General features: G+C 42.4%; 12 protein-coding genes across 25 annotated transcripts; 4 read left to right on the plus strand and 8 right to left on the minus strand.

The window, feature by feature from the left end:
• Positions 1-468: 468 nt before the first annotated feature.
• Positions 469-30650, plus strand: LOC132075490 (TGF-beta receptor type-2-like). The gene is made up of 7 exons (XM_059475957.1): positions 469-610; positions 18969-19119; positions 20853-21055; positions 24036-24835; positions 24948-25089; positions 26269-26396; positions 30147-30650. The coding sequence occupies exons 1-7, from the start codon at positions 559-561 to the stop codon at positions 30357-30359; spliced, it is 1689 nt and encodes a 562-aa protein (XP_059331940.1). The 5' UTR covers positions 469-558; the 3' UTR covers positions 30360-30650.
• Positions 30651-33924: 3274 nt separating this feature from the next.
• Positions 33925-73637, minus strand: OSBPL11 (oxysterol binding protein like 11). 2 transcript variants are annotated; one of them, XM_059476045.1, is made up of 13 exons: positions 73489-73637; positions 57652-57720; positions 56418-56593; positions 55541-55620; positions 54585-54767; positions 50647-50848; positions 46726-46871; positions 44596-44736; positions 42092-42590; positions 40448-40634; positions 37672-37854; positions 36922-37075; positions 33925-35594 (listed from the first exon to the last, which is right to left on the minus strand). In XM_059476045.1, exons 1-13 carry the CDS (start codon positions 73506-73508, stop codon positions 35517-35519), a joined length of 2118 nt encoding a protein of 705 aa, XP_059332028.1. In that variant the 5' UTR covers positions 73509-73637; the 3' UTR covers positions 33925-35516. The 2 variants fall into 2 exon arrangements, with proteins under 2 accessions (XP_059332028.1, XP_059332027.1); XM_059476044.1 differs by lacking the exon at positions 73489-73637 and adding an exon at positions 72264-72467.
• Positions 73638-84113: 10476 nt separating this feature from the next.
• LOC132075773 (glycerol-3-phosphate dehydrogenase [NAD(+)], cytoplasmic-like) lies at positions 84114-99161 on the plus strand. Its single transcript, XM_059476462.1, is given in 10 exon segments — positions 84114-84171; positions 84174-84255; positions 84257-84577; positions 88273-88450; positions 90295-90435; positions 91643-91781; positions 93435-93547; positions 95105-95338; positions 95473-95579; positions 97009-99161. Coding segments are annotated over 10 exon segments (1470 nt in total). The 3' UTR covers positions 97106-99161.
• A 68-nt stretch (positions 99162-99229) lies between these two features.
• Positions 99230-114784, minus strand: LMLN (leishmanolysin like peptidase). Its single transcript, XM_059476461.1, has 17 exons — positions 114629-114784; positions 114233-114330; positions 114108-114138; positions 113549-113631; positions 112970-113087; positions 111941-112119; positions 111237-111342; positions 110895-110989; positions 110047-110164; positions 109180-109287; positions 108379-108455; positions 107682-107792; positions 106829-106961; positions 106075-106234; positions 105171-105301; positions 104003-104213; positions 99230-103427 (listed from the first exon to the last, which is right to left on the minus strand). Exons 1-17 carry the CDS (start codon positions 114782-114784, stop codon positions 103333-103335), a joined length of 2010 nt encoding a protein of 669 aa, XP_059332444.1. The 3' UTR covers positions 99230-103332.
• Positions 114785-116209: 1425 nt separating this feature from the next.
• Positions 116210-135049, minus strand: PARP14 (poly(ADP-ribose) polymerase family member 14). Of its 5 annotated transcripts, XM_059475533.1 has the most exons (17): positions 134819-135049; positions 133276-133415; positions 133159-133192; positions 131885-132121; positions 131098-131334; positions 127752-129994; positions 127025-127255; positions 126572-126793; positions 126063-126126; positions 124959-125108; positions 124199-124261; positions 122394-122561; positions 122057-122269; positions 121367-121975; positions 120693-120838; positions 119189-119363; positions 116210-117581 (listed from the first exon to the last, which is right to left on the minus strand). In XM_059475533.1, exons 1-17 carry the CDS (start codon positions 135009-135011, stop codon positions 117295-117297), a joined length of 5412 nt encoding a protein of 1803 aa, XP_059331516.1. In that variant the 5' UTR covers positions 135012-135049; the 3' UTR covers positions 116210-117294. The 5 variants fall into 5 exon arrangements, with proteins under 5 accessions (XP_059331516.1, XP_059331517.1, XP_059331518.1 ...); XM_059475534.1 differs by lacking the exon at positions 124199-124261 and having other exon boundaries at positions 134819-135015; XM_059475535.1 differs by lacking the exon at positions 122394-122561 and having other exon boundaries at positions 134819-135015.
• Positions 135050-137230: 2181 nt separating this feature from the next.
• LOC132075267 (protein mono-ADP-ribosyltransferase PARP14-like) lies at positions 137231-153778 on the minus strand. Its single transcript, XM_059475504.1, has 19 exons — positions 153548-153778; positions 153348-153454; positions 153235-153268; positions 152187-152261; positions 151287-151484; positions 150846-151130; positions 149703-149939; positions 146579-148821; positions 145439-145672; positions 144933-145154; positions 143882-143963; positions 142813-142962; positions 142247-142309; positions 141217-141384; positions 140182-140400; positions 139495-140082; positions 138887-139032; positions 138161-138335; positions 137231-137938 (listed from the first exon to the last, which is right to left on the minus strand). The coding sequence occupies exons 1-19, from the start codon at positions 153744-153746 to the stop codon at positions 137649-137651; spliced, it is 5715 nt and encodes a 1904-aa protein (XP_059331487.1). The 5' UTR covers positions 153747-153778; the 3' UTR covers positions 137231-137648.
• Positions 153779-154873: 1095 nt separating this feature from the next.
• On the minus strand, positions 154874-161678 carry DTX3L (deltex E3 ubiquitin ligase 3L). The gene is made up of 5 exons (XM_059475670.1): positions 161448-161678; positions 160763-160986; positions 158060-159553; positions 157166-157383; positions 154874-155884 (listed from the first exon to the last, which is right to left on the minus strand). Exons 1-5 carry the CDS (start codon positions 161623-161625, stop codon positions 155815-155817), a joined length of 2184 nt encoding a protein of 727 aa, XP_059331653.1. The 5' UTR covers positions 161626-161678; the 3' UTR covers positions 154874-155814.
• Position 161679: 1 nt separating this feature from the next.
• On the plus strand, positions 161680-171143 carry PARP9 (poly(ADP-ribose) polymerase family member 9). Its single transcript, XM_059475669.1, has 10 exons — positions 161680-161754; positions 162127-162166; positions 162893-163722; positions 165058-165279; positions 165360-165572; positions 166331-166391; positions 166835-167209; positions 168024-168169; positions 168879-169044; positions 170235-171143. Exons 1-10 carry the CDS (start codon positions 161740-161742, stop codon positions 170519-170521), a joined length of 2355 nt encoding a protein of 784 aa, XP_059331652.1. The 5' UTR covers positions 161680-161739; the 3' UTR covers positions 170522-171143.
• A 479-nt stretch (positions 171144-171622) lies between these two features.
• On the minus strand, positions 171623-178681 carry FAIM (Fas apoptotic inhibitory molecule). Of its 4 annotated transcripts, XM_059475679.1 has the most exons (7): positions 178657-178681; positions 177153-177210; positions 176373-176508; positions 175785-176013; positions 174317-174366; positions 172730-172899; positions 171623-172186 (listed from the first exon to the last, which is right to left on the minus strand). In XM_059475679.1, the coding sequence occupies exons 2-6, from the start codon at positions 177194-177196 to the stop codon at positions 172750-172752; spliced, it is 609 nt and encodes a 202-aa protein (XP_059331662.1). In that variant the 5' UTR covers positions 177197-177210; positions 178657-178681; the 3' UTR covers positions 171623-172186; positions 172730-172749. The 4 variants fall into 4 exon arrangements, with proteins under 4 accessions (XP_059331662.1, XP_059331661.1, XP_059331663.1 ...); XM_059475678.1 differs by having other exon boundaries at positions 171623-172899; XM_059475680.1 differs by lacking the exon at positions 177153-177210 and having other exon boundaries at positions 171623-172899; positions 178657-178672.
• Positions 178640-189713, plus strand: CEP70 (centrosomal protein 70). Of its 6 annotated transcripts, none has more exons than XM_059475672.1 (16): positions 178640-178826; positions 179262-179361; positions 179523-179646; positions 179965-180145; positions 180468-180637; positions 181690-181749; positions 182435-182534; positions 182926-183014; positions 183342-183419; positions 184435-184537; positions 185157-185327; positions 185922-186068; positions 186579-186747; positions 187995-188109; positions 189068-189147; positions 189517-189713. In XM_059475672.1, the coding sequence occupies exons 1-16, from the start codon at positions 178818-178820 to the stop codon at positions 189582-189584; spliced, it is 1764 nt and encodes a 587-aa protein (XP_059331655.1). In that variant the 5' UTR covers positions 178640-178817; the 3' UTR covers positions 189585-189713. The 6 variants fall into 6 exon arrangements, with proteins under 6 accessions (XP_059331655.1, XP_059331656.1, XP_059331658.1 ...); XM_059475673.1 differs by having other exon boundaries at positions 183345-183419; XM_059475671.1 differs by lacking the exon at positions 178640-178826 and adding an exon at positions 178882-178959.
• A 521-nt stretch (positions 189714-190234) lies between these two features.
• On the minus strand, positions 190235-220489 carry ESYT3 (extended synaptotagmin 3). The gene is made up of 23 exons (XM_059475974.1): positions 220232-220489; positions 214458-214499; positions 213470-213604; positions 212901-212977; positions 208502-208568; positions 207831-207920; positions 206815-206870; positions 204233-204353; positions 203142-203315; positions 202527-202609; positions 202080-202128; positions 201357-201446; positions 200432-200494; positions 200269-200337; positions 199102-199167; positions 197671-197757; positions 196714-196863; positions 195762-196204; positions 194677-194766; positions 194020-194151; positions 192489-192594; positions 191868-191917; positions 190235-190980 (listed from the first exon to the last, which is right to left on the minus strand). The coding sequence occupies exons 1-23, from the start codon at positions 220487-220489 to the stop codon at positions 190944-190946; spliced, it is 2535 nt and encodes an 844-aa protein (XP_059331957.1). The 3' UTR covers positions 190235-190943.
• Positions 220490-239553: 19064 nt separating this feature from the next.
• CFAP221 (cilia and flagella associated protein 221) lies at positions 239554-258883 on the minus strand. Its single transcript, XM_059476162.1, has 25 exons — positions 258774-258883; positions 257091-257272; positions 256574-256674; positions 255507-255593; positions 255306-255401; positions 254321-254421; positions 253281-253384; positions 252223-252382; positions 251640-251760; positions 251442-251553; positions 251114-251222; positions 250295-250382; positions 249706-249795; positions 248750-248845; positions 247444-247534; positions 245743-245870; positions 245208-245288; positions 244695-244802; positions 244423-244581; positions 242804-242962; positions 242324-242418; positions 241683-241772; positions 241361-241480; positions 240551-240580; positions 239554-239966 (listed from the first exon to the last, which is right to left on the minus strand). The coding sequence occupies exons 2-25, from the start codon at positions 257224-257226 to the stop codon at positions 239843-239845; spliced, it is 2586 nt and encodes an 861-aa protein (XP_059332145.1). The 5' UTR covers positions 257227-257272; positions 258774-258883; the 3' UTR covers positions 239554-239842.
• Between the last annotated feature and the right edge of the window lie 3252 nt (positions 258884-262135).

Here is a 262135-nt window from a genome sequence, read left to right on the forward strand (position 1 = left end):
GCTGCCCTAAAACTTTTAATTATCCCTATTATAAATATAGCCCGTTGAAGCTTATTTAAAAGATAATTTCTAAAATACAGGAGGAAAGTAGTGAATTGATGGCAGCTCAGCATATTGAGGCATTACCTTTCGTGCTTTGCTCGGATGAAAGACTCGTGCAGGAGTACCCATGCCTTTCTGATTAGATACATGCAGCAGGCTTTAGGAACCCTTCAAAGATCCTTGGTACGGAGCCAGGAGCAGCTCTGCATTGACATCGGGGGAGCAAAAAAAAAAAATCAAACTCCTTTTCTCAGAGCCCGGCTCCTTCCCCCAGCCCCCCCGCTCATATTTGTATATATTCCGAGAGGAGAGCCGGGCTCAGCTTGTTCATAAACTGCAGTTCCTGGGCGGACCCCACGCACAGCTGGGCTCAGCGCTGGATCCGCCTTCCCGAGCCGCAGCCTCGCAGAGAGGGGCTGGGGCTGGCAGCCGGAGCCTCGCACGGACCGCTGCCCCGAGGAGGATGAGCCGGTCACCGCCGTGAGCCTGGCTGCTGCTGGCCAGGGCTGTCCAGAAATGGGGCACTGGAGGAGACCCGGTCTGCTTCCCCTGCTGCTGCTCTCCTTGTGTGAGTAGAAAAGTCTTTCTGGTCAGGCAATGTTTTAAGCAACGTACTCAGAGAGGTCATTTATTTTTCCTTCCTCCAGCAAAACAGCTAATCTTTGATTTCTCCCCTGACAGCAATTAGCCAGAGGATTGGAAATAGCAGAGAGTTTAGCTGAATACTCTGCTAAAACTGTGTATTTCTCCTATGGCGAGGGGCGAGCGGTTGCCTGGTGGAAAGTGCTGTGTGCTGGCTTGGAGCAGCTCGCAGATGTCAGTGTTTACAGTGCAAAAATATATATAGGTCAGCATTACTTGTTGGAAGTTTTTATTTTATTGAGGGAGATGAAAAGCAACTGAAGTGCACGATCGCTGAACGATCTGGCTCCGACAGCGTCCAGATGTGGTGAAGTTTGCAGCTTAGAACTTTTATCAGCCCTGGTTTATGTGCAGAATTAATCGAACTATTAAAGGAGGAAAGAAGTGGGAGAGGGGGAGGAGAAGTGTCTTTGCAACAACATCTGGTTATTCGGCAAACCTTTCCAGCACTTACGTAAAGATCTCTTTGTAACAAGTGCCCTGTTTCAGTTTTGATAGCACTTCTTCAGTACTGTAGATAAAATTCTCCAGCAGCACTTGAAAATGTGCCCATCCGAGGTTTAACTTTTTCTTGTTTATATCTTGATGATTGTTTCATAACAGGGAATGGATTTGTATATAAGTGAGTGTTACATACACATCTCCTAAGTATGTGTGTGCGTGTCTTTCTGTATATACAGAGTCTGTGTATGTGTACACAGGCATATATCCCTACAAAGCTTATATTTATATATTTGCATGGACACTACTTTAAAAAGTGAACTCTTACAAACACAGACCTGTTGCCCTTGATGTAGAAATTCCAATGCAACCAAAATCACTTTTTGGTCAAAGTGATGAAGGAGGAGGATTATAATTCCAGTATTTTTGCATCCAAATGAAATCACTGGGGGCAGGGATCTGTATCTGTGTTCACTTTACATGCATCCCCCTATCTACAAGACCAGGGAATAAAAGAATTATTGGTCAGTAATTTGTGTATAGGCAAACAAAACCATGGGTGCAACTGTTGAAGCGGAGAGAACCAGATGGGGACATTTAGGACATAGTATCTGATTGATTTTTCAAAGTTATGGAGATCTATAGTATTAATTTTTGTAGATAATACCCCAAAGTGTGGTTTGAAATGTAGGATGCTATACTGATAACATCCTGCTAACTTAATCACATTTGGAGCAGGAGTTACTACAAGTTATTATTTAAAGCACAGTCTTAGGTTGTTTTTGGTAAGAAAGAAGACCACTAACTATACTTCAGAAGTACCTAATTTTGGAGTCATTTAACTTATGGTTTCCTTTTTCTAAAAGGCAAGGTTTTAATCTGAAAGAAGCCAAACCAAAACATATCACCATTACTAAGTTCATCAGAAAGGTTATATGAGTGATATGATGACAAAATTTGCGTCTGCACAGGGTAAAAAAAATAAGCCAAGGCTTGTTATCTGTGATTCAGCTCACCAGTGATAGATGTTTTCTGGGACTACATCCACTTCCTCTGCATTTAGTGTTAGATTGACCCTACAGTCATTCTGAGAGAGTAAAAGTACCCAAGGAGGCCACTTCACATTGACATTAAAAGAGAAGGGAAGAGCTAGGTCCTCAAATTCCCCAGATTGACAGAACATGCACAATCAGCTGTTCTTCAAGCAATAAATCATACCACTCATCAAGCCTCTCTTTGAAGAGTGACAGCTCTGGCTTGGTGGCAGCAGCAAAGTTGATCCTCTTAGCACAGAGATTTAAGACTTGCCATAGAGAACATGGCCCAGAACACTGAAATTCAGCTACTGGATTTCCTTAATTCTCCATGGCCAGCCCTACCAAGGCTTCAAAATATCCACCCTTAATGGATATCTCTGGATATTCACCCTGGATATCCACCCTTAAACTTCTCCTCAATGGCAGTGCCTGCTGGAGGGCAGCAATTTTACATGGCTTTCTCAGCAGGAGATGAAGACGGGAGCTGTAGTTTTACCACTGCAAACACAAACCCTCACAGAGGTGGGCAGAAAATCCTTCCAGAACAGAGAGCTGGACTTAACTGCACAAAAAAAATATGAGGATCATTGAGAATGGAAAACTGTCATAGAGGGGGTGGAGCTGGAGGCTTTCAGTGTCTTTAGGTTGGCCAGGAGAGAGCTGGGAGGTGAGCTGGTCATCTACAGCCAGGTCCTGGGAAAACCTTTTCTGACAGAGGGCTTCCTCTTCTGTGGAACAGAGATAAAACAAGATGTGCACACTGGAAGATAAAATGGGGCACAACACAGCAAAGTTGTTCCAGCAGATAGTTATAGTGGTGGATATTTGTTGCTCAAAGCCTTCAAGACTGCAAGACTACCACCTTGGAAGTCCATAAGCTATACAGAAACTACAGGTTTGATATCAGGATTACTGTATTTTGCACATGGAAACACTCTGCCCTCAGAAGTAGGAACTGGGAGTTTTCCTGCCCTGTTTTCTATGAATATTGGGAAATTATCCCCTGTGCTCCATCTGTCAGGAACAGGGCTCACATCCAAACAGGCAAGGGGCTGAGCTCAGTCTCATCTCACAGAGGGGACAGCAGAGCATCACAACCTCTAACCCGTGGAGACTGCCTCAAGAACATGGGCTAAGTGTCACTGGTGTGACAGCAGCTCTCAGGGCTGTAAGAGCCCCAGGAGCCTGGCAGAGCCTTTGTGCATCCAGCCTCCAGAAGAGGATGTGAAACTCCAAATCTGCCAAGGCACATAGCACTTACCAAGGGAGAGCAAACTGTACTCCTTGGGCTGTGATGAGGTTCCAAAGAAAGAGAAAGAAGATTTTTGAAATGAGGTGAGGTTGCAGGTCTGCCACCCCAAGTCCAGAGCTCCCAGTTCCTGGGGTTTGAGTGTGCTTCCCCATAACTAGGTCTCCTGTTAAAAATGTTGGTCCACTGAAATACCCTTTTTTTTTGCCAAGTCTCCTGGGCTTCTTTTGCCATGGTTGATGGCTCTACAGAGAGTGCATTTGAGGGTAATCTCCTGATAGATGGTGGCTTTCTGAAGCCGCATTCTCTTTCCTGCTTGCAAAAACTGTTCCCCCAGTGAGCCTCTTCAGCTAAATATATAGAGCATATAGAATTCATAAATCAGGACAGGGAGCTCCAGGGCTGTCAGAAAAGCATCTCTGGCTTTTGATCTGCCCAAGAAATCTCTGACCTATCCCAGGCTCCTCAGGCAGCTTGTTCAAGAAGTTGGCCTCTTATTTCTGAGGTCACCAGAGCTAAAGCCAGAGGTTGTAGTGCCACCAAAATGCCAGCCCGCTCCTCAGGCAGGAGCTCTGTTGGGATTGCAGCCCAACACCAATGCATGCAAAATTTAGCAACACTGGGTCAAACAGTGAGAGGATGAGGGAAGGAAAAAGACAAATGAAGAGTCACCCTCCATTTCACAGGCATTTACAGAAAGGAGCTGTGCAGGTCCAAGGGCAAGCCAGAGCAGCAGAGCAAACCTCTCCTCCCAGGCTAAGCAGCACTGCCCACCCCAGGACACAGGGCTGCAGGGCTGGTTGTGACAATCCATGTCATATTGATTTAATACAGCCAAAATAAAGGAAGAAATTACCACCCTCAGAAAGCTCTGAGGGCTACCAGAGCCCCACATTGGCTCGGTGTAGGGAGCTGGATTGGGAGCAGGCACAGGATCCCACTGCCTGAAGGAGAAACTTGTGCATCCTACCATGAGGCTAAATAAAAACAAAGCTGCAGCAAATTCTCCAGTTAGGAAATAAAAATGGAAGACACAAGAAAAACCCTGACAATGCAGAACTGGAGTGCACTGCAATGTTGCAAGTGCTATGAGACTCAGCAAGGAAAGTGATGGCTTATTTTCAATTCACCTTTACACACCTCCAAATCTGATGCTACGGTTTCAGTCCTTGGTGTGAATTAGATTAACTGAAGGTCAAGAAGAGTGGCAGTGTACAGCTATGTGAGATGAATGAAAACTGGTATTTCCTCTCCCCTTGCACCTCCAGCTTTGCTCAGACTTGAGACAGGCTGGTCATTGGTATAGTTGACCATCACTAAAGCTTCACTTTGCATTTTGATAGGGGCCTTTGAGGAAAGAAATACTTTCTGAAACATTCAGTACAACTTGAAATTAAAACACACAATTTTCTAACCAAAAGATCCCAACAACCAACGCAAAACGGATGTTTCCTGGTATTTTACTGGTGTTATCACTGTTTAATGATGGCCCCAAAGACATTTTTGTGTACTAGCAGTAAATAAGTTCAGCCAGCTGCAATCATGATACTTGTTACTCCCATTAGAGGCAGAGTTCTGCACAGATGTATCCCACGTATTCACTGAATATTCAGAAAGTAAACACTGGCATTAAAAACAGGTGACTGGGGCCTTTTATTCTGAGAAAGAATTCCACTCTACTGCCTGTATGCACAGCTTTATATTGCTCTGTGATTTGCTCTGTCGAGTTTATTTCCTCAGGACATTGTTTTCCTCTCCCCTTAGTGATAACTCTTTGCAATAACATTTGCTTTCAGCCAGGCTCCACAGTGCTGCAACTTGCCATAAACTAATGAACTCTCCCATAGGCTGTCATGTTTTCAAGGAAGCGCAACATCTGATACTTTTATTAAAAAAAAACAGTCCCACCAAGGAGACAAAATCAGCAGCTCCCACACACTCTGCTCCTTTCACATCCCGAGTTCAGCGCCGTGTGCCAAGTGAAAGCCTTGCTCTGGAAGGGGCCTCCATGCAGAAGGGAGATAACACCACTGATGGCTGCCTGCCCTATCAAACCTACACTATGTCCGTGCTGGACCCCAACTGTGGGATAACATTTCCTTAGGGATCTTCAGTGGGAAGTGAAGGAGTGGCTGAAAGCTGTCTTGGCCCTGCTTGCATGCACATCCCTGAATTCAGAGCCAACTCGTGTGATTCTGCCTCTGGAAATTATGTGTAGCATCCATCAGAGTCGTATTTCTTCTTCTTCTGTTGGTTCATCTTTTTGTTACATCCCATGTAGGGTTGAAACTCTGCTGCCAGCTTCTGGTAACTGTCAAAATTTTAGGAGAAGTGGGAGAGCCTTCTTATCGTGCTATCCCCTCTGCAGCCCATGTTCCTACTAATTATAAGGCTCCAAGACTTAAACTTTCATGGAGCTGTTGCACTGCAGTGTTTTCCTTCCCATTGATAAGCCAGGAACAAACGACAGCTGATTTATAGTACAGCAAATTCATTGTGGCATGTGGGTCATTAATGTGACCACAGCCTGCCAGGCTGTGCTGGACACAGGGCTGTGGCCCATGTGGACTCCAGCAGCCCAAGAACATGCCTAAACCCAAGAGCTACCCTAGACCCTGCACATGGCTATCTGGATTCAAGATTTTTTGTTTTTTAAGGACGTTATCACCATTTGAGCTGAGTGATTTGAAGCACTCAGCCTGGGCATGGTGTATGTGGGGGGCTGGTGGGCAGTTCCAGCTGTAGTGGAGGGCTGAGGGATGTCCCAGCAGTGGCAGCTGCAGAGGGTCACTTTGCAGGTCCTGTGCTCCAGTTACACCTGTGCCTCTCTCGAAGTGGCCACAACTCTCAAAGTAGCTGAAGCAGCATCATATTGGATGCGTTTTGGTGGCAGGAAGACCTCTCACCTTCCCACACTGTGGATGGAGATGCCCCCTTTATCTCCATGTCAGTTACTCTCCAATGAACCCAAAACTCCAGTCTTTCTGGATAAGTAGGTGTCCAAAGAAAGCTTCCCCAGCAGCTTCCTCCTTGGCTGCAGACAGTGCTGGTGAGCTGTGAAGTTTCTGGAGGAAATTCCAGACTGCCTTCACTCAGCCTCCAAAGAGCTGCTGTCCTGCCCATGCAGCACTCAATGGCAAGTCCTCTAGCCATGCTTTGGAGCTGGAGAGTCCAGACCTCCAGGACCATCACACACCCCCGAATGCACACCCTGCACACCAAGCAGCACAGATGTGCCTGTGCCAGCCAAGGGAACCAGCACAGCCACGGCTGCCAGCAAACAGGGCTGGGTTATTGCCCTGCCTTGGGATCCAGGCAGACCAGAGCCCTAAAGCAATCACCTGAGCTGACACCCACTGATGTCTGATATTGCCCCACTATCCAAATAAATCTCTCCTAATCTCTTCAGTTCCTGCAACATCCTTAGGAAGATGTTCCCTCTGGGAACAACACACATCCTTGCATCTGGAAGGTTCAGAAATATCTGCAGGAGTTCCTGGCCACTAAGAGGGGCCTTTTCTTTAGATCAGTAATGGGATTTTGATACTGATCCATTCTCCCTTCAGCCATCCCAAACCAGAATGCTTAGCTGTATCCTGCATTGCCATAGTTCATTGTGCACCCCATCAAAAGATGATGTTGCCAATGTGGATCCAAACCGTGACCAGCAGGTGTGAAAATCCCGAGAAAAATTCCTTCACTTTTCCTGCAAAATCAGGAGGATAACTCAGGCCCCTTCCTGGAAATGTTTCTTGTGACTGCTGTGACTACTAGAGCTTCTGGTGCATTTACAATGAACACTGGTACAGACATTTCCTTTAAAAGATCCTTTGCTGCTTCCAGGTGGGTTGTTAAATAAACTGCTGTCCATGCAGAATGAATGCCTGTGTCCCCTTCGAGTGTTTGACTGAGCAGGTTGCCAGTCAATGCAGCTGGAACATGATGAGGAACATCTGTTTGATGTTGCTTGATAAAACTTCCTGCCTTGGAGACTCTAAACCCCAGCATCCAGCATGGAAGAAACTGAATCAGCTGCTGTCTTGCTGCGTAAAGCATTTTTTCCATGCTAGATCTATCCCAAAATTAGCCCCAACCAGTCTATGATAGCAAAGAGACCCTTCTTCTTGCAGTGGGAAGTGACACACAGACCCGTAAGCTCAAGCAGTTGAATGAATCATCCTTCTTCCAATAGACCCCGGGTACAAGCATCCACAGAAATAAGACCAATGGATCCCCTGGGATCTCAGTTCCTGCCATGTCTTTAATATGCCAAAAGGCACTCAGTGGGAGAAAATGCAGACATTCCCACCAAAGGCAGAAGATATTAGCTTGCGGGTGAGGTCTCAGCAAATATTTATTGTGGTTTTGTATATGTGCCCTGTGCTCACCTGTTTGTAGAACATCACCATCACATCTGTGCCTTCCTTTCACCCTTGCCAGGGCTATCAGCTCTGTAACAGGCTGTGGCTTGGGAGGCAGCTCTTGGGCAGAAGCACTGTTCAGCATATTGAGATTGTGGCATGTCTAAGGAGGTACCCAGAGGCAGGCTATTGAGTTGAAAAGACAAGGCACTCCTGCAAAGTGATGAGATTGTGGAGCAGGAGATGGGGAACAGAGAACATTCCCTGCTTTGTCATTTCTTCCATGCTGGAAGAGCGGCTCTGCCTCCTGAACCTCATCTCCCTGGAGCTGTGCTGCAGCTCTGCCCAGGGGCTGGGATTGTGGGAACCTTCTCCTTCCCCTGCAAGGGGAATCTCTTGAGAGGCATTGCACAGATACACAAGCTCCTGTTACTTCTATGTGCAAAGAAAAAGCACTTCAGGTTCTGTCAACAGGACTCTCAGTTCCATTCCTGCAAAAAATTCCTTTCCAGCCCTGGTCCCCCTGCCCTCATGCCATAGCTCTCTTCTGCTTTAAAAAATGGAAAATACTCAATTTCAATTCAACCCTACTGGGCAGTTTTGGTAAGTTAGAACACAAGCTCCTTAAAAGATATTTTTCACAGGTGAAGAAGGGCATGAAAGAGAAGAACACACCATCTATTTATGTGCTAAACATGGGACACTTCAGGAGAAGGCAGAAGGTTTTTAGCATCTGTAACCCAAGCTAGCCTCAAGTTCCCTCTGCCAGAACAAATTAGCTAATTACTGTTAGAGCTGGCCTAAACGAGGGCAAAATTCTACTCTATGTAATGATTTCAGCAGACATAAAGAGCTGGCAGTGTTGGAACAAGCTGATGACAGCACATGGATGGAGAGTTCACAGAACACCTCTGCCCCAGCAGCTTGTGACACAGTCCCTTGCAAGCCCTTTTTCTCCTTGGGAATCAAAGTCATACAAATGCAAAAAATGCAAACTGGTCAATCATAAAAGTCCAACCAGAGATGAAGAGCAGCAGCTCCAGTCCAATGTCTCTTTGTGGGCTCATCAAAGACCTTCCAGCAGATGGGATGCCAAATGTGTGCCAGGAATTTCAAACACTCCTCAGGAAGTTCATCTGAATCACCAGCAACCCATTTGCACTTAAAACAGAGCAAACCCTGGTGCCCAAATGTGACCCAGATAAAGTTTCTGACGTGTTTACCTATTTGCATGGTATCCTTCCATTTCAATTCCATCTATTCACAGAAATCCAGGATTCGTGCAGAGCCTGAAAAACACACAGAAAATTGAATTCCAGAGCATAATATGATGATAATTATAAAAAAACACTGACTGCTGCACAGAAGTTTTACTTGAATGGCATTAGTTTAGGCAGAGCAATGTCTGCTACCGACTGGCAGCTCACATGTTTTTGCTTCTTGGTTGATTGCTGCTGCTTGTTCTGTGTAAAAGGGGGAACTCATGACTGCTGCATCTGAGAATGAGCTGCAGAAGCTGCACTTGATTGGGATATAGGATAGACTGTTGGTGCCTCTGCAGAAACAGGAGCAATAAAAATGGTGGCAACAGCAGAGTGGGTTTGGTTGACTGTTGCATTCTGCCAGGCAGCTCTTGGTCCTAAAAGTGCTCTAAAACCCTCAGCAGTTTCTGCAGCAACTTGCAAGGATGAGCTCAAACCACCCGAGCGTGGCCAGGCAGTGACTCCTGCTCCCCAGCAGTGTGGGAGGTGGCAGAATGGACTTATTTTCAAGGCAAGAATTTAGTCAGGACAGAATCACTGCAAAGGGCTCTTCAAAGGGCTGAAATCTTGGAAAGGCTCTGAAAATATGGCAGGCAAATCCCCAATCATTAGAAGGCAACTTCCACTGGGGATGTGCCAGCTCAGCCCCCTGCAAACCCCACTGGCAGCCCACATGCCCCAGGCTGTGATGTGCTGATAATGCATTGCCTCACCCTGCAGGACCCAGATAAGCAGAGGTGCTGGCAGAGCTGCTAAAATTACTTATGAGCTGCTGAAACTCAGCATCTCCCCACCTCCTCAGATCCTGAATATGTTGCTTTGCTTTCCATCTGTCAAGGAGGGGTGGCACGGTCCCCTCGTGTGCTGTCAGGGCTGGTGGGAGTTGCCGTGGCACTGGGGCTGTGCTGTGATGCTGGTGAAGGTCCCACATGTATCCATGGTGTGGATATCCATGGTAGTTTTCTCTTGGGCTGACCCCTGGCTGTGGGGTTTTTTCCCTCCTAGGCACTTCAGGCTGTGCTGCTGGCTTGGCTTGCTCTCTCTAGGGTTTTCCAATACAACAGGGTGGAAAGGACAGCAGAATATAGGAACAAGAAAGAAATGGGGACAGAGGTGCAATGAAAGGGAATTGCTGTCAAACAAGGTTGCACCTTCAGACAAGGATGGCTGCAAAACTTGGTCTGTGTTATAGCTCCCCTCATGTGACAGTCATAGCCCAGTGGCTGACAAATGCCTAAATGGGTGAGTACAGGTATTACCAGGCAAATTCATACCTGCTTTTGTCTGCCAGGGAAGCTTTGGCCTGGCCTGGTCATGGCTCTGGAGGTACTGACCATAATTACACAATGTCCCACAATACCCAGCAGGTAGGGAGTAAAAAATCCCTACTCTTAAGCTGCTTTCTGGGCAATGTGAGGGATTCCTGTGAGGATTAGAACCTTCTGTTCTAATCCTCAACCCTCCTTTGAGGTCTCTTTTCAAAGAAGGATGCAGAGCATCACTGCTCATCTCACAAAGGAATAAACTAGCCTCCAGCACAGGGGACAACCCCTAAGTTTTGAGTTTTCTCCTTGTTTCAGGACAGCTTTCCTCGTCCAGCAAGTCAGCACAAGGGTAGGTGCAGTGGTACCCATATGGATACCCATATGGAGCTGTGAGCTTGCCCACCAGCATTGCCTTCAGGGCTGTCCCTTCCTGCCCCTTCACCCCCCTCATCTGTCCCTGGATCACAGCTGAGTCACCTTTGTGTTCAAATTCCAGCCCAGAAACTGGCAAATGATGTCACATGGTCCAAGAGCCCAGCCAGGTCTAATACAGCATTTCAGCCTAATTGGACTGAGCTTCTTGCCCAGGTGAAGCAGTGCTTGGCTGCCTCAGGGACTGACTGAAAAGTAATGCAAATAACATGCAACCAGGTAAGCCCAACCACCAGCTTTACTGATATTTCAGTGAAGTGGATCCAGAAACACACACATCATTTTCAGACATTGCTGAAGGTTTCAAAGACACTGAGAAAAACAAATGAAATAGTGCAAAGCCACTATTGTTTTATCCACTCCACGTTCCCTCATCCTCAGCTCAATGTCTCTGGATGTAAACTGGTGTTAATGGGAAAGACGTTGTCCATGACACCAGAAAGCAGGTTCTCCTGAAAGAGCTTGAGTCCAGAGTCTAATGGGGGTATAGTTTTTGCCTCACCTGATATTTACAGTGCTTCCAAAGCTCAGCAAGGGCAGAACATTCTCCTTGTCATGTTGGGCTGGGTCCTGCTGGGCTTCAGGACCTCAGGGCTGCAGGGTTGGCTTGCCTGGTTTTTCAAACTTTAATCCCAAACTTTCTTTGGGAGTAACTTTCACATTTTGAGTTCCTCAGCTGAAAGACAAAAAAAAATAGGCAAGTGTCACACATTTCAAGGCACAGGAGAAATCAAAAAACTTACTTAAAAATATTTAAGTAAAATAAACTTCATCTTAATACTTTTTCCTCGTAACACACTGTCATGATCTATGTGCAATTTTTCCATAACTCTTTTCTAATGGATTGCATGAGAGCCTGTATGCAAATTAACCACGAGGAGATGGGAAAGATCCTCCAGGAATTGCTCTGCATGTGGAAATGAATTTCAGTTTAGCCACTTCAGAGCAATTTTTTTGTTTACTTTCCACTGACATGAAATCAGCCACGATTGCATCGCATGCGGGATTGATTAGCCAGTTACATAATGCTTAATAAATCCAAGAGAAATAATATAAAACACATCACCCAGTCTGGGAAGAGGAGCAGTAAGTCAGTGTCACCAACACACCCAGGCCAGGCAGCAGGGAAGCATCTGAACCAATGCTGGGGGGATGCAGGGTTGTGCTGCTGCAGGATAAATGTGATCAGGAAAAATGCTTGTGGCACATGTGGAGGCCTTGAGGACAGACAGATTGTGTGTGATGGTGAGGGTCCACCAGGAGAGGTCACAGCCTTGTGGGGAGGGCAGCTCAGCCCGTCCTGGGGTGCTGGCACACCCAGCTCCAGCTGGCTCTGCTGCTGTGTAAGGTGTTACCTCACCCCAGGAACGCTCCCCCGAGGGCTTCCTAAAATCACAACGGCCCTGCAAACAAAAAGAGCAAGATTAGGTGATTAATTATTTACCACAGATTATCCTGCAGTGTGTGGGGAGGAGAGAGAGCGTTTCGCTGGTGGTCCCTGGGGAGTGGGGAGGAAGGGAGGTGACCCAGGACGGGGCTGCCAGGCTGGACACAAAACAGTAGTGCTGATTTAAACCCAAAAGAAGTGGGGGGTGTACGAAGACTGGAGGTGCCTCTGGCCCTGCAGTGCCAGCACTCTGGCTCTCCCAGGAAAGCTGCCCAGCCCACGGGTGTATTGCTCCAGGCACTCCCCACTGCTCTGCCTGGAGCAGCCCTTGGCCTCCTTTCCCACATTTTCCTGCCTGCTCTGCTCCCCCGCTTTGCTCCTGGTCCCAGAGGAGCCCTGCCGATGCCTTCACCCACGCCGTGGCTGACTTCCAACAGAGGAAAAGCCGGGCATGAAGGGGTTAATTACTACAGGCACAGCACAAGCCAAGTCTGTAAGTGACTCCCTATTGCTATTTCGAAAAGAGGCTGCCTGGAAAGGGAAAGGAAAAAAAAAAGAGAGAGAGAGAGAGGTTTACTTTACAACCATCATTATTTCATCTGCAGAGTTTATACAATGGAAAATAAAAGCCAGAGTACGCGAAGTCAAATCATTTCTGTTTCATTAATGGTATGGAAATCGTTTTGTTTTTATAGGGGAAAAACAAATGTGAACTTGATGTGTGTGTGTGTATGTGTGTATGTGTGAGCATGCAACTCCCTTCATTGCAAAGGGCAGAGCAGTGAAATCCAGAAATAAAAAATGACTCAGAGGCCGTAGGACCTATGAGTCAGTTGAGCTGTTGTTGTTTTTAAACACAAGCGAGAGCACAATATGGCAAATAATTGCCCCTGCAGCCCCCCCGCCACCGGCATCCCTGCTGGCACAGCCATCCCAGGCTGTGGCACAGGCTGCCCTGCCAGCCCCAGGCTGGACACCGACCCAGGGACACAGGGCTGGAGCAGGGCTGTCCCAGCAGGAGCAGCTTTGGGGGACAGAGTGAAATCTGCGAAAGAAACTCGAGACCCGGTCAGAGTGGGTGGAGGAGACAAGTGGCTGCGGGGGCAGGTGGGGAGTGCAGGGCCAGGTGCACTCCCCTGTCCGCACCCAGACATCAACCCACCACAATCAAAGAGAAACTGCTCTGGCCAAATTCTCTCTGCTGGCATCTCCTCGCTGGCCCCTGGCACTGCAGCCTGCCTGGATGCTGCTGGATGCTGGGGTACCTGAGCACAAACATCCTCACACCCCAAAGGCAGAGTCATTGTGCTGATACACAGAAAACTTGTGAAAGGCACCCGAGAAACACCGGAGATTACCAAAGCAGAAGGACAGACAGCAATCTGCAGAGCTCATCCCTCCCCTGGGTGAAGTTAGATCATGATGTAATTTAAGCATCTGAAAGAGACTGGAGGAGCCTGCTGTTATGATCCATACCCAATTTACTTTGTGATGGGACTAAGCAGTATTTGCTAAACACTGAATTTAAAGGGATATTTTCACAAAAGAAAAATAAGTGGTAGAGTAAGTCAGTTACCAGCCCCTTTGAAGAAGGTCCAAGTGAACCAGAAATGCATACTGCATGTCCTCCTGGCACCGGAAGAACTGGTGTCTAACACAATCAAAATCAGTCCTTTTTTATGCACCAGGAAACATTTCTGCCTCATTCCTTGCTCCACACTGTACTCTGCCAAATGCAGTATTTATTATGCAGGACCATGTGCAATCACATACCTGAGGGTGGAGCCCTGATCCGAATGCAGCACTGATGGATTTCCTGGGAGATCCAGTGGCTTGTGCCTTGCAGAGGCAAAAACTGTGATATTAAGATTTTCCAGCTCCATTTGGCCTGTTCTACCTCTCCTACAAAGATAAAGATGCAGTGTAAAACACATGGATGGAGAAGAGCAGCCTGACACTCAAAACCTCTTTGGCTCAGCATCTGAAAGCAGCACCAGACCCCACCATGGAGAACGGGAGGAAACTGAGCTGCATCCAAAATAGAAGTACAACACTTTGAGGTCTGGTTCTGGGGAGTTTCTGCAGCACAGCAGGATGCTGCAACAAGATCAGGCAAGACTGCAAGAAATCTGGGATCACTGTTACACAGATCATGCTGAACAACTTCCATGGGAACTCCTTACCCTGCACAGAATCTCCTGGAAATCAGGGCACAGGAATTGCCCTGGTGCCCATCTGTGGCACTGGCTGCTGCATCATGGAGGAGGCAGCTCAGGAGTAATCTGGTGATGGGGAACACCTGGTGCTCTCACATGGGTCAGCAAGAGAGCAGAGCCCATCAGCTCTGCTGCTGGATTAATCTTAAAAACAAAGTGCTGCATATAAAAGGGAAGGAATTTGTTTGTTCTCATAATAATTTTATGAGGCTCTGTTATTGCATACTTGTGTCATTAACCATGGATAAAAGCCCAAAGCAAAACCTAATCCTGAGCTTGGCAGAGACGCAGGACTCACCGCAGAGCCCAGGCTCACCCAGGTGGGGAAGCAGGTCCCAGTGCAGGTGGTATTTCCACCAGGGCACCTCTCTGGGGGCTTCCAGGGAGAACAGGGTTGGGTTAGAGCTGCTCCCCAGTCCTGTGCTTGAGTGCTCATTAGAGAAAGCAAAGAGCATCTCAGCTAATCTCCCCAGCCTTGGTCTCTCCCAGGGCAAAGCCTGGGGATTACAGGTTGACTGGTTTGCATGGAAAAGATGATGCAGGGGCCTCCAGAGCCCCTATAGCAGCAGCAAGCTGGGCAGCCCTCTGTGACTGCTGAAACAGTGTCAGCCCCTCCTGGGGTGCTTGGAGATATGCAGAAAAGGGGGGATAGACCTCACTGTACAACATTTACAACCTAAGAATTAACAAATTTTCTTTGTCCTTGAGAAATACAATCAATCTAAGGATAGTTGTCACTGCAAGACAGAGCATGATCTGAAGGTCCCATAGGGGAGGCCCTGTGTAACAAAAGCCTTGGTCTCCTTCCACCTTGGGAAGGGAAGAGCTGGGAACAGGGGTAAGTGCCCTAGCACCTCACTCCAAACACATTCCCTTAACCCCATCTTGGTGTTCAGCAGTCCCAAAGCACCATGTCAGGGAGAAGACTTGAGAACTGAAAGCGTTCATTCTGCCCCTCAGTGAAAATGCATTTCCTGCCCTTGCTGGGCTGTGAGGAGCTTTCTCCTTGCCTGTAACTAAAGTGCTGTGCCTGCACCCCCAGGCACCCCCAGCTTGCTCCTTAGGGGTTCCTCCTCCTTGGGGAGCACAGTGTGGGGAAACCTGGAGCCAGAGTGAGCTTCTGGGTGACCCACCTGCTCTCTGGGGCTGCAGTGGTAGAGAGGGGCTCACAAAATCCCCTCCATGTTCTCACAGGTGCAGGTCCTGCTGGCAGAAATCTCAGCTGCTGTGGGTGGCTGCTTCTGTGACAGCAGCAGTGGGACTGGGGTGGAATTCTCTCAGGGAGCTGTTTTCGATGGCTCCTCTACGGGGATATGGGGAAGAGGGTGGGTTATTGACTACAGCAGTGGCGTTTGCATGGGCTTTGCAGGTGGCCAAGCAGAGTCTGTGGATGCCCTGTGGGCAATGAGAGCCTGGAAGGCTGCCCCAACACGCAGGAAAAATATCCCGGTGTCCTTGGGTGTTGGTGTCACCCCTGCTGCTCTTGCAGGAGAGACACAGGCACTCTGGCATTGTTTTTCCATTATTCCCTGACTAGAAAATCATCTCATATTCTCTCAGTAACCTCTCTGGGGTCCCAGTTACAGATACCAGCAGATTTGATCCTGCTCTCGTGCACAGGAGAACAAGGCTCCCTATTGATGGGAAGCCAAGCTTGCTGTGAGCCCACCTATCAGTGACTCCAAACCATCCCTCCAACTGTCCTTCTACAATAACTTTGACTAACTGTACTATTTATTGGCTCACATCACATCCTTATGGCTTCAATTTATTTTTGGAAAACTCAACCCACATTTAATTAGTTTATAGTTTGTTCCAAGTTTTGCTTATCCAGCTTTCTTTTTTCCCCCCAACTTTTTTTTTTTTTTTTTGAAGTTTGTATTTTGATGTTTAGCATTTGCCTTGGCAACATCTGGAACCCGTTTATGGAAGTGTATTGTTACTTTTACTGCTTGTGCAGCTTTATTAAATCATCTGACTATTAATATTGAAAGTGTTCATCTGGGTCTAATCAGGGCCAAGATGAGTGATGTGGCAGTTAAATTGTACCTACCAGCTAATGGTGGAAGGACACACAGTCCTGAAGAGCTTTGCAGTGGGCTTTGGGCTCTTTTGAGCTTCCTAGGACAAGAGGGAGGGGGGGAGAAAAAAGAGATATCCCTGCTCTTTCTTGCAGAGCAGATAACAGAATCACAGCCTGAGTTAGTTTAGAACAATTTGTCTCCAAAGGGTTTTGTCCAGTTACTGCTGTATTTCTGGCTCTTGTTTCCATATTTAACTCCTTCATCTGCCCTGGCTTCCCCTCTGCACGGCACAGCCAAGCCAAGATCCCCAGCACACACACCAGTGCACTGTTCTGCCCTGAGATCCCAAGCAAACCCTCGATATAAATAAGTAAATAACATACCTGGTGGGCATAAATACATAAATAACCAACCTCATCCTGCACCAGCAGCATCCACGACCTGGATTTGTGATGTTGTTACTCTCTGCAGAGGCTGCAGGCGTCCCTGGGTGCTGGTGCTGAGCCAGTCCCATAGCAGATGCTGAGAGCACAGCATGAGCCATGGGTGGGCTGAGCTGAAGGGTGGCACAGGAGCTGAGGCAGTGACACCACCAGAGCTCAGGCCTGGGCCTGGCAGGGCTGGGGTTTGGGGTGAGAAACCAGCTTGCCTTCAATTCTCTGTTCCCATAAAATTACCCAAAGGGAGTCTGGAGGGTGCAGTGGCTGTTGCTGTAAGTTGAAGGCTGCACACAAATGCTGGGCTTGATTTCTGTTCCTCATCCAAAATTCTCATCTCCAGTGGAGTTTTGGCTCAGATTCTACAAGCCCTGCTCTGGCAGAGCAAGGCAGGGAGGTGAGGGTCGCTCATGCTGGCTGCAGGTGCTCCAAATCCCAGCTGAAGCTGAGTTTTGGTAGCTCACCCTCAAACGGATGTGGGTAACTGGATCTCTTGAGGTCTTCCACAAAATCCCATGGTGCCCCAGCAGGGCCAGAGCAGCGTCATGGATGGGGGAATGCTGAGCAAGAGCCTGTGGGCAGCATCTTCACCTACCCTGCTCCCTGCTCCCCCAAAACCTGGCACAACACAATCCCTGCTGAGCTGCATTTTAAGCCTGGCATGGGCCATTAAAGCCAAAATTTCCTCCTTCCACCCTTCAGATCCAACAGTGTTTTCCTCTGCTCCCAGATTTTCCCCTCACCATTAACCTTGGCCCTAAATACAAGGCCATGGGAGCTTGTAAATGGTTTATTTCTGTGTGGGAGCCTTCCAGCAGTTCTTTATGACTGCTGCAGGGAGGGGGTCTGGCCTGGTGAGGGAAGCAGAGCAGGCACGTGGGATGCTGTCAGAGCAGGCTGCATGCCCTGGATTTGGGGAGCAGGGAGGTTGAAAACCCCTTTTTGCTGCTGGGACAGTATATGCTTAAAAAGGGTCCATGGGCTCAGCTGTGCACACAGACAGGTCTCAGAGGTGTCCACAAAGAATGCAGGAGTTCCTGCATGTCACTGCCAGACCTGGGGGTGCCCATGGCTGTGCTGGCAGGGGCTGAGGCTCCCTGAGCCATAGTCAGGAATTTTGCAAATTTTTTTTCTTCAGACTTACAGCTGGTGATGAAAATCCCTGTGAGGGCTGTGGCAGCACAGTGAGCTATGACTGCCTTTTCCATAGGGGCTGGGAGCACCCAACACTGCTGGGTGGGTCAGGGACATGGCAGCCAGAGAATCATGGATGGCCCACAGCTCCAAAAAATTAGCTGCTGTAGTTCAGGTTCATACCTGAACACTTTGGAGTGCATTTATTTAAGTTTTAAAAAAATGCATAAATAAATATTTCTACATAAGCCACTCAGTGGCATTTTTAAAAAGACATTTAGCAGCCTTAAGACAGGAAGTTTAAATTTAGCTGGGACTTATCCCTTAACCAAGCATAGTTCATGCACCCTTTCTATAAAAATAGAGATAATGTTATGCCTGTGAGATAGAGGCAGAGCAGCTCCCCACAGGCAGCAGTCATTCCTGCTGCTGGGGCAGATCTGAGGCTCAGGGGATGGGAGAACATCTCCTGCTGGGATGGGCACAGTGGGCACGGAGCCCTGGAGAGAGCAGCCCCTGCTGCCCCAGAGCTCGGGAATTCTCAGCAGACACTTGGGCAGGGGGTAGCAAACACATTTCCCAGCTTGGCCTCAGTGAATAGGAAGGGGGAGGATGAGGAGGCAGCAGCAGAGGCAGGAGCTGTCCCAGCCTGGCCGTACATCCCTCCCCTGCCCCTCTCTCCTGCTGAGAGGGAATAAATGAAGCCTTGGGGCACACAGCGACCCGAGATGTCCCTTTTGGCATGTAGCCGGGATGAGGGGAAGTGCCCCTTGGTGATGAATGGTACGGGGAAAGCAGAGGCAAACGTGATTCCCTGAGGTTTTCCAGGCTTCTGGGAAAGCATTCTCCCACCTGCTCGAGGCTTTGGGATAACACAGAGCACAACTGACCGGGCAATGGAGAGCCTGACAAAGGCTTTTAAAAAATGCACGGAGAAAGGGGGTCAGCGGGGGCTCCTTGTCCCTGTCCGTGTGCCTGCCCGGGCACGGTGTCTGTCTGTCTGTCCGTCCCGCTCACCGCAGCCCCTCTGTGCCCGCAGCCCTCGGGGCCGGCGCCCGCCGCAGCCTCAAGACCAACCTGTGCAAGTGGTGCGAGTCCACGGCCCCGGCGTGCCAGGACAAGGTGTGCTACAGCAACTGCAACCTCAACTCCTACTGCGAGCACCCCCACGAGATCTGCGTGGCCATATGGTAAGGGAGACAGGGCAAGGAAGGGTGTGTGCGCCCCTGTGCTTGTGTTAGTGCCTGTTGCAGTAACTCAGGGCTTCCTTTCTCCTTGACTCCATTAGAATTGAAATTACAATGCACAGTAAAAAAAAATTCATTTGGTCTGCCCTGCAATTAGTACCAGTTTATTTTCTAAATAAATTCAGCTTTTGAGTGCCTGACACAAAGCATGGCAAGCTTGCTGCAGGACCTATAAACTCCCATAAACCTCTGAATTTAGCTTTACAAGCTGAACTCAAGGGCAAACCAGCAACCCTGACCTCCAAACCTATGATGTCCTCTTGCATCAGGGTGAAACCTCAGTTCACATGCTGGGGTGCAGCCAAGGTCAGTCCCCATCCAGCACATGGACAACTGAGCAGGCACAACACTGGGGTTAACCCACTGGGTTTAACCCGCCTCCTTCCCATCCTCTGGAAAAAGCTCTTTTCTGCTCCTGAGAGAGGTGTTTGGACAGGAAATACAATCTTGCATTTCAGGCCAAGCACATATTGCATGGTTTGGCCTGGAAGATGCCTCCCCCAGCTTTCTGGTCCCCATGAGCAAAACTAAAAAAGGATCCATTTTGGGTCTGCCCAGAGTGATTTTCCTCCACTTTCCCTTTTAATTTGGCTGCCAAAGTGAAAGCCAGCCAAGCACTTATCGCTAGGCTTTATCTCAACCTGCTAATTAGAGTGAATGCTGCATGCCAGCTTTCAGTGGGAGTTTGCCTCAACCTAATTGTTGCATTATGGACTTTTAAAAAGCAAAACACAACAAGAAACCCAAACAAACAAATAACAAAATCCACCCCCTGCCCCAAATTCCCCTACGCACTCGTGGAGAAGCCACCTTAAATCCTGCCTAGGCAATCCAGTGTGTGGCTGGGTTTTTCCCATTTACAGCTTACACGTACAGGAAAAAGCCAGGGCCCTGCAGCAGGAATCCCCAAGGCAGGGAAGAAATCCCACTGCACAGGATGGAGCTGCATCCTGCAATGTGTATTGGATGGGATGAGGCAGCTACACAGCCACAAATACCCTGCCAAGCCCTCCCAGCACCTCCCATCCCACTCTAGGATTCAGCCAGGGAATAACGTCCTGCAGGCAGGGCTCACCTCCAGGCCAGCCTTGCTGCTCATTGCAGAGGCATATGTGGATCATCCAGACTTGTCCTGAGTGGGTATCTCAGTCACAGCAGCAGCTTTGGCCTCATGCTCACCTCCTGCAGCCTTAGCAGAAGGGATCTCACCCTCCTAGGACTCTTCATCTGGTAGCTCCTCTGTCTGGTAACCACAAAAAAATGTGGGGAGTGCTGAAACTGGGGGACTTCACCAGGGAGAGGGTGATGAATTTAGGTTCTTTCCTTGGTTATTATGTCTGATTTACCAGTTGACCTCAAAGACACTGTGAAATCTCCCCATACCTTCATCCCCCCACTTTGCACCACCAGGTCAGGAGGCAGAGGCTGCCCCTGGAAAAGTAATGAATGGTTGTCATTTCTTTGGATGCACCCAGGAGTTGCTGCAATGCTGTGCAGGGCCAGTCATGCCCATCACTGGTCCTATAAGTACATGGAAGTAGAATTATACCACAGCCACTGCAAGGAGTCATTCCCTACACAGCTTGAAAGAAATGATCTTAGGACCGGGTTTAAGGTGACACACAGGTGGCACAAGGGCCAGGCTGATGCTGTGTTGGTTCATTTGTCACACGCAGGAGACAGGACAACGAGAGCATCAGGATCAGCACGCTGTGCCACAACCCCCAGCGCCCCATCGAGAACCTCATGGTGCCCAACTACAACACCTCGCGCTGCATCATGAGCCTCCAGCCCAGCGAGGACAGCGTCATCTACATCTGTGGCTGCGTGGATGAGCAGGAGTGCAACGACAAACTCATCTTTGAAAACCACACCAATGGTGAGGGCTTTTGTAATGTTGTTTATGGGGCAGCAGCACCCAGCATCAATGATAAATCCCTTGCATTTCCTTCAGAGTAGGAGGTGCAATGGCAGAAGAGGCTCTTTTGCCATCTTCTTTGACCTCCCTGTGTAAAAGCCAGTTAAAAGCTCTACCCTGTTACTGAGCCCAGCATTTTGTGTGTGACCAAAGCATTCCTCACAGCAATGCCTCCAGCCTTGGTCTGGAAACATCCAGGATGGAAAATCCACCATATCTCTCAATGCTGTGCCTTCAGCACAGGTTGAATCAACTGGGGAACCCAGGAGCTGGGGTAACATAATGTGAGTCAAAAGCCCTGAAAGCCTTAAATAAATCATGTTGGAGCAAATCCTACCCCAGAACACACCCAGAGGAGCTGCTGCCATCCCTCACAGCTGTAACCCAGAGAGGTGGATGCAGATGCAGGGGTGCAGGGCTGGGCACACAGGAATGCCTCCCCTGCTGCTCTCCTGGGAATTCCTGCAGCAGTGTTGTCCCGGGAAGGGACAGCTGGAGCCAGCCAGGTGCTGAGCACACATGTGAGCGTGGCCTGGCACGCTGCTGCACATGGCTGGAGATCCAACGGGAGCTGTAAATCCACAGGAGGGAAAACTAGGAGGCAGCTTATTTCTGTACCTCAGGAGGGTTGTATACTTTGGAAATGTTTCCAACCAGAGCCTTTGGGGGCTTGTCTAAACCTCCCCAACTCCAACTGGACCAGGTTTATCCAAGAGTCCATCAAGAATCTAACCTGTAACAAAAGCAAAGTGAAATGCCTCCAATTTTCCATAATCACAGAACAAGGAGATGCTGAAAATAAGCCTAAGCAGAACTTGCAAGCCAGTGGCATAGCTTCCCCTGCAACATAAGGAAAAAAGAAAAACATCACATGAAATGCAAATTCTCTGAACAAACAGGCCACTTTAATGGAGGCAACTGATGCTAAATTTGGCGGCTCTTTGCTGCTTCCCCAGCCAAACATAACAGGTACACACACTTCCAGGGAGAGATAGTCAAATCCCAAAGCTGATGCTGGGATATGCAATTTCACACAAAAATGACAACTGGCTCATTGGAAATGCCGCCCCCAGCAAAGGCTCCATAACCAGCTCCTCCTGGCAGCCAGCACGGAAAGCACTGGAAGCCGGAGCAAGACCAGTGCAGCTCTTCAACAACTCCCTCCTCAAACCCCAGGCTTGCAGACCCCCTTCTTTACGTCCTTTCCTTCTGCTTTAAGGGATGATTTGCATTCTAAATATTAAATTATTGTCACATTCAATGGTCTAGACAACTCCTGAGCAGAGACAGGAGCGCTTCTCCAGCAGCTGAAGCAGGCAGATATTTTTCCTGGTTCTCGATTCCTTAAGCTTTGCTTTCAGGTCTGGGCTGCTGGGTGGCATTGCCCTTGCACTAGGGGTGCAGGGGTGTCCATCAGAGCTCAGACAACACGCTAATGAGCACACAGAGCCATCATTTCCTAAAGCTGTGCATGCAGAAGCCCAGGTGAGACCTCAGGAAGATGCTGGCTAGGGTAGAACATGACAAGTCCTTTCCACCTGTGCTCCAGCTGAGCCCATCCCTGGAGGTCCATATCCCCTCAGCAGGGATGGACAGACCCACACAGCAATGCTTGACAAGGTGTGGGTTTACAGACCTGTGGTTACTGCCAGATCAACAACATTTGTTCCCCACAGAAGGGGTCTAAGCCCTGCTGCAGCCCCTGTGTATCCAAAGACTTCCATCAGGAAGGGGCATCCTCACGTAGGAATTTCCTGAAGTTGTGTTAACTTCCCCTTTTCGGGACTTGGGCATGCAACTCCCTTAAAAATATCTTCTCTTTCTTCAGAGTTTCAAAGATGGGATCCAAAGCATCGGGTAAATCCATTAAAGCAGTAGGTGATATCCAAGCCCAATACTTTCCAAAATAAACATATTCCTGAGTTAGTTATTGATTTATATCAGTTTGGGTTGATCTTGTGGTTTAAACCTGATGCCTATTTTAGAAACGCTTTCACAGCCTTGCAGAAATTAGCTGCAGCACATTTTTTTGAAATTTGCCAAGGAAAATAGCTAAATGCTCTGTTTTTCCAGAACCTGAATTATGATCTGCACACACTGAGGTCAAGCAGCAAGAGTTTTGCTTATGGAATGATTCTTATCCCTTTTCCCCTGGGTTATTATACTTGGCATAAAAACCTCTGAGTAAGATTTTACTTGAATATCTCTACTGAAGTCAGCATGTTTATTCCAGGAATCACGAACATCAAAGGATCAGACAATTATATGTTGTGCGAGGGTTATGGCTTTGTGTGCGTGTCCTCCCCCTCTCAATCTGAAGGCCAACAGAGGGTTTAAAAGAAATAAAACAAATGCAGCCATGCCCTGGCAATTGTTGGGGTTGCTGCTGTAATGGGCTGAGGAAGGAGATGCCAGCACTGGCAGACAAAAGTGCTGAAATGATGCTCCCGTGTGCTAATTATCCTGCACTCCCCTGCGCTGGGTGGTCCTGCACACTGCCCACCCCCAGCATCACTCCTGACTCCCTGTGTTCCACAGGGGCCCAGCAAAGCTCCAGCTCCAAGCCCCCTCAGAGATTTGCTGTGTTTGAGCCTTGCCTCGGATTTATCATTGCTATTTCCAGCCAAGCTCCCCTTGCCATGAGCACAAACAGAGCTTAGGACTCCCAAAATGCCCTTTGCAGTCTCTTGTGCCACACTGTCCCATCCAAGTGATGCTGGTCCGTGTATTCGGTTGATAAATGGAGCTAAATTTGAGACCACAGCCGATCATCCCCCTTGCTAAGTGCCTCCATCTGGGTTCTGTGTCGGGATGAGCCCTTGCGCGGCCCCGTAAGGGCTGCGCTCCATTAACAGCTTTGCATATTTCCCTCCTCCGCGCGATGAAAACGAGCTGTGGCAGACCCGCAGCAGCAACCTCGCCTTCGCTTTCCTCCCCTCAGGCTACTCCATGCTGCAGAGCAAAGAGGTGATCCCAGTGGCTGCCATCAGCCTCCTGCCCCCGCTGCTGGTGGCGGTGATGATCACGGTGATATTTTACCTCTGCCGCACGCAGAAGCGCCGCAAGAGAGCCAAGGCGTGGGGCGGGAAGCAGGGCCAGCCGCCGGTGCTGCCGGAGCAGGGGAAGGCGAGCGAGCGGGAGGAGAAGCTGTCGGTGCTGATGGACGAGAGCCCGGCCAGCACCAGCCCCGGCAGCCGCCCCGCGGAGCTGCTCCCCATCGAGCTGGATGAGATGGTGGGCAAGGGGCAGTTCGCCGAGGTGTGGAGGGCCAAGCTGAGCCACAGCCGCTCGGGGCAGTACGAGACTGTGGCCGTGAAGATCTTCCCCTGCGAGGAATATTCCTCCTGGAAGAATGAAAGCCAGATCTTCACCGACACCAGCCTCAGGCACGACAGCGTCCTGCAGTTCCTCACGGCCGAGGACCGGGGCACGGGGCCCCGCCGCGAGTACTGGCTCATCACCGCCTACCACAGCCGCGGCAACCTCAAGGACTACCTGTCCCACCACGTGCTGAGCTGGATGGAGCTGCAGAAGATGGCCGGGTCCCTGGTGAGCGGGGTGGCCCACCTGCACAGCGACTACACCGCCTGCGGGCGCCCCAAAATCCCCATCGCGCACCGCGACATCAAGAGCACCAACGTGCTGGTGAAGAGCGAGCAGGAGTGCGTGCTCTGCGACTTCGGCATCGCCATCCGCCTCGACCCCTCCCTCACCGTGGATGACTTTGCCAACAGCGGGCAGGCGAGTATGACCCACCAGCCCTCTCTGGAGGAGCCTTTGCCAGCCACCCCCATGTCCCGTGGCCATAATCCTTGCCCACCCCTGCTAATGCCTCTCTCCTCTCTGTGGCCAGGTGGGCACCGCCAGGTACATGGCCCCGGAGGTCCTGGAGTCCAGAGTGAACCTGGAAGACCTGGAGTCTTTCAAGCAGATGGATGTCTACTCCATGGCCCTTGTTTTGTGGGAAATGGCCTCCAGATGTGAAGTGGTAGGAGGTAGGAGCATCACACCCAGGTTGCTATGTGCCTTTTTGCTCCCTTACTCCACATCCCAACTGATGGCTCAAGACGTGACTTGGGGTGGTCCAGGTCTCTGCAGGGCTGCCAAGAGTTAGTGACAAATTCCCCTGCTCTGTGTGCCATGGCTTAAGGGAGGTAGCTCAGTGGTCAAGGAGCAGGCCAGGAACCCATGGGGACATCTGGTCCAGCCCCTGCTCAAAGCTGATGAGCTCCCAAGTCCCATGGAGCCTGTGCTGGTGATGCAAAGCAAACCAAGCAGGAAGAGCCAAAGGTGCCTTCCCCTACTCAACAATTTTTTCCTTCAGACAACACCAGAGCTTCTGTTGCAATGGGGACTCACAAACCCCAGCCTCTGACAGTATGACAGATCCTGTCACTTCCCAGAGTCACGTCCTGGCATCTACAATTGTGTGTAGCAAAACATTAACTGCACTGGAGTTAGCCCTGCATACCTTCTGCCTGCTCCCGTCTACCTTCCTTCCCTATCCCACCTACTCACAATACAAGCCCATAGAACTGCAGGAACCCTCAGCCCTTGGCCACGAAGCTGCTCTGACTGCCCTGCAAGTCCCATGGCCGGCAGTGGGAGGCCCTTGCCTGGTTTGGATGCCCCATGCATCCTTTGTTCCCAGGCCAGCATTCCCAAAGCCATCTTTCCCCAATCATATCTCACCTGCCTTCACATCCAAGTGAGAGTGGGCAGAAACCAGGGTGGCCTCTCACAGCCAGTTTCTCCTTGGTCTTCCATGACATGGGGTTGCTCTTCTGGAAGGGCCATTTCTTCTCCAACCCATTCCCTGCCTATAGAAGAAATCTGGAAATTCTCACTTCATAGTCACCTCTCCCATCCCGCACCAGCACAGTACTTTCTGCCTGCTCAAATTGTCTCATCCAAAGACAAACCAGGTCCTTTATACTGCATCTTTTGGGTTCAGGGAGGAGGTCAGATGGTTCCTCTGTGCTGTCTCTGTAAAGAACCTCTATGTGAAAACCCAGCACTACATTTCTGTGTTCAAATTCTCAATTGTTTCCAGATCTGCTTATTTTTTTTGCAGACTGTTAAAAACAAATCCATTCTCATCCAGTGGGCCATACCAAAACAAAGCAGGGAATGCATTAGAAACATCCTGTAACGCTGCTGTTGCTTCCTTGCAGAGGTGAAGAATTATGAGCTGCCCTTTGGGTCGAAAGTCCAGGAGCAGCCTTGTGTGGACACCATGAGGGACATCGTGCTGCATGGCAGAGGCCGGCCCGAGATCCCAAACAGCTGGCTGGTGCACCAGGTAAGCTGGGAGCAACTCAGAAAACAGCAATACACATTAAACCTCATTAAACCAGCCAGAAAAATTAAATTTATAGTCAAAGGAAAAGTGGGCAGAACTCCTGGGGTTTACTTTCAGCTCCACTGTGGATGGCTGGGCCCACACAATCCCACTGGACTCATTTCCTTGCTGCACAAAAGCCACCAGCCACAGACACAGCAGAATGTGTTGATCAATAGCCATGATCAGGAAGTTGTGCATGGCAGGTGATGGCTTCAGTTACCCTGAGAATAACAGCAAAATACAGCTCTTCCCATGAAACAGTAAATAATTGGATTTTGCCCCCTTTCTCCCCTTAGCACCTTGTCTGGAAGGCTCAGGAAACACACAGTCCCTCACACACAGCCATTCACAGCAGGGACAGAGGGGAAGGGAGGCACATCCAGCCTTCTGCCTGGGTTTTTCAAGCTCAAAATTCCCTTCAACATGAGAGAAATTTCCATTACTACATGGAAGAACAAACCAGGAAGCATCTCCTTCATGTGAAACACTCAGGAAAAGTGAGTGAAGCTGAGAGCAGGGGCTCCACAAGGCTCAGGGCTTGTCGAGGGGAGTCTTTCACCAGCCTTCTGAAAACAAATGTATCAGCACAGAGGGCACAACCCAGTGTTCTAGAACAGGAACATGTCAGTGACAAAATGTGCTCTGTTAACACCACCCACAAGCACACCCAGATCAGGCAGCTACAGAAGCAGAGCTCCCTCCTGGCCCTGACAGGGTCCTCTGCCCCAGGCCAGTGCTTTCTGCCACACACAAAGGACACAAGGGGTAACAGGCATGCTGATTGTGACTTCCACACCTTGCCTGACTTTGGTACTTCTTGAATTTCACATGTCTTGTGGAAAAACACCATCTGCTGATCAACACTCCCATTCACCTGCAAATCAAGCTGGAACATTGAGCCTGCTGGCTTTCAGAGCCTTGCAGTGCTCAGTGCATCATTTTGCAATATCCACCCATAAAACACACTGCCTCTGCTCCCACTCTGCCCTGCTGGCACACAGAGGCAGGCTCTGCAAGAGGAAAGAGGAGATTTCTCAACCTTAGGAGGCCACATGTTCCCTACAAAGTCTCCTCTCAAAACCACGTTTGTCCAAAGACTCACAGCTGACCTGACTGACCAAAACTGCAAACAGGATCAAATGAATCTGTGGCTTCTGTGGGACCCCTGGGGAGTTCATCAGTTGGTGAGTTCATTTCTGGAGCTCACCCAACCTTTTTCATTGACAAAGGCAAACACAGCAACTTCAATCAGCAGTGCCACATGTTTGAAGCCTTTGAGTATTCAGCTCAGACATTCACCTCACAGGGTCTCTGATAAACTTTGAAACCACAGAAAAAATATACAGAGGCTTGGGTTGTCAAAAATCACACTTTGATGGAGTGTGAGCATAACTGTGCTGTTCCCAGGGCTGAAGGGAGGCTGACTGCAGTCAGCTCCCAGAAATAATGTTGGTGTAGCAGGCAAACAGAGCAAGGCTTATAAGGTGGGAACTTTTATTGGACTATCTGATGGCCACTGGGGAAGAGGAACAGAAGAGCCACCTCATGTTGCTGAAAGTTTTTCTCTGATTAATCTCTGCTGGTCTAATAAACATCTCCTTACAAGCCTGGCCTCACAGCATTTTCTGGGCATTTTGCAACAGCTCTCCCTAGGATGAGGAATTGGGCAGCACCATCTGCTGGGAGGCAGCAGAAAGCCACCGGGTTGTGCCACTCCGGGGGTCCAGGCTGGCTTCCCGTGGGAGGAGGTGTCGGGTGGCATCCAGAAAGGGTGACAAGTCACTCTGAATATGAGGCTCTGATAGATGCTCCCACCAATGACAGTAAGTCATAAAAGCTTCCACATTTCAACTGTCAGGACTGTTCTCAGTTAAGTGAAGACCATGGTTTAATTTTCAGCAAGTGTCAGCACTAATTTCCCTGACAGGGGTGACTCACCCAACAGCAGCTTGAGGGCAACTGCTTGCAAGGCCCTACAACAAAGTCAGCTGAAGAAATTCACCCCCACTTTCCCAGATAACTTACACACCCCTTAGGTGTGTGCTTCTACCTTGTTTCACAGCCCAGCATACTAAAAAAAGGGAAAAAAAGGTTTCTTAGGCCAGGTAAATTCCTGAATCTGGTTCAGGAAGCAGCTGAACAGACTGATGTACTGGCACAACCAGAGGCTGGTGCAGGATAGGAAGGAACAATGGAAGCTTAAGTCAATATTGCCACTAAAAATACACTTGTACAACTCAGTGTTCTTTAGAATCTTAAAAAAACAGATACCAAATATAAAAGCCAAACTAAGTTCATTTTGTAAGCCACAAACAAGATGTTTCAGTTACACCATTCAAAAGAACATAATCACTACAAGGCAAACTGCAAACAAATGTTATGATTTCAGGGAAAAATAAGTACAGAAAATCTTGCATGTCCTGTTTGAGAACATGGTGACTTTAAAAGCTTCACCTAAGCTAGCTCATTTCTGCATGTAATCAATTACCCTCAAATCCTTTCAACTAAGCTAATAAATAAGTGACGTCAGAGGTGCTGAAACACACCATCTGTCAGTTTTGCTGTACAATCCTGTTCTCTCCAATCTGTGTCTATTATGGAAGACTTAGCACAATGAGTCTTAGCAGAGAGCAGTGAGTTCTGAGTAAGGTGCAGAAGGGCAGATGGAACTCACCCTATATCTCCGTAGGACTTGGATTTTCCTCTTACGTGGGTCCATATGAAACTTTAGGGTTCTCTTAATTGCAAATTAAAAAATACATAAAACCCACTGAAAACCACGAAGCTTTATTTAGAATAATGATTTTTCCACTGTGTTCCAACTTTAGTTGACAACGATGCCAAGAGCAATAGCACATGATGGAATTACATGGGCGAGGGAAGGTTCAACACAGCTTCTGGTGCTAGCTGTGTTACTAGCTAAAGGCTGGGGGAAGCACCAGCTGAATATTACCATTTATTTTGTTCCTAGGCCCAAAATATTGTGACTCTTTTCAGAGCCCTACACAATTGGACAAAAAACCCCAGCTTTCTGGGAGATGTAAGCACTGTAGCTGAGAGGAACTCCGTGTGCTCTGGAGTAAACTGGGAAGCACCTCAGCCTATCTCAACCAAAACACTGCTTTGTGATAAGAGAACAAGGTTCAGCTGCACACTGAAATGAGTGTTTGGCACAGCACATCCTTTCAGAATGCCACTAAAACAAGAAGTCAGATTTAAGGAATTATTTCCAAAACTACCTTTGAAAACCACCTCCTCCCCTCCCCAACCAGGTGTAACAGGCAGGGTGCAGCTCAAACCCAGAGGCCTGGGCTCAGCCAGCAGCCTACAGGTCACTGTGCACACCCCTCCTGTCCCTCCTGATTTTAGGGTGCTCTGATCCAAATGGGCAAAACTGAGACAGGAAACAAATACAGGCTGGAAGGAAACAGGCTCTAAGTCTCACAGCCAACACCAGCCAGTTTCCAGGGAGCATGGGGAATGTTTGGGAGCAGATGCTGTGTGAGCTGAGGCTTTCTCTAACACAAGCAGTGCCAGTGGAAGCATCAGCACTTCCACAACTTACCGAGGCTGATTCCTCTTGTGCTTAAGCTTGGCCAAAAACAGCCTTGAGGCAGGAGGCTGTCAGAAGTGTGGTAAACCACTAAAACTGTGTTAGATCCTCTTCTTCCTGCCTTCTGATCCTAATTTCATCCCCTCTGACTGCAGGGAATGCGCTTCCTGTGCGACACCATCACGGAGTGCTGGGACCACGACCCCGAGGCCCGGCTCACCGCCCACTGCGTGGCTGAGCGCTTCAACCTGATGGCACAGATGGATTGTGATGACATCCTCAACAACAACACGGACAACGAGGCCAGCAAAACAGCTGCTCCAGGTGGGGAGCTCCAGGACAGCGATGGCAGCAGAAACATTCAGTGATGCAGCAGGCAGAAGTCCTCAGCGCGAGGAACAAGAGGATAAGGGAGAAGCATTCAGCTCATGGGGGAAAAAAAACCTCACTGTTTTTCAAAATGGAACTAAGATCTAGTACATAAATTATTTATAAGATCTGTTTCCTCCCACAGATACAACGAACTGAGGAATCAATATTTTGGTTAAAGTGAAACATTATTATATGAACTGACTTTGTACTTACTTAAAATGTATAATGATGCAAAGCATTCCTTTTATTATTTTTTAAAATAATAATGTTTAATCTTTTATTAATAAGCAGCTGAATTCCACGTCTCTCTTTTTTAAGTCCTTCCATATTGTCATCATGAGTTTCTTTTTCTAGTTTATTCTGCAGTGATTAAAACAATTTTCCTCTTTTTAAAGGCCTAAACCTACACACACAAAATCTGTTGTAGCAGGAAAAAAAGGCATCATGAGATGTACCACACCCTCTGTGGAAGAAATGCTGACATCCAAGAAAATCACTCATGCAACACTGTCCAAAGATCCACAATAATCCAGTATGTAAAAGCCTGATGTGATGAAACTCCAACATACCTTTCCTCACTGGGGAATTCCTGGGTTCATAGCTCAGGTGGGTGTGTGAAGCTTCTTTGAGAGAGAAAATGGAAGTCACCAGTGTAGACATGGCTGCTTCACCCTAAAAATTTTCCATGCAGGTTATCTAGACAAGCCTTTCCCCCATCAGACCAGTTTCCAGCCACCTCTGGCCAGATCTGTGCCACAGTAACAGCGCCAACACGAGGGTGTTGGCCAATTCCTCTGGAAACTCTCACACCCCCTGCTGGGTTACCCCACCTGGGGAAACAGGATCAGACTGAACCGAGACCTTTATCCCCACGATCACCACATCAACCCAGGCTGCCTCTGTTCTGGACAGCAATTGAGGAAAGGTAAGGCACACCTCACTCTAAACCCTGGTACTGTGCAATCCCTGCGCCCTTGGGAGCAAAGACCTCAGGTGCCCCAAAGTCCTGCAAGCCCATACCTGACACCTACACAGAGGTGTATTTTTTGGGATAGCACCCGAGAGGAATACACTTCTTGCCACCACACAGCTGCATGGATCAGCCCAGAAAGAGGGGAAGGGAGCAAACCATGCAACAGCCACAAGTTTTCTGCAGCTGAGGCTCCTCATGTGGAGCAGGGACACAGATCTGCAGGGCTGGTTTGGTTCTCTAAAGTGCTCGGCTATGACAGCATTAACCATTATAAAAACCTTTTCTTCTCTAGCTATTGTTTCCATCTTCCTGGACTGTTTTTACAGCTGCTAAATTAAAAACCTAGAAACAAATTACCTCTAAACACTTCAAATAAGAACAGAAGGGGAATGAATTAGGTTGCACCAAATCTAAATAACAAAAAATTTGCTTAGCTACCACTTATACCATCTGCAACTGTGACCACACCTGTCATTCTCACTAATCTTCACCTGGCTGCTGCCTCTTGACACCTTAAAATTTTTCAAGTTAACGCTTTTCTCTTCAAGCACACCCTCCCCAGTTACCCACAAATACATCTTTTCCATCCCACCTGACTTCAGCATCATTTCTTTAATATATTAACCACTGGTCTAGCACAAGAGAAACAGAGCAGGGGCAGCTTTCCTGTCATGGAGATTAAAAACTACAGAAACACACCTAACTTCCCCCCCCAGACTGTCCAGTCTTGCCTTCCCATAGTATTTTGTGCAGAATTTCCATACCAAGTTCTGCACCAAGTTGTTTGAACACACTGATGAATGCATTCACTTGTTCTTTCAAGCTCAAAAGGATTTAAAAGACACTCTGACCTGTTCTTCCCACAGGTGACAGGGACAGAGGGGGATCAGCCTGTGCAAACTAGACATCGAAGGCTGCATCTCTGATTTTGGTGGCTGAAATCCAAATTCTCCTGGGAAGACAGTCTTCATCCTAGGCTTGACAGTTCATACTATAAATATGCTGAAAAACTTCAGCTTTTCCCGTACCCATGCCCAAAATCTTGAACAACCTAATTTGCATAGTGAATTTTTTTCATACAACACAAATCCATCAGGATTACACACCTGAATGCCTGTGTTAAATAGGGCTGATTTGGTGCACTCTGTTTTCTATGAGCAGCAGCAGGCTGCACAGCACCTCTAAAGACAGGCACTTATTTAAGATCCAAGAGTTATGATTTAGGGGGCCTAAAACCAATGAGACCAATGAAAACTCTGCTCTTAACTTCAATGGGGCCCAATCAAGCCAAGAAGGCAGACAGTAACCTAAGCCAGTGTCCCACTTTGCCATGTTCCCTCTTGGAACACACTGTGGTTCTTTCTAGCAAGCATCTACACAGGAAGCAGCACTGAGCCCTTCCCTTTGCTCCAGAAGGTACAGGATGGAAACAACATCAGTTACGCAAGAGAATCAAATCTGGCCAGAGTTAAAAATACATCCATTACTCCGCAGGGTGTTTGCCATTCTCAGAAGAATCACAATTACAATTTAAGCTGGATATTCAGTGGCTAGATTTTTTCTTTTTAAATGGTTTTCAACTATGTCCTTCGTTTCTGGAAGCAGAAATTTGCATCATAACTAAATCCATATCAGGAATCATTCCAGTTCTCATGATGACTTGAGTAAAGGAAGGCTTTACCTTCTTTTTTCCTAGAAACATTCCCATGTTAAAAGAAATCACTTCATGTATTTTATCCAAGTATTTCTTCAGCATTAGGTCTATTTTTACACAATAAAATTAGTAACAGCTCTCTTAGTGAGAAACTACAAGCATACCAGATGAGGAAGGAAGAGAAATAACTTGACTAATAGCATTATATAAGGAACACAAATGGGTTTATGGTCAACATGGGAGCTTTTCAGTCTCATTTATAGCCATCACCTTGACAAATCCCAAATCAAAATTTTAAGCTGAGTTTAGTGATTGAGTTGTAAGTCTATATTTCAGTTAGCTTGAGTTTGATCCCTGGAGTGTGCTCAGCTGGAAGAGGTTTGGTTTTGCTCTGATCACTGCAATATTAAAAGCTGGGCCTTGCACCACAGCCCTTGCTGGTCATTTTAAGCAAATGTGCCATGTGACATGGATAAAACAACTATGAAATGTATACAGAGCTAATCTGTTTCTCTACCAGCGCCATTTTGGTGCAGGTGCTGACAAACCATGGAAGAATTTCACACATTGCCACCACAATTCCCACCCCAAATCCTGGAATTGGCCAAGGAGCCAAATGTGCCGCAGACCCAGAAACAAGGAGGAACTAATCCCACTATTTTAACTTTTATTTTTATTCCCAGTTAAGCATGAAAATGCCCAATGGATATCCAAAACTATCACAACAAGATGGTTGTATAGAATATCACAAACAAGACAAGTAGGGCCTAAAACATTCTTCTGCTGGAGAATAGTTACCACTCAAGCACATAGTGCCAAAATATCCCACTTTTGGGACCAAGGAAAGCCCAGACAGATCTCCAGCATGAAAGAAAACAACCACCTACTCTTTCCTGGTCACCTGATCTCTAGGAAAGCAGACAGAACAAATGAATCATTTTGTAGCTTTATTATCCCCCCCCACTTCTCACAAACGGACTATGACTTGCATTGAGATCTCAGTGCATTTCACAGCAAAAAAAAAATGTACAAGAGGATCAAAACAGTTGTGCATAAACCCAACTCTTTTTTTTTTGCATGATTTTCAGTTTGTGTTGAAAGTTAACATGGTTATTTAAACCTTCTGATGCATTCTTACAATTGCATCTTCTCTATGGAAAACATCTTACCAGATCACACAGTTGTGAGTATTTATGATGCTGGATCAGGGGCAGCCATTGCCATGGCTGGGAAGTGGCTGATAATGTTATATACACTGATTGGAAGACTACATCAGAAGAAAAAACAGATTAAGGCACCACTGTTGGAAAAATTAAGGTAGCTTGTAGTTACAACAATAACGAAAGCCATAGTAAGTACTATTCTTAATTGCCAGCAATTCTTAGACTTCAATAAAATAGTTATAAAAAGGAGAAAAAAAAAGGATGTTTGTACCTGAATACAGTTTCCTGATATCTGATTGCGTTTCAAATCAATACTCAGTCCTCAGCATAATCAGATGTTTGTTTGGGTTTTTTTATGGAAAGATGAAAAACCAGGACCTACAGTCCATGTATTCAAGGTCACATTTCACTGCTTTGTTCTGAACAACACCACAGGAGAAAAAACAAAAAAACCCAAAGGACAGTTTGTAACACTGATACTTCATCTCTGAAACTATTAGATGGGCAGAGAAATTTAAATACAAAACTGCATGTTTTCTGTTCATTTTGAAAGCCTTAGTCCTCAGGAAGAGAAGTTGGAGGAGAAAAAACAGGCCAGATCTCATTATATTATAACTTGAGAAAAACCAGTCACTCAAAGAGATTTAATAAAATTAGAGTTGAAAAGTGTTCAAATTACTTTTCCAATTCAAGTCAACTATTTCAAGTATATTAAAACGTTTCAGAGGAAAAATTTCTCCATGGTTACACTTCTAATTGCTTTTATAAATCCATAAAAAAGAAAAGTAGTCTCTACATACATCCCATATTCCTCCAATGCATGCACACGCTCTCTCCGAAGAAAAGGTCGTCATGATCCAGTTGTTTCTTAATACTGATTTCAGGCACATCTTCCAAACACCCTTCCAGTTTTTGCCAAGAAGGTTAATTACTGGGCATAAAAGCAGCAATTTTCTGTTGCTGTTGTCTACATGTGTACTGAGGAGGTTTCAGTGATTAAAGAGCTTGACACAGATTCCAGAAGAGTTCCTATGTCACTCTAAAATCCAACCGGCTCCTTCTTCTCTCAGGCAGCTTTTGCAATCAGATCTACTTGGAAGAATCTTACACAATGCAGATAAAATCTCTTGGATCATACAAAATACAAGTTGGTTGAATGTACCTGGCAGGTTTGTCTCTACAACTTGGATTTTTACCTTTTTTTTTTAAATAGCTTTAAAGTGCCCTAGTATAGTTATTTCTTTATGCTCGTTTAAACTTGCACAATTACATAAAAAGGGGACACTCAGTGTGATTACTGTGTTCTGAGAGACAGAGGAAAAGGAGAGGAAAACCAGAAAACTCATCTTAAAGCAGCTTTTTTCTAGTTACTGTCTGTTTGTTGAGTTTGTGCGGCAGAGATTGTTTTCCAGAGGGGTTTATGGTAAACCCAGCCATCTCCCTGCAATTTAAAGAGAAAGCATGGTTAGCATAAAGACACAGCCTTGGCAGAAATGCCTCACACAACTATGAGACTGATGGCTGTGAACAGCAGAGGGACAGAGCTGGTATCTTTAACTCCTGCAGACTGAGGCACTGCAGGCTGCTCACACACCTGCAGGCTCCTCCCAGCCTCCAGCTCTCTGGGAGCAGGCTGGACTTGTAATTAACCCTGCCAAAAAGCCACTCTTCTCAACTGTGTGGTCCAAATCACTTTCAGAAGCCAAATAAGCAGCCAGCAGAGAGGCAGACACCCAGGATTATCAGCTCTACCTCAGCCCAACTGCTTACCTGGAAATGCAGTGCTCAGGATCATGTTTAAATGTTTTCTGAGTACATTCGTATCCTGGACTAGCAACAGAATTTCATCTTTTTCAGATCTAACAATACAACTATCTAATTTTGAGCTAATCATACTAACACAGCTTTAGAGAATAAAAACCTTCGTGAGAGTTAGTCCTGAACTTGACAAAACAAACCTGGAATACATCCAAGAGAAAGAACCCTTTTAGCCTATGTTCTAAACCCTTATTAGATCACAGCTATGGGAAGAAAAGGGGGAATTACATTACTGCAGTGTAATAGATAAAGCTTTCACTGTAAGGAGAATCTAAACTACTACAGCATTAATTTAATTCAAGAACTCTCCCGTTGCAATGGTCTCTACACAAGCAAGGTCTCACCACATGGATCATAAGAAAAGCCTATTCCAAACTTATTATACCAGCATTCACCAATCCTCTTGGGCAGGCTGCATTTGCCCTTGCTGCAAGCCTTACTATATTATTACTACTACTATTACTGAAGTACAGGTTAAGACACTGAACAAATAAGCTCTATCCAAAATGTAATGTAGAAGAACAAAAGAAGTGGTAAGTTGAGAATGAATTCCTTCTTGCTAACAATAATATGTTGGGTACATAAACACACAACCTCAGCAAAATTAGTACTACTGATTATATCCTGTGGGTATTTACTGTTACAGTCTGCTCACATGTGTATACACAAAACAATTTTCCATGTGCCATTGAGGAAGTGCTTGGTAAAAGAAATGGGACTAGGAAACTGGAAAACATTTTGATACAAAATCCAAGCATTTACCAAGTGGACAATGAACCAAGCTTAGGAATTCTTATGTCATCTTACTCCTGTGGATCCCACAAAGCTAAACTGTAAGACCTAAGGCCAAATACTCTATTCTGATAGGACACAGACCCATACGTGCCCTTGCTTGCATAACAGCTCTGCTTCTATCCTCATCAATAGCAGGTGACTGCTTGGAAACTTACATCTTTAAGGAAGTATTTAGTACACCAAGGAGTTTCTGTTTCAGCACGAAGCCTCTCTTCGTTCCTCTGCCGCTCCTCCAGGGCTCGCTTGTGCTCCGTGGCCTTGTCGATGTCTCCATCCCGCAGAGACTCTGTCACATGCTGCCACAGCCTCCTGCAACATCAGCTGGTCACTGCACTGCTCCAAAGGCTTCCCAGGCAGCACCTCACACTGCAGGATCACTGTGGAACAGGAGCACTCTCCCCACTTACACGTGACAAACCAGCCCAGGTCAGAGCACTGCAGTGCAAGTGAGGGCTCATGGCCAAGTCTTAGACCTACATCAGCAGCTGGGAGCAGGTAGGAAGGGCTCTGAGGTTCTGGCAGTGCCAAACTAATGTCTGTTTGCAAACCCTTTAAAGCTGCTATTGGAAGTGTTATTCAACAAGCAGCTTCTTGTGAGGATGTCAGGAGCTGCCCTGCTGTGTAGCTGATGGGTAAAAACAAAACTAATAGGGAGATACTATTCTCTGGTAAACACTTTGTGTACTCAAAAAAACCTTTGCTCATAAACAGGAGGCAAAATAAACAACCATGCGCCTGCACTAGGGTTTTGCATTTTCCCTTGATTTTTATTTTTAGAAAACATAAAAATATTAGGATGACTGCTGTTAAGCACAATCTACAAATCTACATTTCCAGCTTTTCCTAAGGCACTCACCAGACTGCTTAGGACAAAAGGGTCAGACAAGAGCAAACACATACTCTACCTAGATTCAAAGGGGCCTTGCTTCTCCAGGGGCCGGACTCGTTTCCTTGTCACAGAGAGCTTTGTCAAGTCCACATATTTGGTCTCCCCGTTGCTGTAGGTGAACTCAAGCACGCTGTTCCACTCCCCCTGCACTCTGCACACCACCGTGTTCGTCACATTCTGCTTCACTTCACCTGTGACTCTAGGAGAAAAATTTATTTTTAAAAAGCCATGGCTGAAAAAACCTGAGGACTATTCCTTGCATAATCACTCAATCCTGAATGAGTTTCAAACTTGTCACACTGCCTTGAAAAAGGTTAGTTATTTGAATTGCATTTGTGTGGAGAAGCTCAAAGAGCAAAGTGACTTTCACTCACTGCTCTAGTTCTCCTCATCTTACCCAGGAAACTCCATTTTTGGCTTCAGCTTGTTTCAAGCCTCTTCAGGAAATTGAAAATAAAAAAGAAACTAACACAGGCTGATTCACATAGAACAAGCAGTTGATAATTTCCACTTGAAGTATCACATCAGATACATAGCTCAGACTTAAAAAATTAAAACTAAACTTTCTAGCAAGAATATATCTCACTACCTGCTGGCACTTCATCTCACATCTTTACACTTCAACCTTCTTACATAGGTGGTCTGATTTTCATGTTGATCACATAAGCAGCAGACACACAAAGGTAGAAGCAAGGTAGGAAACTAGGAATCAGGAGAACTGCTTTTGTTCCCTGTGTCTTCCACAGAAACCTCTGCCAATAACAAGATAAGGAAAGTGTCTTTCTAACATGCGGTGCTTCATTCAAAGTGTTGCATAATTCTGAAGTATCACCATAATTACACATATTTTTCTTCTCATCTTCAAGACCTATACAAAGACCTCCTGACATCCACTTCATCCTGACCCAGTTTTTGAGCATTGCTTGGCAAGCAAATTGCCAGTCTCAAACAGAACTTCTCTCCTACAAACAAATAAAAGGGTCTGTGCACTATGCAAACCAGTCTTGAGACATTCTCACTTGTAATGTGCTGCAGGATTCACAAAGGATATCACCTCTAGCTCCAATTAAACTGCAGTTACCTGTACATAACCTCCCTAAAACTCACCACTTTCCAGCCCTCCTGCATTGCATCAGTGCTCACACAAAGCACAGGCTACATCTCCTTCCACACTTCCATTGTGTGCAGCTGAGGACAGCCAACTTGCGCACCACCACCTTCCTCTGATGTCCTTTGAACAACTGCATCCCAGAGAGAGGAAAGCAGCACTTCTGTGCTCCCACACTCAGAGCAAATGGGAGCACAGGACACAAGTGCCACTTCCCTTCTTCCACACACACTGGTCACTTCCCACTGTGCCTGCACCTACCCATCCTCTCCAGCTGTAGCATCAAAATAGAGAAATTCATCTCTCAAGCAATGACATGAGCATCACAGGTCAGACCTCCCAGCACAGGGAGACTGGATGCCAGCCAAAGCAGACCTGCAGGGAATCTCCAGGGCAAGGGGGGAAGGCTCACAGCCAGCTCACAACAGGAGGCAGCTGGTGAGACTTCCATCATACCATGGTCCAGCAGCTCAAACCTAAATTAATCTCATGAGAAATATCTTTAAAAACCCAGACTGGTAAGTATGTGCTGCTCACACAGTTGGTTTTTATTTACACAGTTTTCTTTTTTAAATTACAAAAATTTAAGATTTGTTGAAAAAAAAAACATGAGCAATAAAAGCACATTTACAATATTTTTTTTCTCTGTGGAAGTTAAGTAGTACTAACAATTACTGAAAACAGCAGAAAGAGCAGCTGACAAGCAAGCAGCCTTAATTTTGTGCTGCTTCTCATCCTGTGACTTCCACACCTCACCAAAGCTCTTACACATGGTGGGCTTGCTGTCCTCCTCCCAAGAGACCTCTGAAAGCCTGAATCCACATGGTGTCAGAAATCAGCCTGGTCAGACTGCAGTTATTTCTTCACAACTATAACAGCTTGACTTTTTCCAAGCATTGTGAGATAAGACAATACTGACATCCAGTATTTTAATATCATTCTCAAAATGATATTACTGCCTCTTCTCAGCTGAAAGTAAACAAAGTTACATCCCTCACTACTGAGGTGCAGAATTGAACTGCTCCATTAAACTCCCTGTATTTCTCTGGGTTGCATTGCTCTGACACACAACCACCACAGACCACAGTATCTGCCTGAACCTGCACTTGTGATAAAAAACTGCTGGCACTTATGTGTAATCTTGGCATGGCTGATACATGTCTAGCTGTCCATTATCATTATCCTCTATTTCATCCAGCTAAAGAGGTACAGGACCAAGGAGCCAACATCCAGCTAAGGCCTTAGAACAAGGGTCACTCTACAAAAAAATCCGTATCATTGCCATAGCAACTCCTGTGCGCTCTGAGTAACCATGACAACACTGCTGCTTCCCATCAAGAGATTCTTTTGGCAATGTCCAATCATCACCATGTCAAATTTTCAATAGTTACAGTACCTTGAACAGATCTCTCTTTAAAAAGCCTCTGTATCTATGACTAACTTCAGAGAGACAAATAACAAAACAGTTTCCAAATTAAATCACTGAAGTAAAAGTACATCCTCTAACTTATCTCTTATGACACAAGAGTAGCTATTGCAAAGTGGAAGATACATTGTGAGCCAGGGAAAAAGCTCCAAATGATGTGTCACTTTCAAATAGCACCAAGTGAAACAGAACTACATGTAAGCTTCAGTTCTTCAAAAGTGAGATCAGTCTCATTTCAAACAAACAAAATGTTCTCACCGATGCAACTTGCCACCATAGAAGGGCTTGGTATGAAAGTTAATGCTTGCAGAATACCCAGTTTTTGCACAGTTAATGTTGACTTTTCCTCCCAGCTCTACCCAAGGAACAGTTAAAATTGAGCGGGCATATGCACAGGGCAGAGAGAAGGTGTATTCTTCCCCGTGTTCCAGGAGATGTAAGACACCTGTGTGAAGAAATACAACTATCTGTAAACCACTACCATTTCAGAAAAGGCCAAACAAGTTGTTGAAATAAACAGTCAATATTACATCTGCTAGCCCCTCATACAAAAAAAAGAAAATTAAAAAACTCACATAAGACTGACATTTATTAGATTCTCCATACAAACATTTTCCTGGAAGCACTAATTTGAGCAATGTGCATTTTGGTCTCTTTTGGGAAAAGACATTTATCTCACTAATACTGTCCCATAAAATACAATCCCATAGTATGCACACACTTTTCAGTAGTGTATATAAGGGATGGTCACTCTCTTACTGACGGCTCTGGAGCACAGCAAGACTTACACTGACAAAAGGAAGTAACAAAAGAATTCCCTGAACTGCAGATCCTGAGGAAGGCTAATACTCCTGCTTTCCCTTTCTATAATCCACCTTACCCAACGTGAGGGCAGGAAGCAGAGACAATTCTCCTTACTGCACCTCTCCGCCAAGACAAACCCAACTTCTTCCTGACGGCAACCTTTGCAATAAATGCCAAGAATCTCATTAAATACTACCATTTTTCTTTGTGTTTAAAGATTAGTGAGTTTGATTGCTATAAAGAAACTAAAAGCATAAGATCTCCCTCTTACCCTTACAAGGAAACAGACAACACCTAACTGCTGCCTGCCCCAGCCCACAACTCTGAAGCACAGTACCTCTGGGTGTCCGGCATCAGCACAAACAACATGGGAAATCCTGAAAAAAGTTCTGATTTGATAAAGAGATATCAACTTCAGAAATTATCTGTACACTCAAAGATGTGCCTTTCACATACCCCGGCATTCCCTTGGTCATTCCCTTGCCCAGAGTGTAATTTATATGCAAGTGCCTGGAATCTCTAGGTACTGGCCAAAATACACATAGGGTGGGAGAGGCTGTCTCATCTTGTTCAGTAAATACTAATAACTAACGGAAAATTACAATTTGAGGGCAGTTATCCTTCACTGTCCCTAAAAGATCCAATCTTTCTAGTTAAAGAAAATCAAAATGTGCAATACACATGAATATTAAGAGCAATACACAGAAATGCAACAACACTTCAATCTAATAAATGTCTGATACAAATTAATTTACAAATCATAAATATCAGTTTACATTGCACTAACTGACCTTTGCTTAAAAGGCAATATTTTATTTCCAAATATAATCCTGATTTTTGGCAAAGCATAAACCATTTTTTCCTGCCATATGAAAATTTGCTGTATACAGTGACGATTTGTATATCTTGAAAATAGTATCAAATTTCCCATCAAATTTGATATTTTAAGAAACAAAATTGTTAATTTTTTTTTTTAAATTTTATTTAAAATTTTATTTAAAATTTTATTTAAAATTTTATTTAACAATACTAACATTGCTAACAAATTTGTATTTTAACAACCCTCTAAAATGAACAAAGGGCAGAATTTACACTCACCCTCGCCAACCATCGTCACTCCTATTGACATTCCTAGGAATTTACTTTTTGTCCAGACGTGGGCGTTGACACACATGTTCCTCTCCACACACTCAGCATAAAACCCTGAGACAGGGGGATGGTGGGACACCTGCTCAGCCACGAATTTCACCGTGTAGCAGTCCGGCTCCGCTTGCGCTTCCGCATCTTTGGGCGGAGCGACCTGCTCCGAGGCGGAGTGAGCAGAGCAGTTGGTGCCAGCCTCGGTGGCCACGCTGCTCTTGGGCAATCTCCAGGAGCAGTGGAAGGTCTCCCCGATGATGGGGTTGTAGGGCTTCTTGGCGATGGCTCCCTTGCGGCCCTCGTGGAAGGAGGTGAGGTAATACTCCACGAAACGGATCATCCTCTCCTCAGGGCCGCCGCCGTTGGTGATGGCCACAAAGAGATCGGGGTGCGACATGAAGTCCGCGTACATCTCCAGCAACGAGCGCTTCTCTAGAATGAATGTGGGAAGAACCACCTGAAAATGAAAGAAAAGCCATAAGCCAAAATTATCTAGTAAGGAAAACAGAGACAAGTGTTTTATAAGAGAAGGACTTGGCAGGAGGATGCCGTCCTGCTTGGGACACCACACTTTCAGAGTGCACTTTCTTGTTCCTCTTGTAAGATGCGAGCAAAATCCAGTGATCTGAAGCTCCAGAAAAGCAATTTACATGGGAAAAAAAGCCCAGTGAGTACAAGTGGTACTAAAGAGGTTGAAAGGAACTGAGCATCAGGTAAAAATACCCTAAGACATGAAAGAGCTGCAAAGAGATAATGTGTCCCATATATGTGTGAAAGAGAAAACAAGCATGAAGGAACTCAAACTACAGCAAAGAAGGTTCAGAGCAGAATTTAGGAAAGGTATGGTCTAATGGAGAGGAAAGCAGGGAAGCTATGCCAGCTCTGGAGAGCTTGCAGAATCTCTCTTCACACAGCAAATGGGACAAGCATCCATGAGAAGGAGCATAGGATGGGGTGATCCTGTGCCTCTGACCAGAGGTACCTTATACTTTCACAGTTACATTCAACCCTGTCCTTCCTGAGCCAAGGGCAACTCCCTGGGGTGAAAGGCTGTGGGTATCATCAGTGTTTTCCTTCTCTGCAGTAGGAACAAGTCCCACATAGCTAAACTTACATAACTGACATAACTAACTGTTGTAAACAGCAGCACAGAGAATCCCAACCATGGGATCAAGACAATCCATTGAAATCAGATTTAAATCTATTTAAATATCTTTTTCAAAGAGAAAAAGCACAGATGTAAGACTTCATAGCCATTCAAGTTAAACTGAATATACTTGCCATGCTGTTACAACACTAACCTTGAGTATTAAGTGACTTTTCACTACAGCACCCTGATAATTGAATCAAGTACAATTCTAACAACTTCATTACCTGCTTTGAAGTCAGATTTATTAACTTCAGTGTTTGCCTCCTCTGAAATACACATAATTCTCCCTACACAGCCAAAAGTCACCTGGGAGACAGGCTTGACAATTTATTTCAACTAAGAGCAAAAGATACCCTAAATCCAATCTTCAATGTAAGTGATAGAGTGACTTCATGAGAGCCTTGTTAAGCAGCAGGGGTTTATGTCTGACCCACAGACAGCAGGGCCTGCTCAAACCATCTTTTCATTTTGCCTCCCAAGTTGTGAAACATAAGCTGCACAATACAAGTGTTTCTAGGGGCTATGTAGCTAGTGCTTAAAAAACATAGGTTTAAAAAAACCCCAATAATCCGTAACTCTGAAATAGAGTGTTTTCTTCATTCCATGCTACTGTAAAATCCATTTTTTTATTTCAAAGTGCTTAGTGCTTATGGCAAGAAGTCTTTACAAGAATGAATTGAACATAAGCTGGTAGCAGCCTGATTTTCCCAGATTTGCTGCCCAAGTTGTCTAACAGCACCTGAGTGTTAATTTTTCCAAGCTGCTTGCTTTTGAGATCTGCACTCAAGTGTTAAATCCAATTCCCTCCAGCATAACTTTGTTCTTGCCTGCTTGTGAGCAAACACAGAAATGAGAATAGGAAAGAGGTTTAAACAGGCATCCAAAGATAGATGGGGGAACCAAAAGAAAACTTCTTTTCAGAAGCAGCATGGACACAGGTGTAGGGTTATACATGTTGTGTGAAAAAGCATTATCAAGATAGAAAAGAGATCATGGAAAGAAAGCAGAAAGAAATATAAGAAGGCTGAAGAAAACAGCATGAAAAGACTAAGGTTCAAACACTGGAAAGAAGACAGGCCATCACAGGAAAGGCAGCAGAAGCACAGTAGAAAACACAAGGAGAAGGTAATAAAAAAGATAGAGTCAGCACATTTCACCTAAACCTGTCTCAACCTGGGACATCAGATATTGGGACCTGATGTTGCTACTGGCCACAGTTTCACATTGAACTCAATACTGCTCAATACAGGAGTTGAGTTTTAAATGATGCCTCACTTTTACTGCAGCCAATTCTCACACTTCAGTTACTTACTCTTGTTAAGTCCATGCCAAGTTTCAGCTGAGACAAAAGATGCAAGATAACGCTGCGCTGCTCTTCCACTGCTCCTAGGTCATCTTCCTTATCATCACAGATATCCTCCAGCTCCTCATCTGGATTTATTTCTTCAGGTTCCTGGAATAAGAGCCATAAACTTTGCTCAAAGATGTGACTGGCCAGACAGTATTCAAAAAGGACTTCATATTGTATTTAACTATCTATATACGAAAAAAGGCTAAATAAACCCCTGCAGAGAGGTACACAATGGAATCTACACCCAAGATAAACAGCTGAAGAATTTGAATGGATATGAAGATAACTCAATGCAGATTCCATCTGGAGGATTCAGGCTCAGATTTCTCACCCTCTCTCATATGGGTCATGGAAAAAAGAAAAAAGCTTAAAAGAAATTCCTGTAAGTTTTGTGACTTCACAGAATGTCAAGCATGTAACACACATACAGAAACAGCAAACCAAAAGCTAGCAGCAATTCCAACCACCTCAACAACCCCCTCCACCTCCACACCACTTCAGCCTTTCCAGTGCTGCCCCTCACTACTCCAAGGGCTGTATCAGACTGTAGTTCTGAGTTCCCTGACTACCATCACACTTGGCATCTGCAAGCTGGGCTGCACAAGCATTATCATGTTGCAGTGAGGGGAAATATGTAAAAGTGAAAGAAATAAAGTAACTTTTTAAAAGCAGCATCAATAAAATTACAAAACTCCAGGCATACACACACACTGCAGGCGCTCCTGTCTGTGTAACTAAAGCAGGCAGACTAGAAATTATATCTGCACTGTTTTAACAACCACCACAGCACAAGCAGAAAGCCAAGCACTTCAGGCAGGAGGGATGCTGGCACTGCTAGGGCTCTGAGCTGCATCCTCCTGGACAAACAGCTGGAGGGAGGCAAATGCAGAGGGGAGAGGCACTGGATGCCACGGGAAGGCAGCAATTTGCCTTTGCCTAAGCAAAGCCTTTGTCCTGGAGCAGCTGCCCTGGCTCAAGGCAGATTTATCAACAGTCAATCACCAAAAGCATGGGGCCAAGCCCTCACACAGGGCTCAAATCCTGATGACAAGTGCAGTATCACACAGGTGACTCCTTTGCAAGAATGCTGTTCTGCCCTCAGAAATAAGGGAGTTGAAAATACCTACAGGGAGTGATAACACCTGTCACACCTCAGATACATGACGTACTCAAACTGTGACTGCCTTAATTACTGAAAGGAAGGAATTAAGTGATTTAGTTGAAAGCTCCTAGTTTTGTTTCATCTTTTCTTTTTTTAACTTAGTAGAAACTACTCTGACCCATTTAAAAATCTATAAACTATAGCAATTGATAATAATTCTTTCCATTTCAATTTTGCTTTAAGACAGCCCAGTGCTATTGCAGAGATATAAAACAGCACATTATCTTTTCACAGTTACACAGTCTCAGCCAAACAACTGTGTGAAACCAACTAGCATAAAGAGGATGTAATTATGATTTTCTAGCTTAGTTAGGAAAACATGCTCTTCTTCATAATCCCTGCTGGTTTTTTACTTCACTGTTTTGCAATTCAAATCCATTTTGTCAGTTATAATGATACAGACTGTAGCTGAAAATGATACAGACTGTAACTGTATTTCAAATGTACTAAGACACCCCACAGTCAAATGATGAGAGTTGCTCAGATTAAGAAAAACAGATGCAACAAGACCTAGAAAAGAAAGGGAAACGTAATAGCTGAAGACCAGCAATTTTGTCTTTTGTCTGCTTAGGCAGTTCTTCTTGGGATTATTTTGAGAGTGTCACGAATTTTATTTAGGCAGTATTCCCTTGCATTTCATCTAAAACAAGTAAATAATGAAGTGCAAAAACCCTATTTCATTGCCTTGCATTACCACCCCAACTGGCTCCCTCCACTTGACAACAAGTTACATAAAGCAGCAAAAATCTGTTGAATAAACAAGGTAGAGAGTTTCACTTACTGCAACTGTCCTCACTCCTCCTCCTACACAACTAACCTTAAGTATGAGAGCAGCTGCCGTTAAATCGCTTCCACATAACACAACTGAAACATTTACAGGTATTCCTCCAAATAATTCCCCGCAGAAATGGGATGTCACATTACCTTACCCTTGTTAGCTGGCAGGGCTCTGCAATGGACTGCTCTTCTCTGACAGATGCTGCCTTGTTTATCTCTGCTGGGAAATTCTGAGCTGCTCCATTTTTGAAGTGGTTTGCCAGGGATATCTTCGGTTCCAACCAACTGATTGTCGTTCCTGAAGCAAAGGAAAGTTTGCGCTGAAGCTTGCTCATCCTCTGCAAGGTCAGCAAACAGCACTTTCCAACAAAAGAACTATTTCTTGTGGAATAAGCCAAAAGCAGCCAATTCCTCCTGCAGCCAATGCCTCCAGCAGCCACGAAACAAAGGTGGTGCAATGAGACACCACCTTCAGTGATCATTAGCACAAACACTGGGATTGGCGAGCTGTAATACATGCAACTTGGACTGGAGAAACTAGTTGGTGTCATGAAAGGCGTAATCAGACACTACAGGAGGAGCCTGGTATCATGGGAATGTTAAGCAGCCCTTACACTTCTCTTTAGCTGGTACCAAAATTAAAAACAGCTTTCCACTTATCAGCTTCTAAAACCCAGCTCTGTCATACACTAAAAAGACCAAAAGCAGAAGTTTTGTTGCCACTGTTTTCTCTGGAGAGGGTGCTTGCCTTTTCTCAGCTGCAGAGAAGGCAGGCACACACTGTTGAATAAATAATAGCTGTCAAAAAAAAAAAAGAAAAAAACAAACCTGCAGGGCTTGGAAAGCTATTACCCACCTGATGATTCCAGCATCTCTAGTTACTCCCAGTTAATTTATCAGAACGGGTCGGGTTCCTCATTAATAATACAAATGTTCCATTCTTTTTCAAAGGGCAATAAATGTACAGGTGATTCCAATCAGTTTTTACTCAAGAATACACAAACTGACAAACCATCTTGGCAGGGTTGCAAACACAGAAATTACCAGGAAACCTGAATTTCTACCACGAGATAGCAGTTCCCTGTGCTATAGTAAGACACCTAAGGTGTCTGTTGTCTCTTCCCATATGATACACAATCCTTTATTTCCAGATCCCTGCTACCTGCAACTAGGTCACATCCTCAAACAAAACAGGCAGAGTAAGCTTAATTCAGATTAACAGCAGCATTTCCACCAGGAAAACACAGGAAAAAAGTCCAGCTTTGCTATATGAGACAACTTTTCCACAGCCAGGCAGCTTATTTTCATCATCCGTCACTCATTAATCCACTACATCACAAGAAACAAGAATTCCTGACCATACCAAATTAAAGTTATTTAAAGAGAAGTTTCAAAGTAAAAAAAAAATAAGATGCTCAAAGTGCTGCTATCATATCTTTTTGAAAAGATTTTACTTGTCTTAAAAACCTCTCCATGACATCTGCTTTCTAAGCTGTAACTTTCAACATGCTAATCTCTAACTGCATGTTCTAGGCTGCATTTCATCGACACTCTCTGCCTCTGTATTAGCTTGAATTTACCCAACAGCCTGCCTTTAATATTTTCTATCAGCTACACCTAAAATAACCTTATTTGTTACATTTTCTCTTTATTTTTTGCTGTTAGGAGGGGTTTTTTGAAAGATTTGAGCTACTACCTGTGTCTGAATCCTTGTGAATGGACAAGATAGCACCTTAAGACTTCTCTTCCACTGGAACAGCATATACAAATCTGCTCTCAGCTGTTTTGCATAGGCACAAGCCATTCTCCTTACTTGTGACATCCTCCTCCCCCTACAGTCCTCACCAATTGCTTTTCAAACAGTTGTCAGCACTTCCTCCCTGGCACACTGCAGACCTCTTGAGTTTTCACTTCCTACATTTGTCTTCAAGAGTTGCAAATTGCTGTTGCACAAAAGCTAATAGGTGGAACTTTCTTGTTCATCTTTAAGTTTGTGATTCGGAACACACTTTGATGTGTTGGGGCAGTATTTTCAGTCTTTTGATTGCTTTATTTTTTTGTTTGTTGGTTGTTCTTTTTTTGTCATCTAATAATCTATAGTAAACTGGCATTCTTACAGTATTTCTAGTCCTTGATTTTTAAGCCTGGTTGCATCAGTTGAACCAGAAGTATCCCTCCTTAGTCAAGAGGAGAAATCTAAGCTAAATGGATTTAAAAATACATAATTTTTAAAAGTTCTTGGCAATCCTTGAAAGGAACAAATGTATTGCAGTGTCTTGAGAAAGGCCACAGCAGGAGGGAGATGGAAGGCTGCAGAAAGACACATGCATTCTTTTAATGGTCTCTTTTAACTCTGGCCCCAGTAATGCATCATCCAATCTGCTGATCCTCTCTTCTCCATCCATCCCCCCAGGATATCACTGGAAATCTTCAAGATTTGGACATGTTCAAGCAGTATTTTTAGATTCAGCCATAACAGGCAGATACCAGCTGAATAGCAGCCAGTGAATTAAAGCTTTTCCCTGCATGGTTTAAAAAATTAAAAACCTACATCACTTGTCAAAAAATCCCCAAACCAAAATTATCTTCTTAAATTATTACAGTGGTCCTCATAGGACCCTACTTATGTCCCCAAATACAAGTCAAAAAACCACTTTAGTAGTGCATATGTGAAAGTGCCAAAATAAAAATACTTCTGATGTGCATCTCCCACAGTTACGCATCAACAGTGAAAAAATTCACAGAGAACAGGAAGAGTTCTTCCAGCATAACTTCAGAGTTCAGACAAATATCTCAAGAATTGCCATCCAGTTTTTTGGGTTTAAAATGAAACTTTGAACTGAAATACAGCAAAAAAACTAAATCAATCTATTCATATATTCTCTTTTAATGCCACTGGTGATTTCAGAATCAGAAACACTTTTAATATAGTTTTAATACTTTTGTGTAGTATTTTTTTAATCTTGGAAATTAAATTAATTACAGCTCAGAAATAATATGCCAAGGCAAAGTAGGCACCACAAATATCAGAGGAATATGGGATAGATAAGGAGAGAGACAATTTATGTGTGTTCTTTGTTAGACACTTACTACATCTGATCTGTTGTGCAAGAGAAGCATTTGAAAATCCTACAAACCTCACAAAAAGCCACAAAGCAAACACATGAAAAAAGGCACAATAAGATGCAGAAGAACTTACAAACAACCACAACCACATTCAATTCCATACACAGCACATGAATCAGGTAGAACAATTCCATTAAGCTCTTACTTGCATTGAAGTGATCAATTGTGCAGACATGGCAACATATTTGTCTCCTGCCTGAATGCACATATTCCACACTGATGAGCAGTAGGGTTTAGGGGGTTTTTGTTTGCTTATTGAGGTAGTTTATTGAGTAGTTTATTAGAAGAGATTTTCTATTTTTTCCCAACCTTTAAGCAGTTTTCATTTACTTACAAGTCCATTCTGGCCTCAGAATAGAATACAACACTTCTCCTTAGACCATGGCTTAGACTAAGGCAGTAACTCAAAACAAGAATACTGATATTTAAATAGTAACAGTAAAAATCAGTGCAAATTTAGAGTTTTGCATTTTAATGCTTAACTGGAAATGGAAGCTACACACATGTAAATACCAATAACAGGTATTCAGTGTGCAAAAAAAGAATTAAAAAAGCATGGCATTTGGCAGAGATGTAGCGAACACATTGCAGAATCTGCAATGTCATCAAATTCCCTCTCCACTATTACAATTATATCCCAAGGGCAGTCTCTGGGTTGGGGTGCCTTACATAGTTTGTGTTGTGAGATGTTGTACAACAATTAGATGTTACATCGATGCAGCTGCTGCCACAGACTTCCTGACAGAACAAATGCTTAAAAAATATATATTCAACATGCACAGAGTTCCACCCAACACAAGCTGGGGTCTGGAAAAATACACAAGAAACCAGACAGTCAGCAGTTTCCTTTGCCCATGTGTTAGTGGAATGAACACTTCTGCCAGGAAAGGATTTGTATTTGCTGTACTTGAACCAGAGTTCTGCTCTCTGTGAGCACCTATACCCACCTGCTGGTAAGGAGCCCTTTTGTTGAGAAGCATGCTGTAACTGGAGAATATGGAAACAGTCATTTAAGCAGTTCATGGTTGCCATGGAAGTTGCTTTGAGCATCAATAGGTCCTGATCCAAGGATGTAAGGTGACCGGAGGCAGGAAGGCATTCTATGCTCCTGATCAAGTCTCTCTGCTGGCCCTCAGCCTGAGACATCATCTGTCAAACAAAACAAGTCACTTATCAGGTGGTAGAAGTGTTGTGTGATACCTGCTCAGCTGTGCTCACACAGGTTTTGGGACGATAATAAAACTACAAGGTAACATATGTGTAAAATTAACTATTGTCCCAGGTTTTGGGACAATAATAAAACTACAAGGTAACAGATAGATGTAAAATTACCTGTACTTTTTCCTCTTGACTCTGAGAACTACTACAGAGTCATTAAATGCATGGTGAATCTACTCACAAAAATACATGGCACTTTATTAACAAGCAAAAGAATATCAAAGTGACTTTAAAAAGAAAGGCAAAGATGAATTTGAATAAGACACTTGTTGCAGTAAATATCAAACACTTTCATGCCCAGTTGATAGGGATGGGGGTGAGAGGGGAATTGCAGGATTACAAATATATGAAAAATATGAAAGCTAAAATCCTAAGGCATCACCCACATGCACTCTGTGTGAGAAGTAATTAAGCTCTGTGCTCTGCACAGCCTGGAATAGGATCTACTGTCTGTGGGCATCAAAGACTTTTTTCACTCCCTGCAATCAGAGGTGCAGTATTTTAACAGAGAAGATCTATATTCCTCATTTTGGCTCAAACCAAAAAGGATCTTGATTTATTGCCTGCATTGACACCACACTGATTATCACCATCTCAGCATTTACTTTGCAAGGAGGGAAGAAAAGCCAGCAGGATTTTCACCTTCATTCAGTGTTCAAATTGCAGCTGTCCTGTGCTGTTGTCATTGTTCCCCTTGCTCTCTTCCCAAGCTCCTTTCCTCCTTCACACACCTGAATCACAGAACTCCACACACCTAAATCACAGAATCTGCCCCCATGAGGTACAGGGGCAAAGCACACCAGCCATCAAGCAGCACTTCCCTCTCTATTTTCACAGAAACAAAATATTACCTGATTTTGAATCCCAGGGATGAAAACAACATCTTACACATGCTAGTCCCCTTTCTGTGGAGGAACAAGCACTGCCTGCAATCATTGTGTGTTCTGGTAGTGAAGGTAAATGCAAGGACAGATTGATTTAGCAGAGCAGCAGCAGAATTCCTTTAAAAAGCCTTTAAAGAAATGCATTTAACTGCTATGCCACTAGGTAGCTTTTTCACTCCAATTATTTAATTCCTAATCACTATCTGACTGACTTTTTTTTCAGTACTACTACCTGCAATCCCTTCCAGGAACTGCTTTAAGATTTTATGCAATACTTAAGGAACGTGTATTCACCCAAGTTCATAGTACATGATCTTTGGAACTTTTAAGGGCTTGGCTCCATAGCATTCCAAGGTGTGAATTTACAAAGCAGTGGCTCTTTAAAACTGGTGTTAACTGTGCAGAGTCAGCCTTAGCATATACCAAGAGCAGCAGGGCAGAAAGCTACTAAAACATTTAGTTATAGATAGCTTTGCCTATGCAAACACACCAGCTGCTATCACAACATGTGTCTCATTTTTCTCCAGTCACAAGTGTGATAAAAGCCTTTCTGTGCACTTTTTTTCCAACTCTGAAAAAGTGTGCTGGCTTAAAAAGAAACTCCCACAAAAACCCCACAGATAATCAGTTGACAAATCACCACAATCCTTCTGGTGACCTTTACTGTTAGTAATTCACCATGTGGCAGGCCCCAAGCACTTCATTCCAGGACCAGACAATAGGACAAACCATGCTATGCTTAACTATGAAGTTTAAAAAGGCACATCTTCTCTTTCAAAGGACACACTTTGAACAGTCTTAAGGTTTTTCTTAGTTCTACACTCAGCACTGGGAAAAAAAATAGCGCAGGAAAATAAAAGCACAGTGACTAAAAAGTCAAAATCTTGGAAAAATACAAGGCCATTGTTTTCATTTGCAAACACACAGACACCTGCATTTAGTGCAAGTTAGCAAAAAGACCTTCTTAAACCTCCTGCTTTGCACAGTAACCATGTCAGCATCATGACATTCAGCCAAGAACAAGGGGCAGGTAAAGGGAAAGGGACTGCCAAGGGAGACTCAGATATAGTGCCATTCACGGGGAAATGAAAGAAGGTAAAATTGTAGTATATTCTTTGAAAGAAGTTGCTCTTCCCACAGCTTTTCAAAATTAATTTCTAAGTGCTCAAGCTGTACCATGCTCAGGGGTAACAGGCACACATCTGCCCTTCAGTATTTTAATTATATCTACAAAAAAAGTAGGCATTGTATCCAAGAAGCATTTTAGCTTAAAAAAGGAAAGCAAACTAACACTCAGAAGAGTCAGCACTACTGAGGATTCTTCATCTGTACAAGTCTAAAGTTTTTAAGTTGATAAATAGTAATGCTGTGCCACCAAATTCAGTAGCAATCAGGAGAGCATGAAGAGCTTCCTGTGCTCTTTGCAATGCCAAGAAAAGTCATTCCACTTTATTCCAGTTACAGGACACAAGCCACTGCTTCAGTGCTCCAGTTCACACATACTCCTCTTTCCTCCCTGAAATTTTGTATGCCATAATGATGTTGGAAAATTCAAAAAGTAAAAAAGCCATTTTGGAAACATTTTGATTTTCCTGAGTACCTAGCAGCACTTCACACGTCTCTGCATTAGCACTATAGGAGACTTTAGTGCTCTAAGAGGATAAAAACAGGATGGTAGCAATTACCCTTTTGCAAGGCATCTGCAAGAACAATCTGCTGTGGAGAGAGATTCACAGACCCCAAGGTTTAAAGAGGCAATCACCTTGTGTAAACTCCTGAATAATTACACCACAATAGCTGATATAAATCAAGGCACAATGACAGCATGCCATACCAACGAAAGTACCTGCAACGCCCAGTTACTGGGGAACTTACCACAGTGTTCAGCCACATATTTTAAGGTTAATGAGGCTCATATTATACAGTATTCTTCTATTCCAATTTTTCTAAGTTCAATTTCTAGCTATTCCTGCTTCCTGTATCTTTATTTGCTAAATTAAAAAGCTCTCCATTAGAAATTTATTTTTGCCTAGAAATATGTCACACCACACTAACTACAGTTAACATTAAAATACTTATTAACATTAATACCACCACTAAGTAACACAGGCTTGCAATGCATTATCTTTAGATAGGCAAGATCCACCCTGGATATATTCACAAGTTAAAATCAGCCAGTATCAGTCTGTTCTGTCAGCCAAGATGGAAAGGTAATTATTTCTGGATTTTTCTCCCAAAATACACTACACCTAAACATATGGTGAAAAAAACCCAGGCATCTGAATTGCTCTGTGTTTAGTCACACCCATCCCTAGAAAATTTGTCTAAATGAATCAGCATAGCAGAAAATGGTATTAGCATTTTGAAATATCAATCATTACCAACTTCTCCCTGGTCATAAGAGATACAAGCTTAGTCAGCTCTTCTATAGCTGGACAAGGGAAGAAAAGTGTACAATAGAATCATAGTATGTGATGTTATATCCCATAAGGATATTCCCTTGTCACTTGTAGTGCTAGGACTTGCAAAGACGAGAATGTGGTTCTACCTTCAGCATCTGGATCCCATTGCAAAGTACAAAATAAAAAATATACATCAAATATTCACCCTTTACTTCTACAATTAGCTAGGATCAGCTATTTATCCTCACACAGCTGTGCAATAATAGCTTAGGACATGCTACTGACAATATATCCAACTAAGAACAGCAGGTTTCTTCACAAACTTAGAAATAACACCACAGCACTCTCAAAAAACTGCAAGGGAATTTAAAGCATACAAACCTCTCTAACATCCACAAGGTGATCTGGCTGCATAATGGGAACTCTTTTTCCTGTTGGCAATCTGTGATGTCCAACATTGAAGAAGGAAACTGCATTTTGACTGGGTCTTCTCTGCACACCAGGAGAGTTGGCACTTCCTTGGGATGCAAGAGAGAAGCTGCGAGATTTCAGAGGAGGGTTGTTCTAGTGAATAAACAAGCATATTGAGAAACATTTACAATTAATCCTAATAACCAGCAAATGTTCTAACGTGAAAGATACAGCAGAACATTTATAATAATAAATGTTTAATTTTTTTATACAGTAAGGAAAGATGTCACAGCCCTAATAATGCATTAGTAGCAAATGCTAAATATTTTCCGCTGTCTGCTTCTAGCTGCCCTCTTTTATAGTCTAATTAAGAACAATCTGTGAAACGAGATGGATCAGTAACTATCACTTCTCTGACTTGAAAATCAGTCCTTGATCTGCAACAGCACCAGAAAATGACTCCTAATAGATCCTGCGGGATAGAGCTGACATTTAAAAGAATGGAATTTCATTCAGAGCTATTAGTTCTACTTATCTCTTACAACAAAATCAGCTGATTGTAACTTAAAAGCAAGATTTTATTCAGGTATCAGAACAGGTGTTATGGCAATCAGGAGGTTCTGTAAAATACACTATACATATATCCATACATGGTTAGCAAAGGGAAACTACAGTACTCAGACAAAGTGTTGAGGACTTTTTTCTCAAACATGGGAATTCACCCTAAATTTATCTGTGGGCTGCTGAGTGGTTTTTAGAAAAAAAAAAAAGTAAGGGGTTGGGAAAAAAAAAAACAACAAAAAAAAAAAAACAAACAAAAAAAAAGGAACCATTCCCAAAAAGGAAGGGCTTCAATAACACTGAAGTTGTATTTGCAATACTCCTACCACCAGGCAGATTTTTGCCCATGAGAGCACCAGTCATACCTTTCCAATGGCCTCTGTGTGATGCTGGGTGCATATCTGTAGCCTGCTAACCCAGTGCTGCCGCTCTTTAGCATCTGTAGCTAATAAAGCAAACCAAAAGGATTCTGTTAAATGAAGATATTTCAAAGTATGGGCAAGAAAACCTGCTTCATTCTTAAAAATCACAAGACTAAGTGCAAAGTAATTTTAATCTAAAACTCATTTGCCTGTAATAATTATAATGTTAAGTTTAACATAAATAGTATATGCTTTCTTTTTTCTTTATGCTATTTTTAGTGTTACAAAATTAATTTTAAAACATCAACAAACCACAACTACCCTCACAAATACTGTAATCTAACAACATGAAACATTTTCCTGCAATAAGAGTAAGGTACTCCAAATTAGAAAATTACAGCAAGTCCTCAAGGGAAGAAATACTCAAAGTTATTAGCCTAGATTTCTGCAGTTTTCAAAATCAGAGAACAGGCTTTTATAACCACCATAAGGTGGCTCACAATCTGAATAATTAGATTTTCTGTGAGCATCACCACAGTATTGCTGCCTACAATGATTTAGAAAACTTTGAATCAGTGCAATGAAAGGACAGTACACATGAAGATTAAACTCCATTCTACACATATGAAATCTTCTGAAGGTCATGAAACCCAAACATTATGGAGTTATCCATAAAGACAGACCATTTCTAGCTAATAAATACAGACCATTTCTAGCTCAACAGTGGGATGGAAGTCTTGCACATGATTTTCATGGCAGCACTTTGCCAACCAGGCCCTCTCTCTTTGGCCCTGCAGCCAAGGCCAGCCAAGTAGCCCCAGGTGAGAGCCAGGACTGTCCCCTAGAGGAAGGATGCCCTGCCCAAGCATCCAGGTCCTACCTCTTAGTTTGTACTGCTCCCCACTGGCTGCATTGACTGTGAAGGTGTGAGAGTCTTCATCACTGGGGGAGATGACAGCTCCAGCCAGCTGCAGGGTGCCTCTGGGCTTCAGGTGTCTAGACTGCTCATTCACAAAGTACTCCAGCAGGCCAGCATCATTGTTTAACACAAAATACCTGCAAGGATAGCAAAGCAAATACACTAAATAAAAACAGTTCCTTTTCCTTTTTCTTTTTTATGTGCAGGTGGTGGTACTGGGAAAAGTCAATACTCTCATCACAATTTGCACAGATGAGATTGGGACTAAAAGACTTGTGTCAGAAAAACCCTAAACCTGTGAATTTTGTCCCCAAGATGGCAGAAAAATTAATTTCTTGGCATTTTTTCTCTTACAGCACAGGGATTGCACAACAGAACAACATACTCACAGAAGAACATTATCATAAATAAAGGAATCAAAAATTATATCCCAAAGCATTAGGGCTTAATAAATCTTTAAACTACATACATTAAAAGTAAAACAGCCCCAGATACAAAGGAGCTGAGATGCAAAACCATGAAACTGAAGCAATGCCAGATTTTTATTTTTTTTTAATGGAACTGGACATTATGCTTCAACTTTCACTTGAGTTTAATGCTGAGTACATTGACATGAGTCACTCCATGCCAGGGGCAGCACAGGTGGCACAGTGTGGTACACTAAGGACTTTTCTCTCCAACATTAATTTGGTTGCACTGTGCTACTCTAGGAACAGCATGATACCTGACCAGAGAATTTCACCTGACACAGAAAATCAAGTTATTCCAGGGGAGACGACATCCTCAGCAAAGAGAAAAGCCTGCTTGAATTAGAATTTACAATAATGAAGTCTTATTTTTTTTAAGCGATAGCATTATTTGGCACAAAGGTGAAGACTCAGCAGAAAACACAAAGACAATGTTTTTAATGGAAAAGGAGAAAAAACCTAATGCTTTTTACACATACAAACATAGTTATAAGCCACTAAATGAGTTACTGCTTTATATTGCCTATGCCTTTTTTATACTCATGCCTTAATACAAATATTATTCATCTACACATTAGCTTAATCTATATTGAGAAAAGCATAAGATTCTTGCATAAAGTTTTCCTACTAGAAAAAGGGAATTCTAAGTATTATTTAAAAAATCTGAAACATGTTCATTTGGATGCTGCAGACACCACCATCACTAAAAAGCACCATAAAAGACTTACCGATATTGCCAGCCAGTGACAAGGTTGGTGTATTTCATTAAGTAGCCACAAATATTTTCCATGTGATCACTATAAAAAGAGACAGAAAAGCAATCAGACAATGCTAAATGTATTTTAGATCCTTCTGACCATCTTTATTCTCAGGAGATGAATTTTAATGTTCATTTTTAGAATAGCACTATCAATTTAATAGCTATACTTTAAAGATTTTCCAGCATTGTTCCTAAAATAGTTTCTTATGACAATTTAACCAGACATATTGAATCCCAAATAATTTCAAACCATAATTAGCTGCACCAATTCAACAGGCACTTCTAGGCACATTTTTACAAGTTTCAGGTAATTAAAGACTTTGTACCCATGCTGCTTCTGGCTCCTGCTATCTCTTCACAACAGATTTTATACTTTTGGACTCCTAGACAAAATTAACTTTCACTAGTTTATTAACAGAGCCCTGGACTGCAGCCACCAAGCTAAACAGTCTGTAGCTACTCCTACATCAGTGTGGTGTTATTAATCCCTTGTGTCCTTCCCCTACACAGCCATGCTCCTGAACAGATGTCCTACAGAACACAACATGCAAGTGCAGGTCACATCAACACACTCTGAGACCTAAACCAGAAGCCAAAACATCTCCTTGGGCCTGACAGGAAAATCCAGCAGTTTCTCCTTCAAAGATCTGACTTGCAACACCCACCAAAAATGAGAGTCCACCAAAGGCACTTGACATGGAGATATAATATCACTATGGGCAAAATACATTTCCATTTCTGAAAATCAATTGCCCTAAATAAGGCTTACAAGTACCATGACTACAAATTACTCAATTTAAGACCACAGTTTTAAGACCCACTTTATGCTGTATGTTCCCAAAAATCTAGAAATGCCACCTCAATGCCCTCACCCCACAATAGGACATAACCCCACACTTAAGAACACACTCTTGATAGACAACTCAGATCCAGCCTGAGAAAAAAGCTCCTATTATTACAAAGAAGAATTGAAACAATGACCCAAATATCAGACACTATTTGCTTCTCCAAAATAAATTTGTTTCTAATCTTATTTAAATTTTCTGTAGGCTGTAGTAGGTTGAAGAGTAAATGAAATTATTCAGAGTCCATTGGAGCAGCAGCAATCTCTCTTAGTTGTTAAATGGATAAAGTAGCCCCATGTCAGCAAAAGGGGAAAAGTGGGGAAAACAGGACTATGAGAGCCAAGGGATCATCTCCCTTAGTGGGTTTTAGTTGCAAAGATAACTGGGCTAAGTACTGGGGTAAATTCTAAGTAACAGCTGAAGCTGCTGTCTATACCTCATTTATAGACAGCAGATTAATTAGAAATCTGACAGTTTGATAAATATAACATGTTACACTGTTTCAAAGAAGTCATTTAGAGTGACACTAATGAAAATAGCCACACAGTAAATCACTGCCATTCAGTGATATAACACAAGCCAAGAGATACAAGAATATACATTTTTTAAAGAAAAAAACCAAGGTGCTGATTTTAAATGTTACTTTTAAAAGCAAAAAATATGTGTCCTAGCTATTACAGCAACAATCAGTATTGCAGTCATATCCTGCAATGGAGAGCAGCCAGCAGGACTATCTAGGAATTTAATTTCTAATAGCTCATTAAGTGGTACTAGAGATTAAAATAAAACCAAGGAGAGCAGAGGGTGTTGTATATTTTAAATGTACAGAGAAGCTAAAGGAGACATAATCAAACTCATCCTCTGCAGATGCCTCTTATTTGTTATTATTGGCAAACAAAGGAAGTACAGTTTAGACTTGCTCACTGTCTTCATTTAGCTGAAAATTATGAGATTGCATAGTCATAAAAATGCATGAGCTTGGGTTTTACTCATCTGAAAATTGTCCCTAGTCACAGATAATTGTTTTTCAGCTCCAGTGAATGCAAGCTACACCCTTGCTTTTCAGTGACACACTGCACACAGCCCTGCACATTCAGGGTACAGCCACTGCACCCCCATTAACCAATGTTCCCCAAATCACAGGTACCTCTAAAGAATCCAAGAAACATCAGAAAGGTAAATTCAGACTGCAGTGAATGCAGCAGGACTTTATGTATGACCTATGGAAGTCCATTCATCTGACAAGGGTAAATTAAATAGCCTTTGATTAAAATAATTTCACCTCTGGGTTGGTTTTTTGGGTGTGACAGATAAAATAGCTGACTTTGTCATGCAGAAAAACACACTGGAGAAGGGAGTGCAGCTCTTCTGGGGATGTAGTTCCACATTAAATTACCAATACATTTTCCCATCATCTGCATGTTCCTTTCCACTTGGATTTTCACTTTGTCTGGACCCAAACATCTCCAAATGCCTCCTCTTCAGTAATTTATATCTCTAGCCTCATCAGTCCCAGAGGGCTCAGCTGCAAGGCTTTGAAAACACTGCCCCATGGAAGTCCAAGAAAGTGACTGAGAATTAATATTCCACCATTTGAACAAAGGCTTATTTTTAAATAAGTGAAAATTATATACACTGAACAAATCTAAACCCACTCTGCAAACTGCAATCAACAAAAAAGTAAATTCTATAAATTTACTTTTCTATAAATTCTATACATAAACAGATGACAGAACTACAGTTAACCTCCTAATCTTCTGCATGTGTGAATACAGAAAAATATTCTCAGTATTATTTATGAACAAGGCCAGGGATTGTAACTAAAGCACTTCTTCAAGAATTTTAAGGTTAGTGCCTCCACAGCAAGAGTTAAACCAAGATATTTGTTGTTCCTAAAGCAGTGATGTAAGGCAGTTAGCACTAAAAAAAAATACAAAAGCACACCCAACCCAAAGAAAACCCAGTAACATTTCACTAGTATGGAACTCACAGCCAAGCTCTACAGAGCACTGCAGAATCCTTGTAAAATGGTAGACTTGAGAACAAGAGGTTGAGGTTCAAGCACTGGCTCTGCTCACAGAAAACCACAGTTCATAAAATATGAGTAAGCTCCTACTGCTGTTTCATGGTAATAGTGCTGGCAAACCTGTCTCAAAGTCACCAGTCTACTTCAAAAGCCTCCAAAATTCCCAACATATGGGTTTTTGACTTCTAGAAAACAGATTTCAAAAGTGAACTTGGCACACAACACTGAGCAGCTTAAGGCTGACAGTGAGGGCTGGCTCCCTTGGGATCTTTCCTGATTTTCAGAATCCCTCTGCAGTGACACTGCTGCCTACATGCACGTACCTGTACCTGTGGCTACGTGTGTCTTTCCATAGCCAAGATGCTGTTGTTGCTATTTAAAATGCTCACCACAGTCTCAGATTGTCAGAGGAATAGCAACAGCTCAGCACCATGAGTCAACAATCCCTAAAGGGCCTAGTTCTGTTGAAATTCACATGTCCTGTCAAAGAAAGGAAATGTTGCAACAGACGGATCACAGTCTTAAGGACATGAAAAAAAAAAAGATTAACTTTTTCTGGACTACTTTAAGTGAGGGTATTATACAAATTACAATCCAGAAAAGAGGTATGCAGAACACATACTTTTCAGTTCAGAACAACATCTGAACTCTAGCCCAGCAACATCTACCACCTCCCAAAATCTGGGGTTTTTTCCCAAAGGCTGAACACCATTGAACTTGACTGTCCATTTATCACAATATTTTAGTTTATAAACACTGTGAGATGGACTGAGACTGTCCATTTAAGCAAATGACAGACATCTGTGAACAATTACACATCAGTTCATATTCTTCCCACAAAATTATCCATCCCTTACATCAAAGGGATGTTTACCACAAGCCAGATTTCTACATATCTACATGCTACTAAAAAAAATAATAGGAACAAAAGATTCACAAAGGATCACTGTTAGCTTATTTATCCTTCTCTGGTTTTACTTGTCCTTTCCTAAGTTGCAGCAGCTGACAGTGCCTTGCAGGGTGGTCTCCTGTCCCAGGGAAGAAAGAAGACAGTGACAATCAGGCCAAATTCCCCTGCATCCTGTTTATGTGCAGCACCCGAGCTTTGGACGCAGATACAGAGGAACAGTAGTCCCACAATGACGTCTTTCAGGAGCTTCTGCCAAGACACTCAGGCTCACACCTGGGCCAACATTTTCTCTGAGAAGCAGCAGCAATTAAAAAAAAATGCAAAAGGCTTTGCCAACCTTTTTCCATACCCTTCATGGGCAGGTTGCCATGAAAGCCCCACAGGAAAAAAAACCTCACAGTGGCACAAAAATTACACCCAACAGCAAAGCAGCTACAGAACAGTTCCAAGACTGCCCTTCAGATGATTTCAATTCTGCTGGGACCCAGACAGCACCACGTGGGATGCTTTGAGCAGCCAAGTCTCTCCAGACCCAACAGCTGTCTGAAGAGCAAACACAGCGGCCAAAGGCTTCCCCACTGACGTGCGTAAGGCCTGACTTCAAGCAGCAGCTGAGTATGTGTGGATTTGCTGCCAGCAGGAAGGATGGCCAGGACTCTGGAGCCCATGAAGATGTCAGGGAGGGCTCCTGAAGGCAGATCCAGCCTCCAGAAGATTTTGATCCTGCCTCCAGAGCTGCCACGACCATTGTTATGACAGTGCCTTTGGATCTTGGCCAAGGGAAGATGCTCCTTTCTACTGAGCTCACAGCAAGATGCAAACCCCTGGTGCAAGAGTGTCTTCATATTAAAAGCTGGCAAAGCATTAAAAAAAAAAAAAAAGAAATGAGGCTTGTAACAGTGCAAACCAATGAGTGATTTCAATTACAGTTTGGAAAAAGTGACCATTTTCACTGAACTTGCTCATCTCTGTTTGCTCACAGGTTCACTGTTGGCAATGGCTTGCTTTTTCCTCACTGGGCACTGCAAAGTGCTTATCTACAGTGCACTGATTTCCCTTTTCCTTACACAGAGGGGTAGGCAGTGGAGAAGGGGAAAAAAATCCCAACAGCTATGTCAGCATTGAACACTGCAGGCATATCTTCTGCAACTGCAAGAAACCACCACCCAGTTCAGCACACTCCAACTCCACAGCTCTGTGGTGCAGGAGAATGCTCCCCAGTAAACCCAAGGTAAGGCAGAAGCATCAATCAATTACCTCTGCTTTTCCAAACAGCTTCTGGAAGAAAGGAAAACCAACCATCCTTGCTGTGCAACTCACCAGCAGTGCTCTATAGTGAGCTGTGAAGTGGCAGCAAAGCTCCTGCTCTTCAGCTCATGTGTTTGACTACTCAATTAGAAATTTAGAGACCAGAAACAAGTGCAAGGAAAAGAGGTCCAACACCATGACAAGAACATCAACAGCAGACCATGAGGATACTTCAGAACACCACTTGGCTCCAAGTATGCAGCAACGCACACCTCCTCATTAGATATAAAAACTTCTCTCCACATGCACTCCTGTAAATCCTTGGGAATACAGACAAGCATTGGAAGAGCAGCATGGGGTTTCCACAAAGAAAACGTGTGGCAGAGCCAAAATGAGCCATCAGCTGTCCTTGATTCCCATAGTGCAGCCCAGCCTCCCCACCCTGGGGTGAGGGGCTCCTCCCCAACCCCAACCCTTGCTCTCAACACTTGTTCTGGCACCTCAACCTCTATCAATACTAGCTCTCAAGGAGAATGATAAATCAAGCTAACAGTTTTTGGTTTTTTTTCAAATAATCTTAACTAAATTTGTATTCCATTCTCCTCTTTTCAGCATTAATACATACAAATCAAACTACTGTAACACTTTTGTGGTCCAGCAAGAAGAAGAAGAGAGACAATATTTAATTAATAAGTAGCAAAATTGTTCTCACATAATGACTATAAAACTGATTGTTTAGCTACTTTATAATTTACAGAGCTCTCTATCTCTTACAATTCATCTGCCTAGAAAAAATTGCAGTGACATTCAGCTCAGCAGTTCGTCTCACACACAGGTGAACACCCCAAGTCAGCAAGAACTCCACTTATGGACAATTTATTTGTGGATTTGCATCAGCAGAACAGAACTGAAGCTGCACCAAAGAGTCAGTAGCCAATCCAGAAGATTTTGCTGCAATGATATCAGTGGAAAACAAACTGTAGATTTAGCCAGTATCATTTTAGAGCTGGAGCATACAAAAAACAAGGACCTCAAAAGGTCTGAGCTCTCCCCTTAATGCCTCTGGAGAGGTTGTCTGCAGCTTTGCTACCATTTATAATGCAGTTTCACACATTACTGTTACCAAACCCAAAATTCTCACAAAATCTAGCTTCAGAAAGCTCAATCAGTCAAATTAAAACTGCTCTGCCCATTGAACAATGCTGATATAATATATACAAGGCAAACAGTGATGGGTGAGCACCTTTGCAGTTTTGGACAATGTGCTGCCTGTGATACCTGGCAAAGCAGTGGATCCTGGTAAACACATCCACAGAGACTGGTGGAGCAAACCTCTGTATCTTCAGTCATTCTTTGGCACAGTCCAACATGGTTCAGCTTACTACACCTTCCATCCCAAGGCATTCTGCTCTCTTCTAGTCTAGCAGCTCTTATCCTACCAGAAATGTCATATATGCCCTTGCAGTCTTGAGATGTGAGTATTTGTGAGTATGCATTTTTAAAAGATTATATTAACAATTACACATTGCCATTCTGGACTCTGCAGCAATAAAACTCTGAAATGGAAGGTAAATAGGATCAGCTACCTCAGATGAGCCTCTTGCTTTGCAATTATTTTTGAAATATTATTTGCAACATTTCAGGTTAAATACTGAGGATAATAATTATTATCACTTTCCAAGTAAATAAGCACACACTTAAATAGCCTATTGTCAATTGATGTTATCTAAATATTCATAAATATAAGCAAAAGCCTGTGTGGACCACCAGACTCAAGAAGCAATGGCCAGTAGTTTAAAGTCTAGCTGGCAAACAATTAAAAGCAACACTGAAATACATCTTCTAACTCTGAAGCTCTGAGCAGGAGAATGAGAGATTTCCCAGAGGCCCATCTCAACACAAATTATTCCATAAATCTTGAACACAGAGAAATTAAGCAAAAATACTCTTACATTAAAATTGAGGTGGAGGACACCAGGAAGATTTAAACTCTAAATAAGAAAGCATACACATTAACCACCTATGACTATCACCATATATAAAGAGAGCAGGGCTACTTTCTTGTTTGGTGCTTGAAGGGAAGGGTGATTCCCAGACAAGGAATTATTCAAAAGTGCTCCTTTTCATGGTGCAATGAGTAGGAGGTACTATGCATTTGGCACTCAAGCTCTAATAATGAGTTCCCTCGTGGTTTTCTTGTGCTTGCTATGGACATTTATGAAGGACTTGTGCACTGAACAGTAAGAGGACAAAAATATATAATTCCATTTGGATATAGGGAACTGAAGCACAATGAATTTTCTGCCTAATTTTGAAACATATTAAGTCCAATTTTTATTTTATTCGTACATTCAAATCATGGGTTCTGCTGATTTCAGCTGCAACTGTGACCCTGCAAAAGTTTTGCAAAATCAGAGCAAACTGTTCCAAAAACAGTCCTCCAAGAAAAAGGGGAACACAGTTAGTGATCACCAGGGAAAAGCAGTTTGAATAATATATGACTATTACCACAAAGGAAGTCAGAGCCAGGGTCAGAAACCAACTCCTTTATGCAGCATCCTGCAGTTCTGCCCAGCTGATCTCTTGCTTTCTGATACAACAATGTGCAATGAAAGCAACCAACTTTCTCAGGGCAAAACAGGCTCTTTGGGAAACTAATTTGACACTATCTAAATATTAACCAAGACTTCAAAGATTTCCAGCCTCCTTGAAAACTCTGGAATTCACAACTGAAAGCAAAAAGGGAAAAATGCTTACCCACAGCAAAAAGCTCCAGAGCAAGCTGACAAATACAAGATTGGCAGCTTAACACACCCAAAGGAGCGGCATTTCTCCTACCCAGCTTCAGCCTGCCCTCCCCTCCCATTTTAGCATTAACACACACAGGAGAGAAAATCTGAAAAGGTGCAAGCTTTGAAAGCACCCTAAGCAGAAAGTTGTCTGGCAGCACGGCCAGGGGACAGCCAGACCCCACAAGAATTCACCAGTGCTGGCAGGTGATCAGAGGGCACCAAGGTCTGTGAGTAAACAGGGCTCACTGCACTTGTGCCTTGATTTCCACAGAACGATGAGTACAGCTCAGGAGCCTTCCCAGGATAAGGTAACAGCAGCAGCTGCTGCTTTCTGCTTCTGCAGTAAGCAATGTGATCAGGTCATGCACAGGCAGTTTGTTTTCCATCTTTTCTCTGGGGAGAGAAAGCGTGTGGCACAGCAGGATGTTAATGTTGTACTGTGGTTAATTAACTGGCTGCTACATAATTACATTAGAAAAGGTGAAGTTGAAAAATACTCTTTGCACTTAGTGAAAGATAGATATTTGTAACAGCCATTAATCCCTGCAGAAATCTACTCCATGGACAGCACAAATTAGTTGGTATTTAGACACTACCCAAAAATTGGTGCTTCTCCATTTTAGCTTAATTTGAACTCTAAGTGAACATCCCACTATGAAGATAAGTACACTGGATGCCAGAACCAACTCCCACATGTGACACCCCTGTCTGTCCAACATGGAGAGGCTGTGAGAAGCAAGAGAAGGACTCTTGATAGTCACTCATTGAGGAGCCACAGGGCTGGAGAAGGAACCCCAGACCTTGCCACCTGGCTCAGGAATTGGGCTCACATTCCCTACTAGAACATCAGCCAACATGAAGCTGCTTAAATTACCCAAACTTGTTTCCCCAACTGTATCCACTGACTACCCCTCACATCAAGATTTGCTTCTCTGAATTTATGACACATCTGCTCCAACACCAATTATCCAAGTTTAAATACATGTGTGAACATGAAGGGCTCACCTGCCTTTTAAAAAGTGCCTGGGGCTTTAGCAACTGTAAAATCAGTTTGGTAAAAGATGACCTTAATATTTTAATAACACAGAATGCATCCTGAAATGGATGTAACTGCCTGATCATTTTCAATATGAGCTTCTTGTCTATTCTAATGAGCAAATTATGTGAAGTGCAGAATTTCTAAATTAGTGTTAGGAGCACGATATACTCTTTAAGCAAAGAGTCAAATGAGGATAAAGAAATTCAGGCACCAGATTTTTCAGCCAGCTCCCTCCAGCATATCAAACAAATGTGACAGCACTCCTAATCTGAGTTTTAGTAATAAAAGGAACATACAAAATTGCAAAAATAAATTCTGAATTTCACAGCAACCACTTGAGAAAATCATCTTTTCAGCACTCCAAACCACACCTCAAAGGACCAGTAACAAAGAGAGCAGCATGGGCTTTGTGAAGGTCCTGCAGTGCTGAGGTATCTCCACACATCACCAGAAACAGAAATAAGGAAGGTCATGACTCACTTTGACACAGGCATCAGAGCCACCAGCCAAGCCAAAAGATGCCACTACAAATATCATCTCCCTTGGGAGGTGGCACCCCAATGTGACAATGCCAGTAGGTTCTTACAACAGTGAGATACTGAGGAAGTGAGCTGCAAGAGCAGGGGAAAATCAAAACAGGAGCAGGCCTTGCCAGGCCTCCCATCTGGGAGTGACACCACAAAATTACAGCCTCTGTCCCTCTGCAGCTGTGCACCACAAAGAAGGGAGTTACAGCAATTGATTCCAGCAAATATACACAAACTCCACCTAGAATCCCAAAGAATTTTGTTTCAAGCAATGTAAAAATAAAAACCAGAACAAGGGAGATGGGTAATAAAAAGGAAGCACTTGGGGTACCAGTGTTAGAGAGAACTGTCCTGGGATGACACTAACATTTTCATGAAGGTTTGGGACATTTCTTCTACTTAGCAAGCAACAGGGAGCATAGCCTAAATTCTGGCCTGCTCTCAGGAGCCAGTTGATGAGGTCAGCACACAGCACCCTCCTGCAGCCTAAGCAAGGACTTGATTCCCAGACAAGAACAGAGGACCAGCAAGGGAGAGGTTTGCAAATGTTGTTGAACACTGAGCTGCCATCACCTCCTGCATCTGCTTCTACCAAGCTGGTTCCAGCTTTAATGACCAAACAGATGAAATTTATCCTCCCAAGATCAAAACTTCTTGAACAAGAAACACAGAGAAACTAGGAACACTCAGTACATCTCCTTGCAACTAAGACTGACACTGGGACACCCCCAACACAAGGATCAGTACTGTGTCAGTTTCAAGATACTTTTCCCTTTACTATTACTAATTAGATCATTTTTGCAAGACAGCACAAATGAGAACCAAATGCTTCCACCACAGCCTAGCTCAGCTTCACATGCTTTGCTTCTTTCATTGCACGTGTGTTTGAAGTGCAAAGCCTTGTTAGTCATCCTCAACAGGAACTGGGATCAAACTTAGAAAAATGAGCACTGCCTTTAAAACACATTTCCTACTGGATGATTTTATGAAAAAGTGTTCATGATCATCTCAAAACGCAGAATTAAAATATATTCACTTGTTTCAGTTACCAGTTCTTCTGCTACATTGTCACATGCTGGCCTGCTCAAGCACAGTAGACTGAATTAAGGTCAGTAACTGTTTACTCCCCTTTTTTTAGGATTTATGAAGAGATTTGCATAGTGTCAACTGAAAAAGCCCTAAAACCCACAAAAAAAAAAAGACTGACAACCATTTTACTTGTTTAAAATTTGTTATCCATTTGCATCCAAAAAACATTTAGTGTTACCCTTTGGCAAAAGTCTCTCTCTGCTCTTTTTCTCAGCCTCCTACTCCAGCCCAAAGCCACACGGAGTAATTCTGCAAGAGAATCTGTCTAACTTAATAAATTAATTAATGACAAGCAGAAGCCACCCAGCATGAGGAATCCTCTTACTGGCCATTGTCACACCTAGCAAGAAAAAAAAAAGTAAAAAAATTACTATTAGTCTAGGAAATTTACTCCTTGAAGCTACTTTCATCCAAATGGTTTTCTAAACTAACTGACAATTGTGAGTAACCTTGCAGCACTCAGGCAAACTCTCAGAAACAACTAAAAAAAGGCAACTCACTTCCTTAAACAAAGAGCAAAAGACACAATCTGCAGCATTTTATAACTATACATGGCTAAATCCATAGCAAAGAGATGCTAAAACCATTTGAAAAATAAGGAACAGAGACAGCTATCTAAAAAATACAAGCAGAAGTGAAAAAGCAAATAGGTTTTAAATATAATATAACTTGTAAGCTTCAAAATCAGCAATAATTTGGGAAATTCATGAAAACTTTACCTGTATTTCTAATAGCAGGGGAAGAAATGCTGGGAATAGTTTTAATAGCAGAATTGATCTACATATTTGAGAGCAGAACCACTAAGAAAAGCATAAGAGGACAGCATATTATCATGTCTCCAAGTGGGAAAGACAATCTTGTTTCTCTAGTCAACTACAGTGCTTTGAACATTTCATTTTGTAGATAAATAAGAACATGTGATTGCCACTCACTTCTCTCAAAATTATTAAAATCTGAAAGCCCCTCAAGCCAGGCTGACAGGACTGGTTACACTTCCCTGGCACATGTTCTGATCAGCTCTCCCTTCAGCTCATAGAAGATTCTGCATTCTGATTGTGAAATTTTTATGTTATTTGAATGATTACAAATCACATGTTGCAGAAGTACCAGCCCAACCTGCCTCCTTTCCCTCACTGCTTTGAAAGCACTCTTGTTCATTTAACCCAGAGCAAGGCAAAACCAAATGAACATGGTCATAAGGTAAGGCAGAACTGCTGAGTGCAAGTAATTCTGTGGGTGAGGCTGTACTTACTTCACAGCTTGGTTACTGCTGAAAATACAGAAAATAATATCATCTTAAACTACTTCATCAAGTAATCTTACAGCAATCTGAAGATATTCAGAAGTCTTACCTCCTGGTAATTGTTTCTCTAAATGAAGACAGGGTTAAAGAATTTAGTGTGTAGCAGAGCCTCTGGGGCTCTCTTTATCCACTGAAATGCAAGTTTACACTCAGGCTGTTCCTGCTCCTGTCAGGAAAATGAAGCCAATGGTTGGTTGTTCTCAGACACACTCTGACCTGATCATACATTCACAAGAAAACAAGATCACTTCCTGTCAGATGGCTGAAAGAGCAGTTTCTCAAGAACTCTTAACTTCTACTAAGTAAATTAAAAATAAAAAAAATCATCTTCCTATCCTCAGCAGAAACCAACCCCTCACAAATTTCAGAAGAGCCACTGCTATGCTGGCTGCCCAAACTCACCAATGCACAGGCTACAAGCATGAAGTTTGACAGGAGATCCAGCTCCATCTCCACATCATCTGAAGTGTCTGGCAGCCTCTGGTTGCCACTTCTCCACTATGATAAATATCTGATCTAGCTCTACCACAGCTATTTAAAAATCTCCCTATTATTCCCCTACAGAAATATAAAGTCAGGCTTCCTGCTTAATTTTTTTTCATTTTCTAGATACTCAATTTATGCCAAGTATACGTGACCTTGCACCTCTCTGAGAAATTCAGTTTTCATTATTTAAGGTTCCAGCAGTCTTGGAGGTTTATTTTTTATCCATAGTCTCAATTTCCCACTTGGAGCACTGGAGTACCAAGTACCTGTTGTCCCACTGTCTGACAACTCTGCTACAGCTGTTTTGACCAGCTGCTTCACCAAACAGTGAGCTAAACTTCTGCACCAGATGTGGTCTGTGGAGAGCAAGTACCCCATGATCCTACTCCTGCCAATCTGTGAGACCACACATTGCCCAAACTCTGTGCTAGGAAAGTTAAAATACCAAACTTCCACCAAAAGTTCCCAGAAAATCTGTTTCTGAAACCTGTATGTTAGACACTGATTTATCACTGGGGAGTTTGTCTTTTGTCAAATATATTTTAGCACAAAAGTAATTCATAAAGTGAAAACTAAGCTACAGCATCTCATTCAGGAGGGCTTTCTAGGAGACAGGGGGGAAAGGTGATATTTTGAGGGTAATTAGATAGAGAGACAAATGTAGGAGTAAATAATTGATCCCAAACACAGCAGAGATTAACAGTGAGGTATCTCAAGTGTCCACAGTAATAGAATTAGTACACTGTTTCTCCAAATGATCTCCAAAAAATAAACTGCACTAAAGTTTTAGAGCAAATTAAACCAGATATTGATAGCTACAAGGAAAAGTATCCCACTTAGAGCTGTCAAGCCATGAAAATGGCTAATACTTGGGGTCAGTTCAATTTTTGCCATACAAGCCGTAGCACTGAAGGAAGAAACAAAGCAATTGGATGGATAATTTTATAAAGTGGAATTTCACTGGACAGCACTGACCAGTGACCACCATCAAAAACACTAGTATAGCTAAAAAGTATAGCTAAAAAGACATCCAGGCAAATCAGGCATCTCATCCCTTCCACTGCCTCCAATTCCACATAAAAATATAAAATATTTCCACTGTGATTGCATAAACTAACTCCTGTGTCTCATAGTGTGTGCTTGATTATAGTAACAGCAATTTCCATTAGAAAATTCAGTTCTACTCGAACACAGACTTTAAAAAGCAACCGGAAAAACAGTGCTTAAAACAGCCAATAGCTACATCTAATAATTAGTTTTCCGGACTTAACAGCCTGAAATATTCACCCTGAAATCACCACTTCTCTTTCCGGCACTAGTCACCAGAAAAGTGAAATACTCATGACCCAGATTCTCAGCGATGACCGCGCTGTTCCCAAAGCTCCGGGGCGCTCGGTGCCTGCCCATCCCGGCCCTGGGTGCCCGTGTCCCGGGGTCACCCCGGTCCCTCCGTCCGGCTGCAGCACGCTCCGGCTCTGCGGTCCCCACACACAGCAAACAGCGAGCCAGTCCATCTGGGCTGGCAGATGACGGCTCTGGAGAGTCTCCATTTGAAGGAGAAGTGTGCGAACTTCACACAACAGCAGCATTTTCAACAGCAACATGGCAGAACTCCAGCCAAGGCGGAGAGAGCCGGGAACCTCGCGGGTGATGCTGTGGAGCCCGCTACCAGCGTGTGAGGGGGAACGTGTTCAAACAGAAAGCACAGCAGGAAAAAAGCATATGGAAACCCTCAAGTCTCCGAACACACAGGCAAATAATTCAAACTAAAGCCGTGAGCTCAGCTTCTCCGGCTTTCCCTGCTCCCTTCTGCTGACTTGCTGAACCTGAGTAATCACTCTGATTTATGCTAAGCAACGCCGTTCTTAAAACAAGTTAGATAAGAATGAAACTCCGTGCACACTCAGCAACTAACAGAGATCATCAATTAAAAAAATTAATGACTGCCATTAAGTTCTTTAAAAACATCTAAAACTCGGCACAAAGTTTGGCGTTTTTTGGAAAGACTGGAAAGGGGTGAAGCGCCTCCAGCAACTTTAAACAGGTCTCCACGTTCTGCGAGGGGAAAAGAGGATCTGAGAGGCAGAAGCAAAGGCACATCATCCCCCGGCAGCTCCGTGCGGATGGAGAGCGGGAGCCGCCCGCCCACGGGCACCCCAGCGATGGTGGGCACAGGGACCGAGGCAGCCGCGTCCCCCGTGCCGCGCCCCGGCGGTGCCGGGGGGGTTCCATTGCTGCCGCAGCCGGGGCAGCCACGCCGCCCACCCGGCTGGGCAGCTCCGGGCCCGCCGCCCCTCACCGCGCCTCACGCCCACCTGTACTGCCAGCCCTTGTTGGCGCCGCGGCCGCCGCCGCTCCTGCCGCCGCCGCCGCTGCTCTGCCCCGCCGCCGCCGGCAGCGGCTCCGTCTTGCCCTCGCCCTCCGGCCCCTTCATGGCCGCCGCCGGGTCCGCGCCCTGCATGGCGCCGCGGCTGCCGCCCCTCAGCGGCGCCCCCGGCCCCGGCGCACGGAGCGAGCCCGCCCCATGCGGGCTGCGATGGCGGCGGCCGCCGGCACCCCCACGCCCCGCTCGGCTGGGCCGGGCTGGCCGCGCTGGGCTGGCCGGGCTCCCGCACGGCCGCGCCGGGATGGGCGATCCCGCCCTCCCGCTCCCTCACCCGGCCCGGCCCCACCGCCCCTTCCGGGTCAGCGCCGCCGCCATCTTTAGTGCGGGCAGCGCTCGCACACCTTCGGAGCGGAATGAAACTCGCGTGTGACGCCAAAAAGGAGAGATTTCCTCAAAGCGTTAATAAGTGATCAGGCTGTCAGCGCTCCGAGAGGACTCCCGTTAACAGGTTACGGAGTAACAGTAAAATTGTGGCGGGTTAAGGGTCAAGGATTGCCGGTGATAGTATCTGACCGCACAAACGTGTTCAAAGCAGTACGCGAATTCAGAGCAACATACTAACAAGCTCTAATCGCTCACGAAAGTTAGGTTGAGAAAATCATATCGGTTCTTACCTTATAGGCTTCCCTGAGGGGGAGAAAGCAGGTTCACCCACCATCTCATCCCAGAAGTCACAATGGAGTCTTCCCTAACTTCTCTCCATTTCTTAACTTACATACTTCCATATTATTTTCTTTATATTCCTACCTTATATAACTTTTCACTATTTCTCCACATTCAGGTGGAGCACGAGTGACTTTAGTCATACACCTCAACGAGAGGTGCTCGCACCTTTGGGTGGGTATCACAATTGTGCCAGCGATAGAGATCTGTTTCAGTCCAAGGAGAGTGATTTTACCACAGGTGCTGATTCAACAATGGCACATCTTCCTTTTTCTCCCTTGGTTTTCAGCTGTTGTGTGGATTATCAGCTAGAAAGTAACACCGAGTTCCCTCCTCTGCAAGGGTTTTGCCAGAGCCTGGCTGCAGTGTCTCCAGCCCCCTCCAACCTCTGCTAAGACCTCCTTAGATTGTGTGTGGGATGCTCACCACATTCCACCCAGCAAGCAGCAACCTTATTTTCCACTATAATTTCCATACAGTGATCTTCTTACCTCCAGTCATCTTCCCACATAAGGGCTGCAGGAATTCTCCCTGCAAAATAAGAGTGGGCTGAGTGAGGGATCCAAGCTGTGCCATACACAAGAAGGGATGTGGCAGCTGGGATCCTGCTTGAGACCCACAGAGCAGGGTCAAACCTAGCACTTCATGCACTGAGCAATGCCACAACACATCCTCGAGAGAAAACACATTTTTTCCCTCCTTTTCTTCCTCCAATTACTGTATTTTTCTTTCATGGAATGCCAGCATCTAACTGGGAGAGCTTGGTCTGGCTCTGTGAAATCTTTCAGGCCAGTCATGGCTTTTGGTCAATCACAGCCTCGCTGACTGCAGCTGTATTATTTTTTAAAATCAGGGGCAGAGGATCCTCATTCTGACTTTAATTAATCTGCATATGAAGAAGAGGAAGGCAGAACCAGACATGACTGTGGTTAGTGAGGCCAATCCTCATCTCATCCAAACTCCCTCCTCCACTCTCCAGCTCTTACTATACACTTACAATACTGTAAACAACTGTGTTGCAAAAGATGCTAAAAATTCCCAGTGTGAGAATCATACATAGAAGCAAAAATATAAAGGAGAGCATTTTTCAGACAAATAGTTTATTTACTTACAGCACCCCTGTGGTAGCAACTTTTTACCCCATGAAAGCTGCCCTGGCCTTCCTACCTCCTACCACCATGTTTCAACTTTCCCAATGACAATCAAAACACTTTGACCTTGGGCCTGCAAATGATGATGGCCCACTATGAGCACTATATCTTTAAAATATATTTATAAACTTTAATCTGGTTCTAAACTAACCCATATCACTCCCTCCCTGCCAATCACACACACAGTCTCCTCCAGGAGACCAGTGTGGACTGCCTGTTGCATCTATGCCTAGAATCTCTCTTAGAGGGACAGGAGATACCACCAGTGCACAGACATAGAATTCTCCACTTCTACCTTTTTAGGAGCATGTTTGTCACTGCAGATAAAAAAAAAAACTGGGTTTCCCCTGCATTTTTTTCGTGGGAATCTACAAGTGAGCAGACCAGCAGAGCAACATTGTCTATCAAAGAAAAAAAAAAAAAAAATGGCCAAAACTGCTCTCCAAACACATTGCTTCCTGCTCTGGCAATCCCTTGAAACTTTAATTGAAGATATATAATTGCATGGTATCATAATGTATGCCTATAACCCTGACATTTTCCTGGAAAATTCTGAAGCAAAAGTAACTCAGGCAAGAGTTCCAATTGTGTGTTTTATTTCCCTCCTGCTCAAGGACAACCAGTCCCAGCAGAGACATAGCTTCCCCTGTGCCTGGCCTTTGTAACCATCACAGGTGGTTAGTATGGTGTTCCTCCACCCAGAACGTTTCCAACACCCCAGACAGGCCAGCAATCCTTAGTGATAATTCTGCAGCCCCTCAGAGTTTGGTCCCTGAGCATGGTAAGCTCAGGTTTGCTCCCCCCATTACTTTACTTTTTTGTCTTACAAAAGGTGCTGCATGTGCAGTACCAGAGGCTCTCGTAAGATGGCATTGACAAAATGCTGAATAGCACAGAAAGGCTGACAGCTACACCACGCTTGCTGAGGGCTTACACAGTGTGATCTGCCTTTTCTCCTTAGTTTAGGATGTTGCTAATTATAGCTTGTGCTCAGCTCGCTGCTCTCAGTCTCCTTCCCCTGCCACAATTTCGTGGCTCACAATGACCCAGATGCCAGCCTGGCCCTGGGGAGAGCAGCAGAGGTGAGTCCTGGGGCTCCACAGCTGTGCCCTGCCTGCCTGGGATTCCTGGCTCTGGAGGAGGAGATGAGGAAGAGCTGCACATCTGGAGGAGGAGCACGTGAATAGGATAGCAAATGTTTATTGACATTTGTCAAATCAATCCTTGTAGGCCCAAATATGGTTAGTAGCTGAAGTAGGTTGTATTTTATCATAGCTCAAGCAAATTTCCCACAACTAAACGTTTTGTTAATTTCAGGAGACTTCCCAGGATCAACACTAAAACAATTCTTGTTTATTTCTTTCAAAGTTTATAGTCTGGCTATGTTTGGAATCATAGAATGGCCTGGGTTAGAAGCAACCTTAAAGATATCTTATTCCACCCCACTGCCATGGGCAAGGACACTTTCCATTAGATCAGGTTGCTCCAACCTGACCTTGGACACTTTCAGGGATGGAGCATCCACAGCTTCTCTGGGCAGCCTGTGCCAGTGCCTCACTACTCTCTCAGTCAAGAACTTCTTTCTAATATCTAATCTAAACTTATTCTCTTTCAGTTTAAAGCCACTAAACATGCTTAGCTTAGCTTTCTTCAGATGAGTATTGTGTCTTCAGAGCAAGGTTCAAAGAGTTAAAGCTCTGAATTTCAGCATAGTTTGCATGCTTAAAATAAAAGTGCAAATTAAAAAAACAGATATATAAAATTATACAAGTTTTTTATCACTCTCTCTTTTTTTGTCTAATTCAGGACTTTTTTTCCCTGGGTTAGTATCTTAGAATCAGACCAAATTTAACAGTCTTAAATCTGGATCTGCCTCTGGTAGCTGGGTCACAGAAGACAAAACTCTTACTGCTCCTGTCTGCTAAGGGAACTACATCCTCTACAGGCATCTGGGAGAATGGCATCAGTCCTGGGAAAGGAATGCCAGAAATGCAGCCTGCCTTTACTGCATGAGAAGTGCAACTTTTCATAATCATTGCTGAACTGGGGGAGCTCCCAAGCAATGAGAAAATGACAGAAAAGTAAAGCACTGATGGAGCTTCATATCTGCACTTTTTAATCGTACAGTTGTTCTTGAGGTTAAATTCTTTCTCAAGGCAACTGATACTGTGTTACTGGCCTGGAAAACAATGTTTCTGGTCTCTTCTGGATAATAAACAGGAAAGAACTTCCTATTCTTGCTAAATATAAACAATACCTACCTCCTAAAACTGTAGATTCCATGACACAAGAACAAGAAAGGAAATTTGGTTTAAAAGGCTGTTTAGCCTTTCTCCCTCAACACATTGAGCACATGTCTGTATTCTCCTGACTGTAGGTGAAAATGGCTGGTAAGGTCAGGTGAATGAAACACAAACTATTTCACCCACCAGAGTACTTCACACTGTGAATATATTCTGACATAACGTCTTAATTTTGGAGTTTTAGAGGCATGACTGAGTCCCTGGGTCTCTGGTTTTGCTATTTAACATGTATGAAGCCTTGATTCCTGCTTTGGACATCTGATCTTCTGAAGTCTTAAGGAGTCAAAATCTTTTTTCAATCACTGTCAGCCATCCCCAGATTTCCTTGCTCTTCTCTATCAGCCCCTATGTGTCATATCCTGCTGTAATCCAGGTCCAGCTGAAAGCAGCACACTCACACATGTCAGCAGCTTACATTGCTTACAAAGTTTCCATCCCTGCCCACAACCCACTCACGTTCTTCACACATTTGGCTTCATTTAGAGCAGCACACAGTGTGACTTTGCACTGAGTCATGCTCCAGGGTCCAGCATTACCTCAACCCCACACAATGCTGACATGGAAATGGAAACAGGGGCAGCAAAGGCTTGGTGTGGCTGGAAGTTGGGAGCGTAATGCCAGTAGCTTCCTCTTTGGGAGACATCCTCCAAAGAAAGGACTGTGCCCTGAGAACTCAGTGAAGAACAGGACTGAAGGACCTCACATCTCCCTCTGGAGAGGCTTCTTTGGAGTTGCTGCCTGTGTAATTTTTCTTTAATTCTTCTGTATGCAGAGAATGCATCTTGCCACATCTTGGAGCTGTCATCCTCATGATGCAGCCATGGAGCTGCAGAAGTTTCAGGAAGGAATGCTGCCCTGCAGCCATGGAGCTGCAGAGGTGTCAGAAGGAACTGCCCTGCAGCCATGGAGCTGCAGAGGTGTCAGAAGGAACGCTGCCCTGCAGCCATGGAGCTGCAGAGGTGTCAGAAGGAACGCTGCCCTGCAGCCATGGAGCTGCAGAGGTGTCAGAAGGAACGCTGCCCTGCAGCCATGGAGCTGCAGAGGTGTCAGAAGGAACGCTGCCCTGCAGCCATGGAGCTGCAGAGGTGTCAGAAGGAACGCTGCCCTGCAGCCACCACACAAGAGCGATACCCACACCACCCCATCCCGCTCCACCCCAGCAAACTGCAATCTGCACGTTCACATTGTCTTTTGTATTTCAGACCCAAACATCTGCCCGCCACCCAGCCCCACCACCTGGGACCCTCAAAGCACTTACCCTGTCCTGGAGGACTCCCAACTCCCCACACAGGCTAAAGCTTGTCCTAGAGATGCAGCTCAGCAGCAGCAGCAGGAGATAACCATGTTACATTCAGAGTTTGAGACATTTCTACAGGCACACCATTGATGAGCCCCGTGTTTCAATCTCTTTTCCTGCCCTTGAATCACTTCCCAGCATGCATGGCTTTCCATGTGAGGGAGCTGCTGACAGCTGGATGTGTGTCCTGGGTCTTTTCCAAGAGCTAACCCTCTGCTTGCTCAAGCCACACAGGGATGCCTCCCTGCCCTTTTCTCTCCAACTTGTGAGCAGAAAGGGAGCTCGGGGTGTTGCCTCACAGGCCACTGTGGCTGAGTGCAGCTGTTCTAGCACAAAGGGCAGCAGCTGGACCCTGTCACCTCTGTCTGGTCCTTCTGCTCCATGGGAGGATTTGCCTTCTGCCTTGCCTCAACAATGCCCAGCTGACTCCTCTCCCTGAGCTCAAGGAGATCTTTCATGCCACGTCACTCACCCCAATGGAGTACAGCAGGAGCTTCCTCCAGATATTCCCCATACTCAAGCTCTTTGTGTGGGAATTCTGGAATTCAAAAATACACATTTGTCTGCTTAGGGCCTGGTTTCTTCAAGGAAGTAGCCACATGTGAGTCCCTCACAGAGAAGTCCGCCCTGTAGCTCTGTGGGAGCACCCAAGAGGTTCTGTGCAGGTTCCGAGTAAGCCGGGCTGGGTCACCCTCCATGGACTTGCTGCTGGGAGAGGAGTCCAAGGAATGCACATGCCCTTGTCACCCCTTGGGTCTGGGTATGCTCAGCAGGCACAGGGGGCACCTGCTGAGGTTCTGGTTGAGGGGCTTCCCAGCTCTCATCCATCTCATGGCCATCTCCAACCTTTCTCTAGAGGCTTTTTCTGCCCCATGCTATGGCACAACATGGCACTGCAGCCTTCAGTCGTTCTGCAGCTCATTGTTAGGACTCCTTTCCTCTCTGATTGTCTACATCCTGAAAAATAACTATTTTCATTAATGTGTCATCTAACCTTAAGAGCTGCTGAGTAAGTTCAGCTCTTCAGTCATCAGCCCTCTCCCCCAGATGCTTTTCTGTGCCATGCTTTACTCCTACACACTTTTCCTGCACAGTTTCTATGGCAACATGTGTATCTCTCCATCTGCTGTAGATCTCCATTATCATATTTAGGTGCTTGTTATCCCAGTCCCAAGTGCCATTTCCAGGTGTATCATGTTAACAAATTCAGTTTGGAAACCAAGCCAAAGCACTTGGTAATTTTTGTAGGCAAACCTACATAGTCAATAATTTGACTGCTGTGTTTCCATTTAAGCTCTGTTTGAGGGATGCTGATACTGAGCTGTTCTCACCACCAGATCTCCTACCTGCATTCTCTAGCTGATTCTGATTTGCTTCTTAATTTCCAATTTATATCCTTCCTCTTTGTTGCAGCCTGTGCTGCCTACAGAGTGGGTATACTTGGATTCTGCAAAGTCTTTGTTGGTCTGTTGCCTGGGGTTTGATATTTGTTTTACAGAAAATTAAGTTACCAATACTGTTTCTCTTCTGTCAAATGCATTTTTCAGTTCTGCTGTAGTCCTATTTCTTGCCCTGAAGACTTTCTCTTTTGGATTACAGAAAGCCCTGAAGAGTACAGATGGTTTACAACTGGCCTCTCATTCTGTTCTGCTTGAATTCCTTAAATTGCTTGGAATTATGTAGATTTCTATACAGCTAAATTCCAGTCTCATTTTCTGCTAAGTACCTTGTTGGAGAATTAACTTAAATGTGAAAAAAAGTTCTTCCTGATCAGAACCTGCAGCAGAAAATTCAACTAAATGAAAGGAGTGGAGTCAAAACTTCACTGTTGATTTGCTTTCTAGATCCCATGAGTGAGTAAGAAGTTTTACAGTTTCCACATGCAAGAAGTCCATGTGGAAGCTGTAAAACTGTCAGCAATTCAGGCTGTCAGCTTTTAGGGCTGCAAACTGACATTGTTTATTTGTGCCTAATATCCTAATATCCTGTAAGAGTCTTTTTGAGATATTATATGCTACCTCAGTATAAATGCCTATTACTTACTACCTTTAATTAAAAGTAATTAAACATATTAATTTAGTATTTATATATGCATTTAAAACCATGCAAATCTTCTGTTTAGGATGTAATTCAGGGAGAGGTTATGTGCAAAAATTTTCCAGAAGAAAATGAAGAGGCCCATGATATACCAGTAATTCCGACTGCCAATAATAATAATAATGCTCAACAACAACAACAACAACAACAACAACAACAACAACAACAACAACAGTAATAGTAATAGTAATAGTAATAGTAATAGTAATAGTAATAGTAATAGTAATAGTAATAATAATGCCCAGTAATTCTGCCAGTGCAGTCCACCAGGCTGTCTAGGGTAAGGTGAAGGTCAGGCACTGCACTTGCATTTTGGGTAGAGCTGAAGTGGGAGGTTTTTAATGGTCTGCAGAGCTCAGCCAGGGGAAGGTTTCTCTGGACACTCACAACAGATGGGCTCCTCTCACATACCAAGGCTGACATTGGAAAACCCTGTTCTAAACTCCAGATCTACCCCAAACTTAACTTTACCAATAGATCCACAGGTGCAAAAACTGAATGTGTGAGTCCTGCTGACATCAGCCCACAAGGCTTGAAAAAATGTAAAAACATACCTCAGTTTTCAGCTTCTCTTTCCATAAACTCTAAAGCCCACATTCCTTAAGATGCTGAGGAGCAATGCAATCTGATCATCACCCCAGGGAGTGCAAAATTCATATTCTGCTTTGCTTTCAAGGAGTCACAAGATGGAAGAGGTCCTTGAATCTTACTTCTCTCCAAAGAGATCAGACAAAATAAGGCTGAGTAGTACCAGTAGCTACAGATGCCAGCGTAGCATGTGAACTGTGATGCAGACAGTGCAGGACATCTCAGCAACATGCAGAAAGCCTAGTGAAAAAAACTGTAGAGAGAACTGTCATTCAAACATCAAAAATTAAAGGTACAACTCAAAATCAAAACAAACCAGAGCTGCACAGGGAAGGAAGACGATGACATAAAGAGTTTACTGCATGATTGCAAAGGAAATGAAGGAAAGCACTGACCACAATAGCAGCAGGGTACATATCTAAAAGCTAAAGGAAGATATTGCTTCAGACTCCATAAAGAAAAAAATGTAACTAACCCCAGAGAGCAGAGCCAGCACACTTAAGAGGCTAAAGGGCACGGGTATGGAAATTATTGTGTAACACAGCCACAAAACTTGAGGGCCCTTTATCCTTCATTTCCGAATACTGTTAATCTCCATCAATGACATCTTTGGGCTTTTTAGAGCAAATTTTAGCCAGGAGTAACAAAAGACATGAATGGAAGCAGAAAATGGGTTAAAATGTAGATTAGGCACATTAGAAGTAGAACCAGCTCAGCATCTTTCTTTGATAAGATAATGGCATATCAGAACAAAGGAAAAATAATAAATCTTATCAACTTAGACTTTGGTAAAGCATTTGATTTGGCATTACCTAGATAATAATTAGTTAAACTTGAGAGGATGAGGATTAACATAAATACTATAAAATGATGAAGGAATAGAACTGGGGTGAAAACTGCTGATCTTGCTGAGAGCAAAATTATAGGACTGGAATAGTCAGTAAGTCTAAGTAATGCCATTAGTTAGCTTGATAAAAAAAATTACGAGTAAGGTAATGAAATTTGCTAACAACACTATTAAATATTTATATCTTATATTTTCAATAGAGAGGAAATCCTAAAGGAAGAATTACATTATTCTCATGCCCTAACAACAGACATGGGAAGAAATGTAACAACATATAATACAGGGAATGTGCTGAGAGATTGGTAACATTTCTGCCTTAAATTAGAATTTATTCACTATGAACAACAGAAGAGGAATAATCACGTGTGTGGTGTAGTTATTAGAAAGATAAACAGAGTCCTACATGTAGCAAGCCCTGTATTTTCAGGAATAATAAACAAATAGATACAAAATACTGGGTAAAATTCAGCTGAAATTTCTGGGCATCACTCAGGCTATTGGTGGTCAGCAAGCCTGAATTCATCCTGGAACAACTACAAAGCAGTGACATCCAGATAATCAGAGGAATAGCTAAGACAGTGTATCTTGCTGAGCTTGGCAAAATGAATGGTGGGATGCGATCTGATTCCTTTCTGTAAATACATTTGAGGTTTTAGTCAGGCAGAGAGGGAGAATAAGCATCAGGGGAGAAGAAACATTCACATTTATAGACAGCACTCATGCCTGAGCAGATGGGCAGAAGTTGGATGTGAAACAGGAAGAAGGGCTCTCACTGTGAGAGGAGTAATGGTCTCAAACAGCTTCTCAGTAGGAGAACAGGGGGTAAAATCTCTAACCAGTCTTAAGAGGGACACTGAGTTTGGCATTTCTCAGCCACTATTTTTGTGATGTTCAAAGACTGCATTGCCACCATAGGAAGTGCCACACCTGGCTTAGCAAAATCTCCTGTTGCTGCCCTGGCTTTGCTGCACGGATGGTGAGGTCCTGCTGTTTGCAGAGGAAAAGGGTTCAGCTGTGCAATCTCTGAGTCACGGTGTGGAAGATCAGGTGAGATTGGGTGGAGGTGACCCTGAGAGAGTTGTCTTTAGCCTCCCTTTATGGCGACTGAGTTTTTATGTCTGCTATTGTCCCAACGACTCACACATCAGAGCTAGCGCTCCTGGGCTGATGTGAAAAACAAACATGGAGCCTCCATGGGAAAGAACGGATTCTTCCCATTGCCTGATAAAACAACAGCCGTCAGCACCCGCCAGTGTGTGCTCTGGGGCTCCGGGGCTCTGAAATCTAACAAAAGACACATTTCTCAGGGCCTCACACAACACTGCCACTGAGACAGCCTTGACAGCCAAACCTGACGTCTGAAACTGCCTGCAGACCACCTGAAACTGCTGTGGGGAGTGAATGCTTCCCTGTCCATCTCCATGGAGCAGAAAGCACACAAATCCAGAGGAGAGTTCAGCAGCAGCACAAATTACGTACTTCCACAGCCAATTAGTGTCACAGATGGATAAGCTAATGTGTGCACTCACAGTCCCAGGCTGTGTCCCCTGCTTTTCACAAGTGCTGCTGTATCCATCTGCCTGCTTGTCCCTGCCAGTTTATTTGCACCCACCAAATGGTCATTGTAATCATGATGTGGAGGCCACATAAATCAGTCTAAAGGCCACAAAACTGTTACAGTTTTCCTTTGTAATTAAAAGCTTCCACCTTAATTTAGAAAAAAACACTACACAGTTTGCAACATTTATGTATTATATAGACCAGGGACATATTCTGTGGCATGCATTAGTTGCAGAAGTCTGAGCTTCAGTGAGTGTTTTCCCTCCTTGGGGCCTAGCAACTCATCAGGACAGAAGAGCTTGCAACAAGCAGAGGAACAAGAAGGATGATGGCTACTCTCCACCTCCACTTTAAATCTTCTTCTCAAGGGGAAGGTGAGTTAAAGGGAGAAGAGAATGAAGGGACATAGAGAAGAAGCAAATCATGGTGAAAAAGCAGAATACTGCTAATGTTCCTTGAACCAGAGAAAGGCTCTTGTGCCTTGGCTGTGCTCAAACTTCGCTTGCAAGTAATCTTGCAGAATCCCCATCAGGCTTCATACGTGCCCCAGGTGCCAGCTACACCTTCCTTTTCATCAGCCTGTCCTGGTTATTTTCTCAAAATATTATTTTGTAAGATTTTTCCCTAGTCTTTTTTGCTAAGTCCACACAGTCATTGCTATCAGGATGCACCAAATAATTGAGCCAATGGAGCTGACAGCAGGCGAGATGAACATATGTGTACCTCCAGAAACACCCACAGGCTCCTCCAGCGCTGGCAGCCAGCCTCCCTCGATGAATCACAGGGTCAGGTGTCCACATCCCACAGAGCCAGGAGCCCACTGACCAGGCTCTGGGCTAAGGGCAGCAGATGTGGTCACTGCTGAGCCTACAGCCCCCGGCAGAGACAGAAACCCTGACACGGCAGGATGAGGGGAAGGGGGAGTGCAAGAGCAGGAGAGGTGGCAAGTGCAGTCCTTTGGCTCAAAAAATGAGAGAAGGATGCTTTGAAGAGGAGACAGGGTGTACTAAAGGGCTGAGAGGTAAAATGTGGTTTTTTGAAGGGTGTTATGCATGATTAAACAATGTAGGAGAAAAGGACCAACACTCCTTTTTGTTCTTCCCTGCAGACAACTTGTATTTGATGTCCCATATTAAGAGCTGTGACAGTTCAGGGTTTATCAGCTGAATTTGGCTCTGCTAATGCACTCATAGCCTTTTCTTGGTGCGTTCCTAATGTGACTGAAGGATTTAAACCATTACTCTTCGTGGGGCAGGGCAGGTGGGACCTCGAGATGTCTCTCAGTGTCCCGAAGAGCCCAGCTGTCCCTCTACCAGACTCTGCCACGTTACCCCCCTACCGAAACCTTGGGTGCTGCCGATGCGCAGGAAGGTCCCACCCCACGAGAAGCGCAGGGCTTCCCGCTTTCCCCACGCAGTCCTATCCCCGTACATTTCGGGGAAGGCACCATTTTCTCCATTTCCCCTTCCAGGGCACTGAATCCCCCGCTCCCAGCCGAGAGGACCGGCCCGGCCGAGCATCCGCCGGGGCGGCGGGCGGGGCCGGGGAGGAGCCGGCGCTGCCCCGGGGCCGCCGCCCGCCGCTCCCGCATCGCCGGGGGCCGGGCCGGGCGCCAGGGGCGGTGCTGGCGGCCGGGAGGGACGGAGCGAGCCCGCCGAGCCGAGCCGAGCCCCGCGGGCGGGACGCAGCCCGCAGGATGTCGCCGCTCCGCGTCTGCATCGTCGGCTCGGGGAACTGGTGAGTGCCGCAGCGCGGGGGGGCTCTCCCTTTGTCCTCCTCCCTTTTCTTCCTCATGTTTTTCCCTTTTCCTCCGCCTTCCCCCGTTCTTTTCTCGGTGTTTCCTTTTTCCTCCCCCCGCGGCGGGCGGGGGCTCCGCAACAGGTGCGGAACGGGCAGCGGTGGGGCCGGGGACGAGGGGTCTCCATGGTCCTGAAACCGCAACCCCGGCCCCGTCCTGCCGCCCTTCTGGGCTCCTGGGCAGGGACCATCGGTCCCGAGAGATGAACCGGTCAATGAGAACTGGAAAAGCACCATCCCAGGTGTGTGAGCCGCTCAAAGCCTGGCGACAGAATCCAGAGAGGCCCGGAGCTGCAGCTGTCGCTGTGTGTGCCTGCTGCAGGGCCCGGCAGTTCAAATCGAAGCATTTGGTGATGCTTCGAAGAGGGGTGGTGATGCTGTTTGTGTTCCTCTGAAGGAACCGGGGCACAGGCTTCATTTAAAGCCACGAGGTATTGGCACCTTTCACTTCCATTCTCCTCAGCGTGTCCTTTTGCACCTTGGTGCAGGCACAGCATTGTGTTCAGGTCTCCCATTCATCCTCATTCTTAAGAATATGTTTGCTACTGCTCGGCCCTTTCCAGCCCACACAAAAGCACGGGTCTCCAGAGCTCCTCGAGTCTGACAGATCCCAGTAAGATCAGCAGATCCATCTCACAGGACTTAGCATCCTACTTTTCTTATGCTTTCTATACACTGAGCACAAACAAACAGACCAACATGCACGTGCATGCATTTGGGATTAGCAAACCTAGCCTCCAGGTTCTGGTGATTGTTTTTGTACAAGGAGAGCAAGCTCCTTGAGATTTTAAAAATATCTGACAGCTAGGTGGAAGTAATGCCAGAAGAGTGAATAAATGAGGGAGTGGTTGCTGGTGAGCTGCTGAGAACACAGCAGAGTTAAAGCACAGCTCTCTGCCTTCCTGCCTTGTAAAAACAGTCCACTGCCTGCAATGCATTTTCTTTGTGCATGACATCTCACAGCCTTTCACATGGAACTGCACAGCCAAGTCTTCTGGACCTCATTGTCACACTTGTGGCTTTCTCTAGCCCCATCATTTGTTTCCTCAACTGCTGCTTTCACATGTTTTTTCAGGGAAGGCATCCCTCTCCCTGCCACTTTCTCTTCCCTTGCTTGCCAGTGCAGGTAACAGCTCTTTGCCTCTTCCAAGCCCTCAACAGCCATGACTGCATGTTTGGAAGGCAACTTTTTTACCTTTGGTCAGCTCACAGTTACAAACTTCATCATTCCCTTGCTATATCCTCAAGCAGGGACCTCCTGCTTTTCCCAGGCTGTCCACCTTCCCACGAGACATCATTTGAAGTGACTTAGTTGTATTCAGATCTGTATTCAAGGAAATTCCCTGTTTTTCCACATGTACCTACAAACTTCAGCTATACTACAGAGATACTGAGACCCCAGCCCATTCAATACCATCTACTTACCCATTCTGCCTGGGCCCATCTCTTGCTGCCTACCCTATACACCAATTCTAAAATCATCAGGGAGGACATAAGCATTGTGCCCTGATGTGTGAATAACACTTATTCATAGCCTTGGTGGCAGAACAGGTTGTTTTAGTGCTACAGGGAAATACATTTACCTTTGGCAAACATTTTTTTTTTCCTTATGTTCCTCATAAATATTTGGCCAGCAGTTCAGATCCGTGCTCTTGAGGCTTTCCTGCAGCTCAGAATCGTGGCTGACACGTGACACAGCAACGTTGCAAAAGCTCATGTCAGCTGCAGAAGTTCAGCAGGTCACGGGGACTTGCTAAGTCAACACTGCCAGGAGGCTCATGGATATGGTTGAGCGAAGCAAGTGCTGCACAGCATTTTGTGGTTGCCAGTAGGTGCAGGAGGGTTTGTGTTTATCTACTGAGAGTTGCAAGTCCCATTCAGGATTTCAGGGATTAGAGCTGGAGTCTGCATCTTTCAACAGAAAATTGTATGTACTTAGCTAAAAAAGTTATTTTTATGGTTAGGATTGATGTGTAATTTCATCATCCAGGTTGTGCTGGACAACCTGAACAATATATTTATATCTAAAGTTTATAAAAAAAACCCAAACTTTTTTCTTGTAAAAACATGTTTCTTGTGTGGAGCCAAAATTCATCCTCAGCTCAAGCTTTGAATGTGCCTGCTGTTGATAGCAGGGCAAGAGAATCAGAAAATATGCAATTTTAGAAATAATATGAAAATATGATATAACTGCATGCCTTTCTTTCAAAACAGCAGAACTCTTATGGTAAAGGTTAAATGAGGGAGTGGTTAAAACACTTCCCTAATATTGTAAAGGACCAAACCAAATCATCCCTTAAAACACTTCCCTAAATATTGTAAAGGACCAAACCAAATCATCCCTTACAAAATAAAACAAACCCCCAAAACAAAAACCACAAACCAACCAAAAAGCTAAGTAACTAAATTTAAAAAGCACTACAGCAGCTCAGGAAATAGCATATAATCAACACTGGGTGAAGTGAAAGGTGATCTCAGCAGGATTTCTTTATCATTAAAGATTAAGACCTTAATTACCTATTAATTAGACCTTATTGGTTATTAAGCAAATTAACCTTATGCAAACCAGTTACATGAAGAATATGGGTGAACCAAGGAGGGTCAGTTACAATGCAGTTTCCCTTTGAATCATTAACAGCACAGACCTGCCTGGACTTTGATATCCCCAAGAACTTTATCAGTTCCAGAACACACACCACAGCTAAATCCTATTCATGCTCCTTGTTACAAGTGGGCCAGAGGACAAGAGTGCTGCAACTGGAGTTTCTCTTTCACTCGTGTTAATGAAGTGGCCAATACTTGAGAGATTAAAGTAATATTAAATTGGAGAGAAGGAAGAGAGCAGTAAAAATAATCACCCCTCTTCCCCTAATAATTTTAAGTTCATTAAACAATACTTCCAATATTTTTGTGAGGTTTCTAATTCTCCCTTGCCATCTGAGCATTTTCAAGGCTGCAGCGATGATGGGGAATAAAATTATTGTCTGACCTGAAATTAAAAATGCTCAGCATGACTCAAGATGAGTAAACTGGATGGTTAAAATATCCTCAGGCTGCAAGTATTACAGGTGCTGTTACAGTGATAATTAGAACAATAAGTAGAAACCACCAGATTGAAGGGTTGTTTGTTTTTTTTTTCTGATCATTTAGCTCTTATGTAAATCCTTATTGTAACTGGCTATGGATAGGAAAGTGGGATGCATCTATTTTACATGAGATGCACAAAGACTGTCACAGCAAGGTTGCTCAGCACTTATTTACCACCTGGACTATTTTACATTTATTGATCTTGATAAAAACCAGAATTATTTGAGGACCACAAGAGATTTTAATCTCAGATAATGTATTTTTAGTGTTATTGATGGTACATCACACTCCTGCTCTATAACCTTTGATACTACTTCAGTTCCATTACTGCAGTTACATTTTTCCACTGTTCTACTTCCTCTGTTCTTAAACTTGAGGGGCTCTTGATGGAGAGCAGGGGATAAAACTTTCTGATAAATGTTGCAAGCACCTAGACAGCTTTATAGCACAGGCTTTAAGAGTTATGATGTTTAAAGTAACTAGTGTTTCCAATTCACAATAAAAGTACTTTTCCCTTTTTAGCTATTTTATTTTATTTTATTTTAAAGGGGATCAGCCATAGCAAGAATCATTGGCAAAAATGTCCAGAAGTCAAACAGATTTGATCCCACTGTCAAGATGTGGGTATTTGAAGAGATCATTAATGGAAGAAAACTCTCAGAAATCATAAACAAGGAACACGAAAATGTTAAATATCTGCCTGGGTATAAGATACCCCACAATGTGGTAAGTTGAAAAAAAAAACCAAAAAACTGAATTTTTTTATTTTTTTTTTTTTTTTTAATAAGGGAGGCAATGTCTGAAAAAAAAAATCAGGAAGCAATTCACTGTTTTGTTCTGGTTTCCATCTAACTCACTCCATTATAACTCCCTGGAACATAAATCAGTTCTGTGATTTCTGCTTGTCTTGTATGTCACGAACAACTTCAAACACCAACTGTGTCTGTGCTGGTATCACACCATCCTCCTCCCTGGCAGAAATCAGCACAACTCTAGAAATGGCAGGCAGAATTCTGTCTACACAGAGCTATTTCAAACCCACAGCATCTTCTGGACAAACAGGCAAAGTTACTGTTCTCCTTTCTTCAAGAAAAAAAAAAATCAAAAGCAGAGCTGTGGCTTAAAAGGAGGTGAATAATGAGCTATCAGCTCATGGGTGATTTCAGGATAGCTGTAGTTAATAAAGTTCTAAATTCCATCAAAAAATATAAGCTATTTATTTTCATGGACATTTAAAATACCAAGTTACACATCTCTACTTAAATTAATGACCTTGGATAATTTTCTGCTACTGAAGCAAGTGAGGTGAGGGGGTTTGGCTGTTCAAGATTTTGCCAAATGCTGCTGCTTTGTGAGTAGTGCCACATTTTTGGAGCGGTTGCAGTTGTAAAGGGAAATTAAAATGCTGCATGTGGTGGATCTCCTTGCTTGGGGAGTGGTTATATTTAGTATTCCATTTTGTGCTGTGATTGCATATTTGCACTCCTAGTGTTTGAACTTGGCACACAGTTCTCCTGGGTTACAACTGACTTGTCACTGTTATTTTTACAACCCTCTAGCAGATTTTGTCATCATCCCTTGAGGCCAGTCTCATCCTGTTTAGAGCAAAGCCTGAGGCTTCACCAGCAAAAACCAGCTGGTTGCAGTAGAGGGACCCTCAGACCGTCTCCAACTGAGAAAAAAAAAAAAAAAACAAGCTGAGCTTTTCCTTGCATTGCTCTGCAGAATTTTGGAGAGTCAGGAGCACAGCCTGTGCAGTGCTGCCAGCCTCTGCCCTACTCCCACTTCACTGTTTTCCCAGAGAAGCAGCCTGGCTGGCAGCAGCTCTGGTTTTCTTGCTGGGAGTCCCACTTGCTTAAGGTTGCATCCAAGAGTGCTGTTTGCTCCTACTGTAAACTGCCTCTAGCAGGCTCAAATTCACCTGCTGTTGCCTCTGTAGCCTGGCTTGAATTGTTGTTTTGAGTAATGCCAGCATTTGGAAAAAGATACAGCTAGGTAGTTTTTAAGCATGTTGTACAGGTTTTTGTAACTCTTGAGAAAATTACTACATATTTAAAACACAGACATACACCCAAAGATGATGATAATCTCTGTCTTTTGATAGAGTTTATCCCTCAGTAACTCAGCTGTTGACCTATGGAAAACAAAGACTTCTAGAAGAGCCTCTGTGCCACTACCCCATTTTTCTCCTGTACTCCCCAGTGGTACCACTCATTCCAGAAGAATCATATGGGGTTGGTCAGCCATCTTCAGGAACCACATCAAGGAGCTGAACTAGCAAAGGGCTTCCCAGCACACCACAAATCTATGAAGTATATAATCTTTCCCAGATTATCCACACAGGGTTAAATTATAAAAAAATTATAAAAAATCCAACCCCAAAAGAGTTCAGCTGCTTTGGATATTTCAGAAGAGATCTGTAGCTGCTTGTGTGGAGAGCTGGCAGCTATACCACAGGGCCAGTTAAAATTAAGGACACTTACATTGCATCTGCCATGGCTTTGGCATGATGGTGTCTTGCAAGGACTGAGAATTCCTGGGGTTCATTTTGTTTGTCACTCTTGTCCCAGGTGGCTGTGCCAGACGTGGCTGAAGCAGCAAACGGGGCAGATATTTTAGTGTTTGTTCTGCCACATCAATTTATTGGACGGATCTGTGGGCAGATTGCAGGACAGATAAAACCTGGGACATTTGGGATTTCCCTGATCAAGGTAAGTTGTTGTCTCCACAGTACTCAGTCAAAATGGAGTAAATAAGCAGCTACAACTGAAGGGCAGGAGCTGCAGCCCTCAGCTGCATGCTCTGCATAAACACAAGCATTTCTTTCTGCAAGAGTTAAATCTTCCCCAGCTCTGCCAGCCCTTCTGCTCTTGTGGCTGTAGAGAGGGAAGGATGGGGCAACCTATCCAGGCTAAGAGTATCTGTTTTTGCCAGTCATGTTTAGCCTGGATCAGCTCCCACTTGGACCAGCATGGAGGTGAAAATGGGCAGAGGAAGGGATGCATAAAGCTGGCATTGCTGCCAGAAAAAATACTCTGAGACTACAACCTCAGTTAACTCCTAACTGAGAACTCCAAGTCAAAGTGCCTCTTCCAAGTACATGCTAAAGCTGTTCTTGGCAGCATTAAAATGGCATAACAACACTAATGATTTTGCAAAATTGAAGCAATTTCAAGCTGGCATGAATGGAGAAATCGCTTTTTAAGGTTAGAGAGGTACCAGATTGTCATAATCTTTAAAGGAATTAATGTTTTAAGAGAATGTCAAACTAAAAGCCAGAGGCAAAGCATAGGAACGTAGTCTTACCACTTCTTTATTTGATTGCATTACAGGAAATATCCCACTTAAAACTGTAATGAAATAAATGTAATTCAAGGTTTTGGACTTCAATACCAGCTCTTCTGCTCTATAGAAATTGTCTCATAAGCAGCAGTAAAGAGAAGAGAGGAAGAGGGGAGAGGAAGGAAATTTCTGCAAATTTAGCTTAAAAAACCCAGGACAGTTCAGTATACTCCTTAACACCCAAAAAGCACTTTGATTTGTACTTAGATCTTGCAGAAAAGCCATTTCTTATAGACTTCATTTTAGATGTCTTTTCCTGTACTACAAAAATTTAACTGAAAGGAAAAATACAACATCAAAGAAAGCAAGCCTCAGGACAGCAGCACTTCATGTGAGGCCTCTTGCAGGATTACCTTGACTGTCACCCCTTCTCCCTGAGTTTGCCTTGAATTTGCAGTTACCAAAGTACAAACCCAGAGCATTTGTATTAATGGCTAACACTGGTGATTTTAAGACCCTTTTTTTAAAAATTCAAACCAGAGAGCTGCAGGCAATAAAACACCTTCTGCTTTGCCAGTGCTCTACTGCTGTCATTTTCCTATTCTAATACCCTGGCTTTAACTGTCTTCTTTTCAGGGGATTGATGAGGGTCCTGATGGCCTGAAGCTCATCTCTGACCTCATTCGAGAGCAGCTGAAGATAGAGATCAGTGTGCTGATGGGGGCCAACATAGCCAAAGAAGTGGCTGATGAGAAGTTCTGTGAAACCACCATTGGTAACTATTGCAAAGAGCCAATTAGAGCTGGGGTTTAAAGTCACCTGTGGCAGGATAACCTCTGGAAGAAGCAGAGGGATGTGACTGGTCCCAGGTGGTCCCTGAATGGAGCAGTGCCTGCTGAGCTCCTTCAGGGAGCCAGGATTATTTCCAGAGAATTTGGTGCTGAAAGAATCAGATCCAAACTGACAGTGGGTTTCAGTGCTGAGAGTTAATTTAATCCACTGAAAATATCACAGCTTAATCCTGTTTCTGTAGGAGTTGGCAAGAGCCACTTTTGTGTCTGTAGAGCTCAATATGGAATACATCAGCTGTTACACAATGCACTCTAGATAAAGAAGTGTAATCAGAAGCTCCTATGTGCTCACACTCCCAGAGGTGTGTTTCTTCATCTTAAAATTTCTTTGTTTGGAAAAGAAAACCCAGTAACATTCTGTTCCTCTCTCCCACTTGGACTGCTTGCCAAGACACGGCCTCAGATCCTCCCAGGACTGGGTCTGACCTGATTTGGAAAGTTCATCCAGTAGTTTTGAAAACTCAGACATTTTCAGAGCCAGTCAAAATTAAAGTTACATCCCTCCATAGCTAGTAAAGGCAAAAGAAAAATAATTTGTGTTGCAAGCATGTTCTTTTGCCTTGCAAATATTATAGTAATGGTGTAACTGTACCAGCTGGGCATTTGTTACTGAATAAGCACCTAGGCACAACTAGGACTAGACATGATTAGGAGAGTTGATTTATTAATTCTCTTGGGGGGAATTTAACTTCTCCTGGCCTGGTTTGAAGCCATGATGTGATGATGACTGTGCAAAGAGCTTTGCCCCTCATTTTTGTCCCCATGGAAAGCCATGCAGTCCAGAGACAGCCACCTCAAAGAGAAGTGGTACTGTGAAGAACAAGAAGAGCAAACCTAAAGTTTCTCAGGAGATGGTGAGAAACCTCTAAGCTACCAGAGTGTGGTGCCCCAGGCTAGTAAAACTCACAGCTGAGCTTACCCTGAAGGAAATCAAGCTATCTTGCACAAAACTTAAGTGCAACTCTATTCAAAGGTCTTTGCCCAGCTGGCCATGGGCTCACTGGGTCACGGCAAACCTCAGTTCCTTTGGCACTAAGGGCTCTCCTTGGCTGAACACTGTAACAACATGATACATGACATCTGTAGAGTTTGCAGGAAAAAGGTTTTAGCAGTGCCAATCTTCCATTTCATCATCTCTTGGTCCCCCTGTAACTGGGACTACTACCCCTGTAACTGGGCAATAGTAATTTGTGTCCCATGATACTACTTAGCAGTGACACAGGTTTACATTTTCAAAGCAGAAATTATACCATTGTCCTGCAGGAAGCAGTTTGTAAATAATGTCTTTTGTAAGGTCTGTGGTTGTACAAGATTTCTCAGGCAGAAAGATTCATTAGGAGGTATCTACCTTTAAGCCCTTTAAAGTGTCATTAGGCAATATTGATCAATGCCAAGGAGTTGCCTACACTTAACACTGGCATCCAGCAGCAGAAACTGCTGTTGCACAAATCTCTGGTTTAGCAACCCCTTGGGAATGGGATCACAAAAGCTGAAGTAGTCCCTAGAACCTTATTTCAGGTGAATTGTGTGCACTCTGCAACATTGTAAAAGTGCTCTTTCATCCTTCTTTCCCATAGGATGCAAAAATGAAGCTCAAGGGGAAATCTTTAAAGAATTAATGCAGACCCCCAATTTCAGGATTACTGTGGTGCTTGACTCCGATACAGTGGAGCTTTGTGGAGCCTTAAAAGTGAGTGTTTTCAACTCAGTATATTTTATTAGGACCAAATTCTAACCTCACCTGAGTCTTCTGTAAGCCACGGGGTCTAATTTGAGTCCTGTCACCATGTGAGTGAATGAGTGCAGACAAGATGCATCATTCATGAGCCAGTTTTCCAACCTGGAAAATAAACCAGGGAAATAAATTTTCCAACCTGGGAAATAAATTCCCCCCGAAAAAAAGGAAAATTTTTTAAAATGCAGCTGCAGGTAAAGCATTTAAAAGTACTTGTATTTTTATCTTTATTTTACCAGAGGCATATCTGCTTTTGAGAGCAGAGTTTAGTCCATGGTGTTTTCTTATCTGCGTGTTGTGAGCACATGGAACAAAGACTCTCACTACATAGATTAGCTCCACCAATAATTATGTCCATGGTTTAAGTAGTAACCTGCTAGAAAATTCACATCAGAAGCAAAGCTCTGTATTGGCAGCATGTCTGTGTGGCATTCAGCAATGTCCACATGGGGATCCCAGGTGGGATCAGAAATGACACCAGAGTCACCACGTTCCAAGGAGGGGACAATAGTGTGAGATTGAGTTTGCTTTTATATGAACTGAAAGTGACTTCAGCATGTGATCCTTTTTACTTCTTAATACATGTAGTCATTTATACTTCAATAATTCACTTTTCCGTGGAGGAGGTGGGTGACTGATGAGGAAAGAATTGGTTCTGTTTAACTTCACATACAAAAATAAAATTTTTTGACATACAAAACCAAACAGAGCAGAACTCTGTGGGGCAGAAACAGATAGGAGAATTTTTTACTGTTTTATGATAAATCATTACACTTCTTGAAATAATTGGGTTTTTTTTAGCAGAGGCAAAACCAAAACAACCTGAAAAATTAAACACTGAGGTACATACATGTCTGGAGCAAACATGCCAATAGTAGCACTAAGTGGCATATTACTCATACACACTGAACTACATTTATTTAGGGACTTATGAATTGGAAGGTGGGAAGGGAAGCATGCTGAACAATGGTGAGGACTTGTGAAGATGTTTATGATCCTGAGAGATTTGTTTAGAGCTATAGACAAGGGCAGTTCTACTGATATTTGTAGGTAAGCCCAAAATTTTATCTACTGCAGCATCTTCATAGAATCCATGCCTGCTCAAATCAGAGACCCACAAAGAAAACCTAGAATGGTATGACTCTGTGTGGGATATTTTAAATAGTTAAACAGAAAGGTCAGTGAGATCCAGCTTGGAACTAGTAGGAAAACAAAACACTAATTGCATACAGGCTATGTGATTGCAATATTAGTGTATAAAACACTGCTTTGGTTTTTGCCCATGGGAGTAAGAGTAGATACTTAAAAATCTTCTAAAATTCCAGTGACTTTTGCTCAACATTATCTGACCCGTTTCTTCATAAGATAAACTCATGGCCATTGGAAATTAACCCTTGTTCTGATGAAGACAGAGTTGTGGAGTTTCTGTGGAGCTCAGTGCATGCTGGTAAGCTGCACACCTTGGCTGACTGTTTCCTTCCCCCCATGTGTTTTGCACGGGCCCATTTTTAGAACATCGTGGCGGTGGGCGCGGGGTTCTGCGACGGGCTGAGTTTCGGCGACAACACCAAGGCAGCAGTGATACGCCTGGGCCTCATGGAGATGGTGGCCTTTGCCAAGATGTTCTGCAAGGGGCCAGTGTCAATAGCCACCTTCTTGGAGAGCTGTGGGGTGGCTGATCTCATCACCACCTGCTACGGGGGACGCAACAGGAAAGTAGCAGAAGCCTTTGCTCGCACAGGAAAAGTAAGGAGGATTTTAAATATTTGACACTAACGCATGAAGAAGTCCTTCTGTGTTTTACAAAGGCATCATTAATTGTTTACCTTCTTGATAACTGCTGCCCCTCTGACCCAAGTAATCAGTCTTCTCTCTTCTAGTCCATTGAGGAGCTGGAAAAGGAGATGCTGAATGGACAAAAGCTGCAAGGTCCTCAGACCTCAGCTGAAGTCTACAAAATTCTGAAACAGAAGGATTTGCTCCATAAGTAAGTGCTTTGAGTTTAAAAAAAACCAACAAAAACAACAACAAATTATGAGTGATTAATAACCTTCTTAACTGTACTTGTGTTTAATTATCTTGTTCATTTCTGCAACAATAGCTGTCTACATTGTGGGCCCCCGCTAGAGCATGGCTTGACTCCTCATTGCCAGGGTCAGTTGAATGGGAGAAGGGCTGAGCATTGTTAGAAGAAACAAGTCACAGATAGAGTGGGTTCATACTGTTAGTGCCTAATACAGTAATGTGAGATCAAATATTAGAACAGCAGGGAAAACAATCACAGAATATTCTGAGTTGGGAGGGACCCACAGAAATCATCACCAACCCTTAAGTGAATGGCCCATACACAGGAAACAAAGAAATTATAATGTAAAGAAGCCTCCCAGACATCCCCATCCCCCAAATAAGATTTCAGGCTGTACACAGAATTATCTTGCAGACATGATTCATGGGCCAAAAGGTTTCTTGTTCTCAGTACACCAGCATTGCAGCTTGCAGCAGTCCTGCTCTCATTGCAAACCTGAATTTGGTTATCTCAGTACAAATTCCAGGATCATATTCCTAATCAAAGATTTTTACATGCACTGAAAAGGTAATGTGTGCTAATACCAATGCTTTAGTGCCACAAAGGTAAAAAGGTAAAGGTAAAAAGTACCTTTAATTGCTTGGGGTGATGTAAGATTATAAATAATTTGAAACCTTTGCCTCAAGTTACACAGAAGAAAAGCTAGACTTCCCTCCGTCCCATTTCCTCTCATACATCAGCAGTACTGAGAAATCAAACACTGCTAAATGAATCCTTAAAAACTTATTAAAATTGGAACAGATACAGAAGATTCAAGTTGCCACATCTTTCAAAAATGAGAGGGAAAAGGAAAGCTCATTTTGACAGCAGCTTTAAATCACAGCTTGATCTAATAATTATCCTATAATTGCCCTTTGTTACATGCTCAGCTCCAAGTCATTCAGTGGACTCATTTTTTACCACATAATGACTAAGACAGCTTGTAAAGGGAAAAGAATCCTTTAAGCCAAGAAAAGAAAATCGTTAGACATTTTCATTCCTTTTAGTCCTTTGGATACCAGTAATGACTGCAAATAATATATCCATTTTCCACACAGCAGGAAAAGAGGATATGCAATTCAAAATTGTTTTTAAATAAAAAATACTGAATAGGTACTTTGTTTCCAAAACAGCTTTTCTGTGCTGTCACACCCATTATTTGCCCCTTTTTAACTCCTCTTCTTCGCCCAGTAGTCTTCCAAGAAAGGCAGCCCCAAGCTAAACTTATATTGTAAAGAGAGACAGAATTTTTTCACTTTCAACAGAACAAAAAAATTCTTTCCATTAAAATGGAATAGAAATGTTCATATAAGCTTTTAAAACTATTTTAATTCCTATATGCTTCTTTCAGGTTTCCATTATTTACGACCATCTACAAGATCTGCTACGAGGGTCGATCAATCCAGGATTTCATCATGTGCCTGCAGAACCACCCAGAGCACATGTAGAGATCCCTTCTCCTCACCTGGCTGAATTCTCACCTTCCTGGGACTTCTGTCCACTCCACAGCAATTGAAGTAGAGAAACAGGTTGTGTGACACTTGTTGTAAAAGCAGCAAAGAATGTATTTAATTTCCCTTGTCCTGGGGGTAAAAACATCTGCCTTTAATTTCAACTTACACCTAAGGAATAGGAAGCAAATGTAAAACTTAACATTATTTCATTTGAGTTAGTAATGTGGGTATTTCCCTATAATTATTTTCTTGCTGACTGAAAACAGTTCCCCTTGTAATTTCTACAACAGAGCTAAATATCTCACATAGAACTCAACGTTTTGCCTACAGTTACTTCTAGAATGGCACAACACATAGCAAAATCAAAGAACTAATTCAAACAGACAAATCATAGTTTAAAAAAATCCAAGAGCAGTTAGATGCAATTGCATGGGCAAATGCTGGATTTCCATAATTCCCCTCAAACACAAACATTTTGTATTCTGGGACATTTAGGCCTTCCTTGATTTAGTTTCCCAGTAGAAGCTTCTTTGGAAAAATAGGTACTATTACTGTACTCAGACACACAAGAATGTTCATCAGATGTATAAATAAAACAGTTTAAGGGATGGGGAAAAGGAGAAGGGGTTTGGGATGGGTGTATTGTTTGTTTCAAATCTGGGACACTAGGAATTCTCAATAGTAATCTGACCTTGATTAAATTTACTGTATTCCTTTAAAATACAGAAAAAAAACCTCTGAAATAACCAAAGACAATTTTGTTAGCATCAGATTCTCTCAGCAAGTCCTCAGCATTAATTTGAACCAGCTGAGAGGGGAGAAGTGGAGGTTGACAGGGAGATGTACCCAGGGCTCAGCTTGCAGCTTGTGCACTTGCTGATATTTTGAGGGGGCAACAGTAACAGTGACAAACTCTCTGTGATACTTGACTTTTTATACCTGTGTGGAGATGACCGCTATAGACGCACAGAACTCCTGTAAACTGGCATTTCACACCAGGCTGCATTCCAGGAAACTCCACTGCTCCTTCCCAGCCTGCAGAGTCATGTCCTGATCCTGCTCCAGCAGCACATCTTACACTCCAGGAGAGAGATCTCCCATCTGCTTCTGAATTTTAAACACAAACTGGGTTCACAGACCAGGGGTTTTTATTGTGCTACCAGTGGCGTGAATTTTAGAAACATTAAAGTTTTTTAACCTTATAGCTGTATTTGGGTAAATTTACATACCTGATGTTTTTCAGAGTTAAAAACATCTACAAAATGAACAGTGGCACATTTTATAAGCTTTAATCCCCTTTTGAAATACTCCTCTTTTGAGAGAGGGCAAAAAAAAAAAAAAAAAGGAAGAGTAACCTACTTTTGCTGTGCTTTATCAGATTTTCTGAAATAGCAGAGAGGAAGGCAAGTTTTTTTAAAATCTATGTACTCGCTGTCATATTGCTTAGAGGAAAAAAATGAGCTAATTATAAAATAATTTCAACTAATTTAGAGGAATTATAGGTCTTTCACATTTACCAGAGTAATATATATATATATAATAATGTATTGTAATTAAAAATATATTGTAAAAAAATCTCAGTCTCACAGCTAGCAAAGCTAGCTCAGGTACCAAAAGCAGTGGCTGCAGCATCCCCTGATCCTCCTGAACAGCAGCAAGCGTAGCTCAGCTCCTCCTGCTCAGACTCCAGGCACAGCTAACAGCCTGGGGCTCTGCAGAGCAACACCAACATTCCTGCCACTGAAATGGAAACCATGTGACCAAATCCTTCCCAACAAAGCAGGGAATTTATGATCTTCAATTTGAAGTGGAAAAATACAAGTTGCACAGTTTTGAAGTATCAAATACATGAGGATGGGATAGAGAATTCAGGAACCTCCTTTTTTCACCATCAGGCTGAATTTCTGATAAGTCATGTATGAGCTAATAATAACATAGAATATTTTACATTCAAAGTGCATCAAATAACAGTTTAATAAAGTGATCAATATGCAGACTTGATGTAATTTCATTTTTCAACATTCTCACAAAATAAATTACTGTTGTAATAGTGGTTCTTTATTGCTCTTACTCTTGCAGTTAATCATTGTCAGCTCTCAAAGAAAAGGACAAGAAGAATTAATATTCTACAGATATTTTATTGAAGAACAATTTTTTCTTGTTGCATGACATACCTTTTTTAAACAGTAAAATAAGGATTTTTTTACTCCGTAAATAACACAAATTAGCCCTTATATCTCAGTCCAGCCAAAATCTGTGTAAAATAGTTAGTTCTGTATTTACATTCTGTACCAAAATAGGAAACACATGTTCAAGGTCAGCCAGTTCTCTCAAAACTGTTGTTTTATCTCCAAGGTAAGCTTCACATTAAAAAGGCAACATTTGCACTTTGGAAGTCTGGTAATGTAAGATCTCGTTATTCAGTGCACAAACAGCCCCAGATCCTGCAGAGCAGTTCATACATGCAGGCAGGCACCCACACATCCAGACAAGCTAAAAACAGGGGTTCAGTCTTGCAAGGAAAACACCCTGAGCTGCTCAGCTGGCTGGAAGTCACTCCTGGGAAATGTGGGGAAGGAAGGATGCACACCTCCCTCTCTACTGAATATCATCAAGCAGAAAGATGTGCAGGACAGGAAGATTTAAAAACAACTGGTCTCATAAGGGATTGTGGATATGTCTGCTCTCAGACATCAGCCTCCCCAGTTTATTAGAGCTCAGCAGAAAGAATGAGCTGGGTTGGACTGACAGCCAATTAATGGGGGATATAATTCAGTAATTAACCTACATCAAGGGCTGTGACTGTATCCCAAGACCTCAACTCATTTCAGGGGGAATGAATTGCTGCTTTTCCATATGATTTTACTTGCTGCATTCTCCAGCCAAAAGCTATCCCTCCTCCTTATAATTGCAACACTAGAAAAAATGTGTTCCTAAAAGATGACTTGCTTCAATTTCTAATTGAAATTTTTTGAACTACTGGGACCAAAAAAGACTGCAAGACTAATTTATCTTCCCTAAGCAAACATGGAATATTTTTAAAAAATTATAAAGTTAAAATTGTGGACACTATACACCAAAAATGTTTCTGTTACAGATGAGCAAACTCATGCATCTCAGCACAACTTCCAGGGCTCCTGCTGCCCAGTCTTCTCTGGTGGAAACACAAAGGCTTCAATGGGCTGTATTTCCAAGTTTTCACAATTAAGAGATGCAATAGGAGGGACTGGCTGGTCATGTGTGGTCAGGATACCTAACACAGCAAACATTGCATTTATTTAAAAGAATTCTGAATTTTATGGCAGAAACTACACTTAAGGCTACATAACTGAGCTGCTTAAGCTACAATTTTAGCTGTGTTCTATACTCAAAAATGGCTTATGCTTCCTACTGTAGTAATTTTACTCTTAAAAACCTGAGACATGATTTGACTTAATTCATGTTAAGATCTGGAAGTTCACAGCAGGCTAAAAGCTGAACGCAAAGACAAACAGAACTGAGGTAGTCAGCTTTACTCAAATATTCTGTATGACAGCTACCAGTTCATTGCCACTTTAAGCTGACACATTCCCTGGCAGTTCCCACAAGGCCACAGCTGCTAGCAGCTGCTAACCCACTGGTGGGATGGATGATGTTGCATTTTTCTGACTGAAGTACCTTCCATGCCCGACCCCCCAAAGTCACGTCCAGTTCTGCAGTTCACAGGCAGCTCAAGGGCTGCAGCACAAAGAAATTACAATGAAACCTCAGATTATTAAGGCAGTAGCAGTTTTACTTCACTGATTCACTGATGCAGCTGCTTTGCAGGTACTGGTGAACTTGACCACAAGAGCTCTAACAGGCTGATAGATTTTTTCCCTTTCAATACAAAGCACTACATCCCCTTTCTTTAATTAATGCATACAATTCAGAAGTAGGTAAGCATCAACTTTCTAACCCATCTTTCAGTTAATTCTCGGGAAGAGAGATTAAAAGAACAAAAGCCCTCAAGATAAACAACTGTGTAGAAGATAAAAATATTCAATTAAATATGACAAATCTCACACTTAGACAAACAGGAGACCAGCATATCAAATACTGAGCACAATATATTAACACCAGTTAAAAAGTTTAACAGTTATAAAGTTAACCAGAAAGTTCAGACAGTGCAAACATTTCACAGTAAGAAAAAATAACCAGTAATTTCTTTTCAAGTATCAAAAGCATTGTTGTTCAGTGATACCATTTCAACTGCATTATTGCACAACAGACAAAAAATACAATATCAACCTCTGGGACTTAAGATGTATTCTCAAACCTTTATGTTTTCCAGGTATCAGTTTACATTGACTGTTTTGTGCTATATTAAAATAATTACTGATCACTTATCAATCTGAGAGTTTAGTAATTCAGTTTGTACAATTTTAAAGCCTTTGAGTCCTGACTTGTATTGCTTCTCTGAGACACAGATTTAAGGCTAGCCTAGGCCTTGTGTAATTCACAGCAAGCTTAACCTGCAGTTAGGAAGGAGAACTAGCCCAGTGCAAGGTGCTCTCAACTGTGATGTCTTTAGACAGTTTAAGGTTGCACCTTACTTGCCTCAGCAGTGTCATAAGTTTCCTTAAATAAACAAAAAAAAAAAAAAAAACAACAAAATCAAGTCCAGTAGGCACAAAGAATTTCTTACAATCATGATGTGGAAGTCCTATTATTACAGTATAATTGTACCTAAAGTTTTACTCCATCTCCCTGCTTTCCATTTAGGAAAGGGATCCAGTCACTGACAATTATAATGCCACAGAACATTTAAGAAGCAGAGTAACATCATCTTTCTCCCTATATCTGCATTTTTTAGTGCAATGGGCATGTCTGCCCCCTTAAATTTAACACTTTTCCAGGAGTGAAAACTGTCCTTAAAGGACAGACAGTGGATTGAACCACAAAGGGTTTCTTTACCTCTGAACAGGATTATTTGTAAACACATTATAGTCAGAAATAAATAGAAATAAGGGTCCTATAGAGCAGCTGTCCTTACCTTGACAGATTTTACTCATTTCCTTCCTCTTATATATTTTGTCATCAAGTGATTAATTTTGTAGCAAGGTGTGCCCTCATGTGGCTCAAACCATCTGATTCCCAGCTTACTAAAAATACTCAAATAATCCATAGTATTTACATGTCCAAAAAGAGTAGAGGGAAGAAAAAAAGAAAAGATTAGGCTTTCTTCCACATTCAATATAGTTTTTGGTCTAGAGACATCAGCATGATCCTGTAAGATTACAGCTGCCATTGCTACTGGTTTGCTCTTCAACAAGAAGTGAGAACATCTGCAGTAATGTTCATACTAGTTTTGAAACAATAATGCCATTATTTGAGAAACAAACCAACAAAATGAAAAATAATCATAAATCCTATCCCAAATTTACAGTATGAATATCAGTACTGAAATGCATTCGCCTGGCAAACTCTAGAGGATATTCATATGTGATGTATTAAATTTCACAGTACAACTGGCACACGCTCAATGAAAATGGGATTTTTAGGACAGCTGTACTTGTTACCAGTCTGAAATTCCATTTTGTCCATGTAGAAAGATGTAATGAACCCCAAGAATTAGCTGCTTTACCTAGTATGAATTCTGAGGGGGCTCAAAGCTGCAGAATACATTGTGGAGGAATCTGCCAACCACTGGTTTATCCAATTACATTCTTTCCTCCCTCATAAATTTTAAGAATTAAAAAAACAAAGAAACAAATTACCAGCCTCTTTAGGCCTTGGTTATCAGCAGTGATGACAACTGATTTTTACATGGCTTTTGACTAAACCACTGAGGTATATTTCCAGTTTGAGGATGCTTTGCTACCAATCACACAACAGACATAACAAAAAACCAGCCCTCAGTTCTATTACAGAAGAGTTCCCATTTCAAATGTTGACTGAGCTGCCAGGTAGTTTAACACAGTTGGCAAAGTGGATCTTGTTATTGCGTCAAAAAAACTCATAGATTGCAATTCAGGAAAATACTGGCACTTATTGAGATGACAAGGTAAATTTTCCTCCTCTCAAAATTCTGCCTGCTTTTGTCAACACCTCCCTGACTACTGTGTGCAGCAATACTTGCCAGGGGAGATGAGGTTCAGCAGGAGAGAGCTGCCTGCTGAGACAGAACCCCCGTGCTCCAGAGCAAGGAGGGCAGCAGGATGGGAATTGTCTCAGAACTTCCTCTTGCCCCAAGCCCAAGTCTATGCGCAGAGAAACAATCCTGTTAGCAGAGGAACTAAGTTGGCCACCAGCAGCCAAAGGGTTACAACCAGGCTGGATGAGCAGGAGCATAAGTCTAAAATTAAAAAAAAATTTTTTTACATTTAAAGACAAGATAAAATTACAAAGAGAACACTAAAAATCACCAAAGAGTTAAAACAAACTTCTTGACAAAACGTTAGCTGGTATTTAGTGAATTCAGCTTTTTACCTTCCTCAAAAAGAAAACTGACTCTTGTCTTTCTGCATTACAACATGAACATTATCAATAGGAAGTTATTACATGTGAGAACTCACTTTCCATCAAGGTGATAATTTTAAAGATTATAATAACAATATGGCCTTCAAAACACAGGTCAGATTTCCTGACAAATTCCCAGGCTAAAGCTGGATCTCTGGGATGATTACCAGAAGGAGACGTGACATGCAGGCGTTATGTTTCAGACACATTTCTCCTGTGTTAGTCACTGTTCTGCACGACTGCACAGCAAAACACAGGGCACCTTTCCTATTTCCTCTGCCTCCTACACCCAGGATCTTAAAATAGCCATAGCCTTCCCTTCCTGTTCCTGACAGTCAGAGCAGACACAAAGCTTTGACGTTTTCAGATATTTAATACTGAAGTTTGACTTCAGCAAAAAAGGCAACTTACCAATGGGTGCAGCTCTTGTTAAGTTAGAAGCTGGAGGATCCCTCTCTGGGGGACAGGAGTCACAGAAGTCTGAACAGGCTGGGCAAATCAGATTGCCAACATGTACCCAGCCATTCATCTGAATGCTCACAGTCAGCACCTGGCCTGAGCGGCTGCACAAGTACGCAGTGTCCTTGACCCACACGTGCAGCCCTTGTGGAGAGCAAGAAACCTTCAAATAAAAGAGTAAGAGTCAGGTCTGTACTATGACTTGTTGCAGCATGTCACAGTTGAGACAGCCACAATACACAGAATATTGTCACACAATTACAGAAGGCTTCAACCCATTCAGAGTAACACCAGACCACTTCAGAAGGCTTCAGTGTCTGCCCTTCTTGTTCTTTAGCTCAACCTTTTATACCACTCATGTTCATGCATTGCACCTGTGTGCCCTCTGTTCCCTTTGGTGGTTGGTCAGTGCCCCTGGGCACTCCCTGGCTCATTGCTGTCAGTGCTGCTCACCTGCTGCTCACAGCTGAGCCCATTGGGGATGAGGCTCAGTGAGGCAGCCCCACTCCCAGTTACCACAAACTGTGCACCTACAGTGATTTATCAGCAGCACAGATTAACTGCAGGTATTTTAATGCAATCTGGGCAACTATAAGATTCAGGAATCCTTCTTCAAAGCACTGACTATATTCTTTTTGTGCAATTATACAGACCATCAGCTGAGAATGAGTAAAACTTGGCTTCTGCTAATGACCACTTTTGCAGAGTTGTGCAGTTACTGAATGTGACACCTTTAGTGAGATTGTCCCAAAGAAAATGAGAAGTGACATGTGCACAGTGCTTTCCACCTCTGAAAAATCAAGAGTGACTAATTAATATTAAGCTTCAACAACAGAACATTTCACGGAAGTATTGCTTCTTAGCTGAGGATAAAGTGCCATGGGTAAGACAGATGATGTCCCTAGTGAAACTGTAAGCCACCATACCAGCAGTCACACACTTAACTATCTAAATTACAGCAGACTTATGGTTGGAAGATTGTTTTCAAAGTATGTTATATGATCCACAGATTACAATGCAAGTGAAAAATTCTAACAGTCACAACCAACATTTTAAGCCTGACTTTTCCCTTTAAGGTTATTAAAAAAGAAAACCCACTAAAAATCCAACGAATACTTACTTGGTAACATCCACTACCCCAGTCAGGGTAACTGAGTTTCCTCCTGCACTGTTCCATAACAAAAGCAGATTTCTGAATAAGACATACAGAGTTTGGTCCATATTTCTCTGCACCATAGTTTTTGGTAGGATCTAAGGTAGAAGGAATACACTGAATTACAAGTTAACCAGAGGAACAGAAAGCCCTCATCAATTTAAAAGGCTATCTAATCAATGTCCCCACATGCAATTCAAGGTTTACTTTGGGAAAATTTCAGACCCTGAATTATTATCAATTTGGGAATTATACCATCTTGAAAAGAACGTGGGAAGAAACACAAGATTTAAGAAACAAACAAAATAATCAACTAACCACAAAAAACCCCCACAATGAGTAAGCATTTCTATCAGAAAGTGGTTATGTTTACTCTCAGGGAATGCCAGCTGTGATTGCTGGTTTGAGGGCAGAGGGTGTTTGTTTTTGAGACAACTGCACAGACAGGTAATATCCCACAGCATTCTGGAGCTCTGCAATACTGAACATGCATGCATTACACTAGGAGACAAGCCCATGTTCTGATAACCCACAAAGACCCTGGCCTTGAACAAAATACCCACAAAGGTAAAAAGTGCAATCACATTTCAGAGCCTCAATAAACAACCCTCTCTCCCACCCCCATTCTCTGTCTTGTATTTGGGTTATTTGGGGTAGTATCTCTTCAGTCCCTATGCAATTCCTGCATTAGATATGTGAGTTTGCCTCAGGTGTACACAATAGCTGTGCTATGCTTCTTCTTACACAGCTGGTGGTGTGAAACTTCATGAGTGAAAAAATTCACATGCAATTAGTCTGAACATGCAGCAAGTCCATTCCAAGTTAACAAATGCAATCTCTGCAAAACCACCCTGAAGTCCTGAATACTGACCTGGCTGGTTTTCAATTATTCTACAGTCTGAACTGCGTTGAAATTCACCACTCAAATGCCAGCTGAATTCCTGACTAAAGGGACAATAGTCAGCAATTTCTACTGAGCCACCATAGTAGGGCAGTTCTTCTGCTGGTACTCCATTAAGATTGTCAAAGTACTGCAAAGCAAAATACAGTAGTGAAGCAGTTTGTGCAAAGGCAAGAGTACAGCTGTTTTTTTAAATAGTCCAAATCACTACAGCTGCAAGAACATCAGCTGTTACTACTCAGGAATGCTATTAACAGCACCTTACAATACTCATGAACCAGATGAGCCAGAAGTATTTAAGAATACATAAATAATGAGAGATTCACATCTGCATGCATCCAACTTTTGTCCCTGATTCCCCTCTGTAATAATTACATTCTTGGGATGTAAACAGAACAGATTTCTTAGTGTGCAGTGACAAAAGGCAGAAGACTGGGGGAAGAAATCCCTCAAACAAGATATTTTGGGGGATTTCTGTTACATGGCAACATTTCTATCTGGTATTTGGCTAGACAGCAAAGCAACATAATTTTCTTTTATTAAGATCACAAGGGGTTTTTATCAGTCTTCCAACTCCTTGTAATAAACTAGGTAGACATTTTTCACAATATCTACTGTCATCTGATAGTTCAGAAGAAAAAAAACTGAAACAAATGCAATCATCAGGCTGCAAAGCTCAACAATGAAAACATTCCAGTTATTTGTAAAGTAGGATCCATTATACCTGATATTCCTGAGGTAACTGCTTTGGAAACTTCTGCAAGTTGCACACTGCTACTGCTCTTTGGTCCTGTCTGCAGGTTAACTGCAAAGGATTACTCCTCAAAGTGTCGCAGTATGGACTGATTAATTGCTTCCTCAAAAACAAAAAGCAAGCCAACAAAACCAGAATAAAAATCACATCAGATCAATTAAATTGCTTTACATAAGCAGCCTGTCAAGACTGTTTGTTCCCATTCTCCCCTAGACTCAGTCAATCACACAAAGAAGCACTGACTTCTGCTCTGGAGGCTAGTTTTTCTTATTTTTCTGGTTTTGACCTTTCTGATTTAAAGAATATCAAGCCAGCAAACAAAGTTACAATGCATTCAGCTATTTAGTTTTAATGACACAGCTTTGTAAATTTTAAAGAACAAAAAATATAAGCAAAACTGGCCCACTATGCAGCTGTGTCCTAGAAATGTTTGAGGATTGTAAAGGACAAACAAGGTTGTAAGGAACAAACAAGATAGCCATCTTCAAGACACAGCCTGCCATCTCCTTCAGCTGCTTTAAGTACATTCCAGCAAAATGACACAGGCAGCATTCCCAATCAAAAAGGATAAAATAAGAAGGCAAAGACTTTTAGAGTAACTCCTACCTGTCCTTCCTAAAGTGCAGCCTTCTCATGGTGTAAATGCATTCTGCACCCTGTCTGCCTCTGTATTTATTGTAATTGGGTGGGATGCAGGGCAGTATTCCTTTTTCATCTCTACCAACCTCAACCTCTTTGTACTGAGGTACATTTGAAGGACAAATGTAAACAAGCATCAGGGTTTCCTCTTTATTTTTAATTTTTTTTAAGACTGTATTCTTACTTTTGTCTCTTCTGTTCAATCCAGAATTTGCAGCTCTTCATTACAAAGTCACAGCCTTTATTGCGTCCCCAGTCTAATTTCTCTGCCATGCTGTAATTTGCTTTATACCATCTGTAAAGGTATTTTAAAATGAGAATATAGTTACTTCAAAAATTACTGTTCTGATTAATAAAACAGCAGTTCCAAGAATTTCATATTATGCCTTAAGGTTTTCAAATTAAGAAAAAAGGAAACTGCATCCCCTTCTGCCCATAGGAAAATACATTAGGACTTCACTATTTTTCAATTCACAATGAACTAGAAGAAAATGTTGTGATCTGCAAAGGAACAATGCATACAGAAAGATGAAACTACAGTCAATTTCTGTTTTCTATCTGCAAGAAGAGCTGAAAAAAATCAATATGTATTGGATACAATTGAAAGAATGCTTACATTAAGACAAAAACTAAATGCTACAAACAGCACTTTGGATTGCAATGCCTGGCTTTTTAAGGCTAGATTAAAAATGGGTTTTGAAACACGTGAATAAAAAGTAACATACAAGGTACGATTACTTGTGTAATGTAAAACTAATTATATGATAATCCACTCTGCTGCAGAGGGATAAGCACAAGTGCATCAATTTGAAATAAAATCAAGTACAATGCAAACCAAACACAAATGAACTAAATCCCACCCTCCCATTCTCAATTCTTACCCTGTGTCTTCCATTAATGCTAAGGTGATCCTGGAAAAGACTCGATTCTGAGTGTGGGATCCAGTCATTGCTTCATTCTGAAAGTTACCAGTTATGATTGATAAACCACTCAAAATCATTACTGTAAGAAAATGCTTCTTAGGAAAAAGCATTTTATTCTGTTCTCTTTTTACTATTGACAATCAAATCCCATACTCCTTCATAAAAAGACTGTCCAGAAGTATTTCCCTTCTTGTTTACCTTACTGCATAAAACAATGACTAGACAATGTAACTCTGCCAAAAATATCACAGAGTGCTAAGTTACAAATAAAAATTAGCTTAAATGCCAAGAGGGAAATAAGTGTTTCCTTGGTCAGGCAAGGTTCTGGAGGAGCCAGGGCAAAAGCTAAAACCAGAGCACGTGAAAAAAGATGAAGTCAAGATAATAAATAGAATGATGAAGTATTTTAGAGGCAGAGGGCAACAAAACTCAATGGACTAAAAGGAATACTCCCTTTGCCACAAAACAGGAGCAAACCTTCTCAAAAGGGTAAATGGCAGACAGAAGTAAGAGACATTTAGCTTTTCAGTAACACTTGATCTCATACTCTGAAACCTAGCAAGAAGGCTAAAAGACAGATGTATCTAGGAATCTGACCTCTAAATATTTAAGTATCAAGTACTATTTGTGATGTATTTCAATGAGGTTTGATACTCCTGCATTTTCAAGGCTCCAGTAGGTACCACCATAAACCTAAAAATCAAAGCACAGGGAGCAGACATTTCCACATTCCCTTCCATTCCCTAGTACAGCACAAACCTCCAACAACCTCTTCTCCCAGTGGTTGAGCTCAGTACCCATGCCACCTTGATTTTCAAGCTCCATTCCCTCTAGAATTGGACAATTAAAATGTTTTCGGGCTTCTTCCTAGAAAGAAAACATTTCAACACAGCTCTCAAAATACTGAGATGGACACCCACATGCAGTCCTAGTGCTCTGGAATTACCTATTAAAAGTATTTCAGCATTTCTTTTTCTACCATTTTGTTTTCTACTCAGAGGCTGACTAAGCAAGCACCCCAACAGCAAGGCTATCATACCATCTACTCATCTCCTTGAAATAAATGAGCAAAATCAGGGGTAATTAATCCATGTTTGCTCTATATACTGTCTTAGATTTAAAACAAAAAGATTATTTGTGGCCAAATGCGATTAACACTATGACTTATTTCCAAATCCAATTTGTTAACACTTGAGCATATGTTCTGCTGAGGGCACAAAGAGAGAGTCTGACGCGTCTGAAAATCCTTGAGCAATTTCTTTTTAAACATGACAAAATATTAATATTAAAGGAGCAGGAGGTGTCTTAAATCTGTAGGAAAACATCTAAAGAGTAGGATTAAGGAATTTCTTCAACATCTGTTTTGCTTAACCTTTTACAATTCACCTTCCTGTCATTTCATTTCCCTTCATTTTCTCTTACTATGTCAATTTATTTATTTCATACTGTCTGTCACCCATTTTCTACTTTACTTTAGCTACACCCTCTCAATTACACAATGTCAATGGCAAGGGCTTCGGGCCATGCTTTCAGGGAAGAGCATTCTTCAAGAATAAGAAATATTTATGACTCAAGAATGTCCCGGCAACCTTGGCACACAAAGCTTGAAAGGCAATGCACACTTACGACGACGCGAGGTGTCACCAGAAGATGAACAGCATGGCGCAGCATTTTGCCACCACGTACATCCCACAGCCTCACTGCTTTATGAACAACTTTATTGCTCCACTGATACAAACCTAGGCTGTAAGGAGAAGGTTTGGTTACAAATGCTTCCCACAAAGAAAGGCATGTTACTGTAGAAAGATCTATCTCCATAAGAAACAGAATCATGGATAATCTCTATACTCCCTCATGCTTTCTAAATTTAAAATTTTTTTATAAAGCATTTCTCCTTTTAAGATGTGTTTATTATACACACAACTGATTTAACAAGGCAAAGTAAGATTAGTTATAGACTCAAGGTGCATTTTCTACAGTTACCAAAAATGTAAGAAATTAAATAAAACCCCTCAGTATTGCTATTATAAAAAAAGCTCTCTACTCCTCCATCTCCTAGAATAATATCTACAATACCAGCTAAAACATGAAAAAAAGAAGGCAAACTGCTTATTCTGTAACAAATCAGAAAATTCACATAGCAGATTACACACATCATCTGTTCTGCATAACCATAAATATTAAAAATGAACTGCACTGACATTAGGCAGCATGGATAATTGTAAGGCTTAACTTCCAGCCTTCTGATAAATGAAATCCTCTCTTAGTTTATAGTCTATGTGGATAGTATAAGTGCTTAATGACAATGTAAGGAAAGACTAGAGAGTCACCACTCACCACTCTTTGAACATTATAAAGGAAAGTCACTCTAATAATGGAATGAAGTTGGATTTTGAACAGGCAAGAATACATCCTAAAAAAGCAACATGAAAACATTCTTCATTGGGAGTACCAAAAGGTCAAAAAAAAAATACCTTTCATTATAATGAGGAAGTCCATCTGCATATCTTGGTGTCAAAGGTTTTCCATCATCATCACGATAAAATGCAAACAGTCCAGCAGAGAAACCCTTCAAGTCAAAAAACAAGCACATGGATACCCTTGGTAAGACATTCATATACAAAGTCAACCACCATGAAAGAATCCCCACACTCACCAGAGACACACTGGAAGTACAACACTGCAAGGCAATTAACACAAATGGAAGGAGGAAAAGCAAGAGCTTTCCTCCACCAAATATCCTTCTCTTGGCAACAAGCTGGAGGCATGTGAGCAAGCAGGCATCCATTTCAGGGCAACATTTTATCAACCCTTACCAGTGCATGGATTATCTCGTGTTTCACTGTAGACAACATGCCAACAAATTCCTGAGCTTGGGTTGAAATCATGTTTGGACACAAGTTAGCATATCCTGCTATTGGCCTGGAAGAGAGTTTTAAAGTGAAATGGTTTTTGAAAAAATGCTACAAAATTCAAATCATTGCTCAACTTGAAGCAGCAGAAGATCTAAAGAAGATACAGACTAATGTAAAAATATGTCCTTCCCAATGATTAATAAATATCTGTTAACAACACAGTGACTAGTTTACTGTTGGGATGGAGAGTGGTGGGATGGGGTCAATCAATTTCTATACTCAGTATTCTGCACAGGTGTCAGTGACAAGGGACCTGAATTCTAGGTAAGACCCTAGGGGAGGTACAAAGACTGTGACAGTAACTACAACTGAATGGAAACAAAATATAAGTAGGAACTTGCATTCTTTAAGTTTGTGAAATCATGACATTCACCTTAGAGAAACAGGACCTTTAGAAAAAGTTTAGGCAGTAACAGTGGAGGATCAGTTTTCAGTTCTGTTTCTCAACTCTGCAAGTAAAGCACTATTTGATGGGTTTGTGATTTTACATAAATGCAGTGCTTGTCCATGATGGCACCTCCTTTGTTACACAACAAAGGCAAACAATCAAACTCCACATCATAAGTTTAATTAAAAACAGAGTTTGCAGCAGAGGGAATACTTGCCTGTCCATTTCAGCTTCCAGTTGGCAATAGGCTGCATATGCGATGATATTTTCATGGCCACACCTGTCAGTAGTGAGAGCACTAACGTAGAGCACAAAGTCAGCATCTCGAACCCCCTCCTGCTCGGGGGAGCCCGTGGGCCTGCGGTGCCAGTCACTGTCATTGTACACCCTGCATTGCTGTACCGTGGGCAAAGGCAACTGTTAAACACTTCACTTTTCACCAAAATTTGACACAATTCAACTAGCTTGAAGCCAAGAATAAATCCTAATAGACAGCAGAAGATAAGAAAACACCCTGTGAAGAGCAGCAAACAAAACCAGAGCCAAGGGATAACTTTCAAATCACTAACTCTTGTGATTTATTAGATACAAGGAAGGTGGCAGCTTTAAAAAACAAACAAAAAAAAAAAGCCTGTCAAGCTTTCCAGGATTAGCACCCCGTATTTCTCATAAATTAAAAAAAAATCTTGGCTCACAAAATTAGGATACATAAGTAGCAACTGCATTTCTCATGTAATCTGTGTTTTTAATGACACACTTGAAACTTCCTAGTTAAAGAAAGAAAACCAGAAATCTACTGATCACATACTGCAGTTGAATCAAGAAAACAAGTCTGAAACATTTCTTGCACCATGCTCCTGAGTCAGTGGATTACCTCTTCAAACAAGGTCTTAAAAAATCAACTATTAACTCTGTGAAATTCCAACTCATTGACCAAGATGAATAACAAAGTGACTAATGGCAATTTAGCAAGCTCCAAATCTCATCCTCTCCTTACAGGCCATTAGAACAGGGGCTCAAAAGACAGTAACCAGTTCCTGTTTGTTTTTTTTTATTTGAGTTTGGATTCAACAACATAAACTACAGAAACTGGCACTAATTTAAGTTTTTCTATTCTTTCATTCAGACTTAGTTATCTCCAGCAAACAGGTAACTTATGCACAATTACCAATATTCACTTTTTCATTAACTACCATAAATAGCAATATTTCAAAGATTCGGAAACACTAGGGACAGCTTAGCTTACCTGGAGGTGTTTCTCAGGAACTATAACTGGCCCACACCTTGTATGGTCTGCACAGGCTTTTTGGCAATATCTGTGAGGGTCAGCTTTCCTCCTTAAATATTGGTTTGTCACACATTGCCTTCAATGAAACATGAGACAGTCAAGGCTTTTATTATTAAAAGGAACTACAGAATAGCCTTACAGCACTCTGTTGGTACTTGATACAACTTTCACAGTGAAAAATGTTAATTACCTTACCAAGGAAGACATAATGCTTCCAGTTGTTAATGGAGCATCCACAAGCTCAAAGAAAGATTAGAACCAGGTTCATAAATGGGGGTACACATAAAAGAGAATTGGCAGCATGTATAGCTTTGGATATCTAAAATTTCAATATTTCAATTGCTACAGCAAATGCAGGTGTTGCTTGTGGAAGACTGGCAGATTTGTACAAGAGCATCTGCCACTGCCACTGGATCAGATGGGTCACTGATCTGATTCAGCAGGGCATTTCGTACACTCTAATCTTCTTTGAAAGGCTGTGCAGCACAGTGTTAAATATCAAATATAGCAAGTGATTTTCAGCAGACTTTCACTCACCTGCTCAGCAATATAGCCCCGGCAGATTTGCGCACTTGAAATGTCTTCTCCAAATAAGATATAGCTTGTGGGAAGAGTTTGTTCTGAAAAGAGCAAAAATCAGAGTCACCAGAGCAGTGCAGACACACCTCAGCCCAAAGGCATTAACCACCAAGTTACAGGAAACTTGCTAGATATTGGGGTTTAGCACAACAGGGGAAAGCCTGACTCTCTGAGAAGTTCAATTATTATGAGCATATTCAGGAAATACTTTGTTTCAGTATTCCCATATGTTGTGATTGGAATGAGAAAATGGGAAAGAAAACAGAATGTACAGCTTCAAAGAGGCTTTTAAAAACTATATACACATTTCTCACTGATACTTTTGCACCTTGGGATATAGCAAACACCCTGCAGCAGAATTCTGGAACTATTTGTTATGAAGGTATAATCTATACACAAAGCTTTAGTTTCCTAGACTAGAGAAATACTAAATTGCTGGCATTCAAGGTTTCAGTTAAACTGGCTTAATTTCATCTATATTACATACAAACAAAAAGGGGAAGCAAATATAACGTACCTTTATAAGGTGTCTTTTCTCAGGCAGCAAACTATATTTAAAAAACAAAACAAACGAGCTTTAGTTCACAAGGTTTCCATTCTCAGCCACAGAGAAAAAAAAATCTGCAACACCATTATACTCACTCCTCAACGCTTCTGTCATACACAATCTTAATTCTTAGCTGTTGATCCACGTTTCTCTTCGAGACGTGATTTTCCTTTAGAGGAACTTGATAGACGACCTGGCAGGGAGAGGCACGAGGCGGGATGAGGCAGCTCACCCGGGCTGGCACCGCGGCCCGGCCCCGGCTCCCTCCCGCCGGCAGCACCGCTCCGAGCCAGCCCCCTCAGCCCTTCCCGACCCTTCCCTCGCCGCAACGGGATGCTCCGTGCCCGCCCGCCGTCCTTAGCGCCCATAGCCGGGGCTGCGGGGCCAGACCCGGCACAACCCGGCCGGGATGCAACAGCGGGAACGGCCAACAAGGGCGCCTCTGCCCCCCAAACCCCTCGCGGCCGCCTGAAGACCCCCGGCTATCCCACCTGGTCGCCGCTGGGTACGCGATGGTGACAGGAGGAGGAGGCGGAGATGCTAGGGGGCAGCGGCAGGAGCAGCAGGAGCCCCGCGGTGAAGGCGACGAGCGGCGGGCGGCAGCAGTGGATGGGCCGGGCGCGCCCGCCGCCCGGCTCGGCGGCCATCTTGGAGTGCCCGTCCGCCGCGTCGCCATGGAGGCAGCGCCGGGGGAGCGGTCTCCGCCAATGGGCGGCCGGGACGGGAGCAGTGGGTGCTTCTGATTGGACGCGGCGCCGAGAGAGGCGGGGCTAGGAGCTGATGGGGGGCAGCAGCGGAGCGGGCCGGAGTGACAGGGGCGGGACAGGAGCCCCCTGAGGGCCGGCGCTGCCTCAGGGCTGCCAAAGCCACCGCTAAACCACGCCCCCAGCGCCACATCCACACGGCTTTTGAACGCTTCCACCGCCTCCCCGGGCAGCCCATTCCAATGCTCGACCACCCTTTCTGTGCAGGAATTTTCCTCCTATGTTCCATTTAAACCCTTGAGGCCGTTTCTTGTCCTGTCGCTCGTAACCTGGGAGAAGAACCCGACCCCCACCTGGCTACAGCCTCCTGTCAGGGTGTTGTACAGAGCAATAAGATCCACCCCGAGCCTCCTTTTCTCCAGGGTGAGTTTGCCCAGCTCTGTTCCCTTCTCTGGACACACTCCAGCACCTAAATGTCTTTATTGTCGTGATGGACCCAAAAATAAGCACAGAACTTAAGATGCTTCATGAGTGCCCAGCACAAGGGACAGTCACGGCCCTGGTCCTGTGGCCACACTATTGCTGATACAAGCCAGGATGGCACTGATCTCAGCCATCTGGGCATGGGCTGGTTCATAGCCAGCCATCTGTCAAACAGCACACCCAGCTCCTTTTGTGACTGGGATTAATCACACACAACACAGGCTTTTCCTGGCTTCTCAGTCCACAAACACTGCACAACAGAGGAATCCCCCATTTCTGCTATGGAAAGGACTAAAGAAACTTTTACCACCAGTGATGAAAGTTATCTGGGCTTTTGAGGTGCTTTATCTTGCAGCTCCTGCTGCTTTCCAAGATACTCAGGTATAAAGAGGGCCACACAAATACAAAGTGGTGTGTCCTGGCTCTCCCAGCTGCTTGGTGACAACAATGGGAGAAGCCAGTGGATGCCTGGTGCTTTCAGCTAAACCGAGTTGCTCTGGCTGCTGCAGTGTTTCCATGACACAGAAAAATACCCCCAAAAGCAGAAAAATATTAAAGGAGTCCTCACCTTTTCACCGGGAACAAAATCTATTAAGTGGGAGTGGGTAACACTCTGCTTTGCTTTAAATGGAAATTTATGCAGGACATTTATTCATCTGAAGTGCTGCATGGGCAGTATGCTATGAAAAGCAGAAATTGTTTATATTGCAAACTTCAAATACTGTAAACCCTTTCCCTCTTTGCAGACAATGAGAACATCATGACAAAGTTTTAAGACATCATGGCAGCTATTTGCAGCACAGGTCCTTTTTTGGCTAAGGCAGAATAATTTCACCTGGAAGTTGTACACACAAGTCATGTCACTCAAACAACACAAGAAAACCATTTTGTCTTGGAAATCTTTATTGCATCACTGTAACAAATTCAAATATGAAGCAACACTTTTAAGTGAAGTGTGCACCTCTAGCAGCTCAGAAATACAATGTAGCTTTTTGAAACTACTTTTATTAAACTGAGTATATGGCTTTTGATTGGCAGTTTTAAGGTTAGGATGTGATTAAAAGCACTACTTGAAAAGATGCTATTATTTACAGTTTTTACAGAACTTTAAAAATTTTTAAGTTGTTTAAGCATGTAAAATGAGTTATGCCTCTGTATTGACTCTGCAAATTGGTGATTCTACAAAGGGTTAATGATTCAGCGTCAAAAAGAAAAAAATTTAAAGTCTCTCTTTCCAGTCTTGAAAATTGCAAAAGCAATTGCTTTGTGGAAGCTGGAAGTAACAGGAGGAGACTACAATTGCCCTAAGAACTGGGTATGAATACAGTGATTTATACCTAAGGAACAACCAAAGTATGCTAGGGTAACAGACAGGTAGGTAAGGGGTCTGAAATAATAAATGCAAAGTGCATGTTCATATTGGCATTCTTTTTCTTCCAGACTTTTAGCACCAACAAGGCTGAGTGGATACCTAAGGATGACTGAAAACTCTGCTGGTGGGTGAGGTAATTAGAATCACAGCACTGCTTTGATTGCAAAAGACCTTTCAGATTCCCTCAGCACAGAGCATTTCAAATAAATTCTCACAAGAAAGTGCTTTATGGTGACTACTGGAAACAGGAACATGCAGAGGTTCTCTGACCTACCCCACACCTCTTACTGCTGGCCACAGGTAAGGCAGAGCAGCTTCCTCCTCTACCACTCCCCTCTGCCTTGTGCAGGAAGAAGTTAAAGTTGTTCTCACAGCTCTTGCCTACATCTCTGCAGAACTGAACTTGAGATGTGAGTACTGAAATAGCATGCTCTAAAATATTTGCTTATGTTGGTCCTGTTGATAATTTGAAGACATATTTCAACACATGGATAGATCAATAAAGAAGAAACCTAGATGTAAAAAGAATTTAAAATTGCTCTGTAAATTCTTAAATGTAAAAGGCACCAAAATTTTCTAGACTATTAAGATCATTCTACTATTTGAAAGTAATACAGTATTGTGGATATGCCTGAATGTCATTAAATATGACAAACATTGTGGGATTAAACTCGTTATTAACCACACTGTCAAACAGGTCAGTAGGATCTGCTTGGCTCCTTGCTGGTGGAGCCTTCAGTCCTGCTCTCCCAGCACAGTACTGCCCAGTCAGGACCCGAGCCAAGTACATGTGCTTCCTGCCATTCACATCTGGAACAGAATAAATATCCTGGGCAGAGTAACTTGCATGGACAGCAAAGTAGGTTCCATCTCCAATGGCTGCAGCTGTTAGGTAGGAAAAACAACATTTTCAAATACAGTTAAGTGTTCTTATTCTCTTCAGAATCTCTAAAACTCCTTTTTTTTAACTCTGCAGAATCTATAAATGTGGTTAGAGTTCAAACACAAAATTCTAGTACTAATCCTTTGTGTCAGAATCAAATATGAACCCACATAGATAGCAGATAAGTATCAACACCCAGGTTTTGACTTCTCTTTCCTATGGAGAAAAAGGCTCCTCTGTTTAACATAGTTTAGCCTGCAATCCATCAAACTGCAATTCTTCAGAGACTTTTGGACTTATGACTATATAAGTGTAATTATAGTTTTCTAGTCACACTTCTCAGCAAGTCAGAGAAATCACATGTCTTTGTTCAAGACAAATTTCTTTTTTCTGACATTGGTAAAAAGCTGTTCAGACCAAACAGGTCCTTCCTATCTGGCTGCCCTGATCTTTGGATACTTTTGCTTGGCTACTCAGTCTGACAGAAGGCAAGTGTGCCTTCCCAATCATTAATCATAGCTGAGATGAAAAGGTGGATGTCAACACCCACAAACAGAGAGAGGACACGGGGATCTAGGGCTCTTGCTTCCTGAGTAAATCCAACCTCCTGACACTACCAAAGAGTAAGAAAACAAAGCTACATCTCCTCTGACCATGTTTTAAAAAGAAGGCTGCATTTCCTACCTGTGCACAACCTGATATATTTTGTGTATGCTGGGCTTCATTTATTAAAGAAAATCTCAGAGTTAGTATCTCCAGAGGATCCAGACAGAGAAAGGTCTTTGGATCCAGACCACACTGAAGTATCAACTAGATATGAGTTAAGCTGCCCAGCTCTCTCAAGATCAAATCAGCCCTAGGCATGTACAACTCTGTCTTAAGGAAGAAAACATTAAGAACAAAAATTAAGAATTTCTGAAGTGAGGTTACATGGCCACTAAAATCAACTGGCACCTCAATTCAGTCCACATTCCACTTCTTTGGATCCTGTCCTTCATCTTTGAGTGCTGCCAAATAATACACATAACAAGACTGTACTAGAAGTGGACAGAACAAACTTTGAGCTACTGCATAATATCATTATGTTAAATATTTAAGTTGTCTTTAACAACTATTAAAGGCTAAGAATTAACTAATGGATCTCACAGATTTTGTAAGCATAAAATTGGTACAGATGTGGGATCTTAAACTGTCCTAATCTTTGGAGGCAACAGGAGAAGGATTTGCACTTCTACTTTGCTACCTGTTTTTGTCTAAGAGGAGAGGAGATAGCATCAGCTAGTGGCTGTTACATCAGCTAAGGATATTGAATAGTGTTCCTTGTTCCTTTCTCCAGGTAAATGACACAAAACAATTCCCAGAAGCTGCCCAGGCTTCATTTCAGAGCAGGGGAACTCTTTTTGATATCCTTTACCGGGTGGCATCCAGCAACAAGTGCTTAACTGAACAGAATAATTCCTCTGTCCATATAGATTAATCTCAGGAGTTGTTTATTATTGTGTTCTGTAATTTCATTCAGTTTTCATGTTGTGTTGACAGCACTATAGCAGTGACACCCTGCAGCCCTCATACACGCCTTGGAAATTAACTGATTTGGAAAATGACTCACCATTCTTTCCAGCATATCCACGATTAAATCCATAGGAGTTAATAAAACTCAATGAGGATGCAGCTGTCCCATGAAATAGCAACCTCTCATTATTTTGATTTTTGTTCTTTTCACAGATAGATTTTTTTTTTAATTGGTATGTCTGCCAGAGGATGCGATTTTGTATCCTTTCAATCTGCAAAATTACAAAATTAACTATATTTATATGAGGGAAAAATGGGGTAGGGATGAATATTTATCATGGCAGAAAAGCATTAAAATGAAATCAAACTGAAAGAATTAGAGCAATTTTCACCATGTCCTGGTAGCACGAGGTTTGGGTAGAGGGACTGAATATGTAAGCATCCTGAAAAATCACAAACCAAAGCAGCTCATAAGAGAGTTTCAAGCTCAGTAATTTTGGGTATCCATTTGTCTTGCCTAGTGTACCAGGTACCCAGCAGTCATGGTAGCTGTGCACTGTCATTTCTAGGAACAGGCTGCTGTACCACTGCTAGAGGCAATGATGGAAGATGCCTTCTATACATCCTCATCATCTTTACTGATGATTTTCTCACTAAAGGACAGAGTGTAGCAATAGCATTAGGTTAAGTTTCTCTTCTAGATCTAAGCTTGCAGGTCAAAATTGCTTCCTGTAATGTGTAGTTTAGCAACCCACAAGAAATGACTCTATAAAAATCACTTGGTGGGAGGATGGATGTTGCTGGCTCCCTATGCCAACAATATAGCTTAAGGGAAAGCAGTGTCTCCAACAAAGTATAATCTTAAAGACACTTCTGCAACAGCTTTGCATTTTTAACAGAAAAAGACATAATGTCATAAACTTGATTTTTTTTTTCTGTAATACATTAATATTTTGCTCTCTTTGTGTGTTTTCATGACCATGCTCATTGAAGCTTGTGATGGAAGAAAAATTTTTAAGCACATTATCCTCACTCCTAATTTGATTGTATTTTCTACTGTTTATCTCTTCTCTTGATTCAGAACAATTCCATCTTCTTCCTGGCAATTAAATCTCTGTGCATTGTGTTGCAGATTTCTAAATAAGCAGGATCAAATACTGACACTGGTTAAAACTGACAGGCAGGCCTGAAAGGCTCTGGGATGACAGGGGAGAAGTTGTAAATTAGTCCAAAGCTTCATATCAGTCTGCAAGGACTTTGTATTTTTCATTGTATTCTGAATGCATTTGCTCATGCCTCCATTTCAATATAGAATTTCCTAATTGGAAATACCATATTAGCTAGAGAGTACCACATGAATTGAACAAAGAGTCAGCCTGAAGACTGATGGTCACTGGTTTTGCACCATTACATGCCAGAAATGGCAGAATAGCTCTTAGGAAACTTGCTGTGATTTATATTCACCCTGTGCAGTGCTGGGGAGACTGACACACAAAGGGTGTATTGGGTTGCAGACACCTCATAAGCACATATTTAGGAAGTATATTGTTTCTTGCCCAAGCATTGACATTTTCCCCTCTCCCCACCCCATATGGTATCACCTTCTCTATGTTAAAATTACTACATGTTGTCTTGAACATCTTCTCAACTGTTGTGTATTCAGGATGTGATGGCTTGAGCTCCACCACTTTGACCTGTTCATTCTGCATGTCTGTCCACTCCTTAGGCAGCTCTATTGACTGCACATCTGCAAAACAGAGGTTGCATTATTGACAGACAACTAGCTCAGCTCCATAGGCACATCTTACAAACCACAGAGAGGACCAAGAGGACAACACCTTCTGCAATACCTCATTCAACAAGTGCTCTTGCTCTTCCAAACATCACTGGTTCTGTAATACACTGTAAAGGCTTTAAATTTTGTCTAATTATCCCCACACCAATATCTAACAAAAACAAGCTTTAAAACTCCAGAAGAATTTTATGTATTCTTCATACACCACTTCCTTTGTCAGATTTAAGCATGAAATCTATGCTCACCAGTCACATATATGCAGACAATATTTGCACTTAAAACTGATGTTCTGATTTCACTCATACTTCCCACTGATTATGAAACTCAAAACTCCTGGCTGAGGAAAAAAAAAAAGAAAAAGGGAAAAAAGCTAAGGAATACCTTACTTCTTTGGGATACCTGAGCTTGCATTTATCCAAATCATCATTCAATAATAATTATTCAAGTTTTTTTTTTTTTTTAAACAAAAGTGCTATTTACCTTCATCCTTTGTCACACGTTGAAGGATTTTAATTTTTCCTTGGTCATCAGTAGCCCTTAGAGTCTTCAGATTCACCTTGTAGTTCTTATTTTTAATTCTGATATTCAGATTTGGCTTTTTATCCATTCTGGCAGACTCCAGCTGCATATTTGTCAGTTTATCAAAAGCAACAAAGCTATCATTTCTTCCTAGATACCTCCATTCTACCAGGTTATAAAGCAGTTCTGCCTTGGATTGCTCCTCTTCAGTAGATTTAATTTTTTGGACCATTTCTTGAACTTTTCGAGAAACGGAACAGACATCCCTGCTAATACCAGAAATTGTAATTTGAGGGGGAGAAAGCTTATTGAAAACCTCAATGGTGACTTGATTTCTTCTCTGGAGATCATCCAAAATAGCAAATTGCATCTCATCAAAATTTTCAATTGCCTCATCTGAAATAGTGTTTTCAAACTGTTCCTTTAAAATTAAATCCTTTATCCAGGACTCAGCTGCATCCACCTTTTCTTGGCTTTCTCCACAAATTTGAAATGTGACTAAATTAACTTTCTTCTCCAAAATCATGGACTTTTTCTTCTCAGAAGATTGTTTTCTGCCCCAAAAAAATGCTGTGGATAAATACATCAACTTTTAGTTGTAAATAAAAGAACTTCAGTTTTATTTGCCCATGCACACAGAAAACAACTTACACTTAAACATAGATATCCATGATTCTGATTCTGTTGTGGAAGAATCTGAATTTTCTCTTTTCTTCATGCTTTCATAAAAGTCCCTGAGCATATTTGTCTGGAAGATCACTATCTTAATTGTCTGTAAATGCTGTACTGATTTTTGTCTTGCAAATTCCACAATGGCATCCAACATTTCATCAGCTACCTTGGCTGAACTCAGTCCTGCTTGACCTAAACAAAAATAAAAGGCACATATCAGTGAACAGTTTTTGTGCAAGTCTACTGTTACCCATATTAAGTTTGTCTGTTTCTGAACTGCCCCCATCACACATTGCTTTCCCAAGAAAACACAAACCTGTTCCAATAGCTGGGAAGGCAACAGATTTGTACGTCCTTTGTTCACACTCATGAAGCACTTTGGAGACCTGACTCTTCACCTGGTTATCAGTAATCAAATGGATGATTTTACTGCACAACAGGTTCCCACCCTGTGTTGTAATAAAGCCACTTTGGTGCTTCCCAGCTGGAAGAGAGAAGATAAAGGAGGAGATATAATATTTACAAAGTGGCAATCTCTTTTGGTAGTATTTTCTGTTATACTGGTAGTACAAGAGAAGTGGAAAAAGTGGAAAGAAATCCACTGTGAGCTATATTATTGTGGGTTTACTTGATTCTGGTTTTCTTTTTAAATAATCTGCAGAGTTTCTTTGAGAAATTAATTCAAGTAAATGTGTGTTTTCTAATTTCCTGAGACCTCTGCTACAAAGTATTTTCCTATTAAGGACAATATAAGAATTTATGATGACTTTGAATACATCTCACTTCTACTTAAAAGCATGCCAAATTAATTGATATGTGAAAACCTCTCTTAGGCAACTTATTTCTTAAAAACCTGAATTCTTATACTGCAGCAGAGCTGAGTGGCTAAAATAATATCATTAAGATTATGACCAATTGATTTAAGAACAATATGGAATTTTAAAAAGATGTTTGTGATTTCTCAGAAAACTCATGTTTGCTTACAAAATGGAGTCATATTGTGAGGATGAATGGACTGATGAGCACAGAGTTCCAGACCACCTCACAGATCACAAAGGTAATGACTGTAAGATACTCTGCAAGCACTGAGATCAGACTGATAAATTTACTTTGACAAAAAGCTTTATCTGCCAGGTGATTTTCTTCTGACTGTCAGGATTTTCTGAAGAATATTTTGTACATGAAGGTAAAATGTAATTTGGAACACTGTAATGGGGTTGTAGGTTCCTGCCAACATTATCATTTCTATGTTTTGTCCATTCCAACAAAAAAAGTAAAAACTGCACTGGCACTAGGAGATTTATTTTAAGTTGAGGGTAAGGAGTATTTCATAGTAGTATGTTGATAAGGCCTTGCTCTGTGGTGGAGTTTCCTTGGGAAATGAGCAGGGTGTAGCACTGACTGGGAATGCAGGCATGAGCATATTTACCAAACAAGTTGGAGCCAACTTGTCTTGTCCCCTACAGAGTAGTTTGGAAATCAGAAAAACATAAAAACAGCTCTTTGAAATGAAAGAACAAGAAAATAAGAATCAGTGTAATAGTTCTAAGAACAGAGACATTTGCCTGATTTGAAGTTAATGATAAATGTGTTTGTACAAACGTTCCTACAGAGCCAAAGGCTGGGAAAAAAATCCAGGAAACACCATCTTGAAAATCAGTTTCCAGACTCAGAGCAGGCACATTTATGTTATGCATCTAAAATGTCCCTTTCTGTGCTTGCAGAGACCAACCACAATGAGCTCCAATTTTACTGCTCTGCTGGTCTGGCAGAATGCAGACTATGGAAGAACTTATGATCAGGGTTGTCCTGATTTCAGCTGGGATAGAGCTAGTTTTCCTCTTAGTAGCCACTTCAGGGCTGTGTTTTGGATCCAGTATGAGAATAAAGTGTGTAAACACAGATGTTTTAGTTATTGATAAACAACTATGAAAAGAAAAATTCTCACGGTAATATGTCAAAACAAGAAGGGGACTTTTCAAAGCTCCTAAAAGTGAAAGGTGTATTATTCAGATAAAACAATTATGTCAGAGTAGAGAATTATAAAGCAACTTTAAGTTTTCAGTGAGAATGAACACAACAAAAAAAGAATTATCAAAAAAATAATAGGCTTTAACATACCATATTGAGCACATTCATTTGCTACCTGGGGACCAGCAGCATCCATAATTGCTTTGAAGACCCCTTAAATCACACAAGAAAAGCACACACATTCATTCAGTCTCCACAATTATCTCTACTCAAAACTCTACCCAACTTCTGTACCCTACAAATACCCTAAATTGCTTTATGACAAGATACCACAAAGTTCAAAACTGTGACAGTTTCCCTAAGTACTGTCCATGACACACAGCTTTGGCTGCAGAGAGAATGTTTCCTTCACTGCTGGTTAGAAGTCATTAAAAACTCCTATTTCATTTTTTCACTCACCAAACCCATATGTCTCTCACCAAACTCTCCAATGGCGTTGAACTGGTATCATTTGGTATCTTGCATGCTTATAATTCACTATAATTAGTGAAAACCCTCTGCTTCTTATAGGGTAATTTTCTTAACCAGAGCTTTGTCTTCCAGTGAAACATTTTAGGATACGAGCATTTTTTTAGAATTATACTTAGTCTAAAAATTCCATTTAAACACTTAGGGTTTTAAGCAAGAAAAATATGGTCAGAAGCCTTCTGTTTGAAAATTAAATCAAATATTCAGGACATGTAAAAAACCTGTTTAAGATCTATTTCCTGGCTAATCATAACTCTTTATGAAAATAACTCATGTGAAAAATGCTTCATAAAAGTTTCCCTTTTGGACAATTCTTTTCTGTACCCCCTTCTAAAAATTAGCCCAGATTTATTGCTAAAGAACTACATATTCAATATATTACCTGCTTTGGCATCAAATGTTGAATTTGCTATGTTTACAATAATCTCTGTATCCTCCTTGGTAATATCTCCACTAAGTACTTGCAGTGTGATGGAACCAATCTTCATTTCATGAGCTCCCAACAGGTCAGTAGAAACAGGCCTGATGAAACCTGCATGGGAAAGAAAAATACATTAAATCACTTCTCCTTTAGTTTGGAGTGTTATTCTCTTCCACTGATTGAAACTCCTTATCCTTTTAAGGAATATGCTCTAGATCAGTTTGATGGATGCAGAGTGTCTCTGTTTTTCTCTTTATTCCATTTCTGAAAGCTGAGAGGTACAGTATTCTTCCTGTTTGTGCTATGGAAGTGAAACCATTTCTATTCCTGTAAATTTATGCAATATGAATTCAGAAAATGGCTTCAGGTTTATCTGATCTGACCAGCTCTGTAACAGAGTTTCCTGAATTAATTCTTACAAGAAATGGAGCATCCAGCTTAAGTGTTGCCAGTAATGGAGATCAGATCACATCCCTTTTGTAAGCTATTTCATACTTACCTTCATGGATACAAAACTATTCCTTTCTTGTAGTCTAAACTTATCTAACCTAACTCGTATTTTATCTGCCCACTCTTCATCTCTTTGATACTCAGCAACTGAGGAGGAAGGGCTTTATATCCTTACAAATAAGCACCTGCCCTTGTTGAAGTACACACGTTTTGGCTATTGTGTCCCACTGTTGTCAAGTAATAAATGGAAAGGAAATTATCCACTCTATATATGTAAATATATATTTGTAGGAGACTAAAGCTACAGAAATACATGTTATTTATGGCTGGTTTGGCCAAGTGATTGCAAATTCTTATATCCTTTAAGCAGGACAAACTACTGTGTCTCCTATCAGAACACCCTTTTTGTTTTGGTAAGACCGGCCTCACTAAGAGTTCAGCATGCCCTCAACAAAAGAAATTCCTCCCTAAGAATTTTACAAATGACATTTAAGAATGCAAGTCCATTAGGAGGACAAAAAATGCCCTGTGCCCTGATGACATTTCTTTTGATTCCTGATACACATAAAACCATGTAACAGCATTTACATTCTGTCCCACCTCTACACAACTTACTTGGCTGTGCTGCTGCAGCAGTGCCACTTTCACCTGCCCTACGTGCTAGTTCAGTGGTAAAAGCCTAAGAAGAGAAAAAAAGTATTCAATATAGTATTTCACAGTATGTACACTGAATGTTTCTGTAATTAACATTAACAGTCTTGTAGCCTCTTGCTGAGACACCTCACACATTTTATAGTCATATTTAATTGTTAATAACAGCAGAAGGCCCAGTGTGGACAGTGTGATAAGAGATAGCTCTGCATTGCTAGAACTCCTCTGGCCAAAGATGAGGAAGCATCTAAAGCATCTTCACAGTGCCAACAGCAAGGCCAATTTTGTCTGCAGCTTCTGCTTGCTGAGAGTTTATATTTCAGAGACACTGGAAAGACATCCCACTGTTGCTGGCCCATAGCAGTAAGAAAGTGCCAAATGATTCCCTTAAAAAGCAGTATAAGTAAAACATATTATTAAAGTGTAACTAGAGCAGTATGTTACAAAGACAGATTTGTCCTGAGAAGAACTACCTGAATGCTATCAAGATCTTGTGGTAGCAAGAGAAAATGAACTTCCTGGAGATTCTTCAGAGTGTGACTACTACTGAACTTGAATACCACATCAAACATTAATTTAGAAACAAGGATTTTAGGAAATCCAAATCCTCCAGTCCCAATAGCTGGGAAAGTGATTGTTTTCAGTCCAAGTTCTTCAGTTTTCTTCAAGCAGAAGTTGATTGCATCTTCTAGTTCCTGTAAAACACAGCAAAGGTACTTTTTTCTAAAGGCATAATTTATTATTAGTTCCAAAGAAACCAGTATGATAAGCAGCTCTGAGTGCATCAAGACATCTTTAAGGTCACTCCAATGGAAGAGAATGGAGTCAAGTCATCTAAATTAACTATATTTAAACCTGAAATTTCAGGCCACATCCCAAACAAATATATAGCTGGGGTGGATTTGGGGTTAATAATTAATATATACCTTCTCTGTCTGTCCTCCACCCCACTTGGGCATTATGGCATGAAAGATAGACTTGCAGGCCATAGCATATCCACTGGTGCAGACCACACTCCCAGGACCTGAGTTCTGACTTTGTTTCTTGGTGTCAAACTCAACTTTGAGAGCTGGCCCAGCTCTTTCCAGCACGGCTTTGCAAAGAGGCCCCTCGCCAAACAGCAGATCTGTGCCAACGCTGATGACAACAACATCCGTCTGCAACAAGATTACAATGAAAACAGCTACAGCTAGAATTCCAACAAAAAAATGCACCAAGATTAGAAGCCCTACCAATGCAACACACAGCAAAAGAAACAAGATGCCAGTGGATACCCAAAACAGCAGCCCAGACAGGTACCTATTTCCCCTAATATCCACCCAAGACAGTTACTTTTACAAAGTACTTTAGTATTTCCCCTTTAAGAAAAAAAACCCCAACTCTTTTACTTGTTGGCCTTAGATCTAGGAAACAAACAAGATTTAGCTGGGAATTGAAACATTCTGAAATTCACAGCTGCCCTCTAGAAATGGCTTCAGTAACAGATCTCAACCTACACTCAAGTTTTGCAAGCTTGCATCCTTGTTTAGCTACCACACAGCTGTTCTTTCATCATGTTGCAAGTACTTGTAAAACCTACTGTCTGTCCTTTTTCATTTAAACTGAGAGAGCTTACCATCAAGGTAGAAAGGAGTCAGAAAAGTAAAGACTTACCATAGCTTCCTGAATATTCTTCTTCTCCACTCGGATGCGAAGTCCTTCATTTGTTGTAATCATCTTCAGATCCCCTTTTCTATTCTCCTTCTGGCTTTTATTCAGCGTTGGCCATTTTGGGGAGAATGATTTAGCTGAAAATACTTTTTTTACTGTCTCACTCAGAACCTGAACAATTTCTTCTGAATTACTCACAAGATGGATCTCCTTCAAGTTTCTGTCCTCCATGAGTTCTTCCAAGGTCTCCCTAATGGAGGACACAATTGAATCCGCACAGATCTGTGGTGGAAAACCATAAATCCCTCCACTTATAGCAGGCAGAGCTATGGAACGATGATTGTATATATCAGCTAGCTGTAGACATTTTTTCACTGTCTTCTTCAACAACCACATGCACTTTTGCGATTCCCTCTCGCTCCACCTGGGCCCGACAGCGTGGATGACGTTCTTGCAGGGCAGTTTCCCGGCGCGTGTCATCACTGCGCTACCAGGCTGGAAATCCCCCAGCCTCCTCACCAGCTCATCACACTCCTCCTGCAGTGCTGGCCCAGCTGCTCTTGACAGCGCCTCAGCCAGGCCACCAATGTGTTTTAGGTCTTCATTAGATGCATTCACCACAACATCAACAGGGTAGTCACACAAGTCACCTCTATACACTCCTACCATAATTCCACCTGGCAGGTTTTTTTCATAGTAGACTTTTCTTTTCACTTTATTACCAGCTTTTCCACCCTTCTGTTCTTCTTCTTCTTCCTTAATACTAATGAAACAGCTATATTTCTGCTTTGCTTCTAAAATACATAAATCTTTCCTGTCGGTGAAGAACTCCTTTGCCCCTGGTTTATCAATTGGCACATTTTTTGAGTAAAGGGATGAGACAGTTTTTTCAAACATGGTGAATGCTTCTAGCACTTCTGCTTTTGGTCCCCTCAGAGAAATACACGGTGTCTTGGTGTCAAAACATACTGTCACACCTTTCTTCTTCAATTCTTTACAAACGGCAGACTTCTCATTCTCTACAAACTGCACTATTACCGCTGATGTAGCTGGGATTACTTCTTCAATGATTTTGTTTCTATCTACAAAAGCATTAAGTCTCTGATAAACCTCTGTTACAGACTTAGAAAAGCCAGCAATAATCATTTTATTTTCTTTTCCAACAGACTCCCAAGTGATGACAATTTCTTGGGAAGAATTATATGTCTTGAGCAAGGAGAGAAGAAGATTGCTCCACTGATCCTTTTTAGTAACTTCACCATCCCCCACATTGATGCACTTGCTTTCTAAACCTGTTTTTATTTGCTTTTCTGCTTCTAGAAGATCTTTGTGAGCATCTCCATATAGCAACACAGTATCATCCTGAAGTTCATAAAAAGCAGTAATTTTTTCCCTAATGAATAATATATCTGATGTTTTTTTATTATCTACACACTGTAGATAGTGGAAAACATGGGGGTCAGTGGTAACTGATGTACATGGCATACTCAATACCTTTTCCAGTAACTCAGCTTTGACTTTATATACTTCTGCAGGTAATCCACACAACTGAACAGTCCTTTTTTTGTCATCATAACAGAGCTTTAGGCATGGATATTCCTTTTGAATATTCTCTTCTAACCCAGCATTGTGCAGCACAGCATACTTCCCTGGGATCACTGACACAGAAATTTCTATGCTCTGTTTTTCCCTTTCACTTTGCTTCATGCATTCCCTCACTTCTTTCTCTGCACTGTCCACTGCAGCTCTGTTGCCTGCAATCACCACCATCTCCTCAGAAATATCAGTTATGATCAGAGCAACATCTTTTGACAACCTTTTCTTCACATCTTCCCAACCTGATGAATTGACTTTACATTTTATAGCTATGTAACGTGCCATGATACGCGAGAACTCAGTGGAAGCATCTTGTTGCCATGTCTTGAGCAACTTAATCATTGGCTTTTTCTGCTTGCAGAGAGATGGTGATGGGCACAGCATAACTTCTGGGTTTGCACAGTCTGCTTGGGGCCATTTGAGCTCAGAATGGCAAACTGCCATTTCCTGGTTTATGTCCTGGGTCAGATTGGCATGCCTTTGTAAAAACTGCCATACATACGGGTCAAGTGGCACCCCAATGGGGTCTGGCATCTTGAAAGCTGGTCTTTCTTCTCCATAGAGAGCTGTTCCCAGGGAGTGGTAATATGGATGCACAGAAATCAGTGTCTGGTCCAGTAAATGTTTCTTTTTCAAGACCGTGGTTACATCTGAAAGTCAGTGCACAAATGTACAAACAAACATAGATCATTAACTTTAAATCAGGCAAATGTCTCTGTTTTAGAATTATTACATTGATTTTCCTTTTCTTTCATTTCAAATAACTATTTTTATGTCTTTCTGATTTCCAAACAACTCTGCAGGGGACAAGATAGAAGCCTTGGCTCCAGCTTGTTTGGTAAATATGCTCATGCCTGCATTCCCATGCAGAGCTACACCCTGCTCATTTCCCAAGTTAACTCCACCACAGAGCAAGGCCTTATCAACATACTACTATGAAGTACTCCTTACCCTCAACTTAAAATAAATCTCCTAGTGCCAGCACATTTTTACTTTTTTTTTTCCCCATTTTTGTTGGAATGGACAAAGCAAAGAAATTATAATGTTGGCAGGAGCTTAAAACTCCATTACAATGATCCAAATTGTGTTTTACCTTCATGTACAAAATATTCTTCAGAAAATCCTGAGAATCAGAAGAAAATCACCTGGCAGATAAAGCTTTTTGTCAAAGTATATTTACTAAGCCAGGAGTCTCCTCAAAGATATTTACCAGAAGTTGCACTGGCACAAAAACTGGATAGTGATTCAAGGAACACAAGAAATAGTAACAAGATTTTTCTTTAGCTCTGTTCTTTCCTGATAATGAAGATATTTGACTTAATTAGCTTGAAATGAGGATATTGGACCTTATTTAGTTTCTGAAAGTTAACTGTGTTACTGACACTAAGTCATTGACGTAGTGACATTGATTCTGCTCTGTCCCTTTACCTGTAAGTACCATTAATTTTACATTGCATATACAAACCCCTGTAAATGGGGAAAGAACACCAGTGAGAAAAACCCATGGACAAGGCAGATATTAAAATAAATCTCTGGTAACAAAAACCAAAACAAACAACCCCGCCCCCCAATAGATACTGAAGCCCTAGACATGCAGCAGTATTTCTACATGCAGAGCACTTCCTAGGAACAGGACAATGTACACTGACTTCAGTAACAGAAAGCCAGGCTTCTCCTAATGCCCATATTTTCAGTAACTTCCTGGCAGGTTATCTGCCTGTGAGTACCTTGGTCAGGCAAAGGACAGAATTACCTTTGTGGTCACAGAATGTAATGATGGCTGAGTTCTCCTCAGGGAAGAGCTGGACATCTGCCACAGGCCCCCCTCCGTTCCGTGTGCTCTCAAAGTACACTGTGAGGTAGTCTGAGGAAATGCTCTCTGGTAGGTTTTCAGCCTTGATGCTCTGTGTTGATTCTAGAAGCCAGGCAGTCATGTTGAATTCTCTGACTCTCTTGTGCTGTGAACATTTTTCGGCAAGTTCCTTAGTATCTGTAAACAGAAGAGCAGTAAGAACTGACCATGTTTTCCTGTGTCATTATCAGCACTGGCTATCACTTCAGGCAGAGAAATGAGCAGAGTCTACTCCCTGTATTTGGAACAAAACTGACTCTGGTGCCAAATAACTCTGTGTTGTAAAGAAACAGGAAAAGCACACAAGCATGTTACTCTCTGCTATTCACTACCACTATGTCTCTGTTCCCATCTCATAAGTTTACTGTCTTCTCTAAAGGAGGCTTTATGTAATCCCCACACTCAGTGCACTTTCAATTCTTCTTCATCTAATTCAAAATAAGATAAAAACAACAAAACATTCTAATCCATTTCAGTAATAAAGATACCACCATTTTCTTTCTCCAGTGTAACCTTTGGATCACAGGCACTTTTTTGGGGCTGCATATAATGACATTTTTCTTGAGAGATTGCAATCCAGGTGCTTTTTTAAAAACAGTCTGGATCTCTAATGGGAGAGGAATCGAGCTCTGAAAGCTATTACTCATGCTTATACATGGAAATTAATAATGGTGTCATCCCGTCTTACCAATATTTTTTAAAAAGGTTGCTACAGCAAAATTTATTTCAGGTATCAGTTCAATAGTAAAGTCAGCATCTACAGTCAGGCCACTGATGTTCTCCAACAGCATCTCTAAGCACTTTGGACTGCATCTCTCTATGTTCTCAAATACCACCGAAGGTGAGGCCTCTGCAGAGTCAACCTCCTCCTGGAGTTCACTGTTTGGAACAAGACTCTCTGCTTTCTTCAAGGCTTTTTTATCATCTGCAGCAGAAAGATACGGCACATAAAATGTTGGCAGGCATTTCCTGGAATGAACAGATTCTTCTTACCCTTTCTCTCTTTTCCTTTCCCAAGAAAAGAGATTGTTAACCCAACATACACTGCAGGGTACCACTGAACATTTTGAGATCCAAAACAGCCCAGATGCAATATTTGGCAGGGCTGCAGGCAGCTTTTTTGGTGGCACAAAAACAGACCAATGTCACTGGTATGTCTCTGGTCAGAGACTAAACAAAACTAAAATCCATTGAGATAACAGACCACAGCTGCTCAGATGTCAGTAAGGGTTGGCAGAGACCTTGCAGCCTCTGCAGCCGTTTCTCACCCTGTGCAGGCAAAACAAGCCTGAACATAGCTCAGGACATCCACAGGCACCACAGGTAGCTTTGTGTGACTTGGTGTAAAGCCTCCTGATGATCACTGTGCCCTGCCATCAGTGCAGCATGACAGAGCTAGAGGGCCCGTGTGCACAGAGGGCTCACAGGGATGCAACAACATCTTGCAAATAGAAAATATATCAGAGGTGCCCACTGAGTATCCCAGAAGTCCAGGGTCTGCCAGGGGCAAGCACGTCACCAGCTTTGCAAAGAGATGAGGGCAGAGGTGAATGACCAACAGCTGGCTCTGCCTGCTCACTGAGGTACAAAAACTACTGATACCAAACCCATAACATCTCCAAAAGACAGCTGCCTTTCAAGGCCTACCACCACCACCAACAAGAAGAAAACTAAAGAAATAAGAAGCAACAATTCTTCTGATGCTAATTACTAATTTCTAGACCAATGAAGGAGTAATTTCCTCCACTCTGTCCAATGAAGAAAATACCAAAAAGCCAAAACTGAAAGCGAGGCTGACTCAAGGAAGCAACTGAGAGCAGGATCTGAAGATTTCCAGGTTCCTCTCTAGTATAACTACAAAATAGATGACAACTTAGAGAACTGGAGGCCATGTGTGGAGAAAAGCACCAACACTTTTGTTTTCTGAAGAATCAGCACATACAGTGATGGATAACATTTTACCTTTTGTTTGAAGGCTGCTCATAGCATCCAAAGCCTAAAATAAAATGAAAGTCAAACATCAGTGACAGATTAGACACTCTCACCACTATTTCAAAGCTCTGGTTAATTTTTATTCACCTTTGTGGGAACTGATTTTTCTTCAAATGTTTCCTCTTTAGTAGCTCGTGCTGTTTCAGACTCTGTGACAAACAACCTCAGTTTTCCTTCTCCTTCCAAATGCAATTGATGAGACTGTCTCCTAAGAACTCGTTCCTTGACTAAATAAAAGCAAAAAAGCCCTGTGAAATTCTGAACGGAAACACAGCTTTACACTGCACGGCACTTTACCATCATTATGACACTGTTGCAGTTTAAGAATGGTATTCTGCAATTTACTGTTTCCACTGAAAGGAGCCAGACCTCGCCGCTAGGTAGTGAGCTCTCCCCGCCGTGGCAGGATGGAGAGGAGAACTGAAGGCACAAAAACGTTAAACATTACAGGACGAGATGAGAACAATAAACTACAAACAAACAGCAACGAAGTAAGAAAAATGAGCAGGAACGACATCAGTACTGATAACAGAGTGTACAGGACAGGTGAACGACTCACGGGCCGCTGCTCACCCCACAACGCACTCGGCAAAAGCCGGAAAATATCCCTCCCTTCCCGTTCCGTGCTCCACCGCACGGCTCAGGGGTGATCGCATTTCCCCAGGGATCTGGCTGTGCCCTCCCGGCTCCTGGAAAAGTTAACCTCAGCCGGAACAAGGATATACAGTCCCGCGAAATGAAAGAGCTTTAAACTCATAATGCTGACGCAGAATGCACGGGGCTTTCTTCCTTAAAAAAAACTGCCAGAGATACAAAACTCGGTCTGTCATGGTGGTACCCGGAGAGGCCCGGTACCGGCCCCCCCAGGCCTTGAAAATCCTCTTCCAGACAGTGCCGAAATGGCTTGGGGCTGTATGTCCTGAACTTACCAGCAGGGAGAGCCAGCAACTGGGAAGCATGCTAAGGCAAGAAAAGGAAACATTGTACATAGGTCTCTGTGTGTTTCTGCACATACGTGCATGTCTATACATTTAACTCAACTACAACTAAATCCTTTACCGGTTTCCTGCAAGTTCATAAAAATATGATGTCACATTTTTAATATATATCTGTAACTAATCTAATTGTTAGATTAATATAAGATTTATTATTCCCAGTGCAGTTTAGAGAATACTACTGCACATCAAGATGAGTATGCATGTATATATTCCTCCTGGGATATATTTATTCACTTACAGCCTTTATGCCAAACAAACCAGAGGCTAGTGCTAAGCACCAAATCTAGGCATATATATAAGTAAATATCACATTCTGAGTTAGAAGGGACCCACAAATATCGACTCCAACTTTTGGATCTGCACAGGACATCCGCAAGAATCACACCAAGTTTACATACTGTCTATTCTACACTGCACAGGAGGGGGTGTATACGACATATTATATAGTACAGATACTGCACATTACGTACCAGACGGGATATAGTATTACATGCAACAATCTTTTTTAACTTGCAGAAAGTTTAGACTTGCGATTTACGACCCCAACAACCCCGCAGGGCGCCCACACGCTAATCCCGGCCCCTGCCCTCGCCGGGTCCCCTCTCCCGGTCCGCCTCGGCCCGGCCGCTCACCCTCGGGCCGGGCGAAGCAGACGAGGATGGTCCCGCTGTCGCTCCCGGTCCGCAGCTCGCACTCGCCGCCGCCCGAGCGCTTCTGGCTCTGGAAGTAGCAGAGCAGCTTCTTCCTGAGCGAGGGCGGCGGCTCGGCGGGGCCCCAGTCCCCCCGCACCAGCAGCGGGAAGGAGCACGGCCGCTGCTCCTCCATGGCTGCCCGGCGGCTCCTCTCCCGTCGCTTTCGCTTTCGATTCCCCGCGCACCAGGGCGCGCCTTTTCCGGCAATCACGAGCCTTTCGCTTCTCCTCTGCCGCCTCTCGAGGCAGCCCTGCCCCGGGCCGCCTCCTCGGCCCCCCCAGACACAGCTTCGCACCAGCGCCCTTAACCCTCCTGTCCCCCTGGAACATCCAAAGCACCCCCTCGCCTTATCAATGCCCTGCATGCCCCTCTGCCGGGGGCTGGCAGCCGCTCTCGCTGCTGTCCCAGGAGTTCTTCCACCCGCTCTGCAAGAGGACGATCCTCACACAGAGTAGAGGCATTTGACTCATCTACAGTTCTGCACAGAGTGGGGGGCTGGGTGGCAAATCCACAAAGCCAGCACGGAGACTACCAAAACTTTGGGAAAAAGTGGCATTAATGTTCATTGGCTACAGGTTACATGCTTCTCTTTTTAATTAGTATTTTATCTTCTATTGATTAACGATTCCCTTGCTTCTCATGCCAATTAGTTCACATGCTCAGTCTTTCTCTTCTTTTTGGGTCAGCGGGCCATGAGCTGGTGGTCATGATCTCCCCTTGCTGGAATTACCTTAAACCAGTAAGAGCTGATTCAGCATGCTTGCTGAGTTGCCTTTATTAGTTTCTTCCTTATCTTGGGGCTTCTGCCAAATGTCCTTGTGGCCTGTAAATTCTGCATTCTTTGTGCCCACTAGCAATGGTAAATTCTTCTTCCCAAACCTTGTTAACCTCCTCCTAAGTCTCAAATCACTGAAACATGTTGAGCCCTAAACCTTAATGAGGCAATTCTACTAACAAGCAATTTGTTTTCCTAACACAAGGACATCAGTTAGAACTTACTTGCTAGCTACCTGTTTATTCGATGAAATCTCCTCTCTTGTTAATTAAACTTGAGAGTGTACAAAGATCAAACACCAAAGAACATGGTTCCTGAAGGAAGTTTTTACATATTTCACATTTTGCATCACTGCTGCCAGAGGAACAAGATCAGGGTGGAACAATTTGTGTCAGGGGAAATTTAGGTTGGCTGTCAGAAAAAAGTTCTTCACTTGGAGGGTGGTTGTGCACTGGAACAGGCTCCCCAGGGAAGTGGTCACAGCACCAAGCCTGACAGCATTCTAAAAGGATTTGGACAATACTCTCAGGAACATGGTGTGACTCTGGGGGATGTCACAGGGCCAGGAGCTGCACTTGATGATCCTTGTGGGTCCCTTCCAATTGAGGCTATTCCATGACTCTCGGTCCCTTTGTACACTCCTGCCTCTGGCCTTTGCCTGTTAGAATAAGCCCATTTAGAAAAGCAGCATCTGTCACTCATGGCCTGCACAAAGCCCAGGGTGACAGGTTTCTGCTCCAGGCTTTATGCCCCAGACACCTGTAAGAAAAGCACTGGTGAAAGACACCTTGGTGTCCTCTGCAGCTTCTTGTGGCGCTGGGGAAGCTGAGACCTGATGCAGTGCTGGCTCCTGGAGAGAATGGTCACACTGGTACCAGTGACACATCAGCAGCAATGAGGCACCTGGAGCCATCTCCTCTGGCTCCTGGCAGGCTGATGAACCACTGGCCACAGGTATTTGTTATGGGGATTTAATAATTTTATTCACTGTATAAGCAAAACTTAAAGACTTTTGGCCCCCATACCAATACCTTGATTTCCAGCTCTAGGTTAAATTGGTTTCAACACACTTGAGCTCAACAGTCAGCAATTTTCAGTGGTCAAAACCAGAACTTTTGTAACCACTGAAAAAGGTTTTTTTACATAGTAAAAAGCAAAAAAGCCCAAAGGGAGCAGCTCCACTGCTGTCACAGAAGGATGGGATGTACAAATGCACAGCCTGAGGTTTATAGCTCTGAGATACTTGACTTGCATATTCGTGGTATTTCACACCCCTTCCCTAGAAAAGGTGTCCCTTGGCCACAGTTACCCTACAGCACCCAGGGAAAAACTGAAACAGTAACCTAACTATGTAAAAGAAAGCATTGGAAGATTTTTTTCTTAATCATACAACCAAGTAAGTCAAACCTGATACATTCAGAGGAGCCAAGGGCTTTTCAAAGTTGGGGATGCTAGAAAGCAGCAGGGTTATGTATTTAAAAACAAGTCATTCCATATCTGTAATGTCAAGTGCATTGAAGTCCACTGGTTAAAAACCAATGCTAAATGTTCAAAGAGATTTAGACAAACACAAGCTATTTAGTACAACTGGTTCATTTATTGAAAACTGCTCTAACATAACTTGTTATGAGATTGTCACAGAGTGTAAGAAGGCATCAGAAATGCAACACTGAACAGTCCACGGCTGCATTATCCCTTCCAATTCCCCACCAGCAATTAGGAAGACCCTAAGGCTGTGTGGCTGATACAGTACAAAGGCTCACTACATAATTTAAAAGAGGATTGCAGTACAATATCGTGCTCAAGTCTTAATACATTCAGCTGCTCAAGTGTAAATAAGCTTCAGGGGGATCAGAAATTGCCAGAGATTGCTTAAATCAACTCAGAATTTAATTTGACATAATTCTTTATTATTTTTGTTGTGTGTTTTGTTAAAGATATTTCCATCCTACATAAAGGCTGAAAGACATGCAGTTGTGGCTGCAATCAAAATACTTACTTAGTGAAAGTGATAAGGTATTCTGGGTAAGCTTGAATGTCATTAAAAATTATGAACATGGAAGGGTGGCTCACGTTATCAGTTGAACTATCATACAGATCTACAGAGTTGCTAACATTTTTTTGTGCTGGAGTAATTGATCCTTTTATCCCCAGAGAATATTCTCCAACAAGGACTCGGGCCAAGTACATGTATTTCTTCCCATTCACATCTGGTCTAGAGTACAAGTCCTGGGCAGAATAGTTGGCATTAACAGCAAAGTACGTTCCGTTTCCGAAGTTTGCAGCTGTAGTCAGAAAAGCAAAGGTTTGTGAGTGTTTCAGTAGCAGCAACTCCTTATCTGCCACCTTCTGAGCCTGTGAATCTATGGACAACTCTGCTTTTTATTTGCAGTAGGGAGATACAACAAAATAAATAATTTTGCATACAAGGTAGGGCTATACATGGCATGGCAAATCAGTCCCAGCCCTATAGAGGAAAACAAGAGTTGTTTTGAAAGTTACATTACCGTGCATTCCAGCATAGCTCCGGTTAAATCCTTTTTTGTTAATAAGGGTTAATGACTCCTGACTTGTCCCATGAAACAGAAGCCTCTCATTATTTCTGTTGCCATTTTTTTTATCTATTTCACACTTTTTTATTTGGTAGTTTTTCCATAAATATTGGTTCTGTATCCTTTCAATCTGTGAAGTTTGAAAGTAAGACAGAAAGAAAGTGGGTAGGTTGCTGCCATGAAAAAAATTAGCCTATCAGTCATTCAATCTGCTTCCAAGATTCCCCTCTTAGCTCAAATACACATATATCAGATGATGAAAAAAGTTAGTCAAATCCTTCCAAACTTTGGCATGGCAGATAGCAGAACCCAGCCCAAATCATGAGACAAACACTTTCTGGGAAACAATACAGGAGCTTTTCACAGGTTTCCAGGCTGTAGATGCCTGCTGGGTCTGCACAGCACACATGGCTTATGTGGGCAAAACATGTGCTCTGCTACAGCAAAAACCATTCCAAGGAAGAGCACTCTCCCCTGGAGCTGAAGAAGTTGACTGCTTAAGAGCTGCTCCAAATACCTCAACTGCAACATTAAACTGATTGAAGCTGAATAAAGTTAATGACAGCCAGAAAGACTTGTCCCAACTTTAGAAATCCATGGGGAATTTCTTTTTGTGTTATCAGTATCTTTCATCACATGCCATTAAGTTAGTTATGCTCAGAAATGATGACTTGCTTTTACCTTTTCAATTCTGAATGACTGACAGGTCTGCAGAAACCTTTCTTGCACATCTTTATACTCTCTTGAGTCTGCTTTTAGTTCCACTATTTTGAGTTGCTCATTTTCCATAGGGTCCCACGTTGGAGGGAGCACTATTGACTTTTGATCTGCAGAAGAAACACCATCAATCATTTTCACCCAAATCCCCTGCCTAAAATTAAACATGACCTGCTACAAATCCTTCTAGAAGTCTACACATCTTGCTTATGGATGACTCAGAAAGAAAGATCTCCTTGTATTGTAAAGGACCAGCAGCAAATGGAAGAGGGTATGGCTCAAGAAGAGAAGTGAGCTGAGATCTAGCATGACAATGGCTACATTAGAACATTATTGCCAGTAAGCCTGCTAAGAACATCAGAACACATTACTCTCTTTTCAAAATATTTTAAATAGCTTCTAAGTTCTTTTATTCCCGAGTTTGGCTCCTTTCTACATTCTCCAGAAACGTACCTGCACAAAGCTTCTAACATGTATTTTAAATATTCTCATAATTTCCTTTTCTTTTCTCTTACTGGATGCAACCAGGTTGTTTCATGGGAACCTCAGTCTGTCAAGATGCTTTTCCTTACCTTCAGATTTGTCAATACGTATAATGGATATCTGTCCTCCTTGGTCATCCACAGCAGTCTTGCGTTCCATATCCACTGTGTATATTCGCTCACCAATGATGACTTCAACAGTTTTCTGCTTTGCCTTGTAAGCATTTTCCAACTCCACATTTGTGAGACTGTTGAAGGGTACATAGGAATCCTTTTCACTGTATTTCCATTCAACTGAATTTTGTAGAAGTTTTGCCTGGGCCTCTTTAGCAGCTTTTATCTTGCGGATCATTTTATGAACAGCTGAAGAAGCCTGGCAGACATCTTTTGCAACCCCTGTAATTTCAATAGAGGTACTCTTCAAATTAAGACAAATTTTTAATTTCTTTTCTAGGTCATCCAGTTCTTCAACCTCTTCGTCATCGAAATGAGAGATAGTCTCGTCTACAATTTCTGTATGAGATTGTTCGTTTGAAATTGCCCTTCTCAGCCACTTTTCAGCTTCTTCCACTTCTTTTTTATTTTCGCCACAAATCTGCACAACAGCCAGATCCATTTTCTTTTCCGAAACCACTTTGGTTTTTCCCTTTGGAGAATGTTTCTCAGAGCTCCAGAATGCTACATTGAAATACATAAATATTGTCATTAATATTAATCTCTTTTAGCTGGTGCTAAACAGATTGATCTATAACCCGTATTTAAGTGACATCTACTTACATTTACCCATGTGATATGCCTTGGAAACAAACGATTTGATTCGTGTTGCAGTAGACTGTTCTCTTTTCTGCATGCTTGCTTGGAACACACTCATCAGATGTGGCTGAAAGATGACAACTTTAATAGTTTTCACAGACGTGGCAGGATTCCTTTTTGCAAAGTCAGTTACTGCATCTATCATGTTGCCAGCCACCTCAGCTGGATTGCGGCGTGCCTCTCCTGAAAAAAGTTGCAGATATTTTGCTCTAGAAAGTGTTAATAACTGTTACAGATGATTAAAACATCTTTAAAAGAAGAGCTATGAACACACCCACACAATCACCTGGATCATAAACAGGTTGAGAATAACGTCAGGTTGGCAATCAAGAAAGGTTTCTACTTATCAGGAAAAGAAAGTTGTGGACCACTTCTCTAGTAAGGGAAAAATGGGAGTTTCCTTTTGTTGGCTTGGCAACCAATCAGGATATGATGTAGATGATATGGCTTGGGTAACTAACAGGCAATAGGCCTGCTGCTCAGTGACCCAGTAGTCAAAATGCAAGCCTAGCTTTATTCATGCAAGAGGTTCCCATGTGCATGGGCTGCAGTTCTGGATTCTCAAGAACAAGAGAAGAAGAAAAAGGGCCAGCCTGGGCTTTTTGACATTTGTATCAATCCTGCTTGTGCAGCTGCTGCCAGAGTTCCATCACCTACTGATTTCAGCAATGGAGAAGCAGGTCCCTGGCTACTCTCTGATGAGCTGCCCACACATACCAGGCTGCAGGTTCTTCAGCAAGCACAGACATGCCTTTGAATCCCTGTTAGCAAGGAAGTGCTGGCTTTAGAAGACTCATGCTCTTGATGTACTAGATCTCTGTAAGGAGTGAAGATTTCTAGCTTTCATAAGCCTCTTAATAGCATTTTTAAAGACTGCATATTTCCAAACATATCTTCACCAAATAATAACCTCTCCAGATAAATCAAACTCATCACTTGAGCCCTGAGATCAGCAGAAACACATGCACTGAACCCTTTTCAGAAAAGGGAGACACAGACCTGTTCCAATTGCTGGGAAGATGACAGAGGTGTACTGCTGCAGCTCACACTCCTGGAGCACCTGGGAAACCAGGGACCTGATATCATTTTGGTAAACAAAATGCATTATGTTTTTGCATGGCAGGTTTCCTGCCTGGGTGATGATATAGTTCTTGCCAGTTTTCTGGGCTGAAACAGAAGTAAGAAAAAATAATCAACAATTATCCCCAATATAGATGTGTACTAGTCCTCATTAGGAAATAAGAAACGTTGAGAAATTTGCCCCAGGATAAGCTTTTGTCTCCTTCCATAAAATGAGCAACCCCTTCACTCAATTTTCTCTTCCAAGGCACAAGAGCTCAGTTTATTTTTGTAAAATATTTGCCTCCTTTGGCAAATAAATTTATTATGTGCCTTTGTTTGTCAGGTTTGCTCAGTAAACTTGAAGAACTTCATGCAGACTGGCAGTCTGTCTACACACACACAAATATGCCATCTACCTGCAGGCACCTAGCCCTCTTGGCCTATGCAAGAACAGCTTGTTTACCTCAGATCTCTTCCACATAGTTCTCTTCCTTTGGTTGATCTTCCCAGCTGATCTCCACACCTGCATATTTCCCACTTCCCTTATTTTCTGGTGGTTTAAACCACATACTCCTCCATCTTTACTCTTTCATTAGAGTTGCTGTCCAGCAGCTGTATTTGGCCCACAAATGGTTTTTCTATTACCATTTTTGCCAGCATCACCCCTTGCTCCTCACTCTGTTTGATGCTGTTTTTATCAAGGAAATCTTTATTAGAATAAGAGGATAACAATAACAATAGATTTAGATCTTTATGTATGCTCAGAAGCTGTCCCTTTCTGAAGATTTTTCCTTTTCTTCCCTCATTAGATGTTTCACAAATACCACATAAACTGATTAAAAACTAGTTGCTGTAACACAGTGTGTAATACAGATGGAACTACAGCAGTCAGTACTGAGAAAATATTCCAAGAGATTCCCTGCCATGCATTAAGACCTTTGGAAAGGTCAGAAATGTTGTACCATACCTAGTACACCACATTCATCTTCAACTGCTTTTCCAGCACCATTCAGAATTGCTCTGGAGACACCTTAAATGAGAAGAGCAACATGGATCCACTGTTACTGCTGTTAAAGTCCCATCTGAGGCAGAAATGTATGCCTCATCACATCTAAAAATGTCTCATTTCTGATAACATTACAGATGATAAATTTAAAACAGTGTAGCCATAATTTTAGCCTTATATGCTTTTCAATTCAAATTGATGTTTTGAGTACCTAACAAATTTCACTAAGGTCAAAACCTCACTAACATTTCTCTCCTCCTTTAGTCTGAGCGGTGTTCTATAAAAAGATTTTTAGTTTCCCTTTCTGCAAGGGAGTCTTCAACATGCTGTCCAGTAACATAGATAAACAAGTGAATAAAGTTCAGACATTCCCTAATTGAACTTTTGTACCCTAAGAAGCAAAACAGAAACAACACTGTGAAGCAAATAAAAGGCTATAAAGCATTGAAGAGAAATACTTGCTCCTCTTCCTTCCCAGCCCTTCCAAGCACATATACTTTTTTCACACATAGTATCAATTAAAATACCTGTTTTGAGGCTGAAGGTTTGGTTTGTTATGTTTACAATGGCATCTCCCACCTCCTTGGTAATATCACCTTCTGCCACCTGGAACACCACAGAGCCAATTGTCATTTCAGGCACACTGTGTGCTGAGCTTGAAGGGATAGCAGAAAAAGCTGCAGGGAAAGAAATACAGATCCTGAGCAGAAAGGAGTGATTGGGTACAATGCCTACAGAGACCACAGTTTGGCTACAGATTCAGCCTGTGGAAAGGATTGCCTGCCATGCTACTGAAAATCATTCCTTCTCACAGGAGTCTGTACTCAACCTGCACTCATTCCCATCATTTCTGTCATGGCAGGACAGCAGGGAAAATGTGTATTGCAGCACACCTGTTATGCAGACACTACTTAGTGACGTTTTACCATTGCAAAACTCCAATGCAAGAGAGCAGCAAACTTTCCAAGTCTCACTCACTTTTTCCTGTGTCTCACAGAGTTTCCAGGCAGGTTTTCTACTTCTTGAAAAGGTGGAACTTTTTACCCACATGTTATTTGTAAAATCATAATTAAGACTTCAACATGTAACTCATTTTTCTACAGGCTGCAGTTCCATTAAGATGGGTAATACCAAAGACATTTCAGTTTGGTTTTGCTATTCATCTGAACATGTAAAAGATTTGAGAGTATTCCAAAAAGACCACTTCAACACACATACTCAGGATCTCACCTGCCTTTCCAGGACAGAGGAAGACACTGCCTTGTTCACAGTTTAATCTACAGCTGCAGCAATAAAAGAAAAAGCACTGCTTGTGCCCTTGACACCTTATAGCTTCTGCTGTTCCAATTTTGAGGGGCGCTATCCAGATACAGAATCACAGAAACACTTTTTTTCTTATCATCTCTAATACTATTGCAGACATAACAGACACTCAGCCTGAAAATATGGCTTTCACAGCAGCCACTCAGACTTTGGGAATGACATGCTCACCAAGCAAGTACCTAAATATCCATAATGAATGCATTCCCTGGAATACTTGAAAAAAAAAATTAAAAAAAAACCCAGTAGGCACACAGCTTTGTGATTAAACCTTACCTGGGCTTTGGCTCGTGTCATTTGGAGAAGGCTTCTGCCCTTTAACAGCTACAGACCTGCTTTCAAGTTCATCTGAAAATTCCTAGAGAATGAAATTACAATCAACCCCTGTAGAAGTCTTCACACAGTAAAAATAAAGGTCTGAAAAGCAAAGCTAAAAAGCATTTAGAAAGAACTAAATTGAAATTACTTCACATCATCTGCCACAATGCTGATGGCAAGTCCTGACAGATGTTGTTCTCAGAGAGCAAGGCTGTTCAGTGTGAGCATCACAAAATCACAAATAACTGAGCCAAACCCTAGTTACCATTCCACAGAGACACAGCAGCAGAAGGCATCCTTACAGTGAGTGAGTTGTTTTCATTAGTTCAGCTCTCACAGGGAATGCCACCCTTCTCTAGGCACAATAGCTCAGGCTTTGACACAGTAGCCTTCAAGTTTAGCCTTTCCAAATGTATTGAAAGCTCTAGCACAAAGTACAGAAGGAAACAGATGTAGAAACACTTATCAGGACATCAATTCACGGTGTGACTGCTCTCTTTCAGTGTGAAATGAGTAACTTGGGTGTGGATATGGAAAATTTATGCTAAGGGGACACTGAAGAGGGGGGGATGCAGGATACTTATATGTTTCTACTGGAGAAGTTTACCAGCACAGCAATCCTAGCACAAAGATTCCTCCTAAGCACACCTGTTTGCCAAGGGTGCAGGCACTGAAGCAGTAGTTACAGCAAATTTGTCTGACCTATAGGCTGAAGAATTAGGTGAGTTCATGAGATAAAGAGTAATCACATTTTTGTATGTATTATTCTCAGGAAACAGAAAAGGATAGAAAGGGAGCAGGACTGTACTCGATACATGGGTAACCATGGGAGGTAGAACCAAAAAGACAGCTTTCAGTACAGATGATCTAGAGACTGTCACCAAACTTTTTCTTTAGTGTAAGAACAAGCACCTTGCAGATTCTTTGAACAGCATCAGATAGCCAAGTATCATAAGACAGACTCACATACACCATAATATAATAGAGAAAGGAAACCACAGTAACTCACCTGAATATTAGCTGTGTCTTTTGTGTGCAACAGGAAGCGAACTTCTTCAAGAGAATTCACTCTGTTTTCACTACTGAATTCAAACACTTTGTCAAACAATAATTTAGCAACAACAGATCTTGGGAATTCTAAATTCCCTGTCCCAATTGCTGGAAAAGTAATTGATTTCAAAGACAGTTCTTCAGCAATCTCCAGGCATTTTGTGATTATGTCACCCAAGACCTGTAAGGCACAATTATTTTTTCAGTTACTGGAGGTAATTTTTTCCCAGTATGTGTAATGTAAGACCTTCCATTTCAGCTATCTCTTCATATTAAAATACAATTAATTCCATACACAAGGAATTCACAAGGAATTTATTAGTCAATAAGGGATCAGCCCACAGTTAAAAAAGAGTGTGTCAAACTCTCTCATCTTCTATGACCCTGTCTCTCATTTCAGAGGAAAAGTGGCATTAAACACACTATAAATCCCAGAAAAATTCAGACAAATAAAGACCCTTTTACCTTTGCAGGTGTGTTTTTCTGGGACCACACAGGTACCACAGCATGAAGCACAACACTGCAAGCCAGATTGTAACCTTTAGTTTTCAACACAGATCCTTCCTCAGGTATTCTTCCTCCACCTTCTTTGCTCAAGCCTGTCTGAAGCATGGGCCCTGCCTTGCTCAGCAGAGCTTTACCAAGTGGCCCTTTGTCAAGCTGGAGATCTTTGCCAACACTGACAACAACAACGGATGTCTGAAAAACACACAAGCAAAAACTCTAGCTTGTCAATATCAAATTTAAATTTTGCATTGGATAATCAAATACAGCCTGCCTGATGTTCTACAAGGTAAATTTTTGGGACAGTAACCAGAGAGAACAAAGTTTTGGAATAAACCAGAAATTATGTCCAATACTAATATCATGAGCCTGCCTGAAGAAAGACAAAACTGAGCTAACAACGAAATTAAATTCAGCCTAATGGGAGTGAGAACTCTGCATTCCTTGTTTATTCACTCTGCCTCCATTTGAAAAACATTTTTGCAAGTTTGTTCTCAAAGAGAGGCTCACAGACCAAAATCTGAGTTCAGTGAGGTAGGCAGGGCCTCCCATGTATGGCTAGTTTAGGGGGACACGAAGACACTGAGGACAAACAAGACTTGGGGTAATCTAAGGAGAAAGAAGTGAGAAAAGCAGTAACTTATGAATGAGAGAAGTACAAAGGGCACTAAACATTGTGTCAAACCCTTTATTTAGCTCCTCAGGAAGAGCCCCATACACATTTTAACATATATTCTGCCCTGGCCAACTGGAGGAGCTGCATGCACAAGCTGTGGGAGGCATCCACTCCTCAGAGGTTTTGCAGAAGGGTCCGGGATGAAGCTGCTTCCAGTACTGGCAATCCCAGAGGTTTTGCAGAAGGGTCCGGGATGAAGCTGCTTCCAGTACTGGCAATCCCATTAAAGAATCTATCAGCCAGCTAACAGAAATTCAGTGCAGAAGGCAACCAGAAATCAATGATCAAAATCACTGGTTCTCCACAGGAAGTGCAATACCAGCTGCATGACTACGAATGACATTGGTTTTGTGTTTGTTAGTTTTAAAAAAAGACACAAAAGAACCCACTTTTTATTTCAAAAGGAGATAATTTAGAACACTTACTGCAGCATCTTCAATGCTTCCTGTTTGCAGGACGATGTGAAGGCCTTCCTGAGTTGTTATGAATGGGAAGTTATTCATACACTTCATACGCTTGGAAGTTCTCTGCCTGGGTTGAGGAACTGAAGTGACATGATGCAGTGGCCTGTAGGAAGCTGAAGACTCTGAAAACACTTCTCCAAATGCCTTGCTGAAAGCCTGAATGTTATCCTGTGTAAAACCCACAAGATGAACCTCCTTCAAGCTGCTGTTCCCCTTGGACTCTTCCAAGGTCTCCTTGATGGAGGATACAATGGAATAAGTACACAGTTCCATCGGGAAGCCAAAAATCCCTCCACTTATAGCAGGCAGAGCTATGGAACTATGCTTGTGCCTTTCAGCTAGTTGTAGACATTTTTTCACTGTCTTCCTCAACAGGTTCACACAGATTTCTGGTCTGTCGCTGCTCCACCTGGGCCCGACAGCGTGGATGACGTTCTTGCAGGGCAGTTTCCCGGCACGCGTCGTTACGGCATCACCAGGCTGCAAATTCCCCAGCATCCTCACCAGCTCATCACACTCCTCCTGCAGTGCTGGCCCAGCTGCTCTTGACAGCGCCTCAGCCAGGCCACCAATGTGTTTTAGGTCTTCATTAGATGCATTCACCACAACATCAACAGGATGAGTGCACAAGTCAGCTTCATAAAGCGCTATTACAGTTTCACCCATCGTCACCTGCATATGGAGCTTGCCTCTGTTACTGTGTTCTTCTGGCTGCTCTTCCAGTAGGACTAAACACTTGTACATTTCTTTTATATTGAGGGCCAAAAGGTGTGCTTGCTCTTTTATATATGCCTTGGCTCCTGGCAAGTCAATCACCATGCGCTTAAAATGCAAGCCAGACAGAATTTGCTCAACTAAGCTGACTCCCTCCAACACTTTTGTCTTTGGCCCACTCAACAATATAACTTCACAGTTCTTCTGAGTGCTAAAGTCAACTTTCACACCCTTTTTTGGTAGGGCAGCCCAATCATTGACCTTCTCTTTCTTAAAAAACTTTATCAGTGCCATCGGCTTCCCTTCAATGACCTTTTGCACCTGTGTGTTTTCATCTATAAAGCTGGAAAGTTCTTTAAAGGCTTTTGCTACAGCTTCAGAAAGACCAGCAATCATGATCTGACTCTCTGCCTGAGTGACTGCTACAGCTCCATTAGAGCAGTTTTCCTTGACTAGCATCTGCCATTCCTCCTTCTGAAGGACCGACTCATCCCCCAAAGTAATACTTTTGTGGTCCAGTTCTTTCTTTATTTTTTCCTCTGCTTTTAGGAGATCTTCAGGAGCATTCCCTTTCAGGATGATCTCTCCCACACCAAGCTCATAAAAGACATTAATTTCTTTTGATATAAACAGGCTCTGTGACAGAGTTTCATTATCAATATGCTCTAAAAACTGAAAAATAGAAGGGTGGACATTAATTGCTTTCTTTGCCATTTTGTATACATGATCAAGTATTTCTCCTTTTACTTTGTAAACTTCCTCAGGCACTCCAGACAGGTTAATGCTCTTCTCCAAATTATCATAAGTCATTTGCAGGTTTGGGAATTCTTTATGAAATTTTTCTTCCAGACCAGTAATCTGTAAAATTCCATAGTCCCCTGGATTCACTGTCTTGACTTTCAGTTCAGTTCTTTTCTTTTCTCTTTCAATTTCTCTGGTGGTCTTTTCGATCAGAAGCTTCAGTTCTTGTTCAACCTTCTTCACAACTTCTTTTTCACCTACTAGAACATGTAAATCCTTGGAAATATATGGGATCATCAGAACTTCATCATGGAGAAAGCTGTTCATAATGGCTTCCCACACCTCTGTGTTTACTTGACATTTAATTGCTTCATACTTTGATATGGTGTGTGAAAATGCTGTGGAAACTTCTTTTTTCCATGCCTTGACCAATTTAGATACAGATCTCTTCCGCTCAGAAAAAATAGCTGAAGGATGCAAAGTAACTGTTGGATCTGCACAGAGGGGACCAGGCCACACTGGCACACAATTACACTTTGCCATTTCATGATCTATTGCCTTAATTAAGCTACTATTTCCTTGCAAATAAATCCAGATATAGGGATCCAGAGGCAATGTAATTGGATCTGGTTTCTTTATCTGTGGTCCTTCCTTTCCATATAGAGCCGTTTCCAGTGAGGTGTAGAAAGGATAAACAAAGATTGGTGTTTTGTTGAGTGAATGCTTCTTTGCCAGGATATTTGTTACATCTAAAACAAACAAACAACCCCCAAAGTTATTAATGTCACCACTTAGGATCTTCTCTTTTATTCTGGGGTTTTTTTTCATTGTTTGGGGGTTTTAAAACTGTATTTTCTATATAATAGTGTTTGTTATTTTTAAGAACGGTTTTAGATTAATTTCCTCCACTTCCCAAATAGAAATAATTCCAGATTTCTGAAGAATTATTCATTTTAAATGTCAGAAACTGAGTTGAAGAGAGACAGTCAAGCACAACAGCATCCACCTCTGGGAGGAGGCGTGCACAATCTCTGCCCCCACTTCTCTTATATGCTATACTTGAAGCTCCACAGTTGTCTGGGCTATTACTCAGCGGTTCAATCCACAGCTCCTCTGTTTTCCCAAAAGACCATCTCTTCAATTCTCCCCTTCACTGCAATGCCCCCAGCTTCTCCCTTGTCCTACACTTTTCACAGTCACTCATCTTTCTGCCACTGACTGGACAACCCACAGCACCTGCTCTCCAGCCAAAAAGCTGCCCAAGGAATTGTCCTGAGATGAGCCAGACTGGCACGTTGCCATGGGCAGCTGGTGCCCAAGATGGCAGATGGGGGGGAAATCTCCTGTGCCCAGGGGGCTGTGCACTCCCCATAGAACTCAAACTGCAACCTGAACTCTGTAAGAATCAAGGCCTGGGTGAAATAAACTTTCTAGAAAATGAAAAAATTCTATGCCTTATGGCCAGCTGGTCCAAAACTGAAGCTTGCACTCAACTTAGCATGAGACCTCTGGGCAAAGCACCACATCTGCCATTTTACAAGGGCAAAGGAGGTATTTCTCTAGAAAATTCCCATTTTGGTCTTTAAATGGGAGGTGCTCAAACAACAAGGGCTCTGCATTTCTGCAATACCTTTTTGGTCACCAAATGTAATGATAGCTGCATCTTCATCAGGCAGCAGTTGAACATCCACGGTCTGTGCACCGCCGTACTTCTCATTTTCAAAGTAGAGAGCTATGTAGTGACTGGAGGTGTTGGGTGGTATATTTTCAGCCCTAACAGTTTTTGTTTGCTCAAGGCACCATGCAGTAATGTTTTGTTCCCTTGCTCTCTGGTTTTGATTCAGCATTTCAACAAATTCCTCTGCATCTAGAAAGAGAAAGGAGAAGAAAAAAGAAAAGATCAAACTTGGAGCTTGTTTTTCTGCCATGATGTTAGCAGACTATCGCTGTGTACACCAATCAAAGCACTGAATTACAAAACCAGTCCAGAGCTGCCCACAAAGCTACCTCCTTCCACGTATTCAGTATCTGTCACTCAGTATTTCCCCCATGGTTGATTACAATTGTTGACTACAATGACTGCAGCTGGAATTTGCCACTGGTTTTCCTACGACTGTCACTGGGTTCTTTAGCTCCAGCAGAAAGCAACACCAGGTTCATTTTTAGGCTATGGCTTTGTACACAACTAATAAGACACAAGTTAAGAATTCAAATTCTCTCCATTTTATGATAAATACATTCTCATTTCAGCTATTTCCCCCCCTGTTATTCTCACAATAAAAGACAGTCAAATCACTTTTCCGTCTGCCAAGGAAAAACAATTAAGTTTCTTAAATATCCTTATTTCCTAAAGGCTACCCAAAAAATTTAGGACTGGAGCATGACTTGAGAGACAAATCATTTCTAAGGCAGAAAAACCTACACCTTCTCTGAAGGACAGCTTTTGGCAAGGACAGCTTTTACCATTGTTCTGTTCTCAGACCAAGTACATCCTTTATTGCTTGTTTTAAGTTATAGTTTGGTTTTAGTCCTACCTGTTGTGTTTACTATCAAAACCAGAGCTAGCTCTCTTTCTGACTTGCACTGGCCTCTGTAGCTCACAGATAAAGGTTATGGCATTAATTTAAGTGAAGTAAATCCTCCTTTAAAAGGACACAATATCAGATCAAATCTTAAAAATACAAAAGATAATACTTCCAGTTTAATCTCACTCACACACACGCATACAAACAGGTACCTAATAAAAAGAGCTTCAACTCTGACTCCTTCTTACCAGTATTTCCAGTGAAAGTAACTACAGCAGCACATAACTCAGGTATCATTTCCACACTGAAGTCACCATCCTCCTCTGACAAGCCACTGACATTCTCTACCAGCAAAATTAACATGCAATCTTTGATCGTATCCTTCACATTTTCCAGCACAACTGCGGTGGGAAGCAGGGATCCTTCAGAGTTCTCCACTTGGCAAGACTCCTGGGAAGTTGCCACTTGCCATGGCTTCACAATCAGATCAATTTTACTCAAGTGATGCTTTCTTTGTAAAACTTCTTGGGCATCTGGTCCCACAGAAAAACAGAGATGTCACAGCAGAGTAGCATGTTAATAGCAATAATATACCATTTCTGCTTGGAGCAATGCCCACAGAGAGATCCTGCACCAGCAAAGGCCTATTTTTAAAAGAGAGCTTAAGCAGTGTAACACCCATAACATACCTTGCTCTTCCTGAAAGGTGATGATCACTTGGTCATCCTTTTTGACAGAGGACTTAATGGGCCCCCCACCAGACCTCCTTTTACTTTCAAAGTACATTTCCAAAATCTCATGTTCTATTTCCTTCCCAAAGGCAGTGGTTACTACTACAGCAGAAGTCCTAGAGGTTGCTTTCTCTGCTTCCAATTTCTCACATGATTCTGAAATAAAAGATCAGACCCTAATGCCTTCGGCAAAAGTTAAAAAGAAAACCAAGCTTCCCACCTTCCAAGCTTTCACACCACTTTTTGTTCAGATCACACTCAGGGTCAGGGAAAAGAACAGGGTAAGAATCCCAAAGAAGTTAAGCAGATGACTAGCAGGAGTTGCTGCATCAACACATAGGGAGGAAATGCTTCGGTTCATCACCAGGCGAGGACAGCAGAAGTAAAAGATACAAAAGCTTCTTCACAAACATGCAATGAGGGGAAGCAGTGTTCCCCATTCACAGTTCAGACAGAGCTGTGGGTCACCTGGGTTTGACACTTGCTGGCTGCCACGGCTGCTCAGGAGTACCTGGGGTACACAGCTCCCGATGCTCTGGCACAGGGCTGCCCCAGCAAGGCTGGCAGCAGCTGGGAAGGTCTGGGTAGGGACAGCCTCAGCCAGAGCAAAGGCCAGCATTCACTGCTGTCCCCAAAGAAAGTGACCTGTCTGAGGCACACAGTGAAGTGGGGGTTCTAAAGGGACTTACAGAAAGGAAAAAATACATTTATTTCTTTTAGCTCTGATCACAACTACTATACTACATTAGACAAACAACACAAGCCACGAGGGTGACCAGGGCACTGCTGCAGCAGAAAGGTCCAGCAAACCAAAGGAGCAAGAATACAACAGTCACCACCAGTGAGTGTGTCACTTACCTGTCTTCTCCTGCTGAGTACACACAGGGGTTTCCTTATTCTGACAGATGGGAAGAGACACCTGGGGTTCATTAACTAGAGATAAATGACAACAGTTTCTCAGTTGCTGGGTACTTCAAGAAGAAAACGGACACATTAATGTACACCTAGGAGCTAACACCGCTTGAATTTTCATTTGACACTAAGAATCACAGATTTCCACAGATATCTCTATTTTTAAGCCAAAAGTTGAATTGGTTACAGAAAGATGCTGAGCTCAAGACGCTTTGGGCATAATGTCAGCACACAGTTGTGCTGCACGAACCACCAGGAGCAGGTCCTGCCACGCAGTACACCACTTTCCTCACACAAAGAGCTGCACTGGACATAAGAAATGCTGAGGACTTCAGCCCTTGGGAGGGAAGCGCCTTTGAAAACTGAGATCTCTGGAAGAGACGCTGTCAGGACGTGTTTGACCCAGCATAACCACGCAACTTCCTAGTTTAGAACAAGAGGAAATGCAGGTGCATTAGAAAACAAAGGACAGTGGTAAGATTCACCAGACTGCTTTTGCAGCCCGTGCCCTCAGCCCTCACCTGCACAATCACCCAGCTATGCACAAGCAGGTACTCTGAAAGCAGAGCTCAGCGAGCTGTGTATTATCCCTGTGCATATGGATTACTTCTGTGTGTACTGGCAGTCACACACTGATTAGCTGTGTATTGGCCATGCGTGTGTATTAGCCAGATGTGTATTGAGTAGCAGTGCGTGTATTGATTATGCAGTGTATGTGTATTAGCCGTGATAGCGTGGTCGGTCTGTCCGGTGCCTGGGATGTGGCTCGGGGACTGTAGCACCTCAGGAACTTCATCGTGTTTGGGATTCGGGAAGTGAAGGGGAGCGCCGGGGAGAAGAATCAAAGCGCTACAGCGCCGTTCGGCCGGCCCGGCCAAGCAGCGGCTCCGCCGCTTCCCCACGCCCGCTGCTCCGCAGGGCTCGCCGGGCCGGTGCCCCGCCAGCCCCGGAGCCCCCGCAGCCCCCGCAGCCCCGGAGCCCCCGCAGCCCCTACCTGGCGCCTGGGTCCCGCCGGCCGGACCCGCCTCCTGCAAGGGCACGAGAGGAGAGCGGTCACCAGCGGTCCCCAGCGGCCACCCCGCCCGCCCGCAGCCGCGCCCGCCTCACCTGCGCGGGGTCGCCGTCCGCCGGCAGCGCGCTGACCTGCAGCGACAGCCGCTCTCCGGACCCCCACAACAACTCGTGGGCCGGCCGCCTCAGCACCCGCTCCCTCACTGCCAACAGAACAGGCACCGGTCAGGGAGCGCGGCCGCCCCCCGCGGGCATCGCCATCAGCCCCCCGGCCCCGGCCCGGCCCGGCCGCTCACCCTCGGGCCGGGCGAAGCAGACGAGGATGCGCCCGGTGCCGGTGTCGCTCCCGGTCCGCAGCTCGCACTCGCCGCCGCCCGAGCGCTTCTGGCTCTGGAAGTAGCAGAGCAGCTTCTTCCTCAGCGAGGGCGGCGGCTCGGCGGGGCCCCAGTCCCCCCGCACCAGCAGCGGGAAGGAGCACGGCCGCTGCCCCTCCATGGCCGCCCGGCCGCTCCTCTCCCGTCGCTTTTGCTTTCGATTCTCGGAACCCGAGGCGCCTGGGGCTCCGCCCAGGGCCGGGAACCCGCCTCCGCCTCCGGGCCCATCGGGACGGCCGGGGGTCCCGGACTCCGCCGCGCCTCCTCACGGGGCAGGACAGGCCTCACCGCCCCCGGCGCCTCCGCAGAGCCGCACAAGAACCAAGTGTCACACAGTGCTTTCGGCCCCTGAACTTATACTGCTTAACCACTGGCTAACACTCGCTCTCCCTCCCTTACCCTTTCAAATGAAGTCATGATGCAAAGTAAAATTACCACTTCCATCATTCTTTGCTAGAGATGCTTCCACAACCGTGGAAGGTTGCAATGGCTCTTTACTTCAGACCAACTTTTCAGCTAGCTGAGAAGTTTTCAACCAAGTGCTCAGGACTTTCTCTTGCAAAGGTTTGTTTTCAAACAAACTTTTTGTGCTGTGTATTTTACCCTTGTGGCCAAATATGGGACACTAAAATAGCAGATACATGAAGTTTTCGCCCCTCATTCCACTGAACATTCATTTAAGAAATGGACACATAAATGTATCTAAAAATTATAAGCATCCAGCTAGGATGAAGCCTAAGTCTCATCAGATACTCTGCTGAATGACTCATGGGGATGCCTTTGTTTCTTGGTGGGCAACTTATTTCTCTGTTATTTCCTAATGAACTGTCCCAAGTGACAGCTTGTTTCTGTGTGCAGAAAAGCTCAGTCACTTAGAAACAACTGGAGTGTTGGTATTTTACTGCATCCTCTGCTATTTTACTGCATGGAATAATGTAAAATATTAAAACAAACACAGTAACACAAAACCAGGGCTGGAAAGACATTCCAACCCACATGGAAACCAAATGGTGCCCATTCTTACTAAACCTGAAAGTCAAGGTGGCAAGTTGTAGTGCCTATTCACAGTGTGGGAATCTTAAAATAATAAAAAAAAATAAAGTAATAGATTTTAAAAATGGGGGGTGGCATGGAGTCCAAACTGCCCCAAAACATGGTGTTGAAGGGAAGCTCCTAAATCTAAAACATATACACAGCTATATGTATTGCAAAAAGGAGGAAAAACCCGTTCAGAAGAAACACACATGGTATTTTTATATTTTCTTTATTAGTTGTCCTCAGTAGCCTTAGAGAAACGGTTCAACTTACTAAAAATCATGTCTGTGTGACATACCACCACACAGGTAATCAGCAGGTTATTTAGGCACTGCAGAGTATCTTTATGATACAATTTAAACCTATATTGGATGCAATTGAAAGAATACAGTTTTATAGTTGAAAAAGTGATTTTAAGATTGTAGTTAAGTTTAAGCACAATGGCAGGCACAGAACCAGGAGCCCGCTGTCAGATATGGACACAGACACTGTTATTTCCCACAGCTCCAACACAGCTCTCAGCATTCAGCACTTCTGCAGAGCTGAGCATCCATGTACCCACTTGTACATGATCCATGGCTAATTTCACATGCAAAACTCAAATCACTAAGGCAATTTCTACCGTGAAAAGAAGCAAAAGTCCATAACCTTATCACAGCTAACACTGTCATAGCTGCATACAAATTTTAGATTAGATTACATATTTGCATACAAATTTGCATACAAATTTTAGATTTAGATTAGATTAGGTTACATGATGCCAGCCATGCTGGCAGACATCATAAAGCAAAACTAAGAAAAGTGTTTCATCTAATAAAAGTAGTAGATCTAAGGGGTTTTGGAAATCAGACTGGAGAGTTGTGGGGAAAAGGGCCAATTAGATTTGCTAGTAAAGCAAGATACACAAAGTGCAAACAGTACTGATACTACACTCCCAAGAGCCAAATTTTGTAAAGGCTACATATATAGGAAGTAAATGATTTGTGCAAAGAACATATATTGTTTGATGAGAAAAGATTACTTTTCTTAGCTAATTGTGAAATACAAGCAATTTAGGTAGGTAGTTAAACAAAGCAACTTCCCTCAGAGCTTGAATAGCACATTAACTGCTGTATGTTTGTTTAGTCATTGCACTTAAGAGTTGATAGATTTTCTTATTCAATTCCTTTTGCTTTCAATTCTGATCGAACACGCTGCAGATAAGAAGGATCTGGGTAACCAAACCTAGGAGAAGAAGAGAAGAATTGTTTGGGCTATTTCTGTAATGAAGCACTTGACAATTCTACAAAACCATCTCATCAAAGTCTTTTCAGAAATCTCTTCCCAAATTTTATGCAGTTCTTGCCCTAGAGAGGAAACAGACCCATATTGCCAGTCACAGAAACGATACAGACAGCATAAAGCTACAAACTTAAGGAGCTGCTACATTTTGTTGTCCAAATTGATACTAAGAACTTGATTTTCAAAGCTGCCTGGGGTCTCCCTTCAAAATGATAGGGTGTTTGGGTATATATCTTTTAAAAAGAAAATCAGACCTGAAGCATATCCAAGTGAGCCTTCAAATCAGAAAGACAATGGCACCTCTGGACTTGAAGCAGTGCAACACCAGAACTGCATATGAAGCAAGTGATAAGCAAGAGAGAGGACTTGCACAGAGTGAAGGGTAAAGAAAAACTGGTATTTTTTGCTCTTTTAATGATCCTAGCCCAGTCAGGAGGATCTAGACATGAGCCTTTAGAGCTTGCAAGACACCACCTACCCCTTACAGGTTGCAACATGTTTGAAAGGACTGGTCCAAGATTCCCTCTTGTCTCTGCTGCAGGCAGCTCACACTCTGTCCTGGTGATTGCTCCTTTCATTTAAGTGCAGCAAATCCTCAAGAAATACTGGATAGGGCAGTCATCTACCCACTCAGAAAATCCTCTGACAGCTTGAATGGCCAAAATGGGGTAACCCTTTTCATGGCTGGGGCTGGCACTGTGTCCTGTGCTCTGACCCACCAAGTGCTGCACAACTCTTGGCTCCTAGCATCTAAAAGGACATGACCATATCTGCACTACAATCTCATTTCCTGCTGTTAGCTCTGTTAAGCAGAATTTCAAATCACATTTTATAACATGATGAGTGCCATCTTTACCAGGATCATAAAGGACCAGCACCTCCTGGTGCAGAACAGCAGGTAACAGGAGAGGCATACATCAGGAATCCAACCTTAGGTGTCATCAAAAGCTTGTTGTCCTGTAGGTTCTAATCAAAGCAGTTGTTAACTAAGTACCTTACAAACTCATTGGTGAATGAGTAGTCTGAGGGGCAGCAGAACACTAAGCTCATCCTTGTTCCAACTGTCCAAATAGGGGAAGGTGGTTAACATCTGGATCCATAGGGCATTCCACAATCACTCTGTTAGTGACAAAATCTGAAAGCTCTAAATGTGGAAGATATTCAAGGCAGTCTTCCTGACACATCTGAGTAACAACAGTATTGCATAAAGACAAGACTACTTACTGGGTAGGTCCTCCATCAATGGCAGTTTTGTGGTGAATATCATTCCATGTGATAACATTTTGTGCACCAGTAGTATGTGACTGCCCCACTGTGAAAATCAATTTCTGCTGAAAGGCCCTTCTGAGGAGCTGCAGAATTTCTCGCCCTTCCTCATTGTCAGGTAAATACGCTTTTCGGTGAGCTGGCCCATAACGCTGCCCTGGGTTTGGGTGGCTGCTCTGTTTTGTAGAAAAACAAAACAAACCCACACTGTATGTCATAAATCATTCAGAAGGAGATAGCATGACTGATAACTAATTCTGAGTTTTTTCTTTTTAGATACTTCATTTCATACAAATGTCATTCACACTTTCTTGTCATCACTCATGCACCCATTGCTAGTTTTAAATTTGTTTTTCCCTCTTTTCTCTCCCAAATGCATGGTGCTGCACCTGTGACTTTTTTAATTTACTCCATTCTCAGTCCTAGTCACAAATCCAGGCAAATAACATAAGGAGATATCTCACCTGGAAAGCTCTCACCAAACCAGCCCACTATTCATTTTTGTCCATTAGTGTCCACAGCAAAGAGAACATCCCAGAAATTCTCACTACACTTTGCCTATGCGATATCACTGCATAGATTTCAGTTCACTTACTCCCACTGTACAAATTAAAGACAGGCATCTCTGTCCTGCTGCATATAAAATGGAGGCTGATCATCTGACTATTTTATTCCTACTGTATTTACTTAATCATGCCCAAAAATATTGAATTAAACACTTGCAGATTTGTACAAAATAAAGAAATGTCCTCCCTGAACATGCATTCAAGTAATGGGAAAAAATTAATTTTGTATTCAATATTGGTTTTGTTGTGGGAAAAATATCTTTAAGAAATATTTAAGCATACTTACAGTTTGAATACCACCACTCATAACATAGTCAATTTCAATGGTGCCACAGCTGGGATAACCAGGAAGAGACGAACTGATTGTTTTAGTTGACATTGTTCCCTCTGGCTGGTTTCCTGTCAGGACTCCACAGACAGTATTACAAACTGGACAAGCTTGTTTATAACCCATGGCTCTGTCAATGCAAGTTTTGCAAAATGCATGTTTGCACTTTTTTAATATTTCTTTATTTTCAATTTTGTCCCTACAAATTGGACATTCATCATCTTCTTTTTCTTCTGTCTTTGCCTGAGTCTGTCCTTCAGAAGAAAGGTTATTCTTTTGCCTAACACTGGACTTCTTAGATGCTCCTGTAGCTTCTTGAGAGCTGAGGTCAGAGGACAGTGGTGCTCTATTTCTAGTTTGTGTCCCTTCAGTGTTAAGAAGGGACTTCATGTACTTTTCAGCAACTTCATTCTTCTGAAGTTTTACATTAAGATCTTCAAATTTCTTAGCATTAGGCAGCACACTTAAAGTTTTCTTCTGATCTTCTGAAAGATTCACGCTGATGCCTTTTTCTCTTAACATTGCAGAGGCACTCTGAAATGCACTGATAAAACTTTCAGTAGCATGTGATGACATATCAGAAGTTTCAGATTTAGGCCTAAATATTATGGCCTTCTGGCCATATGACTTCTCTTTTATTTCTACCAGTGTATCAAATTTGCCATTTATGTTTTCAATTTCTTTGCTTAGTATGGTTTCCAACATTTTAAACACCAAAGCATCAACTTCAATTCCATCCCTGTATTCGTACCATTGAGATGATATTTTCATATTCTTTTCAGCTTGGTTGTTCTCACCTTCCCCTGCTAGAAATATTTGGGCAGCTAAAATCTCAGTCCTTGGACCTCGGAGTAGCAACTGATTCCCTTCCTCTTTAGCAAGAAGATTTCTAAACTTTTTATTTAATTTTACTATTGTCTCTTCTAATGTGTCAATCTTAGTTATGGGAACTTTTTCCTGTGTCAGATCTTTTGTAGCTTCCTGGAAAGTTCTGATAAAAGAATCACTAGCTGCTTGTAACAATGCAGGACTTTGATTGGAAGAAATATATATGAATGTGTTATGCTCATCGTGACCTTTACTTCTTATACATGCTCCAAACCTTTCGTGTAGTTCTTTGATTTCCTCTTTGTGGGTATGAATAAAATATTCATAGAGAGCTGTCACAACTGTAAACTCAACTGTTTCCTCAGTATTCAGGCCATTTTCGTCTTTCAAACCATTCTTACATTCAGAATGTGAAAAATCCTGGTTTGGGTCTTTGCCTGCAAGGATATCTTCAAAGTAGTGATAAGCTTTTTCAATATCTGTAAAATCTCCTGTCAATTTCTCAGAGCCATCCACACCAGGGCTTCCTTCTCTCTTTAAGTTTGGACACATAATGGTAATTTTCTCCCTTTGGTCTTCAGTGAACATACTGGTATTCAAAGTAGCAGATACTGTAAGAAATATCTACAGAAAAGACAAGAACACATCAACATTAGTTTTGTCTAAGGTTCTCTGCTTGCTACTTCTGTATTTTCAGCAGGGAGAAGCTCTGTCCATGCCAGTAGTGCCAGATTACTACAAACAAGTTTGCACACAGTATTTCTTTTATGTCACATACACTAACAGTACAAACAGGCAAATAGCACAAATCTGCTTCTAAGTCAGGAGCAAAAATGAAATGCCCTAATGTCACCAGCACTGCAGGAGGAAAGACAGTAACTCTGCTATTTAGGCTGAGACTGAGACCCAAAATAATGTCTATCCCCTTAGAGCGAGGTTACACAGACACAACATGTTTTAATATGACTTGTAAGTTATATTTCATTGTTCTTATTAATATTAGACTCTCTAGTTTTCACTCACTATCTTTCTTTAAAATTTTCCCAGAAGTCATGCTTTAGTAACTCCAAGAGTTAGGGCAGAAAACAGGATTCTGAAAAATAATAATGAACACATTCCCTTCTGTACTTCACACAGACAGCAGGATAGGGAAATCTGCAGTATAGATGCCAGGTAAACACTATGTTAATACATGCTATACTTCAAAAGCTACACCTGTGTTACCAAGCAAAACAGGCTAAAGCCCTCTGAGCCAGAAATCAGTGTCTTGGTAGAGCCACATCCACACCACGTTGCCCTATCCCATATCACTAAACACAGCTGATCTTTCCTGTGTAACTTTTAGTTCAAAGTGTCTGAAATCATGTTTGCGGTGCTACATCGCATCACAGCAGACTTTTTTAATGCTGAAGAGATGGAGATAATTAGGTAATTTCAACAAGGTGCAAACCATGTTGAAAGAGTAGGTGGAAAGCTGGAAAGAGTAGGTGAAAGGTAGGTGGAAGAGTAGGTGCAGGTGGAAAGGACCCAAATCTCAGACAATTATTCTACCTTTTGAGAGCAGCCCTTGGTGCATACTACCCCTGAAATCTGCCAAGTGGTGCTTTGGGGAATAGTGGCTGGCACCTGCCAGAGTCAGGCTGGAAACCATGCTGCCTGTAAACATGTGTAGATTGACCTCTGCTCCGGCACTCAAATGTCACTCTTGGCGCCCGTTTCATTATCTAAGATCACATAATTGACTTTTTTTTGGCACAAAATATTTAAGTGCAACATAAAGAACTAATGGAACTACAAGCAGGGCGGGTTGTGACATTGCTGTTCCTGATGCACCTTTTTGGTAAGGTCTTCCTTTGCTGTGGCCCCATAGGCACCGCTGTCCCGCTGCTGCTGCTGGGGCAGGGGCGGGCCGGCAGTGCCTTTGCTGTGGCTGGCAGAGGTGTGCGCTGTAACCCGGCTCTTGCCCGGGGCCCCTTCTCCCGGCAGGATGACTATCTCGCAGCATCTTGCATCCAATTCCAAGGTGTGCTTTGAGCGGGATTCCACACGCTTCCTATCTGTGGTAATTTCAGAATGACAGAATCACAGAACTGTTATGGCAGGAAGGAACCTCTGGAGATCATCCCACCCAACTCCAGGAGCAAGGCAGGGTCATCTGGAACGTGTCGAGAGACAGAGACGCCACGACCCTCCGGGCTAGCCTGTCCTACTGCTCTGCCGCTCTCGATGTAAAGAAATTCTTCCTCATGTTAAGGTGAAATTTCTTGTGTTTTAGTTTAAGCCCTCTGCTCCTTGTCCTGTGGCTGACTACCACCGAAAAGTCTGGCACGCCCTTAGGATATTTATATGCATTAATGAGACCCTTTCTGAATTTGGACAAAGGCAGATAGGGCTGATAAAGTTACCTGCAAACGTGAGGGTCACCAGCGGCCCCAGAGCCGCCCAGCCCAGGGACACTAAATGGTGCCTGGCAGCCATTTCCAGTCCACTCACAGCCGCCCCCAAGCCCGGCCCGTACCTTGCTCCTTAGAGAAGTCCACCCAGTAGGTGCCGGCCTCGGGGCCCGGGCTCACGCTGCACTCGCCGCCCCCCGACCGCTTTCCCGACTGGAAGTATTTCAGGAGCTTGTTGATCGCCTTGTCGGCGGTGGCGGGCGCAGGGCTCACCCGCACCAGCAGCGGCGCGGCCGCCATCATCCCACACCGCCCCGCCGCCCGCTTTCGCTTTCGCTTGCCGCTCCGCCGCCCGCTTTCGCTTTCGCTTGCCGCTCCGCCCGCAGCTCCGAGCGCTGCGGATCCGCCCTGAGCGAGATGGGGGTCGTCCAGGTAGAGGAGCGGGGCAGGGGGACAGGGGCCCGGGGCGGCGGCTGCCTCAGGGCTCCGGGGGCGGCGGGAGCTCCCGGCGGGGCTGAGGGGAACGCAGCAGTCCCGTCCTGTGGCCCGGCACTCCGGAATGGCTCCGCCCGGCCTCTCACCCTGAGTCAGCCGGAGCTGCAGGAATCTGGGGGTAACTTCACCCACAGAGCTCCCGCAGCTCCCAGCAGCGTTTTAAACACTAGAAAACTTCGTATAGATGTTTGAAATCTGGTGCTGGTTTGATATGCAACAGAATCTCTCTTGTAGGAAGGCAGCTCACGTACTTTATTGCTTGTAACATTTACTTTCTCTTTTCCTTTTTTTCTCTTTTTGTTACAATAGAATTACGTTTCAGATTTCCTCAGAGGGAAGCCCGCTTTAGGTAAGCCTCTCGTTTTGCCATCTGTGGAGTGTGTACTTTTATGTAAGTTGAAAACTGACAGCTACTGCCAGCAAACTGGAAAACAAAAGCCAAAAGCAACCTGAAATTCATAATTAATGTGAAATAGACACGGTTGTGAATCAACATTATTATTAATTACTTCAACAGGACTTTCTTGCATTTCTCTTTTAAAAGCAAGAGCTCAGAAGTCTTTTAATGAGTCAGCATGTATACTTTATAAGTGCAAAACGTCTGACTTTTTACAAGCAGGTAGTATACCCCGGAGGAAAGTTCAACTAAACTCACACAAATTCATTTAAACTAATTAACATAACTGCTGTAGTATGGTACTGCTGACATCCGCCAGGAGAGGGCTCTATAGCCATAGTAATACTGTAAAAACTGTTCCTTAAAATGTGCTTTTAAAAGCCTTTCTGAGTTCATACGAAGTTCCATACAAAGAAGGAATTTGCTTGTGGGCTTTAAGTGCAGACTAATAGACTCACAGAATTAAAACTCAGTATATGATTTCTGTGGCACAGTTAAATGAACCTCCTTGGATTCTCTAAACCTATGAAAAGGGGAGAGAAAAGATTAGAGTGTGTAAAAAAATATTGTTTAGCAATGACAGTAGGATAAAATTGAGAGCTATAAACCACACTCCTAGATAAAAATAAATGTTTTGATAGTAATACCTTCTATTTCACTTTATATTCTGTGTCCTAGGGTCAAACATCATAATGGATGAGGTCAATTTGATGATGCCCATCAGTAAAGATGCCTATGAAGCTCTTAAGAGAAGAGAAAACTGTCTAAATAATCTCGTTTCCAAAAGGTTTGCTTGTACATTGGCCTTCAGAAAAGCAGCAAAAAGCACTGATGAAGTATACAGGAAAAAAGTAAAGTCGGGCATTGACGTTTGTGTTTATAAGGATGATCTCACGAGACACAAGGTCGATGCTGTGGTGAATGCAGCCAATGGGTATCTTGAACATGCAGCAGGTCTTGCTCTTGCCCTTGTGAAAGCTGGAGGGCCAGAAATAGAAAAGGAAAGCAAGCTTTATGTTCATAGCTATGGAGAAGTCAAAGTTGGTGACATAGCAGTTACAGGTGGAGGGAAGCTTCCTTGTAAGAAAATTATTCATGCAGTTGGTCCAAGGTGGGATATTCGTGAAAAGGAAAGATGTTGTCATCTACTTCACAATGCTATTTTGAATGTTCTGCGTTATGTTAGTGCTCCAGGAAGAGATTTAAAGTCTGTGGCTATCCCAGCAGTGAGTTCAGGTATCTATGCCTTCCCAATTGATTTGTGTTCTAAAGTGATTGTAATGGCTGTAAAGGAATTTGTTGAGACAAATCCACCAGGCTGTCTCAGGGAAATCCGCCTGGTGAACATTGAGGAGTCTACAGTGGCAGCAATAAAGAAGGCCTGTGAAGAGTTTCTGGGTGATACCAGTTCACTTGAAGACACTGTGCCAGCTGCACTAAGCTCACCTCACCTCGTGCATCAAAACATTCGCATGCGCATCATAGAACAGCACCCCGAAGATCTGAAGGTGAGTCTGTCCTGTCATTTGTGCAACATGGTGCTGCCTCTAAGTCTTTGCAGGATTTGGAGCCCAGGAGTTCAGAACACATTTTGTATCAGTTCACTAAATGGTTTTATTCTCAGTTTGACGAGAATTTACACATGGTATTTAAATCATAGTAGCAAGGAGTTGGTTTTTGTCTAAATGGGTGTTGAACTTTGAAATGTTCTTATTTTGTTATTGTATACGTGCTGTTATAACAGGAAGCAGCTAAAGACTGAAGGATTTAATAATTCATCTCTGTTAAGGTTTATCTTCTAATTATGTAGGAGTTCACATTTTATAATGTACTCCATAGAAGTAGTCTCTTATTTCCTGCCTTGCTTTTTTTCCTATAATTTATGTTCTTGTAACTCCATTACTGGAATTATTCAGCAAATACTGAAACAGCAGAAAATAACTTACACAGATGATGTGCACCTTACCTTTAAATAGAGCATTACTTGAATTGTTTAACTTTTTAGCTAGAAAATCTGATGCAAAATAGATGACCTCAGTCATAGGAATTCAACAGAGCTCTCTTAGACTGCAAGGTACATCACAGGAATGGCATTTACTTTTAGCAAATACTATATCTTAAAAATAAATACATTTTTATTTTAAAGAAGTGTCATAATTTAAAAGGAAGTTTGGTTTTTTGGTGTAAGAACAAAGGATTGCAAAGGTGATCTTGCAGGGAATTTTATTAACCAATTCTACAGCACTGAAAGATGCACATGCCCTCAGGACCATGAAGAAAACATGTTCTTGTGTCTTTAGATAATATTCAACAGTTAAGGTTAGAACAATTACTGCTGTTATCAACGTTCTGTAAACAAGTTTTTTGTAGTTTTGATATTTTAAATACAGGGCACCTACTATGGGAATCTGCTTTTTCCATTGGAAACAATTTGTATTGGAAACAATCACAGCTTTGCAGTTCCCTTATGTGTACTGCCACTGCAATTTGGTGATGTGTCCTTGCTACCCTAAGGCTGGGATGACAGCCACATCCATAGTTCTCTCCTGCTGATAACTGGCACGTGGGTCACTTAGATAGTGAGAGTAATAATTCTGTTCAGTGCACTCTTGATGACTGGAACAGCTTTGTGCACACTGTTGGTATCTGAACTGCCACTGCAAAGTGCATACTTTGATGTGTTCCAGTGCTCTAGTAGTAAGTAGTAGGAAAATTCAAGCAGCTGATCTGTGGCAGTCAGGCATCTGTACAGGAATTGTGCTTAGAAAAAATGCTCTCTATAATAGCAAGGCTTGCAAATAGTCAGTTTGTAGTACACTGAAATTTGCACTCTTTCCTTGCAGAATACAGCTATTATTAACCTCATGAATGCCAGGGATGGGCTTTCCTCTCAATCTTCAAGACTGCTGGAAAAAGAGGATCCAGCTTTTCTGAAGGAAGTTCATCATCATCTTCGACATCAGACACGTTTTAAGGAGCCCCTGATAATGGGAAGCCATCAGCTGCTCTCTACCTTTGTCCTGCATGTGCTATTGCAGTACCAGCACCCGGTGCTACAGCTTGAGGTGATGATCACTTACTTTGGATCTCAGTGGATTTTCATGTTGGGTGATGTGAGGACTGAAAGACTTTGTTTTTCCTGCAGGAATTGAAGGATGCAGTGACAAGATGCCTGGGTCATTTTCAGGAATATTCATGTCCCTCAGTGTCTTTTCCAATAAATTGGTCACCAAAGCTGCCTGTTGACACAGTGGCAGACACCATGATTGAAGCAGTTTTAAATTTTGCCAGGGTATATCCTAAGAAGAAGAGAGAAGTGCAGTTTGTCATTTGCCCAGGTGACCGTGCTGCCTATGAGGTAACCAATTTGTTGTTAACTACCCATAAGGAAGTCAGAAAACTCTAAAAGTATTCCATAGATGACTAAAAATGAGGATAGTTTGTTCTGTACTAACAACGATTGTGAGCAGCAGGTCCCTTTGTGAAACTATTACTCTCATTAATAGATACTCAGTCTTTGTAAATACTTGCTTTCTCCTCACTAAACTAGAAGTCTGCGGCCTGTAGTCTGATAAAAAGGGGAGAGAGCTTTAAAATTCTCATGTCTGTCAGTGAATGTATAAGAAAGAGTCTACTCTTAACTCATTAAGGAACAAGCATTCCTCCTCAGGAAATATTTACAGTCGGTTTTGGTTTTTTGTATGGAGCTCTGAAGGCAAAACACTATCAACATATATGAGCTAACATAATAGAAGCTTTTCAAATGGACAGGGAGGAGAATAGTCTGGATTTTAAAACTGAGTAAAGATGCATCAGCATTAAAATGCAAGTAATGAACACCTTTATCTTATGTGGTAGCATGACATGGGCCACAACCACAAGGAGCTGGTAAAGGTGCCACTCAGTGTGTAAGGTGTGTTACCTTAGGAGATGCAGAACAGGAATGCATTTGATATTGTCAAGAATAACATTTTGGGAAAAGCTGACAAAGGCCAGTTTTAACAATTTCAGAATCAGGGGTGGGGGTGTAAACTGCTTGTCTAACAGTGTTTTGAAGATATTAATTGCATATTTCATTAGAAATTGCAAACTGCTCCTAAACTTTTGTCTTTCAAGGTTGTCCTGAGAAAATTTTATTCAGCAAAATACAAACTGGAAAACAGCAGTGATCCTTTGGGTAAGTAATAAACAAAAAGGGCATTTCATGTAAATGAGTACTCCCAATTTGAGAATCTGTAATCACAGAATTCCCTTTAAAATAGGGAACTTAGTATTTACATATGTGTCTTGGGGAGAGGAGGAAGCAAAAACTCATGAGCACTTTGTGTTTTTACATTTATAGGAATGGAACTGGGCAGACCCTTTTAAGACTTAAAACCCATTGTCATTGCCTAATTTGTTGGAAGCAATTTAGTGAAAGGCAGATAAATTTTCCATGTGTGTGTGTGTATCCTGGAAACCTTACCTCTTCATAGCTAATCTCTTTTTTGAGCATACCAGAAGAGTAGTGTGTTTCTTGCACTGTACAGCTGGGATTACAAGAAGGAATTTGTGTCAGCCCTTGAAAGCTTCTCTCTCTTTCAATGCACTTGTATTAAAAAATATATATATATCTTCCAGGGACAGAGTCAGTCAGTCAGACTGCAAAAGAGCCTGCAAGCAGTGAACCTGTGATTGAACTTAGAGGGTGCACACCCACAGCACTGGGAGCAGCAGAATCGTGGCTCCAAGAAATAATGAAAATTCAGGAGGGTTCCCATGCTGTTATTAAAAACAACTACATTTTTTGCTTTGGAAAAGAGGAGTTTGCAGAACTCTCTCGACACCAGCCTTCCAGTGTATGTGTGTCAGAAGAAGTGAGAGATGGACAAGCAAAACTGGAATTTCAGGGCCCTCCTGATGTTTTGATTGATACAGTGCTCACAGCTGAAGAATTACTGCTTCGTGTGCAAGAGAAGGCTATGGCTGAACAAGAGAAACTGCTCTACTCAATGTGTATGTAAAGTAAATAGTGCCTAATCACTAATTAAGTAAATAAGTGCCTAAACAAGGTTAAGTATGAAGCAAGATATCTCTGTATTGCTGAGAGGGGACAGAGATACATTCAGTTCACACACACATACTGAGTATTGCTTTAATTACTGATATCCCTGTACTTTCACCGTGTGAGCCCCTGGAAGACCATTTGTTAGCTGTGGTCTCTCACTTGGCAGCATTCCCAGCAGGGCACAGTTTATACAGGGGCTGGCCATGATGGATATCCAGCTGTAGTGGAGCTCCCTCCAGGATACCTTCACCCTAAAGCCAGGCCACTGGAGATTTACAAACTTTGCACTTCATTAACACACACCTTTGCTGAGCTCTTGCTGGCTACAGCTGGACCACTGTGTCAGGGCTCAGCAGTGGACTTGTTCTGCAGAGCTGTCATGAACAATTGATAGAACTAATGGCATTACAGAAAGCTACTGAGTGATCAGTTTTAATTTGTGTTTTGATAATCATTTAAGATAGATACCTTTATTTGAAAGCTCAGCTGTGAAGAGGTGTCATGGAGATCATAAATTGCTTTTCTTTAGTTTCTTCTCTCCTGGTTTCTTTATAATACATGCAGAAAACCAGAATACATTTACATACATTTTTGTATGTATCTGCTTGTCCCTCTCAATATTAGCCTCTGACATTACTTCAGAGAACATTTAACATTCTTTGTTCCTAATTAAACCACCAGCTAAAGTAGTGGATCTGCCTCCCTTGCCTTTGCTTCAGGCATTACGGTGTATGAAAATTTTGCTCCCTTATTCTTATCCAGGCCAAGCAGAAGCAGGCCAGCTTTCAGGAGACTTTCACATGTCAAGTACCACTGAGTACATCCCGATTTCACCGGTAGACTGCCACCTCCAGGAGTTTAAAGACAGACAGAAAGAGTTTGAAAAAGCTGGACTTCATGTTCTCAGGGTAAGGAGAATATTCATGGAGAAACTCTATCTCAGCTCATATATTTGAACTAACATATTTCATATAAGCATAAAAAATTACCTATTTTAATGCCTTGCTTTTAAAAGTTAAGATCAAATCAACCTCATCCTTAAAATAGATCCAGTCTTTAATCTGAATTAATAGTATTTTAAATGTAATGCAAATAGTCACTCAAAAAAATGATTAAATTCTGAGAACTCTTTTTAATTGTACTGTATGTTCTCCCTCATACTTCATGCTTCAAATGCCCCTCTATAGAATTCTAGAGAAATGAGATTGGTAGGGTAAATTAAGTACAGTGTTCCAGGACACTAATTCAGTGTCTGTTTTCTTTTTGTGAGCTCGACACTAAAAATGTGCCAGAGTTCTGATGTGATTATGTGTTAAAGCTGGAATCATTCTTGGGTATCACTGCTTTACTGAACAGGAGGTGGACCTAATCTCTTCAGCACAACTCAAGTACACCAGGAAATATTCCCAGTGATTTCAGTGGGGGAGGCATGGGCTAGTGGTATGATTCTTTTCTTTGGATCAGTTGCACACTTCAGATACTTTGTCCACTTTGTGGTCAATGCTTATAGGCTAAAGCAAAGGCTAAAGCATTGAAGAACACAGCCTTAATAAAAGCACTTATGGATTTCATAATTAGTCTCCATCTGCTTATGCTAAGCTGTTATTTATCTTACAGATTGAAAAGATACATAATCCACTCCTATCTGCTGCATTCCAACAAATGAAAAAAAAAGTAGATGGTAGCTCCAAAGCAACTCAAAAGTTGTACCAGAATGTTCCTCCTGAGTTCTGTGGCTCAGTTTGCCAAACTGGATTTCACAGGATGTATTCTCCACCAGAAGGTAACAACTTCCTTTGGCATCTATAATCAAAATGAACAGCGACTGAATACTAAACTCAGATTAAAATTAGAAAAAATGGCATTCCTCAGTAAGAACTGTTTTTACTTGTATTTAGATTTGTATGAGCTTACTTTGTTATATATAGTAAGGTTTCCTGATACTGTAGAGCCAGCAAGGCTCTAGGAAGATAAGCCTGAATTCAAGCCTAGCCCAAACACTAGACAGAATTATTAGTGTGCACGTAATTCCATGTCCAAGTATTATTTTGTTGTGTCACTGTAAAGAAAGTCAGTGTCCTTATGTAACTGCTGCAAACATGCACTCAGCAGCTTGGTGCTCTAAAGCATGTTCAAGGTGCTCTAAAGCATCTTCAAGGGCATCACAGAACACTGTGGCTGGAAGGGGCTTCTGAGGGTCATGCAGCCCGGGCCCCCGCTCAGATCAGGTGTGGTCAGAGACAGCAGCTGATTTCACTGCTTGAGCTTCCATTTGGAGTAAAGTACACTTGGAGGAAAGTTGTGAATCCATGAAATATTGTAGCAGACAGATGCTTTCATAAAGGGAAAGAGTAAGCATTCAGTGCTTCATCCTGCAGTAAGTGAAGTGTGTGGTATTTTGCATTGCAGAATTCTCAATTGCAGAATTGAGATTTCAAGCAATAAACTGTTCAGAAAGTGGAGATTTGCCTTTCTTTGTCTGTGTAATGTACATGCACATTTCCAAACTTTAAAAGCAGTAAGATGATGGTCTAATTTCTTTGCACTTTTCCACTTGATACATTTTTCATATAAATCTCAGAGCTTTTTTTTTGTAGTTTACATTATCAAGATCTTGCTACCTTTTATTGTTCATCAGAGCCCCTTGTACATGATGACTGAAGTGTGAGTCATGTATTTATTTTATATAAATCCTTTACACCTTGATGATTCAATCACTGCATTGAGAGATAAATCTGAACAGTTAGCAGTTAACTGGAATGGCCATCAGCTGTCATTGCTCATGGTTTCAGTGGGAGGTCAGTGCAAGCATCAGAGGCACTCCATGAAAATTAACTTCCAAAAGGATGGCACACATGGAGCAGTCACATCACTTGTAACTCAGAATCAAGCAGCAGTCTCTTGGAACTACCACCCTGAAAGAACCAACTGCTAAGTGCTTTCTCTTCTGAAAATTTTTCTTTCTCTTTCCAGAACAAAAATATGGAGCTGGCATCTACTTTACAAAGAACCTGAGGCACCTGACCAAGGATAAAGCTACATGGGAAATGGATTCTAAAATGTATGTGTTTGAGGCTGATGTAGTAATTGGCAAATACACTACAGGCCAGCCATCTTGTATTATGCCACCAGCCCTGAGTGGGAATGCCTTTCCATTATATGACAGTTTAGTAGATAATTTCCACTATCCTGAGACCTTTGTCATTTTCAATGGTTTTGCAGCCCTTCCACAGTATTTGCTGACTTGTTCCCCACTGTAGCTCCTGGAGGAAACAAGCAGGATCCTCAGTGGGAACAGAGCAGAACTGTAGCTGTGCTGAAGACCCTCTGAGAACAAAGTCTAGCACTTACAATTAAGAGGATGCTCTGCTTAGTAGTGTGCTATGGTCAGAGTGCTTCCTGAAAAGCTCTCTGAAATATTTGTTACAAAAGAGTAAGTTAACATCTTAAAGAGATTAGGACAAAATTACCTGTGAATGGAAGCAGAAGGGAAAGCATTCCAAAGTCCAGTGTAACATTTAACATTAGCATTTAACATACCTGATCATTTATTTTATTCCTTAACGTGATCTCAGCTTGCGACTGATATTTGTGTAGGCTCTCATTCTTCCACTGCATTTTCTTAATCTGACACATTGCATATATCAGAGAAACACAAGAAATCTTGGTTGTGCCTTTTGAGCCTTAAGTTTTCTTTTGACTTAAGATAGGAGAATGCAGCAGATGAGAGCTGTTTTCTGCTTAGGGACCTGCTATTTATATACAGCTATGACAAACATGAGGCAATACTTCATGATTTCTTACAATGACTGCTGTACATTTTTTATTAGTTACTTCAAGCACTGTAGATGCACATATTCAAAATAAAAAGTATGAATGTCACTATCTGTAACTTGTATTTTTCTGTAGTCTTAAGAATGTGATTTGTACTGTACATGAGCTTCAGATTTCTCAGCAGCATTCAATCTCTTTGAAAGGTTACAAAATAGTAGAGAACTGGTTCAAGCTACAGCTTGAAATTATTTTTCAATTAATCTACCTTTATCAACATCTTTTAAAGATGACACTGTCAGCCTTGTAGCCAGGAATCCCCACATTGCTTCTGCAGTGACCTGAAGCAAATACACAGAAAAGCCCAAGAGCTGTTACAGTAATTCCAGTGTAAAAGGGGATTCAGTCCAGCACTCAGGTACCTGGAAACCTCCTCTAGTAAAGCCTGCTGATCTCTAAAACACAGATGAAATTAGCATTCAATAAAACTTTTCAAAATAATTTGTTAATGGATTCCCAGGATGCTTGTACTGCACCTGCAACTCCTGAGCTAGTATGGTACTAGGAACCATTCACAAGTCCAAGAGAAATTAAGTTATAAAAGTTTAATTCTGAATTCTGAGGTTACAAGTGGAAATATTTTTCAACCATTGCAAAACAAACTTTTAGATTAATATATTAATATTTTGGGTTTTTTAAAAATTATTTTTAAGATTAGCTATGCTTGCTGTTTCAAAGGTAGTTTTGTAGTGTGAGTCACTAACACAAAAGTTTTGCTCTCAAATCCAAAGGTTGCTCTTAGAAATTATGCTGCAATTCTGAAAACAGAATTAGTCTATTCCTATTTTAACTATTCCATTAAAGTAATCAACTGTTTTCCATTTCTGTCCCCTTGGTCCTCATATTTCTTGATTCACACATTACTGCCATAAAAACACACAGTTGTACATTTAAGATTTGTTAGCACTGAACAAAGGTAAGTTCTTATGTCAGCATGCTCCAAGAGATATTTTTTAAGGGGTTTCATGGCAGGAATTATTTTTTTCTTCTATTTTCTTTTTTGAAAAAACTCAGTAATGAGTTTCTGAACTACAGCATCACTTTCCAGACCACCGAAAGGAATGTTATTTTTGGCACAATGTAACATCTTGCTCCTAGTGGGAATAGAGAACAGTTTTCATAACTCAGTATTAATTTAATACTGTAACACAAGTATTGGTAACTATGTATTTAATTATTAACCTTTTTATTAACTATGTAATTTCCCTTAACTGTATGTGAAAAGGTCCATAGTCAGTTTAATAGAAAAAATAACTCTGGAGAAAGCTTTTAACATCTTACTCCTGTGTCCAGTACAGGCTTTCTCTTCACTCCACATCCACCTGCAGTTAAGGATTCAGTGTTACTGAATATTTATCTTTCATTTTATTATAGCATGATTTTTCCTGATAGAATTTCTGTTTCACCAGTGTTCTCCACACGTAGTGATATGCTATATATTCTATATATATATATATAGCTTTTTTTTTAAAAACAGGTAATATAAGAGGTTGTACATAATTATTTTCATCTGGTCTCAAAAAGAATAATTTTGTGTACAGAAACTAGAAAATAAACCCAGCACAAACTAGATGTACCAAGTAGTACATATTAAAATAATTACCACAGTAATTGAAAATTCCTGATCTTAGTCCTACCCTAATCAGTTAAGCAGAGGCTATTCCACAGCCTCTGGGATTTCTCTGTTGTCCACAATAAGGGTATGAATAATTCCTTCCTTTCGTTTCCCACTACTGACAGCCTTAATGCAACAGCTGTGGTCAGCAACAGTGAAGTGAGTTTCAGTCCCATCTTCCACAAATTCACCCTGGGAGAGACAAGAATAAAAACAGACAGTTGATATTTTAATAAATGAAAAGCTCGAATGCATCAATGTCAAGATCACTTGCACTTGCCACAGTTACAGCAGCTTTAGGTACCTGTGGCAAGGACTGCCTGAAAGCTGAACAAAGCTGCTGAATCTCAGGCAGGGCTCTGTCAATGTGCCCAGTTAAAGATTGGTGGGTATCAGCTGACAATGAAAATGTCACACAATCAGAAATGGTAAGGTTGGAGTTTGTGAATCAATACTAGTGATTCATGTCAGTAAACAAAACCAGGAAAGGCAGCACCCTGCCAAGTTGTGCTGCACAGCCAGTAGGTGCCACACAAACCTGTGCTCAAGTGGCAGTGAAAGGTGAAGTGTTCAGGATGCCTTCTACAGCAGAGCCCTGACTCAAGTACAACTGTTGTGTATCTTGGATACACATCTCCTGCTGCACTTCTGGAATTTCCTGTTACAGATTTTCCCAGGCATGGCTGTGTTTTTGTCATGATGTTTGTGACAGCAGAACTAATGGGTGCTGCTCCAATGGAAGCACAGTTTGGCACTAAACCTGCACTCACAGCTTGCAAGGACACCTCAGAGTGCTTTCAGTACGTTGTAGAAAAGGCTGAGCCATCAGGAGCAGAAGCCCTGATTTACTGGAAGATGAGGCTTCTTCCACTGATTACTAAGCAAACATTTGGTGAATCTTTTCATCCTGCTCTCAGGTATAGCAGAACTGTTGATTTTACCATTTGTACTCATCCAGGGGCTTCCTTGTGGCAGCTGTAAAAGCTTTGACACCTCCTGGTGAGAAAGCACATCCTTCAAGGATGGGGAAGCCTACCTGGTGTGCATATTGAAAATCATCAAAGAACAGAAAGACACCAAACAGATTAAACTACCTAGCTGTCAGCCTGCTCTGAAAAATTAATGCAGATGTGATCAAGTTAAAGATTTGACTTGTTGCAATGAGGCTCTTAAGCCCTAAGTATTAGGAGCACCTCAAAATGGCAAAAAGCATCAGTCATAACAGACTACATGTGTTCAACTTTCAGTGACAACTATCACAAGCAGGTTTGGATGCAGTGGCTCTACACTCTGCATCAAACTCAAATCCTTCCCAATCACCAGAAAGTTTTCTCCCTAAAAACCCTGCACAACTGACTCTAATTTCTTTTGTTTGTCTGAAAAGGCTAAAGAAAAGCATCATTTATCCTTAACCTGCAGATGTTTGACATATGAACTGAAATACTGCCCATTATAAAATTCAGTTAAGGTCATTTGGAACAGACCAGGAGCATCCTGGCTGCCTTGGCCTCTTAGGTAAAGGGAGGTAGTGTGCCCCTCTGGGATTTATTCTGCCAAACTTTGCTTATCTATCCATAGCCTGGAAGAGCCTTTGTTAAGGATCACATACCGCTGTTTCCATTTTTTGACCGTTGCACCACACATCCATAGTGTCCTTTTCTGTGAAGGAAAAGAAAAACAAGGTTGAAAGAGCAAGGTAATTATTTTTGGCCCTACCAACAAGGATCTAGGAATTTTAAAAATCTACTGTTGAATTTTACTTTCAATTCCCAAAAGAAGTTCCTAAGTAGCTGTAATACCTGAGCTACAGGGCTTGCTCTCACACTGCCTAGAGAAGAGGCTCTGTCATCAACTTTTGCTTAGAAGATACATTTTTACCCCTCCCTAGCCCTGGCTATTAACACTGTGTTCTTTTGAATAGTGCCAGAGGTACTCTGACAGTCTTAAACTGAAAAAATTTACAAGACAGAAAAATGAAGTAATTTCTGCTAATTATTTGAGTGCTGGTTGTTCAATAAAGCTCTCTTTTTTCCAGGTAAAATTAATTCAAAAGCAGCATTATTTAACATCCATCAAACTGTATGTATTCTTAATATTTTGAAAGCACCAAGTACCACTTTAAATATCAATCTTAGGGGTTTTTTGAACTTGAAGCAGAATATTCTTTTACTTCTCCCAGCACATCCTTTGCTGTAGAATTCCCTTTACTGACACTGTCACTGACACAACATCAGCACAGAGCTGAACCCTGCTTGTCTTTCCAGTAAGGATAGTGAGATTAAAATTCCATGAAGACTTAACTGTTTCTGTCTAAAACTGTCTTTCTTCATTGCTCCCCTTCATCTTAGGGCAGTTCATTTTGTGCTGAGGTTTAAGAAGAAATCATAGTCTGAGATCTCTTGTCTCCAGCTCTAACCATCAGCAATGCCCAAGGGGAAGTTTTCCCACTGGATGCCACAGACAAATTCCTCACGGGATCCTTCCTCCCACCTGCTTGTAATGTAACTGGGAAAGGGAGGGCAGAAGAGAAGCAATGTATTGCCTTACTATTAACAAAGTGAAAGAACATCATTGGAAAGTTTTAGTTTAAGTTTGTAGATAAGAAGTGATGCAGAAAAAAGGATGCTCATCAATCTATCAAAAATATGGAATAACATTGTTGCACTTCAGATAAAGACTTCTTGAGCATGGCTGATGATTTTTGGAAGGAAAGCCTGGTTACCTGCTGAACAAATTCAGACCCACGTGAGGTTTGATCACAATGCAGGTAAAGTTTCTGTAGCAGGCTGCACCTGGAGAACTGCCTGGCCAGGGCAGCTCTATGGAGGCAGCAGCAGTAATGCCTCCCAACTCCCCCCCACCCAAATCTAGACCATGCTCCTGCAGACTCACACATGTGTAACAACAGCATTGCTTTTCAGACTGTCTTTGGCATCTCACTCCAAACTTCCACATCCCCCAGGATTTTATACAACATCAGAGCTACATCACAACTGTGCTTTCTCTTAGTTACCAGTTTTTAAATGCACACAATTTATTCAAAGGCAGCAACATGTAGTCACTCAATGCTTACTTACCTAGGACAATTCTATAGTCTGTACCTGCCAGGTTCAATATCCAAGTATTGGTTGTTTTTAACCTGTTCTCTATATACTGCTTGAGACTCTTTCCATTGATCTCCAAGGTATATTCATATGCAAAGCCACTGACTGCATCAATGTTAATAGCAGCTTTAGTTTTAGTAGCTCCAACAGTGAATGTTTCTTTACCCACTAATTTAAACATCCATTCTCTTCTTATTTCTTCCTGTAGAAAAAAAAACCAAAGAGGGTATTAATTGAAAAACCTGAGTGCATGTTTTAATATTAAAAAATTGAACTGGAACTCAGGAGACAGCTCAGTACTGAACTACTACTTGGGAATGAATGCATACATAGTGCTTTGTATGCACAGAGTGCCTCTGCCCAAGGACAGCAAAGCACTTCATGAATACTCACACCTTAACTGGAACTGAAAAAAAGAATGATGCATTTTATTAAACTAGGTAATTAACTGAATGTACCTCACTTGCATTATTAGTCTTTTGTTTGTTGTGATGTGTGTTGCAAGGAAGTGCATTTATATAATCTGTAGCACAGTGAATTTTGAGCACATAGCAATTTCACCTTTCCATCAACATAGACAACACGCTTTCCTGAAGTGGTCCCATGTTCAAATTCAATCTTATGAACACCATCACTTAAAGCTACTTCCCAAACAGCCACCAAATCTGTCATCTTCTCTAGGTGGCTGTACCGAGACCTAAGGAGAAACCAACAAAGCAAATTAATTGTCGTTGAAAGTTCAAGTCCCAATGTCTGCAGTTCAAAGCTTTACTGCTTCTTCTGCTTTTGTATTTGCACTTTTTGCAAATACAAAATGAGACTTGAAAGAATAAGCTTACAGAACTGCTTATATTTTCATGTTTTTCAGACATTCAGATATGACAAAACATCACAAAATATAAAGAGTTAAACAGACTCATTTTGACAAACAGTACAAAGACACAGCTACCCACCTAACCTCTAAAACTCCAAATTCAGGTGACAATAGGTAACAAAATTTTATTTAGTTTTAAGATACTCCTGGACAGTTCAGCTATTTCTTAGTAGGCATTAAAATACATTATTTTATTGGTCTCAAAGAAAGTGTTTCAGCTTTTTAGACTTGAAAAAATAGTATGACCAGTTTAGCTATTTGCTGTGTTAACAGATTTGTCTCTAATCTCATAAACACTACGTACATCATTTGGATATGCAACTCTGCACACACAGACACAGGGGAATGGATCTGGTAAGATATCCTTTTATTCAAGTAATTTTTAAAGTTTAGATACAGTCATAAGTGACCACTGGAACTGTGGATATCTTTCCAAATCTGCTCGTATCACAGTTCTGATTTTTTACCTTATTTCATCGTCACAGACAGTAATCTCCTCACCGGATGCCATAGAAGCCAAAAGAGCTTTTAATCCAATTAGCAGCAAGAAAAAATAGAAACGCAGAATAGTAGGAGGGAAGCGCTGAAGTCTAAAGTTTCATAATTTTCTCCAGCTAAGATAAAGGACATTTAGCATCATTAACTAACATGCAGTGCTGTCATATATATGATAAAATAAAAACACTTAAAATACAACCATCTTTCTCTAAGACAGAAAGGCAAATATTTCAAAAAATATTGTATTTTACAAAACCAAATAAGTGCTAGTAAAGTTTGTCCTACCTTTACTATCTCCTTATAACTTTGTCAGTTACTGGATGGAAAAATGGGCTGCCACAGTTTAGAAATTAAGTTTGACCAAAGCAGGAACCCAGTCCAGAGCTGCCCATCTCAGTCCCAGACCATAATGAATATGGGACTGGAAATAGCACAGGCAGTGATTTCACCTCCTCCTTCTTCTAAACCACTGTAGCAGCTTTCAACAAGCACATTAGTAAATTTGACCTGGCAATTCAGTCACAAAATCTATGTGAGCCACAAGGAACTAATTTCTTACTTAAGTGGATTTTAGACCGCGACTGTGTTTTACAACCACCGCTTTTTAGTGTATTATTTTCACTCATGAATTTCATCATGATCGGTCATGTTTGTACCTATCAATAAACAAACGTGCTAATAATAAACGTGCTAATAAATGAGGAGGTTGTTTTGGCCGCTCCTGAAGTTTCTGGTTCTTGCAAAGGCGGAATCCCTGGGCACACGGTGGGAGTCAGGCGGGGAACATTTCCCTCCTCGGCTCCGGGGAGCAGGCTCGGCACAGACCGGCTCGGCACAAGGGGCGGCCTCGGGAGGTGCCCGAAGCGGGTCCCGGACAGCCCAGAGCCCTCATCGCCCGGGAAGGCCGCAATCCTGCGGTGTGCGCTTTAGGCATCATTTAGGATCAATGCTGAAAGGGTTAGGAAGCATCCCAGACCACACAAATTCCTTTTTTATTTTTTCCCCTCAAATCATGGTAATGAAGCGATACACGTTTATTTTGCACCAAGGCCGAGCGCAGACTCTAGCCGGGGGTGTTTGCTGAGGCCAGCGATCCCCCCGCATCCCAAGGGAGAGCCGGGCGCTCTCCATGAGGGAGCGGGCGCGGCGCCTGCTCCGAAGGAGGGACACACAGCACGGCTGCACCACCGCCTCTATTCACCGACCAGCTCGGCAGCCCGAGGCGGTGTTTATCCATTACACGAAAGGCTCGTTCCGAAAACTAGGCTGGGATTACGGCTTCCAGACCATCCATCTAATCCCGGCAGCGCTCATCGCGGGGTGGCATACCGGGAAATGCACGAGCTCCGAAGCTGGCAGATCTGCCCCCACCGTTACCGCCAGCAACGAGCTTTCTCCATTTCTTCCTGTCTTTATTTTTTGTTTTTATTAGCCCCGCGCCCGCCGCAGCTCCCGCCGTGCCCCCTCTCCTACCTCCGCCCGGTCTCCTCCCCTCGCCTCCCGCGCCGCAAAATGGCGGCGCCCGCGCAGCGCCGCCCCGCGGCCCCCCCGCCCGCCGCTCCCGCCGCTCCGCTCCCGCCCGAGCAGCTCCGCGGCCTGAGGAGCGGCCCCTCTCCTGCCCTGCGGCCCTCGCCATGACCGAGGTACTCTGCTGGCCCCGGGTGTCGCTGCTGGGTGGTTGGAGCGGGACAGAGCGCCATGGAGCAGTCCGTGAACCGCCAGAGCCGCCGCCGCCTCCCTGAGGGCTCCGCTCGCGGCGGGGCCGCTGCGCCCCGGGTGCGTTGGAGGGAGCCGAGGGCCGGTGGTTTGGGGTTCCCAAAGAGGAGAATTTAACTCATTGCGCGTATTCTGCTTTCAGTAGGGATCAGGGAAACTGAGCATTCTGTGTGGTATTAAGTACGCTTTTCCCCAATGTGCTTTGCAGATCCTATTGGAGTTTCTCACAAGCCCTCCTGTAGTGGCCTCTTGGGGGGTTTGGGGTTGGTTTGCTTTAATTTGGGGGCATTTGGTACCTTCTGCTGCACAGCTCATGTGAAGAATTCAGGTTTCTGCCTCATTTTCCCTTTCTCCCAATGCAGCAGGAGAAGGCAGAGTGGGAAAACCTAAACAGGATATTAATGCGTCATGGGTTGAAACCTGTGAGTCTTGCTGCCCCCCAAAGCTGCAGAGATACATCAGGTAATGTACGTCAGGAAATGTAATTTTTGTATTCGGAAATAGTAACCGTAAGTTCATAAGGCATCCCCAAAGCTGTGACTTCCTAGTGGCAGCAAACAGGTGATCTTCTTCGGCTGTTCAAACCCTTTCATTGTGACTTTGCTTATGTTTTGTGTCTTCAGATATGATTGTCCTAGACCATGAGTCTTCTCAAGGAATCAGACTTGCTTTAAAAACGCTGGTGGAAGACATTGAGCGACAGCAGAAGGTGATGCAGGGACTTATGGAGGCAAATCGATGTCTTAGGTAAGACGGTGGAAGGAATTTACCTGCAGAGTACAAGTATTATCAGTATTGGTGTATTGCATCTCTGGCCTGGTGGAGATCTTATCTCACCAGAGGCCTAAGACCTTTTTCCTGAGGTTATTGTTCAATATGCAGCAATGTTGTCTCAGTTCCTTTCAAGCTCTTCTGTTGTTTCATCTGCTGCTTCTTCTCATATGAGTGTATTTCCCATACCACGCCCATGCTGCCAGAGGATGTTATCCAAGGTCAGCACATAATGTCAGGTGTCTATAGTGAAATGAGTTTAAGTTAAAAGCAAGGATTCATTTCTTTTTTCAGAGATGTGGTACGACTGGAAAAAGGTCGGGCATCTCGGCAAGAGCAACGGGCTAATGATTTGGAAAATTTGGTGAAAAACATTAAGGCCAAAATTTGTCAGCTGGAAGATGAAACAATAGCTAAAGCATGCCAGCAACAGAGCCAAGTCAAGGAACTTCAAAAAGAGCAACAGGCTTCACGGGTAATTCAAATAGTGCTGCCTGAGGATTCAAACTTTTGACTTGTGAAAAGTGTCAAAATATTTATGTTAATCTAAATAAACATGAATCTTGGGTCGTAGGGTTAGTACACTGTTTATAGCTAAGTATTTTCAAACTATGCAGAATTTTCTAGAAATAATATAGAAAAATGTCTGTATCCCTCTTCCACTGTCTCTTCAGCACAGCTAAAACCCAAGTGCTCATTTTCCTTGGTTCCAAGGACTGTACTGTACCTGGGCTTGTGCAGGACAGTCAGCTGGTGGGTCAGAGCAGTTCAGTAATGCTCCCATTGCTTGTTCACAGGTGAAATACCAACAGCAGCAGGAAAAGCTGCAAGAACAGCAAGAGATCATTGCCCACTTGCAGAAGGAGCTGAGCAGAGTTGGGAGGGAGGAGCAGCAGCGAGCAGACACTCAAAAGAAAATGTTTTGTCAGTTTTGCAAGAGAGCTCCCAAGTCTGTCCTGGATCAGCAGTAAGTGATTCTCTTCTGCTGAATCCCTGCAACATTAAATGAAGAAACAGATTTTAATGTAATGCTTCTTGCTATTTATATGGGGAAAAAAAGTAACCTGGAGACTTTAGGAGTCCAAGATGAAATATGAATTTCTTGTGAAGGTACCTCAGTGCAGTGATATTTTTCTTCTGTGAAACTGTAAGCCACATAAATACATGGCAGAAATTAAAAAATTGCCACCCACTGCCCACACTAGATGTCAGCAAAGGGAAGGGAATGATTCACTCTGCTCTGTAGCTGCAGTGTCAGCTGGGATGATCTCATCCTGGGATTCTAACATTTAAAAATGTAAGTTAAAAATAAACAAACCCCCCAGCAAACACCATCCTTAGCCCCCCTAAAAAGAGCCTTTCCAATTTTGGGAAGTGATGTTTGCAACACTGCAGGCTTGCTTGTAAGCTTCCCAGTGCTTTTGGGTAAGTTCCCAAAGTGTCACAAGGCTGTGTCTCTTGCTAGGAGGATTTCCATAGCTCTGCTACAATCAGGCATTTGCCCATTCCTAGGCCTCAGGTAGCCATTGCTTTATTGTGCTGATAAAAATTCAGCTCTCTAGGCCTGGCCAGCAGTGTTTACCTGGGAAGCTTTTAAGAGAGATTGTGTGTGCTCAGCCCTTTCCTTGAGCCCTCACCATGTCAGAGGAAGGATCACTGAATTTGGTTTCCTGTCCTCCCTCCTCTGTCTCTCCAAACCAGACAATCTCAGAGTGCTCAAGACACTTGATTTTGACTGTGCCTCTCTGTTAATCTTGCTGGGCAACCACAAGCATAAGATGAGGAGGCTGGTGGGCAGATTTAACTTTTTTCTCCTCTTGAATATTTTGCTGTTTCTAAACTAGCACAGTTTCAATATGTCTACTTTTCCATGTCTGGTATGAGAGAAACTCCACAGTTTGCAGCAGCCACTTCCAAAGTGCAGTGCAGCTGTGTGAGCTGACCCGTTCCTCTGGGTTGGTCACAGGATGAGTTTTGTGAGAATATCTGAAATTCAAAATGAATTTTTCCTTTCTTCAGGTACCTTTGTCTAATTGACTATTATGAATCTCAAATTAGTCAGATTAAAAAGGAGCTGAGGTAGGTCTCATTGAATGCCCTGTGGTTCTACTGTTCAAAATTATTTTAGCCCTTACTGTTCTTAAATCTTATAGTGGTAAATATTCTATGCTCCAGGTATCACTAGCATGTAAGAAATAGCAAAGGCTTATAATAGTGATGGAAATTTAGATTTTTCCAGAGAATAACTGGCAGTCAGGCTAAGCAGCTTCTCAGTCAGGCGGCCAGGACAGTTAGGAGGCTTGGGGTATTCAGATACTTGAACTATAAGTCTTTCTTTCTTGCTTTCTTTCTTTTTCTTCCTCTTTCTCTTTTACCATGGTTCACAGGCAGAATTACTGCATTAGCTGTGCTCAGTTGATTGATCTCCCAAAACTAAAGGTTTTCAGCTCTCTCCCAGTGCCTGCATGGCACAAAGCAACAAACAGATACCTGAGACATTCCTATAGCTTGAGATTACTGTTGACAAAACTGAAATGGGATTTGCTTGTACTGGAGTTTCTGCTGTGGATAAATGCATTTCATTAGCACATGAAACAGCTTTCCCAGAAATTAGAGCAGGAATCTTAGGGCAGAATACCTATCCTATTTACTTGGTAGTTTATGTGGAAACATTATCATCATACATAACTGCTAACTAAACCAACTTAAATTTTTGAGCTAAATGAACTGCACTAAGCTGAATCAATTTATTTTTTCCCAATAGGCAATATAAAAAAGATGAAGATGAGATGCAGAGAGAAGTAAAAACCAAGGAAGAGTTCTTAAATCTAGATGCTACTCCTAATTACAAAGCACTGCTCATGGTATGGAACTGCCAAGAATAAGTCAGTGCAGATCTCTCAATGGTAACCCTTCAAGAGCCACACAGAAACATAAACATGTTTGTTTTCTGTCTCTTGTTCTTGTCATGTCTTCTGAGCTTGTAACCTCTATGGGCAGAGTCCCTGTCCTTGTGCAAAGATTCAGCAAAATGTTTTGAGTCTGCTGAGAATTGCATAGACCTCCTTTGGTCACAGGGCTCCACCTGGGGTCTGATGCACCAGGCTCTTGGCTCCATCATCTGACTCCTCATCCATGCTGCTTTGCTGTCCAGGCAACTGGGAACCCTTCTTAACATGCACACACTTTAAATTGTTGAAGCTTGTTCATTATGAAATGAGGGTAATAAAAGCAATAACCCAGTCTCTGTTGCAGTCTTTCCAGAAGCAGCTTACTGAAACAAAAGCCAAGAATGAACAGCTTTTGCTTGAAAATATAAATCTCAAGAAAAACTTGGAAATAAGGTGAGAAAGGATAAGTGTCATTCTTTGCAAGGCCATTTCAGTAGACTTTGCTTTACAAGCACCAGCAATTGTGAAAGTCAAGTGTGAAATCTGTGATCAAAGAAATGAGATATGGCAGCAACAGCCACACTGCTCTCCCTACACTGTTAATAACAGCTGCTACTGGTTAGTTTGCTCTTTATTGCTGTTGTCATGTAGAAATATAGCAGAATTTAATTTCCAGAATGATTTTTTGGCACTGGCAAAGCTTTTTTACCTTTTTGCTTGGATGAATTTTATAGATACCTTCCAATGCAAGACATATAACATGGTACTTTTTCTGTCTAGCAGGCCAACTGCACAGGAATTAAAATTTTACAAGCACCAAGTGAAGAAACTACAGAAAGCTTTAAAGAAAACTACCCAGTAAGTATATTCTTTCAGGGACTTTCATGAATCCTCTGGATTTCTGAAGGCAAGGTTACTCTGCAGCCTGTGATGTAGAGAGTAGCTTATATAGCATGTGCCTTATCAGCATTCTTTGGTTATGAGCAGCAAGTGCTGCTGGACCTCAGCAGCCCTCTATTTCTGAAATGATAGCAGGGTCTCCAAATGGAGGTTTTTTATTTCATTTTGTCTTTCTGGATTTGATTTGAGTTCTTTTGCTGGCAATATGTACAGGGCCATCTCTGGTGTTTGCTGCTTCCATAAGCTGTAAAGGAAGTTATTGGTTTCATGATGAATTATAAATGGGAAAGTGTGAGTTGGCAAAATGTTGCAGCTACTGAAGTTATGTCCAGATTATTCTTAGAACTTGACTGTTTTTTTTCTGAAATATTGCTAAGAAAATACATGGAAGATATAAAAGTTCTAGTACTAATGAAGTGTTTTTAACTGTAATTTCACCTAGTCATTTGTCCTTGTGTATACTGAATGCTAAATATTGTATAGACTGAAAAAGACATCACTTAAAAATAAATAGACATGTTGTGTATATTTAAATGGTCTATTCTCTTGTGCATTAAGTATCATTTAGATGAAAAGTGAGATTTGAAGTAATAAGCCAGGAAAGATGTTCCAGCAGAAGCAGATAACAACTGAGCTTGGAATTTGAGCCTTTAGAGTAAAATTCTGGATTTTAGGTCTTCAGCCATAGTAGAACTCTGGTAACAGAAAACCTGGTGGTGTCCCTTCTAAATCAGCAAGCAGTCTGGCATAGCCTCAGCCTGGAGACTTGAGATAAATTATTGATATTTGCATTGAGTATTGTGTTGTCATTCTGTGTTACTTGGGTCTGATGGAATTTTATTGCCCAGCATCATAACATGGATATTTACTTTGTGTGTTTCAGTGATACACACCTGGTTCTTCCACCAAGGTTAAAGGTAGCATCTCCTGCTAAGGCTGCTTGTGTGACCCACTGTGTTGTATTTTTGTGCAGATTTTCAGGGAGTAGGACTGGAGAAAAAAAAGAAGAAAACAAAGACTCTGGGAGAGTTGCCACTGTGGATCAGCTGCAGGCAGCTTGCCAGCAATACTTGCAGGTACCCAAATTGTATCTGTTCTGCATGTTTCTAGCACTGCTACAATGAAATGTTTTACATGTTCTGTTTAGCTGTGTTGACTGGGGTGTGCTGGTCTGAGGCTAAGAATGCCTATCAAATCCTCTGTGTAAGATGAGTCATTTTTGGATTTGGCAGTCAGTGTAGGCTGGTTCTTGTTCTGTTGGAGTGTAAACTACCTGAAATCACAGCAAGGCAGCAGACACTAGGCTGGTAAATATGATTTAGCTGAAGTCTGTTCAGAACAGGGGTTCAAGATCTTGGGTGATAGTGGCCTTTATTTTTCTTCTAATTAAAAAGCCTAAATATAATAAAACTTAGCAAACTGTGAACTGTGGAATTTACAATGCCTTGAGTGGATAAATGTTAAGTATACCTCAAAGGGAAGTATATACTTACATTACTTTTACATATCTTCTAGCTGGTATATGTTGAAATCTCTGAGTCTATTGCATGTTGAGTGCATGTGTAAAATCAGTCAATAGTAATATTGGAACTATTTATGACTTAATTTTAGACAATCATGACTGTGATAAAGAGGGATTTCATTCCAAAACATCATACATATTTGAGCAATAACATTTGTAATTTGTTCTTGAAGGTTTTGTCCCATATTGATTCTATTTTGCAAAGCCCAAGAGCTCCTCCGTTAATATTCCGGCCCAGCAAAGGACCAGTGAAAAATGACAATAAAGAGAATGGACAGGGATGTGGATTTGAGCATCTTCCACTCACTGTAGAAATGTGGGCAGATCAACTCATAGCCCTAAAGGTAACAACACATTGTTGTACTCTGTTTCTTGGTTTCCTTTCATCTGCTCTCCTCTCCTCCATCCCTCCCTATATGTTGTTGTGGGGTTTTTTACATGTAGCTTTTGTTATTTTCTGACCTGGTGTTAAATTTTACAAGTAATCTGTTGTCCATGTGAAATATGTACCAGAGATACTTCTCTGTGTAAATCTTTTATTTCATTTCATTAACTGAGTCCCTGAGAGGAAACTTAAGCTTTAGAGTCTGGACTTCACACATTGATGATGGTGCATTCTCTTCCTTCCTTTTGTCTGACCAGTGACTTTTTGATCCAAATACAAGTGAAATAGTTTTGTTTAAGCCAAACTCTTTGTGACCAATACTTCCTATTTCACTGAAACTGTAATACATAGCAAATACAATATTTTTTACTCTGTTCTTTTCAAATCAAAGAATGTCAGCAAGATACTATCCTTTAATTAATGAAAACTAAAATCTTTACCTCTCCAGTACTGGAATGTTTTCTGCGTATAAGAAACAGAAAAGCATCTGTTTCTATACTAAAAACAACTTTAAGCAGTTTGCAAAATAAGTTGGCTCTCCTCCTTTCTTAAGGATTTGCATAGGTCCTTGAGAAAACTATCTCTGGAATTGCTGCCTTGGAACACTAAAAATCCACAGGATAACAGAGAATCCATACGAGTTGAAGACCTTCAGTTGATAGTAGATGCAATTTTGGAAGAATTAGAACATAAGGAAAAGGTAATTCTTATCAGAGATTTATAATCACAAGTTACTGTGGAGTTCTTAAATGCATTCTTCACACAGTGATTAGATTGGTGCATTTGAAAGCCTTGCAGCATTTAAGAAATACCTGTTTGAAGACATCCAGTAGTCAAAGACTCTTTTAACATAATGGATAAATTCACCTTGGGGAAGATTGCTTTAATCAAAGGCACTTGACCAGCAGTGAATTTGCATTGCCCTGTAGTCTCAGCAATTATCCTGTTCTGTCTCTCAGGGCTGAGAATACATAAATACTTCTCTTAGCAACAGAGAAGGAAGCTTTCAAAAGAATATTTGGAGTTTGGTGTATGCTTGTGCCTGAAAACTATTGAACTGTGTCTTCAGATTTAAAAAGATTTGAAACATTGAGATTTTGTAAGGGAAGTTACACCTGTTCTTCAGACTGGTTTTATGAATGTTTCACAGCTTAAAGTACTCTTGCCTCGTTAAGCAGTACCATTGATGAGTTCTTCCTGCTTGCTGCAGACCAGCCAGACACAGTCCTTGCAAACCCTGTCTGCCATAGTGTCCCACTTCCAGAAGCTGTTTGATGTGAATTCTCTGAGTGGTGTTTATCCACGGATGAACGAGGTGTACACAAAGCTGGGGGAAATGACCAATGCCATGAGGAACCTCCAAGAGCTCCTGGAACTAGGTAAAGGCTGACCACCTGCTGATTTTTCACACCATTCCAGAAAAAGGAGACAGGTGAAAAGCTGCCCTCTTCATAGAAAATAATGTTCAGCTGTTGAGAAATGAATTAACTAGGTGTTTCCTTCACTGGGAAGACAAAAAGAGGTTCCTCTCAATTTATAGCTCAAATAGCAAATCCCCAGTATTTGTAAGCCTTTAGCAGTTGCTGAGGAATAACAGGGAGGCAGAAGATGAAAATAACAGGGGAAATAGAATTTTTTTTTCCCACAAAATTTTTTTTTTTGGTGAGCTGATTCCATAATTGTTGTTTATTCTTCACTTGAAAGATAACAAATTTAAGGAAGAAAATAACTCTGTCTCAGAGGTAGATTTCTACTCAGTAATTCATTCAACTGTAATTGGGTCCAGTCCTCAAAAAGTTCCATCTTATGCTGCTAAACTTAAAAACCAAAACAAGTTGTTGAATGTCAAAAACTGTCAGTACTCAGAGGTTTAGTTGGTTATTTCCCTTCTGGTGGGAACTTCTGTAGAACTGCAGCTCCTGCTGCTCCTGGGTTAAAAGGTTGGGCTGGGCTGTAGGATGTCCAGCCCCAGAGCCCCTGGGCTGCTGAGCCTCATTCAAGGAGGGAAGCAGTGTTCCTGCCTGCAGCCAGCATGGGAGAGGAGGAAACCTCACCTCCCCCTCATAACTGCAGCTCAGAAGATGCCTTGTCCAAGTTCTTCTGAAATTGAAGGAGAAAAGGACAAGGACGCTGCTACCTTCACTCACAGCACTGCAGACAGGTTAAAATTCAATACCAAAACAAGTTCTGGGTGTTAACAAAAAACATCCTCCTCCAAACATTTCCATGTTTGTTAAGCAGGTTCCTTATTGGCCTAGCCCCTACAGTGTGTCTGTTGTGTCACAAGAACCTAATTTAATAACCCCCCTCTCTATATATAATTTCAGTTGGCTGATTTCCACTGACATTGTAAGGGTGCACTTTAGTACCCTCTCTGCTGTGAACACACAGCTCTGCCAAGGCTTTTTTAGCCACTAAAGGATTAGTGAGAGAATCCCCACTCCTAGCTAACATTTGTTTATTTCTGACCATTTGTTTATTTCTATTTTCTGTGAATGATGTAATGGAAATGCCTAGATCTATGACAACCAAGTAAAAACTGTGCACCTGCAAAAATTCAACTGTGTCTAAAATACTTTCCTGTCATTACTGTCAAAAGAATCATGAGGTGTTTGTTTTTGCACAGACAGTTCAGCTCCACCCACTGTGGTAGTGAATACTGTTGGGAAACTGTGTGACATCATTAATAAGAATGTGACTGAGCAGGTACAGCAGCTTCTGGGCACCCAAGACATCCACAGGTATGTGGGGCTGTTCCACTGCTGACCATTCTGCAAACATCAAATGTAGTAATTGAGAACTGGCAAAAACTGATGCTGAAAGAAACTTTTATCATTTTATCATTACAAAGTCAGTGAGCTGCCACAGCACAGGTGTTAGTTACTGCTGTCCTGCTTGAAACAAATCTTGTATTCTGTCAAAAAGATGAAGTTGACAGAGGGAAGAATTGAGGCCAGAAGGTTCCAAAACACTCTCTGGTTTGCATGGATAATGTGATCAAACAAGGCTTAATGTGATACATGTTTCATCAGGAGACAAATGTGGCACCTGGGTGGGGAGGAGAAAGTGATGCAAGTCTCAGATGTAACATTGAAGTGTTCCAGTTGCCAAGGCAGGGTTTGCCTCAAGCTGCCTACAAACACTCTAGAAACTGGACAAATCCAGTTCTACATTCAACAGGTAACAGCCACATCTGGGTGGCAGCAGACCCTGAGGGCTGGCATTCAGCATGTGCTTTACAGACAAACTAAAAAGGGAGCAGGCAGCAAGTCTGACACATGCTGAGTTAACAATACTCACTCCCTCAGCCTTTCTGCACTCATTTCTCAGTTTCAGCTGGAGAACAGCTGCTTATAAAGCATTTCTTGCTCTACCTCCAAGGCAGTTATACCAGCCACCCCCAGGCAGTATATTTAGCATACACAGACGAATGTTCCAGGCCCCAGACTACCTGGAGCCATGTGAGGGAGGAAGGAAGGATGTGTATACAGCATTAGTAGTGAAATCAGAGATCCTTGTGACAGCTCCCTTGTTGGCTGCAGGGTTCAGAACTGGAGAACAGAACATTGGTGTCCATGGTTTTATGTACTAAGTAGCAATATTTTCACAAAGTCATGGCACAGAACAACAAAATGGCCAAGAGGATGAACTTGCCATGTCCTTGCACCTCTCACCTGATTGTCTCACTCTCCATTCCAGTATCATCAATAAGCTTGAAGAACATGAGTGCTTCTTTCCACCTTTTCAAGCTCTCATTCAAGATTTGCTGTGTCTTCTAGGTGAGTAATATTTGCAACAATAATTATCTTCATGCCAACACTTCCTCATATAACTCTAAACAGTTAACACATGTTTTCTTTACTCCTGCTGTGCTAAAACAGAAGGAGGATGTGAGGGAGGGTGCTGCCTTTGCCTCACTCTCCTTTCCACCTTTCCTCAGGAAGTGACCAAAACAATTTATTTGCATTTAACATGGGGTTGCATTTACTTAAGCCTATTACTTACAAGCCTAATTGATTTTTTTCCAAAAGCATTAAAAGGTCTGAGGAGTTTATTTAATTCACCATCTGTTTAAGTTAGAATCTTGGTTGAACTCAAGGTGTTCTGGGTTCATAAGCCTAACCCTTTTGCTTTCCATTCTGTTGCAGAGATCAGTAATGTGGATGATATTTTACCTGCAGTGCAAAACCTGAAATGGGGAGCTGGTTATGGGTGACTCTGCTCTTCCTGAGCAAGATTTCTCTTACCTGTGAATGTACCTGCTGGTGCACATGACATTGCAGCTACCTCCTAAGCAACAATTCCAGATTTTTTTTTACTTAAATAAAAATTACTGCATTTTTAATTTTTTATTTAATTCTTGGTCAGTTTAAGAAAAACTTTAACTGCTGTCAACTGGTCTACTCAATTCCAGAGAGAGAACCAATATACTCTGTATCAGTCCAGGAAACTGAACCCAGCTCAACATCCAGCACAAACTCTAACCACTTTTAATATTGCTGACCCAGTAAGTATGAGGTAAAGATGCCCTTACTGCCATAGCCAGCACACTTACACAAATGCTCAATCTTGGTTTCCTTGAGAGCCTATTTTAAAATGTGGTTCACATTTCCAGATCAGTTTGGGATGGGAACATTGTTACTCAGTGAGTATTCTCTGATTATGGACTGAGGCAGACTGGGTTAATGTAATCTAGGCCAAAAATCTTTGAAATTGGCTTCAGGCGATGGTTTGAAGTTACCATCGTTGTATTCCAAAAGTCAGTTTTAGAAAGGATTAGATCAAGTCTCTTATGCAAGGCAATTAAAAGTTTATTGTACAGAAACAAGTACACCAAGCTTCCAAAAATATTTTGCCTCAATATTATTAAAGCTTAGTTTACAAAACTTTGCTGTTCCTCAGACAGAATCCGGGTTTACAAGATTTTGAAATGTACTGTAACAAAGGACAAAACCAGTTAAGGTGTCACAAACTAAAACCTTAATGACATCTTGGTGAGTTCATCTCCCTGCTTTGGAAGCTCATTATTTACATACCTGCAGCCACAATCAGCTAAGGTACTTTTGAACAGTGGACTACCACTTTAGTTTCTCAAAAAAAATAGCTGTTAAAGAATTTCTCTTTTAAAAGGTTCTCTAGCCCTACAGCTGAAGAATACTGTTTCAAAATGTATTCTTTTAAAAGTACACCACTGCCATGTTAAAACAACATGAACAAGTTCCTAGGGCCATCAGACTGCCAAGCAAAGGAATGACACTTGGCTGACAGTCCAAAATCTCCCCAGGTACAACCCTTCTTTAAGAGAGGTTTCACACTTAAAGGTCCTTTGAGGAGGGATTTGCCAGAAATAGCAAAAATAAAGGACTTATTCTTTAAGGACAAATTATTCCCTATGTGGGGGAAAATACATTTAACTTCAGTGAGAACTAATCCCTGAATAGGATCATTAAATTTGCATGTCCTGAGCTGGAGCCTGCTTCAAATTTGCAATGACTGTGCAAAACAAGTTAATTACAAGAGATATGTACATCCATAGGAAGTTGAAAAATCAGTAATTTATGTACATGAGAAGAAATCAGATTTTCTTACGTCTGCTCCTTGTCAGCTCATACCTGCAAGACAGACACAATAAGTAATTACCATAGTTGAAAACCTTCTTAACAGTTTTAACTGGCACAGTAGAGAAAACTTGGGCTGCTTTCTTGCTTCTGCTTCACAGGCAGCACAGCAAAGGAGGCTCCAGAGATGGCCTCAAACTTCAGCTCTTCACCAGGAACTTTGGGTGCATCCTTTTTTCCTCTTCCCACAATTGCTCTGAGACACACACACAAGCTGGCCAGGGAAATGTGGTTTTCCTATTGGAATATTGGCTCACTGCCCGTGCAGATGGCAAGCTCCTGGACTACCCACACTACATTCCTCAGGCTCCACTGAAGGAGAAAGAAGGAAGAACTCCTGCCATTTACTAAAGACACAGGAGTGGAAAAAAACACCCAAGCCTGGTTCTCTCTTCCACCTAAGACCAGGAACATACAAGCCTCAGAACCACAATGAATGCACAAGCAAAACTCTAAGTGGCTTATTATAATAGTTTCTATAAATGCTTTGTAATTAAAGTTTTATCATACATATATATTGCTGATCAGAGTATTTAGTTAAGATCTTTATTCAAGTTAAAATTTGTTGCCAGGTTACTTTAATAAACAAAATTCTTTTACTTATGTGCCCCTGTGGCTTTTATGGCAACTTAAAATATGCTGAAGACTATAATTGACACAGGCATCTCATCAGAGCTGTCTCACAGGGCAGGCACTGCACAGCCAGTGGATTAACACAATTCAGATAGAACTGCCAGATTAGCTCAAGTTAGTCCTGCCTTTGCAGGTCAGATATTCTTCTTGCTCACCCAAATACAGCCCAGTTACCAGCACTCACTCCCACAGCAGTCATGCAAGCTCCCAGCAAAGCAATGTTTGGAAGGATAGAGATGAGTGCTTACCACTGGGCAAAGCCTTTTATTAAATCCTCCCGGGACAAGTCAATGCGCACCTTTAAAAAGCAAATTTTTTTTGTTTGTAGGTTATTCAGCATATAAATTGATTAGCTAAGCTACCACTCCTCCCAAGTCAGACCTACTTTCCAGCTCAGGCTTGAGGAAAAATGAAGCTTCCCACATTCCCAGGATAGTGTAGGCATGAACCAGCTCCATTTCCTATAGCACTGCTTGGAAATTTATCTGTCACTGAAGAAGCAATTGCAGTTTACTTCTCACAGAATCAAAGCTGTTCACAGAAAGTCAAAGCAGTGTTGGCAAATTGTGGGGTTTAACCCCAATGCCTTTCTCAGCTCTGTGTTTGCACTTTTGGAGCCATTCCTCACACAGGCAGCCCCAGGGCCCAGGAACCAGGGCTTACTTCAAGAGCTCCCTTCTGAAATGAGACCACACAGCTCCCACATGGATACAGCCTCATTTGAGATGAAAATCTGGCAGAAAAAAAATTGTTTCCAGATTTCCAGTCCTATCATTGAGAATCAGCTACTGGAGCCACATTTGAGGATTTCAGGAATAGCCCAGATTGTTCATCTCTGTTATATCTGTAGTGACATTCTTTAAACTTACTTTCCCCAGCTCCTTCCTCTCCTGTGAAATGAATGGCCTGCTGTTTTTCACTGCAATGTCCAGTGTCCTTTTCTTGACATTTTCCAAAGATTCAAAAAATTCAAACCTTGAAATAAAGTTTAAAAAGAAGAGACTTAAGGCAAAAACTAAAACCCTGTGAGCACCAGTGGGCAGAATGTAGTGACAGAGTACAGCATCAATGGCTAGGACTTCAACAGGGAAGAAACACACAGATAAGGCAATTCTAGAGTGAGGGTTTATTCACATTGCAGGGAACCTTTTCCAGGCCTCATGAAAGATAACACTGTTCAGACTGTCCACCGTGCCAGGGGGAAGGAGGAAAACATGCATCCATGATGAAATGCCATTTAACATTATTTTCCCCCGTCCATGGAAGATCAGCATGTTTTCCATGCAATGTTCATTACTCAAGAGGAAATAGTCATGAGCCAACCCCCAAGTTCATAGAGCAGCCTTGCACCACACCAAGAACAGACAAAGGCTGAAACCTGTGGCAATTAAATTCTTAATGGCTCTGACTCAAGCCTCTGGCACACATGGCTACTGTCAAGTGAGTTTTGTCCATGTTAAATCACTCCAGTTCTGCCCACCTGAATAGCTTTTCCTCAAGTCAGAGCTGTGAAACAGGTAAGGTGTTTTGGAGCTAAGCATTATCTTTAATTGAGGATGTACAGGATATGTCAGTACTGAGGATGGGGACTCTTCCCAGCTGCTGGGATGGCACTAAATCAGTGCAGTTACTTCAGAACAGACATAAGCAGAATTCTCAGCTTTGGTGTTTTGAGTGTTAAGAAGCAATGTTTTAAAATCTTTTCTCCATCTCTGACTTACACAGAAAGGACATAACACAGGAAAAATATAAGCCACCCAGGATCAACTAATATTCATATATATCCATGTGCACCTTCCTCTAATTATGAGATTAAAACCACCTCTCAAAAGAGCTGTACTTCTAAGTGTTACTGTGTTTGGGTTTATGCAAAACACATTCCATTTCAGTGGCACAGCTGTGACACTGCCATCAAAGAGGTGGGAGCATTTTACCCTGCTCCCACCAGGCCTTGATGACAACATCCACCTGTGTGCCCAAAGGGTGCTCCAGCCTCAGAAGGCTCTGTACTTCTGCCTGGACCTTTGGAAAGATGTCAGAATAAGCATCAGGCAAAGCAGTGTGAAGAGAGCAGTGGGCTCTGGGAGGTTCCTGAATGGGCAGGTTGCCTCTGCCATGACAGGGAGTTAAATCAGCAGGAGAATGTCAGTGTGCAAAGAAGCAAATGCAGCATGGGGGCAGAGAAGGGACAGGGAAGAAGGTGTACCCTTCTTCTGGGGGATTTGCAACGCCACAGGCAGAGCAAGGCCAGCCCCAAGGACTTGTAAGTGACAGTCCAAGTGCCATTTGTTTCAGAAAGCTGGAAACATTCACAAGAGAGTCTCTAGGAGCTACACCAGCCCTGTCATTTCACAGAGATCATAACCATTCCAACCATAATAACAATTTACATTTTCTTACTTCTCATCGTATTGGGGGTTCAGAGTTTTTTTCTTAACAGAAGTCTTCTTCCTGCTTGTCCATCTTCTGTCTGGCAGCAGGTATATACGGACATATGGATCCACTCCACGATTGGAAGAGGGTACCAAGTTTCTGTTAAAAGAAAAACAGACAATCAAGGCAGGTCCTCTCACTGTGTGTTTTAATACCTTGGCTCTCTTGGCATCAGACCAACCCTTCACAGGCCAAAAACATTCATCCCAGGAGCTGGAACATAAGCAAAGAAAACTTGATGGTTGTTTAGTTAAAATGTTTACTCCTGAGGGTGTGGCCACTTACTGCGGTTCCTAAATTAACAATTACATATTCAGTCATAGGTATCAATCCTTGTCTCAATGCCTATCCCAACATCCCAAGACACACACCAGTTGTCAGTGCTGTCCAGAGGAAATTTTGGGTGGATGACAGTGGAAGCATCTCTACAGCAGCGAGCACAACTCGCTGGGTTCTCTCCCTGACCTGCTGCTGGCACTGACCAGAGCTGGGCACAGAGGCTGCACAGCTGGAAGCCAGCCAGCACTAAGGCATCTCCTGCTGCACGTGGCTCCGCTCCAGCTTTGCTGGATGACTGGCAGAGCTCAGAGAGCTCTTCCCTCTGTGAGCCATCACAGGCATTACCTGCAGCCATTGACCAGCACGACGAGGCTCTGCCGGATGGAGGCGTAGCGCACGGTCAGCTGGATCTCCCCCAGAGGCATCTCAGTCCCACTGCAAGACATTGCACAGGCAAGGCTTTTAATACAGCCACTGAGCAGCCCACAGCAGACTAAAACCAGCTTTCAGGGCACCATCCTTCTTCCTGGCACCCTAAGTTTGCTGTCAGAAGTCCCATCCCTGCCTTCTCTGCAGGTACACAATTTCAGTCCCACAACACAAACTGCCAAACACGCCCCTATGTGGCCACTGTAGATGGAGCAGCAAAGTACAGGTTAGTGTGTCACACACTCCCTCAGAAATGTCTGTATATGCAAAATGGGACCTTTTTCATATTCTATTCTGCATGTTATCAAAATGGCTCAAAATCCAAAACATTGTTTAAAATAGTTTATAAATTAATCCCTGTTCAGAGCTAGAAAATTCACCAGTCACCAAATTGCAGCTGAAGTTGAGTTTTATGTTCAGGTTTATAACTACCCTGATGCTCTCTTAAATGAGGTGGATCTTTGTAACTTCTGTTGATTAAGGATTCCACAAGCACCATTCTGTGCCCCAGGAGGAACAAATCCTTCTCTCCATCCTTCCTGACAGAGCAGCCTCACACTGAGCACTGTGAGAAGGCCACACACAAACACGCCTAAAAACTTTGTTCACTGCATTATCAGTCTTAAAATGTGTTGGATAAATACATTCAGAGCTTTAAGCAGCCAGAGGTGCCTATCAGGAGTTTAAGTTATTACAGAAGTGGGATGTTCAGACTTCGAAATCCTGTTGCTAAATGAATGTTGAGAAGCTCTTCAACAATATAAAACCAACAGATGCAGCACTCTTAGGAGAGCCATAGAGTGAATACTTTCCCTTTGTATCTGCTCTGACAGTGCCCCGTAATTTAGTTTGCTGTTGACTGGAATACCTAGGTAAATTCTTTGTAAGGTGACTTGAGACCCAACACTCCAAAAGATTTAGTAGCCTTGAATTCACCTCTATGCAACAGTAACACCTAAACTTTCCCAAGAGAAGAACAACTCAGCTGGAAGAACACCTACTTATGAATGTCCAGGTTGCTGCTACTTAATTCAAAGCAGGAAGAAGGCAGGGACCCCAGTGAAGTGACACTGGGTGCCACCCTCATTTCCTGCAGGATGGGCAGTGTGGGCATGGCCACTGCTCCGCTGGGCAATGCTGATGGTGGGCCATGCTCTGGTTTTTGCTTGCCCTCTGCTTCATCAAGGCCAGACACAATTTCAATTTCACTTGGTACAGGGGCTCCTGAACTGTCTTTAGTGTCCAGGTCTTCTCCACCACTGTCCTTTTTTGGCAGAGATTCAAGTGCTGCAGAGTCTTTGCTCATGGGAGGTACTTTTGAGACTTGTGGAGAGGAAAACTTCTGCTGGTTTCCAGCCTTCTCCATGACATGCGCAGGACCCAACTTCGAGGCATTGACACCAGCCTTGACTCTTTGTGGATCAGGTTCTTCAACATCCAGTGCCTAAAAATCACAAGGGAAGACAGTGAGTTCTGCTCCCACAGCACTGGGGTGAATGCCAGCATTACCACCCAGAAGGAAATTTCACCACAAAGCTGTAACAGCAGAACTCTGCCATTAGAAATGAAAGGGGCCCCTGGGATTCACTGTGGTGTTCTCTCCTCTTATCCTACTGTGTTTGTACTGAGCAGTGTATAAACACTGATCCAGAGCACAGTGAGGAAACAACTCCTAAGCATCAGTGCTGATTTCCCCAGCTTAGATTTTCTCAGTCCAGCTCTTTATTGTTGTAAGAAAATTTTCAGCCATGGCACTGCACTAAATTTTACGAAGCCCCAGGGATACGTCTCAACTCCACCATACACTTCTAATTTCACTTAAATACCTTATCACACTTCTGCTTTCTACTCAACTGTGAAGCAAAGCTGCCTTTCTTCATGCCCACCTTTCATCTCTTTTGCCTGGTTACAAATGAATAGGAAACTGAGTGAATATGGGAAAGAACAACTCACTCGTAGTACAAGTTTCATCTTAATGAAGCTGTCTGAACTGGAATGGTCCAGCTGGAATCTCTGATCCAGAGTCATGCCTGGGTCCTTAAGTAAGTGGGAGAGACACACCACTGAAGTTCCCAGGGCACTATCCCGCTCCTTGTCTTTTATCTGGGGGATGGAAGAAAACAAAAGTTTTTATTAGCTGGCAAACTGGGAACGCAAAAGCAAAGCAAGAAGGTATTTCAGACAGAAACCAAAATTAGCTTATTTGCTTCAGTATGGTTACATCCAAATGGGTGATGCCAGGAGTGTAACAAGTTAGTGCATTTGTAGTAAAAATCCCATTTCTAACTATGCAGAGAAAGAAGTGCTTTAACAGAAAAAACATGCCGTGAGATTCACTTGATTTTCCTTGCTCGCTTTGGGGACAATGTTCTAAGCAACTGAGATGGCAACTGGTCTAAATCTTTGCATGTATTTTAGGTAACAGTTTGTTTAGCCTATTTAACCTCAATACACCTTCCAAGTTCAATTCCTTTCTGTATCCAAGTGACCAGCCCCAGAACTGGCTGTGGCTGCAATGCTGCTAATGAGAGACAGGGCTGCCTAACAAGTCAGAACACAGAGGTGAAGAGGTAGGGCTCTGGCTGAGAATCATGAAGGCTGCAATTTCTGACAGCAAAATATTGATGTCTTTACTACACACAGACCTGTATGAAATGTCTTTTGCACTTTGCAGCCAGAAACATCCCACATTTTGAACTAAGACACTGCACATTACATGATGCTAGAACAAAGGTAGATAGCACCACCACCTAATACAGAATTGTCTGTGCAACATGTGCTTCTTCCACCCTTTAGTAGGAGGAACCCAGTATATGACAATCCCACACAGAAACAAGCACTGGGCTCCATAGAAGAGGATTCTTCCTACAGATGTGCAGCTGGTCTTCAAAGGAAAGGCTTTTCTCTCACCTCAATGTGGAGTGACTGGGAATGAGCACTGTGGACAAAGAAGGTGAAAGCCTGGCCCCACGTGGGATCTTTGCTGAAATTGCAGGTCTGCAACAAGAACATGCATTAGCTTAGTCTCTGAGAAGCAAAGAATCCATGACACTGATCACCAGAGAGGGCCATGATGGCCCTCAGTGACGCTACACCCCAGCTGTATAGAGAAAGTGGAAATTCCAGGTCAGAAGCATATGGAAGTGAAGTCTCTGGCAAAACCAGAACAAGTTCTTTGGGGTGTGGAAATGCCAAAGAACAAGTCTGGTGAGCTGCAGTTGGCCCCACCAGCACTGCCTGGACCAGCAGCCTGCCTCACCTGCAGCAAGGCACCGCTCCCTTCCTCCCTCCCTCCCTCCCTCCCTCCCACCTTCCCACCCAGGGAGAGCCAGAGCACTGCTTCCAGCAGGCAGCACTCTGAGCCAGCTCCCAAAGCTGCAGTGAGCTGCAGGCAAGGGCAGGAAAGCTGGAGGGGCAGTTTCAGGGGTGTAGAACTCGTGGGAAGAGTAGGAGGGCACAGCTTCAGGACCATCCACTTCAAAGAGGAAAGAGCATGGAAAGTACCCAAGGGGACAGTGGCTGCTCTGCAAACCAGCTGTCCCCGCCAGGCCATGAGTGCAGGCAGCAAGTGGAAAGGAGCAGGGAAAGCCTGGAAGCCTGACCTAGCTTAGGAGAGGCAGCTGATGTGGTAGGGAAAGGGAAAGCCACAAAAGGTAAAAATGCAAGTAGAACCCAATTTCTGGGTGGAGCAGGTGGAAGGAATAAAGGAAAATAGGTGCCAGTCCTGTATGCTTGTTGTAGCCAACAGGATTCATTCTTATTTGCTGGAAGTCCAAAAGAACAAAGAGCTCATCCACATCCAGCTACAGGACAGGGAACACAGCAGCTACTGGGAGGGCAGAGCTCAGCTGTTGCTCATACTCATGATGCAAAAGTAATTTTTAAATAATGAAAAAGGAACTGGAAGTGAAGTGGAGGAGATGCAGATCCGTCTCGTCCAGGTTTAAAAACAAAACACAAAACAAAACAGTAAAACTGTGATACACAGGAGCCAGGAAAGACTCTGAGGAAGGAATAAAAGCCAGCTTGATGCAAATGACACCCTGCTCTGAGAAACCATGAGCTGGATTGGAGACTTATAGATCTAGAGTGTCTGGGCCAAGATGAACTCTTGGGCACAGTCATGGAACTACACATGTGTACAGCAGCTGGTCAGACACCCTCCACCACCACAATTCAATGACACAGTGGCTCCACTCCCAGGCTCTGCAGCCATCACTAATAGTACAGCTCTTCACATCAGCTTCACAAGAAGTCCTTTCCTTCCTAGGGGATACTTGGGGACAGACATCCATAAGATGGAAAGCATCTAATGAAAGCAGGAGAATTAAACAACCTCACCTTACTCTTCTGAGTCTTGTTCCCAACTGTGAGCAGGACAAAGGAGGAAGGTTCTCGTTCCATCTTCTGTCATTTAATACAAGGAAGAAAGAAGAAGGCAGAAAGAAACATTAAGAAACTTATAGTTTTCAGGAAGCAATATCAAACCACTATTCTTACTTGAACTAAGTTGCTGGAAAGCTGGCAGTATTTTCTGGATGTGGAACCCCTGAGGAGTGCAGTGCACAGGAAAGCCTCCAGCAACACAGCAGTCTTACTCTCCACCATCAACAGTACACATTTAAGCCAAAGCTTTATGTATTTAGGTTTCAACAGGTGAGCAGTTAAAAATTTTTCAGAAGCTGGGAGGAAACAGAGAGGAGAGCTGAAGGCTCAGTGGGGAATCTTGGTCTTTCCTGACTGAATCAGGACTCTCAGAATTGGTTTCCTAGGCTCAGGACTTGCTCCAAAGCAGCTGGAAGTGAGTCCTTGGCACCAAATAACAATTCCTGTCTGGAAGCAACAATACTGAACCTCTTGCACCTCTTTGCACTAATGCTATAGAAGTTAAGGCTGAGAATCTGGTCTTGGCACAACACTACCTACAAACTGCACACAGTGAGGTCCAGAATCAAGGATTATTGACTGTGATGTGTACATTCTTCCCTATACCTGCCATTTACATCACAGTAGCAAAATGCTGTATTTGTGGGGAGAAGTAAACAGAAGCTATTAGACAGAAGGTATGAACGACAGAGAGGCCTCTGAATCCCTCTAAAGCCAAGGCGGGAGGAATCTGGTGGTCAGGTCTCCACTGACAGGAAAGTTCCCACAAATGAGCATATTCCTCCCTGCTCAATGTCAAGCTGGAACAGCTCAGCAAGGGAAGAAAGAGCAGCAGCAGCAGCAAGGATATTGTGACTTAGTCTGATGTCTGGAGGCTCTCTTTTGTGTAAGAAAGACAGACAACCACACACACAATCAAACATTTCTGTGTTGCACTCCCACCTTGGCCTCCTAGACTTTCTCTGGGGTGGGCTTTCAATCACTATTTTGAACCCCTGCTCATCACTTAAATTCTGATAGAGGAGAGATTATTTCTTTTTAACCACCGCTAGTTTTGGTTCCTATGATACCACATAATTCAGAACCTTGTTTTGCAAAGTGGGAGAAGAATATAAATTTTACCTTGAGGTACTTGTTATTTTTGATCTTCTTTGTTCCACATTCACCATTCGAATACTCAAAGTGGTTTTTCTGAATTGGTGAAAGAGTATTTAAAACAATTAATTTGTTGTTTTATAAGAAAAGGAGGTTAGGAGTGAAGGCTGCTGCATGGGTTTGTACTTACAGGGAGGTTGAAGGCACTGTCCAAGTAGACAATCAGAATTGCTGTAGACAGACCCTTCTTATCCTGTAAAGGCAGGGAAAGATAAAACAAATCAAAACACAAAGTAGTCATGGATCACCCACCAAGGACAATGCAACACATAGCAAAATTCCAAGGGCAGCCTCTGAAGGCTAAGCAGCTCTCTGCCTTTCTCTAAAACTTGCAATTTAGAGGAGCTCAAGTCAACACAGCACGACAGTTCAAAGCAGACCAGTAAGAAGATGTGTAACTCTTTTCAATTCCCTGCCTCTAATGTTTGTCAGTCTCTCAGTGGAGAACTGGTTGGGTTCCCCAAGTGCAGCAAGACACCTAAAAACATGTTCAACCACATACATCAACATGAATCCAGTGTCAGCAGAACAAAGCCTGGGAACAATTTTATTCACTTCAGTGGAATTCAAATGGTTTTGCTTGGTTATGAAGAAACAGCCTCTTTGGGAGATGTGCTTTAACCAAGCAATTGTGCTGGACAAACTACACACCATTTGGAAATACAGCCCTACCAAGCACCAGTGCTGGGTATTTGCCTATGACTAGTACAGATTATTTCAGGGATCCAGGGTCCTACACATATCCCAGATGAAGAGGGAGGAAAAAAATTGTGAAAGAAAAGAACCCCTGAGAAGCCACTTTGCAGTGAGTCAAACAAAGGTTTGCTAATTCAAGCAAAAAGAACTGCCAGATTTGAGTTACTCCTGAATTACCGAGAGACCTGGGGCAAGCAAATGCCCTTCCTCTGCAGGAGTGGCAGGGAGGGAATCACATCAAAACTTTGCCAGACAAAAATAAACTCCTGTGATTCTGCCTGGGGTTTCTAATTTTACACACTCCTTTGATGACTGGACAGGGATCAGAGCACCTGAATCCTTTAAGCCAATACACTCACCTCATGCAGCTTTTCTTGGTCGTTTACCAGTGAAAGCCACTCCAGTTTTAAATGCAAGTGTCCGCTTGTCGTCTTACTCAAGGGAAACCACTACATGGAGATAACAAAGAGCAGCTTGAGACTGAGAGGCAGAGTAGCCTTTATGTATGTGGTGCAGACTCTGAGACTTGCACACAATAGACAATGTGAATTTTACTCTGAGAACCTTAGCTTGCATTTTTGACACTTAGATTGTAGCACGTTCACCTACTTAGGTACAAGGTAGAAGAAAATTAAAATAAGATGCCCATGAGCAGGCAAAGCATGTGGACATTTCCAACCAGCAGCAGCACAAGACAGACACCCTGGCATTGTTAGTATAGTGCTGGGTTGCAGGATGAACCACAGCAATGTCAGATCATTTCTTCCCTCAGCAAACAGGCTGCTTCACCAAACTTTATCTGCAGCTTTGTACAAAACATTTGGTACACACAAGACTCAAGGTATCAACAAGATACCCCACTGCTGGCTCAGCATAACCTCAGGGCTCTCAGGGGTTACCAGCCTGGTTAGAAAAATTATTGTAGAGGCTACTTTGGTATTATTTTTTTGTGAAAATACCACATTGCAAGTGTGCAAGGAAGTTTAAAGTACAAAGAAACACCGTAGCAGCAGAAAAGCAGCACAAATAAGTGCATGTAGCTGCACCACCAGCCACATTTAGAAATAAGCTGAGACCTTTACCTCATCAACAGTTCTGTCATTCATTACATCCACTAGGCTTATCAGCAAGCTGAAAGGAAAAAAGCACACATTTCAATGTACATTGAGGCATACAGCAAAAACCACCAAAAAAGCCCACTGTCAAGTCTGTTCCAAATAACAACTTCTCCACATTACCTGAGTACATGCAGGAACACACTTACACTCCTGAAGCATCTCCCTTGAAATATTTCCAAAACTAAAATAAATTTGAAGTAAATCTCAAGTAACTATTACTTCTAATGGCTTCCCAGGATTCTCTGCAGGATGCAACCTTGTCCAACATTAGTTGCACTAGGAACTAATTATGTGGTATTAATATCTGGGCAAAGGGAATCTCTTCCAACAGTATGAAATTTTCAGCATGAGTAATTCAGATGTCCCACAGCAGAGGCTACTGGACCCTGATCAAAGGTCTTGCTAATTTACCTGCCCATAAAGTCATCTTTATCTGGATCTTCATCATACAAATCCACTTCTAAGTCCTGACCAGGCACTTCATGAACAACAAACTGGAGGAGAAACAGGTATTGATTAAAAATAAAAAGCATTCACATACACATATTGAGGCTCAGGCTGTGGACAAGAACAGGACACTTGACAACAGTCTAACACATTAAGGACATTCCCTGTTCTTTCTTACAGTTAAATGCATAACAAATACAATTGATTATAGGTGAAAATACTTCACATTGTTTGCTTGTTTTTGACCTACAAGTTAAACCCCTCAAACTGGTATCCCTAATAAGCAGAGAGGACTTAATGCTAGAGCAGCCTGCAGCTGCACAGGCTGATGCATTGATTGGTATTTAAAGCAGTGTTTTGCACCTCCTCCAAAAACCCACACATGTAAATCAGATCAACCTGAAGGACATTTCAAGTTTACAATGTAAATTTGAACTTGGTTAAGGGACACAAATGCCTCAACCAAGAAACAAGGAAGTCCACCTGCTCTGTGCTAAGTCAGCTAAGAGAAGGTCCTGCAAGCACAGGGATGTAAATGGCTGTGTATCCTCCAGATGGAAAGATCAAAAGGCTCAGTACCTCAAATGTCTCATTCCAAATGGGATTAAGATCCCTGGAGACTGTCTTGCTTCGATACTGCACGGTGCCAACGCGGAGGAGAGCGTACGGATCAGACTTCCCCCTGATGGCACCAAGGAAATTGTCTTTCTGGACAAGGTTTTCAGCTTCTAACAGATGAACCCTTATTACTCCCTGCATAAAATAAGATACAGAATTGGTCATGAACATGCAATCTTTGGATAATTATAATATGCTGCCTCCTAAAACTGTTTATTTCAGGCAGCAAGGGTAGTCACCATGACAGTTCTGCAAAGACATTTAGTTTGATGCAGTGCATTTCCAATGACAGCTGTAATAAAGTATTTCTTCCACCATTTGCCTAGAGGGGAAAAAAAGCCCCCTTAAAGAGATGCAAAATTCAATCTAGATAACTGTATAGGAAATATTTATTTTTAAATCAGAAATATACATATGCACACAGCATTACAGCCACAGTCAAATCAAGTGTAAAGATCAACTCCCACTGACTGAAGGAGGAACTAAGCACTCACTGGCAGGTTCTTATTTTATTGCACAGGAGCCATTCCACTTCAAATTAGTGATGCAAGTTTGCAACAGTGAACATGCCTTAGTCACTCATTTACATTTGTCCTCATTAGTATTAGGTATTTAATGGATGAAGGAGATTGAAGACCTGGATATGTTGAGAATTTAGGAAATTTTTTTTGTAACAATATGTGATCCTCCAAGTTCCCTATTTTACAATTCTTCACAGCATTAGTAAAAATATCAAATAGCATGACACTGCTTATGTATTTTTCCTCTCATTTGCATGTACCACAGATCTGCAGTTACAGAGTAAAGGTTTAATTGGGAAATGAGCTCAGAGTACAAACAGACTCCTTATGACTTGTAGAGAAGGTAGGAACTCCCAGTGCCCATGTCTCTCCCTCCCAAATTATTATCCAACACTGCTTTTATATTTCTGAAATATTACTTACTGAAAGCCCACAACTCAGGCTGAAAGAGCTGATGCAGCATCCAAAGACACTAAGCTTGGATGCATCACTCAGGTAGATAAACACTATGTCACTGAAAAAACAACTCACCTGGGGGACAGGGAACCTCAAGTGGGCAATGTTCATGTTCTTTTTCAGAGGCACTGTGACTCTGTTGGGCAGAACCAGCCGTGCAGCAATGAAGTCTTGAATTAATGAGTCTGACATTACACTGCAGGTGGGGGAAAAAGGCAACCATCAGTCACAATTCAGGAGGGAAAGTGAGGGACAGCAGAAAGAATGAGCATTGCAAAGTGACTGGTGTGGCCTAGCTCCCCCCAAAGTATTGCCAAGAACAGGACAGGAACAGGACAACCAGGGAAATGGTTGGGTCACCACCTCTGGAAGCATTTAAAAGACTGTAAAAGTGCTTAGGCACATAGTTCAGTGATGGGCTTGGCAGTATTCAGTTAATGGTTGGACTTGGTGATCTATAAAGATATTTTCCAAAGTTTATGATTGTATGAAAGAGCTGCAGAGTGGCCATTCATCTCCAATTTAGTGCTGCAGACTTGCAACAGGAGCATCCCTGTTGCAGGGTGTGAATTTGGCTCATCGTTGTAAATGATGAATGGGAGCTCAGGCTGTGTGTGAAAACTTCATGCACACACCCAAACATGTCAAACTCAAGTGTCTTCTGGGTTTCCTTAGGAATAACACCAGAGATGGACAAAGGGAGAAGGGAATCAGGAGGTTTCAGCATTTTGCAAGGGGCTCAAGGCCTCAAGCTAGTTTGTTTTTAGATAGAAATGGCCACAGCACACACTGCTGCCTACTCTTGGCCACCTGATGAGACCTTTTGACAAAACTGAAGCAGACAGACACATTAAAAAAAAAAAAAACTAGCCAATCTCATTTCTCAGATGAGGTTCTGGATCTTGGCAGAATTTGCACTAAGAAGGAAAATTTCTTTTGAAGTAACTGGAGATCACATTGGCTGAATCGAGGGCACTATCTTGGAGTTCAAGGAACTTTGCAGCCTAATTACAACTTGCACAGTTTTAGCTTTGCAGTTCAAATCTTTGCTTTACAACTGCTCTTCTTGTGCAGCAGGTACAAGAAGTATATGGCTATCAGAGATGTCCAAGTACTCTCCAGGTGATGAATGAGGATTTCAACACACCACTACAACCTAGCATAAGCAAAAAATGACATTAAGAGGAAAACCTAGGAGCACCAATTGTCTGAAAGACTCATCCTCTTGACAGATCTAGTGCCTATAAGGGTATGACTGTGTAACAAAATTGTCCCAATTCACAGAGGAGGCTGGATTCACACAAAAAGAACATAAGGAAAGTCTTCTACTCCACATGGTAAACCAGGAGCCTTGGTCAGGCTCTTGGTTTTCCTGTAAAAAAAACCCACAGGAATGTCACAGAATTGTCCCCTCTCCCAAGTCTCAGGGTACACCCAACTAAACACAGCTTGTATGTGAGGACAGATGACTGCATCCAGTTTCTTTGCTATCTTAAGTGAGCCAAATTCATTTGACAGGGAGGGCTCTTGTTCAACCTGTACTTCAGCCCATTCATGGTCAGGCATGTTTTGCTCCCAGCTTTCATTGCACTGCTGAGGAACAAGCAAAGGTTTCTGTGTGCAAATCCCTGTGGGAGAACCAGGCAGTAAAAATTTAGGACACCAAATTTGCACTTAATTATATGAGAGGCTGTAGGCTGGAACACCTACAGGCCTGCTCCATGCAAGGATTAGGGAAACCAAGTTAGAAAAGAACAGATTAATTCCTCTGATAAAAACTGGAGCTCTCAGGCTAAACTCCAGGGCAAAAGGCCACTCAGGCCTCAAATTAAGAGAAAAAGGAAACTTCCTCTCATGCAACATCAAAAGCCTTCAGAGGATCTTTAATGCATAAACTGGCACCTAAAGTGGCCAGACTCTTCCTGAGTCTGCAAACCGTGAGCTGCAGGGGAGCAGAGAGGAACAGATACTTCTGAAAGGGACAAAGGCAATGGCTGTGTAACCCCATGTATTTCCTCTTGTGCAACAGAACTTTCTCCTTACACTCAAGAACAAACTGAATCCCTAATCTGGTGAAGCAGTTTGTAACAATACTGAAACCCACTAAGATTTTCGTCCTTGCTGTGCAAGTTTTATGTATGTACTACTAACCCAAGAGGCACTGGAGAAGAGCTACACCTAAAGGGTGGGCAGATTACACAGAAAGAAAACTCTTCTCCTTATAAATCTGGTGCAGTTCTCTTTACCATGGATTGTACTTGAGTTTTTCAGAGGGACTGCAACTCTGTGATACCTTGCCTTTTTAAATTTACTTCACTGTAAATTTAAAAAAGCAGTCTGCCAGACTAAACCTACTTCATCTACCTTTGCAAATAACTTGCACATGGGAAACAGAAGGGCTTGTTTTTAGTTTATAAGTCATTGTTGTTTGGGGGATTTACTATTCCCATCCTAAATGTAATGAAGTGATTGAAACAGTTTTGCCAGAATGTAAAAAGGACCCTTCTCAGGTTTTGCCACAACCAGATACAATGGGGTGAATATCAGCACAACACCTTACACACAAAGCTCTCAACAACAGCTTTGGTTCAACAAGAACCACATTCCAACTTCCAAAAATTTTTCAAAGAATAAAGTAAAGCAAAGTAGACACTCACTTAATTCCTGGGACATCCAGAAGGTTGCTCATGCCTGCCCAGTTGATTTCCAAATGCTACAACAAGATTGGGGAGAAAATATTATACAGGACTACTAAAAATTATTTTAAAATAAATGTAGAATTTAAAAGGGAAAGCCTTCTAGAACAAAGGCAGATGTCTAAAGGAAGGAAAACCTGCACCACCAATTGCATCTGTACATTAGAATCAACAGCTGGTATCAATTCCCTTATCTATTTTATTTGCCATCCTGAATTGAGGGTATCACTGGAACTGAACCTGCAAGAAGAAGCAAAGTCAGCATTCAGTCCTTAGCAATGGCCACTGGCAGATACCCCGGGGTCATAAAGGAAATTCAGCAACTCTGTTAAGACTTTGAAGTTTTCTCATCCTTACACTTTAGGGGTTGGCCTATGCCCTGAGGCAGAGGGATTTACAAATACCACTGGTTTCAGGAGTCTGTATTCCTATTTGTACAATTAAAAAAAAGAGGCTCTTTCATGTGCTAAAATAATGCTGCTACATCTAGACACAAAAACACCTCATTCAAGATCAAAAATGTATGACTTTCATGAACTCAAGCAGAGCATAAACCACAAGCAAAGCTGTGTGCTGTAAGATAACTGCTTCTTACAAGACTAGAAGGTTTCTCATATTTTATTAAACCACAATTGAGTACAAGGGAGACGACCTTAAACAGGCAAGCTTTCAAAAGGCAACCATGAATGGTCTCCAAAATGACTGCACTTAAAATCCATGAATGGGAAGGTAGAGTAGCCAGAAACCTTGCAGAAACAGCTCCTGTGCTGCCACCATAAGACAGTCCTCCCATTCTCAGAGTGAAGCGAGTAAATATTTAGGCACTACTACAAAAGTATACAGTGAATTAATTCACATCCTCCCAGAATTCAAGAGGGACACAGCAATTAGGAAATTGTCATTTAAGCACCTGAACTGTGAGGTATTCACAGTTAAGCAGTTTGGGTTATCAGTGATAACCCAATAGCCTGACTCACCGGTTTCTGCATGAAAAACAAGGTCACTGCTCCAACAAAGGGTGCATCAGTCAGGAGAGGCTCCAGGATCACCCGCAATGTCCCATACAGCTGCAAACAGAACAGGAAAGCTCAGGGTTAAGGTATTCTCATGGTGCAGCTTCAAAACTCTGAGCTTTTCAGTGATGGAGATAATTTTAGAAATTCCACTTGAATTTTATTTAGAATTTAATAAAAAAAATTTCCCCCCCAACCATTGCTACTGATATCAGGCAATGCCTTCTGTGTTTGTGGAGTCTCTCTGCAATCCTACCGTACAATGGAGCCATTTGTCTACTAGCTTTCAACACTCCAAGAACAGGTTCTTGGTTTAATCTACACCAGTTTATGAACATCATGGTTCTTCTGAAGTCCTCTACCAACATTCTGAGCTCCTCTGAACTCCAGTGGCAGCTGCTGGCCCACACATACTCCAGCACCAACCCTGTTTAAGAGTCATTCTATGAAGCTTAGAAGTGCCATTTAAGTGTTTTCCATGGAAGGCCTCATTTCTGCAGCCAAGAACAAGGAGATAAAGCCAATCATTCCAAGCCTGACAGCTGCTAGTTTCCCAGTTGCCATGACCTCCCCACTGGGAGGTGCCACCTCCTCCCCACACAGCCTTGAACAGACAATGTTAGCACTGCACCCACCTGTACACCTTTGACGCCAAGATTGAATTTCGATATGTCCATGTGAATCTCACAGTCCCCTATGTAACTGAAAGAAAATTCTCACATTATTCCACAGTTTGCAATAGCCCCATGAGAAATTTGGGGCTGTACAGAGAATAAATGAAATCAGTTTAAGGATTGACAACATGAACTCAGAGGCAGAGATGGATTTTGAAGTGACTGAAAAAGGGAAGCTGAACAAAGGTCAGATCTTTCAGTCAGCTGGGATATTGATGTACCTGTAAAACATTGAAGCAACATCTGTATTTCCAGGCTACTTTTCCATTCTTAAGACAGGGGGTTGGCTGGAGCAAGCTTGCTCCACGAAGGAGACCAAGATGCTCACTCAAATTTCAAGGTCAGAGCCATTGCCCTTTTGCTCCCTTGTCTGCCAAGAGCCTGATCCTACCCCACACCCTGGTGACTCAGCCCCCAGGCTGGTGCAGAGCCATCCTGCCATTACTCATGAGGTTCCCACCTGGCCCACAGCCAAAAAGCCCAAAGATCACCCATGCCCACAACCCAAAAACCCACTTGAAGGACAAATTTATCACTAAAAATAACCAGGTTTCCTTGAGGCTGAATTCAAAGACAACTACTTAGATCAGATTTTGGTCAGTTGCCATGGAGAACATCAGGCTTTAAATAAAGCAAATGCTGAACGTGGTACTTTGGCAATTTGGAAAGCACCTTAGACTTTTATTAAAGTACAAACATCACCTTATGCAGAAACCAATAGCCACACCCCAGGGAGCAGAACCCTGCAGATCTGTTGATGCCTCTGGCAGAAAACAATTGAAGGGAGCTACCAAGTTCCCTTTCAGCCCCCTGAGAAATAGCTCTGGCTGCAGACACACACCCTGCAGGTAAAGCAGGGTGTAAAGGTGCTGCAGCAGTGAATGTGCTGTGCTTGCTGCCTGCATGCATAACTTCACTCCATAATCAAAGGAAAAGGGCAGGAGTTCTGCTCTGACCTCATGTATATGGGGCAAATACTGCTGCAGTTGCCACAAATTCAAACTGTAATTTGCATACAGATTCCCTCCCACCCCAAAAAACCTGCCAAGACTGCACAACCCTGTGAATTTGCCTCCGCTTCTGCAAGCAAAGTTTTTTGTATATTTGTTTACAGGTAGTCACCTAGCAGAATTTCAGGAGCTCATACACATAGAATAAAGTCTTTAATGTTGGAGCATCCTCATTTCTTATTTCCAACCTCATAAACCATGCTGAAATTAACACACTCTTTCTTAAAAGCTAGTGACATAATTAAACTTATTTTATGTTTGTTAATTTCTACAACTTTGACATTATCTTACAGGTCATTACACCGTGTGCTAATAGAGCATTGTTACAATAAAATTCTAAATGAGGAGCCAAAATTAGTTCCTTAATTTGCAGTAATTAATCCAAGAAGATTTAATTCAGCTTTTGCGAGTGCCTAACACAACACAAGTAAGAGCTGTGGTGTTTTACAGCCTTTCTACCTTTCCACACAGTCAAAAACTTTTCTCACTCAGTTCTAGATGTCTCTTTTCTCCAGTAAAGATGTCAGAGAAGTCTTACCAGAGTCTGAGCCTTAAATCAGCCTTCTGTCTGCCTCATACAGGTATCATCCTCTGCCAGGGTGCTTGGTAGGAAGGATGAATCTTTAGTTCATTAGTTTATTCCTCATTTCCAGTCCCAGCTGCTCATGCTTTCATCTGCTCCTCCTGTGCAGCACAACCTTGCTGTGCTTTCTGCTATCCTGCCCCAGAGCACACCTGAGCCAAACTCAAGCCTTGACACTTGAAAGGCTGAGCTCCCCCACCCTGTACAGGACTGTGCTCTACCCACCTGTGGAGGGTGGAAGAATCACCTGTTGTTTCTCTCCTGCATCACCCGTTGCACAAGGTGATGCAGATATGCCTGTGCTGTGGATTAGAACCTTTTTCAAGTGCAAATATCTGTGTCTGTTCTGTACTTGGCTGGAAAAGCTGGGCCCAGTCTTTGTGACACAAAGGTAATCCACTGGCTGAAGGCAGGGCTGCCACCAGAGCTGGCAAGTTTAACTAACCTGGATGTCTGCACCTCCCTTCAGAAAAAGACCAGGCAATTCCTTGCCTGTAAAGTAACTGCCCAGGGGCCCCATCTTCTCATGGCCCCCATGCTGAAAGCCCCCTTTGGCCCAGCCTCCTCAAGGACAACTACAGCCCACACAAATAAGGAACCTCTAAGTGCTATTTTTCACACTTCCCAAAGCAAGGGATGCAATTTGTGATACCACAAACTTAACACAGGGGAAAGGAAGCTCCTCTTTACATAGCCCATAGAACTGAACCACAGCATTCAGTGTTGCACCATATTGGTGAGATCAGGAGCACATGGTGAAACAAAGCCCTTCAGGGATCTCATGTCTATGAGCGGCTAATAAACTACCCAAAAAATTGGTTCCATACAGACTACAAAAGACGGGTAAGAAGGAAAGGTTCATTCTACTCCTACCCTCTTCCTGTACTTTCTCCATGTCACATCAAAGACACTGGGCTTCAACAACTAGTTGCCTTCTTGATAAAACTGGAGGGAAAAAAGCTATCCTCCTGTGCTATTGAGAGACTGAAAGCAAGAAGCATTTACAGAGCACAGAAACCTAACCCAAGAGTCACTGTGGTGCCAGCACCGCACAGTGCACCCCACAGGCACCCACAGCACTTCACTCTCTTCTCCAGTGCTGTGATGCCAGCACACAGCCCTGTAAACAGAGCAGTCATTTAAACCTCAACAGCACAGTGACCAAGAGGTAGAGTGAAGGACAGCCTCATACTGGGGTAACCCAACTCCATCTCCTCTAAGTAGCAAAAAACCCTGTTCTATTGGTAATCCAGAAAAAGGCAGGTACATAATAGCACCAGTCACAGATTTGCCTCTCTCTGATCCTGATAGCAACACACAATCTCCTGCAGACACTGCAGGATGCACAACACAACTTAGTTGCAGACATTGATGTTAAGATATGAACACAAGTGAAGCTGAGGCCTTAATGCAGCCCTAGAGAAGAGAGGCACCCCACCAGAGAGGCAAGGCAAACCCACACTCCTGTGTGAATACAGAAAATACTGGGGTTATCAGATGGCACCAGCTCAGGTTAGGTTACCAGCATCACCATGAGGAACAGGAGTGCTTGACCAGTTTGGAGATGTTGATGGGTCTGCCAGAGGGACTGGAATGCAGAGGTGGGGGAATCCCTCTGCAAAGGTTTGTCAAAACACAGTGAAAATGAGCATGTGGGAGAAGCAGTTTAGCAGAGAACAGCAGGAACCTTCTGCAAGGCTTAAAAGGCATTAGATCTCCTCTCAATCTCAACATGGAAAGCATGAATGATTTGCCAAAGGCTCTAACACTGACCTGGGTATTACAACAACAGCACTGAAACATCTGGCTGAAAATCAAACATGTGAATTTACAGGGAGTGAGGATGCTCTGCCAGGGCTGGGGATGCTGCCATGCCACTGCCATGGTGAGCAGCAGGCACAGGTCTGAGGAGCTCTGTTTACAGGTAGTCACCTAGCAGAATTTCAGGAGCACATACACAACTTCTGTTGCCAAGACAGTCCATAATTTCACAGCTTTTTCCTGGCACTACCATGAAAAGCCAATTTATATTAGGATATTAGGCAGCTCAGTCACCCACTAAACTTACAGAGCTACAGCAGCATGCAAGTGGTAATTCCCCCAGCAAGTCCCTTCTCCAGGGCTAAACCAGGAGACAATTTAGCTCTGCAATGGCTCTGATGTTAACAAAACATACAAGCTCATTCAAAACACCCTGGGAGGTATTAAATGTTTTATCCAATTTTGTTGTTGTTGTTGTTAATAGGGCTAGAGGCAGTATTCTGCTCAGAGCATAGCTGTAATCAAAAAAGCAAATGTGTTGGATGGCACATAGAACAAATGACTGAAACAGAAGATTAATCTAGAGGAAGGAATTAAAAAATAAATAGTGCAAGTAGTTCTGGAAGAACTGGAGAGGTTGGACTAATGAGAAACCACAGAGGGCAAGATAGACCGAGCATCTCCAGACCTGAGAGCTTTCCTGAGAAGAAGAAACACAGTTTGAAAACTTGGGTTCTCACTGCCATCCATGGCAAAGCCAAGGGACAAGTTCTTATATCCATGGCAGCCCTGATGGGCCAGAGGTAACACTTAGAGCTGTGCAGGTCATTTCTGGTCTACAGGCTGATGCACATTTCACTCCTGTAACCACTGAGGACACCCAGCTGGGAGACAGATTATCTCACATCATTCTAGGCTAATCTTAGTACACCATGCCCAGTCCAGCATGACACATGCACAGGCAGTAAGTTAAGAACCATCTACAGAATCAATGATGCAATATTACCAGATCTGCAGGTCCAGGGTAACTTGTCTTCTATCAATTTCTTTGGTGTAGGCTTTTATTCCATTAATTCTAGGGCACTGAAATAGAGACAAACAAGATACAACATAGTCAACATCTATCAAGCTAAGCATAAGTGAAAAGTCCTACTCACTTTGATGAATTTGAGTACAGAAGCATTAATTAAATACTTTGCAAAACTGCATGCAAAATATTAATATATCACTTCAGGTGTTTTTTTCTTTAAAGACAGAATGGCCTTGACAGTCCTCAAACACAGGGCAGTAGCCCTAGGCCATCCTGCAAGCCTTAGAGAGCACTGAAAACTTCTGTTGCAAGGCTACAACAGAACTAGATACAGATATAGTCCTTTTTTTCCATCTCCAGTACCAGGATGCTGACAGCAAGTGGGAAGAGATGTGTATCTTTCCTGTACGATCTTTCCCTCATGGTGAAGATGCTCAAGTGAACATGAGGAGGGAGCAAAGTTATTACAGAGTTGAACATCTCACTCCCTTTACACGTGAACTTTTCAAAAAAGAACCACAAGAGTTACAAAAGACTCCCACTACCTTCTCGCCAAAGTGGATCTTGGTAAAGGTGCATGTTTTCAGATGTACACTCTTTGCTCTGATTTTTGGCTCAAGAACTTCTTTAAATGTTTTTTCCATGATTGTTCCAAAGTATGGCCAAGCCTGTACAAGGACCTAAAGGAGGGTGAAAGCAGGAACACATTGAAGAGTCTTTGAGTAAGACAGCTTTTGCTGAGAAACAAACACACCCATTACAGAACCCTGGCTATTGATACCTGTCCTTTTAAAATACCAAGTCAACTTTGTGCACTTAAGTCATCCTTATGGAAGGATCCATCTCTGTTCCTTAGAAATGGAATTTGTTTCAGGGACTGAAGAGTAAATTTTCAGTACCATGGAGGCTGCTTCTAACCACAGGAGCCAATGAAGCCCACGGTCAAATCTCTTAAGTACAATAATCCCTAATTACTCTAAAGTGTCACAATGTTCCGTGGAGTTAGGTTTATTTAGAGGACTGAGATGAGCTTTTATATAAAAAAGAAAATTTGCTTAAAAAAAAACCAAAAAAACCCAAAAATACAAACACCAAAAAAGAAGATAGTCACTAGATGCTAATTTGCAAGTTCAGCTGTTTTGCTGTTTTCCTCTGAGAGGTTGACCACATCTGCTGATGGAAGCATTGGCCTCAGTGCTCTCTGGGAACCTTTCTGGTAGGAGGAATACCACTAAGTTTGCTAAAATAATAATAACATACACATGTATGTATCCATATATACACACAAACAGTTTAATTTTCTTCTAGTCTCAAAATGAAGTGTTGAATTTATCAAACTTGTATCAACCAGGATCACATTGGCTCTCAACCTCAGTGGCAACCCCACACTCAAGTGACTCCATACTTCAGTATAGACACTAATACAATTGAATTATGCTAATTTAGTAGTAATTTGATAACTTTCTCAGACTTGTCCCACAGAGTTTGGATGGGAGCAGGTGGCTTCACCAGCTGGAGTTCAGAGCTCCTCACCTTGTTCAGCCACTCCACTCGTTCAACATCAGGGAAGTGAACCTGGATGCAAAGAAAAATAAAAGTGAGTGCCACGTGCCATCTGTTTGAGCACACTGCAGCACATGCAAAAGATAGCATGGAGTGTGGAACAATTGTCAGAGTAAGCCGAGATCCCTCTGCCTTCATACATACGTCCTTTATAATTGACTACCTCCTTGAAAAAATGTAAAATGCAAAGAAGCCAGTAAAGAATAGTAAAAGACAAAGAACCCACGTGCACTGATGTATCAGGATGCCTCTGGGCACATTTACATGATTAAAGCAAGTGTCACTTCCTGCTCATGATGTAAAGCAGCATTAGATTTCTCATCCTTCTCTTTGTCATACCTTGGGAAGCCACGAGAACCTACTTCCCTTTAAGACCATGAGCTGTGCAGGACCTGTTTCCTGTACTCACTCTCCTCAACCAGGACACCACACTTCAGGAAACTCAGAACCTGCTTGGGAAACTCAATGTCTTGGTTGTGGCAGCATTTCTCCACTAATACCAACATGGTGCCAATGGCTTCAGGGAAAAGAAGCCCTGTAAGAGTTCAAGCCTGTTAGCATACACTATCATGTGTAACAGTCCAGTGTTTTCAGTTCTCAGAGCTTTTTAAGATGGTAAGGAGAAATTAAAATGAAATAGTCACCTATAAATCATGTTTTCAAGTTGGACACACCAAATGCCAACAAGAAGTGTGTATGTCCATTACAAAACCCCACAAGTTCCCTGAAGTGATGACTTTCTTAATCACCATCAGGACAACTGGGCATGAGACCACTCTCAAGTAAATGATCTCTCAGACCCCTGCAAGAAGCTGCTGAGTGAAGAGTTACAATCACCTTACTACAGTCACACATGAAAGCCTATGGATGTGGTATTTGCAGCTGGTGCTACAAGCTGGCAGCAGGTTACTGCAGAAGGGAAGGACACTGCAGCAGCTTCTCAGAATGGACATTAGAGCACCTGAATACAAAGGGAATCTGGCTATCATCTAGCCTGATAATAGTAATTGGGTAGGACAATACTTCCTCTTACAAGAGCTGTGAATTACACTTTTCAGGCAAAGCCTCACTGTTCATCAGCTTTCAGAGAGGTGCTCAGAGACGTTTGGATGGAATGGATAGTAGCCTGTTTTTTAGCACAGCTTTATAGATGATTGAAGAGCCCATTTTCCCTGCTCAAATCATGCTTCAAATGATCTCATTAAAAAGCCCCAAAGTAATATTACCATATTTTTTATAAGAAATTTCTTTTGATGCTCTAAATAGCAACTTTTCCATTAAATAAGACAACAGAAGTTCATGGAAATGTCAGCCTGCACAGGTCTATTTGCATGATGAAGGGAGAACTCAGCACCAGAAGGGACAATCAACACAGACAAACTGCTGCTGACATTTTACAGTGAGGCAGATTATGTGAATCAGGGGACCTCCACTTCACCTGCCAGCCTTTCATTTTCCACCTAAAGGCTCTCCATCAGGGCACATAAATCCTGGCTTCTCAGCTCCAATGTAATTGCCAAGCACCAACACCCTGCAGCACCTGGGCCACAGCTTGGGATCAGATGTAGGAAGGACAGAGCAGGGATGGAAGCAGCATGGTGAGTTTGTTCTTCAAAACACCTTACAGACAGGAGAGGGATGTGACCCAAAACAAAGGACAGGACAACAGTTAGGCTACCCCTTCCCAGTGAGAAAGTCACTGCTTATATGTGCAGGGGAGAAATGTGGGGCATTATAAACCATTACAGTTGTCTGGGATTATTCACTAGAGGCAAGGCTCCTAGAGACTTGAAACAGCACAAAGGGGCATCAGGAAAGAGGCAAAAACTATGAGAATGAGGGTGTAGCTAGATCCATCTTTAGAAAAAGTAAAATTGAATTCATTATTTGCACCACAGACACCTGAACCACCAATGGCCCACAGCAAACCTCCAAAGCAATTGCAATGAATCACACTGCTCTGTGTCACACCTTAGATGCTGTGATAGCAGACATTTATACACAAATGTACAGGTACATTTCCACCCCACCTGACACCCCTTCATTCAGGTGTCTGCAATCCAGGTCCCACCCAGGCACTTGGTGCCTCCGTTTCCTCTGACAGATGGAAGGAATGGCACTGCTGGAGCTCCAAAGCTGGGACCAAAGACCAGCAGGAGCTCCTGGGCTGACACAAAATGGGCTCTTCTTGCAGAGAACACCACAGAAACTGGCTGACTACATTACTAGTGAAAACCAGAAACCAGCTTTCTGCCCTTTATGACAGGCCACCAAATTTCAGTGGGTTCTCAACACCAAAGTTCTGCTCCACTCAGTGGGATGAACTAAATGAGCAGTTCTGTGAGGAAGCAGAGCTCGGTCTCCAGGTGTGCATTATCCGCTGTGTAGTAAGACACAAGCTCTGAGCAAGTCCTTTCCTACCCATGGGGTATCCCCATAATACACATGCTAGCTAGCATGTCACATGGCTAGTTCAGCTCAGTGACACCACCAAGCTCTCTTCTTGACCCAGCCATTTACTCCAAGAATTTAATGTATCATCATCTGCAGTTCCATACCTCTGAACCATGTGCTCTGGATTTCAGACTCACTTCTGGCCCTTGCTACTGGTGACAGCCCTGCCAGCAAGGTCTTGCCCCGAGTTTGTCATCAGTACAGCACATGTAGGAGGAGCCCAAAACACTTCCTACTAATCCCAGAACCAGACACCAAGAGCTGCCAAAATTAATACTAACACAGGGTAAGATTTAATCCTGTAGCCTTGGGCAAGTCCCACTATCAGAATCAGTTTTACCCATCTACAAAAGCAGGCATGCTTCTTGCCAAAGTTTAAGGAATGCAGTAAAAATTACTTAGCATTTGAAAAGAGCTTTGAAGATCAAAAACACCAGGTAAGGGGCAATTACTAGCAAGTAAAGAAAATGTGTAAATTCTGCATGACTCCACCTTGCCCTGCAGCAAGCCACAGCAAGGATCACAGCAACAACAAACCCATGTTAGACACAACAGCCCCATTCTGTTCAAATACAACACAGCAATCTATCCATCAGGGTCTGGTTTGGTTTTTTGCTTGTTTGTTTGGTTGTTTTGGGTTTTGTTGTGGATTTTGGTCAGGATTTTTAGCTATTCATACAAGAGGGAAAAAAAATAAGTGTAAACAGGGCTTTTGCATGAACAAGGACTTAAAAGGCAACATTTTAAAAGGACAGTTCTGTACCTAGTAGTATTTTGCCTGGTAAAAGGAGTTTAACATAGGAAGAAACACAGCATACTTGGATTCTGCCATGTGCAGCAGTGGCAAAAGCAACACAAGCAGTCACCACAACCCCAGGAGCTGGAATGAAGAGGAAGCCTGGCTGGCTCTGCTCTGAGCACTGCCTGCATGTACAGAAGTCATGCTAAAGGCTGCACAGGCTGAAGTCAGAAGGTCTCAACTCTCCAAGCCATGGTTCTGACTGTGCCTGCCATGAGCAGCGTTCCAGCCTGGTTTCCTGAGGAAGCACAGCCTGCCCACGTACACTGTCTAGCACAGGAATGCGTCTACTCCAAACTCACTGGCTGGTTTCAGCCAAGAAACTGGTGCTGCAAAACAATCCTGCAAATACCCCAAAACAGATGGTTGAGTAGATTAGGGAAACCCTCTCAGCATCCCCCCTAAAGGAAAGGCTGCATTCTGTATATCTCCAAACAACTGATACCAGGACTGAGCAGAACTTGAGCCAATTCAAAGAAGCCATTTCCTAGGGAGAACAACTTTTAACCAACAGCAAGATCAATGACTGCTCTTAACTCTTCACTGGATGGATTCCCCTCATTTTATAACAGTCCACATGAAGAGACAAAGCTTTATGAATCCCAAGACACTGCCATCATTTCACACCTTCAGAACCTTTCCTAAGATTACAACACTGCAAAGGCAAGCCATGCTCCCCTTGAACTGTATTGCTACTGCCACCTCTGTGTGACAGGAGAGAAGAACTCAGCAGAGAATTTTAGAGCTCCCAACTGAAGGTTCATGAACACTGAAAGGCAAAAACAAAAGATAAAAAAAGACAACACCACGGAGAATAAACTGAATAGATATCAGGTGAGAATCAGTCTCCAAGACAGGCACATAGAAGGAGTAAATCCAATAGAGGATGGGGATGGAAGGAAAATGAAAACTGGGGAGTTAAAAAGCATCAAGGACAAGAGTAGTGTGGAAGCAAACACCCAAGTGATGAACAAAAGTTACCAACACACAAAAGGAAAGGAAGAGGCAATATAGATAAAAACTAAAAGCACGCTGTGCAGCCCCTTTATCATTAGGTCCTACATCCTGCCTTCCAGGAGTAAGGGCCAAGAATTCACAAATCAGACCTCTGGGAAGAGTCTGACTCTACCATCTCTGTGAGCACATGCTGGGCAGTGGGAGATAGAAATGAGAGACCCTTTAAACCTTCCTTTTTCCTGAAGGAGACTGAACACCCCCAGCATTGTCAGACCCCAGGTGCTCCAGCCCCTGACCATCCCAGTGGCCTCTGCTGCAGTCTCCCCATTTGCCCAAACCTCTCCTGGGCTGGGGCACAGAGTGCTCTCTGTGCAGCCTTGTGAAGGCCCAGTGCAGGGCAATCAATAATGGACCACCAGCTCCCACACTAATGAAGCCTGAAACTTTCAGCCACAAAACCTAATGAAACTTTTTGCATTTGTGTGCACTGTGGGGGCAAGCCTGATTTTTCAACAGTGACTAAGAGGCTCAATTTCTGGTTACAATGATTCAGGGCACTTGAGGATAAAACACAACACTGCTCTCACAGCATCAGGGCAAGAGCTGACACCATCACATTCATTAATGCCCTGAATTGGGTTTTTTTTTATGCTCTGTCAATACAAACAAGCAGAAACCTCATTCAGAGACAGACTTCTGTGCCTGGCGGGAGGGAACATGTGCAGGGAGCTGCATCAGCCCTGGCAGGAGACCCTGGCCTCACTCCTCAGAACTGCCAGCTGCCTTAATTTCCCACAGAATTAAGGAGAGCCAAGTGCTGTAGGCTATATAAAAGTTTGCCGACTATAAATGCCTCCATGCAACACCCTTTACAAGAAAAGCATTTCCCTATCAGTCACTGACAGATTTTTAAATGCTAAGTAAATTATGATAAAAGAAAAAATATCTAAACACCTCATCATCCTTTCCATTAGCCAACCACAACTGCCCAATAAATAACCCAAGACACAGGGTAAAATGGCAGGCAGAAATTCTAGTTTCTTCACTTTAAAACGTAGACTGACTAGAAACAAATGTGAACAACAAACAGGGGTTGGCCTTCCGTACCGTCCAGAGATGACTCCTTAAAATTAAATATTTGGGTTTTTAGCAGGATGAAAATACAATTTTTATATATTTTTGTTTGTTTTCAAATGACACTAAAGGGGAGAAAACCTAGTGGATGAGGAAGGTATAAAGTATACTAAAATAAGTATCTTCAACAGCAAAATACCTGCAGTGCAACAACATGTATTTGAAGGGAGGTGTCTCTGGCGATACATCACTCTGTTTTACATACCCACTTACAGCAGCACATCTCCTGGGCTAAACAACTCCTACTTTAATCCTCGCTTTCCTGAGCAAGACTTCAAAATCAAAGACGCTACTGCTCGGCCCAAGGCATCGCTGCCACCCGTTCGGCCGCTCGCTCCGGGACACCGCGCTCTCGGCGCCGCCGGTTCCGCGGGCAGCGCCGCGCTCCTCACTCACTCACCCAGGCGGGCAGGTGCCGGGCGGCCAGGCCCCGGCACACCGCCTCCCGCTCGTCCTCCAGCAGCGCGAAGGCGGCGGCCAGGCGGTCGCGCTTCCCCCGCCGGTTGAGTCCCCAGCAGAGCCAGAGCGCCAGCGCCAGCAGCAGCCAGCTGCCGCTCAGCCCCAGGTACCCCGCCAGGTACGCGGGCCCGAGGCACAGCAGCGCCCGCGCCGCGGAGCAGAGCAGCAGCCGCGGCAGCGCGGCGGGGCGCGGGGCCATGGCTCAGCCCGAGCCGGGTGCCACAGCCCGAGCAGCCGGGGGGCCCCTGCCGAGTGCGCTCCCCCGCGCCGCCGCCGCGGCTCCTCCGCCCGCCCGGGCCGGCCCCGCCGCCGCCCCGCCCCGCCGCACCGCCCTCACGGCCGGCCCGGGGTGCTCGGCTCTCCGGCGGCGCTGCGGACACCCTGTGACCCATGGTCACGGCTGGATGTGCAACCATGTGGGGCACGCATCACCTGTTGGTTCTGGACACTGCTGTTTGCCTTCTTCCTTGGCACTTTCTTGTCGTCCTCTTGAGATTTTGATGGGGATGTTGTGGGAGTTAAGATTCTGAAATACTGATAATCATGGAATCCCCGAATCACAGAATCCTGAAAGTTGGAAGAGACCTTTGAGATCAACAAGTCCAACCATCAGTCTAGCACTCACCCCTAGACCGCAGGGAAAATCTTTTTCTGACACATAATCTGAATCTCACCTGCCTCGGTTTGAGGCCATTGTACTCTAGGCTTCCCAATGCAGGCACAGTATAAGAGACTGATCCCCACCTCACTACAACCTCCTGTCAAGTAATTGTAGAGAGCTACTAGGTCCCCCCCTAAATCTCCTCTAGACTCAGTAAGCCCAACTCCCTCAGCCTTCCTTGTAAGACATGTTTTCTCAGACACTCTTTGAGATGCTTTCCACCCTAGCGATATTAATTCTATACCTTTATAAACATGCTTTAACAGACAGGCTGTTATTGTCCAGTTCTACACTGTGTTTTCCACTGCAGCTTCCCCTGGATCAGGCAAATGCCACTCTTTGTTCAGTGGATAAGTCTGGAACATCAGTGAATAATGCCAGCTTTTATTGTGGCCTTCTTTTGATACTGGCTGCACAAGATAACAAATGATGAGCCAGATAAAAACCTCCAAGAAAAAGAAGTTGACCATAACTGGGAGAATGAAGTTTGGTCTCTGCTTTGCTATGGAATTAGTATTTAATTATGGGTCAGTCAATAAATCAAACAACACCACAAGTGATCCTCATTTGTTTGTTAATCATTGCACATGACTGCTCTGGGTTAGAAATCAGTTCAGGCATCTGAAAACTCAAATGCCTCACATTAGAGAAACTCATGCATGAGACATCTATTAACAGGTGCTTTTGAAACAACCCTCCTAATCTTTCCCTACTGTCAAATGAGGATGACTATGCTCTTCTTCCTGGGGATGTTGCAAAGATAAATCATTATAAAACACACTTAAGGAAGTACTTCAGTACATAGTGGGCAGTAAATCTCTAGAACTTGCAAGGCAGATGGTATCAATAGGGTTCAGAAAGGGATTAGGTACATTCTCAAGGAAAGGGCCCATCAGTGTATTCCCTAACATCATAGACACAGCAGCTGTGGAGGCTGGGGGGGAAAGGACTGCAGGAAATGCCTGGGCTCATGTCCCCACTAAACACTAATACCACTGGGAGCAAGTGGACCAGTGGGCTGACCCCAGAGGGCATTTCTATTTGTAAAGCTGTGAAGGAAAGTCCAGAAACTGGCAGAAGTTGAAGTAGTACCTGCTCTCTTATACTAGGTATTAAAAACCCCACAGTGGTTAGTTTGCACAATTACAAACATCAGGATATAAATCTACATGCACAAAACCACCTGGTTTTGTCTTAGCTGTGACCAAGGACTGATGCTGCTTATTTTTCCCCACTATCATCTAAAGCTTTGTCAAACATATTCATTAAGTAATTTCAGCCATGTGAAGCTTCACAAGGATAGATTCAGCCCCATCTTTCAGAAAAACAGAAGCTTCTAAGAAAAAGTGGACTCAGTGATTTGAAGACTAGGAAGGTTGCTTTTGCTACTAGGAGAAGATATAAAAGGTAGATTCAGTGTTTTCTTCCTTCATATTATTACTCTTACTGAATTTGAGATATTTATTTCAAACTCAGAGAGCCATGCAGTTTAGAAGCATCAACAAGTGTCAGTTTATTGAGCAGGAAAAACAGTGGGGCTGCAGTGGAATACATACCAGCTAATTTAATAAACTAAATTTAATAAATAAATAAATAAACCCACAGTTTTTGGTTTCTTATTCTTCGCACAGCTTATCACAACAACCTAGGCTGAGGTTTAAGGACAATAAAAGCACTCTCTCTGTACAAATGACAGAGCACTTCCAGTCCTGCAGCATAGCTCACAGCTGCTCTTTAGAAAAGGAGATGCTTCCATGAAAGCAGAACTCCCAAGTTCCTTCCTCCACTGTCCCCTAAGACCCTGAGCTTGCAAACAGCCACACTTTCTCAGGCACTGCTTGCTCCTTTACTGCCAACTCCTTAGCTTGAGAAGTATCTTTCTGTAATTAAAGGGGTTTTAGGAACTTTAAACAACTACACATGTAATATAAAATCTCATCAAACCTTAGCTCACCCTACTTAAAATTTTAAAAGATGGACAAAAGAAAAAGAGTAAAGGTGAAAAGTTACTTTTATCACATCAGGTTACACAGAGAGGTGTTCTCAAACCAAATACTGTGCTGATGAGACCAAGATAAATCAACTGCCTTTGAGACCCCTGTTCTCTCTGTTTATTATGGATAGTAAATATCTACCCTTTAAAAAATAACCTTTAAAATACTAATTAGTTTCTCTGATTTTCTGAAGTGCCAGAGGAAATACTGAATCACCAATCAAGAAGACAACTTAAGACTTATCAACTTCCTTCTGAGGAAAGTATGACATTGACTGCAGCAGTTGCTTCCAAGCACCAGACATTTTAGCCACTTGAAGCCAACCTTATTTCCAGTTACAGGGGAACTCCACAAGCTGTTTCACCTAATATTCACAGGACAGCCACTAAGGTAATGACCCAAGGCCATTGTTCTGGCCTGTGACAATCTTCTCTCCTTATTTAACTTGATTAGGCATTACCACTATGCTTATTAAACTACGATAAAAGTGTATCTTGTAGCTGATTATGACAGAGATTTTACAGAAACTGCAGAGATTTGAAAATGTATTAGTACTAAATTTGCTGTCTCTGAAGCTGGCCATGGTAACTAAGGCAACACATTTTAAAGGTGGGGAGTTATGAAAAACAGCCAACGCTTTTTAACTACAGAGAACATGCAAAGGAACTAACCTGAGGAATCAGCCAAAGCACATACCAAGATATCAAAGGGCTTATTGAAGATGACTTTCTAACATTTTTGTGGCTTCAGGGTTTGTGGCCACTGTGAGATTCCCTCTTTAGTGTTAACAAGTGTTAGAGGTGCAGTATGTCTTTTTGCTGTGCCTCCATAGCAAAATATAAAACACTTACATAAGGCTAAAACCTTACTCCCTGTGTTAACAGAATTACTTCTGTATCAAGGCCTGATCAAAGCTATTCGCTCTTTTGGCACTCCCAGTCACTTCACAAAGCATTTTTGTTTAGCTTCCTCTGCTTTCATACTCTCCATCCATGCACTGTTTACCCCTTCAAGCAAAGTTAAATCCAGACCCTGCCCATCATAGGGCAAAGGCCTTGTATTTAGTCCTGCTGTCTGTGCTCAGGCAAATCTGGAGTTCAATTCCCCAGGGAAAGCTAGCTGCTTCTGTCCAGAAATTAAATATCAGTGGGGCAACTCAAAAAAATTTAAGTTACATTGTTCAGCCAGGGATATTATCCTGGCTGGACATTTGTAATTTGGTAATGCAAATAATTATGTATATATGTCCTGTTTTGGGAATCATCACATTGTCATAAAAATTACAAATCTAGGACTAACTGGTATTATCTATAAATATGGTCTGGACTGGTAAAGATAATGGATCTCTTCTCCAGTGAAAAATAATAATAAGCAGAAGACTGCAAGGCTTTCATTGGGAATATGTGCAAAGCCAGTCTGGGAGTACATGACCTTTGCTTTAAGGGCTCTGCTCCACTGGGCTCACTCCATATATTGTGCCTCACATCTTCCCAGCTGATGGCTCCTCACTGCTTTTGTACAGTGAGCAGTAGAGAAGCACTGAAGAGTTGGCACTTTTGGCAAACTAACAAAGCCAGTTACAGCAATTTATTTCACATATTCATTGTTCTTTTACAGCAGAGTCATTAATGCAAGGGCTGTGCAGGGGGATGCAGAGTGTCCACCGAAGGAGGTAAGATTGTGGTGTGGTGTGGCCCTTGCCCCTCCTGCCAGCAAATCCTACACTGCACTGGCACTGGCCAGCAGGGTTAGTGCTGCAGCACATGCTGCAGTTGATGTGGCCACAATACACAGAGTGTCACCATACAGTTTTAGAAGGCTTTAAGCACTCACCCATACAGAATCACACTACATCAGAAGACTTCAAGCATCTACTCTTTTTGTTTTTCAGCCCAACCTTTTATACCCCCAAGTTCATGCATTGCACCTGTGTGCCCTCTGTTCCCTTTGGTGGTTGCTCAGTGCCCCTGGGCACGGCATGGCTCATTGCTGTCAGTGCTGCTCACCTGCTGCTCACAGCTGAGCCCATTGGGGATGAGGCTTGGCCATGCCACTCCCAGTCACCACAAACTGTGCTCCTACAGGTTAGTAAAGCACTGAGAAAAGCTGTGCCTTGTCTATGCACAAATTATGTAACTGCAGAGGTGAGGCACAAGAATGTGGAAGAATACAAGTACAAGATATGATGCCATAAGAGAGAGGAAAAAAAATAAACTTCCCTTACAGTGAGGAGGGCATTATCCAGGGCTGCTGAGGTGGAGCTGTCACTTCCCTGGCTCTGGGTACCACTCAGATTTTCACACAAGGCACATGAGCACACCCTGGTGTCATCCTGGAGCCAGCACTGGCCATGGGCAGCTGGTGCCACCTGCTGAACATTACAACACTTATAATCTGGATTGAGGAAAAATAAATTCCCAGCAGAAAAGTCAAATCTTGCTGAAATTAGACTCTATTTTACACACAGAAGAATCAGAGAGCTGCAATGAGCCCGAGACAATTCAGTTTATTTTCTAAAGTCTTTGCCAAGTACAACTTCTATTATTGTACTATGTATTTCAATCTCAGAAGCAAAGCCTGTTAAATCTGTTTGGTTTAAATTTTGCCATTGTCATAACATGAATTTATTAAATTTTTCTGTTTGAACAACTGCTTTGCAACAGGATTTGTGAGCACAATATACAAAGTATTTGGTCTAAAATTTACGCAACACATTTCTTGGAGGATAAAATATTTTATAGATTTTGTTTTCAGTTAATGAAAGGCAAGCAATAAAACCCTAGGAAAAAAAATTTTCCTCCCATCCTTTTAAATCCTTCTTGATTCTGCTAAGTAAAAGATGTTGCTGGTACAGGCTACTGATAAATATCAGGCTATAAAAATTGCCTTTCAAGTGCATGATGAATTTCCAGAACAATCTTATTAATAATCTAAAACAGTTTAGTCTCTAATCCGTACAATTTAGATCTTGCCATGTATCAAGTGCTTAAAGGACTTGCCTGAGCTCACAGAAACATCTTAAAGGAATTTGGGAGCTCAGCCTTCATGAAACACATTGAAAGTGTTTCTTGTTTAGCTGGCACCCTCCACTTGAAGTGGTGTTTCTCAATAAACTGGGTCTTATGGCTCTTCACAGCTACTTGAAAGGAGTTTGTAGCAATTTGTCTCTTATAATAAGTGACAAGATGAGAAGAAAGGGTAAGTTGTGCCAGGGGAGCTTTAAATTGTATTTTAGGAAAATTTTCTTCACTGGAAGGGTTCTCAAGCAGTGGAATAGGCAGCCCAGGGAAGTGGCTGAGTCACCATCCCTGGAGGAGTTTAAAGGAAGTGTAGAAGTGGCACTTTGGGACATGGTTAGTGGTGGGCTCAGCAGCACTGGGTTACTGATTGGACTTGATGATCCTAGAGGTCTTTTCCAATCTAAATGATTTTAAGATTCTATGCTTTACCTAATAACACTATCCCTCTTCCACTAGTGTTTTACACACTCAGGCTTTGAAGAAGGAATGGTTACATTATCTGCTACTTTCTCTCCCCAGACTAAAAGGAGAGAGGTAAAACCTGACACTTTCTGCTCCTCTCTGTCTTTTGCAGGAGTCAGACATCACAGCACCTTTAAAGTGCATTGAAAGCTCAGATTTGCCAGAGAATTCTCCATGTCTGTGGTCTGTGCTTGACTCAGCAAGGGACACAGATCACATCCAGACCTACAGAGTGACAACAGGGGCAGTGCATGTGACACTGTGAGGAATGCTGTCCCCAGTTCTGCCTGCTCAACATCCCTTCCCTGTAATGGATCCTGACACAGGAACATCCTGCCTGCCATCTCCCACTGGAGTGTGGGCTGCCAAGGACAGCACAGGCACAGTTTGCAATGGCACACCAGGGCTGGGAATCCACTCAAAGCCTCTTTCCTTGAGTCAACTTCTTGCAGAAGAGCAGTGACAGCATCTTGCCTCTGTGAGGCTGCACTTCCCAGCTCTGCTGAGCTTCTGCTCAGTGAGTTTAGCCCTTTCAGCTGACTGTACCAAACTGCATGGTGTAGTTACAGAGTCCTCCACAACACTGGGCACAAGTAAAATAGCATCTTGGAACTTTTTTATAAAGTTTTTCCCTCTGAACCTGCTCCAACTCATTGCTGGCAAGTACCAGCCTACATAGAGAGCAAATCAGCAGTAAAGGCAATATTCACCCAAAGGTTATTTTGAAAATCTTGGAAAGTTTGAAAAATCTCCAAAAAATTCCTTCTTTTTGGGAAAACCCTGATCCACATCCCAGATACTATCTCTTCAGCAGTGAGCACGCTGAAGGCCTCCAGGATCCTGTAGTGATCTTTTAGTGGCCTCTGCTGGCCAGGACTGAGATCCCGGTATCTGTTTAAGTGTCACCAGTCCTGAATCCAGCTAAGATTTAAAGAAATATTTTATTGGTGACAGCAGCAAAAACAACATCACCAGGACTGTATTAATCATCCACAGAAAGTTCTCACTGGAGATCACTGTTCCACTATAGCTGCTTGCTTTAGGCTTGAAATATTTATAGCAAAAAAAATCTTGATGGGCACAAATGAAAATCGCTGAAGAAAAACTTTGGATGTGACTGTTGCCTTTGGATTTGAAACTGAGTCATCTGTTAAACCTTCAGCTTTATGTGGTGTTGAAGGAATAGCCCAAAAGAAGACAGGCTGGGAGTGGGCATGGCTGGGAGTGATCTACTTTTCCAAGAACAGCATTTTTATGGTAAAGGTGTGAACAGAAGTGCTCCCAAAGATATGGAAAATATAATTCTGATTACTCAGCACTTCAGGAGAGATCTTGGGGAAGAAAAAAAAAAGCATAAAGCATATGTCTGCTGTTTTCTGGACATCAGAAAAATAGGGCTGCTTTTCTGGTGTTCTCCCTTAGTGAAAACTCAGTTTTCCAGCCTCTATTTTACCTTTGAAAAGAGTGTAAATTCTCTGCAGCTAGAAGAACATAAAGTTATTATAATAAACAGGCATCTTCCTCTTTGTTTCTCTGTGGGAGTTTGGTGTTCTTTCACTGAATTATTTATCTTTGAGTGTGGGATCTCAGCACCTCAGGACTGATGTGCCGAGTCACCGAGACCACCCTTGGGGGGCTCGGGAGTCCTGGAATGTTGCCAGAAGTGTCTGGTGGCTGGACTTTGATCCTGCACGGGAGACAACACCTGTGTGAGGATGGGAGGATTTCACTGGGATAAATGGTGAAGGGATAAGTTAATTAGAGTGTGAGACACAGGGTTTAAGATTTCTGTACAGGGGGGTCTAAAGAAGTAAGATGGAGGAATTGGGGCGTGTCCTGTTCTTCTTCTTCTTCTTCTTAGCCTCCATCTTCTGTGGTGGTGGTGGCACTTTGGGATTGGTTATTACTAAAAGTGCACTGGTCAATAAGGGTAAAAGGTATTGGGGAAAATAGGTAAATATTGTATACATAGTTTTGAGTATAAAGATAAGTGACCGCCCCGGGGGCTCTCAGTGTGCTCATGGCTGGCTGCTGTGCAGACCTCTGTCGGGCGGAGAGAAAATCTTTTAGATAAAAAACTAATAAACACTGAAGACCGAGAAAAAACCTGAAGCCTCTTTTCATCCTTTGGAGCGCGGGCTGCCCAAGGCCATCCCAAGCTTTTCCAGGCCATAAAACAGCCGAGAAAGAGACATTTGAGAGGTATCATAGCTCCAGCTTATTTCACTTACCTTCCAATCTGTTTCCATTCTCTGACAGGCTTGACTCCACTAGTTGCCTACGGAAAAGCCTGTTGATATAGAAGAGAGAAAGGTTAATTTTTTGTTTAAAAATAATGATAATAAAACCCCCTTCTCTTCTGTTCAAAAGAATTCCTACAAAATTTGGGTTTCCTGTACTATAAATAAAACCCAATAAAGTTGTGATTGATTTCAAACTGGAAACACAACAGTGGCACTGATCTTTCTCTCTGTCCAAGTTTTTTTGCATCTTTTCTTTTTTCTGAAAATTAGCTTAGAAATTAGATTAGAAGACCCTTTTTTTCCAGTACTGCATTTGTTTCTAATGTGTTTGCTACTACAAAATCTTTTGTTCAGAGAAGCAGGGCAAAGGCCCACTAGATTTAATTATTTCCTTCAAAACTGTCCAGCTTTTCCAGTAGTACTGTGTGATTTTGGTTGGTTTTTTTTCAATAATATTTTTTCCAACAGGGAATTCAAGCCAGACCAAAGTGCAGAAAATACATCCACTGGAGGTCAGGCCTGAATCTAGCAGAATATGCTCGAAAGGCCTAGGAGGAAAGACACCAAAGTTCCATTTCGCTGAATGAAAACTGTCATGAATCAGTCAGGACTGGATAGTGAAGAACTAGGAGATGGCCTTTTTTCTGAATGGATTCATGACTACAAATTTGTAGCCTATAAAAGAGGGTCCAATAAGAGTTCATGTCTAATAAGACTCTAGATGAAGCTTCTGACATTGACTAAAATTAACATTGACTAAAATAAACCTAACATGACAATTATTAGTTGAAGTCAGCAAATCCCAACAGGACTGATCCCCGTGGTGCTGATCAGACAACACCAACTGCAATCAGTGGAGCTGAAATCCAGCCTGACCTTGGCCCATAGGCTCCCTGTGCTCCCATGGCAGCTCCTGCAGGACTTGTGATCTGAGCTCTCTGGGGTGAAAGGTGTCTCCTGGGGTGTCCTTTCCACACTGTGCAGGCAATGCAGAGGCACAGGGGTGTGCACAGGCAGAAGTGGAGTCTGGCTCCACCTCATGCTCACAGCCAGAGCAGCCCCTGGCCATGCTCAGCAAAGAGCTGCTCTGGGTGGGCACCTGATGTCCATCTCTGGACTTGCAATCTGTGCACTCTTTGCTGCCAGCTCCCCTGCTTCCACCCAGATGGCTGTGCCTCACATTAATTACATGTGACTGGACCAAGTACTTCCTGCAGTACTTGTTTCTGGCTCAGCACTTTGAGACGTTAAACTTTTGACACTCCAGACATCATTTTTGACTTTGAGTGCCATCAAAATCATAACAAAAGCAAAGAGTTTATTTAATGTGACAGCTGAAGATCCCATATTTACTGCTGCCTGACTCAATCAACCCTCGATTTTCTTTCAGACAAACTGAAAACTCGGTTTTCTTTTTGCAGTTTTTATGGGAGCACATTAAATGAACTTCCTCCTTCCATCAGTGACTCACTCCTAGAAAAGCTATTTCACAAATAGTATCTCCATTCCAAAGGAAACAAGCTGTTCCCTCTTACATTACTCAAGTAGCTGCAGACAAACTAAAATACATTAAGTTAAAAGATTTCAAAATGCATTAGAAACATAGCTCAGAGACAGTCAGCCTTATTTCAAGTAGTTTTCTGATATAATTGCTGCCCTTTAATGAAATCAATCAAGCCAAATAGTAAAATCAATTAGAAATTCTCAGGGCCTGGCTGGAGACACTTTACAACCCATGGAGTCTCTAAGTTCATAGAAGTCTCATAGTATTTAATAGTGGTCACACAAAATATTTAGAGTCTGTGTTAATCAGAAACAGGACATAAATCAGAACAACTCCAATCTGAGGTTGCTAAAAGCCAGTGAGACATCTGTTCAAGTCAACAGCTGCAGTTCTTGCATGTATTAGAATCTGTTTCCTGTAATGAGAATTGAAGTCTTGCCTGGAGATGTGAATAAGGTGATGATATTGCTGCTTTCATTAGGAATAACTATGGATGTGTTTAGAGCTGAGCTGCTGCATCTAATTTCATGAAATAAAACACACTAAAGGATTCCTCAAACAAACAGTTAAATCCCCAAATAAACAGCTGAAAGTATGTTATCTTGAAGGCATAGGTCTGAGAGACAGTTAGGCTTTCCACACAGAAGAAACCCAGAAGTATAATCATATTTTTAAACAAAGATAAAAGAGACAGACTTTATAAAAATACAAAATATCTCCCTGACAGTGTTTAGGATAACACAAGAAAATGCAAAACCAGCATGTTACATGTCAGTCACAGGAAGGAGGTATTTGAAAAAGACTCTTCTGGGGAATATTTGTAAAAGGTAACACTCCTTAAAGCATTCAGAGGTGCAAGTGTTACAAGTGACCAGGAATCTTTCTAGCTGAAGGACAGTCCAAGAAGCTGTCTGAGATCTGACTACCATCAAAGGTGAAATCAAAGGACTGGTAATTCCACTATTACATTGAGTGATAAAAAAAAAAAAAACATTATTAGGGTCTTCTCTATGAGACTCCAAGATTGGCAGTGTAAGAATTTACCTCAGGTATACCACCTGTAAGTAGGCCTTCCAAGAGTGTTCCAAGCCAAGGAATCTTTGTATTCCTGACACTGTTTCTGTTACACATTGCAAGTGCAACAAACACTCAAAGGGAACAAGATAAAAGGTAAGCAAATGTTGAAATTACACAACCAGACAAGAGTCTGGACATATGCAAGACTTTCCAGTGCTAAGCTATGTATAAATGACTTTAGGTTGATCTGAGTTCAAATAACAGCTCTTGTAAATAGCTATTTTTGTCTCTGTGTCATTGTGTCTGGATTTCTTTATTTTCAGAGGCCTGAAATCAGATTGCAAACATCACCTCACATTTGCACAGTTTAAGAAGCACAGACTTGTATATATTCCCTTGTCTAAATGATAAGAGACTGTCACAACCTCTTGCACGGTCAATGTGTTCGGTCTCATCCAGTAACTTCTGCATAAAGCCAAAAAATCCAATGATCAAACACAGGCACCTTTTTCCATCACATATGCTCCCTTTTGGTTTTCTTTATGAGCATTTTATCAGACTTGGATTATTCTGCTTTGATGAAGAGACCCTTTGGGAAGATATTTTTCATGTGGGCCACTCCTGTGGTCTTTATTTTCACTTCATCCTTTTGGGAAGCAATTTCTTCCACTATCTATCCCCCCTACCTTGAATATTTGTTTTAATCTAGTACATAAACTCCACCTCAGCAGCGCCATTCAATTGTACATCAATCTCCAACTCCTGCAACAGACATTCGCTTAAATAATGATCATAAGCACAGCAGTAATTTGTTATTTCTTTCCTCAGAGTACAAGAATAGTTTTACTTCTCCCATGTGAGATGTCAGCAGTACACAGAGTAGGGAATTTTGATGTCCTTCATGGTACTTACAAAATTCTGTCACCATGTTTTGCTAAAAAGGAGATTTTCCCTGTAATGTGCTATATTTACAGGGGAGCAGATAGGATCATTGTGCTTTCCCACTGTCTCCTCTATGATAATTTTCCACAGCTTGTTGGTTATTTTTAGAGTGATTAGTATAAATTAGTAATGTCCCACTGTCCCTTTGGGAGTCTAGAACACTCCAGAGCAATAAGCACAAACAACCTGTGGGGTCTGAGAGGCTGAAAGGAGGACTCCACAATCAGCAAGTGCTGTAATGCCTAAGATTAAAGATCCCTTTGTTTGCATTCTGGCACAGCTCTTACTCTCAGATCTATGAAGATATTTGGATGCTTCATTGCCAGGGGCATCAGAGGGAGACAGGACTTGAATTCTTTGCCATCTGCTCCCTCAGCATATGATGCTGTCTTAAACACACAAGATTTCACAGAGAACATTTAGCAGCATTTAACAGCAGAACAAAGTAAAGGCTTTCCAAGGGAAGGAGGCTATTGTCAGGTCCCTTCTGTGTAATTCCAGCCTAGCAGGTGCAGTGATCCCTCAGGAACCAAGTTCCAATCTATCACCTTAAATACAGGACTGTGTCCATGGCAAATGTTTAATGCAGTGAAAAACATCCAAATGTGAAAGGGCTAATGCAAATGGCATTGATGCCAGTGACACAATGCTCTTTGTTTTCAGCCAAGGCACATCAGAACAGAAACTCAGAGCTTCTGAAGACACTTCAGCATGTGGCTTTTGCAAAGCTAACTTTCCTTTTATCTGTCTATTGGTATAAACAATATTCTAAATAATACATCAGGATAATGTATCCAATAATGACTAGAAATAGCCACAATGATCAAGATGTGACCAGGAACTTGTGACCAACAGTGTTAGAGTCTCCACAGGAAATGGCAGAAAAGCAGTTTTAATGTTAATAGAGCTCCTGCTGTTTATAGTTTATTTCTTAGAGAGATGTTCTGCTGAAGTTTCCTTCAGGGCTGCTACTCCCTTAGTGCACCTTCTATGGACCAGAAAACACTGAGGATGACAGCCAGTATTCTCAAACAACACTGACAGACAGAAAGAATCAATATATGTAAACATGGTTGCTCTTCAGAGGCTCATTTATTTCCATAAAAATGGGATCTCATCCTAAACCAGTCCTCAGCTGAAGCTTCATTTTGATTGACACTAGAGGAGAAATACCAGTTTTAGGACATCAGCAGTAACAGTGTCCGGTGTTGTTATAAATAATTGGTTTGCAGATGATTAAGCAATACATCTTTTAATATAAACTTAATCAAGGTTTTAGTTTTCACAACTTCAGAAAAGGCTTTAAAACATACTTGGAGCAGAACCAAGAAAGAAAACCAGAATTTTTTTTTCTTCTGAAAGCTCAGAAACCAGAAGTAAAAGAGAAAGAAGTACAGATTGGTTAAATATCATTCCAGCATTTTGGATATCTGTCTTGGGCTTTAAATGTCTGTGTTTGGCATTACTGAGCACATTGGCTAAGATCTGGGCAGCAGTTTTGCCTAAGTGTGAACTACACCAACATACACAAAATCTGTGTGTTCTCCAGAGGGCTGGATCAGTTTGCATCAGCTGAAACTTCATGGTGATACTCAGGGGTGCTCTTTCAGATCTCCTCTCTTTTTTTCCTGCTGGTTAATCGAGTAATCAGGATCACTCATTATGTATGTTATTAGTCACTCTTAACTTTTAATTCTGAAGAACCAGAGTTGCACTCCAAAATGAGTCTTCAGATTTGTCTCTTCTAATGTGGGAGGTCTGACTGCAGCACTAAAAGCTGCCCATGCTAGTTTCAACCACGACTGATTTAAATGTGAGCACCATGAGCCTTCTTGGACACGGATGCTCATGACCAGTCAGCACTGAAACCTTTGTTACTACCAGGATTGGAACTGTTCAGGTAGCTTGGACCACTCCTCTCAGCAAGTGTGTGAATATCAGTGCCATGAATAGAAGCTCACAGCCTCTGTTCCTCCGGCTTTTAGCAAGGCAAGAATGTGACTATACTACTTTGAGTGACAGTAAAATGATGGATGATGCACTGGGAACAGCACTGGTTCCATAAATCACTATTTCCAGTGGCACAGATTAAAAGGGAAGGCTGCAGACAGGAAAACCTTGCTGGGTTAGGACCTCAGCACTGTAAGGCAGGTTTGGAAGACAACTCATCAGTAGGATTTTCAGCATTTTACAGGAGGAAGGATCCACAGAGGAAGGGTTTATCCAGGCAGCTGGAGAGGTGCTTGCAGAAGGAATAAATGAATGACCAAGGTGGATTTTGCTGTCATAGCAGACACAGCAGCTTTGTTCCCTTTCAGCTGCTCTGCAGTGTTACTAAGCAGCTACTGCAAATTATGCTGTGTTCCAGCAGAGGATGGCAATACTCCTCACATTGACACAGAGGGGTTATTAGCAGGAAGAACCAAACTTCAGAAATCTGAGATTCTCAGGTCTGTATCCTACACAAGGAATCAGAAGATTTGCAGTCACTAGCTCTGCTGGTGGACAGAGTTGAGCAACACTTGGCAACATCCTGACTTTCCTTTACCAGTATGGAAAACAACTCTCTGTGACTGCTGACAGTACCTGCACAGGGACATCTGTTCCTGCTGTGTCACCAGAAGTAGGAGGGAGGTTGAAATGTGATGCTGCCTGCAGGGAAAGGTACTTCAGAGGCAGGGAAGCAAAAAGAGAATTGTTTGAAAGCAATTCTCTCTTGATACTTGATGTCCATTTTCAGGATAACTTACAGAGAAGTAATCATGCAAATTCAAACTCAAGGGAAATAAGCCTTGGTTTCTTCATCTGGTGCTCTGAAATTCAGCCAGTAACACATACAGCCAAATTCCCTGAGGTGACACAGGGCATTTTTGTTTTCTAGGCAATGCATATTGGATTACTGGAGACTCCACACTGTGAAATTATTATAAACCAGTAATTAGCTGGTAATGGTGATAATTTGGTTCAGAATTCTGAAGCCAAATAAAATGAACTGATGAAAAATAATGCACTGTTAACTCGGTCTCTTGTGCAATTAAAAACTCAGAGAAACTGACTGAAGTATTTAGAAACATAAGGAAAAACTGTAACCATTTAAAAATGTGCTCAGCTAAAAATAGGTTTGGGTTCTGAACTGGAAATTTTAATTCTTGAAAGGCAGAAGGACATGTTTTTGTTCTTCACGTTGGAGAGTTCTCATTCACTTAAACACAGTGTAACCTTTGGATGGTAAAACATGAACATGCTGGAATTAAACCATGCCTGGAACAAGTGAGAAACTCATCAGAGGATGTTTTCTGATGTACCAGTGCTTTGGAAAAATACTTCCTGCAGGTGCTCTGAAATCACCTGGAGTTTTTCAGGAGCTGCTTGATTTAATTTTCAAGTCCCTGCTGTGGTCATACAGATATCATCTGGTAGGTCCCTCAAGACTAATTACCTTCTGCAGGTGTCAAGTGGTAAAGATAGCCCTGTCAGATGTGCCTGGCTTCTTTTTTGGCCAAATTCAGCTTTCTTGCAGGACACAGAGGAACACAGCCAATGAATGGCTCCGTACAGCAATATTTATGGGAGACTTCTGACCAATTCCAGCTTTGGAGAAATGATAGATTATTTGAGAAAATGAAGACTCAGAAGACAATTCTGACCAAGTCCTTCAGTCTGTTGGAGTGATATGAATGGAACTGCATTCCTGGGAATGACAGGAGGTCCTTCTGAGCAACTCAAGAGACCCTGCTACTGACAATATCCCAAACCACAAGGCCCAGAGAAGGATTGTGTGGCTGTAGCACTGTACTCCTGATGGCTCTCCAGGCCCCACACTAAAGTTGCTACCACTGACCACACTTTGGCAGCAGGCAGAGCTGGAGGATGCCAAGGAGGTGCTCAGGCTGGAAGAGCTGATTCCATACCAGACCAAACAGTTGCAGACACTGGTCACTGCTTAGATTCCTCTCTGAAGGCTTTTTATACTTCAGGAAAAAAATCCCAAAACAACAAAAATATTTTGAGAATATTGCGGGGGACGGGTAGATATAAGTCCAATTGTGTCAGGAACCCACGTCTTAAAAAAGGAACCCACTAGGCCGCGGCAAAATATCCAAATGTGGATAACATTGTAACCAGACCAGTGAAGAGATTTTTGCTTTTATTTCCAGCACATCAGTCTCAAAATACAAAATGGAGACATGACAGCTCACTGATCCACCCCAAAATGTCCTCCCTGGGAGAGCTGATACAGAAATACATAAAATCATCTCAGTCTAGATTTCAGCCAATCACACACAGAAAACACGTATTGACAAGCATTCTATCCGATCTTATAAAACATACGTAATCGTAGCTAAAACAAACACTGGTTCATAAGAGACAAAGAACAAAGTTCTATTCATGCTAACCTCTAAAGATATACATTAAATAACCTTGTTGCCATCTTAAAGCCAATTCTACAGAGGCCTATTGTTATTTGTCACGTCTACTGCTTGGGAAACTTTTCTGCTTGCATGGGAAACTTTTCTGCAATGCTAACAAAACTCCAATCTAAGGCCTACATACTTTTTTTTAACCATTTCCTAAAAACCCTTTAACTTTATGGATTCCAACATGAGAAAGCTGTCATATCAAGCTGCATTTGCTCGAAGAAAAGGACTTATTCCAAGCAACCAGTGCTGGTTCCCAGACTGACAACAGGAGAAGCAGAAAACAGAGAGGAAAAACTCCAACTTTTAAACCAATTCTGCCTTAAAATGACTTCTGTACAAAACCTAGGTACATCAGTGAGAGCTGTGATTTTCAAAGATCATAGAATCCCTCATGTGGGCTGTTTGGTGTCTCTAAAGGAACCATAAGAATTTATGTACTCACAGATTGCAGAGCAGCACTTTACAATAACATTTACAAAGAAATTTACCCACACTTGTACACAGAGAAGTCCTTATTCTCTACCTTTATCCAGCCTCCTAAGGAAATTACACCATTTGCATATCCCCCAATAAATTATGAACCTGCCTGCTGTTTTCAACTAAACAGGAAGAGCAGGAGAGAGCTCAGCAAGAGCTAAAATTCTCCATGGTTAAACAGCTGGAGAGAAGCATTTGAGGTGTTTCAATATGGCAAAGGATGCAGTGTGAGCATAGACAGAAGAAAACCTGTGCAGAAAAAAGACCAGATGATAAAAAAACCTTCAGCTGGACCTTGGAATAACTGAACCTTGCATTACAAATTCAAAGGTAACAAGGTTTCTTTAGTTTATGAAATATTCTTATGAGCTGAGAATATAATTCACCCATTTCTTTACATCAGACACATTGCTGTTTTCCTCACAGCCTTCTAATAAAACATAATTAATTTACATTTTAAAGACCTTGATGGGTTTTCTCATCATGGAACAGTAAGTGAGATTAATAATCCTGTTACTGAGCACTTAAGCTCATGGATCATTTCCACAGTAACATTTTCTTAATTTTTAAAATGTACCTTTTATTTGATTTAGAGGTTAGTGCTAATTTATGTAATAAGAGGGAGAAAAGCTGAAGAGTGAGTCAGTGTTTATTAACCTTGCTAATCGGACAGGCTTTTTCAGGCAAAATGGATATATCTTAATTAGTAAAACGGCTGCATTGTCATTTAGCCAATTAATCCTTTCCAAACAAGGGAAGCAGTAGCAATTTTACTTGTAGTGAATGGAAGTAAACTTGTCTGCACATTCTGCACATCAATTTACACATTTGACTTTCCCACTTGCATCAGTAAAAATGCAGCCCTTAGATTCCCCAAATAAGGCACATTTTCCATTATATCATTCCTTTTTCTTCCAATTAATTTTCTGTAACATCTCAGTCCTTTACATCAAACACTGAACACAGAACTGTGAAAAGCCACCAACTGCAGGTTATAATTCTTAAGGTTTATGTCCCATTTCTGAAAGTGTTCAGTAGTCAACCAGGGGTTGACTTAAGTGGTCTCATGAAAACTTAAGACTTCAGATAATTTAGCCAAATTTCATGTTCTTAGACATAGCTGGACTGGCTCTGATGGTTTCTCACCTCCATAACCTGGAGGGATATAAAGCACGGACATCTGCACACTGCCATCAGTCTCTTTGAATTTTAGGAAGATTTTAGTGCAAGATAATGGATTTTCTTACCTTCTCTGAACACTGAAACCTGGCCCCTAAAAACCTTAAAACATAGAAAGGAGGATGACTTCTCAGAAAGGGAGTTGATGTCTTTGAAAGGTCAGTGTCTTTCGCTGGACAATGGAGAAGCATGATTAATTTCCATTGGGATGACCAGGAAACTGTTCTGGAGAAGGGAGGCAGTGTGATACTGCTGGAAGAAAAAGAGATTAACTTTGTTTAATCACTGTTGTTCTGGGACACTTTTTACTAGACTAGATATTTAGCTGATAGATAACAGTTCCAAAGAATTATCTGTTTGATTTACCTAAGCAGTGAATTATGAACTGTGAATGCTTTCACTGTAAACTCTGATAATGCTTTTGTCATGGTCACGTTAAAAGACATACTCAACTCTTAGCTCATCTCTTAAAAGATCAACTGCTTCCCTCAGAACTCCTAGATGAAAAAAAACAATGTGTACAAGTTCAGGCAGTTGTTTGTAGTCAGAGAAATCTGCAGATATCCAGACCTGCATTCTGAACAATCCCTTGTCAATTAGACAGTTAGCAGAAACTTAACAGCTTTTTATTTCTTTGAAGTGAGCAGAGATCGTTTGTAGCTAGTATAGTACAGGCTAATCTACAGCTTTTTCACCCTGCTTTCCCATTTTCTATCTCCCTGGGCTTTTTACAGCTTGTCCACACTGATCACTCTCTGAAATAAACTTCTTTTCCTAGGTGCTTTAAGTATGCCTGGAAAGAAGCATGGCTCCTAGGAATGCAGTGGGTATTGCTGCAATTTCCATGTCTTTTAGCACAGAAGATTTGTGCTTTTCACCACAAACAGCCTGGACCACTCTGTAAAATGAGCAATCAATTCACTATGGATAAAAACAATTTTGTCTCAAGTCCAGCTTGCTGACAAGAAAGTAGGAGACATCTCAGCTGCAAGATGATATGCCGAGAAATCTCCTTTCCTAGGAAATACACCCAGAGCATTACAGGTTTCTCATGAGGCTCTGCCGTTCATTCACTCAACCCATGCATGCTTTTGCCAAGACCCGTGCACTGAATTAAATCCCTGAACAGCCAATGAGACTTGTTTGGACATTGTCTTTGCAGACAGTAATGGTGTTCAAGCCTTCCTTTTCCTTAAAAATATCAAATATATGGCTTACTGTCAAGTCTGAGATTTAGCAACTTACCTGCAAAAATTCAAGGACAGGTCAGAACTAAAAAAACAAAATCAGAAAATTTTCGTCATGAGGTCTTTTCACATTTTATTTGAAAACTGTGGGCTGTAAACTAATTACCAAACTATTTACATGGTGGTATTAAGGTTTTCTGGTCCTTCACACCACAACAAAATAAGCAGGTCCAAGGATGAGGTTTCTCACTGGAGTGATTATTGTGTTTGGGGTAGTGAGCACAGTGAGAGTCCTTGACAGAGGTGGCATTACTGGTGGTTCTCTTCTCTTTGCATATGAAGTTGCTGACCTCACTGAACAATAAGTAAATGTAGCTGGGACAGGAGAGGCCTCATACATTAACAGGATAAGCAGGGCCAGGCCATGAACTTTGTAAAATAATTTTTATCCCAGAATAAGGGTTTTATTAAATGCTTTCAGCTTCAATGTCTCCAGATGTTTTTGAATTTTCTCTCCCATCTCACTGTTCTGGAGTTGAAAATGTCCATCTGGACCATTTTGTTGGTCTCTGCAAGAAATTTAAAGCATCATTTGTATTTATAATAATCAGGGAAAATACTTAGGAATGTCTTCAAAATCCAGTGAAAGAGGCACTAGTGATTTCTTTTCTCATAATGAACACAGGGTATTCCATTACTGATGCAGAACTGAAAAGGCACTGAAACTGGAAAGAACACTTAACTCTTGGTTTGGCTAGTCAGAAAAGTTAACCATCTGACAGGTAACACAAACTGATTATTACATTTTATCCATGTAGGGACACAAGCTGTGATTGCCAGAACAAGGGCAGCCACATGAAAACCTGGTTTGCCTTAAGGACAAAACTGCTGTAGAGAAGCAATATGTTCTCTGTCACCCAGTGAAACACCAACCCCTCAATAACAACAAAGAATCTTTCGGTGACAAAGGATTGGGACTTCATTGTTTGCTAAGAAATTTTTGCTTCCCTCTTTACAAACCCAAAATAATAGGGAAGATTTCAACAAGTAAATATCAACACCCAGAGTTGTCTAATATTGAAAATTATTTTAATTTTTTTTTCCTGAAAACATCTAAGATTTAAGAAAGAAAGAATGTTATAAAATGACTTACCCAGGGAAAGCACTATCCAGCCCTATATCACTGTGGGAGAAAAAGATCACTCTTTAGTTACTCAAGCTGTCCCAAATCCCCATGTTCTAACAACCAGTGTCATAAAATGTAAAAACCAGCACCGAGTGCAACATATCTATATTTTTACAGAAAATTCTTCCCGTGCAAAAGTAAAGCAGACATTCAAATCTCTTGATAGCTCTGAAAGTTTGAGGTTATCTTGAACATCCTGGTATCTAAGCCCCATCATGGCAACTTTAAAGAGGGGATAACTGTTGGACAGAAATGAATTCACTTGCTCCAAGGTTAGAACTCAGCACTTTTACCTGTGTTGCTCTGCAACACTTGCCACCCACACTGCCTGCTGTGGTGTGAGCTGGGAGAGTGTGAAGTTTGAGCTGAGCAAACATGAAACACTCCTAAGAAAAGCCAGAGAAAAAAGCACCATGCCAAGGGGAAATTCTAAGGGCCCTTTTCTCTGCCAGCATGCATAAATATCTAACCAAAAGGGTCAATGAAAAGCAAAAGTCGCTGGTCCAAGAATGTTGAACATCTCTGAGAAAGCAAGCAAACTGCCTCGAGTGTTAGATCATGCTGATATAACCATAGTCAGAGATCCAGGCCAATGCTTTCTGAAGTAAAATCCAGAGACTGAATTTGCAGTGCAAATTTGCTCAAAGTACGAGGTCTGCATTGCACTTGTGATGGAGCCCCTAGAGCACCTCAGTATGACTCTATGCAATTCTGAGAAAACTTCTGATGCTTGACTTTAGATTCCATTTCTCTCTTGTTATTTCAAAATATACCTACCTTTCTATTTTTATTGACTGTCCTTCATATTCTTCTGAGAGTGCCCCCTCAACTTGTGGAAATTCAGCTTTCACCATCTCTGGAGTAAGAATCATGTTGAACGCAGCTTCATCTGTCTCACTAAAATGAATAAGATGATGAACAATTTGCCTTTGTCCTTTTGAAAGTGTTTTTTTAGCCAACAAGAACAAAAGTATGTTTTATGCAAAAGAGACTTTGTGCCTTTGCCTTTGAGGATCTCCTGGAACAGGTTTTGACACATCCATACAAGTGGTTTAGACACAGTCAATAACAGCATGTACAGAATAGAGGAGAAACTTACTGGTCAATTATGTTCTCCTTGTCTCTCTCAGGCAAGTCATTCAGCACTGGTGGTAGATCTGCTGGAAGCAAATCTGAACTGTAAGGATCCCTGTGATGGAAATTGTATTAGTTTAATGTATTAATACTAATGGTATTTTCATATTTTGAAGCTTCACAGCAGTTGCAATTACAATGAAGATGATGTACTTTTAAATATTTGTGGAAAATCTGGCTGCACCAGAAACTGCTGTGATATGAGAGAACGTGAGCCTGAGAGATGTTGGCTAGCACTGGGTGCAAGTGTCCATAAGTTAAAGGTTTTACAGACAGAGTTTGTACCTCCTGAGGTCTTCTAGGACTGAGTCAACAAGCTTTCAGGAGAGATGTTATAGAAAGCCCAGACTGGAATTCTCCTTCCTGGGACAGGCATTTCTTTTAATGATATTGCTCTTAATCCACCCTTCTAGGAGTTCAGTAGGAGTTTATTTCCTGTTGGTTTTGGATTTCTGAGCAGCAATTAATTCCACTTGTAGGCCCACTTTCACTTGTGGGACTAGTGGTATCAATATAGCTATGGGCAGCAGAAACTAGGATTTGTGTTTTCAAATTCTTTCAAATCCTCTTTCAACAGAGGATTTGTGTTTTCAAATTCTTTCTTACCTAAGTACTGTATTTGACAATATGGGAATGTTAGAAAAAGTGGAATACTCCACTGGTGAGAATTTTCTCCATTCCATTACTCCACAAATCACTTCCTGAAATGACAAGTGATACACAATCAGACCTCCAATATATAATGCAGAGAGGCTTACAGGACAGAGCATCTTGGCTGAGAATTGAATCTGGGGAGCTGAATATATTTCAAAGATCCTTCCATCACTGTAAGGACATGAAAATACAACAGTGAACACATGGAAAGAGCAAAGAAACATGAAGGCATAAGTAAGAGACATGGGTAAAGCCTAAGCAGAATTAGTTATTCTGGCCCATGTACTGACTATTTAGGTGCATACATAATTTATATTTGAAAATATTTTCTATCTAGAATGACTCCACCTTCCATTTTGATTCCTTAGTGCAAGTTTTCAGGAAGAACATACCCCAGACAGGTACTCATACAATAAACCCAAAACAACATACCGTGTGATCCAGAAATTTCTTTTGTGTGACTGGAATACTGGATCCTCTGGGGCATTCCTTGGTAACAGCATATTTTGGATGAGGACAAAGATGATATTCAATATCTGATTCACAATAGGCCAAAGGAAGTAAAAATGGAACTAATCCTGGAATGGGGTTCTAAAAACAATGAAGAGATTATTTTAATAAATTGCTCTGAGTACCATAACAAATCTAATTAATGAACTTTCAGTTCTTACAACTAATGTAGTCTCCTCAGATTCACAGCTTTGTCTTACTCTGACTGCTCTGTTTAGTATGATCCTTCACTTTCTGTATCTTCCCCTCATCCTACAGTGTTGTCTGATTTATTCATGCTCCCAACTGTCTAAAATACAGCAATTTAGCTGTTGTCTCCCAGTCTGGAAGAAAAAAACTATTGCCTAATTATTCTGAAATCCATTGCTGATTCTCTGAATAGTTCAGAATCCAAGAAGGGAAAATGGACTTGCTATGGTGGAAGCCACAGCACACATGGCTTCACATTTTGCCATCCATTTCCCTGCATTAGCATCTGTTTCTGGACAAAGCCCAGTGCTGGGCAGTGTGGGATCAAGCTGTGCCTGGCTCTCACACTGCTGTGACAGAGGGATGAAAGAGATGCACAGAGGAACTCATCAGCACGTCCACTGGAGTCCTAGCTGTGTGTGAGGGGGACAAATCTGCATCAGAGATGTTATGCCAAGGTCACCAGGCCAGCACAGTGGGCAGGGCTGGGAGCCAGAGCCACCCCCAGCAGGCACAGTGCCATGCTGGGTGGGAGATCTGCCTGTGCCCATGCACAGCCCTGCACTGAGCCCTACAGCTGTCTCTGCCTGCTCAGAGGCACCTCCAGAGCTCCAGGCTGTGCTGCACTGGGGGAAATACCTCCTGCAGCTGTGGCACAATCTACATGACAACTGTAACAGAAAACCCTCCCATTCAAGAGGCAGTGATTTTTTGAATCTCTGTGCCTAACAGCTTGGGAATGTGGTTTGGGATGCTGTGAGAACTCTTAGAAACTGTAAGCAGGATGCAATGTGAGTAGAGTTTGACTTCACTTTTCTGTTTACCCAAAGATTAGGCAGATCTGTAGTCACCTAGCTGAACAGCAGGAAAAGACTGCACCTATCCTACCTACCTGGGAAAGAATGTGAGGTTACAGATGGACTGAGATGCCAAGATCATGGCCTTTCCTCTAACATCCAAATGGGGAAACAAATGGAGAAGAAGGGAGGGGTTCCATGGTGCTCCCAGAAATCCTGTGATCATTGATCCTTTGTGGAGTGTCAGACTGGAGCAGTCTCCAGTTCCCTGCTTTCACTGCAATTTTGTCTTATCATCCCTCCCCTGAACTGATCAAAATCCACTCTAAACTGAAATAGTGTCCCTCTCAGTGGGATGAACTCTGGGATTCCTATCAGAGCTCTGTGATTCCTCTATATCAGAGCTTGCACCATGAAGGATTACTCTCACTCTGGATAGCTTTAAAACCAATCTGAGTAAGAAAACTGCCCACAAATTCCACATCAGGCTTCTGATGAAATAAGCACACTTCTGCTCCTTTCTTAGGTTCTTTATGGAAGCCAACTCCTACTCACAAAAATGCGAAGTGGGTTGCTCTCCCTTGGGTGGACTAAAGCTTGGGGAGGAACCAGGCTTAACAAGCTGATATCTCCTGCTGCTTCTTTGTCAAAATCTCTCCTCTGGGAGAGCTGCCCCTCAGGAGAAGGAGAAGGAGTCACTTGAATCAATTCATCCTTGAAAAACACAGACATCAAAGATTTTTAGTGTGTAGTAAATCTTTCAGTATAAAATGTTGGTGCAAAAATAATCAAATGTGGAAATGTGGGGTTGGGAGTGACTTTTTTACCTGGGCTCCCTGCCTCAGTGGTCGGGAAAGTTTTACAGGTTTGTAACTTGTGGCTGCATAGTGTGTACTAAAGGGCTGATACTTCATAATCTTGCAATGCTGAGGAACCTAAGTGCAAAGAAAAAAAGATATGCTGCAGAAAGTGACAATAATCACTTCTAGTTAACTCATAAATGGAGTGGAACATTTGGCTTTATCATGGATGCATCACATCTCCATGGTAAAAGACACTCCCAGGACATGGTACACAACCAAAACTTCGAGAAGCCATACTTCACCAGGAATTTGATCTTTGAGATACAATAATTTCAGCTAAGGTGATTCATCTCTGAATGGAGAGAGGGGAATATTGCTGGCTGTAAATTGGTTACTCATGGAAACTGGTGAGATTTGGTTTTAATAAAAGCATGCTAAAAATCATACAGCCTTATAAAAGCAACATTTTTACTGGGCTGTGCAGAGGCCATTTAACTGCACAGGAAAGAGAAACATGAGGCAGGTGTACTGACTCACCTTCAAGTCATAAAATGGAAGAATGTTTTCAACTTTCACGTCTACAGATTCAATAGGAACAGGGCCAAGAGCATCAGGTGCCTGAAACAGAACAATATTTTAAAAAAGTAATATGGTGGGCATTTTGTTTTGTATTGGCAGCAATCCATGAACACAGTTAATTGAAAACATATGGAAATAATTATGCAAATATTTACTTGTTACAGTTTGATATTTCTGTTGTTCTTTCTTGGACTCCAGCATTTCAGTTATTTTTGTCTTTGCTTCTGAAAAATGGATGTTAACTAACTCTGAGCATTAATGTATTGCTCACAATTCTAGGATACAATTAAGAGAATGAAAAAAAATTTTTTACTGTTTTCAGCAGAACCCTTAGTAAATCTGAGGTCCTGAATTAATTTGCCAGAACCCCAGAACACCAGTTACACTGTGAAATTTTAATAAAAGTACTATCAGCCCTGGGGCCAATGTTTTCAACAAAATTCTATTCTAAAAATTCTAGAGTGCTGACTAATATCTAAGTCACTGCACCTACCAAATAATTGTGTAGTTCATGGGACCTGTAAAAGGGGAATTCAAAAGGCAATATATCATCTTCAGATATTCTGGAAGAAAAGTCCTTATGTTCTTCACTCTTCTCTGCTTTGCTGAAACTCCTGCTTTCTGTCATGAGTGGAAACCAAATATTAAGATTTTGTAATGTATCTTAATACACTGTTTCAGAAATAGAATCAAGCCACAAAATGTATTTAACATTTTCCTAAACCAGGATGTCTAGAAATTTAAATATAAAAAGTAAAGTAATACTTCCTAAAGACTTTAAATGTCACATCTATAAAATATGAGCACAATACCTTGAATAGCTGACAGATTTAATTTCCCCTTTCCTAAAAAGACATCACAGCCCACTCCTTCCAGCATGGCTCACAGCAAGGCTGAGACAAGTCAGAGGCCTCTCTTACACTAAATGTCATTACACCTTCTATTTGCAGTATTTCTGCATCTCCTGCATCCTGGGAATTAAAAGTCCCTATTGTAGAAGCAGGAAAAGACCTAATATGGAACAGTGTGTCTCAGGAGCTGTCAAATTGTGTGTGTCTAGAAGGCAGTGGGAAATAGGAGACTCAAAATCTTCTCTGTCTCCTATTTACCCAACAGTGACTCCCATCCAAAGCCAGTTTTCTTCTATGATGTTAAATAACAAGTCACTTTTCCAGACCAGCACTTTCATTCCCATGTAAAAAAACCCAACTGATTAAAAACACTTCTATGAGAAAACAATGAGGACAAAAACTCAACCCAGTACTGGCTACCTGGCAATGTGTCTCATGGTTCCTACTGTCTCATTTCACTGAGTTCAGACCTCTTGCCTTCATCACATTCAGGTGTCTTTCCCCCTTCCATCCCCCCTGCAGTAAGCTCCTGTCATCCTGTGACTCTCACCTCTTGGGCTCCACCTGATCTGTTCATCTCCCTGTCTCTCACACAGTCCCATCTGTCCTTTCATTGCTCCTCAGGCCTACACACAGAACCACAGAATGGTTTGGGTTAGAAGGGACCTTAAAGACCACCTTGTCCAACCCTTCTGCCAGGGGCAGGGACATCTATCATCACATCAGGTTGCCCAAAGCCCCACCCATCCTGGCCTTGAACAGTTCCAGTGATGGAGTATCCACAGCTTCTGCCCTGTTATTAAGTAGATAAACTGCAAGGTTCCCAAGAATAGTTAATCACATTTCTTAAACATGGTAAATAATGTGTATGGAAAATAGATGTATCTTGACTACAGCCACTTCCACATTTTAGCAGGGTCTGTTGCCATTGGACAAGAAGTAATGGTTTTGAACTAAAATAAGGCAGTTTCAGATTAGATATAAGGAAGAAGTTTTTTGCAACAAGGATGGTAAAACACTGGAACAAGTTGCCCAAAGAGGTGGTGGATGTCCCATCCCTGAAAACATTTAAGGTCGGGCTGGGCAGGGCTCTGAGCAACCTGCTCTCATTGAAGATGTCCCTGCTTCTTGCAGGGAGGTTGGACTGGATGGCCTTTAAAGGCCATCCAATCCACTCTATGCCTCTACCTTGTCAAACTTCTATTTCTTTCTGGAACACTCCTTTATAAGAACTCTGCACCAGACACACTGCACCAGACAGGTAATGCACTAGACACACTGCAGCACAACCTGAATTATCATAGCCCATGGCCAAAATATCAACTTGTTCTTCTAATCCTTACCAGACCCAGAGCCTTCCTCCAGACCTCTGGCCTCCCTGGGCAGTCCACGCAACAGAAGCAACAAACGTTTTAGACGAATCTGAACCAAAATCTGAGAGAATGATTTTTAAATTGAAGTCAAACACCCTAAGATTTGCAGCCATAGAAATACTGTATATGTTACACCCGTATTTATTCTCCAGAGCTCACTCAGACATCTCTATTTGAGAATTTTTAATATAGTTTTCTGTTCAGAGAAAGTGGGAAGGAAAGATGTAGAACGGATCTCAACTCTATAATGACATTACACAAAAAATACAGTTAAATTTTTAAATTTAGTCTTACAGGTTAATCAGATTTTATTTTTTTTTTTGCTATGTCTTTTGCTTGGTGTTTACAGTCATATAACTAGCTTGGTGTTTACAGTCATATAACTATACAATCAGTTAACCAGGGCCATATTAATTTTTGTAGCTCTGAAAATGAGTAAACAACAACCTGCACTGTGTTTTTGCCCATACCCTACATGGAAAAAATAAAGAATCCTCAGTTTTAATACCAGATGGGGCCATTTGGTTACCTCTTTATTTGTACAATAAAAGAGAGTATTTAATTTCAAGACCTCAGTATTATTAATAGATTGAAGAATATCCAAACCGGACACTAGAAGAGCAGAATACTTCCCTCTTGCTTGTTCCATTAAGATTTACTGAGGAAAGAGCAGTGGTGATGTTAGATAATACTGAAACCAAATTAAATAAGTGGTTTTACTGATTAGCCTTTAGTTTCCAGGTCTATACCTCCCTTATTTGAATTTCTATCTGATGCTTCCCATGTTCCCATCATGCACCATTGTAAAGATCCTCTATCATCAGTAACCTCAGAGGAGTTGGAAGGTGCTGTTTTCTCCCTCTACTTTCCTTCTCCAGATTGTCTCCTTACAGAGAAATTGCTCTAAAGCTGAACATCTTGGTGGCTCTACATGGAATTCACTCCAGCTTGTTAAATTCTTTCTTGTACGAGGGGCCCAAAACAGGGTGCAGTACTCTATATGCATTTTTAAATCTTTTTTGTGCAGAAGTATTTTTTTTCCTTAAAAAAAAATTCTGAATTTATCTGCATTTGTTTAGTATCAATTGCAATATGAAAGATGAATTGAATACAAAACTTACTTCAGATCCTTATTTCCTGGTGAGGTAGGGGCACATTTATCAAGTTACCTAATCCCTACCTAGATGTGAACAGTCCTCCCATGCTGGTTGCTTGTTCTTTTATGCTGTTTCCCAGGTGTCATGCCCTCACACTGCATTCTGGTTGTTCACTTTACCTTGTATGCTGCTTGCTGGAATTTCCTGAACATCCTCTTTCTGCTGTCCCAAGGGTCATTATGGAGCAAGTCGAATGTGGGATGGACACTTGGTTGCTGCACAGTGTATTTTTTAAAAAGGAAACAGAAAAGAGAAAGGACAATCCTTTTTACAACTAGATAAGGTAGAATTTTTCTCCATCCCAAGTCACACTTTGACCTGAATACGTATGTTATTTCTAAATATTGAAATTGGTCCAGTGAAAATATTTGCAGCATTGGCATCTAACCAGAAACCTTCACTGCAGGGCTTAGTGGGAGGTAATCACCAGGTATTTGCAGATGGAGTATGGGGAATGCAGAGATAGTGTGGCATGGTCTGCCTCCACACAAATGACCAACACAGACCAGAACTGCAGTGCACTCCATGGGCAGTTGGACAGCAAAGACAATGGACAGGGGCTCTAACAAAAACACACTTTATCTTGTACAGACATGAAGTTGAAACAGCTGTAAGGACTCAAATCAGGCACCCAGCAAAACCAGTATTCTTTCTCAAATAATGGCACATACCCAAAGAAGAGTGAAAGACGCCAAAGAGAAGGGCAAAAAAATCTAAGTACCAGAAAGGTTCCTGTCAATCTGACCTGCAGGTAAAAGTTGGAAATCTTGTGATATGCTTAACCTTACAATGAGGCATGAGAAAGCTCCTGAGAGATCTTTCAGAAACAAGCCATATAAATCTTAGATTAGGCCTGCAGATTTCCACTTGACTCTCAGAGCAGATTAGAAGATGAGTTGTGCACATAGCATGGTGCTTGCCCTACCTAAAAGTAAAATGGGAAATAAGGCACTGACACAGAAACAGCAATATCAGGAGGAAAATTATTCAGTGTCAAACATCTATGGCTATTTGTTAGCTTGGGAGGTGATAATTTAGCATGCATATAGCAGGCTCTAGAAACATATGAACAAACCTGGTTAACATGCCGGGTAACACGTCTGGAGGAAACTTCTACTTCACCCCTCTGAAACTCCTGTTCTATGATAGGATCTCCTCTTTGGAGCTAATTTAAAGAAAAATCACATTAGCACAAAGCATCCAGTGAATTATTTCCTCCCTTACAATTAGGGAAACTCACAATGCAACATTCTGGAGGTGTTTAATGAAACACAGACTTCATTCCCTTTTAGGGTGTGATTATTGCAACCCTTAAGCAAGTCAAAGAAAGTAAAATAATGTCTTTTCAGGTCTGAGTTTCAATCAAATCTCTGTCCTAATGAAACATGGGTGCAAATCTGCTCACTTGGGCAAATATTGTTACATTTCTCATAATACCTTACCCTTTTCTCTGTCTACCTTCAAGACAAAAACACCCCTGAAACAGTGATGCACAGGCACAATAAAGATATGACTGCAGTTACAAGCACAACTACCCCAGGTTTGCATTAATTAATGAAGAAAAACTGAACATGTAGAGAGCTTGATACATTCACAGTGCAGTGCATAATATGAAAGTATAAGTGTGATTTTTAAATTAACAGAAAAAAACATCAAAGACTAACCCTGTATTGCTCTTCTTCCCTTTGTCGGCTTTCAATAATCTCTTTTTTAAGCTCTGCAGAGATTGGATCACTTCCCTTGTGAACTTGCCTGCATTTACAGTGGAGACAAGAAAAATGCTTCACTTAATGCACAGTTTGCTTTATTCAAAGGCAAGCAGACTTACTCCCCTCTTCCTGAGGTGCCTAGGTGTCCATGACATTCATATGAGATGATCTGTGGATTTCAAATGAAACCATCATGTGCTTAAAGATCCAACTGTGATCTGCTTTGCACCAGTTGATGTACAACAGAATAATAAAATCATTAAGGCTGGAAAAATCCTCTAAAATCTTTGAGTCCAGGCATAAACCTAACACTGCCTGACACTTCACTAAACTATATCCACATCTATCAGCACTGCATCTACATGTTTTTTGTACACTTCCAAGTGTAATTCTGCTCTTACTCCATTATTCATTTTATCCTCAATTTATTGACAGCCATGACAAAATCTTCCTTTGGCCTTAAGGGCACAAGATGAGATGCCTGAGAACAAGGTTAGGCAAACCAGGTTTTCAGCAGCTTTCTTTTTGAATGGAACAATAAGGCAATCAAAGTCCTCATTGGGTACTACTATGGATGCTACTGAGTCTGCTCTTAAGCAGGAGAGAAAAAAATAAATAAAACATCAGTAATTAAGGCTTAAACCAAATGTATTGAGACACAAAATGGCAGCATTCTGCACTAGTGGACATTGTATGCATCATTCATAAAGGCCTTGGTTAAGCAAATCCCAGTCTTGTTAACATGGTTAATTAACATGGTTTACTAGCACTTACCGCTTTAGATGATTTGCTTCCTCTTCCTGAACATTTTGTTTGACTTTTAGTTGAAATATAGCATCCTTCATCTGCCTTGTTTTTTTTCCTTCTTTGCCTTGGGACAGGGCTGCAGGAACATCAGAAAGCCATATCACACCTCAGTCTAGACTGGATTTTTAATTGTGAAAAACATCCATTAACATAACTGTACCCATTAATACATAGAGCTAAGGAGAGAGTTCTCGCAGAAACAACAGTCACATCACATCAGCAGTTCTGAAGCCAAGCTCCTCATCAGAGCTACAAATAATGCTAAGACCAAGTTTATGCTGCTTAATTACTTTACCTTCTTTTACGTCCTTTAACTTCAATTTGCCTGGTTCCTGAATCAAAACAGTAGCTACAGAATACGGATTTGACAAGTCTGTGGGGAATCTGAGGTTCTGGTATTCAATTTCCTATGAGATATAAATTAATAGGAAGAAACAGAATCATGGAAGATTTCCAGCCCAGAAAAGTACTTGTAATTATTATCTTTTCACACCTTTAGTTTTTGAACAGGCTTCGACTGTAGTTGGCTGAACCGGTCTCTTCTCCACAACACAGGTTTTCCAGACACAGCTTTTTTCTCTGGATGACTTTGTTGTTCATCAATATATTCTTTTCTAGATGTCAGAAGGACACATATTCCTTTCATAAGCATTCTCTAAATGACATATGAGTCTAATTTTTTCACAAAAAAATTAAGTACAGTCCAAAAGGCTCAAAGCCCCCTGCATCTTGCAAGGCCTCAACAATAAGAATGACAAGTGGGAATGATAGAAGCTGAGGATGCTCACATTTCTTTAAGGATATGTAACTTCTCATTATATTTATTTTGTTTGGTTTTTTTTTTTATTTAATGTAAATGAAGGATGTTCTAATCAAACAGTGTAAAAGAGCAGGTACATGTATCAACAGTAGAATTACTTCAGTGCATTGTAAGTCTCCAAAAAAACCAAAAAGATTTTGGTTTGCTTTTTAAGACTTTGCTTAAAAAGATCTTAGTAAAATTGTATTAAATCCTATAACATTAATATCTTTTAGAACTGGGCAAAACCACTCCAAGACCAGTCAGCCACACATACATCAGAGCCACATGTGGTATTGATGTTCCTGTGAATACACACACATAGGGTTTTGAGTGAAACTCTGAAATCTGTAACTGCATTGCCATTTGTGCTGTTCCATACTCCAGTGGGGAATACTTCACAGTTACTTTGACTTTTCCATTGGCTGGAATGATTCCTGTGATTAGAGGAAAAAACAATAAGAGTCCATATAACATGAGCCCACTTAAGTGTACTGGAACTCATTCTGGGCCACTTTTTAAAAACAACTTAATTGTTTGAATGGTGGCAGTAGGCATGGAAAATCTTTCTGGTCTCAAAGCATCTTCCAAAAACTATGTCTTGCTGCCAGATAATAGAAGATATTTTGCAATAGCAGAGAGGTTTGACAGTAGGGCTATAATATTTCATACTGCTGTGAAAATGACTGCCTGTTTATATGTAGAAATTCTGCACTTGCATCTGCTAGTCTTAAGTCTTTGGCACTTTCTGCTTTCATGGGCAAAGCATTTATAAACATATTCCTCTGAGCTTTTCCAAGCTAGGGGACTCATCTGGATTTGATGCATTACCTGTCTCTGCTTGACCTTATTTCCTTACTACTTATTCCAATATTTTCTCAAACACTTTAATCACCATTCAGATCCCTAAACATTCAGGGCCTTTCCCAACCTAAGTGACTGTATGATACTATGATTACTCTGAGCAAAATGGCTTTGAGTAGGAGCTGAAACATTTTAGTGCTTTTCAGATGGCCTTCAGCTTTAGTTTCCGGCTACCAAAATGTCTGACTTAAGTTTTACTGGGATGACCCTATTTCAGGGATATTCTTCTGGGAAAATAAAAGCTGCATGGACCATTTGGAACATTTTGGATTTTGTCAAAGCTGGGCATTGCCTAAAGAAACTTACAGCTAAGATGGCTATTTGCCATGAGGCTGAAAATGACTGGCAGCATTTACCTGCAAAAGCTTTGCCTGAGGAAAAGGTTTTTTCTGTACAGCACTGAATACACTGTCAAAGTAATTACACCTAATAAATACAGATTTAACATTTAGAATTTTAAAGTCAGTCTACCAAATGTTGGCTGGACAGTGAAGGCTCTGTGAGGCTGAATAATATCAATGTGGAATTCAAAATCTATGGGACAGCTGCACTGCAGGGGGATAACATACTCCTTACTGAAAAGAGAGAAAGGAAAAATCATGTTAATCAAAGTACAGTTGTTCATCAATTACAAGCTGGGAAATTGTATTATACACACCATGCACTAATTTACCTGCATTCAGAGGGGTATGTTACTTATTAATGTAAAAATCATAATTTCTCACTGTTCCAAAATAGCAAAATATTTCAGATCTTTCATCCCCCCAGGAAATAAGAGTTAAATCTTGATTTGAATGTTGGACATTACTTTCTCCTACTCATACATAATTTGATTATGGAAAATTTTTTAAAAATTACTTTTTAAAGGTTATTTATGCCCATCTTCAAATTCTTACAGACTGTAACATCTAGCAAGTACAAACAATGCAAACTGGAGCAACAATGAGTACAGAACCAGAAATCAGCCTTTTGCCATGGCCCTCCTCATGAAAGACAATGAGAAAAGCAAGTGCTGAAAACTTTCAAAACTCCAACACATCAGAATGACTGAACTTCAACCACTGTAGAAATAATGGTGCTGGGGCCTAATTTTCAGAAATCATCATAATTACAACTAATACAGCAAATATACTGCAAAACTAGGCCCTAATAAACAGAATCTGCCTTCTCCTTTTCCCCTTCTCAGTTCCTATTAACATCTCTTACAGATTAGTTTATGAGAACAGTCAGTGCTATATCCATGCAATAGACAAAGTAAAATGAAGTCTAGCTCATTAAATACTTTTAAATACAAGAAGCAAAAATAACCAGCCCATCTTCATATATGTTTAGCTTGCACAGCATTTATGTTATGGTGAATGTGCACCTGAAACTGTTCATATACGGAATTATTTTGCAGTCCAGGTGGTAGTTGAGTTTCTTAAGGCTTTCAACATTATGTTGTATGAATAGAGGAAAATGGGTTCGGGCATGTCTTGCAAAATGTAGACAAATGTCTGTCCTTAACTCACCTCTCACCAATTGATACATCAGACAGATTTATAAATGATGGAAATTCTACAACATTCACAGTAGGGTAAGCATGCATGGGAATAACTAAGGTATCATCTCCCTGCAAACAAACAAACAAAAAACAAACAAGGGCAAATATTTATAGCTTACAATTAGTAAATCATAGAATCATATAATGTTATGGGTTGGAAGCAACCTTAAGGATCATCCAGTCCCAACACCCCCTGTCATTGGCAGGGACACCTCACACTAGACTGGGCTGACCAAGGCCTTATCCAACCTGGCCTTGAACACTGCCAGGCTTGGGGCATCCACAGCCCTCCTGGGCAACTGTTCCAGGGTCTCATCACCCTCATAATAAAGAATTTCTTCCCAATATCTAACCTAAATTTCCTGTCTTTCAGTTTGTACCCATTACTGCTTGTTCTATCACTACAGTTCCTGATGAAGAAGTCCCTCTCCAGCTTCCTTGTAGTCCCTTTCAGATACTGGAAGGCTGCTATGAGGTCTTCATGTAACCTTCTCTTCCCCAAGCTGAACAGCCCCAACTTTCTCAGCCTGTTATGGAAATAAAAAGTTTCTCTAGTAGTTGGCCAGTAAGTGGGCATAAAACATCTTCAAAATTATCATTGTGTTGTGCCTCAGACCATTAATATTCCACCTGCTTTCAGTATCTTTCTCTCTTTCCATATTTTATACAAATTTCTAGAGCTCCTCTGAGCTGCTTATCTAAGTCATTACATCAATGTGCCACAAAGACTGATCTACTGGCAAAGAATAGCAGAATAAGTCATATAATCTTGCCTACTGCTCTGGGATGTTTGCAGAGAAAAATTTTTAATGCTTTAAGTTAAATACTCCAATCAAGACTCACTGGGAATAAACCTATGTGTCTCTAGAGGATTAACTAAACCTTTATCATTATGCTCTAATATTTGTTTTATTCCATTACAACTCTAACCACGTTTTGCAATGAATGCTCACCTCACAGTGAATTCGGATGCAGTCATAGTAATACCTCCACTCATCAGGGCAAAAATCAACAGTGACCACAAGGGACAAACCAGGGACAAGCCGGTGCTAGAAAATGACCCAAAACAAGAGAAAAGCCATGTAAAAGCTGCTTATATGGCACAAAACTTGTGCTGCATGCAAAGAGCAGAGTGAGGACTTTCTGGCACTTACTGCTTTGTTGTATTTGATCTGAAAATACATTGTCTGGGGTGGTATTATGTGAAGGTTTACTGCATTGGTAGAAATATTTATCAGCTTCTGCAGAACAAAAGAAAACAAAAACCACAAAACACTTTACAATATAAGAGGTCAGTTAAGAATACCAACTAAACTTTTTGTAAAACCTTCCATAGCAAGAAGTAACAATTTTTACTTTACATTCTAAATATGGTCTGAATTTAAAATAAAACTATGCAAAACTTACATCCTGCATTTTTATTCTTTGGAAACAAGTCCCAATTTTTAACCAAGGAGTAACAGTTAGTTTTGCTAGAATGATGCTACTATTGAATCAAATTCAGATGCTGTTTTGCTTATATGCAAAAGGAACAAATATTTTACTTGCAACAAACAACTTATTGATCACTTTTAGGGACATCTGAACCAAAAAGAATTACATAATACTTCATGGTTCTGTTTTGGTGTATAACCAACTGTGTTTTGGACAGTGATAGTTCAGCCTGCAAAGCCTCCTGCACTTGTTTACTTTCACTGCATTCAGAGAACCTAGTCCAATATAACTACCAACCTCAGTCTCAATACACTTAAAACATGAATAACAAAGGCACACAAAGAGAAAGCAGAGAGTAGAAAAGGAAATACCCAAACCATTCACAAGGAAAGGCAATCAAATCTATGCACTGAATTTCCTTTCTCAGAACAAATTGTTCTTGGCAAAAGACCAGAGGTGCTTTCAAAACTTTCCCACCAGTAAACATGTTTGCAGACACAGTGACAGTCCAAGGACATTTTGAAAGCAAGTCTCTTGAGGAGTTAAAGCCCAAATCCTCTATTCATGATGTGCAAGTCACATATCACAAACACTGATACAGACAGGGAGTATAAAGGAGGGTGATGCTCACAGCCTGGTACTCATCTCTTTGTTACCACAGGACCACTGAATTTAAGTGCTGCTTTTAAGAGCACTCCACAGGGCAAAGGCCTCATGACCACAAGGGGTCAACTCAGATTCTGCTGTCCTTTTATGAGCCCCAAGGGGTCCCTGCTCCAGAACTTACCAGCATCTGTTGATGATGTTTTCCAATTTCATACCCTCCATAGTGTAACACGGCAGGCTCAGGCTGCACAACCCTGCTCCTCTGACCCTCTGAATAAATCTCTACAGATCACAAAACAGGGAGAAAAAAAGACCAGAAACACACATGAGTGGTACTTGCATTAAGTAGTCTAGTTATTGTATACTGATTTATTAGCAAGGGAAAAAAAGAGATTATTTCTTCATTTAAAAAGGCATGAATTTATAAATGGAAAGTTATGGCACCATCCACTACCCCAGCAGATCCATGATCCTGCCACCAGTTCATCTCTTGGCATCATGGCTTCAACAAGCCACCCAAAACTTTAGGGCCAGCCAGGATCAGCACAGCCACTGTTTTTTTCCTGACTACCCCTCCCATGATTTAGGCTCTCAGGAAGCTGCAATTTAAGCAACAGGATGGGAGTTGCAAAAAAAATGAACCAAGTGTGTCCTAGAATTGCCACAAGGTTGGGAACAGTCAGAGAGCAGGAACTTACTTGATTCCAGCAGGTGATGGGGGACAGCAGGTCTTTTTTTAGGTTCCTCCACGAGGCTGCTCAGGACACTGGGAACTTTCTTCAAGGACCCCCGAGTGACTGTGATGTCTGGGGAGGCTGACTGAACCAGGTCCATGTTAGGACAGAAACAGGCTCTCAATGGAACTAAAATTCCTCAGTGTCTGTGGTCAAATGAAAACAACATAATGATCAATATATCTTCTTTCACACTGGTACTATCTGTTGCCTAAAACTGCCTAAAAACATTTAGGAGAGGCAGCTACTTTTTTTCCCTGCTGAAGTAGATGACTCTGTGTGTGCTAAGCACAAGGAGAGAAGGATTCCAGGAAACCTTGCTCCCACTGCAAGGCCTTTTAGGGGGCACCTGTTCTAAGGCTTGCTGGGCTTTTTTCCCTTTCAGGTCTGTACATAATATCTCTGTCTTCCTTCATGTTCCCCAGCAGAGAGGAAGGGAGCAGGTTCTGATAATTCCACTATCTCAACTGATTTCTGCAGATGTGTTCTTTCAATCTCTCCTGGGTGTTTGAGTTGTTAACTTGCAGATTAACTTTTAATTTTTAAATATTAATATGAGGGATAAGAAATCTGGCATTTGAATATTTCATTTGGATAGCATCATCTGGGTCATTTGTTCAGGGAAGATAACTGTAAACACAGAAAGCCACGGACATTACAGACCCTGTGTTAAGTATGCAGAGTTATCAGAACATAAACTTCTCTAATGACAAGTGAAAATTTTACATAATAAAGACACCAAGCATGAACCATCCACCAGCAACTATCATCATAAACAGAGCACACAGAGCCCTTGGCTCTTGTATGAACTGAAGAACTGCATGGAGACAAAGACACAATACTTTTGGAACAAATACTGAATTCAAAAGCCATGCTGGGATTTTCAGCCCTCAAGTAGGCAGCGCTCAACAGTTTCGAAGTGGAATCATTACTCCACCTCCCCCATTACATTTTATGGTCTCATCTCTGGTATTTGTTTGATTTTCCAGTCTGCTTTAGATCTTTCAAGCACAACTTGAGAGGTGCTTCAAGCTCATAAAATGCTGTTTTGATTTATGGTTTTGTACAGTATTAAATAATAAATAAGCAAGAAGCTTAAAATAATGTGCTAGGACCCTGGCCTTCATAATATTTTCCACTCAATAACACCAAGCACAAATTTTCCACTCACAACAGAAAACCTGCAAGAGGGGCTGCATTATTGTGCACAACAGTAAATTCCTTCTGATGTAGCAAGACCAAACTCAGACAAAAAACACTGCAAAAAAAATTCTAAACATAAGGATAAAGCTTACATTTTTTCCACTTGTGTTCTCCAACTTTAATTTACACCACTGCCACCCTCCTTCTCCTGGTCAGCATTCCGCCTCAGGAATGCAAGGTTGGAAAAGGTGTAGGCAGACATAAGTCTCCTCAAAGGATTCCTGGTATAACCTTTTGAGTAATTTACAGTGACGGTGCCATCATGGCTCACCAACTTCAATAACACACTGCGCGTTGCTCAAAGGGCTAACACAGGACAAATCCTTAAGGTCCTGGAATAACGGAAGACCTGATGTTCTTAAATTTTCCACCTGTGTCTTTCAAGACTTTGCGTGTGTGTGTGAGTAGAAATGGGAAACCTTGGGAGCCCATGGCAAAACTCACCCCAAACGCCCTCAGACCAGGTTATCGCCCTTCTTGCCAGCGCTCGGGCTTTCTAATGCCTTATCGCGTCTCGGAGCTCCTCGCACACCTCACCACACCGAAGGACGCGGTGCAAAGCCATTACAGCTGCGAGAGGCTGGAAAAGGCATCGCTGTGCACAGCCCGTACCTGCCGCCGCCACAGCCCCCAGCCCGAGAGAGCCCCGGCACAGCCCGGCTGTCCCAGCCGGCCCACCCGGAGCCCCGGCACAGCCCGGTTTTCACTGTCAGCCCTCCCGGAGCCCCGGCACAGCCCGGTTTTCCCTGTCAGCCCACCCGGAGCCCCGGCACAGCCCGGTTTTCACTGTCAGCCCTCCCGGAGCCCCGGCACAGCCCGGTTTTCCCTGTCAGCCCTCCCGGAGCCCCAACACAGCCCGGTTTTCCCTGTCAGCCCTCCCGGAGCCCCGGCACAGCCCGGTTTTCACTGTCAGCCCTCCCGGAGCCCCAACACAGCCCGGTTTTCCCTGTCAACCCTCCCGGAGCCCCGGCACAGCCCGGTTTTCACTGTCAGCCCTCCCGGAGCCCCAACACAGCCCGGTTTTCCCTGTCAGCCCACCCGGAGCCCCGGCACAGCCCGGTTTTCCCTGTCAGCCCACCCGGAGCCCCGCGGCCCGGCCCGGCCCGGCCCTCACGGCGGCCCCGCGGCGGTCGCTCGGCAACGGGGCAGCCGCGCTGGGCCGCGCCACTCGCGGCTGGGCCGGGCAGGATCCCAACAGCGGCACTCTGGGTCCTCTGACGGCGAAAAGTACAAAAAAAAAAAAAGAGTAAAAAACACCCCCCCTTCTCTCTCTCTTTTTTTTTTTTTTTTTTTTTTTTTCTTTCCTTCCTCCCTTCTCCCCAGTAAGCATCGTTTTCAGTATTCCCAGTGTGGCTACAGACAGAGCAGAGGCACTTCTTTCCCTTTAAAAACTCTTATCTATTAACACCTGAATTGTTCTTACTTGGTTCAAAACAGATTTTGAAAGTTTTATTACAATATTGGTTTTTTTTAAAAACCCTCTTTTTCGCTTTCCCTCCCATCTCCTTTCTCTTCCTCCCTTTTGTGTTCTTGCTTTCAGCATTAAAGGACCATCGCTTGGAAAGCGCTCCTGGAAATCTTTGTTCAGTGTATTTTTCATACCACCCATAAATTATGAGGGTTTTCCCCTAAATGGGTACAAGGGAGAAGGGAAAGCAAAGAAAACAAAGTTTTCTTCCTTTTGTTTTCCTTTCCCCTTCAGAGAGGTTATCTGGATTAAGAACAAAATAATTTATTTTCAGTTTTTCTAACACAGGGGTAAAATGTGTCCAAAAGTGGTGCATTCATTTTGGATAAAAACGTAAGCAAGAAAAGCTTCAGATCATAAAGTTCAGATCCCAGAACACAGTTCCCATACTTAGTAAGATGTAATTGCTTATGGTTAGAACAAAACTATTCCTATACCCTTGACATGATATCTTAAATATAGGCTTAATATAGAAAGCCAGAATTGTTTCCACAATGAGTTTTTTTCTTTCATATTCTAAGAATAAAATTGTTCACTTTCAGTTTTTCTAACATAGAGGTAAAATAGAGCATATTTCTCCTCAAAATTCACATGTACATCAGTCTGTTTGGACAGTGATAGCTGAGTGCAAACCAAAAACCATGTCTGCTTCCACATCAGAGGGTCTGAACATGGTGCACCTCTGGAGAGGCACTCTGTAAAGTTTCCTGGAACAGCAAATAAGTGGGAAAGGTAGGTGAAAAGAGTGAGTTATCAGCCAACAAACCTTCAGATTTCCTCGGGAAGGCTGATATAAATAAAGAATGTTAAGCAGGGTTTAAATATGTGATTCTTGCATCAGTTTCTCTCTATTCCAAATGTCAGATGAAAAATGTTTGACCTGATTGTCAAGCTGTAGTAAAGTCATTGCAAACAATTTAATTATTTAGCAAAGGGAGTAGAAAATTTAGTTGTTTCAAACACTAATGGAATTTTTAAGTATTAATAAATAAATATTTACAATCAAAGTTGGTTAGTGTTTGATAAGTAAACAATCCTACAATCAGAATAGTACAAAGCAGTTTCTTTTATTTACTCCTAAAGTTAAAGTGAAAAGTCTTTTGAAATGGTGAGAGCAAATTCAGATGTTTCTTTCCTGGTTCAGATAGAGACTTGAAAGAAATTCCAGCTGTGACAAATTTATGAGGGGTATACATAGTAGGTATAAAAGCAAATGCGCACAGCTATTGCTTCATTAAACAATCATCTCATTTGGGGCTCTGTGAAATCTTGATAATAATTCTTTGTAGTCTGCTGCTGCTGTTAGGTTTCCCAGCTCTCCCTGTCTGTCCCACTGGGCTGACATTTGCTGTGAGTCAAGCAATGGTTTGAACAGGTGAGAATCCCCCAGGTTTTATTTTGCATCCATCTTCTTTCAAACACTCACCCTGCACATGAATAAAGTGGGGGGGATCACAAAATATTGATTCACACTGTTGGTGTTTAAATCCAACATTGACTCTCCACACTCCTGGGCCTATTTTGGAAAAAGTGCCACACTCCAAAGTACATTCAGAAGCAAAGCTCTCTCAATTACATAAATGCAAGAAAGAGTGCTGGCTTTCAGGGGAAGATGCTTCAATATGAATGGAATAATAAAATATTCCTTCAGCCAAAGGAAGAGAGAGAAGGACTTGGCGCCCCAGTGAGATGATGCAGCGTTGTCAGTGTGGTTTCTTCAGACTATACAGCGACCATTGTCTGTCTGCCTCTCAGACCTCCTCTCAACAGTTTGTTTAACCCTTTGATATTTTCAACCAAACTCTGGGGAAGCAGATGTCTTCGAGAAATGAAAATCACTACAAGTTAAGTGTGGACTGGGGGAAGGGAGACTGAAACATTTGCCATTTGAGGGGGAAAGGATGCTGAGTGAGTGTGCTGGATGAGCAGGACAGAGCCAGTGTGGGGTTCAGCAAATGCTGCTGCTAGCCTGACTGCTGCTCTGGGACTGTGGGGAGAGATGAGGCTGGTGTGCAGGGAAAGAGGGAGCATTGCAACTCAGTGATCTTCATGAGCACATATAGAGATGAGCTGGAGTCAGGATGGGCATGGAAAGGGCAGCACTTGATAGGCAGCCCAAATTCCTTCATTTTTTGTGCTGCTCAGTGGATAACTCGTTTAATCCAATGGCAGGATTTTCAGTGCACAGGCAATTAGCCATATATTTTTCCTAGTCATTGACTTTACTCATATACCTGGAGCACATCTGTGTTCTGGGAAGCACTTCATTAAATTTGACCTGTCTGGTGATGGCAAATTGGAATAGGTGGTAAACGATGTTTACCACAAGACAAGCTGA

This window comes from Ammospiza nelsoni, chromosome 7 (genome assembly GCF_027579445.1).
Source record: "Ammospiza nelsoni isolate bAmmNel1 chromosome 7, bAmmNel1.pri, whole genome shotgun sequence".
In the NCBI taxonomy this organism is placed as follows: domain Eukaryota; kingdom Metazoa; phylum Chordata; class Aves; order Passeriformes; family Passerellidae; genus Ammospiza; species Ammospiza nelsoni.

Coding starts and splice junctions, on each gene's coding strand:
- LOC132075267 (XM_059475504.1), bottom strand. CDS start 153,746: ATGGAGGGGCAGCGGCCGTGCTCCTTCCCGCTGCTGGTGCGGGGGGAC. Junction 152,262..153,234: donor CGGCGGGACCCAGGCGCCAG/GTAGGGGCTGCG, acceptor ATTTATCTCTAG/TTAATGAACCCCAGGTGTCT. Junction 137,939..138,160: donor GAGCTATGCTGGAATGCACG/GTAATGTAACTT, acceptor TTCTGACTACAG/CTGCAAACTTCGGAAACGGA.
- CEP70 (XM_059475671.1), top strand. CDS start 178,882: ATGGAGCAGTCCGTGAACCGCCAGAGCCGCCGCCGCCTCCCTGAGGGC. Junction 184,538..185,156: donor CTTGCCAGCAATACTTGCAG/GTACCCAAATTG, acceptor TTGTTCTTGAAG/GTTTTGTCCCATATTGATTC. Junction 186,748..187,994: donor CCAAGAGCTCCTGGAACTAG/GTAAAGGCTGAC, acceptor GTTTTTGCACAG/ACAGTTCAGCTCCACCCACT.
- PARP14 (XM_059475533.1), bottom strand. CDS start 135,011: ATGGAGGAGCAGCGGCCGTGCTCCTTCCCGCTGCTGGTGCGGGGGGAC. Junction 132,122..133,158: donor GAGCAGCCTTCAAACAAAAG/GTAAAATGTTAT, acceptor TTTCTGCTGCAG/ATGATAAAAAAGCCTTGAAG. Junction 129,995..131,097: donor TACATTCTGTGACCACAAAG/GTAATTCTGTCC, acceptor ACTGACTTTCAG/ATGTAACCACGGTCTTGAAA.
- LMLN (XM_059476461.1), bottom strand. CDS start 114,784: ATGGCCGCCGAGCCGGGCGGCGGGCGCGCCCGGCCCATCCACTGCTGC. Junction 112,120..112,969: donor TTCCTGAGAAACACCTCCAG/GTAAGCTAAGCT, acceptor CCCACGGTACAG/CAATGCAGGGTGTACAATGA. Junction 104,214..105,170: donor GGGGTAGTGGATGTTACCAA/GTAAGTATTCGT, acceptor TTTTATTTGAAG/GTTTCTTGCTCTCCACAAGG.
- LOC132075490 (XM_059475957.1), top strand. CDS start 559: ATGGGGCACTGGAGGAGACCCGGTCTGCTTCCCCTGCTGCTGCTCTCC. Junction 24,836..24,947: donor ACTTTGCCAACAGCGGGCAG/GCGAGTATGACC, acceptor CTCTGTGGCCAG/GTGGGCACCGCCAGGTACAT. Junction 26,397..30,146: donor ACAGCTGGCTGGTGCACCAG/GTAAGCTGGGAG, acceptor CTCTGACTGCAG/GGAATGCGCTTCCTGTGCGA.
- DTX3L (XM_059475670.1), bottom strand. CDS start 161,625: ATGATGGCGGCCGCGCCGCTGCTGGTGCGGGTGAGCCCTGCGCCCGCC. Junction 160,987..161,447: donor GGACTTCTCTAAGGAGCAAG/GTACGGGCCGGG, acceptor AAATTACCACAG/ATAGGAAGCGTGTGGAATCC. Junction 155,885..157,165: donor ATTGATGGAGGACCTACCCA/GTAAGTAGTCTT, acceptor TTCTTCTCCTAG/GTTTGGTTACCCAGATCCTT.
- ESYT3 (XM_059475974.1), bottom strand. CDS start 220,489: ATGGCCCCGCGCCCCGCCGCGCTGCCGCGGCTGCTGCTCTGCTCCGCG. Junction 201,447..202,079: donor ATGACAGAACTGTTGATGAG/GTAAAGGTCTCA, acceptor ATCTCCATGTAG/TGGTTTCCCTTGAGTAAGAC. Junction 194,767..195,761: donor AGCAACCTGGACATTCATAA/GTAGGTGTTCTT, acceptor AATGTCTTGCAG/TGGGACTGAGATGCCTCTGG.
- FAIM (XM_059475679.1), bottom strand. CDS start 177,196: ATGGCATCCGGTGAGGAGATTACTGTCTGTGACGATGAAATAAG. Junction 176,014..176,372: donor TTGTCTATGTTGATGGAAAG/GTGAAATTGCTA, acceptor TTTTTTCTACAG/GAAGAAATAAGAAGAGAATG. Junction 172,900..174,316: donor GTCAAAAAATGGAAACAGCG/GTATGTGATCCT, acceptor TGTCTCTCCCAG/GGTGAATTTGTGGAAGATGG.
- OSBPL11 (XM_059476044.1), bottom strand. CDS start 72,409: ATGCAGGGCGCGGACCCGGCGGCGGCCATGAAGGGGCCGGAGGGCGAG. Junction 44,737..46,725: donor AGCCCTGCCAGCTAACAAGG/GTAAGGTAATGT, acceptor CTCTTATTCCAG/GAACCTGAAGAAATAAATCC. Junction 37,076..37,671: donor CAAGGCCCCTTTGAATCTAG/GTAGAGTATGTG, acceptor CTGATGTTGCAG/GAGGCTGTGGCAGCATGTGA.
- PARP9 (XM_059475669.1), top strand. Junction 163,723..165,057: donor AGCACCCCGAAGATCTGAAG/GTGAGTCTGTCC, acceptor CTTTCCTTGCAG/AATACAGCTATTATTAACCT. Junction 165,573..166,330: donor GTGACCGTGCTGCCTATGAG/GTAACCAATTTG, acceptor TTGTCTTTCAAG/GTTGTCCTGAGAAAATTTTA.
- CFAP221 (XM_059476162.1), bottom strand. CDS start 257,226: ATGGACCTGGTTCAGTCAGCCTCCCCAGACATCACAGTCACTCGGGGG. Junction 256,675..257,090: donor CCATCACCTGCTGGAATCAA/GTAAGTTCCTGC, acceptor TGTGATCTGTAG/AGATTTATTCAGAGGGTCAG. Junction 240,581..241,360: donor CAGTCAATAAAAATAGAAAG/GTAGGTATATTT, acceptor TTTCTCCCACAG/TGATATAGGGCTGGATAGTG.